This window comes from Ictidomys tridecemlineatus, chromosome 7 (assembly GCF_052094955.1).
Source record: "Ictidomys tridecemlineatus isolate mIctTri1 chromosome 7, mIctTri1.hap1, whole genome shotgun sequence".
NCBI lineage: Eukaryota > Metazoa > Chordata > Mammalia > Rodentia > Sciuridae > Ictidomys > Ictidomys tridecemlineatus.
Genome location: NC_135483.1, coordinates 98,161,199 through 98,449,556, shown reverse-complemented (window position 1 = coordinate 98,449,556; position 288,358 = coordinate 98,161,199). Strand labels below are relative to the sequence as shown.

The following is a 288,358-nucleotide window of genomic DNA, read 5'->3' as shown; positions in this document are numbered from 1 at the left end:
CAGGTCAGCAATAAAAGGTGAGGGGATGGGGCAAGGGCAGGTGAAGTCAGAGGCAGGGTGTGTGTGCACGGGTGTGTGCACATGCGTGCATAGAGCTGGAACTACCCAGGTATGCGTGGAGCTGAGCACAGCAGCCCAGGACTCTGTGGACAGATGGACGGTCTGGCCAGGGAACTTCCACTTCAAGATGAAATCAAAGGACCGAGACCAGAAAGGAAGAAGTAAAAATCACCTCTACTGGTGTATGCCGTGACCTCCTACACAGAAGAGTCTAAGGAATCCACCAACAAAACTCTTATAACTAATAAATGAGTTCAGCCAGACTGCCGGCTACAAGATCCATATACGAAAGCAATTTCTATTTCTACACACTTGGAATGACCAATTTGAAAGTTAAGGGAAGAAAAAATCCATCTGTCATAGTAGCAAACATTTTTGAGCACATGAATTCAAGAAAAAAAAGCACAAAATTATTTCTCCGAAAACTGCAAAACTTTGTTGAAAGAGATAAAGTTAAGACCTAAACAAACAGAAAGACATCCCATATTCATGGACCCGGAGATTTAATATCGCTGACACAGCCATATTCCCCAGGTGGTTCTGCAGATTCAAGCAGTCTCCATCGAAATTCCAGCTGGTTCCTCTGCAAAAAGTGACAGGCTGATCCTAAAATCCATTTGGCTATCAGTGGACCCAGAATAACCGAAACAAAATTTAAGGACTCCCACTTACACATTCCAAAACTTCCTACAGAGCTACAGCAAACAAGACAGTTTGTTAGCGGCATAAGCTTAGACAAAGAGAGGGATGGGATAGAGTCCGTGACACAGAGTAAACCTTCCTATTTCTGGTCATCTTGTTTTTTAAAAGAGTGTCAAGACAATGCAGTTGGGAAATAATAGTCTTTTAAGTAAATGGTCCTGGGGCAACCGGCTATCCACGTGCAGGAGAATGAAGTTAGATCCCTTACCTCACACCATACACAAAAATCAACCCAAAGACCTAAACGTAATTGTTAACCAGAAAACTCTCATGAGGAAACACGGGTGTAGGTTTTCGTGATCTTGGATTAGGGCATATCTTCTTAGATCTAACACCACAGAAGCAGCCAAAGAAAACATGGATAAAGAGAACTACACCAAAACTTCAACTTTCATGCATCAAAGAGCAACATTTAAACAATGGGGAAAGAAACCGAACAAGAGAAAATGTTTGGCAATTATACACTTTGATGTGGGGTTTATAGCTAGGCTAGATTAAGATCTCTTACACCCCAATAATAAAAAGACAAATTATCCAGTCTCAAATGGGCAAGGATCTGGACAAACATTTCTTCAAAGAAAATACACAAATGTGCATTAAGCACATGAAAAGATGCTCGAATCTTTGAACATCCGGGGAATGCAAATCAAAACCACAATGAGATACCACTTCAAACCCACTAGGGTGACTGTACCAATCAAATGAGGTCATGCACACCAAGTTCTTGTTGCAGAAGAAGGGCAGGATAAGGTGATAAGAAGTGCTGAAGATAGGGAGAGATTGGAAGATAACATGGCATTGGGAAACAGTTTGGAAGTCCCTCAAGAAGTTAAGTTTTGAGCTACTATATGACCCAGCAAGTCCACTGCTAAGTGTATATTTCCAAGAGAACTGAGAACAGAGGCCCACACAAGAACTCCCACATGAAGGCTCAACAGTATTCTTCGAATGAATGTCTACAAACAGATGAATGAATACCCAAAGTGTGATATGGCCAAGAAAAGGTATATTATTCAGCCATAAGAAGGAAAAGAAGGCTGGGCACAGTAGCACACACCTGTAATCCCTGTGGCTCGGGAGGCTGAGGTAGGAGGATCACAAGTTCAGAGCCAGCCTTGGCAATTTAGTGAGGCCCTAAGCAACTCAGTGAGACCCTAAGCAATTCAATGAGACCCTGTCTCTAAAAAATTAATTTTAAAAAAGGGCTGGGGATGTGGCTCAGTGGTTAAGCACTCCTGGGTTCAACCCCTGGTATAAAAAAAAAAAAATCCAGGTACATGAATAACCTTGAACACATCACACTCAGTGAAAGAAGCCAGACCCCAAAGGCCACTCACTGTAGAGTCTATTTACATGAAATGTCCAGAAGAAGGGAATCTGTAGGGACAGAAGGCAGCTGGGGTCTAGAGCTGGGGGATGGGGAGGGGGAGTGACCGCTAGTGGATCTGGAAGGGGTTTGGGGGGTGATGAGGATTTTTAAAACCTGATTGTGGTGATGGTTGCACAATTCTGTAAATATATTGTAAAATCAATGGATTGTCCACTTTAAGTGAAGGGCAGGGAACTGCCCAGTGTGGGGGCTCTATCTCAAGGATGCTGTTAAAATTGAAAAAAAAAGAAAATAAGAAGAAGAGAGCAGTGGGGGGTGGGGGGCTCATAAAGGCCTGGCAGGGGCTAACGTGGTGGGCGCAGACCTCTGGGTGGCGTGTCCTCCTTTCAGTCCCCCGACCCTTCTGTGCCTGGAGAGTTCCTTCCTCAGCCCTCCCCTCCCACTTCCCCCAGTCCCCAGGGAACCCTCTGCTCCGGCCCCACTCCCTCCCTTTGCCTGAGCTCCTGGGTGCCAGACCCACATCTGCTTCTTCTGATTACAGCGTCAGTGACGATGGTGGACATCTAACACCCATTGTGCACTTAGTATGCACCAAGAACTTTGTATGCCTTATCCCATTTAATTCTATACCCCATAAGGCATGCTACTATTGTTAGCCCCATTTGCAGAGGAGGAAACTGAGGCTCAGAGAGGGGGACTTACTTGCCCACAGACACACAGCTATGGAGCTGAGATTCAAACGGAGGCAGCCCAGATTTGGCACTCACAGCCTTGAGCCCCAGGTGAAATGCATTCTCTTCCCCAGGCCACTCCACCCGGCTCACCCGACCTGGGGTGACCACCTGGGTCCTCTGCTCTCCCCAGGAAGCCCACTTAGGCCTCCTGAGTTCCTGGGGCAGGCAGGTCCGCGTGCAGAAATGAGTCAGGCCCACCTCTGGTGTCCACCTCTGTTCAGGAACAGGTGACTCAGGGCCCAGATGAGTAAGGCAGGCAGTCAGCCCGACAGACAGACAGACAGACAGAACATGGCGCCCAGGTGCAGGCCACCGGCTGCAGGCACTTCTGGCCTCCCCGCCTGGCCTGAGTTCACACAGTCTGAAATGAGGTTCCGAGGACAAGTCCTGCTCCTTTCTCTGGGACCCCAGAGGACCCCTGAGGAGCAGGCTGTGGGCTCAGCGGTGGGAGGAGCCCCCTGCCCCGCCTGCCTCCTGACGGGAACGGGTATTTCTGTGCCAACCACAGCCCTTCCCTAGGGCTCGCTGATCTAGTTTCTCGTTTCCTACCTTAGAAATAGCTCATCCCAGCAGTTTACCCACAAGCCCGCCCTTCCGAGGGGCCAAGGGCCCCTCACCCCCAGGAGGAGACTCTCACAGCCTAGGAATTTCTGAGGGCATAGCTGGCCTTGGGTGATACTCAAATAAATTTTTCTTGAGTGACAAGAAGGGAAGGGAGGACGGGAGGAAGAAGAGATTCCCAGCCTCTGGTTAACTGGGTGTCCTTGAATTTGTTGGCTGAGATTATGCTTACTTGTCTTCTAGTCTCTGTGTGACCTTGGGGAAGTCCAGCAATGTCTCTGGGCCTCCCTTCACCAGCAGTCAGTGAACACATTACATTAGACGACTTGAGGACCTTCCGTTCCTCCTAAGACGCAGTGATGGACCCAGGCCCCAGGGGTTTGTAAGGTCTCCTGGGTACCTGGGAGCCAGCTCTGCACAGCGGATCTTATCTGAACAGCCATGTTCCTAGCCCACCCAGCAGCCCCTCCTTGCAGCCCATGGAATGTCCTGTGTAAGTGTAGGGACAGGTCAGAGCTGGGGGGACTCGAGAGACAGAATCCCAGCTGCTCCAGGACAATCAATATGTGCCAGGAATTCTGGCTTTTGTTTGTTTCTTGGGTACCAGGGATTGAACTCAGGGGCACTTAACCACTGAGCCTCATCCCCGGCCCTTTTTACATTTTATTTTGAGACAGAGTCTCACCGAGTTCTTTAGGGCCTGGCTAAGTTGCTGAGGCTGGCTTTGAATTTGCAATCCTCCTGCCTCAGCCTCCCGAGTTGCTGGAATGACAGGCGTGCGCCACTGTGTCGAGCCACTTCAACCTCTTGACGGTGCCCCAGAAGGAAATCCCCTGGCTTTCATTTTGCAGGTTTGGGACCTGCTCTGAGGCAGGCGGGACCTGCCTGGGATGGATTCTCCAAAGCATTGCCCGGCTGCTCCCAGTGCCTGGCTCACCCCACAGCAGGCAGCATCTCCCTGAACCAGCAAGTGCAAGCCTGCGCCATGCACACCTGCCTGGTCTCTCCTGGGTACCAGCGTATGGGAGCCCAGGGGTTCTGCCCCACAGAAGGCTCAGGATCCTCTTTCACAAGAAATGAGGCTGAAACAGGAGGAGGTATGTGAGGTTGCTCGCTGTCTTCCAGGCCCACGACGGGAGGCTGGTGTCACAGAGAGGAAGGCCCGGCTGATTCTGCAGCCTGACTCCAGGACAGTCTAGGCAGGGAGGGTCAGGGCCGTGCAGGCAGGTCCCTCATGGCACCCTGCAGGCTGCAAGGGAGGCTACAGCAGTCCTTGGAGCTCCCAGCCTGGCCCACCCCAGGGACGATGCTCAGCAATCAGAGCGGTCAGCCTCCTGCATGGGCCTCTTCCTTCCCATCTATACCTCCGCCTTTAGCCCAGCCCTGTCCAAAGCTGCCTGTCCTGCCTTTAGGTCCAGCCTGGTCAGACTCTTCTGCCCATCTTCATACCTGACCTGGACATTAGGAACATCGGGTGGGGGCATCGCCCCTCTCGCTTGCTAAGGTCCATTCTCTGCATAGAAGCTAGGGGGATGGAATCTTATGAAAATAAGTCAGATCACACAGTGTTCTTGCCCCAAACCACCCAGGGGCTCCACACAAGCCACTGCCTCTCTGACCTCTGGTCAGGGTGCACTCTCCTGCTCACTTTCCTTCACTCCTCTGGGCTCTGGTGCCTCGGGCCTTTGCACATGCTCTTCCCTCTGTTTGGGAGGCCCCACACCCTCATCATGGAATGACAGTGATTAGCATCTTAATTTAAGACACTGAGTAATGGAACATTCACAGATGAGCGTGGAGATGAAGGGCCAATGTCGGGAAGGTCGGGGCTGGAGCCAGCTCTCCCTGTTCCCCACCTCCACTCCTTGTTCACCCACGGCTCACAGTGATCAACACCAGCAATGGCAGGTGCTGAGTGCCAACCACCTTATGCAGATCACCTTAATCACACACCCTTCCTGCTACTGACAGGGGAAACCGCAGCTCTGTCACCGAACAGCCACCAACCAAGGAGCCCCAAACCGCAATCAAGGCAGTGGCCGTACAGGTGGCCCAAGAGGCTGGAGGGAACCCATGCAGCCAGCCAGCATCAGTGTGCTGCAGAACAAGGAGCCCGGGCAAGGCTGGCCGCGGGGAAGCCCCAGGAACCCCAAGGGCAGCTGGGAGTCAGGGACCCAGGTGGCCCTGCAGGGCAGAGACTGTGGGCTGCATACTGCCCAGGGTCCCTCAGGCTACATTTTATTTATAAATAAAACATAAAAAGGACTGGGGATGTGGCTCAGTGGTTAAACGCCTCTGGGCTCAATCCCTGGTACCAAAAAAAAAAAAAACTAAGCTGTGCACACTGCACCTGCTGTCCAGCCCCACACGTGGGCAAATCCATCAGCCCGTTGCCTGGGTGCACCCTCAGGCAGCTGGGATTACTGGTGAAGTTCTATTTGATTCTCTTTATTTTCCTGTGCTTTCCCAATCCCTCAGTTCTTATGCCCTAGGTTCATGATCAGGAAACCACCAGTAAATTATATTCGAACCCAGGGCCTCACACGTGCAAGGCAGGTGCTCCACTGCTGAGCCACCACCCCAGCCCTGCTCTTGTTTTTCAAAAAGAAAATGTAACCAGCCATGGTGGTGCACACCTGTGTCCCCAGCTACTCAGGAGATTGGGGCAGGAGAATCCCTGGAGCCCAGGAGTTCAGAGCCAGCCTGGGCCACATGGTGAGACACTATCTATAAATTAAATAGAAGAAAATGAATGAATATGTATATAAAGAAGATGGAAGCGTCCTTTTGAAGAGTCAGTCTTTTTGTGGAGAGTGGGTACTGGGGATGGAATCCAGGGGTGCTCTACCACTGAGCTACACACCCAGCCCTTTGGATTTTGGACAAGGTCTCACTGAGCTGCCCAGGTCCGCCTCAAACTTAGGATACTCCTGCCTCAGCCTCCCGAGGCCCTGGGATTATAGGTGAGAGCCACCTCACCCAGCTGGAGAGGTGTTCTTAATTCATTCTGTTCAAGACCCTGATAAATTGGGATGGGGTGAGGCCCAAGGCCTGGAGGGGGAAGTGGGAGGTCAGGGCTGGAAATAGGCTGGGAGGCGAGGGCTATGCATACCTCCATGAGCAGAAGGGGAAGGGTACCTGGGGACCCTGCTCTGGGCCTTGGCTACTGCTGTATCCAATTCCCAAAAGACCTATCCTCCTGCCCTTCTTCCCTGGCTGACTCTTGTCTGTCCTGTAAGATGAAGCCCAGGGACCACCTCCACCAGGACGGCCTCCCTGACCCCCCCAGCCTCAGCCTCCTGGGTCCCAGACGGGGACAGTGTTTCCAACGTGCATCAGGACAGCCTCTGGCTCGGAGAACGCATGTGAACGGCCACAGCGTGGACCACGTGCCATCTGCATTCTTGGCTCACCTGACCTCCCATCTCCGCTGCTCTCCCGACAGCTGCCCACTCTGTCCTGGACACTGGCCTCCACTGGGCTCTGCCCATCCGCTGCCAGGGGCCCATGGTCAAGGCCCAAGCAGGGAATTCCAGACAAGAGTTTAGGGACAGATGCCAGCCCTGGCTGACAGGTCCTGGCAACCTCCTGGCCCCTCCTCAAAGCCCCTGGACCTCAGAGTCCCCACGGGCAGGGCTCCAGCTCCAGACCTTCCCAGATGCCTTTGGTCTGGAGCCTGGAGACCACCCAAGGACAGCAGGAATTCACAGAGCTCGTGTCTCCTCGAGGAATTTTTTTTTTAAACTGGGGGTTGAACCCAGGAGCTCATAACCACTGAGCTGTACCCTCAGCCCCTTTTTATTTGTTATTGTGAGACAGGGTCTCACCAAGTTGCTGAGGGCCTCACTAAGTTGCTGATGCTGGCCTCGAACTTTGGTCCTCCTCCTTCAGCCTCCTGAGCCACTGGGAGTACAGATGTGCATCACTGTGCCCGGCTCCTGGAGGACTTTTCTGAGGATACAATGAGACAGGAAAGTGCCTGTCGGGCGCCTGGTGAAGGGAACCCACTCAGAGCCACCCTGCTCACCTGCTCCAGGCATGTAAGGGGAGAGTCTAGGCTGCATAGAGGGGGCCCACTTGAGTCTCTGAGCCCTGGGACTGTACCCAAGCTGGTACAATTTGAATTAAAATATTCCTAACATACAATCTAGGATTCCTGAGTGTGTGCTTCAGGGTAGGAGGTGCATATTGTCCAACTGTGGCCACCATCCATCCACCCCCCGGCTTGCTCATCCTCCCAAACTAAAGCTCTGCATCTGTCCAACAGTGATGCCCTGCCCTCCCTGGACCCACCCCTGCGGGTATCTCATTCCAGAGGACATACCGCACTAGTCACTTTGGCCTACTTCACTAGCACAGCGTCTTCAAGTTCATCCGTGCCATTGCAGGTGTTGGGATGCCCTTCCTTTTCAAGGTTGAATAATATTCTATTGCATGTAAGACTCTCTCTTTCTCTCTCTCTCTCTCTCTCTCTCTCTCTCTCTCTCTCTCTCGTACATGGGATTGAACTCAGGGGCACTGAACCACTGAGCCACATCCCCAGCCCTATTTTGTATTTTATTTAGAGACAGGCTATCTCTGAGTTGTTTATCATCTCACCTTTGCTGAGGCTGGCTTTGAACTGGAGATCCTCCTGCCTCAGCCTCCCAAGCCGCTGGGATGACAGGCGTGTGCCTGGCTCTGATTCTTTTGAATATAAATCCAGAAGTGAACTTTCTGGATTGTAGGGTTTTGTTTTTGGTTTGGTGCGGGGGTTTTTGTTTTGTTTTGTTTCGTTTTGTTTGATTCAAGGTCTCACTGTGCTGCCGAGGCCCACTCTGCACCCCTGGGCCCGAGCAGTCCTCCCGTCTCTGTAAGGCCAGGCCACCATGCCCAGTCCTGTTTGCATTTTTTGAGGAAACTGCCTACTGATCCCCACCGCGGTCACGTTCCCACCAACACGGCGCTCATCCTCCCAAACTAAAGCTCCAGGTCACAGGTCTTCGCTACCATTGCCATTTCTGCTGTTTTGACAGTGGCCATCTCAGTGGTGTGAGGTGGTGTCACGGGGCTTTGGTACCAACCTCCTGGCACTTGGCACCAGGCCCTAGGAAGGCTCTCAAGATCCAGGAGCCCCACCCTCGGCCCTCCAGGCCCTTATTCTAAATACTTAGGACAGACACACTCAATGTGCGGGGGACGGTGATTGTCTCAGCCAGGGCCACAGGTCCACCTCTCCCCCCACCGCAGTAGGGAGGCTGTGGGGATGGGGGCCTCCCAGGAGGAGGGTGGGGGCCACTTCAGTGCCTTCTGGGACATCTGCCCTGCCAAGGAGCCTTCTAGATCAGGGCCCAGACCACTATGTCTGGGAAGGTCAGACAGTGCACACTGTGGTTCTGCAGGCCACGTGGGTCTCCGTGATGCACAAGGATCGAGGTCGCCATATTCCAACCCAACCTTATCTACAGGCAGTCAGTTTGAGTGTCCTGCCGGTTCCACATCATGCACTATCATTCTTGGGGTTCGTGTGCAGCCATTTAAAAATGTGAAAACCCGGCTTCGCTTGTGGATGTGGCCACACGCTGCCCTGGCTGTGTGAAGGCAGGGTCCCCAGCTCTCTGCAGGCCGATTGCCTCCCTGGGGACAGGCCCTGGGCATCCCAGTCCCACGACAGACCAGAGATCCAAGTGCGTGTTGTCCTCGGCTTCCGTTAGCATCGCTCACCAGTCCACACCCAGCTCTGTGACCCCGAGATGGCAGAGGGGACTCCATGGGCACCTGCTAATTTAGGGCTAAAGATACGGAACAAGCTAACACTGTTTGCTCTGGGGCAAACAGTGCCACTTTGGCCTGGTTAGTGTTATGATGTCATTTCTTCTGAAGGAGTTTAGGATGGAAATAGCATGTTTTCATTTCCCTGTCTGATAAAGGAACTCAGGCACAGAAAGGTTGAGCAACCAGCCATAGGGCACACAGCTAGGGCAGAGCTAGTCTAGAAAGTCATGTCGTGGTCTGCCTGAAGACCTTCCTTAGTGTCTGGCCTGTGTACCTACCCTCTGGGGAAGCCATAGGAGCAGGGATAGTGGTAAGGAGCCCCCAGGCCCAGGCTGGACCCTGTAAGAAGGTGCCTGGGGACTGCCTCATTCAGGAAGCCCTCCATGTGACTACTATCCCCTTCTCCCTCTCACCCTCAAGAGCCACATGCACACTTTGGTATATCACGGTGCCTGGTGAGGATGACAAGAAGGGGCCTCCTCCCCTGTGCACAGGAACAAATATTTGGATGCAGCTGAGCTACTAAATGGAGCTTCCTTAGCTGTGGGGCCTCAGGCAAGGCAAAGCCCTGCCCTGGGCCTCGGCTTCCCCATTTCTAGAATGAGATGGGGCTTCTCAGTTCTCAGACCTAAGCAACCCTGAGAAGGTCCTCCATGGGCCGCAGTGACTCCCACCACCCAGCCCCCAACCACTAGCCTCCAAGAGCCTGCCTCCCCCAAACCATGGAGGACAGCATAGTGCTTCCCTGAGTCACTGACCCAGAGGGGTCCCTGCCCCACCACGCCAGCCACCTCCCCTCCAACCACACTGTGCAGTGGGCCCTCGGGTGGGGGAGGGCCCATGGTGGACCAGCGCTCGGAAGCCAGCCTTCTGTCCTACCACCACAGCGAGGGTCCCTGTCCCCCATGAGACATTCAGAATGACCCCTGTAAGTGGAGGCCAGCAGTACCACCTGGGTCTCTGCCTGGGACCTGAGGTTGCCATGAGGCCGACTCTGGATCACTTGCCACCCCAGCCTCCAAGGGCCTCCCTGCCTCCCTGCCAGGACCACCCAGCCACAGCACAACCCTGCGAGGGGAGAGGATGCTGGGGCATCTCGCCCAATCCAGATGAGTACAACGGAGGCCAAAGACAGAGAGAAGGCTGACTGAGGTTGGGTAACCACTGAGTGGCTGGACCTGGATGAGACCGCCAACCAAACAGCACTTATGGAGCGCCTACTATATGCCAGGGACTGTCCCCAGTGCAGCGTCCAAGCAGACACAGCCCTGCCCTAGTGGGGCTTAGTCTTGCTCCTAACTGACCTTGAGAGGCTGCCTTCTCACCCCACAAGAGCAAAGAAGACCCTTGACCGTGAGGCCCCGTCGGCTCCTCCTGGGGAAGACGGGGAGCAGCGCTGGGTGGCGGGCTGGCCTGCGGAGCTGAGTCAATCCTGTGTACTTCCCAGTCCTTCCCCAGTGCGGTTGGAGATTAATTATTAATGCTGAAATAATTGGCACTCATTAGTGTGCCAGTCATCCACGGGAGGGGGCCGCGGGGCTCACAGTAACCGATTCCTAGCTCAGTGATTGATTCATTAAAGCTGAGCTTTTACAAGGCACCCTCGGGTGATGAACCACACTCTCCCGAGGGTGGAAGACAAGGGAAGAAGAGGTGCCTTCTCGGGGTGCCAGAGAGGAACCAGGAAGCCGGCCCAGATCTTCATTGGCCCCTGGGCCCAGGTGCCACCCTTCTGGGCTGGCCCTGTTTGTGCCTGCGGCTTGTATGAGAGGCTGTGCTTTCCGTGGAGCTGAACACAGGGGCAATTTATGGGCTTTTGAAAATACTGTTTACGTGAATCACCTGTGGGGCACAGGGTGCTCTTAAAAGCAAGCAAAACAACAAAGGAGTGGACCGGAGTACTGGCTTCTGGTCTCAGCCAGAGCCTAGCCTCTGCCTGTAGGGGTTCTGCCAACCCCCTCGGCCTCAGTTGCCCCAACAGGGAAATGGGTGTCACCCATCAATAAACTCCTCTTCAGTGAGTGAAGTGCATTTCTTCACTCACTGAAGAGGAGTTTATTGAGCACCTGTTATTTCCCAGTCTCAGGAGGGACTGGGGGGAGCAACATCCAGCTCCTGGGGAATCTGGTCCTGCAGCCTCTCAGGGGAGGCAGGTGTGCCTGTGGTCAGTGACCCTGCAGGTGAGGCTGGGAGTGGAGTTTCATAAGCCCTGGGAGAGCCCTGAAGCGTGAATGGCCATCTGCAAAGCAGGGGAGAAATGGTGTTCCTGGCTGTGCACGGTGGCGCATGCCTGTAATCCCAGCGGCTTGGGAGGCTGGGGCAGGAGGATTGCAAGTTCAAAGCCAGCCTCAGCAACTTATCGAGGCACTTAGCAATTCAGTGAGAGCCTGTCTCTGATCAAACATTTTTTAAAAGGGCTGGGGATGCGGCTCAGTGGTTAAGCACCCCTGGGTTCAATCTCTGGAACCAAAAAAAAAAAAAAAGTGTCCCAGGAGGGGAGGACATTTGGTACAAAACAAACTGTGGACGGGACCTTAAGCCCAAGCGTGGCACTCACTCAGGGAGGTCTCTAGGTGGGGAGGTGAGCAGCCTGGGGTCCCAGGGAGCCCTGGAGCCATCAGACCTCATGCCAGGGGCTGCAGTAGTGACAGGGTCACTTAGATGGTCCCTAGGAGTGGTGTGCTTTGGAAAAGCCTTTCATCCTTCTCCGAGGTCGCCTGCAGTGCAGGTCTGAGCAGGATCTCAGCTGCACCGGGCTCTTCCAAGCTCCCAAGGCCAGTTGCTCCTGAATGGTGTGGATGCCTACGAGGGACCTGAGGTCCAGGAGTGAAGGACCCGCTGGACCATCTTTCTAGACTCTCAGGTCATCAGCAAGCAAGTGGAGGGCTGGGGGGGGGGGGCTGATGGCACCAGAGGGCCCCCAAGCCCCCTCTTTAAGGACAAATCTTAGCAGACACCCCACCAAGCAGGAAAATCAGGGAGCTACTTTCAGGGCACTGTGAGGACTCACCTGCCCACCTCACCCTGCCACCCTGGCAGCCTCCCCGTCTAGGAGACAACTGTCCTAACTTACCTGCCTCCGAGACTTCCTGGGAGGAGAGAGGTGACACCCAGGAAGCACAGCGCAAAGCCAGGTAACCTCACAGAGTGGTCCTCTGGGGCAGGGGCATTCCCTCTAGGTAAGACTCGCCCTCCACCCCCCACCCCCGCCTTGGGGTGGCCTGGAAAGGAGGCTGGGGCTCCGGGAGGATGAGGGCTGTTTTCTCCAGCCCTGGGGGAAGGGAATGTCTTCCAGTGTCTCCTCTTTCACACACACAGGTGCCCAACACAGGCTGGGAGCAGTCCCCTCCCCCGCCTGACCCTGGCCACCTGGGGATCCTGGGCCCTGTCTGTGCTCCACCCTCGGCCCCACAGCCAGTGCAATGGTGGCCGATTCTAAGCACAGCAGCTCAGCCTCCCACACCCCTCACTCCACACAAAGGCTGCAAACAGCACCCGGAGACCCACCCTCACCCCAGTTCCTGGGTCTGGGTGGGGCAGGCTCCAGAGCAGAGGCCAGGGAAGACCAGGTGCAGAGAGTGCACCAGCCAGTGAGCCACCCACAACCTGTCAGGGACAGCCACAAAAACAGCAGTGCGAGCTGACCCAGGGCCCTTCCCGCCAGCACCCCCATCTGCTTCTGCAGCCACAGACCGCGGCTCCCACCCTGCAAGCCCTCCGCAGAGCAGAGACAGGGTGCTAGAAGCTCCCCCATGAGGGGTGTCAGGTTCCTTCTGCACCTTCCTCTGCCACCACCGCCCCGTCCCCCGCCCCTCCTCCACTCCTAGGTGACTCCACCCAGGAGTGCAAAGCTCTTCCCTGAAATGGCACCTGACACTGGGCTCAGCACATGTGTCCTCGGCATCTCCATGGGTCTTCACCCCAGCAGATTCCCCGAGGATCTGCTATGACCCCAGGCCAGTCCCTGGTCCTAGTCATAAGAGGGGTCATTCTCTCTAGATGGGACCTGCAGGTGGGCTGTAGCTGGGGTAGCCAGACCCCTGGGTGCCCTTTATGGAGAAGGGACAAGGGGTGGGCGCAGCTTCAGACTTTGGATGGACCTCCCAGGGACATCCCCAGCAGTTCCCAGGCCCCCTCTGACCTTACAGCAGTGCCCCTGTGACTTCCTATCTCCCCAGCCCCCTGCGCTCAAGATCCTGAGGGCCTCTTGCAACAGTGAAGGGAAAAAAGGCAGCATCTGGGCCACAGGCCGGCTCTTCCCTGTGAACAGCCATTAAGACTCAAACAGCCGGGCACAGTGGCGCACACCTGTAATCCCAGCAGCTCTGGAGGCTGAGGCAGGAGGATCACAAGTTCAAAGCCAGCCTCAGCCATAGCCAGGCCCTAAGCAACTCAGTGAGACCCTGTCTCTAAATAAAGTACAAAAAAGGGCTGGGGATGTGGTTCAGGGGTTGAGTGCCCCTGAGTTCAATCCCTAGTACCAAAAAAAAAAAAAAAAAAAAGACTCAGACAAGATGCTCAGCTTCTCTGAGCCTCAACTTCCTCATCAGTAAAATGGGCACGCCTCGGGAGGTGGTAAATCTGAACCCCAACAGAGTGCATCAGATATGCAGTAAGTTCTCGATAAATGTTTGCTGATATCATCGGGAGGCCTCTGTGAATATTTATCGAATGAGTAACTGAGGATGAAGGTGTGCTGCAAGGCAGCCCCCCCCCAGGAAGGGCGTGGCTCTGGCTGGGCGCCCAGCACCCTTCCTGACACTGAGCAGAAGCTGGAAAACATAACGAAGAAACCGCCCCTGAGCCTGGCCCTGCTCTTAGCACGTTTACCACAGCCCTCTGAGGTAGGCCCTGTCATTGTCCCTTCTGCAGATGGGGGACTTTAAGAGGGGACACCAGGCTGGAGTGGAAAAGGAAGCTGATAGACACCTTGTCATGAGGAAGATTGTCCAGGCAGGCCCCTCTTCCTCCGTCACAGCGCCCAGAGGCCAGGTCACTAACGTCCTGAACCCGCCCAGCTACCCTCGATCCATGACCCGCCTGTCCCCTCACCCCCTCCCTCATTTCCAAACCTGGCAGCCATCCCACCCACCTGGCCACGGAGAGAGTGGAGATGGTGCATGGACGGCTGCCCCACAACCAGAGAAAGGTCAGCTCCATAAAGCAGTTCACAGCGATGCCCCGGGGTGGAGCCAGGGTCAGAGGAGAGGGCAGGACCCCTCCAAATGAACACCAAGGAAACCCCGAGCCCTGGCCTCACCCTCTCTCCCAGGGAGGCCCCAGAGTGGCTGCCCTCCCTGGATCTCCTCCTGGGCAGCCCAGGGGCTGTTTGTGACTCTGGAAACAGGTACCTGGGGAAAATCCACATTGCTCCACAGAGATGTGCAACCTCCAGTGAATGGCTTCTGTGCCAGCCTCAGTCTTCTCACCTATACAATAGGATTAGTGACACCTGCTCCCCTCTGCTCCAACTGAGATGATGGGTGAGTGTCACATACCAACAGGCACCCATGAAATGTCCCTTCAGTGAGTGAATGATGAGATGGTCCCTTTCCACTTTTAAAGTGCTCTGGCTTTGAGGCTGCAGGGACACCACGGTGATGTCCCAGCCCTGAATGACTGAAACTACTCTGAGGACATCTCTACCGGACACAAAGGTTGCCTGTGCCCCTGCAGCCCAGCACCTGCAGGCACCAGGGAGACCAAGGATTCCGATTCCAAAGGGGATTCCCAGCAAATTGGCTACCTCTAAAGATAGAGGTACCCCGATCCCAGCACACAAACTGACCAGAAGAGGAAGAAAATGAAAAGGAGATCAAAGACACCCATGCCACCATACCCCACGATCAGCCAGTCCCCAGCCCCACACAGTCGCACACTCACCCACGCAACTGCTAACCTCAGAGACAGCCAGCACGCTCCAGAGTCACACACCACTAGCCTCGCACCCCACACCTCCCTCCAGCTCCCCACAGGTCCCTGTCCACACCCTGGCCCTGAGCCACCCCCTGCTCTGCACGCAGCACACACTCATACACTAATGACCCCACCCCACTCACACCCCAGCCTCCCCTGGCAGACCCCACAACACGCCCAGCCCCAGCAGGGAACTGTCTTCTGCTCCTGCGCCCCACTGAAAGCCCCACAACTGGGCGGGGAAGCTCCCAGGGCCTCTGCCCACGGAACAGGGCTCTGATTCTGCTAGATGACCTACGAAGGTCTGCCCTCTCTGGCCTGCGGAAGTGCCTGTGGCGTGGGGCAAACTGTGACCTCACCGACACGCACCCTGCCCACTCTCCTGCTCAGGAGGGCTAGGCACTGCGTGAGTCTCAAGGCAAGATGACCTGCAAGTCCCCTTGGGGGATCCCAGCAGTGGCTCCCACGGGGCCTGGCAGAGGGCCCGGCAGGCAGATCCAGGGCCAGGTCACCATGCCAGAGCTGCCCAAATCTCTGGATTCCAGGCCCCCTCCTGGGGTGGCGGTGCAGACCCTGGCAGTGGGATCCTGTCACATCACAGGTGGCAGGCATTAAGCTCTGACAAACAATAGCCACTCCTAAATGCTGTCCCCCAACCTGGGGACCAGCCGCAGGGAGCCCCCTATGTGTCCCACTCGGAACCAGGCCAAGAGGCCAGGAGAGGAAATGCAAACCAAGGACATCTTGGGTCCTCTGAGGTTGGTCCCTTCATCTGCCTAATGGGACATGAAGTGAGGGGAGGTAGACGTGGGTATTGTCCACCCCCACTTGCTCCCCCAGACCCAGGGCCCCCTCAACTCAGACCTTGGGCTCCATCAAGTCTCTAAGCGTCAGGGTATGCGTGAGGGTCAGTCTGGGATAAAACTGGCATGATGGATGGTCAGGCATTGCCCAGCGGGGAGGGAAGGGACACTTGAGGAGGGGAGAGCAAGCAGCCTCTGGTTCTGCCCATGTCACTGGTTCCCAGTGGGGCTGCAGGAGAATAAGGGCTAATGGCCTAGAAGCCACAAGGACGGGAGGGTGGGAAAGATGACTTGAAGCCCAGCAAAGGGACTCAGCCAGAGACCCAGGCCTGGGGCAGTGGGCTGCCTGTGCACTGGGTCTGGCAGTGCAGGGTGCCGGGGCCAACTCCCAGGAGACACGGCACCCTGCTGCAGGCCCACTGCGGAGAGGAAGGGAAAGATTGGGAACCAGGAAGACAGGAGAGGGAGAAAAGGAGGACAAGGGAAGGTGGCCCCAGGAGGCACCACAAGCTGTAGAGCCCCACTGGAGGGACACCTAACGCAGGACAGGCCCCCAGGGCCCCCCACCTGCTCCTCTCAGCCACAGTGCCTCAGATGGGCCACACCCCACAGGTACACACGCCCATGTGGAGCAGCGGTCACACAGGGACCAGGCCTGCCAGCCCACTACCCTTGTGACTCTGGAGTCCCAACGCTTCCTGGGACGACCGCTGGGCCCACAGAACCATCCTGGGCTCCCACAGGGGTTCAACAGCCCACCAGCCAGGGTCCCTGTCCCTACATTCATGAAATCCTAGGGCAGCGCAAGGCAGGGCTGGACTGAGGGCCTGGGGCTGCCCCACAGAGCAGGGGCATAACTAGAGGGTGAATTACTCCCCAAAGTGACCAAGCCACTCCCATCATGATGACTTTTTTGTTTTTTGCCCATGAACTATTAGAACATCTCTCGACCTTGCAGATTCACCTCCTGGGACAAGAGCCCAACAAAGCAGCAGCTCTCTTTGTAGGGCAGAGACTAGGAGACGGGGGCCTTAAGAATGTCCCCAGCTACCTACTGGCCGCATGAATTTAGCTGTCTGGCCTCCCTCAGTTTCCCCGTTGTTATCTTAAAATGGGGAAACAATTCGCACACATTCAAGTGTCCTGAGATTTTCTGGGGAAGACCCCGGATGACACAGACCCCAGGACAGAGCCCCTCTGGGCCTTCTCAGAGGAAGGGAAGGCCACAGGACTACCACCCCCCACCCCCACTCCAGGGGAGCAGGTAGGCAGCACCTGGCTCAAACTCCCAGGGCCCCTGTCCCAATGGGGTCACCCTCAGGCAGGGCCTGGGCGGTCTGAGGCTCAGATCCCAACCTTTGGTAAGTGAATATGCATGATGTGGGGGCCACGGGAACAGGAGTCAACGGGTCTCTAAGTCACCTCGTGGTGGTCACTACTACAGTTAGTAGCTGTCACCACTAACTCCGCCCCTTTCTACCAGTTCAAACCCCTGTAGGGCAGGACACTGCGCTCTTCCTGACCTTGTCTCAATTTCCCCTCCTATCCCAAGGCGGGAAGGCCCTTCTGGGGGACAATGGCCTGGATTAGTACCTGGAGGTGAGCAGAGAGGTCAGGGGGCTTCGCCTTCCCCACTCTACCCTTCCTTCCAGGGATGGGTCCCCCCACTTTCAAATGGTAATCGATTCGGCCGTGGTGAAACATAATTAGTCTTGGGACTAGAAGGGTAAACAAATGCGTAATTCATGAATTTGCTAATTGTCCTTCATTTTGATCTTCTGCCATCTCTGCTAGCTTGAGTGACATACATCTCATGGCAAGGACTCAGAGAGTGCTGGGAGCGAGCCGCGGAGGCTGTTGGCATGGGAGCTGGACACCTGGTCTGACCCTCCTCCAGCTGCCCACCGCCTCAGACATCACACAAGGCAGGAAGCCCGTGGCACTCAATTGTTTATTTTCTGAAACTGTACACAAACGTAACATACTTTAACAGCCAGTCTATGGGGGAGATTGTTTGGTTTTAAATTATTATGAAACAGAACCTAAGGGGAGCTTTTATTAAATAAACATAAAGATGAGGATTTAAGGGTACACACCTGCATTCTACCAGTCATTTTCTTTTACTCTAGCTTCTGGGTGTGTGAGGATAGAAAAGACACATCGAACTGAATAAACAAAATCCGTTTATACCCTGAAACGTTGGCAGGCCACTCAAGCGATTGTTCAGAACGTCCATCTCTCAGAAGATGGCCTCACCGTCTAATAAAAATTAAAACTGATCTGTTGGCCTCTTTGGTTCCAAAATTATGTATAATACATTTAACTGTATTCATTTTTTTTTTGCTGCTATAAAAATAACTTCTTTTTTTCAAATGGCAGTTTCTGACTAACCCATGCAACTAAATCAGTGCAAACATTAAAAGCAATCATTCGCTTAAAAAAGAAGCAAAGGATTTCATTTCAAGTATAAAAAATATAAAAAGAGTCATACGAGTCCAGTTTCGTCTAGTGTGGGTCAACCCTTTAAATTGCATAGTTCACGTGGCACTTGGACATCTAGAGGGAGAGCGACTTCAGTGCTCTCTCCCCCCGGGGGCCACTTCTGGACATGCGCAGATCGGCAAGTGCTATATCATGTGCGTCAGGCAGGTCAGCAAGTGCTATGCGGGGCAGGTAGGCAGGCGGGTGAGTGGGCAGGTGCCATGTCCATGGCTGGCCCCGGTGGCCAGGGCCCACCCACGCAGGCAACTTCTGCAAAGCAGTGAAAGCCTTCCCCATCTCTCCAAGGCCAGCAGAGTGGCTCCCTTCCCCCACCCTGTGCTGAGGGACACCCACCAGCATTTCCAGAATGCCTCTTCCACCTCTCATTGCCTCCTCTGGGCTCATCCCTTGCCTAGTGGTCATTCCCAGCCTCCCCCAACCAGTCCTAGAGGAATGTCCCCAGGGAAGGGCACCGATTGCAACTTTTCTTCTTCTCATTTTGAACAATTCCGTTTTTCGCGTCAAAGGTCATACCTGATAGAAAAGTCTTTACAGTTCTACAACTGGCACAAAGGACCTGTCAACTGTTGGAGATCAGTTAAAGCATCGAATTAAGACCCTATCCTCTCCCACCCTCCCCACCCCACAAACACACACACACACACACACACACACACACACACACGTCGTGTCAGGGACCCGAGTGACAAACAGTCGAATGGTCATTGCCCCTGCTCCTCAGTCTCTGACAGGCGGTGGACTTCCTGGGCCTCCTGCCCTCTACCAGGGCATGGAGGGACAGTTTCCCCAGGTCTCGAGGCATGGAGGATGCCAGGTGGGGAGAAAGGGGCTGCTGCAGCAGATCAGGCCTGGTACAGCCCAGGGGACACACAGCCTGCTGCACGGCTCCCCACCCTGCTTTTCTTCTCCATGGCACTCTCTCTCTTCCTCTCTCTCTCTCTCTCTCTCTCTCTCTGTCTCTGTCTTTGTGCTTTTATGTGTGCTCAGAAGGCGCGATTCAGAGTGGCCCGGCCAGCTGGTGGGAATGGTGGCTGCTCACCCCATTCTCTTCGATTGACAGGCATTGGTAGCTAAGCTGCCATTTGTCACCGCATCCATTTGCTGGTATCCTGGAGGCTGCTGTGTGGGTGGCAGGATGCGTCTGGCTGTGCGTGTCTACGTGTGCATTTGAAAGTCTCTCCTGTCAGCTGGGGGCTCTCCCTCTGGCTTTGACCGGGTTGCTGTATGGAGTAGTAGGCAATTCCCTCGGGCTTCACCCTGGCCCTCTCCCTGCAGCCCACGGAATGACCGCGCTCAGCCCACCGGGCACCTCCTGTTCCCGCAGGGGCTGGAAGAAGCCCACCGGGGACTGTCGTCCACACCCCACTGCCGCTGCGCCCCTGCCCTCCGCCATCAGGCGCAGCCACACTCCTCCACGATCATGTTGGGCACGTCCCGCTTGACGATGTTGTACTCGTCATCGAAGTAGAGCATCGACATGGAGCTCAGCTTGGTGGGGATGCAGCAGGAGTTCACAGGGCCGGGGTTCAGGCCCCGCATGCGGTACTGGTTCACCACAGCCGTGTGGAAGGAGGAGGCGGAGCCGGGGACCCCGGCCAGGTAGGCCGGGCAGCTGCCCTCACAGTAGTTCCCGTAGTAGCCAGTGGGCGCGATGATCCAGTCATTCCAGCCGATGAGCCGGAAGTCGATGAAGAACTGTTGCCTGCAACAGAGGTTGGTCCGGCCATCGCACTCCAGGCCCCGCTTCCGGATGCGATGCCTGTTGTCACCCAGCCGAGCCTGCACCACTACGAAGGGCCGGTGTGACTCCTCACCAGGGTCCACGAACACTGGCACTACGGCCAGCTCCTGGCAGCTGTCACACTGCACATCCAGGTTGAGTCGTCGCTCACCGCGCTCGAACAGGGCTTGGATGGCCTCTGTGAGCGGGAAGGTGTGCCAGCCACTGCGCTTGAGGTCCACCTTCTTCTCCACCACATTCCACCTGTCGCCGTGGCCCTGCTCCTGGAAGTACACCTTGACCCGCACCTTCCGCCGACTGCCCTTCTCCAGCACGTAAGGCAGAAGTTTCAGGTAAAGCCACAGGCTGGCCTGCACCACGAACAGGTTCTGGTTGCCTTCGTTGGAAACGAAGAAGTACAAGCGGACCCGGGAAGAGGCGAGGCCATCTGCAGAGAAAGGGGAGAGCAGGCCAAGTGAGCTCAAGGAGAACAAGAGGCATCAGGGGAAATGGACTCTGCTGCCTCATGCTGGAATGCACACTTGCCACACAGCTGGAAAACGTTACCGACCAGAAATACCGATCCCAGAGCCCAGGCCTCTGCCTGTAACCTGGGAGAGGCAGAAAGAATCATTTCCCATTGAGAAACCTGGGCCAGGTTGGAGCTGGAGGGTCCCAGCTTCTAAGATCCGGCCTCACCTCTCCCAGGCCAGGACTCCCTGGAGACGGCCTGTCAGGCCTCAAAGCTCAACAGAGGAACTTGTCAGGAGGCCAAGATCTTAACAAGTTTTTATGGGTATCTGTGAAATCTGAAAAACAAAACCAGGATCGCAGGGAGGATTTTGGGGTGTATTATTCTAAGTAGGTTTTTTTCTTCTTTCTGGTTAACTTAGGGCATTGCAAAATCAAAGCTGAGCCACCTACCGCCTCTTTCCAGTGTTTACCTAAGTATGATCTGATCCAACCCCCAGTGAAACCTCCACAGCAAACAAGCCAGCTCTGCTCAGGTTTCCGACACAGGAACATGTGGCTTTGCAAGCTGCAAAGTGCAGCCCTTGTTTCCAAGTCGTTCCAAGGGACAGGACATTCAGCCTTGAAACTTGGAAGTCCAATCCTCTAACAAGACCCTGGTTCCCTGTCCATGAACATTCAAAACCTCCAGGGAAAGCAGAGGCTGGTTGGTGAGTCTCTCAATAATTCAGCTCAACAAGAAGAGTGGCCCATGCCAGCCAGGAGATGACTCTCCTCTCATCCTACATTTGGGTGACCCTTCCCTTTGACAATCTCTACTTTTTCTCTTTCTTTAATTTTTTCTTTCTTTCTTTTTTCCAGGAACCAGGCAACTCCATGGACACAGTTAGTTTTATCAAACCTCCCACCATGCCCCCCCCAGACCCCCTTCTCCGGCCTTGCCCGGCTCCTCTAATAACACTGACATCTGACTTTGAAATGGGGGAGGCTGCAGCCTTAAAAGCTGCCTGTGACCTGAATCTGTTATTTATAAGTCAAAGAGCTGGCTCCGTGAAACGGACCAGAAATATAACAGCCCCCGCTGTCATTTTGTGCCACCGGGACCAAAAGGCCTCCTCGACCTTCCAGAGTCACATTTCTACCCTGGGCCCCAAAGCACCTTTTAATCCAAACCCTCTAATTGCATGTCGAGCTTCCCCTGACTCGGGCGGACAGCTAAAACGGCAATGCATTTCTTTCTAAGCTCAAACCAGCCCTGATTGTCTCTGCTTTTCTCCACACCCGGCCATGCAAAACTTTTCATCCCTTTTCATCCCCAGGCGGCATCAGCACGGTCTGACTGCTGCCTGGGGGAGCGTGGGGGGGGGCATCTGCAGCCGTGGGCACCACCGACCCCCCTCTTCCCAGGCTCCCTGCTTGTCCCCTGTCCCTGCCTACACCGGTGCTTCCCCCCTGAGACCTTCTCTGCAGTCCTCTCTACACAAATGGGGCCGAGCTCCAGGCACAAAAGCCAGCCTGGCTCATTCAAGTCCTGAAAAGGACAGCGGAGCCGAAAGCACTTGCAGCATTTCAGCGCAGGCACGTTTTCCTCCTTCTTTTAAACTTCCCAAAGATTTTTCTCTCCCTGATTTTTAAAATTTAGACAGAGGTAGAGCTCTACAATCAGGTGCTGGGGGGTGGGGGGGGGGAATTCCAGAAAGGAGTCCTACCCTTTGTTAACTAGAAACTCTGCAGCTCGGACCAGAGGGCTGTCGCTGCTGCCAGGCAAGCCAAAGGCACGGGGCTGTCCCCCGAGCCGCATCTTTCTGTGTAAATGATGGACCTGTTGAGAAGCCTGCCTTCCGCCCCATCCTGGTGCCCACACAATCGGAAGAGAGGTTGCCTAGCTCTCCCCAGCGAGGCTTCAGCAATCCTGGCAAGCCCACGCCGCCCAGCGATGGAAGCGGCCCCGGGGGCCTCTCACGCAGGCACACACACATACATGCGCACACACGCACACACACACACACACACACACACACACACACACTCTCCTCCGGCCCACGTATATCAACAAGCACACACATCTCCATCCACACTGCTAAGCCTACACTCCGATCGTGGGAAACAAAAACATTAAGCAATCTCCAAGCAAGTGCCCACAGAGCCAGGGCCGCGCGCATCTGCCGGGAGGGGGACGCGCGCCCAAAGGCGCTGGGGCCCGATTCCCAAGAGCAGGGGTGAAGGGCCCGGCTCTCAGCTGCGTGAGTGGGGGGACCAAGAAGGGGTCTACAACCTGGGGGAAGAGAAGAGCTGAGCGCGGGGGGCCGCGGGCAAGCTGCTGGGCCGTGACTCCAGGTTGCCCCTGGGGCGCGCCGGCTGTGGTGGCCGCAGGAGCTGGCAGAGAGGGAGGGAGGGAGCGCGGGCCGCTACTGGCCGCCCGAAGGCCATACCCACCTGTCTCAGCAAAGCTGATGATTTCGGAGACGCGCTCCTGGCCGTCGGCGCCGGGGCTGGCGTGGCCGTCGAGGTGTGGGATCTCCACGCGGCCATCCTCGCGTACCTTGCCCGCGTGCAGCTTGCGCAGGGCCGTGACCATGGCGGCCTTGGGCACAGCGTGCGTGATGTTGGGCCGGCCCCGCAACTGCAGGCGGTTCAAGATGTGCCGCTTCACCGCCTCCAGGAAGTCGCCGTCCACCCGGCCCAGCTCCTCAGGCCGCCGGAAGCCGCCGCACGACGTACAGGTGTCCTGCGAGGAGCCCGGAGCTCCGGGCGGCGGGGGCGGCGGCGGCGCAGCGGGCGACGGCGGGGGCGTGGGGGAGCCCCAGGCCTCGGGCCCCAGCCAGCCCGCCACCAGGAGCAGAAGGCAGGCGGCCCCCAACACCCGACCGGGCAGCCCGTCCATGGTGCGCCGCTGGCGACAAGGGCGCCCGCCGCGAGGCGAGGCGAGCCGAGCGCAGGGCCGGGCTCCGGGCTCCGGGCTCCGGGCTCCGGGCGCACCGCCCCGCCCCGCCCCCGCCCGAGCCCGCGCCCGCCCGGGCCTCCGCCCGCCCGCCTGCCGGGAGGGCCGCCGCCGGCTCGCAGGGGGAGGGGGCCGGCCGGGCCGCGGGGGTTCCCGCGCGGCGGCGAAGGGGCGCGGAGGGCCGCGGGGGCTGGAGGGGCGCGCCGGGCGCGGGCGGGTCACTGCCGCACGGGCGTCTCGAGGAGCCTCAGCATCTGCAGCCTTCTGCCCATCCTCTTCGAGTCGGGGCCCCGCAGCCCCCGCTCCGGTGAAGCGAAAGCAGCAGCGGCGGCGACTCAGCCGCGGGGATGGGAAGGTGGCGAAGGAGCCGGTCGACGCAACTTGGTCGAGACCGAGAAGAAGGTGCCGGAGCCCCCAGAGCGAAGCCGGGCGCGGCTTGGCGCGGCGCTGCGGCGGGCGCTGCGGCGGGGCCCCGCGCTCGCACCTGAGCGCCTCGCCCTCGCTGCCTGGCGCCGAGAAAGAGCCGCCGCCGCCGGCGACGGGCAGGTCGTCCCCGCCGCGGGCCGGCGGGAGGCGGCGCGGAGCGAGCGCGGTGTTGGGGAGCCCCGGCCGCGCGGGCCAGCTCACAGGCGCTGCTGAGCTCTCGGCCGCGGGCCCTGCAGTCCTCTCGGCGCGTCACACGGCAAAGTTGTCTCCAGGCTCCCGGGGCGCCGCATCCACGGGCGGGCAGCGGGCGGGCCGGACGCTGCGAGCCTCTCCGGGGCCTCTGCTCTGCCCGCCTCCTCGCCGCCTCCCTCTCCCTCCGCCTGCCTGCGCGGGCCGGCCGGGCGCGGGGCGCCGGCCGAGGAAGGCGAGGCGGAGGCCGGGCTCTTCTCGCCCCGGTCTCTTCTGCCTGCCGCGGCGGTGGCGAGGTCTGCTCGGGCACCTAAAAGTCTCCCGGCGTCCCCGGGAAGCGATGCCCTAGCTCGCGCTCCCACTGGCACACGCTGCAGGGCCGGGAGAGAGCGGGCGGGTGGCAGCGGCGTCCCCGCGCCCAACCGCGGCACGGAGTGGAGAGCACACCGAGGAGGAGTTCTTGGCTTTGCCCTCTCTTCTTTTACAGTCCCCGTTTTTTCTCCAGAGGGGTAAAAATGCTGCACACTCTCCGTATGTGCGCGAGCTTTGAGATAGACGTTGGCAGAAGGGGGGGGAGCGTCGTCCTGGCCGTGCGGGAGGAGACGGTCCGCGCCTCCCCGCTCGGGCTTCCCGGGGGCGGAGGGGGAGGCGGAATCTGTTCAGGTCGGTGCTGCCCGCTCCCCCGCCCACCTCTGCTTCCCTCCGCTTTTTCCCTTTCTGCCTTAAGGAGGGGCGACTCTGCCCTCTATTCCCCCGCACCCCCCCGCAAGGCCGGGCCACTTCTGCTGCTTCGAAACTTTCCCCCCACGTGGGTGCCCCGGACCCTCGCCCAGCTGGGCGTTCGAGGCACCGATGGGCTCCGGGCGCTCGCCACTCTCCCTCCCACCGCCCCTTACCCGCGGACTCCCAGGACCTGCCCCTGTCCCAGTTGCTGTCCTCCCGGACCCAGGCGGACGGCTCTCGCCGCGCGCCCGCCCCCGGCGGTCCGGGGGTGCTCCTTCTCTTGCCGATCGGGTGAGGCGGGGCAACAACGCGCCTGGGCTCTGCGGGTGGATTCCGCTCCCGGGCTGCAGTGCCCTCATTGTGCGAGCACCCAGCCTCAAGGCCCACAGAGGCCTCTGAGCCCCGGGGCTTCCCGGACTGGTGGGGTCTGCAGCAACCCCACCCCACCCCCACCCCGCCTTGGCAAACCATGGCTCTCAGTCAAAGCCGGGTTTCAGTCGGGGCTCAGCCACTGCCAGCTTTGTAGCAGTGCTCTTGGATAGAGTCCTCATCTTCTCCAGTCTCTGTGTCCTCGTCTGTAAAGGGGGTACAGAGACACCTTATTATCACTGGCTGATTGGGAGGCCTAAACGAGGTGACGGGGCCAAGCTCCTCGCAGAACTGACGGTTCCAGGGAGCTGTTCTCTGGCTGCCAAAGAAACACTGTCAGTGGAAATCTGACTCCAGATCCTGTCCAGAACCCCGAGTGCCATCCATTCCTTTTGTCCCTTCTCAAGCCCCCTCCTGTGTCTGGGGCTACACATCAATACCCACAGGGCACAGAGTTGGGGGTCAGGGACCCCTATCCACCCTTGGCCTCACCTGGCAGCAGGCAGGACTGTGAGGAAGAAGTAGGATGGGAGGTCATCTGGCTTTCTTCTGAAATGGAGATATGACCTGGGCAGAGCGTGGCACCCAGCTGGGGTCCCCGCAGCCCCCCATCATGAATCTTTGGGCCAGCCGTGCACTGTGGAGCTTGGCCAGAACCGCAGGCCAGCGAGGCCCCTAAAGTCTGGAAGTGGAGCGCCCCCTCCCTCCCAATCAGAGGAACCTACCGAAAAAGTCCCAGAGCCAAAACTAGGGCGGGTCTGAGTTTACCAACTTGAAGTCAGAAGCAGGTGCCCAGCTAGAGCACTGAGAAGGCAGCCCTCCTGCCTGCGTAGAACCTTCTCAAGAATCCAGTTCTCTGCTTCTTCCATCCAGACTCCGTGGCTTGCCCTGTCTAGAGCCTGTGATCCATGGATAGGAAGGAGGCACTCTACCTCCCAGGCAACCTGGGCCAGCACATCCTGCAAGGTCATCCTGCTGAACCAGGCAGCACCCCTCTTGGTGGATTTGCTTGCATCTTCTCATGGGCAAGGGCACTGTGACCTCAGGCTTTCTCCATCACCTGAGCCTCTGACTACTTGGCAAACTCATTCTCAGTCTTTAGGACCCAGCCCAATCTCTCTTCCTTGACAAAGCTCTCCCTGACCCTCTTGTGCCCTAGATGGTACTTGTGTGATGAGGCCCCTGTGTCCGTGTCTGGCTGTTATCTCCTTACCTGTCTATCTCCAGCCCAGGAACCAGGACTCATAGGCCCTGTCTAGGGTTAGACCTGACATGATCAGGGAGCTTATTGAAAGAACGATTGATTGAATGAATGAGGGAGGTCATTAAGCCAGTGAAGGATTTAACACCACCAATCCCCCCCCCCAGCACAAGCCCTGGAAGAAGCATTCTTGACCTGCCCAGCTTCAACCCTTCCTACTGCCAGCTTCACCTGGTCCGGACAGGGAAGAAGGGTGGGCACCTTCAGAAAGGTGCAGCATACTGCCTGTTAACCTGGCACCTGGGAAAGGCAAAAGCCATTGTGTCCTTACCGGTGGGAGGAGGGAAGAGGAGGGGGGTCCACACTTTGCTCCCCTGGTGGAGGAGCGTCAGCCCTGCTGCCAGTCATCTGCTGGGAGGGAACTGGGTCAAGCGGTAGTCAGAAACCATCTGCTCGAGAAGCTGGGATTATCCCGCCCTCTGCTGATCCCCCAGCCCACAGGAGCCAAGGGTGTAAATTGAGTCCTTCCAGATCACCTTGTCCTTTTTTTTTGGAGGGAGGGACTCTTCATTCCCTCCTGAGGGGCAAGGACCTGTTCACGTTGGTTCAAAGTCTCATTTAGCATGGGGCTCAATTCTTGTGTTGGTGACCTCAGCCTTCAATCTTGGCCAGGGATGTGACTGCGCCTGTCAGTTTTGAATACAATAATGCACAACGATGCCGTAGCCAACTCCCTGCACGCAGGCTGCAGGACCAGGCCGCCCCCACGCAGGATGCTGGCTCCCTGCCGCCATCAGGGACCTCGGGCCCAATGGAGAAGGCAGGGAGGAAATATGGTGACACCGTAGAGTCAGGCATACAGAAAATGGAAGAGGCATCTTCCAGCGAGCTCAGAGCACTTTGTTCTCACACCAGTTTCTGTTTGTTTGCATAACCCATCGCTAAGTGTCAATTTGTGGCTGGTGAAAATTTCCAAAGTAACAAGGCACACCATAAAAGCAAGACTGAAGTCTCATTTGCAAAAAGGATTAAGAACCCAGGTGCAGTACTTGGCCACACAGCTCCTGCAGGGTATGGGGGAAGAGAAGGCCTTAGCTGGAGAGAGGTTTTGGCAGAGTTGGACTCAAGGACCTGGCATTCACTTTTCCTACCACTGCTGCTGCCAAACGTCACCATCCTACATCATGCCTCTCTAGAACAACTCGGTGTCAGCATGGCAGGAGCTGTAAGCCTGGCTCATGGTGGCTTCCTGCCCAGGGGACAGGAGATGGACAAGGTGAGCCTGGAGCAAAGAAGGATCCCATAGAGGCGGGCCCTAAGGGGCACGGGGCCAAGCTTGCCCTTTTAAAAGCTCAGACACCAACGTGGAGCCCCACAGAACACCTCAAGCTACCCCATGCTTTTCAGGTCACAGAACCAAGTCCTTGATGAGCAAGTGGGAGGGTTATTTTGATGAAACAGCTCCATGTGTCTCACCAGGGCAGCTGGACAGCGCCCACCAGCCACAGAGGGCCCCAGTGGCTGTCTTCACCTTAGGTCTGGCAACTCGTGATTGCCTGCATCATTGTGCCGAGCTGCCCAAGGCCCGGTGTGTGACTTAGTGCCTTGATTCATCACACAGGACACATGGAAAACTGAAGGGCCACCTGTGGTTTGGCCAACACCCCGAAGGTCAGCCATAGGCCTGGGACTCCATCAGAGACCCACAGCAGGCCACCACCTGTGGGCTCCTGTCCCTCCCCAGGGACAGGGACATCTGGCCACACAGGCCCATCCCTCCTTTGACATCTTCATTCAGTGGCCCACAAGGCTTGCACTCAGAAGCATCTTGTGAGGCTTTTCATCCACAGTGTCACTTTCGGAGTTCCTCAGCTCCTGACACCCTGGAGACCATTGATTGTTATTGAGAAACACAAATCACTGTGTCCTGGCCCCATTCTCAGTGAGACCATGGAACCCGAAAGAAACCAACTTGAGAGGACCTCCTCTACGTCACCTAGCAGGGCTGTGGGTGGGGCTCCTGGAGGCTGCTCCAGAGTAGGATTTAACATGTTTTGAACACTCAGGAAATATTTGACAGCAGGCCCCTGGGCATGGCTGTTCAAGAAGTGTATTTTCTAGAAAAAAAAAAATAGAAGTGCTAAATACAGCAGTTGGTCAGTGGCCCACTTCAGATTGCTAATCACAAACCATTCCTAGTGCAGAGTTCCTTCCCATTCATTCAGTGAGCGCGAGGAGCTTGTAAGTGGCTGGGGATGTGATATGGCAGGCGCGGAAGGCTTCTTCTCCCATAACCCTCTCTGTCTGCAGGGAAGAACAAAACGTGGACGTGGGCTGTTCAGGGAGAGGCTGAGATGGAGCAGAGGACACCTCACCCTGCCAGGAGGAGTCTTGCGGAGGCAGACTAGGTAGTAGCACTGGGGACCAAAAAGGAGAACATGGAGGGGCTGGACTTCTTCTTTGCACCAGGACCCCAGGATGGGCAGCCCTGAGATGTGGGAGGGCTGAGCCAGATGAGCTGAAGACCCCTACTCCACCATTTCCACAATAGGAATTTATGTTCCTACGGACAGCACCCACAGGTCCACGTGTGGCCAGGAACCCATGAGCTGGTTATTTTACAACTAACAAGGGAAAGATAGAGCATTTCTAAGTTTTTTTGTTTTTTTGTTTTTGTGTGTGTGTGTGCTTTGGGTCTCCAAACCCAACTGTGTCCACTTTGGGAACCCTGGGTTCCAATTACCAAACTCCCCTTAAATGGCATTCCTTGAGCCATCCCTGTTCTGAGCTTCAAAGCTGACCTTTGAAATCTACTCTTTGGAGGACAAAACATTAACTGTCCAATGAGGAATTTACCCCCCCCAAGAAAAGAAAAAAAAAAGAGAAGGAGATTAAGAAAGAAAAAAAAAGGGCACAATTGACCCCAAATAGCATTTTTGTGGGGTACCAGCTACTAAACACAGGGGTGCTCAACCACTGAACCACATCCTCATCCCTTTTTATATTTTATTGAGAGACAGGGTCTTGCTGAGTAGCTTAGGGCCTTGCTAAGTTACCGAAGCTGGATTTGAACTCGCGATCCTCCTGCCTCAGCCTCCCAAGCCACTGAGATTTCAGGCCTGTGCTACTGCACCTGGCTCCAAATAGCATTTCTTATGTTCTTACAGGTCACAGAGCCAACACAGAAATCAAGGAAATTGTGCTTGTATACAGACAGACAAGAGAGATCATCACTTTTTAAACAAAATCAATAAATCCAGCCCATTTATGTCTGATAGCTGAGGACCTCGGTGGCCAGACTGGCAGCTACACAATGACACTCCCCATTGATCTAACTCACAACCATCAAGGAGCTCAGAAAGGGACCCCTCATGCTGTCGGGCTTCACACCATTTCTGCCCCTCCTGAAGAAAGGCCCTGATGGAATTTTTGCAGTTGGTAAATCTCAGTCCTGACATTGAAAGGCATGCTTCCGGGGAGCCCGTGCGGTCGCAGAAGAAATGGCACTAGAGGCATCGCCTGCTTTGTCTCTCCCAGCTCAGCCTCCTGGTTGGCCCCTACAGCTGTGTTAGTTTCAGGACCTCTCAGCTCTGAGCCCTTTCCCTGGGCTCACGGTGGGCAGGTGCCTTGGTTCACACTACACTCCCCGCCCCGGCCTCTTCTTTCCCATCCCAGGGCCCTTGGTTCAGGTGCTAATTCAAAACAGGAGACCTTTGTCACTGAGTCAGTGTTTGGGCAATCCGCGTTTTCAGTGCCTCCCTTTCCCATACACAAGATTATGGGTTGAGGTGCTGGAGACAGGGGAAAAAATATATGAATGAAAAGAGAAGGAGAGACCAGGTGGAAGGGGGAAGGAAGGAGATTCCATAGACAAACAGAGAACGAGCATATTTCGGATGAAGAAGCACAAAACGTGAAGCTTCCATTTGACCTTCATCTTTCCTAGTGTGTCAGTACTTCTCATAGCCCACAACTTCCCCCTGATTCAGAAATAATAGCACAGAGCCAGGAACTTAGTTAAAACTTAAAAGAATCAGCAGCTGAGGCTTTGGATTTCATCAGACACAGATGCTGGTCCACTCCTCAGTTGATGCTGCTGGCTATTGGGAGGGCAGCCCAGGCACTATGACACCAGTCCCTTCAGGACATTGTCTCTGTAAATAAGGGAGTCACACTGCCACTCATCTGCACTCAGCGAACCACGAGTCCTTCAGTAGTTAACTCGAGGCTCGCTCTCCGGCACCCTCACATATTGCAGGGAGCAGTTTTGGGTTCAGGGCCCCTCAGCCTGTTCCAGCTCTTCCTGACTCCTCTGCCTGTTGTCCCAAAATTGCTTTTTTATTTGTTATCCACCTCACTGAGGGCCTGGTAGGAACAGCACTGTTCCAGGCAGCGACGGGCTATGGCACTGACCTGCCTTAAGACCAAGTGTCAGGAAGGGTCAGGCACCTTGGTGGAGGGCGCAGGGCCACACAGAAGGCTGAGGAGCCAGAGAGCCCCTGGCACTGCAGGGTCAGGAGGGTGGAGGGAAGAGGCTGGCTTGGGGGAGCCTCCCGGGGCCGATGCTGAGGGTTGGAGCGACCCTGGAGAACGCAGCCCCAGCCGGTCAGGGTCGGGGAGGGGTGTCTGGCTGGGCCTCCCAGACAGCCAGCTCCCAAAGGCTGGAGTAGGGTCGTGGTGACTTGGCGGGCTGGCCCAGCAGGCTGAGCTGCCGCCCGGGCTCTGTCCTGACGGAGAGGAGAAAACCTTGAGCGGGCGCTCCACTGTGATTCGGGGGTTTCCATTCTATGCAGCCAAACTGATTCAAGGCGACTTCAAACGGAGGTGGCATAGCCATAGTTAGGGAACAGGCGGGGGGAGCCGGGGGAGAAGCAGGGCAGGGTGGTGTCCCTCAGCAAGAGTCAGATCCAGAGCAGAGCCAGGAAGCCCAGTGCCCAGGTGGCCCAGGGAGGCTAAGAGAGGCTGCTGTTGTGGGCAGTGAGTGGTCTCTGAATCAACAAACTGACGGGTGGCATTGGAGGAGAAACGGGGGCCGGAGGCGGCACAAGGGCATCTTCGATCCGTCAATGGGGCACTCACAGCTGGGGGGCAGGGGCAGGCATGGGCTCCCTTTAGCTGGGAAGCCCCTAGAAATGGAGCCAAGGGAAGGCTTACACTAAGAAGTAGAGGCAAGAGGACTAGGGGGGCAGATCTGCAGGTCACAGGGGACATGCACAGGGAGAGCCAAGGAGGGAAGCGTTGTCCAAGGCCTCTGAGACCCAGATGTGGACATGGGGCTTTACCTGCTGTCCTGCCTGCGTGAGGCGCAAGGCCCAGGAAGGTCAACACAGGAAGTGAATCCAGAGAGCTAAATGGCGTGTGTGTGTGTGTGTGTGTGTGTGTGTGTGTGTGTGTGTGTGTGTTGAATCTGAATCTAGGAATGGAGGTCTATGGACCTAGCTGTGTTGCTGTGCACGCTGGGGGTGTGTATGGGTGTATTGTGCTGTTTTAGTGAGTGTGTATGGGTGTGTGTTGGGGAGTGTGGATCGAGGCTGTGTGTTGCACTGTGTGTTTAGGAATGTGTGCTGGGGAGTGTTGGGGTAGGTAAGTTGTGAGCTGGGGTGTTGGGATGTGTGTAATGGGGGTGTGTTTGGGGGTGTATGTTGCACAATGTATATCTCAGGGTGTGTGTGTCAAGGCATCTGCCGTGTTTTGTATGTTTGGGGTACGTGTCCCAGGGTCTGTATGTTGGGGTACGTGTTGGGGTTGTATATAGATATAGGACGGGGGCACCAAAACACAGGCACATGTTTTGTCTGGCTTTAGAGATAGGCCCTAGCCCCACCCATGAGTCCCTTGGGCTGCAGAGCTGTGACTTGCTGTTCAAGCAGTCCCTGAAGCCACAGAGAGCAAAGGCTTCCTGAATCCCCTAGGATGCTTTTCCCCAGGTTAGTGTGGAAGGTCTGGCCTGCAGGAGGACAGCAGAGGGCAGAGGAGGGAGTCTTTTCCTCTGTCACAGCTTCCAAAGGGACAGCTGAGCCAAGGCAGGTGACACAGAATCACAGCTCAGTGAGCATCCATCCCCAGACTTGCAGGCAGGTTGCTTTTCCACTCTGCAAAACCCAGGTGAGCCTGGGGCTGTTTCCTCAAGCAGCTGCCTGTCCCCAGCCTGCCCGGGGTACCAGACAGTGAGGCTCCTCCTGTGGCCCAGTGGGAGGGATCCTGTCATCAGCAATGGCCCCTCTATTCCCTGTCACTTCCCCTGGTCTTTTCGAGTGATTCCCGCTGTCAAGGAGGAAGTTCACGTTCTTCATGCCGTCCACGGGGCCTCCACCAGGATCCAGCCGCAGAGGCCTCTCCGGCTCTGGATAAAGAGTGTCCTTCCTCACCCCACAACCTGCTGCTCGCTATCTTCTCCAGCCACTGAGAGAGTCACTTCTAGGGACCCCCAGCTGGCCGTGGCTTCCCTGGGACAATGGGTTTCCTGGATGGGAGACGTCCCATGGTGATAAAAGCAGGATGGTCAGGACTCATGGGTCATGCTACGGCTTCCCGCGCTGGCAGGTCTCACTCCCCTGCACCTTGAGTGCCAGGAACATGCTCTCTTCTGTCCGACCCTGGCTCAAGCATCTGCCACCCCATCCAGCTCCTACCTCCCTTAAAACCCGAGAGCCTACGAGTCCCCCTGTGCCTCCCCAGGGCTCCAGCACAGCCCACAGGCACTGCAGACCAGCTGGAGTCTCTGTCTTGAGGCCTTGAGCTCTCGGTAGCGAGGAGCGATACTGCCATGACATTCCTGTGGCTGTCAGAGGCCTGGCAGGTGGGTCCTGGGTGCTGGCTGAGCTATTTTCTACTCTTTCCTTTTTTTTTTTCTACTAGGGGTTAAACCAGGGGTGCTCTACCACTGAGCTACACCCCCAGCCCTTTTTATTTTTTTATTTTGAGAAAAGGTCTCACTAAGTTGCCCAGGCTGGCCTTGAACTCGTGATCCTCCTGCCTCAGCCTCCCAAGTTGCTGGGGTTACTAGTGGTAAAATGTGATAAAACGTGCCTGGGATCAATCCCTGGTACCAAAAAATAAGAGGGAGGAGAAGGAAGAGGAGGAGGAGGAGGAGGAAAGGAAGACAAGGTGGAAGAGGGGAAGGAGAAAGACAGTCACAGAGACCTGCAAGAAGCGCTTCAGGTGGAACTAAGTGATTCCAAGGAACATAAGGAAAGCCAGTGTGGTGGGACATGACGATAAATCAAAAACAGGGTGGTGGAGATAGACAGGAGATGTGGGGAACAGCAATGCATTTTGTAAGTTCTGTTCCTTAGGATTAGACTTGGCCTCAATCGGAAACTAACACAAGATATTTCTTAAAGAGAAGCAGCTCAGTATCAGTGAGTCCACGCTGGGTGGGATGGTGGCTCCATGTCATTCAGGATCCCTACTCCTTCTGCCTTTCTTATGAAGTTCCCATCATCAAGTTTGCTTTACCATCGCAAAATGGCTACTGGAGCACCATCTATCCTGTCTCCATTTCAAGCAGTAGAAAGGCAGAAAGCATAGAGGAGCAAAATTTTGCATCCTCTTAGTTGAACTAGTTCCCTTAAAAGGACAATCCCAAAAGCCCCATTTCAAAATTCATACAGATATTTAGCTGGGTACACAAGAGTTCAATCAGAAAGTAAAAAACACCGAATAAGTATTGAACAGAGCCTGAGCTTTGTTCTCAGGGCTATAGGAAGGTGTTCGAGGGTCTTAGCAGGGTGGCTGTGATTTGATTTAGACAGTGAGGTCACTCTGGCAGCAGGTGGAGAAGGAGCGGTAGCCAGGCAGGAGTTGAAGCTGGAAGATGAGCTGAGCACCGTAGCAATTATCCAGTGAGAGACGAGGGGCCTTGGCTAGCCCATCAGAGCCAGGTGATGAGCAATGTCTGGATATGGCCTCTGGTTGGGGCTGGTACTGACAGAACCTGCTGATGATAGATCAGGGGTGGGCATGAGAGGAAGAGAGTAGGAAGAGGACGAATCCCAGGTGACAGGGCTAAGCAGGCAAGACGTGAGGCCATTCATGGGGCTGGGAGAGACAGGAAGAGGAGCAGGGACCCGTCAAGTGTCTTTCCAAATATACTGATTTCCAAGGCCCATTAGGTGCCTTGGACGAGAGGGACGAGGGCCAGGGGCCAGGTACTGCAGGCATCAAGTATGGCGAGAACAGAGAATCCTCCCAGATCTGACCACAGAGGGGTGGTGGCCACTCCGGCCAGAGCCAGCCGTCTCAGTTGAGGAAGCCTTGGGAAGCGGAGCAGGAGAACAACGGACCAGCCAGGAGACTCCCCAGGAGTGTCGTCATGGAGGAACAGAGAAATGGGAGCCGGAGGAGACGTGAGGCCATGGGGGGTCCCCATTGTCACAGTCAAAAGAGAATGACAAGTCTCCAGCCCTGCTCTGCAGATCCCCTGAGCCAGTCAATGGGTGCAAAACAGGTTTAGGCACAGAGGACCACGCCCTCACAGTGGGACTCAAGGGTGTCTGTCCTTACCTGGGAACCTTGGGGGACACTTCAGTGCCAAGCAGAGCTGGACTGAGTCCCTACTTAGCACAGATCCCTGTGCTGGGGACAGTTCCCTGCTTCACCTGCTTGCTCACCATCCGAGAGTGAAGAACTTTTACCCGACTTACCTGAAGTCACATCTGAATTCAAGGGGATCTGTTCCTCCGAGTGGGGCCTGCACAGGTGCTGGCAGCTGGACTTTGTCCTCCACAGACTTCCCTGGGCCTCTGACCACCTTCCCTTGGGGGCTGCCTGGCTTCCTCTCTCTGGGCATTCAAGGAGGAAAGGGGTGAAGCTAGGATGGTTGGGGTTTCATTTTGCCTTAAGCTCTTTGTAGAAACCCCCTGGTATGGGCAGGAGCAGGGAGAAGAGCATAACGTCCCTCATGGCCATCCTCAGGTGGACGGGGAGGGTGATCACTTGGCCCTAGAATCAGTTCTGCCAACCGCCCACAGCAGTTTCTCACACTGCTGTTGTCAAACAAAATTGGCTCATGGGTCCACACGTCTTGGATCAAGATGCTCATTTTTCAATGCAATAAAATGGAACAGGATAGAAAATAACATATAACCACACATAGATGGTCTTTCAGGACACTGGTGTTTGGGTGACATCTGCGTCTGTGTTTATGTGTGTGTGCATGCAGGTGCTAGGAGGCCACGTCCAGTGGATTTGTTGGATAAGTTCACAGTCAAAAGAGAGTGACAGCTGGTGGCCCCCCATCTCCGTCTTCCTCTTCCCTCCCCAGCCCCAGTATGGTGTCCTTGACGGAGCAGCTGGGCAGGAGGCCACCCCTCATGGCTGCGGTGGTGTTCTGCCCAGGTGGGCATCTGGTGTTATAGATGGACAAATTGACAGGGAGGCATATGCACCCAGCTGAGGTTCCCCCAGACCTGCATTTCTTTGGATGCATGTGGGTGATTCCGTGCCAGGGCACCGCTCCTGCTGGGTGGGCTACAGCCACGTGGAAGCCCAAAGCCACTGAGGGACCAGTGCCTCTGAGCCAGCTGCACACCAGCAGCACCATCGGGCTTTATAAACCACTGCCACCAGCCACTCTTGAAGATTTCCACGGTCCCAGGAAGGGACGCTGCTGGGTGCGGTGAGGGGATCAAGCCTCCCAGGTGACAGAGGGCTGGTGGAGCTCCCCCTCACGGAGCTGGGGTGCTCGAGCCACACTTCATGGGGACAGGTGTGCTTGGTGGCTTTAGTGTCCTGAGCAGCAGAGCCCAGGCTGTGGCAGTTCAGGGGTGGGCCCCCACTTGCCCACATGCTCATGTTCCAACCGAGGGGGACCAGGGACCCAGTGTTGTCCCCGTGTGTCCTCCCAGGATCAGGCTCAGAGGGACAATCAGAAGCCCCCAGGGAATGCTCTCCAACACCAGGAACTCTTGTCTGGAGACCTGGGCTCAGGCATGAACCAGAGCCTCCCGTGGGCCTGGCAGCCGTGACCCCAGGCCCTTCCCCTACACTCCTCCTCTAAGGAGAAAAACTGAGATTGTGCAGTTTCCATGAAGAGATCTGAGAAGACCTCAGAGAAGCCACCGCCCTGTCCGGATTCCCACATCCTTCCTGGGTTGGGGGCTTGGGGACCCGCTGGACATCTAGCTGGTGGATAACGCATTGGCCAACCAGCCTAGAAAATATAAAAATTGCCTCCCGAATCCATCAGCACCAAGGTCACCACCACCTTTGCTGTGAGATGGAAACTTCATCTGAAGTGTCTTTTTTTTTTTTAAAGGAGGAAAAAGAGAACAGGCAAAATGGTTCATTTCAAACTTCAGTGGCTCTGTCAGGGTTTTGCTCAATCCCTGGCTAACGGCTAAACCATCTGAACTCCAAACCAAAATAAATACACCTCTGAAGTTAAACAATGTTCTTACATCCACGCTGATGTAATGGTTCCAAACCATGAGAAAATACTACTCCCGCATAATGGGTTCCTCTGTTCAGCCAGAGGAAAGGCCGGGCGGTTGGCGTGGTGTCAACTGGAATTTGGCGTTTTCTATCATTATGAAGCTGGGTGTGTGTGTGTACGTGTGTGTGTAACCTCATTAACAGTGTCTCCGTCATTGTGGTGTGAAAGTGTAGAGATGGGTATTAAATATAATTGAGGGGTACAGAGCAGGTCCATGGACCAACCCAAAGAAGAGGTCCAGAACAAGCAGCCCCTGCCCACCCCCGCCCTCAAGCCCTTCCCACCCTCGGCTTTCCACAGGGTGACAGCGAGGACATCAGTGGCCCTCCAAGAGTGTGCTGTGCAGGGGTGAAGAGAGGTCCCACAGCCCCAAGGATGCTCACCTGGGAGACAACTCGAAAATCAAAGTCGGAAGTCGCACCTGACCCAAGGACATGTCCTGGGCACCCTGCAGACAGACAAGCTGACTCCGGTAGCTGAGCTGAGCTAGCAGGACTAGTGTCCATGAAGAATGTCCTCTTGATGGACATGTCTGCACCAATGGCTCAGATCTGCATGGGGCCCCAAACTCACACCGGCCACGTCCCTGGCCTGAGGCCTTGGTCTTTGGGCTGTAGCAACCTTGAGCCCTTCCCCAGGGCCAGGCCAGACAGAGAGTGCATGGAAGGCATGTCCTCCTGCCTGGCCTTCTCCAGGTCAGAGGCTTCCATTGAGAACACTCGAGGTCAAGAGCCATAGGACATTCCCTCAAGTTCACAGTCGGAAATCTGCCAACCAGAGCAACCTGAGCCCTTCTGATACCAGGTTCTGCAGATTTGGGAGGGGGCAGGTTGGGGTTTTTTTACTATCATTCTTCAACACCAACCGCCAACTCCCGGGGGTGGGGGGGACTCAGAGCTAGCCTCTGCCCAGGCCCATGGGACTCTCCATCGAATCAGCCCAAGACGTGGGTGGGGACAATATTGATTGCATCATCTCTCATTGAATTCTTACCACAAAAATATCATTAAGCCCTTTTGCAGAGAAGGAGACAGGCTCAGAGAGGTTAGGAACTGGCCCAGCGTTTCATGTGTGGAGTCTGGCCGAGTTACAGGCCTCAGTATACTACGGTTTCAGTATGGGGAGGGTCCCCCCACGGGTACACATGTTGAGGGCGTGGTCCTCAGGGCGGAGCTACGGGGAGGTGGTAGAGACTTTAAAGGTGTCCTTAGGTTACTGGGGTCATGCCTGGAAAGGGACTGGATTGTGGGACTCCATTCATCCTCTCTTGAATTAATGTGTCTCCCCACCACCACCCTCTCTCTTCCTGGCTTCAGATATGACTACTTGCTCTGACATGTACCCCTGCCATTGACAATACAGCACCCTTGCCAGAGCCCCAAACCAATGAGGCTGCCTGATCTTGGGCTTAAACCTCTAAAACTGTGAGCTAAATAAACCTGTTCTCTTTATTAGTTACTTTCCTCAAGTATTTTGTTGTAGTAACACAAAGCTGACTGATAAAGGAAGCCACAACAAAGTACCACAGATGGGGTAGGTTAACCAGCAGAAGAGTATTTTAGCACAGTTCTGGAGGCTAGAAGTCCAATGTCAAGGTGTCCACAAGGCTGGTTCCTCCTGGCCTCTTTGGTTTGCACGTGGTTGTCTTCTCCCTGTGTCCTCACATGGTCTTGTGTGTATGCGTGTGTCCTAATCTCCTCTCCTTATAAGGATTAAAGCCCACCTTGATCATCTAAGTACAGTCACATGATGAAGTTCAGGAGCTCAGGCTTTAATGTGTGGATTTTGAGGGGACACAACTCAAGGGTGCTGGCAGGGTTAAGGGCAGAGGTGCCTAGAGCAGGGTAGCAGCCTGGCTCACATCAGCGCAGGATGGTGGACAGCTGGCTCTGGATTTTCACTGAGTGGTTGCAGCAGGTCAGGCTAAGGCTAGTGTGAGAAGACCCTTTGCCGCTGGGCAAAGTGACGGGGAGAGGAAGCAGGATAAGGAGATGCTGCTCACTAGGGTCTCTGGAATCATCCAGAATGCCAAGAGCCTACAAGAGAGGCTTTGCAAATACAGTGCCCCCCCCCATTCATGAGTTTGCTCTCTGTGCTTCCTATTAGCTGTGGTCAATAGGAAGGAGGAGCGCAGAACAATAAGATATATTGAGAGAGAGAGAGGCCACATTCACATAACTTTCACCACAACACATCACTGTGATTGTTCTGCTTTATTAGTAGTAATTGTTAATCCTTTCTGTGCCCAATAAATTAAACTTCATCACAGGAATGTGTCGGTACCCATGGTGCTCATTACTACCCAGGGCTGCAGGCATCTGCTGGGGTCCTGGAACCCCCATGGGTGAGGGGGGAACCTCTCTATGTTCAAATCCTGTCTGCCCGTGGGTGGCTCAGACTTCACGGCCCCTCTGCTGTCCTGCAAGCTGAGGCTGGAACCGTCCTCAGTAGTCGAAGGAACTGGTCATCCTCAGTAGTACTTCCCCCCAGCACACGGCAGAGCACGGGCCCTGGCTCAACGGGAACTTGCTGAGTGACTGATGACACAGACGCACGTTGGACTGAGCCTGTCCTCCTCCCCTGTCCTCAGCGTATTCCTGCTAAATCTTCATTTTTTTTTTTTGGAACAAAAAGAGCTCGGTAGAATTCTGGACCACACTCACCATCCACCCAGAGGGAGGGGCAGTCTGAGCTGGGGCTGCCCCAGGGTGCCAGCCAGCTCATAGAGGGGTGGCCCAATGGTCCCTTACCTCCACACTCTCTGGGTTGCTGGCCCACTGGGCCCTGCCTCAAGAATGGCAGACAGGCAACTGCCCACCGTGTCAAGAGGTGAGGATTCAAAACCCCTTTGGGGACAAGCAGCAGCAAGATTCAAAGCAACGCATAGGGCACAGGTCGAGGGCTTGCCAAATGCTGGAACAAGTCCCCCGGGGTGCACCTCTGAGTTCTAACCAACAGACTCTCGATTCCTAGCTGTGGGGCTGAGCTGGGGTGTGGAGGGGAAGCCACATGACCTCTTTGAGTCCCTTCCTGCTCTGGGATGTCAGGCAGACATTCACGTCTGAGGAGTGACAGTAGCTGAGAGATCCCAATGGCCTGGAGCCAGCAGTAACAGGGTGGCCCAGTCTGGTCAACCCACCTGGAGCTAACCGACGGGTAGAGTGGCAGATAGCAACTCGTCTGGCAGCTGCCAGGGTTACCCATGCACCAGCGCCACGGTGGTGGCTGGGACCGCTCGACCTGGAGGCGCGTGGGCGGGGACGTGCATCCACACCTGCCACCCACGGGACATGCACGCAGAAGGCATTTATGCAAAGGTGGGGGGAGGCCGTCCCGGGAGGTCTGTCCTCCAGCTCCTGAAAAGCGAATCACAGCCTCCAACCAAGAGCTGCGCCTCTTCTAGCACCTCAGTGCCTGCTCTCGGGAACAGGGGCCAGCCAGACCCTCCCCATTTCAGCCAGACTGAGAGACGGCGGAGATCCCCTGAGAGTTGCTCCAAACCCAGAGGTCTGCGTCAGGGCTGGGACTTTCTAGTCACTTTTCTGACCACCTCTGAAATTAGATTGGCTTTTTTTTTTTCAGTATTGAGGGTTGAATTCAGGGGATGGTACCATTTAAAAGGTGGGGGGGGGGAGATGGGGATGTAGCTCAGTGGTGCAGTGCCCCTGAGTTCAGTCCTCAATACAGAAGAAGAAAAAAGGCAATGACCTCTGTGAGGTCTCTTCCCTGAAGCATTCATTCTTCCTGGGATGTGTGTCTGTTAAGACGTCACGGAGGGTCTGCACAGTCACACTCATCTGAGACCCATGGCCGTGTCTGGACGCTCCTGTCTATGCTGGTGGCTACTGAAGTCGGGAGCAGGCCTGTGCTGGTCTAGATGTGTGAATGTTCTAGAATCACCAACCAAACCAATCCCAAACAACAAAGCCCCCTCCTTCCCGGGAGGTCTTGACCTCCAAGAAAGCTATTTTCTGAGCTTCTGACATATTGGCCAAGTAGGAACAACTCCGTTGGGGGCTGCAGGTGTAGCTCCGTGGCCGGGCACGTGCTCAGCATGCTCCAGGTCCTGGGTTCCACCCCCAGCACCTTAAAAACAGCAAAACTCACCTCCAGCGGCTCCACCCCCACGCACATCCCCCCACCCACCCTGTCTCCTTTCCTTTATTCCCAACCAAGGTCAGCGGAGGACTCAGTTGCCCAGAGGTGTCCTGGGCACAGGTGACAGAGTGCATGTCAGCCTCAGGGGACCTTCACGTGGGTCCCCAAGCATCCCCAGTGTCCCTCGCAGAGGCCCACGTCTGCACTTTAGGGACTCCAAAAAGGACAAGTGACCCTCAGGCGTTTCCATAATGACACCCACCCAGCCAAGCTCAGTGAGTCCCTTACCTCCTTTGTCCTCCCACAGAGGTGACAGGCAGGACCCCAAACCACGACCCAGGTCTGTGTTCAGACTTGTCCCTGATAGAACATCAGCCACACCCACCACAACAATAGACCTGGTTTAAAATGTTTTACAAAAGAGCTCATGTGCCCTCCCAAAAATGTGAAGGTACAACTTCCCGTCCAGGCTTCCTCGGAACGTACCAGAACCTACGAGGACACCCAGCCAGCAAGCTGCTGCCCGCCCCCCCCAGTGCCAGCCTCTTCCCACACTGTGGTTCCCTTGTTCTCATTGGGAAGGGTGGCTGGTAACCACTGTCACAAACAGGTGACCCAGACTTCATAATATTTTAAGCTAGGTATCGACAACCTTGGGTCACATCAAGTGAATTCCCCTCTGCTGTGGCCTGGACTTCTGAAACCTACCTGTTTCCATTTTGGGTGAGAGCTTTTCTCCTTTCACGTTTCCTCAGCCATCGAGTACTTGGGCACCTCTTGTCATTTGGGACAGGTTCTGCATCTGGGATATGTATTAGTCCACTTTCTGTGGCTATCACAAAATGACTGAGACCAGGTGATTTATAAGAAATAGAAGTTTATTTGGCTCATGATTCTGGAGGTTGAGAAGTCCAAAGCATAGTACTGGTGTCTGCTCAGCTCCTGGTGAGGGCCTTACTGTGTCATAACATGGTAGAGGGCATCACAATGGGCAGCAAGCGTGGTGGCTAGGGTCTCTCATTCTCTTCTTTTAAAATCCCTAATGGCTGAGTACAGCAGCAGCACACACCTATAATCGCAGCAGCTTGGGAGGCTGAGGCAGGAGGACTGCAAACTCAAAGCCAGCCTTGGTGACTTAGCCAGGCCCCGTTCTAAAAATAAAAATAATAATAATAATAAAAAGGGCTGGGGATGTGGCTCAGCATAGAGCATCCCTGGGATCAATCCCTGGTACCAAAAAAGTAAAAAATGAAAATAAAGGAAAGAAAAAGAATGAGATTTGTGTGGGAAGAGTATAAAATTCAACAAGGAATAAACATCGCCTAGCAATAGTCATTCAGTTCTCTGTGCTCGAGGTTTTCTGGATTTTGTCTATGATTTTCATAGACTCCAAAACAGGGGTGCTTCTGGGCTGTGTCCTCCTAACCCAGTGACGCAGGCGCTCATGCCCATTACATCGTCAGGTTTCACCCCACCCCCTTGGGAAGATGGCCTCGGGCAGACTGACCCCGGCACTCCGACCTTGCTGCCACACAAGCCCCTGTGAGGCTCAGGGGACAGAGTCCATTCCACGTGCCACCAGCTCCAGTTTGCAGATCCTTATGGAAACTGGACCTGCAGGGGGCCCACTGGTCAGAGTGCCCTGGATCGCCCAGTGCGCGAGGGGCGGTGCCCGTGTGGCTCTCCAGTGTTCTTTACCCCACGGGCCAGACTGTCCTTAACAGCTATCCAGAGGACAGTGTTGGTCAGCGGGAGCCCAGGCAAGCGCAGGACTGTCTGTAAATGCTCATGGGAGCAGAGTGACAACTGGACAGGTGCTGGCCTGCTGGAGCTACCTGAGGGCCACCCTTGAGACCTCAGATGAGTATGAGATTCGATTTCTTTGCAGAAGATGTTGAAGCTGTGTGGGGTCCTTCTGGTGTCCTGCTCTGGTCACAGTTGTGAGGACCCCTTCCTAAGGCACCATTGCCCCACCTGGCCTCCCAGGTGCCCACCCCAGTGCCAACAGCACTCCTGGAGAGGCAGGCTTCACTGGCCAAGGCCCCCAGCCTCCTGTTTCATCCGCAGTCCATGAGATGAGTTACCAGTGGTCTAATTTCCTGATAGAGGAGGTTATAAGTTTCAAAATGAGGGGTCGAGGGCTAGTGGAAGAATGCTGGCTTGACCTGTGGGAGGCCCTGGGTTCCCTCCCCAGTGCCCTGAGACAAAAGGGGCACGAAAGACCGTTGGCTCAAGATCTTGGGTACTTCACTGGACCAGCAAGACGCTCAGACAGCTTGAAGGACTGACAAAGTCGTGGTCACTTGCCGCACTCCCAAGTCCACAATGCCTGGACTCCGTACAGACGCCCAGGCCAGGTGTCCCCCTAGCAGAAGGGAGGGAGACAGGCAGCCATGGGCTACTGGACACCTGTCCTGTGCCCTGGGGGTGGCGTGCCTGCCTTACTTAATTTCCACAGCCCTGTTAAAGTAGGTGTTATCACATTTTACATGTACACCCCGAGCCTCCGAAAGATTAAGTCATGGCCAAAGTCAACAGTTCCTGGGTGGCAAGGCCAGGACAGGAATCCAGATCTGCCCGAGCCCGTGGCCCATGCTCTTCCCGCCTAGGCACTGCATCCAGACACGCGACACGTCCACCTGCCTGCCCGTGCTCCCCCCTCCTATCCGTCAGCACCCCCCTGGAGGGTAACGGGGAAAAGAGGTGAGGATGGAAGGGAGGTGAGGAACAAGGAGGTGGTCGCTTGGCTGATTAGATGCTTCATTAAGAGAAGAGAACAAGGCCAGGTACGGTGGCTCACTCCTGTATTCCCAGCAGCTCAGGAGGCTGAGGCAGGAGGATCCTGAGTTCAAAGCCAGCCTCAGCAATTTAGGGAGGCCCTAAGCAACTCAGTGAGACCCTGTCTCTAAATAAGATACAAAATAGGGCTGGGGATGTGGCTCAGTGGTCCAGGGGTCCCGAGTTCAATCCCTGGTATACCTCCCCAAAAAAGAGAGAGAGAGAGAGAGAGAAAAGAGAACAAGGAAGAGACTCTAACCTGAGGTGGGCACACTCAGGACACCTCAGAGAGAATTAACAGGGCTCCTCTGCCCACTCACACCTGTCATTCATCACCCATACTCCCGCAAGGGGCAGGCTGGGGGACGGGGCCCAAGAAACAGACCTAGGAGCCAAGGGATGGGGAGGTGTCATGGTCTTGGATGGCAGCAGGAAAACACAGAATGTGAGGAGCAACCCTGAATCAGGAGCGCCTTCCCAGTCTCCCGGACTCAGAGACAGCCAGGGCTGGAAATGGAAGTTACCAGAAAACCAGGAAAGCACTGACAAGGGCCGGCCCTGCCGCCGAGGGAGGGCCTGGCAGAAGGTGCCCGGTGCCAGAAAGAGGCTGAGCGTGGGAACTGCAAAGACACTGGCAAATGTAACCACTGGGACTGGCTCTGTGTAGGTCATGAGCCAAAGGTGGTGGGAGGCAAGGCAGATTGCACCTGCTGAGAGAGGGGGCGAGGGGAGGGACGGCCAGGAAGCTGCAAGTAGAGACTGTTTGTCCAAAAGGCTGATATTGAAGGGAAACAGATACATGAGTTACAAAGTCGGGGGGGGGGGGGGGGGCTTTTGTTTTTTTTTTAAATAGAGGCTACTGGAACATAGAAACAGACAAGAAGGAACAAAGCCAGGAAATGATAAGGATTTGAATAGCAGGAGAGAAAAAGTATTCACAGGGCAAAGCTCAAGAGGAACTTAAGATGGGCAGGGTCAGAATCAAGGACACAAGAAGGGAAGATTAGATTTGAAAGGAAAAGACATTTTAATCCTCTTCAATAGGAGAGAAGGATGAGCAAAAAGGGAGCTGGGAATGAAGAAGTACTAAGGCAGAGGGGCTAGAACTCATGCAGAGGACACTGAGCAGCCCAGAAAAATAACAAACAGGGCCAGAGGAGAAGGCAAGCCAAGGGATGAGGGGCCAGGGAAGTGTTGCCAGTCTGTATTAGCGAGGATAAGCAATGCTAGCTGCTATAACAAGCAATGCTCAAGCACAGAAGTTTCACTCAATGAAAACTTATTTTGTCATTCCTTCAAAGTCTAATTCCAATGTTACTGGACAGCAATAGTCTTCTGTGGGCCTGGGACCCAGGTTTCTTCCCTCTGGTGTCCACACCATCCCTGAAGAGGACCAAGGAGCAAGCAGATGGAGAATCGTGTGGGAAGCTTTCTGGGCGGGCACAGAGCAGCACACAACACTTGCACCCACATTTCACGGGTCAGGCCCCAGTACCAATGGGAGCTAGACAAAGTCGTCTTCCTGGGTGCCTAAACAGAAAACAGATTTTGATGAGGTCTCCGATAAAGAAGAGAAAATTCCAGTAATTTGAGTTCATGAGTTGTGGCTGTAATCACGTGGGTGATGGGAAATGAACTATTCATCACGCTCGTGTCTTCTCAGCCAATCTTTCGCAAAACCCTGGCTCATTCGATGCTTCCAACATGTGGACACAGCCTTGGCCACACATCTCTACCACAGGAAGACGTCCCTCACTCTATTCGCTGTAGCTTGGCACCTAAGATGGACACTTGTGTTTGTAGCAAAATGCCTGCCCCCATCCCAAGACACAAAGCCTTAGCAATGGCCTTTCAAATGATCCTCCCAGAATCCCACAGTCATTGCTGAGCATCCCACCATCTTTACCCCACCAGCTGGACGGAGGGGTGCCCTGCTGGCCCATTACAGCCGCCCTAGCTCAGAAAGGCAATTGTGTAAAGATGGTCTTCTGAAGATCAGTACAACCCAAGGAGATCTCAGGATTTCCCCTTTGATTCTTGTTTCTGGGAACTGGCTTTTCATAGGAACCCAGAGTTCCCCACACCTTCTCTTTATCAGACACAAGGATATTGTCTTCCGTTTAAAACCCAGAACAAGTTTCCCAGGCCTGTTGGAGAGGGTTGCGCTGCCCATCTAGCCCACTCTAAGAAAACAAAGGCCCACAGGGAGGCCACGTGAGGGTTGCTAATAACTTGTAGCTTTCATCCGGTGGCTCTGTCTTGCGCAGCTGATGAAAACCATCAGCGCCCGAGACAGCAGAAGCAACACTGATGGATCTGAATGACTTAGGAGATGCGGATCCATACACATGTGTTGTGCACGGATCTTGCAAAATCTGACTATGGGGAGGGAGGGAGGGCTGGGGAGGGAGGGGGAAGAAAACAATTGAGCCCCAGAGGCATCTGGAAATGAATGCTAGACTGTGTTGGTATTGCTCAATGGTGACCTGCCTTCCCGGGGGGCCGTGCCAGGCTCTGGTGAGGGCCCAGGTCTTGCTGATGGATCATTTCACCCCTGCTGGAAGGAACATGGGGAGCCGCTTCGAAGTTGCAACGTCCTTTGAGCAGCAGGGATCTAACAATGCCAGGGCATGCGATGGGCATCACTCGCTCCCATGCAGGCAAGCATCTACCTGCACAAGATGTGTTTACAGGGCGAAAGCGAGGTGTCTGTTTGCCTCCAACACATGTGCTCAGGTTGGAGAACAGACGCTCATTCATTCCCCGTTTGCCTTGAAGCCTAACCCTTCTCTTTCAGTTGCTTGAGTGTACAGACTCGCTACTGCTCAGCAAGACCCAGGTGTGGTGGGCTCCAGCATGGACCTCTTTGGGCATAGATATAGTTTTGTCCTGGGACAGAGAAGATGAGAGCCTTAGAGGGACCTCCCAGAGCCACGTTTCAGCCACCTCTGATTTTAGTGTGCAAAGTTCAACCCGAAACATCCACCACCCACCAGTCATTCCCCCAGCCCACGCAGAGAGGCTGGCAAACGGAGATTCAAGGCTGGGAGAGCTGCAGTCAGGCAGCCCGAGTCTTGGCAGGCCCAGGGAGCTAATGAGGCTGTAAATGGCAGGCCGGAGGTGTGCAGGAAACGGAAAACATCCCGATGGCTTTGAACTCTGTAGACCTGCTCAGAAGCAGGCCCGTAGGCCTGACACTTGGACACGGCTCCTTCACTGTGGGGTGTAGGAAAGGCTCCTGCTGCTGCTGCTGTGGTCATATGGGACCAGCATTCTCTGAGCACCTGGGGACTCACACCCTAGAGACAGTCAGGTCAGGCCAGGTGGTCCCCAACCAAACTCCAACAGCCCCAGCCTCACCTTACCATTCCCTGCTCCGTGACACTGGGAGATTTAACTTTCCTGTGGCTCTGCTTCTTCATCCAGAAAGTGAGAGTGATCAGCAGGACCTGCCTGGAGGAGTCCGGGGAACAACAGGATGCTGGTGGGGCTGGTACGCCTGTGCCCAACAACGCCTGAACCCCCAGAGAAGAAGAAACCCAGACCCAGGTGCAGAGGCACACATCTGTAATCCCAGTGGCTCAGGAGGCTGAGGCAGGAAGATCGCCAGCCTCAGCAACTTAGTGAGATGCTAAGCAACTCAGTGAGCCCCTGTCTCTAAATAAAATGTAAAATGGGCTGAGGATGGGGCTCAGTGGTTAAACCCCCTTGGGTTCAATCCCTGGTACGAAGGAGAAGAAGGAGAAGAAATCTATTGCTTTTTCCTGCCCCCTGCTCCCCTCTGAGACCCTGTAAATTTCACCCTGCACACCCTCTCGGCCCTATGCCCCCACCAGGGCCAGTATACAGCTGGGCCAGACAAGGCCTGGTCTCACGGGCTCCAGAGGAGCACAAAGCACATGCCCAGAGCCCTGGGTAGCTGGCTGGGGACCCTCTCACAGCAGCCTGGGCAGAAGACTGGTGTTCACATTGGAATTGGCTCCTGGAGGCACTCTTCCCTCCCCCACCTCAAAACCCTCTGCACAGACCCCAGGTCTGCTCTGCCCATCCTTCCTCTCTGCCTGCATTACAAACAAAACCGTCAATAGGCCTTTGTCTGCCAGCTTGCTCTCCACGTGCCCCTCCCAACATACTTGAGAACAGTTTCCCATCGCGCTGACTTCTCAGCCTACCTGGAAGCTCAGTGATCACAGGCCCCTCCAGGCGAGGGTGGAGGGCAGGAGCCAAGAACTAGCTTGGAAGGGAGCCCGCCCCTTTCAGCCCTGTCACTGGGCGAGAGGCTGGAGGGGTGGCCGAGGGGAGAGTCCAAGAAGGAACCCCGCGTCTCCTTGTTCTCCCACACACGCTGCCTCTGGCCGTGACCCTCCTGCTCACTCCCAGGAGGCTCCAGTGACCCTGGGCTGCTGCTCTCGGTCCCCTTCTGCAGATCCTCCAGTCCTACCCCACCTCTGTCTCTTGCATAGAATGATGTACCCAACCCCTTGGCCCCTACATCCCTCCTGATGGGGTCACTCGACTCACTGCCCCCTTCTCTGCTCCTAAGAGCACTGCTGCCCCCTCTGGCAGTCCATGCTGTCAGGGGTGGGGCACCAGCAGGGCTCCTGCAGAAAGCACACTCCAGAGACCTGGGTTCGAATTCATCCCTGAGCCTGTCCTTTGGGCAAAGCATTTAACACAGAGCTTCAATTTCTCATCTGATGGCATGGAGACTGTTAGAAAAATAAGTTAAATTGCTCCAATGGTTGGCATGTTAGACATGTAGTCAACGGTCCTACTTCTCTCATGGTAGGATATTTATTTGCATTTACCAGGGGGCCCATCTGGAGATAAGCTTTCACCCCACGGAGGAAGGAGAGGAAATTTGGACTCCTTGTTAAGGTAAGTGGAAGATGCTTTGGTGATGGAGCTGGGAGGGGCCCTTTTCCCACAGTGGAAGTGGTCACCTGCCCGGCTCCCTGGCCTATGGTGGCCGCTGGGGGCAGTTGTAGTACAACGGAAGAGGAGAAAACAAGGTACTATGAGCATTTGATTTAAAGTAGACAAGGAGAAGAAACAAGGTGCCGATGGGTTCACCAAGTTTGGGGCTCAAAGCCAAAGCCCAGGAAAGGAAGGACCACAGGCCACAACCTTCACTCCACACCTGAGGACAGGGACAGTGAGAGTCACCTAGGTGCCACCAGTGCCCAGCACACAGGACCCTCACCACAGACTTCCTGAATTACAGAATCTTACCAAGTGTTTCCAGCCCTCCTTTAACTGTAAGGACTACTCTCTTTGCACAGGAGGATAGAGGATGCATATCTCATGCTCGGCTCAGGAAGTCACTGGGAAAAAAATATTGAAGAGAAAGGGGCAGAAAGAATGGACCAAGAGATGGAGTTTTCAGTTCAAGAGAAAACATAGGTCTGAGGTGGAGCTAACAGAGCTCGGAATCATGGCCAGCAAACTAGTGAGAGGACAGCCCTGTGCCTGGCTCCTAGGAGAAAAAAATGAGTGACTGAATAGATTGCAGTCCAGAAAGGTCTCCTCCTCCTCCCTGCCCCACCCAACGCCACCTCTTTCCCTCCACCAAGATGAGGAATGATTGGAGTAGACTAGAGTAAGATCAGCAAACTGCAGCCCATGGGCCAAACCTGGCCCTCCACTTGTTCTTCTAAATAAAGTTTTATTGAAACATAATCACATTTGTTCCTTTACACCTCAACTGGGGCTGTTTCCTCAGCTTCGAGTTATATGCCAGAGACTCTGTGACCTATGAAACCGAAACATTGGGTCCTTTATAGAAAAGGCCTATCTACCTCTGGCTTGGAGAAAGGGAGAGGAGGGCACCTCCCACTCCCCTCCCCGGGTGAGTGGAGAAGCGCTGCTAGTAAAGCGCGGTGCTTCTGAAAGGGGAGCCAGGGCAGCCCTAAATCAAGCCAGCGAGGGCCGATCCACCCATCAGTGGAGACACAGAAAGAAGAGCCACAGCTCCTCCCCAGAAGCTAAAGGGGCCTTGAGGGAGCTGGGACACCAGTCCCCTAAAGGACCCGAGGTGGTAAGAGGAGAAGCCAGCAGGCAAGGGCCCTCTGTGACTGCCCCCTTGCAGACAAGTGAGGCGGGAAAGCGTCCCTCATAGGAGAAGCTCATTTTGTTGGACTTTTTAAAAAGAAAAAAAGGACAGAGTTTTCACTGGCAGGGACGGGCAGCCGGGTGAGCACATCATGAGCTGCCTGTCCCTGCTGCCCACGCTCCCCCATTCTGCTGCGTCCCCAGCCTCTGCTCTGGGCCCTCTTGTGACCCTGCACACTCTGCTTAGCAAACCCCTGTGGCCTCCACCACTGACACTATCGCAGGGACCCAGATCGCCCTGGCATCTCCGGCTGCTGCCATCCAACCCCTGTTTCAGGGTGAGTGTGGTCCCCTCACCCCCCTCACCTGCCATCCGGCAGGACTCATCTCTGGTGTTTCCTCCTCCCTAGCAATGGGACCCAACCCCCAGATCGGATCTTGATGTCCACTTCACATCACATCACACTCCAAGTCCCTCCAGGTCCACTTCTGAAATACAGCAGTCCCACCCCGCGCTCTGCCTCGTGTTAGGATTTTACTCACTGTGACAAAATGCTCTAGAAAAACAACCTGAAGGAGGAGCCATTTACTTTGGCTCACAGTCGCAGAGGTTTTGGCCCATGGTCCACTGGCTCTGTTGCACACAGGCCTGCAGCGAGGCAGGAGCATCATGGTGGATGGGTGTGACAAAGGACAGCTGCTCATCTCATGGGAGCAGGAAGCAGAGAAAGAGGAAAGTGCCAGGAACGAGATGTAGTCCTCAAGGGCATGTCCCTAAGGACCCACTGCTCCAGCTACGTCCCACCTCCCACAGTACCTTCCAATACTGCCATTAAACTGTTAATCCCTAGATGAGGTCAGAGCTCTCATGAGCCAATCACTTCCCAAAAGCTCCACCTCTGAACTCTGCTGCATCAGGGACCAAAACTTCAACTCATGAGCTTTTAAGGGACATTTCAGATCCAAACCATAACACCCCTTATCCATGGTCTCACTTCCTCAGTTGCAGTTACCCATGGTCAATTGCAACCCCAAAATATTAAACGAAAAAATTCTAGAAATAAGCAATTCATAAGTTTTAAATCACATGCTGTTCTGAGCAGCATGATATAATCTGGCATCATCTTGCTGTGTCCCACCCAGGATAAGAATCAACCCTTTGTGCAGAGTATCCACACAGTGTATGCTACCTGCCCAGTAATCATATCATTGCCATCTTGGTTATTAGAGAGTCTATTATAGTATCACAGTGTTGGTATATAAGGGTGAGTACAGTCTGTTATTCCAGGCATCCACCAGGGGTTTTGGAAGGTATACCCTACTGTGTGTCTCAGTTCTCTCTGCTGGTTTGTCCAGACTGTCCAACATCTCGGAGCTAGAGCAGATCTCCTCCAACACAACTCTGACCCCGTGCACATCTGCTAAACCAACCACAGCTCTTGGTGATTTCTTTCCCCAACTGGGCTCTTCACCCTTGGCATTGTGGCTGTCCCTCCCTGGCCTCTCAGTGCAGCCAGGCCTACCTCTCTACTCTCTGCAGAATGTTCTAGAGGCTTTGCAGCTATACTTCAGTTGCATGAACTTGGGCAAGTTATTCAACCCTTCAGGGCCTCAGTTTACTGAGCTCTCCAATAGTGGCAGGACTAGGTGGTGACTGGGTTGCCATGAGGGTGGACAAGAGGCCATTGCCATCTGCCTTCTGCTCATTGCACCTGCACTCACTGAGCAAGGGCCAGGTCCACCAAGGGCCCAGGGAGAAAGAGCTGTATCCCCAAGTTATAGTAAGGAATGCTGTTGGCGGAGCACCCTGCACCATGCTGGGGAGAAGCCAGCCCTGGCTGTGCCTGGGAACTGAAGGAGCCAGATGGGTGAAGCCTGTGGGAGGGGCACAGAGCTGGGTGCAACTAGAGAAGGACAAGTCACACACCATGGAGAGGATGCTGCCCAGCTTGTGTCCTGTCCAGCTTTATGGAAATGATGCTCTGGGATGGAAGCCTGGGGAAGCAGGGACAGTGCCAACCAGGGACTCCACCAGCCACACACCCACTCGCATTGGTGGGATATGTGGTCCTGGGGGATCCTCCATGGGTGAGTGGCACCATCGGACCTGTGCCATGAAGTGTCACGTAAAAGATGGCTGTTAGTGTAAAAGACTGTCCCAGAGACAAAGAGCAGCGAGGTGAGAAACGGTCACCATGGAACAAGGCCGTGCCCACCTGAGCCAAGAGGCAGCAGAGGCTAGTGGAACAGAGCACACTCTAAATACGATGGGAAGAGGCAGCGCCAGTCAGTGGCCAGGGGGAAAGGGAGGGAGGGTGCTGACAGGGTGGCCCCGGATGGCCAGCCCTGGCCCTGCGGCTCTCGGGGTGGGAGGCTGCCCTCAGCCAACAGGCAGAGTCCATTCCAGAAGGTCGGCTGGAGGGTGGGAAGGAAAGGATTATGTCTCCAAGGAAATGACATAATGATGGAGAAACATGTGCACGTGTGAGAGAGAGAGAGAGAGAGAGAGAGAGGGAGAGCGGGAGCTGGAGAGGCCAGGAGCAGCTACCCACAAAGAGGGATATCAAGAAGGCAAGATCACCCCGCAGCCCCGGGAGCCAAGAGCGTCCAAGACAGAGATGGGAAGGCCTTGGGCATAGAAGACACAGACTTTGGTTCACTGTTTTAAGGACAGAAAAAGTCACAAAATCACTGCCCTAGGTTATTTGCCTCCTCCACTGCAGAGGTGCCGGGCGAGGTGAGGGAGAGCTGGCAGGAGGCCCTAGGATCCCTCGTTAGGTTAGCTGCACCAGCGCCCAGGTTTTTATTGCCTCCACGCTGCTAGAAGAGCTCAGTCCATCTGGTTGTGGCTGTTAAAAATGTGCTTGGCTTTCTTCTTAAAAATAAAACCCCAATCAAGCAAGGGATGAAAGAAAGTGCTTTGGAGCTAATCCAGGGAAACATCGCATATAGGTGGGGGAAAAAGGAGGGCTGGAGAAGATGGCCGGGGAGGGGCAGAGGGACACTGAGCAGGCCATCGCTGTCAATAAGCACCTGCGTTCACCAACAGCAGAAGCCAAAGTTGTCTTTTGATGCTCACAATCAGGCAGGATATGCAATTTAGGGAGCACAGACGGAATGGTCCAGGACAAGGGGGAAGAGGTGTGAAAGTATATAGCAAGAAGCGCCCATCTACTTTTAGCTAGGTAACATGAAACAGCTATTAAAAGTCTGCTTTGAAATTTAAAACAGCATATGGTCACAACTTCATCATGTGCAAGCGAGTGGCTTTCCTCTGCCAGCTTCGTCCTAAACTACCGCAGGCAAGGCTGAGCCGCAGGGGTCTGAGAGGGGAGCCCTTTTCCCAGGACCGCTCTCGGCCACTGTGGGAGACAGACACAGAGCTCTACATCATGCAGATGCGGTTCAAATACTGGAGCATAAAATGCACCAGGGTTTCCATGAACTGCCACCCTCCCAAGCAGAATGTACAGAAAGTGCCCTGTTGGTGCTGATCACAGGTCACGGTCAGACTCAGGACTGCCTGTGGACGGTAGTGATGTGTCCACCCACTCAGCTGCCTCAGGCCTCTGAAGTCAGTTTGTTTGGGCTACAAGAAAGCAGTCCTTGAAGCGGAGGCCATCCCATCTGATCGCAGCCAAATGGCACGCAGCAGCAACTTCTGAAGCAGGGCTACTGTTGACCCCTGGCAGGAATGTTTCTTAAAATCAAGGTCTGGGCGCTCTTGGGGGGAGGGGGAGTAGGGGCAGGGCACGATGCTTGGCCAAGGCTGGCAGGACTGTCTGTCTGACTGGGTTGGAGATAGGCTTCCATTTTGCACGGAGTAAGTTAGCTGAGATTCTAGAGAGGGATGAAGGCTTCCCTTTCATTTCCAAATCTTCTCTCAGTAAACAAAACTCAGTGTGGGAACCGTATTCCTAGTAAATTGCAACGCAAATTGATTAATGCCATAAAAATGCGACTGAAACCACGAGCCCTCACAGACAGTGGGGCTTATGTTGTCTGCCCCACTCCGCGGGAGCGTTTCCCTCCAGAGTTTGTGTATTGTTCACCCTTTTGGCTTGGCACACACGCAAATCCAAAGCCTATAATAACGCAGGTCATTAAACTCAACAACTGCACTTGGACCTTTTTCAAGGGAGTGATTCAGGTAGGCGCTCTCCCCAGGAATCAGTTTACAAGGTGTTATCAAAACGCCACCTCCCCTCCTACAAAGGGGGGCGTACCAGGCACGCACTTCGCTGGGTAAACGGACCTCCTGTGGCCACTAGGTGGCGCTAGGTGTTTGCAAAAGGTGGGGGGGCAGGTCTCGGGACTTACTAAAATGTCATTTCTGAGCAACTGTCCTGTCCACATCAAAAGGAATAAAGGGGTCTATATGATGAGAAACACCTGAAAGTTTTGCATGGGGGAAGCCCTCCAAAGGTTGTGAGGAAAGAATCCATCTCTCACTTTATTGGAGGAGACAGGAATGATAAGGGACAGACCCAGAGGAGCCATTGTAGAACTTTCCACGCCAGTTAGTCTGAATGTCCTGGGCATCTCCCAGCCCGAGTACTTCTGGGAATGTGGAGCTCCGTGACTGAATTTCCCATCTGGCTTTGCCAGCTTGCTGTGCCCATGGACCCACCAGGCAGGGACGTGGACCATCAGATGGAGAGGAGTGGCCAGGCCACCAGAGAATTGGAAATGAGGCGTCAGCCTACAGGGGTTCAAGAGGAAAGGCCAGATGACCCCTTGTGAACCAGAAGAGGAACTCTCGTGGCTAAGTTCCAAGAGAACCATTAAACCGCAATGAATGAGAAATTTATCAAAGCAGCATATATACTTTTAAAAAGCAGTTGAAAATTAAAGGAATCAGGTCATGGTATTTAGGCAGCGGCATCCAGGTCTAGGGTCTCCCAGAACTAAAGTAAATGTTCAAAAGAAACCCTTTTTGTGCACATATGGAGCCCTACTCTGATCTATAGGATGTTAAGAGATGTTTTGCTTTAAAATTTTTTTTAATAAAAAAGTGTATCCTGTTCAAAGAAGCTCAGAAAATACTGAATTAAAAAATAACGTGTTCTAATGAGCACTTTGAAGTTTCAGAAGGTGGAATCTGACATGCAGTGCTGCGTATGCATGTTTGGTCACAGAATTCTTTCCTAAAAAGCCAATTAGCGTTTTTGAAGAGCTAGTGTTTTGTGCAATATTTTTTTGAGGAGGTGTTCAATTGCACAGATCATTCAGGATGGCATTGATCAGAAGTCAGGTTGTGGTGTTGATGACTTCCGAGCTCTTGGATAAAAAATATCCTATGATAGAGTTTGGTCAAGGTATTGTTTTGCTGGAGATCACATTTTGAGCATGCCAAGCAGGTGCTCAACCACGGAGCTGCTCCCCAGCCCTTAGGTTCGGTTGAAATCATAGCAATAAGTCAAAGATGTGATAAATGACAGGAAAGTAGGCACAGATTCCAGAGAAGTGTACAGTCAGGAGAGCACAGAGCCCAACTGTCACAAAGATCTCCAGTGACCTCACAGAGCCTGATTAGTTCATGACATTGGAAACTCATCCAATGGAACAGATTTCTGAAAGCTGTATACAAATGTCCTCCTTGCAGGCAAAATGTCCTCCTTCCAGCATGGGACCTTCCAGGAAGGAGCATTGTTTAGAAAGGCTGCAGCCTCACAGTGGGACAGACCTGAGGTGTCACTGCAGCGGCACCAGCCGTGGGTCTGGGCAGCCAGTGTCCTCGCCTGCAGCCCCTGCCTTCATGCCCCACCACGGAACCCAGGAGATGGAGGCCCAGAAGCTCAGAGCCTTTGAGACTGAGAGGCGGCTTACAGAAGAGAGCCCTGGAGCACAGGAAATCACGTGACTGTCCCTTTAACTTAGGGAGATGACGTTCCCACATGTGGCATGACTATTTTCACCAAACTATTGTTTATTATATGCCAGGTTTTTTTGTAGCTTCAGAAAACTGAGAATGCTGAGATTCTTAAAAGGAGGTGAGAAGAGAAGGCAGCTAGCGAATGTCACAGACAATTCCATGAAGGTGCTATTATCACCAATTTTGAGGAGGTGGGACCTCAGAAAAGCTGAGAGGGCACCTAGAATGTCAGTTTGGGTCAGTAAACGGTGACCCGAAGTCCCTACTTCACCAGAGCAAACAGATCCACTAGTGACTTAGTTCTCACCACTGCATGAGCTGATATGACTAAATCTTAACTGTCCCCCAAGGTGGGGGACATTGAAGGCTTAGTCACCACCTGTGGTGCTACTGGGAGGTGGCAGCATCTTGAACAGGTGGGGCCTAATGGAGTTAGGTCCCTGGGGATGTGCCCACCTGGGATATGGGGACTCGGGTCCCTGCCTGTCTCTCTATCTCTGCTTCTAGCCACCGACATGATCCACGTGATCCTGCCATGATGTGACCTTGCTCCACAGGCCCAAGGCCATGGTCCAAATGACCGTGGACTGACACCTCTGAAACTGTGAGCCACATGAAAGAAGCCTTTTCTCAAGCTGATCCACTCAGGTATTTTGTCACAAGGACAGAAAGCGGAGTCACAAACAACGAGAGCAAGCTCCTGCTTTGCTCCGAGTCGCAGAGCGCCCTGAGCCTGCAGTGACAGACACCCACTGCAGCAAGGTCGCAGAGCAGCTGCTGCGGGGAATCCGCCATGCTCTCAACGGCAGGACACTGTCCACTTCCAGCCACAGCAGCCTGGGCCCAGGACTGTGCCCAGACCCCAAAGAAGCCATCCTGGCCTAGGGTTCCCTCTAGCCCACTGTGGGGACAAACAGCCTACAGAGTCCCCCTGAGCCCTGGCTGGCTGCCGTGTCACAAACTGCCCCAGCAGGAGGCCATGGAAGGCCCCAGGAGGAGGCAGCCTCCACACATCAGCCAGCAAAGAACGGAGACTCTCACTTCCACGTCAAGGAAAGGAGTTCTGTCAACACCCCAAAGGAGCCTGGAAGTGGCCTCTGCCCCAGCTCAGGCTCCAGATGGGAACAGCCCGGCTGGCGCTCAACTGCAGCACGTGACCTCAGGCAGAGGGCCCAGAGAAGCTGGCCCAGACCCCTGACCCACGGAAATGTGAGATGATCCATGTAGCGAAGACCCCCGTCATGAGGACGTTCAATGTCAGGCCAAACCTGAGCTGTGCAGACACAGAGTCAGTCGGCAGTGACAGCAGCAAAGCAGATGTAGCAAATAGAGGGAGAGAGTACTGGGTGACAGACGGGGGCTGCTGGCAGAGAAGGGAGCACCAGATGCCTGTCCCTGAGGGGCCCACCAGAGTCGTGATCTGTCCCTAAGGAGGCCAACGAGAGTCCTGAGGCATCCTGGACAACATTCAATCCCTTATATGGGGCTGGCTCTCCTTGCACCTCTCCCCTGATTCACTTCCATCTTTCCGTGGAAACTGCTCATCTCCCCATGGTCTTCCTCTCAGATGGGGCTTCCATCACCCACAGCAGGAATCTGGATGTCATTGTCAATGTCTTCTTCACTCCTTTCCTTGGTCTGTTTTCTGTTGCTATAACAGCATGCCAGAGACTGGATGATTTACAAAGAAAAGAGGATTTTTTGGCCTACAGTTCTGGTGGCTGGAAAGTCCAGGAGCAGAGCACTATCTGTTTCAACTCATGGTGGAAATCGAAAAGATAGGCAGACATGGAAGAGACAGAACATGAGGGATGGACTCGCTTATAACAACCCACTTTGTCCTAACAAATCCAGTCCTGTAAGAGCCAGAACTCACTTACAGGAGAAAGGCATCGATCCCTTTTAAAAACCAAATCACCTCTCACAGACCATATGGGACAACACCACCAGATCAGCAATCAAATGTCAGCCTGAGTTCTGGAGGAGACAAACCATATTCAGACCACAGCAACCTCTGTCCATCACTATGTCTTTCTGATTTTACCTCTTAAAATAATCTCTCAACTTGAAACCCTTCTCTGTGTCTCCTCAGTCACTACCCAGTTCAAATATTTCTTCAAGAGCTCACTTTCTCTGGCCTCTACCCCTTTAAAAACACTGCTCATGGAGATGAGCACATCATGGCCCCTTATACTCAGCACCTACCAGGAGCTAAGTACTCTACACATTTGTACACACACTCTCTAAACCTCTCCAAAGAGCCAGGCATGATGGTGCACCCCTGGAATCTCAGTGGATCAGGAGGCTTAGGCAGGAGGATTGCAAGTTCAAGGCCAGCCTCGGCAACTTAGTAAGACCCTGTCTCAAAATAAAAAATAAAAGGGGTTGGAGATGTGGCTTAGTGAAAAAACGCCTCTGGGTTCAATCCCTGACCAAATAAAGAAATCTTTCCCAAGCCTCCAAAAGTGAAGTGTCCTTATTTCCATTACAGAGAAATTATGAGTCAATGCTGCTCAGAGAGACTTAGTAGTTCATCGCGGGCACACAGCTTTGGTGCTGAGGTCTGAGGCTGCTCTACTCAAAGCTGGCTTTTTTGCACAGCCCCGCCTTAAAATGCAAACCTGCTGATACTCTGCAATCCTGCCCTTAAGGATGGAGCTCTGCAAGAAGTAGCTGGGGAGGAAGGAGCTGACCACAAGTTCCTGGACCAGGCCTGGTAGAGTCCTGGTGCTGCCCCCACCTGACAGCCCTCTCCCCCAAAGGCACTTGGAAACGAAATAGAGTCCCCTTCACAGGCTGACCTCCAGGGGCTGGCCACCTCCGGGCTTCTCCATTTCCTCTGGTCAATGGGAGAGCTGGGGGAGTGCACTCAAATCCTCCCTCTGGCTTGAACAGACTCCCTTTGGTTGCTTCCCCTGGGTGTGTCCTCCTCTCACCACGGCTGTCCTTCCCCTTCTACACTGGACAGCTGATTCCCTGCCTTCCTAACACAGAAGCTCCACATGTCACTGTGCAAGGTCAGACAGATCTCCCTAGCTGACCCTCCTCCCGGCAGCCCAGAGGCTCCCTGGGGTCAGCATGGTGTTCTCTTCCATTTTCTATCCCTGGTGCTCAACCCAAAGCTGGGGACAGAGCAGGCAGGTGACCATCAGCACCAGCACGTGGTGAGCTGACTCAAGAAGAGGCTGTGGTTCATTCATCGCTGAATCCCTTCCCCACCACCTGGGCACCCACCTGGCACAGGTGTTCCTGCAAGTGGAGGAAGTGCTTGTCCTCACTGATCACTTACTTCCCCCAGGGTTGGCTGGGCTCCTGGTCCTACTTCCCAGGAAGGAGTATCCCGCCAGCAGCCCTGACAGCTCTGTGCACCCTCCGTCACCTTCCTGATGACCTTGAACTGCTGGGTGGACGCTGAGAAGCCTCAGTGCACATGCCAGCGAGTGTCTCTGGGAGCTTTTGGAGCACAGGGGACTGAGGCAGAAGAATGACCTCTAGTGGTCCTCATCGGCTGTGTTGGTCCAGGGAGCCCTGAGCGTGGCCAGGTGTCTGCAGTGCAGGAGGAAGCGGCTATTCCAGGTCACTGCTGTCTGGAAAGAGCATTCGTGGACATCCAAGAATCCCAGCACCCTCAACAGAAGGACCCACCGTAGAACTGCAGCGTAAACACTAGCCAGACCTCTGGGCGATTGGCAATAGACCCATCGATGTAGCTGTGAATAAAACATCTTCCAAATGTTCTGAAGTCTACGAAGCTTTCAATTTAAGAAATGCAAAAAGCAAATAACTTAAATACAGACAATGGTACACCGTAGTGTATATTTCCCTCAAGCCATATTTTTAAATTACTTTTATCTTCAAAAAAAAAGTCCCACCCCTGTGCCCACCAGCAAAAATCACTATTATTATTCAGTAAGAGATCACATATATGTATGACAGGGCTCTTGTTCTATAAAAGCCATCCAGAGGCTCTGTGTGGACAGAGAGGTGTGGACCTTCTCTAACAGACGTGTTTGCTCATCCCATGATGCCTTTTTCTCCAACGGCTGTTGTAACATTGTAAATTCAGTCATCAGTAGCTATACTGATCTTCTGAGTAGGTCTTTGATTTCTTTGGAGGAAAGAGAGTGGCAATTGTTTCTCTGATGAACAGATAGAGTAGGAAAAAAGTTTTGTTTCTTTTGCTAGACAGAAATCCCACCAGAATGACTTTCCCCTGATTTCGTGCAGAATTAAAGCTCACAACCACCTTCAGGGTGACATCAAACACAAGCCAGACTCCCAAGGGTGTTTGTGAGGCTGGGTACTCATAAACTCAGGCCTCTTGAAACGTTTTCCTCACCTGGCTAGGAGCGCTCACTTTCAGGTAACTAACTCGCTTGGTGGCACTGGACTGAGCTTGTCTACACTGGCACAGTCTGAGTTCAAATCCTGGACAGACCTGCCATGTGTAAAACCTTAGGTCCAGAGCTCTGAGCCTTCAACCGCAATCACAGAGCTGCAGAGCAAAGCGACCTAGCAGACCTAGTCTACGCAGCAATGTATCTAGAAAGTAAGAAAGCGAGCCGTGCCCAGGAATAACCCAGTTTCTGGTTTACATGACGAGTGAGCTTCACACACTCAGCAGATCTTTCTTGCACCCCTTGTATGTACAGACACTGCTGGTTTCTTCTTATGGTTAGACTCGTACATTTCACACTCATTTCAAGAAAGCACTTGGAGAGAGAGTCCACTTTTTAAAGCTCCCAGTTACAGTTGAGTGGTCTTTGAAAGATAAAGATTCTGCAGCCCGTAAAATAGAAAGATCGTCAAAGAACATGTCAACCCAACAGTCGGGGTGGGGGGCATGGGGTGCATGGCTCTCTCCATCATAGCTGTCATCATTTTCCTGTGAAAGAGGCTGTAGTCTCAGTGTCCCCTTCCAAAGGCAAATGGCTGGCAGCCGTTCTGTGGAAGGAGCTAAGTCAGACTCCACAAAGATACAGAGGACGGCCTCACCCTGCCGGAGAGGATGGTCAGAGGGGAATCAGAGCAGACAGTAAAGGCAGGAGTCGAGGAGGAGCTGGAGAGAGAAAGGACCTGATTCTGAGATGAGGAGGCATCAGGGCAGAGGTGCCTGAGCAGGCTCAGACAGGGTTAGCCTGCTGGTCAGCCGCCAGGGATTCCGGCTGCTGCGCATGTCAGAAGCTGGGGAGGCAGGGACTGCAGACAGAATGAACTGCATGAGGAAAGAGAGCGAGGGGAATGGAAGGGCTTGCCTAGCGTCCTTCTTTCTCACCTCCACTTTACAGACGTGCCCTGGCTCCAAAGCGCACCTGGGGCAGAGCCAGAATTCAGAGGAGCGGGTGACCCCGGAGCTGGAGCAATCTGCCTACACCATGCTCAGGGGCTGCGCAGGAGGAAGACGGGCTCAGGCTGGCAAGGGTGCAGGTGGAGGTGAGGGCTGATGGAGGAAGGTCCCTGAAGCTCTGGCGGGTGCTCTTGAATCCCTAGAGGTGTGGGGAAGTCACTGGGCAGGGGAGATGCAGGGGCCTGTCAGAAGCTGCATTTTGACAGCATTAGTGTACCACGATTGTAACTCAGGAGAATGTTTGAGTCAGCAGCATTACCGGCTCTGAATGCTGGAAAAATAATTTGTACTCACTCTGTAGACACCAGCAAGGGTACAATCTGAGAGGTGTTTCATACCAGCTGTGAGACAGGGGAGACCTGAGCAGGAAGACCACAGCCACCTCCAGGTCAGCAAGGACTGGGTGTCCCCAAAGTGTGAGGGGTCAAGAAAAATAAAGGAGAAAAGTAGGATTAAAAGTAAAAGCTGAAAAAAATCCATGTTTATATAGTGCGGTTTCTTCTCACAGCAGTTAGAATGACAGGCATCATGAATACAGGAATAACAAGTGCTGGAGAGGATGGGGTGGGGAACACTTTTACACCGTTGGCGGGACTGTAAATTAGTACTTTGGCTCTGGAGATCAGTATGGAGGCTCCTCAAAAGACTAGGCATGGAACCACCGTGTTACCCAGCTACGCCACTTTTCCGTATTTATCCTGAAGAATTAAAGTCATCTTACTACAGTGATCCATGTATACACCCATGTTTACAGCAGCACGATTCACAACAGCCAAACTATGGGACCATCCAATGGATGCGTAGTGTCCCCTAAAACTCTTGTGTGAGACAATGCAAGAAGGTTCCGAGGAGAAATGATTGGATTGGAAGAGTCAACCCAATCGGTGATTTAATCATCTGCTAGGGATTAACTGAGTGGTCACTGGAGTGGTGGGGTGTGGCTGAACGAGGTGGGGGCTGGGGTATGACGTTGGGTATATATTTGTATCTGGAGAGTGGAGTCCCTCTCTGCTTCCTGATCACCATGCTGTGAGCTGTTTCCCTCTGCCACACTCTCCCACCATGACCCCTGAGGAATGGACAAAGACCTCTAAAACCACGAGCCCTCAAATAAACTCTTCTTCTTCTATAATTGTGCTGGTCGGGTCCTTTAGTCACAGCAGGGGAAAAAACTGACTAACTAGAGCACGTGGATAAAGAGAATGTGGTACCTATACCCAATGGGTTTTTTACTCAGCCACAAAGAAAACTGAAATTGTGTCCTTTACAGGAAAATGAATGGAACTAGAGACCATTATGTTAAGTAAAATAAGCCAAACGTAGAAGGTCAGGGGTTATAATGTTTTCCCTCATTATGAGAAAGAACTAGAGAGAAAAAAAAAGGACTTCATGAAAATTGAAGGGAGATGGTCAAGTAGAGGAAGAAGAGATCAGAGGATCAGAGGGAGGGAAAAGAGGAGGTAACAAACATGGAATAATGAAATTGATCAAATTATTAAGTACCTGGCTTCTACTCATAGGACTCACTGCTGCTCACATGACAATAGGGACCGAGAGGGTGCTGGGACGCAGCCGGGAGCTGGGAGGGCCTGGGAGGAACTGTACTGAGCCCTCAGCACAGTCAGGAGGCCTGGTAGGAAGGCTGCTTGGTCTGCATGCGCCCTGCAGCTACGGGGTACTGGGGGACGAAGAGAGCATCAGATTGGGCTTTTTTAAAAAATAGTTTTCAGCTGTCAATGGACCTTTATTTTATTTCTTTATATGTGGTTCTGAGGATCGAACCCAGCCTCACACATGCTAAGCAAGCGCTCTACCACTGAGCCACAGCCCCAGCCCCCAGATTGGGCTTTATGGAGCTATTTCACCCTGCCATTGTACCTCAGTTAACCTGAATCTACCGAGGGTGGGAGCACAGAATGAAGCTAGGAGCTAGATGAAGTCAAGAGGATGAAGTCAAGGAGTCAGAGAGGAGAGGAGAGCAGGAGACTGGGAGGCACAGAAACATTTGCAAATGCTCTAAAGACTGAAAAAGGCCCTCTGATCTGGCAGGAGAAAGTTACTTGGGACTTTGCCCCAAACAGCCTGGCAGAAATGGGAGCAGACTGCAGTGGGTACCATTTTGTGTTTCTGGAACAGGAAGCCCACTCCCCCATGCCTGAGATAAGTAGTGTGATTTAACCATGAAAGACAAAAAGGAAAAAAAAATCATATTTTCCCATGCCTATCCTATTCCCATTCCCATCCCTTGTGTCTCTGCAAGGAAAAAAGAAATTCTAAATACACATCAAAAGCAATTTTTCCAGAACAAAGAAAGTGATTAGCATAGCCTAAGATGGCCAATTGCACTTGGGAAAGTGCTGGCTTAATGTTTCACCATTATCTTGAGAGACATGTCAAGACAACTGTCATACAGGTGAGCTGACACTCACTGAGAGTCTCCACAGCCAGGATCCAGGACCCAGCACTTCCCATGCTTACCTGGCCACCAATCCCTGCCACACCTGTAACCCTCCCAGCAAGCCCAGAAACCCTGGCCTGCAGCTACATTTCCATTTGTACAGAAGTGACGCTTCGTGGGCCAACACGCCATCTTGTCTTAGCATTCTCACTCAAGCCAATGTGTGATTGATGAATGTAAGTCACAGCCTATATTTACATATTTTTACCATGAATTTAAAATGATGATATCATACATTTGTTTTCACCGAGAAAATCAGATTTTGAGAAAGTGTTTCCAGCTCTAACTACTGAAAACACATAAGAATGAATTGGTGACTTAGGCCTTCTGAAGTTACCCATTTATCCCTTTGATTCCTTTGAACACTTGCCCTGGCATGTATTTAAGTAGTAGAATAAGTAAGCTTGTTTTAAAATATTAAGTTGAGAGTTTAACTTTCCAAAAGATTTTGGAACTTGAAGATCATTCAGATCCTCAGTCCTTCTTCAATTTCACACGAGAAGCTTGATCTTTCGCTCAGGGGATGTGCTGCAGAAGCCACGTCACCTTCGGTTGGTTGGGAGATTCATCTCTGCCCACAGGGCTGGGCAGTCTCCACCAACCTGGGTGGGAGACTGATCTACCATATTTCTGAGTTCTTCAGACACAACCAATGGCCCCTTTTCCAACTTAATAAGTGACACATGTAGCAGTGAGTCATTCTGGCAATGCTTCTAATAGTACTGTGAGCATAACTGAAAATATGTGGCCTGGTGGTGGCTGGGTGCCACATGTCAGGACACGCACTAGCATCTAAATGGGGCACTAGCATCTAAATGGGACAAAGACACAGAGGGGGTACTGGAGCAAGTAACTTTCTTCATCTACATGTACTCAAATAGGGAAGCCATAGTCCCAAGGACCCAAATCAGTTTTAAAATTTTTATGACACACTTTCCAAAAGTCCTCAAAGTGAAAGCCCTGTAGCAGCAATTCGTGAAATACGGAAGTCTATGTTAGCAACACATGTTTTATTTTATGATTGGTGCTGGGGACGAACCCAAGGCATCTTGCCTGCTAAGCACAGGCTCTACCACTGAGCATTGCTGAGAAGCAAAGATGACAACTGGAAGGCAGGACATTCCTGCCCTGATGACAAAATATCTATAAAATCACTAACAGCACAGGTAAGTTGACTTAGATTCCTTAACCATATGACAAGAAGAAAACATGCACAATTAACCACATTTCAAAAAAGGAATTATTACTTCACAGGGCAAATAATAAGCCCATCACCTAACAGAGAAAGAAAAAAGTATGAATGAAATTAACTCAGGCTTAGGGAGAACCTAGGATTCCTTCTTTTGAAAGATGACATCAGACACACCTATAATCTTAGTAGCCTTGGGAGGTTAAGGCAGGAGGATCTCAAGTTCAAAGGCAGCCTCAGCAACTTACCAAGGCCCCAAGCAATTTAGTGAGAGCCCATCTCAAATAAATAAACAAACAAATAAAAAGGGCTGGGAATGTGACTCTGTTGTTGAGCACACACCCCTGGGTTTAATCCCTCGGACCAAAAGAAAAGAGGACATCAGAAAACAACTAGCCAAACCCAGATCTGACCTCAAATGGCAAGGCATACATTCCTGCACACCAGGGATTGCCATGTGCCCCAGCTTCAAAACGACCCTGCAGGGGGCCAAATCAATGAATTCCCTCTTAACTTTGAGTCCACACTGATCTGGCAAAGGAGGAAATACTGGTATTTGTGACAATGAAATCAGAACAAAACAGAAGACTGAGCTCCAACGTTAGTCTCCCCTAAAACCTGTGCTGGAGTAACCATCAAGGAAAAGTCTAAAGGCTTAAAAGCATGGGAGAGGGCCACCAGCTAGTGGGTGAGTTTGATGAACCATGCTAAAATCTGGAAGAGCTGGTAGATACAACAGGAGGGGCTGTGCAGACAAACTGAGCTGCCTAACAGGGCCAGTCTAGCTAAATTGGCAGGTGGAAAAGCAAGGCTGTGGCCAGAGCTGACCCAGAGATAATGAGGGGTCTGTCTAGGAAACAGTCTGCCCCACCCTGCAGGCAACTGTGCCTGCCACCAGAGCTTTTGGCTTTATAGAAAGTGTCTGGAGAGAACCTGGCAGTCGGTGCCCAGGGAGTAGGCATCAGGGGTCCCCAGCACCATGACTGGGTCTCCAGGCATTCCCCTCCAAGTCCAGCCTGCCCTCCCACAGGCCCCACTCAGCTCCATGGAGCTCCTGGACGACTTCCTCTCCCTCCTAAGAATACGGCTGACAACCAGGGATCAAAAGTTTAAAAAATGAACAAAGAGAAAATCTGAATAAAAAGCAAACAAAGGCAACTATGAGAATACAGCTTCCAAAAGCTCTCACGTCCTTAGAAAGTCAAGACAGTGAATCCATGAGGCCAGGAACAGTGGCTATGGGAAAGAGGAACAGTTATAGACAAAGAAAGCTTTTGTTCACCCACATGAATGTCCAGATGAGAAGAGGAAGCAGAGACCCCTAGAGCAGGCTCAGGAGGGCCAAGGGTTTATCTGCTTTGTTCACTGCTGTATCTTGGGAACCTAGACTAGCGCTTGGCAAATCCCAGGTGATGGAAGAGACAGGGAGGGAAGATGAACGGGAAAGAAAATAAAGATGCAAAATGCAGGACATGATGAGGCACATTCGACCCTAGGAGCTCCAAAATCTGGTAATTGGAGTTCTGAAAACAGAAGAGAACAACTCAATGTCAAAAATACACTTTCTAGAGCCAAAGAGATAGGAGCCATCTCTGAGCAGGATGGATCATCAAGGCCCACGCTAAGCTCCACCACCATGTCCTTTCAGATACTATGGACAAGGAGGGTCTCAGTGACTGTGGACAGACAGGGTGTTATGGTCTCAATGAGTGCCCTCCCAATCCTAGGCTCATATGCTAAAGGCTTAGTTGCCAGCCTGTGGCGCTACTGGGAGGTGATGGATCCTTTAAGGGGTGGAGACTCATGGGAGGAAGTTAGGTCAATGGGGGTGTGACTTAGAAGGAGATATCGACTGGCCTCTTCCTTTCTCTTGGCCTTCCAGCTACCATGAGGTAACTTCCTGTACCCACACTTCTGCATGGTATGCTGCTTTGCCATAGGCCCCAAGCACAACAGCCAACCAACCACAGAATGACAAACGCAAAAGACCCAGAACAAACCCTTCCTCCTCCTAAGTTAGTTCAGCTGTTTTGTCATGGGGGTGGAAAGCTGAGACAGAGGGGAAATGGAGAGCACCTACACAAAGAGACATGGTTGGGATGGCACCAGACTGATTGGCAGCAATGGATGTTTGAAGACGCTGGAGCTAAGCATTTCAAGTTTGGAGGGAAAATGAGTTTGAACCCAGAATTCTATTCTAAGCCAAACTAGCAATCAAATAAAGGCCCATAGTAATCACACTCTCAGAGGTACTAGGGGACTATGAAAGTTTACCTCCAGCACATTCTTTCTGAGAATGTATTCCAGCAAAATGAGGGTGAAAACCAATAAAAGAAATGGGAGGGCCAGGAAAGTGTGTATTCAATAAAAGCAACTCTCAGTACCTAGAAAACAATCAGTCCAAATTACATCAATTGGTCAATCAACAAGCTCTAAGAAAAATGAGCATGGAAGCAGATTCCAAGTAATGGAAAGGAACCAAAAGAAATTGGCATTAGGCATGAAAGAGTACGTAGTCACTCAAAAAGAAAAACCACTCAAACTTCAGGCAAGGTGGAGGGTCAGGGCAGGGGGATAATGCATATGAAATAGTCCAGAGATGAAGCAAGCCAAAATATGGCACGATTCCAGCAATCGATGAAAGAGTCCCCTTCACTGGACACTAGGAACACTGTCCTAGAGTGGTGGCCCTGAACTGTAAAGGAAATGCAACTGCCACATAGGCTTGCCTTGGCAATGGCCCTATTTATCTGAGTCAGAATAATCAAATCATTGTGGACTGGTATTCAACTTGTAGAATGAAGCACGAAAGTCTGAATTTTGGATGGAATACACGTGCCAGTCACCTTGATAATGGAAAAGCAAAGGTGTAAGAGAAGGAGGAGCTGCCGAGAAGGTCAAGGGCAAAGTTAGGAGCGTTAACTGCTCACCTTCCATAGCTGGGAGGGAAACATACGATGAAAGCTGATTGATAATTCAACAGAGGTTCAGAGCTGGGTGCAGTGGCATATGCCTATAATCCCAGAGGCTCAGGAGGCTGAGAAAGGAGGATCACAGCCTCAGCAAAAGCGAGGCCCTAAGCAACTCAGTGAAACCCTGACTCTAAATAAAATACAAAATAGGGCTGCAGATGTGGCTCAGTGGTCAAGTGTCCCTGGGTTCAATCCCTGGTACCCCCCCAAAAAAAGGATAATAAACAGAAGTTTAAATATATAGTTTAAAAAGATATGGCAGCCACTGAGAAAGGAATTAAAACAGTGATATTACTGTTGACAGCGGGATGGAGTAGGTTACAGAAATGCAGGAAGCTAAATCCTCATCTCCTGAGTCCAGTCCTCACTGGAAATGTCAGAGATTGAAAATCAACGAATAGTGACACAAGAATATTATTCAAAAATGCAGGAGTACACAGTGAATGATCTGGGGGCAGAAATGGTTAGAATGTTGAAGCACGAGTTGATTAAATTTTAAAAAATATCAAAATGAAGTTATTCTAATATTAATATATAATATTTTGCAATATCAATTTTTTATGCACTGTGAAGCTTCTATGAACCCAGAAGCCCACTCCAAGCCAAACTAGGAAGTAAAATAAAGACCACAAGTAATGCACTCTCAGACTTGCTAAAGGACTGTGAAAGTTTTTTACGGTGCTTTAATAAAATGTAGCTTCCAGGCCAATGGAGATGAATTTTGTATTTCATTTACTGCCATTTGATTTAAATCTATATGCCATTACCTTATATAAAATACACATTTCCCTCTGCACTTTTATGAGGGTAAAATCAGAATGTTTTCATTAACAGTGGTATTGCTAGTGGTATATAAATTATGATGTTGTCCTGCAGTTATTAATGTCCTTAGATTTGATCAAATAGGACACTTACAGGAAATTCTATGTCTAGGTATTTTCCCCATGTTACTTTATGGAATCATGAACAGCTAACTGTCTTTTTCTAACATTCTACTCCTCCCTCAATACACTCCAGCCAAACACTGGTCTTTTGGTTGCTCCTGAACACCTCAGGGCCTTTGGATAGCTGTCTCCAAGTCCAGAAAGCTCCTGTTCACCCCACTAACATGGCTTCTCCTTCAGGTCATGAGGTCCCACCTTAAGTTCACTCCCTTGGAGAAGCCTGTCGAACACCACATCTAAGCTCTGCCTCCTAGAGACAGCTCTATCACATTACCCAGTTTTAAGAGCCCTTTTGCTAAGATTTTCAATTTGTTTCCTCACTCAAACAAGCTCCTGGAAGTCTGGCCTGTCTTGTTCATCACCACATCCCAGCCTGACCCTCGGGAGGAGCTTGAGTATTTCTAGAATGAACACTTCACTGCTAAGCTAAGGGTATAGTATATAATCATTCAGTAACTGTTTAAAATTTATATATGCCATTGCTTCTTTATTTTCCTATGGCATAGAGTCTCGTGTGTATAATAAATTATTTTGTTAGGAACATCCATTTCTGACTGCTATCCAATTGAATATAATTGTAGAAATATACTAGCATACCAAATATGATTTCTCTAGCATGAAATAATTCATGCCTTCTTTTAAAATTTACACTATCATTACTTCGTCTATACATATTCTAAATGTACCTATTCTTGACAAACAGGTTGGCAAGCAAGGATGAAAATATAAAGGTTTCAGAAATTTGGGAATATAATTACCTCTCACTTTTTAAAATTTTAAGAAGAGCAGTGATCTCTCCCAAAGGAAAGGATGAAGTTAAAAATCACTGTTTATAATTTTATTTCCTAATTCAAAGGACTGACTGAAATAAAGCTTGTCTGTTGTTACAGATCATCTGATAAGAACAATAATGAAAAACTTACCATCAATTCCCTTACTACTTACATTTCACATGTATGGCAGGACAATAAAATCAAAAGACCAAAATCTTGAAAAAGTTTGTTTGCTATTTTTTTTTTAATTCAAAAAAAGCCCACGATTCTTTGGGAGGTAATACAAGACCGATTTGCAGGGGTCAGATCATAATTTCCAGAATCTCTGTAATAATATAAATTTCAAAGGCTCTCACTCTCCCCACTCCAATTCACTTTTGGCACCAAAACATGAAATGTTCACTTCTGAAAAATGGGGGGAAACCCACAAAATACCAGGCTTTTACCACAGTCCTCCTCTCCTGGTGAGAGTTCTTCTGATTGCTGAATTTAGAATACTGATACAGTAAGAAAGATTAACAACAGCTCATCAATAGAAATCTTTTTCTAACTACCTACCTGACTATTTCAGACAAGAATCACGTTAGAAACAGCAGTCACTTCTCAGAGGTACCCGGGCAGTGGCTTCTCTTCTCTCCCCACTTGTTCTAACTCAAGTTAGAATCACAGAGCAATTCTCTGAGAGGTAGCGAAGGCTCTGGCTTCGTGATTTTAGAATATGATTTTAACTCATCACATTTTCCAGAAGAATTTGTGTGACGCTGACAAGAGAGAGAGAGAAGCCTTGCTCGACCTTTGCAGGCAGAGTGAAGGTGATCAAGACGACGAGGACGTGATTACAGTGCAGAACAGGGGCCTGCAAATGGAGAAGACGTCCAAGAAATCCCATCAGAAAGGTGTGTCATCGTGAAGTACTGCTCTTGAGTCTTCACCTAGACTACAAAAAAAGAGAAGCTCCCACACAATAATCGGGACAGAGCAGGAGAAAAATAGACAATGTAGACTATAAATGGACAGAATTTAAACATGAAGAAAACAACCTGCTACTTTTATTTTTCATATGTGAGGAGGATTTGTAAACATGATGTTGACCTCTCCAGCCCGATTCAAGTTCACTTTTCTAACCATGCTTCAGATCCGCAGGGTATCTCCTAGAAACTTGTCTTTAAAAACCTTAGAATTTCGGTGTCATGAGAGCCCAATGGACTTTTCTGAGTACTATTGTTACAGTGATAAGGGTTGGGGGATCTACCTCAGCACCCTCCTTCCGAAGCCTAATAAAATAAGACATTTTATTTCAAAACAAAAGAGGGTAATGTTAAAAACCTGGGTTGGGGATAAGATGCTGTCACAATACTCTTTCTGTTTAATGAACACTTGACTGTTTCCTACCTAGAGCTCTACCCTAGCTCAGCCCTGGAGGGGGGGCAGGACTCGGGAAGGACAGAACTCCACAGTCCTGGCGAGGCAGCCACTCCTTTGCCTGGAGAAGGGATTGTTTCTTCTTCCAGCCACCAATTCATGACTATCTGTCCCCATTTAAAGAAGTACAGGTGAATAAGGTTGGGAGAGCAGGAAGTACACCAGAAGCCAGCTACAGCCTCCCGTGCGCCCCAGCCCTGTGTCTCTGGCAGCAGGGGTCTCCCCACCACCTGGCCTTCACAGCAGGCAGCATCTTTCTTTAAAACTTTTCTTGTTCTTGCTGCTTTTCTTGCCATTCTTGTCTTTGTTTTCTGACATCTTCTTTGCTCTGATTTCTCTCATTAAGTCAAAGAACACCTGGGAGTGGGGAGAAAGGGTGAAAAGTCATTTAATGATTTTAATGAAACAACTGAGCAGGATACCTAGTTCACTGCTACAGCCTCCAGGTCCCCAAACTTCGGCTTAAAAGCCACATGTGTTCAGAAACAAGGGTCTAGATGAAATAAGGACAACTGACCTCAAAAATATATCCTAATCCCATAAAGACATCTCTGCTCGGCCACACAACTGGCCAAGCGCAGGACAGAATCGTACTGTCACTACCATAACCTGATGGCTACTCTCAAGGGATAAACTCTTTTCTAACAGTAAGTATAATGAAGGGTAAAGCGTTCTTGCAGAGAACAGATCTGTTACATTTGTGAAGTTCATAAACCTGAGGGCGACAGTGGGAATCAGACTTTCTAGCATTTCCAATCACCAGAAAAGGAAGGGTGACCCGAGCACCCGAGGCTGGCGCTGCACTGTATGCTTGTCTCTCCACCCCTGTGGGGACCTACGCAGGCCGGAAGAGCATCTGTGCGACAGTTTCCCGGCCGGTCCCCAGCAGTGTCTTGCCCTATTCTTCCCCAGGTATACCCCAACTCAACGCTCAGGGCCTTGTGACCTTAGCTGAGAGGAACTTCATCAAGAACTGGAGACACTAGATGTTTCAACATGTTAGTTGGCTGAGGATGATCATGTGTCACAGTAGTTTGGATTCTGTCCTCTGCAACCAGCAATCGTGCCAGAGGACCAAGCAGAGCCAGTGGCCAATGTATGCCTCCCACAGAGACCCCTGAGAGACCTCACAGACTGAGTGTGACAGGGAATGTGGGCTTTATTTTTGCACAGGTATATGACACCACAGGCTCCTGTCTTATTTTCATGGATATGTCTTCTTCTTAACTCTCTGGAGTGTGGGACTCCATGTGCACATTTACTCGAGCCCCAGGCACAGAAAAGGGAACCTCAAACTGGATCAGGCTGACCTAAGCTTCCGTTTTTGACAGCCTCTCAGGGAACACACGGCCCATAAAAGCAACAGTGAACAATGTCACAGGTTTTTCTTTTTATCCAAACACCAAAAGGCAAGAGGAGGGGCGTGGAGCACATCCAGCTAAAATGATGATAAAGCCATTCGCTGCTGATCTTATCGACAGCCTTCTCTGTGTAAAGTGTTTTCCAGTGACTACAATGCTGCCAGTCACAAGTGTCTGCTGGTTCCTGTTTGGCAGGTCAAGCTGGTCCAGCTGTGGGGGGAAATGACAGCAGTGCGACAGCCACCTCCCACCCGGCTCCCTGTCCCACCAAAAAACACACATCAGCAGTTTTGTGAAGTGATCCTGATTTTTTTTTTTTTAAATGAAGCACAGGTGTGCACTTCCTGCGTGTTCCTCACAGACAGGAAATCATCTGAGGGAGATTTTGAGTAGCATCAGAATCAGTGTAAGAACTGAGATAACAATATAAAGAAAAGCAGGCGACAACTGAATACACCTCTCATTGCAGCCGACAAATGCAGACCCTTGTTGCACACGCCACCTAGGGCTCCGAATATAGGCCCTTGGAGTTGACATCAAAATTCCAATGTCCCTCTGACATCACCTCCAGCTCCAGGAAAGCCTGGTTAAAATCTCCCCCCCATCAGGTGAGAAACCCAGGGGACCCCCGAAGGAGGGGCGTGGGGGGCCGGCTGCTGCTCGCTGCATAACAGACATAGCGCTCAGGTGCCACAGGAGTAGGGATCATGAAGGAGAGCAAGGGACAGGGCAAAGCAGCAGGGACAGCCTCAGCTTCATGCTTGCTTATTTTCGTTGTGCAGCAACCACCTTAACTTAAAAGGAAAAAAAAAAAAAAAGCTAACAGTAGAAATCTCCAGGAGGTGGCTTTTCATCAGCTTTCCTCCTTGCCATGGTGACTCTTCTGTGAGCCTCAGGAAGCAGAAGTGAGAGTACACTGGGGATGGGGTAAGAGAGAAAAGGGACCCAGAGCTGGATCCTGAGGGCAGATCCTACTGAGAGACCCATCTACAGCAGGAACCCCGGCTCTGTGTGTGGACAGAAGGTGAAAAGAACAGACCTAACCAGCAACTCAACAGGAGCAGAGGCAAGACTCATCATGCTTCTTTCAAAGCCAACTAAGCGGCAGCCTGACACCGCCAGCCCTGTTCCCCAGGCCACAGGCTGTTGGGCGGGAGCACAGGGAAGCGGAGTCTATCCTCCCTGTCTTCACAACCCACACATCATCTCACCAGACCTCCAGAGACGGCCCATGATGAGCATCCTCTAGGGAATCCCCATGACGAGGAGAAAGGTCTCCTTGGGCTGCTTTGGATACAGGGTCAGTCCTGCCTGGTGCCTCTCACTATCATGGCATGGATGTCTGAAAACCAGAGTGCTTGTCCAGCTTCCATAAATGGTTGCCTCAAAACTAAGTGAGGTATCTGTTTGGTCAAGTCCAAAGCCTGTTTCCAAGAAAACACCCAGGGCACAGGCCTACCTTGTCCACGTTGGCCCGTGTTTTGGCTGACGTCTCCACGTACTGCACACCCCACTCCTCCGCTTTACTCCTGGCCTCCTCAATGGGCACTTGCCTCCGCTCCTCCAAGTCAGACTTGTTTCCCACGACAAGCAATGGGATTTTATCTTCTTCAGCCTTAACGCGGAGGATCTGTTCCCTGTTGTTACAACAAAAGTACAGCAGCCAAGAAAACCACAGTAAGAACCGAGTTCATCAACCATCCCAACAGAGGCCATCCTAAGACAGAAGAACTGCTCCATTTAGGGCATGTGCCAAGCAAGCACTCTGGGGTGGGGGGGCAGCCACCAGCCAGGGAGTGTTTCCAAGTCTGGTTCCCAGTTGGTCTGCATCAGAAGCCCCCAGGGCACTCTTTACAACAGTGCAGGTTTAGGGGCCCAATAATCCTAGAAATAGATGTCTGGATAGGAGGCCAGGATCGTGCATTCCTACAGGGTCCCCTGTGAATACTTGTAATCACAAAGGAAGGAAAGGGAAGGGAGGGGAAGGAAGGGGAGGGAGGAGAAAAGTCTGTGAATCTGTGGGATAAAAGCAAGCTAAAAGAAGTATCTCACAAAATCCATAATTCCCATGGTGGGGCAGAAAGGGTACGTGACTTGTGACTGTAAGAACTATGAGGTCTAGTGTTTTCCATATGGGAGGCAGCAGCCTCTGAGAGGATCTTGAAATCAATTTAGGGAGTAACAACCAGAAATTTTCTTCTTAGTGAAACAGATTATAGGAGATAGCAGAACAGAAACATCCAAGGGAATCTTAAATAATAAGTACTGGCTTGTGAAATTTCTGTTTCAATTAGATCTGTGTGTGCATATGGCTGTCCCTCAGTACCCCAGGGGCATTCATTCCAGGTCACTCTGAGGATACCCAACTCCACAGAGGCTCAAATATATATATGCATATAACTGACACATATCCTCCCATATGCTTTAAATTCTGTCTCGATTAATTTAAAAACCTAATACAGTGTAAATATTATGCAAAATGAACATTAGACTCTAGTGTTCAGGGAAGAGAAATAAGGGAAAAAAGCCTGCACATGTTCAGGACAGGAACAACCATCATGGGCCTAACTTTTTTTTTTTTTTAACATTTTTTGGGTATAGTTGGACATAATACCTTTATTTTATTTATTTATTTTTATGTGGTGCTTAGAATCGAATCCAGGGCCTCACATGTGCCAGACAAGCACTCTACCACTGAGCCACAATCCCGGCCCCCTAACTAACATTTTTGATCCAAGAATGTGGAGCCTACAGACATGGAGAACCAACTGTATGTTCACCCCACCCAGTTTCCACTTAGACACAGCAAATGTTCCGGCAACAGAATGAAGACAGTTACATTAGGCAGGAGTCATATTCCAATGAGCATCATTTTTCCACGGTAGTGAAAAAACGAAAATAAAGTACTTTAAAGCTTAGGGAAAAGTATTTCAAAATGTCCTCTCTAAAAAAAATATATATATAGCGCATTCAATTTTACCTATACTAAAATTAATCACCTACCTAAAAGTAGTAATCAAAACCAAGTATTTCTAAAAACTTAAATATTCTACTCCCACTATTTTGTTCCAATAGGACACTTTTTGGGTGCTGGGGATGGAACCCAAGGCCTCATGCATGCTGGGGGAAGTGCTCTACCACAGAGCCACACTCCCAGCATCAGTAGGGACACTTCTACTACCACATTCCAAAAAGAATCCCCTCTGAAACAATTTTGTGGAGTTCTGCATTGATATTTATATGACAGAGCAACATTTTACAATACTAAAAATATTCCTGAAAGTTTCCATATAGGCAGTTTAAGTGCCAGATATCAAATATTTTAAGATATATGAAAAGAAGGAAAAGTTGATGTTGAAAATTACCTCTAAGCCACTTTGTTATAACCTGCATTTGAACAGTAGTCAAGGACGTTGATGCACTGTGAGTGATGCATACCTGTAATCCCAGTGGCTCAAGGGTCTGAGGCAGGAGGACTGTGAGCTCAAAGCCAGCCTCAGCAACTTAGTGAGGCTCTCAGCAACTCAGGGAAACCCTGTCTCTAAATAAAATATAAAAAGGGCTGGGGATGTGGCTCAGTGGTGGAGCGCCCCTGGGTTCAATCCCTGGTTACCTGCCCCCCACACAAAAAAAATTTAAAAAGAACATAATACACTTAGAAGTTGCAACAGATATAAACTATAAGAGTAAAAAACTGATACGCTCCTGGCTTATTGGTTCTGCAGGGGCATAAACACCCGATTAATCAACCTACTGCTCCAGGAATGGGAGCATCAAGTTCTGAAATCTTTTGACCCACTCTCTCTCTCAGCTGTAAGATACTGTCCAGGAAGTTTCAGGGAAGAATGTTTCATTTTATGCTGGGGCCTTTCCATTTAGAAGATGAATACAGAGATGCTATGGTTTAAAACTGCTAACAGACCTCAGTGACTGAAGTTAGCACCAGGGCTCGGAAGATTTACCTCCCTTCCTCTGTTTCCAGAAGGCATGAGAAACCCAGAGAGCTCCGAGGAGTGTATCTCAACGTCCAGAGCTCAAGTCAGGAGAACCACCTTCCCTTTCTTTTTTGTTTCAGGGATTCATCTATCCTTTTTTCTTCTAAGAACCCCTCTTCCCACATAATCACCAAAGCCCCCTCCACAGTGAAGCAAGGCTTGCTGTAAGTCTGTGAGGACACATGAATGTTCCCTGCATGTGGTGACCCAAAGGGAACAAGACAAAGGGAAACTGTCCTGTGGAGATGACGCTGCTACCATTCAGCACGTCCCTTCTTGGTGAGCTATGGAGCAATGGAAATCAAAGGCTCAGCACAGGGAAGAAAATAAGACAGTGTGTACGTCTGTCTTGTTTCATCCTCAAGAGAGCACGGAAACAGGCCTACGTAGAGGCAAACACAATTATGAACGCATGGGCTGTGATCCAATATCGAAACCTTCAAGTATGTCTGACAAGTCTAAGAATTCATAAGACTTCTCAGAGCGAGTCCCCGTCTTCTAGCCAGTTACTACTACACACACACACAGAGTTTCAGAGCCCTGGGACATCCAACTCTGTACAATCGAAGTCCTACCTCATTCCTTCCACTCTCTCTGTTGGACCACCTGAGATTACCCCTCCAGGCCTCCTGGCTCACTGATGCTTTCTTTCAAATCTCAGGCTGATGTTTAGTGGCCTCATTTCACCTTTGGTTGATTATCTTACTTTCTAATCAGAACTTGTTAAAGAAAGAATTACTTGGGTTTTATTTTCTTATCTCTTTACTTCTTTCCTATTAGACTGTGGTTATGGTTCTTCAAATACCATCTGGATACTATTATGGTTTGCATCTTCGCTGTCCCCCAAGGCCCACATGCTAAAAGGCTGTCCCCCAAGCCTGGGCCATCAGGAGGTGGTGGAATCTTAGGAGGAGGAGCCTCATGGGAAAAAATTAGGTCACTGGGAGCATTCTGGGACCACAGTCCCTTCTCTCTCTCTTTGCTTCCTGGCTGGGATGAGACAAACAGCTTCCCTTTGCCATGAATTTCCACCACAATGTACTGCCTTACAGAAGCCCAAAAGCAACAGAGCCAAGCAACCATGGACTGAAACCTCTGAAACCATGAAATAAACCATCAAAATAAATGTTTCCTCTTTTTTTTTTTTGTAAATATCCCACCATATATGCCACATGTCATATGAATGCATTGTGAGGGGGCCTGGGACATGACAGATTTTGCAGTTCCTACCAGAATGGAATTCAGTCTTATGCACAGTTTCATTTCATTTCTCCACTAACACCTGCATTTTTAGAGAAAGAAATAATTTCTGGATGCTCAGTAAATTTGCCCATGATCAAAAGCTGGTAAGTGGCATGGAAGATTCATTCAGACCAGGTCTAATCACAGTCTGGTGCCAGCCGGGTCCTTCCCTCGAAGTGGCAACAAATGGTCACTCTGACTCACACTATTCATTGTCTCCCCATGTCTCATAAACATCAAAATAGATCAAAATTGTCATTTATAAGTAAAATTATTTTAAAAATCAAAGACAGCTAACTTTTATCACTGTCTCAGGATTTATATGAACAAAGATACATTCTTGAGGATATGGAGTAGCTTCATCCTCGGTCAGAGACAAGATCCTTCAGATACTTCACTTGCAGAAATCTAGAACAGGAAAACCTAGAGAGATGACAATGGTGGCCTCTAGTGCGTGGAGATTCAGAAAGTCCTAGAAAACTCTTTGGGCAGAGTGCTCCCTAGTAACAAGCTTCGCCTGCTCCTCCTCGGCCAAGCCCCAGGCTCCTTCTAAGTGTGAGGCGCGAGAGGGGAAGGGCTGTTTCATCTCAAACCCACCTGAACTCGGCCGTGGCCGTGAAGGCCTCGCGCTCGGTGATGGAGAACACCAGCAGAAACCCTTCCCCGCTGCGGAAGTAGTTGTCACGGATGGCTGCGTAGTCCTCCTGCCCGGCAGTGTCCAGGATGTCGATCTGCACCTCCTCCCCATCCAGGACCACCTTCTTCCTGTAGCTGTCAGCCTTGGTGGGCTCGTAGTCTTCCACAAACTGGGAGACACACAGCATTGTCAGCAATTAGCAAGACGTTAAGGAGAAGAAAAGCTGCCCCCAAGTAAAATTTGATATCTAAATACTTTGCTTATAATCACTTAAGTACTCAGTGGGTGCCTGTAATTATCACACCACATAAAAGGTAGCATAAAATAAAATAACGTTATATAGCATTATATAAAACCTCACTTCTTTTTAGCTATGTTCAACTATTTTTTATTGTGACTGGAAACAACAGGGGCAGATGTTCCCATCTTACAGATGAGAAAACCAAACACAAAGCAGAACACTCGGCACTATTATTATCAGTACAGCATAAAATTACGATAGATCACTAGGAAATGTGAGAAATGGGAGTTCTTATTCTAATTAACAGAAATTTAAAAATCACCTGAAAAGTAATTTGGCAAGAGGTTTACAATACGATAAAGCTCCAAATGGGTCAGAGATCAAATGTTAACAAGAAAACCACTCAAGTACTAGAAGAAAAAAAATGGGTGAAATCCTTTTACCACCTTGAAGTAGAGAAGACCTTCTTAACTAAGATTCAAAATCCAGAAGTGATGTTGGAAAAAATTGATAAATTAGACTACATGAAAAAGTAGGGCTGGAGTTGTGGCTCAATGGAAGAACATTGGCCTAGCACATGTGAGGCACTGGTTCAATCCTCAGCACCATATAAAAATAAATATTAAATAAATAAAGGTATTGTGTCCATCTACAACTAAAAAAATTTTAAAAATAAAAGAAAAAAATTGTTAAAAAAAGTTGTAGCAGAGCTAGCACAACATACCATAAACATAGGCAAATGACATACAGGGAAAAATTATTTGAATCCATAGTACAAGAGCTAATGTCTTTAATATATAAAGAGCTCCCAGAAACAGAGGAAGAATATTGACAGTAGGAAAAAGTGGGCAATGGACAGAAACAATTCACTAAAAAATAGATACCCCGTGCTAAACACATAAAAAGATGTTCATCCTCACTAGTTTTTAAAAAAGTGAAAATCAAAACTACATTGAGACATCATTTTTCACCAACCAGTTGGCAAAATTCCAAAAGTCTGACAACATACTTTAGGGGAAAGGCACTCTCGTACATTGCGAGCAGAAATGGAAAACAGGACAATTCCCCTGGGGAAAAATTTGTCAACAGCTGATAAAATAAGAAAAATTCCTTACCCCGTCGTAGCTATCCTGCTTCTAGGAATCTAAGCTCCAGAAAGCCTGCACAAGAATATACCAAGTAATTCACTGTGGCACTGAGTGTAACTGCAGAAGATTAAAAACTTCCCAAATGCCCAGTGACAGGATTTCACATGAGATACTGTGCGGCCAGGTACCAGAGCTCCAAGGAAACAGGGAGAGCAACTTGACGTATGTAGGCATTTGCCAAAAAGGCACCTTGAAAGGACCTACAGAATTGAAAGCTGTTAAACAGAAAAACCTAAGCAAATGAGCCTACCTGAATATTCATTTGCAGTGAAGACACACAGAAAAAGAACTTAATTAATTTATGAGACTTTAGAAGAGTATTGTGAAAAAATGCATCCCATTTAAAAAAAAAAAAACCTAAGGAGGGCCCGGGCTGAGGCTCAGTGGTAGAGCGCTTGCCTTCTATGTGTGAGGCACTAGGTTAGATTCTCAGCACCTCTTAAAAATAAATGAATAAAATAAAGGTCCATCAATATCTAAAATATATATTTTTAAAAAACTAAGGACAAAAAAGTCAAAGAAATATGAAACTTCCTCTCAGTAGTTGTATTGTTTAGTAATAATGATATTATTCCAAAGCTATTTTCTTTATATTGGTGTATGTAAAATAAGTAATCTTAATGATTCTAAAAATCAAGAAATAAATTAAGGACAATGTATTTTTAAAAATTAAATGGTGCTGGTACAGCTGGATCCCCTACTTCATACCACATACCAAAATTAAAATAGATCAAAAAATTAAAATTATAAACTCTTAGAAGAAAACACAGGTGTAATCTTCATGACCTAGTATCTGGCATTGTATTCTTCAATATGATACCAAACGAGCAAGTAACAAAAAAAAAAAAAAAAAAAAAAAGACAGGTAAACTGAACTTCACTGAAATTAAAATTTTTCAGACTTCAAAGGACACTGTCAAGATGGTGAGAGACAACCCAGAGAAAGAGAGATACTTGTAAATCACATGTCTATTAAGGGGATTATTTCTAGAATACATAAAGAACTCTGGAAATTCAATCATAAAAAGAGAGATAACCAAATTAAAAACAGGAAAAGGGGGGGTTGTGGCTGTGGCTCAGTGGTAGAGCACTCGCCTGGCACATGTGAGGCACTGGGTTTGATCCTCAGCACCACATATGAATAAATAAAGGTATCCTACAATTAAAAAAAAGTCTGAAAAAAAAAAACAGGCAATATGATGATGTAGTTCAATGGTAGAACACAATGGTAGAGGCCCTGGGCTCAATCTTCAGGACCAAAAAAAGGGGAAGAGAGCGCAAAGAATCTAAATACACAATTTTCCAAAGAAGATAAACAAAGAGCAATAAGCACATGAAAAGATGCTCAGCATCACTCACCATCAGGGAAACATAAGTCAAACCACAATGAGACACCACTTCAAACCACAGGATGGCTGTAATACGCAGACAGACAACAAGCTGGGCATGGTGGCACATGCTTGAAATCCTAGCTACTTGGGAGGCTGAGGCAGGAAGATCGCAAGTTTCAGGCCAATCTCAATAACTCAGTGAGACCCTAAGCAACTTGGCAAGACTATCTCAAAAAATACAAAGGTTTGGGGCTATAGCTCATTGGTAAAGTATCCCAGTACCAAAAAAAAAAAAAAAAAAAGAAGGGTGGGGGACAATAACAATTGTCAAGAATATGGAAAAACTGGAACCCTCAAATATTGCTGGTAAGAGTGGAAAATGGTGTAGGTACTATGGAAAACAGATTGGCAGTTCATCAAACAATTATAATAGAGTAATCACATGCCTCTGCAATTACTTGCCCAGGTATACACTCAAAGGAATTTAAGATGTTTTCATCTTGAACACCCATGTCCATAGCAACTCACTCATACGAGTCAAAAAGCAGTAACAACCAAATGTCCCTCAATTGTTGGAAAAACAAAATGTGGCCTATCCAAACAATGAAATATTATTCAGTCATAAAGGAAATGAAGTAGACTAGTACCAGTGATCCCAATAACTTGGGAGGCTGAGGCAGGAGGATTGAAAATTCAAAGCCAGCCTCAGCAACTTAGTGAGACCCTGTCTCTAAATAAAATACAAAAAAGGGCTGAGGATGTGGCTCAGTGGTTGAGTGCCCCTGAGTTCAATCCCCAATACCAAAAAAAAAAAAAAAAAAAAGTAATGAAGTTTCAATTCATGCTACAACTTGGATGAACCTTGTCGAATTCTACTAAGTCAAAAAAGGCCAACACAGAAGACCGCATATTGTATGAGCCTATTTATGTGAACTATGTAGAACAGACAGATCTTTGGAGATAGAAAGTAGATTAGACAGTAGATAGTAAGCAGGTACCCGGGCTAGAGGGATAAGGAATAGGAAATGACTCCTAGTGGATGTGGGGTGAGGAAAATGTTCTGGAATGAGATACTGGTGATGGTTGTACAACTCTGTGAATATTCTAGATATCACTAAATTCTATACTTTAAAAGAGGAAGTTTTGTGTTTTTTTTCCTGTGGGGTAGTGGGGAGGGTTCTGGGGATTGCAGGGGGACTCAACCACTGAATAATATCCCCAGCCCTTTTTTGTATTTTATTTAGAGACAGGGTCTCACTGAGTTGCTTAGCATCTTGGTGTGCTGAGGCTGGCTTTGAACCTCAACCCTCCTGTCTCAGCCTCCCCATCCACTGGGATTATATGCGTGCACCACTGTGCCCAGCTAAAAGAGGAAGTTTTATGTGAATCTTATCACAATTTTTTTTTAAAAAAAGGAATAAGTACTGTTACATGCTACAACAGGGATGAACTTGCAAAACATGATGCTAGGAGAAAATCATGAAGGCGATATTGTGTGACTCCATTTAGGTAAATCCACACAAACAGAAAGTGGTTTCGAGAGGCCAGGGGCAGGAGAGGAGGAAGTAGTAATGGGTGTGACTGCTAATACACAGGGCTTTTTTCTTGAGTGATGAAACTTAGACAATGGTGAATGTTACACATCTGCATATACATACAAAAGAAGTGAATTATACACTTTAACAGACTGCTTTTCATGCTATGTGAATTATACTCAAAGTTGTAAGAAAAATTTATAATCTAAAAACTGAATTGCAAATATCAACAGAATTTAAGGTTCCTTCAAAGAACACTCCTAAAAATACCTTATATTATTAATTAATGACTGCCAGTTCAAATTATTTTAAATCTAAAAATAAAAATCCTAAAATAGTAGGCTAGGGATATAGCTCAATGGTAGAGTGCTTGCCTAGCATGTGCAAGACCCTGGGTTCAATCCCCAGTACAGAAAAAAAAAAAATCCTAAAATATTTTAATCCTGGGTTCTCTTAACTTCATACTAGTAATTATAATGTGAAAATTTGCCTATGCTTTGCTACAGTATCTGTCCTTTTAACTTTCCAAAGAGACAAATACATGATCCCAAAAAGACAAAACCATCACTCCTCCATCACTCAGAATCTCTGCATACCACCATAAACATCTCTACTGGGCATTTCTGAGCTTCTAAGAAGAAAGCCACCACAGTTTCACTGATCCTTTGACACCAGAAGTCTGAATTTCAGACATACCCGCATAGCTCTGCACTGAGTAAAGCCTGGTATTATTAGAACATTCTACCGCAACCCTGATGTTTACATTTTTCAGGTAGAATCAGAAAATCACCAAAGTCTCTGTTAATATGAACCATACTCGTCCTCTACTGGCCTGCAGAGCTTCATGTGGTTCAGTTTCAGATGCCCAAGACGCACAGGTCCAAGGCACATTCACACACACCCCTTCTCCCCGCACCCCCTTAACTTTTCATAGTTATTTTTTAATTGTTTTTAGTTATAGATGGACACAGTGCCTTTATTTATGAAACCCAGGGCCTCACAAGTGCTCCACCCGAGCCACAATCCCAGCCCCCACACCCCTTCTTATTGAGCCACGTCTAGGGGGACTTTGGGGAGACTGAGTCTGAAGTGGCTGCTGCCAAAGCATCCTCACCCCAACCTCACTTTCATGGAAAAAGCTAAACATCTTTGCTATGGTTTGGACCTGGAATATCCCCCAAGGCCCATGTGTTGAAGGCTCTGTCCCCAGTCCTAGGAGCCACGTGGGAGGCAGTAGACCTTTAAGAGGTGGCGCCCAGTGGTCGCCTGCAGGTTGGGGGGAAGAGTACCTCTGAAGGGACTTCTCTCTCTCTCTCTGTGTCTCCCTCCCTCCCTCCCTCCCTCTCCCTCTCCCTCTCTCTCATACCCCAGCCATGAAGTGGGTGGCTTTCTCCACCAGGCACTCCTGCCAGGATGGGTGCTTTGTCACAAGCCAACAACAGCAGAGCCAACTGATCCCAGGGATGAAAACCTGAGCCTCAATAAACGTTTTCTCTTTATCAAGTTATCATCTCAGGTACCTGTCACAGTGACAGAAACTTACTAACACAATCTTCAAATGTGTTAGGCCAGGGCTTAAAAAAGTCACAATCTCCGATCAGCCCCACTGGCAGCTCCCTTTAATTACTGTCAAAGTGAGACTCTAGAAAGGAATAGACTGGTTCCTTCCATAGTCCAAGTTTCACAAAAAATTTCATGGTGTTAGTTAGCTGGTCCCTGAGCATAAGCCTCGGTGTCCGTCTCTGTGAAATCTAGCTGGCTTCGTGATCTCTCAGGTAGGAGTTATCACAACTGGCCACACGTCAGACAGCATACTGGAAATGGAGGCCTAGTTCTCAACTCCAGATTATTCAGAAGACTTTTTTTTTTTTTTTTAAAAGGAGAGTGTACTTCAAGCTATGGTTAATAATCACTGATAGGGTCTCCTCAAGCTCCAAAATTATGACTCTAGAACTATCCTGCCCAATATTGTAGCCTATAGCCACATTTCAAGTGCATAATAGCCACAAGTATTCTGAATCCTAACTCCCATCAACATCCTCTTTTCCCTAGTCTCTGTTACATTAAAGAAGAAAAATAAGAAATTTTAGTAAGCAAATTATAATTACTGAGTTACTAAGCAAATTATGATCCCAGAACTAGCTTGCTAATACAGTCATCACTAGCCACATTTCAAGTGTACTACACAACAGCATTAGAAAATCAATCAAAGACTCCCCCAGATACACATCACTTCTATTTTTTCCCTGTCCTTATTTTTTTTTTTTTTTTTTGCCATTTCTTCAATAACCACTACCTTCTGGTCTTCAAATAATGTTAGCCCACAAGAAAAACAGACTCAGGCAAAGCATAGTTTCTCTTGTCTTTATGAAGGACAGAAAAAAAAAAAACCTCTTGTTCTTCTGCATCTTTCCCCTCCCCTCTACACACACACACACACACACACACACACACACTCCCAGACCGGGCTTTCTTAGTCTCCTATGGTGTCAGCAGCAGTATTGAGCTGTAAAATAGGTCCTAGTCTCACAGAAGACTAGAACTCTGTATCTGAACTTGCCCTTGGATTTGGCATCCTGAGGCCTCTCAATCACCTGCACTGTAGGAGTCTCCATTCTCTGACCAGCCACAGCTCTGTTATGATTTGGATGTGGTTTGTCCACACCAACACTCATGCTGAAATCTGGTTGCCAATGTAATGGTATTGCAAGCTGACAGGACTTTTACAAGGCAATTAGACCCTGAGGGATCTACCCTCACAAAGGAAACAAAGTGGTTCCTACAAGAGTGGGTTAGTTACCATGAGTGGGTTGTCATACAACACCTGGCTACTTTGTACCCTTGTCTCTTTACATATTCCTGCTTGCCCATCTGCTTTCCACCATGCATGCAGCAGCACATGGCCCACACCAAAAGCCAAGGAGATGCAGGACCATGCTCTTGGATTCCCAGACCCATAGCCAAAATAAACCTCTTTTCTTTACAAGTTTCCCAGTCACAGCTATTGTTAGAGCAACAGAAAATGGATAAAGACAGTCCCAGAAAGGTTTCTCAACAGCAGCACTGATATTTTATAATGGTTAATTTTTTTTTTTTTTTTTTTTTTTTTTGTCCTGGGGATTGAACTCAGGGGCACTCGACCACTGAGCCACATCCCCAGCCCTGTTTATTTGTTATCTTATTTAGAGACAGGGTCTCACTGAGTTGCTTAGTGCCTTGCTTTTGCTAAGGCTGGTTTTGAACTCCCAATGCTGCTGATCATGCTACCATGCATAGGACAGCCCCACAACAAAGAATTATCAGAGGGTACGATGGTGCACCCTGTAATCCCAGTGGCTTGGGAGGCTGAGGCAAGAGGCCCCTACCTTCCAGTAGTACTCTCCCTCTGGTAGTGACAACTAAAACTGGCTCCAGGCATTGCTGAATATCCTCTGACAGAAAAAAGCCCCTTCCCCACCTCTGTTAACAACTGCATTTCTAACCTTTCTCCCTCATCCTAACTCCTTCCTCACTCTTTCCCCTTCTTACAAAAGAAGAATATGTAAGTTTTAAAAAGCAATTTACAAGTTATCAACAAAAACAAACAAGAAAAATTTCCATGGCAGAGTTCTCAACTTCTCTCCTTCTAAGCAAAAATGTTTGAAGTATATTTAGCAGAGTCTGCCAGATTTACCCACTTCAGCACCTAGTTTAAGATAAAAAGAAGTAGGCATTGACCACAAAAATGTCCCACTGTAAGATACAGGTGGTGTGACCCAAAAGGAGAAACAGGTTGTAGCCTGATGCTTACTGATTTGAGGGACACTCCTTTAAAAAAGGATTCACAAGTAATATTAGGTGCAAAATGAGTATTTATCTCCATGAAAAAAGCAATAATAATTCATTATAAAAATTTAAAGATATACATACACTAGGCACATACACTTTCAGGCAACCCCCAATGAGCCATACCCGTGGATAATGCACTCCCCTAGAATGCAGACAGACCTTGGAATTGCTTCTAGCCACAGAATATGGTAACCATGATGGGATTAGGCCCAAGAGGCCCTTTCCTTATACAGCCTACCCCACATATGCACGGGTTCTCTATCCAGATTCAATCAATCACAGATCAAAATGTAGTTAGGCCTACAATGGTTTCATCTGTACTGGACATGGATACACTTTGCTCCTTATCATTATTCCCTTAACAATATACAGTGCAACAACTATTTGCATTGCATTTATGTTGTATTAGGTATTATAAATAATCTAGAGATAATTTAAAGTATGTGGGAGGATGTGTGTAGATTAAATGCAAACACTATGTTCTGGTTTGGATGTGAGGGGTCCCCCAAAAGCTCATGTGAGACAATGCAAGAAGGTTCAGAGGAGAAATGATCAGGTTGTGAGAGTCTGAACCCAATCCGTGAATTAATCTCCTGATAGGAATTGAGTGGTAAGTGAAATAATAGTGTGTGGTTGGAGGAGGTGGGAACTGGAGTGTGGCTTTGGGGCTATTTGTATCTGGAGGGTGGAAAACTCTGTTTCCTAATCATCGTGTGAGCTGGTTCCCTCTGCCACACTCTGCCATGATGGCCTGCCTCACCTCGAGCCCCAAGGAATGGAGCCTGCCTGTCATGAAACCATGAGCCCTCAAATAAACTTTTCCTCCTCTATAGTTGTTCTGATTGGGTCCTTTTAGCCACAGTAGCAAAAACGCCGGCTAAAACATGCTACATCATTTTATAAAAGGAACTTGAGCATCTGTGGATTTTAGTATCAGTAGGAATCACAGAACCAATCCCTTATAGATACCAAGCAACAACTATACAAGACTCTGTCTTAGCTGAGCCTACAAAGTCCCCTGCTGGTCTTGAAGAAGACAGCTGACATAGAATGAACTGTCTACCCAGTGTGACAGGGGACTGGGAGCAACCTGTAGAAGCTGAGAGCCAATGTCTTTCATCCACAAAGAACTAAACTCCACTAATAATCAGGGAACATGGAAGAAAACTGAGCCTCAGACAAGATGACAGCCCTAGCCAACATCTTGACTGGAGCTTTAGGAGACCCTGAGAAGAGGCTCCACCTAAGCCACACTTCAACTCTTGACCCATGGAAATTGCGACAAGAAATGTATGTTTTCAACCTACATTTGCTAAATTTGTGTCTATGATTACATGGCAAGAGAAAAGTAGGACAAATATTGACATCACAAAACCCATGAAAATAGTTTAATATTGTTATTCATTAACTGCCTGACATCTCTAGAATACCTTTTTAAAAATTTGCCATATACTCTTTCTTGTCATATGCCAACAACTTTGAAATATTTTTCTATAAAGAATAACAAATAATGTAGCCATGCTGATGGAAATTTCTCTTGTACTGACAGTTTAGAAAAGATTCTTTCAGCTTCACAAACACATGACATTACTCGTAATGGAAATTTTAGTTCTATAGTCTGCCCTCCATATCCATGAGTTTCCCAATTGTGGATTCAACCAATCACAGATGAAAAATATTCAGAAAAAAATGTTTACACAGACATGTACACTTATTTTTCTTGTCATTATTCCCTCTATAATATCAACTATCTACATAGTGCTTTCATTGTGTTAGGTATTCTAAGGAACCTAGAGAGCACTTACAGTGTATGCAGATTATGTACAAATACCATTCCATTTTATAAAGGGACTATGAATTTTGGAATCTTTGGAGGGTCTTGGAACCAATCCTTCACAGATACAAAGGGACAAATATACTGACACATTTACGAAATACGTATGAAGTTTCAGTGTAAGATTTGGAAGAAATTTCCAGACCAATTGCTAGCTCCACATATTTTGCCCCTTGTTTCTCCTCCACCACCCCCACACTCGCAATGCCAGGTCCCACAGGACGTGTTCTTGCTGCGACCCACCTGGCCCTGCAACACACATCACAATGCTAGTGAGTCACACAGTGGGTGGCAGGAATGTTCCCACCCCATGCACTAAAGTGACTCTGTGCACGCAAATACACACATACACACACACAACCGGTATTTCCCAACTAACCCCTATCCCTAACTGAACTTCCCTCAGCTAGAATCAGAAATGTCCACAGCCACTTCAACAGCACCTAACACAAGAGGAAGTGGGACAGAGGAAAGTCTAGTAGAAAGACAGTGATCTTCTCCAACTGTGCCCTAGTTTTCTCTCTTTGGCAAATTTCATAGAGCGTACACTTGTGTGAATGTCATGCTAAGGTGTGGGCTTTGCTCTGAACATGCCCTCTACCAGAAGGTCCAGCTAATGGCCATCCAGCAGAAACTCTGGTAGCCACAGAAATCAAGACTGTGCTATCATATTGGACTCAACACCACTCACATTAATCACATAAAGTAAGTAATACAAGTGTTGGGTAAGAATGGCACAAGCCTTATCTTGCTGCATAGAGAATCAAGAACTTGATGTCCATCACTTAGGAAAAAATTAGGTTCTTATGACAACTCAGCTCCCTTTTCCTTCTTTCCCCAAATTGACTAGGCACAAAGCTAACTAACTAGCAAGTATTGAGAAATACTTGCTATTAGTCAGTTTCTAGCACTGTGACAAAATACCTAGATAATCAGTTTAAAAGAGGAAAGGTTTATTTTTGGCTTATGGTGTCAGTCCACAGTTAGTCAGCCCTATTGCTTTGGGGCCTGTGGTGAGGCAGCGTGTCATAGTGGGATCACAGGTGGAAGGTGCTTATCTCTGGCAACTGAGAAGCTAAAGAGAGAAACTAAATGGGACCAGGTCCCAACATCCCCTTTAAGGGCACACCTCCCTGTGACCTGACTCTCTCTCACTAGGGCCCAGCTCCTAAAGGTCCCGCCACCTGCTGCTAACACCCCAGGATAGGGACCGAGATCTAACAAGGGGCCTGTGGGTAAAACCCCAGATTCAAACTCTGGCACCTATACAAAGGCCTCTCTCCGCTCCCTCGATCTTGTCACAAAGAAATATCAAAGAACAAGAGTGGAAACAATGTGAGCAGAGGCGCCTCACATCCCTGCCAGAGCTGAAGTTACATCTAAAATCGGCACCCCGGGCCTTATGTTGGGAAGTCCCCTAGGAGGCTATTCCCAAACCACCTTGACACAGATTTGTCCCATGAACCCTATGCACATGGGGGAAGGGCACCAAAACATGGCTGGGACATTGTCCCGGCCAAGGAGTCCACACAGGCAGTGTGGCTGGCGTCTTACCTCGTCGTACATGAACTGGAGCGTCAGGGCTGACTTGCCGACCCCGCCACTGCCAACCATGATCACCTTGTGAAGGGCCAGGGAGCTCTGGCCCTTGTTCTTGTTCGCAGCCATCCTGCTGACTTAACGGAGGTGACAGGTGACAGCACGCTGACAGAAGAGCCAATCGGAGAGCTGCAGGTGACAAAGACAAAGACTTAGACGCAGTTCAACACGCCTATGCTTTGGGAATTGGACAAAGATAAAAGCCCTGTGACCACCTGGAAGTCATTTATCCCCACAGAGCCAGGGCCAGAGTAACACCAAGTCAAGAAAAAAGACACGGGAGCACAGCCTGAGCCTATATCACTGGGGAGGGTGAAGAAGATGCCGTCACTAAGTCCATACACCCCCCAGGGCTTCCCTGGGACAGAATGACCGAAAGGCTCCAAGTCTCAATTCCCACCACTCCCCGAGTCACCCAGTGTGCCAGGGAACCATGTGGCGACCTGGATCTCCAGTTTTTTATCCTTACTCCTCTCCTTGTCCCTGTCCCTGTAGCCACACACTCCCCCACCCCACACACAAACTCACAGCCCTCCATGTGAATTAAGGAGGTGGCTGAAGAGGAATAAGTAGATATATTATTTTATAGTAATATATAAATACCTCTCAGGATACAGGACACAGTTAAAAGAAGTATGTAATTATTTACTCCAGGTTTGTTTAAAGTAATGAACTAAAAGAAGTTACATTTTTAAAAAAATAACAATTAATTTAAATCAGTTTGTCCTCCTCAAAAATAAGAAAATGAGTATACCAATCCTGGCATTAAGGGAGATGAAATATGCCCCATAAGTAAATTCAACAGATATCTAGACCCTGTTCTGACCCAAGAGCTAATCTTTAAATAATTTATATGGGGGTGGAGTTCTATTTCCATACATCTCAGCAAAATGGACCCAAATCTGGTTCTGCCATTTGTGAGCTATGTGACCTACGACTAGTTATTTAATTTCTCTAAGTTACAGGGTTTTCTTTTTTTTAATTTTTAATTTTTTGTAGTTGTAGACAGACAGCATGCCTTTATTTATTGACTTATTTTTAAATGTGGTGCTGAGGATTGAACCAGTGCCTCACACGTACTAAGCAAGGGCTCTGCCACTGAGCCCCAGCCCCTGGTTACATGGTTTTCTTATCTGCAAATACATATAAATGGGCATTTAAACCTGCAGGATGGTCCTGAGAACTACAGGACCTAACATGTGAAAGATCTAAGCACAAGATCTAGCACATAGTAGGGATGTAATAATGGTTGGCTGCTGTCCTGTTTAACAGGGTGGTTTTAATTAGATTTTCTGTGTGTGTGTGCGTGTGTGTGTGTGTGTGTTGCTGGGGATGGAACCCAGTGCCTCACATGTGCTAGGCAAATGCTTCACCACTGAGCCACAACCCCAGCCCTAACAGGGTATTTTTTTAATTACAACATCATGGGCTCCTATTTCTCTTCTTGTTGAGTTGAAAACACTCCCACTAGAAAAAAACAAATACACACAACACACAAATCACTGGGAAAAACAGAACATCATTTTAAATCAGTTGTTTCCATCCCTGGCTTCAAGAGCTGAGAGCTATACCAACATCCTGGTGTCAGAGATTTTGATGCAGCCTGAAACTCGGGACTTCTAAAGATTCCCAGGTGACTCTCGTGGGCAGCGAAGGCTGAGAACTGCTCTGAAACGCGCAGCTGAGCTCAGTGGAAAAGCAGCAGTCCCCACTCAGCAGTAGGAGCTGCTCATCCTGCCATCTCTAGGTAACAAGATTTAATGTACACAGAACTAGGAGACCAAGGCCCACACAAGGGAGGAGTGGAGAACTGAAACACCTTTGCAACTGAGAACTGAGAGGTCAAGGCCTTTGAAGGAGCACCGGAGGAGAGTGGACTAGAAAAACATGTTCACCAACAGGAACGATGACAAAGAGGCTTATCTGCCAAAGCCCCAGGTGTAGGCAAGTTTTACTTAAAAATCTACAACCACAACAGTCCTCCAAAACCAAGAAATGCACGTGCAAAGTGGTCCCAGACAGGGGGCTCCAAGCAGCGTGCTGGCCAAAGCCTGTCTGGGAGATAAGAGCAAGGAGAGCACCTTCCCAACTTCTGGAACACACGAGAACAGCACCATGTGGGAGCCAGCATACATAGCAAGTGGGGCTTTTCAGACAGGCAGCAGACAAAGGATTATTTGATCAATTGTAATAAAAACAAAAAGCAACATCTAAAAAACACAACATTACCAACAAGTCAGATAGACTTTAACAAGAATCATTCTAAGTGCCTAAAAATTTTTTTGAATATTTAAAATGAAAAGTTATGATGCTCTGTAGCAAACCTACAAAACACACACACACACAATCTCTGAAAAAAAACACGTATGATCTACCACCAAGAGATATTCACTATTAACTGAGTATTTCCTGCTAGTATTTTAATCTACATAGTGCTACATTTGAAACGTATATGAGGGCTAGGGTTGTGGCTCAGTGGTAGAGCGTGTGCCTTGCACCCGTGAGGCACTGAGCTGGATCCTCAGCAACACATAAAAATAAATACAGGTATTATGTCCATCTACAACTAAAAAATATTTAAAAACATGTTTGAGATCATATTTATATAGTTTCACAAGTTTTCCATGCACTATATCTATTTTCCAAAACAGGTGAATTGAACGAAATTCAGCCTTTTCACATTGAATTCCTCAGCTGCACAGGGGCCACATGAATGGCCTTGGGCTGCCCTGAGTCAAGGTCGCAGCCCTGCTCATCCATTGGTTCTCCACCCTCACATTTCACCATCTTTTTACCTGCCTACACCAGGCACTCTTTCCACTCCCCCTTTGCTAATTATGTGCTTTTTATAATAAGTGAGCTAAGCAATTAACTCAATAATTAAGCACATCTGAATTGTGACTAAAATAAAAGAAATGGGATAAGGGGCAGGCCTCCCCCAAAGGCTTCAGTTTAAGAATGTGAAACTACTTTTGGCCTCATTTCTGGCCCCCAGCAGTTTCCTAAAAATGGAATGAGGTTGCAACACTCAAATCCTCCATCCCACATTTCTCCAAGGCAACCTTCTGTGAACTACATGAAAATGGACAAATATTTTTCCAGGCTAAGAAAAGAGGTCTTTCCAAACACGTGAATAAGTCTAATTCTGAACCACTATTTTCAAAAAGCAACATCAATTTCTCTAGAAGAAACAATCACAAATAAACTGAAGGCTACTCAAGGAATCCACAGATGTTTGCTAAAACATCTCCACTCAAGTCCAAAACCGGAAATAACTATGGCGGATATTTCCAATCCACGTCACTGCTCTGTCAACTTGGCACGCTGACGGGAAGGACAAAAGAAAGGCAGAGGTGGCAGCCAAGTGCCCTCACTGCTGACCTTCAGACTCCTGGTGTGAGAGATAAGATACTTCTAACTGCTGAAGTCTCAGAGTCTATTTACTGTTGTTGATTGTTTTTACTTTTACCAGAAAACATTACAGAAATATAGTCTTTGCCCATAACAAAGTTGTTTGAGTGACAGTCTACTGGTTTGAACAAATTAGTAAATGAGGACAGTACAGGGTGACAAATTCTAAGGTTAAAGGGCACTCTGGAAACGGAAGAGATGTAAGTTCAGGGGAAATTTCCTGGAGATAGCAACATATAGACTCAGATTTAAAGGACTTAACTAAAGCGAGGAGGAAAAATAGAAGGAAAAGAATCAGTGAAGCTTGGGCAGTTCATGTGTATGATTTAACAGATATGTACAACATTTAATAGTTTATGATAGATGTACCTATTCCATAATGTGCTCTTTAAAAAAAAAAATACAGATTGGGACTGTAGTTGTAGCTCAGTGGTAGAGTGCTTGCCTCGAATGCAGAAGGAACTGGGTTCAATACTCAGCAACCACATATAAATAAATAAATAAAGATCCATTGACAACTGAAAAAATATTAAAAAAAAAAAAATACAGGCATCCTTTTCCCTAACAGTTTATTCTGGAAAATTACAAATATTTTGAAAAGTTTAAAGACCTTACAGGGGCCAGGTGTGGTGGCAAATGCCTATAATCCCAGTGGCTCGAGAAGCTGAGGCAGGAGGATCGTTCAAAGCCAGCCTCAGCAACTTAGCAAGGCCCTAAGCAACTCAGCAAGACCCTGTCTCTAAATAAAATTAAAAAAAAAAAAAAGGGCTATGGCTGAGGCTCAGTGGTTAAGTGATCTCAGGTTCAATTCCGAGTACGCCCCCCCAAAAAAAAAGAAAGAAAGAAAAGAAAAACAAGACATTCCAAACTAAGAATGCTTCACTTAGTTGGCTTAGGAAAGAGGCAAAAGAGCTTAGAAATGATTTTTCTACATATGTTATATGATACAATAATATCATAGCATAAAGCCAAATACCAGAACACACTTTCACTTGAGAAGTAAAATATATTTTGAAAGCAAATCTCAGTACATAAAATTATCCAAGTGTTAAGAGGAAAGGGTGTTTCCAGTGAATTTTAGTCTGACAGGCTGACAATAGTCATTAGTCTTTCTTTTAATTTAAGCAAAGAAGAAATATGCTGGTAATAGAATCCAACTGCCACGTTGCCTGTATCATAGGGCTGTCATGAAACACAAGTAACAATGAGAAAACCTAGGGGACACCAGCTCTCCCTGACCCCTCATAAAATCCAATATGCTGGGTAATACAATATGCAAAAGCACACAGCACACTCCCCCATTGGACACACCCAAGGAACTGAATGTAGCACTTTTTCTCCAGACAATATGAATGAAGGTAACTTGGATGCTACTCTAGGTTACAATCTTAATATCTGAGTCTCCCACAATGTTATCCAGGTATTCAATCCTTTAAATAACAATCAAAAATCCTTTAAATAACTCAACATTCCTTTAAATAACAAGCACAAATCTGAGACACTTTTAGCACCCAAGTAATTAAAGACAGTATTGAAACAGATTATTGAAAAATCAGGAATCCATGAATCTAGACCTAAAATAAATATTAAAGGAAAAGGGAGGGCCCTTGCTTACAGAAGGCCAAGGGCCACCTGGAAAATGCAGAAGATACACCTGAATTGGAAAATTAGTATTTCACAACAGTTTAAAGACTGACAGGCAAGACTCATCAGTGGATGCTAAACCTACGGGAAGGATTGGACGAGGAAAAGATTTGTGTGATCTTAAAATGTCTCTCCAGATTTACTTATTAGTTACAAGGGGAAAAAACAGTAAGTATGGCAAAATCAGACAATACTTTGATCACATGATCAAAATTAATAATGCCAAGGTGGAGCGGGTAGACATCATGCACCTCCAGGACATTTAGCCATAAGAACACATCAGACAGACCCTGATCTTGACAAACTTGGAATACAAGAATAGATTCAAGATTCGAGTAGTATATCAATGTTAAATGTACTGATGTTGATAATTGGACTATATTCATAGAAGAGAATATCCATATTCTTAGAAATAAAGTCATGATTTATACATCTTATTCTCAATAGTTCAGAGCAAAAACAAAAAGAACTCTTTCAGGTGATTTTTTCTTTCTTTTGCACCAGGGATTGAACCCAGAGGTCCTTCCTTAACCACTAAATCACACTCCCAGCCCTTTTATTTTGAGACAGGGCCTTGCTAAATTGCTTAAGGGCTTCTCTAAATTGCTGATGCTGGTCTAGAATTTACAATCCTCCTGCCTCAGCCTCTGGGATTACAGACATGCACCACTGTGCCTGGCTCTTCCAGGTGATTGTTAATCACATTAAAGGTAATTAACAGGAACTGGATGACAATTACCTAAAAAAAATTCCCTTGCCAAAGAAGGGCCAAGCTCTGGTACTAAGAATCTTGTCTGTGAGCTCCTTCCACAACACTCAGACACCAGCAGTTAAAGAAAGAGATGTGAAGGTGAAGGGCCTAGAGGAAACTCATTCCCCCAAGCCCCCCAAAAATTCATGTATCCTGGAAAATATCCCCAGATGTGTCCACAGCCCCCAACGACACTGCACATGTAGGTCTACAAAGATTCCAGGAGCCATCTTTGTCCCACACAGTAAAACAAGAACATGACAGAGGGTTGGGGGGCACTTTTATTAAGCAATTACTATTGGTTATTTCCAGTTCAATACTATTTCACGTGGTACTATATTTGGTGGACTATAACTGTAGGTTATGTGCTTGGACATTAGGCTAACAAGGAAAACTCAGCTTTATTTATAAAAGCTCAGTGAAGAAGACAAACACTCAACTTCTGTATTTTCTTCAAAAGAGTGTTCCCAATAGGAAGTAATAATGGAAAAATGCAGGGAATTGAACATGGCAAGAAAGTTTAAATGAAACAGCCATAAAAGTGAAAAAAAAAATGAAGAGCAAGGGAGAAGTATACATACAGAGCAACAGACACACTGGGAGAAAATATTTGGAACATATGATGAAACTGTATCTGTAAAATATAAAAAGTTCCTGCAAACCAGTAAGCCAAACAACCCAAGTTTTTTTTTTTTTTTTGGGGGGGGTGGTCTGGGGACTGAACACAGGGGCCTTTGACCACTGAGTCAGATCCCCAGCCCTATTTTGTATTTTATTTAGAAACAGAGTCTCACTGAGTTGCTTAGTGCCTTAATAAGTTGCAGAGGCTGGATTTGAACTCATGATCCTTCTGCCTCTGCGTCCCAAGCCGCTGGGATTACAGGGGTATGCTGCACCTGGAAACAACCTAGGTTTTTTAATAGATAAAAAATTTAAGAAGTGACTCACAGGAAAGAAAGTGAACACAGCTCATAAATAAATATATAAAGCCATATCCAATTTCTCTGTTACTCAAGGAAATGCAAATAAAACATCAGCTTGGGTAAATTTAAAAAGTACTGTCAAGAATTTGGAGAAATGGATACTGTTGATCATAATATTAATTGCAACAACCTTTTGGGGAAGAAAAGTCAACAAAAATCAATTAAAAATTTAAAAATCTAAAACTTGTAGGAACGTATTCTATAAAAATGGACATATATCCTTACAAGAATGATTTTTTGTGATTACACAGAATACTCTAATAATCTGAAAAACATCCTCCAATAGGAATACTTGCATATATTATAATAAAACCAAATTTTAGATACACAACTACAGAGGAAAATCTGTATATATTGACCTAGAAAAATGTGAAGATGTATCATTAAGTGGGAAAAAAAAGTTTTACAAAATGTAATGTTATTGTTAAAAAATATATATATGTATAATTATGATAACATACACTGTTAATACTGGCAACAGTGGCATCAAATAATGCCAGTGAGATAACTTCAATTTTATTGTACACATTTCCATTTCATTTAAATTTTTAAAATCAATGTGATTATATGATGAATTTTATAAAATTAATAGAATACTAAAGTTTGATTTGAAAAATTTAACAGCTGAATAACACAAAAATTTACCAGGAATTTTTTCCTTATTAAGTCCCTACAGTCTGTGGAGAAATTATTACAAAGATGTTTACATTCCAGGTCTGGGTTGCATTTTAAGTCACACCCAGGAGCCTATGGGAAATGCGGAATCTCAGGCTGTACCCTAAGCCTGTGAACCAGGCTCTGAACTTTAACAAAGTCTCCAGGGAAGTCCTCTGCACAGTGAAGTTTATGCAGCCCCTTGCTAGGCGAGTGCCAAGGCAAATTCCAATTGTTTACACCACTTCCTGTTAGAATCCAGATTAGGAAAATCTCCACCTAAATTATGGTCATGAAAGACTTTTCCCCAAAAAATAACTCTCTCAAATATGAAGTAGCACAGGAACCAAGATGACTCTCAGGGTTTAGAAATGCTGCATGATTTAAAAGTAAAATTCAGTGACATTGTTTGTCCAGTAGACCTCATTCTCCACTAGTATTGAAAATCAAACTGGAGTCTTTCTCTTAGCATCTAATACCAAATTACTACGTAGTTGTGACAAGATCACCAACCTAGGAACTGCATCTATGAGTGTCCATGTTTATGTGTGTGTGTGTGTGTGTGTGAATAAATATAATGATGTCCCCCTCTCCTTCCCCGAATCCCTACACACTGTTAATCTAACACAACGCAAACCCTGTAGCTATCTATAACATGGTCATGTTCAGTCTGTGGCACAGAAGCTGTATTTTGATCACATGTGAATCTCCAGGGACAGCTTTGACCTACAGTGCATTAGAAACCTACAAATGCCCGGAGAATGAATAAAGGGATGGATGAATGATGAGTGAAGTGTTTTAAGAGGAGAACATGTTTTAAACAATTTTCCTTTACACATACTCCATGTTTCTCACCAACGTTCCATTAAGGAAATGCTGTCCAGAAGGGCAGCACTTAAAGCAGCAGCCTTCCTCAGAGGTTTTTAATGCAGTTCAACAATAAACACTATCAGCTACCAAAAATAACAATAAATTAAAAATAGACACTTGCCCACTCATAGGTACTCAGGAGCCAATTTGAAGAAACTAGTCAGAGAGGCAATTAAAGATCAATAAAGATAACTGCAACAGATTGAAACAAATCAAATTTGTTCAAGTGCAACTTAAAAAGCACTTCATCTGTCACCTCTGGAGGTAACAACTCATTATGTTAAAAATAGGCAAATAAAAAGGAAAGAAGCAGAATAAAACAGTCACTAGTATGACATTATGTAAAAATGTGAATGTGTAACCGATGTGATTCTGCAATCTGTATTTGGGGTAAAAATGGGAGTTCATAACTCACTTGAAACTAATATTTGAAATATGATATGTCAAGAGCTTTGTAAGGTTTTGAACAACCAATAAAAATAAATAAATAAATTTAAAAAAACAAAAAACAAACAAACAAACAAAAAAACACTGAAAAAAAAAAAAAAAGGAAAGAATCAAAAATGCACCCTACTTTTCCTATGCAAACTGTACTACTGGGTAACTAACAGCTGAAGCAAAGGCCTTCCTTCTAGAAATAATCTCACAAACCAAGGAATGGAAGAATTTGGGCAGCACCTTTTTACACTTTCTCATGCTATTGAGCATCAAAGGCAGCTAACACCACAAAAAGAGCATTAATGGCAGCTAACCCAGGTGTGGTGGCATGTGCCTGAAGTCCTAGCCACTCAGGAGGCTAAAGCAGGAAGATCACTTGAGCCCTGGAGTTCAAGACCAGCATAGGGACAACATAGTGAAATCCTGTCTCAAAGAAAAAAAAAGACAAGCTAGCATAAATGAGCATCTTGAAAAAGATAGAACATCAATGAAATGGTATTGGAAAAATAAAAACTTCTTCTAATCAAGCCACCAATTAACAGCAGTTCCAGGAACATGTTAAACACCACTACAGAGATGCACACCAGCCATAAGTAAACTACAGGAGGCTCCATGAACAAAGCACCTAATTTCTCCAGTAAACAAATTCAGGGGAAAGAGAAATAGAGAAGGAGCCTATAAATTAATAGACCCAAGAGACTATCAATCAGTTGAAACAGAGCCTTTTTTGGATCTTAATTTAAATAAAATGAGGAAATTGGATATTCTGGCTGGATTTAATAATATTAAGGAATTAGTGTTTTAATTTTTTTAAATGCCTCATTTAACCTCATTTGTAATGAGGTTAAATGATGTGCAGGATCTGCTTCAAAATTATCAAGAGAAAGAGAGTGAATAGAGATAGAGGTAAAATAAAATTAGCTATAAAGTGATCACTGACCCTGACCCGATAGGGACAAAGTAATTCATTGTGCCATTCTCTGAACCTTTGTATATTTTTAAAAATCCCCATAAAAAAGAAACATAAGGTAAATAAACTCATATATCCAGAAGGATTTACCAGGAAAATACTAGTGTATATTACTGATACAAAGAAAAAAACAATGTTTTTGAAGAGAAAGTAAACAAACAAACAAACAAAAAATCCACAGCACAGGAAGGAGGCTGAAGACACGACACGGCTGGGACTTGGGGGCAGCTGGAATCAGAGCCCTGCACGCTGCCAAGACTGTCACTGCTTCCCTCCGTGTGCTGGCTCTGTCTCTATCTTGCTATAGATCAGCTTTCACCACTTGGCAAAAAACAGAGCTGCCAATTTGTAAAATTTGGTGGCCTGCAGGCATGCTTTGTTTGCTCACACAGTGCCTTTTAAAAATTGATTTAATCATTAACATTTTTAAAGGGAATTTTACATACAAGTCCAAATTTCTGGCATCGCTTGAAAAATCAGAAGTCTGACGTTCCTAAATCCAGGCAATTGGCTGGCACTGACGAAGGCCGGTGCTTTTGGAAGGCGCTTGCACTGTCTGCCAGGGCAGAGGAGGCCACTCCTGTCTTCCTGCACCTGCTTCACTCATGCGCAGGATCCCTCTGGCTCCCAGCCGAAGCACAGCCACCATGGGCCAGGCCTCTCAGTCTCTTACCCAGAACTCACTTGGAGCCAGTGCCCTCCCTGGTCCAATTCCCCTTCCCTGGGTAGCTGCTATTGTCATTAGCACCAGGACATACTTTTAATGCACTTACAGGTGTGACTCAGTTTCCATGTCTACAAAAATGAGGAAGCTGAATTAAACAACCTAAGTTCCTTGTTAATTTGGGGTTTTTATTTCCTAAAATTAGAGCTATAAAACAATTCAAATTAGCACTGCTGTGTGCCTAAGGAAATTTGTTTTAGGTATTTCTGTCCCTAATGAATCCCTCTTTTATCTGTCCCATCCCCCCCAAAAAATAAAAATAAAAATAAACCTGGGTTAACAAAAAAAAAAATTAAAAATTAACTAGAACAAGAGATTGGGCTGTGGCTCAGCAGTAGAGCACTCGCCTAGCACGTGCAAGGCCCTGGGTTCGATCCTCAGCACCACATAAAAAATAAATAAATAAAATAACAGCTGCAACTAAAAAATAAATATTTAGAAAAATTAACTAGAACAAAAGATAATAGCTCTGAATCTTTTATCAGAAGCTTCTCATGTATGCCCCAAGGCACATGTTAGTCCTTCTGCCACAACTGCTCTTGCTCCTCAAGAAAGACCAAGAGGGTCATACATAATTGCACCCTTTACTGAAATATTTCCTCCATCACCTTCCTAGACACCCCTGGCAGCTGACCTGCCCAGTCTAAGTGGGTCCTCCCACACAGCTGGCATAACTTGCCTGAAGTCACAGGTTTAGAGTCCACACTCTGAGCCACTACACTGTCTGCTACTCCCAAGATTGGGGTGGGGTGGTGAAGCCCTTCAAATATGGCCTGAAATACTGAAACTTATTACAGGGACCCAGAGCTACGGGGTCAGAAAGCTCACTAAAGAGAGAGACAAGCCAGGCAGGGTGGCACCTGCCAGTAATCCCAACAGCTAAGGAGCTGAGGAAGAAGGATCACGAGTTCAAAGCCAGCCTCAGCAAAAGTGAGGTGTTAAGCAACTCAGTGAGCTCCTGTCTCTAAATAAAATACAAAATAGAATCGAGGATGTGCCTCAGTGGTTGAGTGCCCCCGAGTTCAATCCCCAGTTACCCGCCCCCCAAGAGACAAATACAAAGACCTGAGAGGAAATGTATGACAAAAAATAGTCATTATACACCCAAAATAACAATGCAAGGACTTGGACAGATATTTTCACATCCACGTTCACAGCAGTATTATTCACAATAGCCCAAGGTGGAAACAGCCCAAGTGTCCATCAACAGATAAGCAAAATGTGGCCTGCAGCTGCAACAGATCATTATTCAGCCTAAAAAGAAAGGAAATTGACACACATTACGACATGGATGAACCTGAGGACATTCTGCTGAGTGAAATAAGCCAGACACAAAAGCACATATACTGGACAGTCTCGTGAGACACCCAGAATAGTCAAATTCAGAGACAGGAAGTAGCATCTGGTTGCCAGTGCCTGGAGTTAGAGAGAAATGGGCACTTGTTGTTTAATGCGTACAGAGTTTCATATGGGATGATGAGAAAGTTCTAGAGATGGATGGTGGTGGTGATGGTTGCAAACCATGTGAATACAACTTAGTGCTACTCAAGTATACATTTAAAAATAGTTAAAATAGTAAATGTTATTTATGTATGTTTTACTATATTTTTTTTTGAAAAGTAGTTATATATCAACTACAGTATAAGCCAGAAAAAAATATTTCTACTTAAGCCTGAAGTCTGCCATTAAGAAGCTAACAACTTTGGTTATTTAACATTTCTTGGCCTCAGTTTGATTCATAAAAAATATAGGATAGCTCTCTCCTTAGGTTGTTATGGAGACCAAATGAGGAGATGCATGTCAAAATACGTTCTGAGTAAGTACGGCACTGATTTCTATCAACTCTAAACTTCTAGAAAGCTGTAAGAAAGACCTTAGCTTCAGAGCCAAGTCTACACTAAGTCAGGAGGAGCTGCTGGTTCTTAAAGAATGCAGAGACAGGGCAGGGAGGGTTCTTCATTCAGAGGCCGCCAGTGTCCAGCACGTACGCTAGTGAGGAAGAGGCCTGTCTTCCAGCCTCAGCCACACACCCTACTGGCCACAGAGGCAAGATACTTCATCACCTGGGCCTCAGTCACCACCTGAAGAACAGGGCAAAGATCTGCCCTGCCCACCTCACAGGTCAGCCAGGCAGGAGCAAAGGGGGATCCATACCAAATGCACGGTCAACACAGAAACAAGCGTAGGCATATTCCCATCAGCACTGGTCCTTGACACCCTTCTTTATTCTCCATCACCCAGAAAGACACTGTCATTCCCTTCAGAGGTATCACCAATGGACATTTTTTGTTGATTTTGAGACAGGGTCTTGCCATATTGCCTAGACAATAAACAGGTGGTTGTCTTCTCCCTGGCCAGTCTCCTCCTCTCTACAGAATCATTCCCAGAGCAAAAGAGACAACTCCATTCCATCTTCATCCTAAACACACACACCCTGATCCCCTAGGTCCCTCCAGCTCACCACACTATTCAGGGGTTCAAGCAATCCTCCTGTCTCAGCCTCCTGAGTGGCTGGGACTGTAGGTGCATGCCACCATACCAGCTCAATGGGCACTGTAGGACATGCCAATCCTATCTTCCCCCAGTAGCTTCTGGAACTGCTCTAACAGAAAGCCCTTCCTCCCTTTCCCTCTGCAGCAGTGCGTGATGCATGAGGGGATCTTGTGCAGCAGATGCTCCTCCCTGCCAAGACTTGGGAAGGACAGTTCTGGAGGAGATTCACCCTTTTCCAAGGGGTGGCACACCCCTGAACATCTCTCTGACCAAGCACTGAAAGGGTCCTCATTACTAGGACTCAGCCCAAGAGAACTGCATCCAACCCCTGAAAAGACTAACCCCGCATTTCCTGTACCCTCAGGGACACCAGAAAAGCCTTCAAGAGCCTCTGCCTCTTTTAAAAATGTTTTCAACTCTGGCTTTGCCTGATACCTGGGTGTGCCCTGGGGATGCCACGTGTTAAACAGCAGCCTGTGACCTCTCACACCATGTGCCTCCAGGCCACAGGGAACCAGATAAGTGTCCTTCCTCCTTCTCTTCCTTCAATTCCAGTTCAGTGCCTCCCCCGTCCCCTCCGGTTGCAGAAGCTGCATCTCTGAGGCCTGGACTTCCCAGCTGTGATACCCAGTCCCCTCTCTGTTACTATCAGCTCCAGATCTCCTGCTCACTTCCCTCATTTATTAGGGACATCCGCTTCTGTTTCACAGACTTCCTCCTACCCCAGCTTCGTCATCCTCCTCAGTGACTTCTACATCCACTCGGATGACCCAGCAAAGGGCTCTCAGAGGCTGGACCTCCTCTTCTCCAAAATCGTTTTCCTTCATTCTCCCCAGCGCTGCTGTGGTCATACCCTGAACTTCACCATCTCCAAACAGTTCTCTCCTCTCACCCTCCAGCCTCTATCCTTCCAGCTCTCTGCTATTTACCAATAGCCCTGCCAGAATTCTCTGGCCTCCTGACACCTGCAGGCATTGGCCTCCAGCAGGTTCTCTCTGCCCATCAACCCCCTCTAGGCTCCACGGCCCCCCTTCACCTCTGAAGCCTCTCTCCCCAGCACCTCACCTCCTGCTCCTCCTGAAGGCTCCCTCAAACCACTGCTCTCCTCATCACACCTGACCTGGCAAGAAATGAAATCCTGTCACCAGTCTCACGGAATTCACTTTCAATGCATTTATGATCACAACCAGGCCTGGGCGCTCACTCCACATGTTCTAGAAATCTCACCGTATCTCTCCCTTACTCCCTCCACTTGCCCATTCTTGACAGATGACCTTGCCTCATTTTCCCGAGAACACAGAAGCCATCACCCATAAACAGGTGGTTGTCTTCTCCCTGGCCAGTCTCCTCCTCTCTACAGAATCATCCCCAGAGCAAAAGAGACAACTCCATTCCATCTTCATCCTAAACACACACACCCTGATCCCCTAGGTCCCTCCAGCTCACCACACTATTCAGAACTGTCTGGCTAACTATACTAATCGTATTAGTTTACCTTCTATTGCTAACATAAAATACCTGAGGCTGGGTCATACATAAAGCAGAGGTTCATTTCGCTCATGTTTTTGGAGGCTGAAAGTCCAAGATCAGGCAGCCTCATGTATTTGGCCTCTGGTGAGGGCCTCAAGAAGGAGGGAATCATGGCAGGAACACAAGTCAGAGATCAGGGAAGGGTCATTCTCACTCCTTTTTTAACCCAAGGTCCCACAAGAACCTTGCTCTTTTCTAAGGGCAGCATGGGTCCCTCACCTACGAGCCAACCATCCCCCCCAGGCCTTCCCTCTTAAAGGTCCCACAGCCCCAAGCCCTCTACACTGAATACCAGGCATCCATCCAGCACACCAACTTTTTTTTTTTTTTTTTTTTTTTTTTTTGTGGTGGTGTTGGGATTGAACCCAGGGCCTTGTGCATGCAAGGCAAGCACTCTACCAACTGAGCTATATCCCCAAACCATTGCACCAAAGCTTCTCAAACTCTAACGTAGCAACAAATGAGCTGGGGATCTTATTAAACACGTATTTGGAATGAGCAGGTCTGGGTGGACTCCAAACTTCTGCACTACGCACCTACGTCAGCTGCTGCTCTGGGCCCACAGATCCCACTCTGAATAGCAAGGGCCTGTGCTTCCTCCTCTTGCTTTTCATTCTAATCTGACTGACTCCCTCACATAACCTCACAGAAACTGGTCTTGTCAAGGTCACCAACAAATACCATGTAACCAACTCCAAAGAAAACTTGTCTCCCTCTCCTCTCCAACCTCTCCCCTGTTTAAAAATGAGCACAGAGCAGCTGCAATGAAGTCTTGCCTGGAAGAGGGAAGGCCCTCGGAGGCCAGTGCACAGCGTGCCTCAGCGTGTCTTTCCCTTCCAGCACCTACACTCACATTTCCTGGAGGGCTTCTCACATCTCTGCACCTTCCTCCACGTTTACAGGCCTCTTCCTCTTTTACCTGGCTTCTACATTTCAGTCCTCCTCAGACACCCACCCTTCCCGTCTCTCTACCCTTTCCCTAGGCAAGGGCATCCCTTCTGGGGTTTTCTGTGCAGCTTGCAAACTGTTCAGATGCAACCCAGACCCCCCTGCCTTCCTGCCACCCGTCTTGGCTGTTTCACAAGAATCTCAAACTTACACCCAAAATAGAACTGTTGATTCTTCCCCTTAAGGCTGCTCCTTCTTCACTCTTCTCTCCCCATCTAATAGCTACCAAACCACCCTGGGGTACCCACGCTGTCATAAGAACCAGAAACTTGAAGGTTATTTTTGATTCCCCAACTCAGTTTGTGACAAGTTTTATTGATTTCACCTCCAAAATACTCTTCAAACCCAACCACTCAGTCCACCTTCTCTGCCACAGCCAGATCCCAGCCACAGCTCCCCAGATGACTCCTCTTTCCTGGCACCTTAGCCCCTCTCCAGTCCAATCTGCTCTCCACAGAGCCCGTGGTGCAATTTTTTAAGGATGTAAGTGACAGTGTGCTTCCTGGTCTAATGGCCTGCCATGACTAGAACCTAAACCCTCCCTGGGCTATGGAAACCCACCCCACAGGCACTGGAAAGCCACAGAAGTTTTTCCACCAGGCATCACTGTGCCTGCATGTTGAAAAGGGCGCTCTAGCTATGGAATGGAAAACAGGGGACATGGGGAAAGTGGCTAGATTTAGAACAATTGGGACATTAAAAAATGGCAGCAATTACTGAACAGATCTAACTTGGGATTTTTTTTTAAAGTCTCAATATGCAACTATTAATAGAGCTACTCCATTACCTAATATTCATTCCTAAAGGTTGGGGAGATAGCTCAATAGCAGAGCACTTGCCTAGCATGTGTGAGGCCCTAGATTCAATCCCCAGCACCACAAAAATAAAATAGCACCCATTCCTAACAATAGGACCAGCTAACCAACAATAAGTGACTGGCCACCAATCCCTTCCTGCGGAAGGAAGAAGGGGGATTGTGGGAAAGGTAGGATGAAAGAAAAGAAAGGAACCAGCTCATAAATTAGGACAGAGGATGGGAATGGGGCCAAAAATAGGAAGCAGAGGAAATGCAAATTGTGTGACTTTTCTGCCTGATTGTGACTCAAATGGGTTGCAAAGTACAAGTGCAATTCTTGCAATTGAACATGATTAATGAGATCCTGTTATAAATATGCTTCATTCAAAGAGATCTGTTACATTAAAATATTAGAACTGTAGAAATTTCAGAGATGAAAGGAAACAGGGAGGTGTATTAATTAGCCGGGCCACAGGCATGGGTTTCCTAAACTCTGCTCCCGACCTGTAGTCACTCAGGAAGACTTCATGTGGATGCTGAAGAATGAAGTTCTTCTACCCAAGTGGATAATTAAAATGTGTGAGGGCTGAGAGAGAACTGAAGAATTGCTAGGCAAATAAACATTGTCCAAAGATTTAAATTATGCAGGCGAGGAGAGAGGGCTTAAATTCTCCAAAACTTTTTGGCTACTTTGCCAATGAGCTTTATTTTTAAGAATACACAAATCATTAATGACTAATTTTAAGCTGTTCATCAAGGAAATTACTTTGGCAATAGATTTTTTTTTTTTTACCAACTTGTTTTAGGGTTAAAAAAAATCTCAGCTGTTCCATTTGGTTTAGGGACAAGTAAAATTTAAATTTCTAATTTCCAAAGCAACTGCATATTTGGCTAATTAATTCTAGCATCTGACAATGAAGAACCAAAGAACAAAAAGTTTCAAGTATACTACCAAAAGTTTTTAGAATAGCAAAAACTCCAGCTGTGTTTTAATCTCCTACAGTACTACACACTTTACTAATCATCTTAAAGATTTTTTTTTTCAATAATGTCTGGTCCAAATGTTAAAAAAAAAAAAAGTAAGCTGGGTATGTGGCCCATGCCTGTAGTACCAGCTACTCAAAAGGCTGAGGAAGGAGAACTGCAAGTTCAAGGCCAGCCTCAGCCACCTAGGGAGACCCGGTAACAAAATAAAACATAAAACAGGATTGGGGACGAAGCTCTGAGGGAAAGTACCCCTGCATTCAATCCCCACTACTGCCAAAACAAACAAAGTAGTAGCTAGTCACCAAGAATGCCAAAGGTCCCTCAGATAGTCCCTTCCCACAATATATCAGGTTTGTTCTGTGTACTGGTAGAAGTGACGGGCTGTCATTTTCAAGATTAGATACCAAGATACTGTAGCTTCCATCTTGATCGCTATGATACACGTTCTCTCTCAGGTCACTAGCTTTGGGAAGAAAGTTAGCTACCATCTTGTGAAGTAGCCTATAGAGAGAGTATTATGAAACTGAGACTTCAGCCATGTGAGTGTGGCATCTTGGAAGCAGTTCCTCCAGCCATCAAGCCTTCAGGTAACAGTGACCTCGGGAGAGAATCTGAGTCAAAAGCCCTTGACCAAATGAATAGATTCCTGAACTTCAGAAACTGTATGAAACAATACTAAACAAATATTGTGTGAGATCATTACTAACATTTATAGTACTGCCAAATTTGGGAAAAAATTTTTTATACACCAATAGAAAACTCAAAAGGCAAATAAACTTTAGAGGAAGCCAGTCACACAGGGCAGCTTCTGTATTTCCTTTTTTTTAAATTGCTTTTATTTTTTAAATACATGACAGTGGATGTATTTCCTTTAACTCGTGTCATATACTAAGTAAAATTATGTAGCTTGGAATAGTTCAGTGTAGATCAGGCCTGACTTGCTGTATCAATTACCAATCTGGTAGGCTATAAGTTACCCATGAAGCAAGGACAAAAAGCAAAGGCAACAATATAGCAGATTACCATTTTTTTAGATCACCTATTAATAACCCCTTTTCTGCATTTTTTTTTTTCAGTACTGAGGATTGAGTAGCTCTACCATTAGCTATACCTCCAGCCCTTTTTATTTTTAGACAGGATCTCCCTAAGTTGCCCAGGTGGGCCTTGAACTTGGGATCCTCCTGCCTCAGCCTCCCCCATCACTGGGATAATAGGTGTGCACCACCACATCTGGCTCTACATCTATATTTCAAAAAAAAAAAAGAGCAAACTCTGAGGCTGTGATATAACTCAGTGGCAGAGTACTTGCCTAGCATGCCAGGTCCCCAGGTTCAATCCCTGGCACTGCAGGGGTGGGGGGTACTCTCAAGAGGACAGGAAAACTATAAGCAGTTTTTTTCCTTTAAGCGCTATAAACTTAGATTTGAGAGTTGGCTGGCATTTTCTAATTGACTTAATAACCACATCTACCTACCTTCCCACTTTCACACTCAGATTCCTATATCTGTTCTCTATATCTTTCTTTTCCCTCTTGCCAACCAAAAGTTCACACACCCTCTTGCCTACTGGCCCCATTGCTTTTCTGGAATGTCTAAGAATGTGTGGACATACACACCACTGTTTATATTCCTAAGTTCCATAAGAACCATGGTGCTAAAGGAAATAGCTCACTGTCAAATCTTCAAGGCCATATATTTATATGGTATTGGTTAGATCAGTGGATCTCTGCCAAATAGATAACGGATGTCCAATAACCATTTCTCTCCTTCTTACACACCCAATCACCCTAATAGGGAAGAGTCCCCTTCTTCCTGGTACTCTGGGCTCCCTAACATTCAGAATTCTCAACAACATGCATCATTTACCCCTCTACACACACATACACACACAAAATACACAAAAACTCCAAGTGTCCTGAATGTTCTACAGTAGGGGGCTGTTTACCAGTAATTAGACAGGAAAACAATAAATAAAACCTTAAGTGGAATTTGAAGAGGTCTTGGTGGAAGGTGAAAAAAGTGAAAAAAGTTCTAAATTCTTGCCTTGAAATTCTTCAAGTTTCTTGTCTGTAGAAGGCTGAGACTTCATGAAAAAGGTTAAACCTGAGCATGGAGGTGATCCTGTAAAAATAATCAAAAAGTGAAAGTTCTGTATTTTATCTTGAGACCAGTTACACTGAAAACTTTCTAAGAGTTCACCAAGATTTCTTCCAAACTGTAGTTCTTGGTGGTTATATTGTCTCCAAATTTAGCTTTCAGAAAACGTCACGAATGATGTTTTAGACTTCCACAAATGAGATGAGTAGGTAAGACTTTAGTAACTGAATGCAGGCAGGCCTAGTGGGACTGAGTGGTGTGGTACAGGATCACCTCCATGCTCAGGTTTAACCTTTTTCATGAAGTCTCAGCCTTCTACAGACAAGAAACTTGAAGAATTTCAAGGCAAGAATTTAGAACTTTTTTCACTTTTTCTACCTTCCACCAAGACCTCTTCAAATTCCACTTAAGGTTTTATTTATTGTTTTCCTGTCTTTAGGTGTCCAGGTTCCATTTTCCCAAAAGAGACCCAGAAATTTACATCGACACTTTTTCCACACTAAATTCTGGGAAAATGTCTACTCTTCAGACATAGGAGAGTCTTGCTAGGATCTCAGAGTGTCTGCTGTTTCCAATGAGAAGTAATGTGAACAGAAAAAAAGGGTTTGGGGATGTAGCACAGTGGTATAGAGCATGCTTAGCATACATGAGGCCCTGGATTCAATTTCAGGAACTTTCTCTTTCTCTCTTTCCAAAAAGGAAAGAAAGACTCAGAAGATGTGATCAGAATAAAGTAGAGTAGCTGATGCTTCTTCCAGTGTTAGCTTTCTGTTACTGTAACAAATTCTTGAAAAGTTAAAAAGTTAAAAGGAAGACAGGTTTACTCTGGCTTACACTGTGGGAGATTTCAAACCATGGTTGGTCAATCTGTGGTTTAAGGCCTGTTTTGATTATGATGGGAGAGTGTGGTGGAACAAATTGCTCATCTAATGGTGACTGGGAAGCAAAAAGAGGAAGACACAGGGGTCCCAAATATCCCCTTCATGGGCACACCCTCCAGAGACCTAATCTTCCGACTAGGCCCCACCCCTTAAAGGTTCTACCACCTCAGCACAGCACCACAGCATGGCAAACAAGACCTTAATACACCTGCCCTTGGGAAACATCAAGCCACCACTCCCCCCCCACACACACACACACAACTACAAAAAAAAAAAAAACAGTTCTATTTAATTTAATCCTAACAATGAGGATAAAAAACTATTATCAACTTTTTAACAGCTGATTCTGGAGCTAGGGGGTGGGGGAATGCTCAAGATCAAGACCACTAATAAAGTTCCAGAACCAGCATTCAATCCAGGTCTACAAACTCAACTGTCTCTTGTTCTTGCCAATATTTAGCACCACCTTTCGTGGTCACCCCATTTCTGAGAACCGTGCTTCTACTGCTCCAGGTTTAAGGAACACTGCCTTGTTCTGAGGTCTGGTGACATCCAAGAATCTTGTTGCTCCGCTTAGAACATCAGTCATTTGCACATCTAAAAGATATGCTATACCCCCTGCCAACCAGTGCCCACTATCCATCCCCAAAACTTAACAAGAAGAAATGAGGTTAGGAAACTAGGACAGGGCAGAAAGTTCTCTGCTCTGCAAGGGTTGAAGTCAACTCACAGATAACTCAAACGAACAATCAGCCAAGTCTCTTCCTGGGACAATTCTACATCAGTCCACCTGACAGTAGAACTTCTCCACAGAAGACTCACTGGATCCCAACATCAAAGTTCTGACGTTTCTGGGAGTCACCCGAAAGTGCGCAGAGAGAGGAAGGGCACTGTTCAAACTAGCTGTCTGGGCGCAGCGACTGGTCTGAACCAACCACCGACACTCCAAGAACCGAGTCGCCCGCCGGGTCAGGGCAGTTAAAGTCACGGTGCTTCAAGACCCCATCAGAAGGGAACGAGGGTGAGGGGACTGTGCTCATTTACAAAACAAGACCCCCAAAGAAACAGCAAAACCAAAAAAAAACTTTAGTAACCGGCCCGAGCCACCCCAAGTTCCTACGGTAATAAGTTTTTGCAACACTTTTCGCTCTTTTCCTGCGCAAAGCGGCAATTAAGGAACTGAGGAAATGAACCACCCTCAGGCTGGAGACCCGAAAGGGCAGGAAGTGGGAGCAGTGGCCATTTGTGGGAAAAGGGAAGGAGAGGCGACCAGGGAGCGGCTGGGGCGCCGCCCCCACTTCCTCAGCCCCAGCCGAGGTGAGAGGCCCGAGGCTCTCCCCAGGGTGGACCTCCCGGAGCCGAGCGGGGCAGCTGCCCGGGCTTCGCCCTCCGCGGGCCCCGGGGAGCGACGTGACCGGCCGCTGCCCAACCACAGCCCCGCGGAGAGCGCGGGGACAGGAGGCTCCAGGGCACTGGGCGGCGCACCCACTTCCCCAGCCCGCGCCCCACCCCGCCCGGAGGGGACCCTGCCCGGGCGCCGCGCCCTTACCTGGGACCCTGGCCGCGCCGCCTCGGCCGTCCGCGCCCAGCCCGCAGCTCTTAAGCGCGCCCCGCCCCCTCCCGGGGCCGGACCCCAGCCGTCCCCCGCCGATTTGTCATTGAGCAGCTCGGGCTTGCTTCTCCACCCCCGAGCGCGCCCCCGGCGTCACCTAGGCAACCCCTCCTCTCAGGAGCGCGCCCTCCCTTCCGCTCTCGCCCTTCGCTCGAGGCCACGCCCCCTTAGCGCCTATCGGCCAATCCGAAGCAGGCCTTTCAAGTCGCGGGCGGCCGGGAAGGAGACTTCTCCAATAAGAAGCCGACTCTCGCGGAGGGGCGGGCCCCGCAGCTCTGGCCCGCCCACCGCCGTTCCCTTCTTTCCCGGGCGGGACACGCTGCACGTGACCGCTGCGGCAGTGGAGGAGCCGGGACCTGGTCTGGGGACGCTGGGCGTGGGCGGTCGAAGCGGCGCTGGGGTTGTGGGCTGTAGGCCAGGGCGAAGCCAAAGTAAGGAAAAGGGAAGGACAAACCTGCTCTACCGAAACCTCAGAAAATTAAGAGGTGACCAAGTGCGCTCTTTGGAAGGTCCAGCTAATTCTGGGAACACCAGCGCCTACAGTGGCACCTCCATGTTCCGCCACTAATAATTTAGCTGATGACATCCCATTAGCAGTAATGGAGTTATTTAACCAATGCTTCACTGTAACCTAATCCCGATCACAACCAAGAGCCAGAATCTTGACCCAGAGTTGGAAGCAGGAAGTGCAGTGGGCAAGCTCATGGCCAGAGGTTCTCTCCAGCAAACTGCCCTAGACATCATCTTTAAAAGCCCCACAATTTTTGTTTTTTTAAATCAAAAATAGGGCTTCTACCCAGGGTGATTTTTCTAACTAGCCTTCCCTTTGTAGAGTTTACTAACGAGCTGCACCTTCACGTATTCTGTGGCCTCACTGACCTCACTGACCTCTACACAGACGTGGCACATCACACTGTATTGCAATTAAAAGTTTAAATGTAGGCCTCTCTAAAGAAGGGCCTACGTTTAAACTTGTTCAATGTGCTACCCACAGCAACTAGCACAGAATAATTATTTCTTCTGTTGTTGATCATTATAACTTGGATACATGTGTATTAGCAGCTTTGTGCTAGGTTGCTATGTATTAGCACGTCCACACACCCCTTCAATATCTATATAGCAAAAGGCACAGAGTTTTGGGGGGGGGGGTTGTTGTTGTTGTTGTTTTTTAAATGTAACCAGAAAACCGTTTTATTGTATCTGAAGTATTCAGTTTTTACCCCAATTGTACACTGTGGACTACTGAGTGCTAATGATATGACAGACTTTGCTGGGTACTCTCAGGGAGAAGTGGCAGGAGGCTTCTCAAAGAGGATGCTCTCCAGCATTTATGATCTAGAAGGGGAATCACACACAAATTTTCCCTATGGATTAATGATGTTTGGAGTCTGGCAGCTTAATCTCAAAGGAAGGCTTTATGTATAACTAGCAGTTACTTAGGAAGTTACTTAACCTCTGTGGGCCTCAGTTTCCCAGCTGTACAATAGGAGCAGTTCAGCACACATTCTAGGTATGAAGATTTTTGTGAAATTACACATACAGCTCAAGGTATACATTTAGTGGGAGCTCCACAAATGTGAGCTAAGGCTGTGATTACTGCCAGAGGTTATGATGTACACTCAAAACCCTGTTAAAACCACCTCTCCTAGGTGCATATCAGCTTTCCTCTGTCTGAGTAGCAGGATGTGCTGGGCTGTCTGAGAAAGGCTGTCTCACACTCCTCCTCTAGAACTCTGAAGGATCCTATATTCAGCTCCTAGATGTTCAGGGCCCTGAGCTGAGTGTGGTAGAGTCATAGAGGAGTGGTAGGGCCTTTTTTTTTAGGGAACAGGGCTGCTTCACACAGGATACTAGGCCAGCAATGTGTCCCCCAGGCCTCAGCTGCCTATGGGATGGCTCCTGCCAGGTCTCAGGGGATCTCTGCTGAGCTTTTCCTGCCAGAGCACTGCCTCCTGGTAAAGCCAAGCGTTTGAGCAGCAAGACTCTGTAAGGCCCCTCTAACCCACTGTGCTATAAAAAGAACATTCTAGGTACTCCTTCAAAAGTATTTATGGAGTACTGTGCTAGTCTTTAGTGCCATTTGGGAAATATTTCTACTTCTCTTCGCTAATCACTGGATAGGATTGAACTTCTTAGCTGCCTCTGGTTGGTTGGAACTATGTAAGTAGCACTAACCAATGACTTGTGAGCAGATACAACATATACATTTTTCTGGGCTAGAGAATTTAATTGCCAGAGTGAATCCCTGCAGAACTCTCTCATCCTCCATACCGGGAATGTGTAAAAGGGTGGCTTCCCCATTAGCCTGGGCTCCTATAATGAGCACAACCCCCTTACAATCTGTGATGGACATTCAACATAACTGAGAAATAAACCTTTATGGGTTGAAGACACTAAGTGTATTTGTCAGTTCTGTGTTACTATAACACAATAACTGAGGCAGCTAACTTGTGAAGAGTAAAGGTTTATTAAACTTACAGTTTGGCAGGTTCAAAGTCCACAATCAGGTGGGGAGCATTGATTTGGACTCTGGTGAAGGCAATATAGATGGTATACATCATGGCAGGAGTACATATAGGAGTGAATAGGCACATCTCCAACAACAAGCAGAGGAAAAACCACTGCCCTACAGTCCCTTCTAAGGACAGCACCCCAACAGTACCATCCTGAGGACCAAGGGTTTAAACATGATCCTCAAATCACACCAAAATCATAGCATTAAGATTTGGAAGTTTTTATTACTGCAGCATAGTTTAGCCCATTCTGACTGATATAAGGTCCAATGATGTACCTAGCTGGTGCTGGGATATAGTAATGAACAACCCAGACTAAAGAATGGAAAAACCAGTAAACAAACAAGCTACTCAACAATTCCAAAATGTGTCCTTATAGAGAATCCAAAAATGGTCTCTCCTTGACAGTGACATTTAAATGAGGACTTGAATAATGAGGAAGAATTGATTAATCTTGGCTAAAGTTGGGGCTGAGAGGAAGCCCTGAGAAATATTTCTGGCAGAGTAAAAAGCCTGATCTGGAGGCAGGAAAAAAATAATAATCATAAGCATGGGACTGAGAACAGCCAGGAGAACTGGAACTGTGAGCAGAGAAAGTGATCCACGCACGGCTGGAGAGGGAGGTGGCAGCAGATCCCACAAAGATGTTGGATGTTGCTAAGGAGGGTCTTGCTAGTGTGTGGGAAGCTACCAACAAGGCTCAAGCCAGGAGGGTGACATGCTTTGATTTAGATTTTTGCTACAATTTGAATGTTGAATGTTCTCCGAAGGCCCGTGCATTGAAAGTCTGTCACCTGTCTGTGGCACTATTGGGAGAAGATGAGCCTTTAGGAAGTGGGAGGAAGTTAGGTCACTGAGGTCATGCCTCTGAAGGAGCTTATTATATTATTATATTGGGCTTACCACCTAGGTCTCCAAAGGTGCTTTGACACTAGGGAGGTGGGTGGAGAGGGGGGTGTGTGGAAAGGATGGCTGACTGATTTCCTCGAACATCACCAAACGTTAAAGCCTCACTGCCATGAGCTGATTATATAAATAGATGATATTATTAGAAAGAGCCCAGACAAGCCCCAGCGTCCCCTGAGATTTGGTGACTGCCTCAATTTGAAAAGAAAGGAGGTTGCCAGTCTACAGACCCCTGTGTCTTCCTCTTTTTGCTTCCCAGTCACCATTAGATGAGCAATTTGTTCCACCACACTCTCCCATCATAATCAAAACAGGCCTTAAACCACAGATTGACCAACCATGGTTTGACTAATCAGATGTTCCCGGGAATCCCTCTGCCAGAAAGTCAGGGGCCCAAGTAATCAGCCTCGGGAAGAGCTTCTGTCTTTCCACAAAAACAATTTGTTTCTATGTTAAATTATTGAGTTGGCTAGACTTGCTGCTTGGGTATTGTCACTGACACCTCATCTCCCCAAAATGAAGTCGAGTCTGCCCTGTATGGAGTACACCCTCGTCACTGCTGCTCACCTGCACCGGACACCTGCTCCTGGCCTCCCTTCCAGCTGCGGGGAGCCCTGTGGTCTGTGCTGCCTAAAATCCACGCAGTAAACAGCCGCCACAAATCTGCTACTGACCTCCAGGTAACAGATAAAAGCCAGAGTGGGGTGACAGCTGCAAAGCACCAGGCTGTGAGGAAAAAATGAGATTCTGTGCTGAGCTCTCTCCAAAGTGGAGTTTTATTTGCAGTCTCCCAGGAAGCCAACCACATGGAAAACAGGAAAAGACCTTGGGGGGTCCCTCCCTCCCTCCCTCCCTCCCTCTCCTTGTCTCTAGCTGGGATGTGGCCCTTCCCACATTATAAGGGCCTCCCTGGAGGCTGCCTGGGCCACAGAAGCACAAGGAACTAGAATCAGCCAGGCTCCTCCTCTGGCTGCCCGGTGGCCCCTGATGCTCCTTAAACTCCAGAAGGTCCCGTCCTCATCGCCTGGAGAACCACACCCACACTTGCCTCTTGCCCATCTGGTGTATGCTGACCACACGGAGCAGATCAGGTCTCCCGCCCAGGTGCACTCTTGATCCACCTGTGTACATTTCCCCAGGGGTCAGCCAGCTCTGGATGACTAGACAGACAGACAATGAAGCGATGAAAATGTGTTAGGAAGAAGGAAGGCTATTAGTCAAACATCTGCCGGGTGCCTGGCGCTCTCAGACACTTGTGTCCCTGGTGCCCTGCACAAGAGTCCCCTCAAAGCAGCTGTTGTTCCCATGCTACAGATGAGGACAGGGCCTCAGAGGAGGAAGAGGTCAGAGAGGACCTCACTCACTCCAGAGCTCGCCTTGACTTGCTCTACTTCTGACCTTGTCCAGTAGCAGAGCCTCCCATGGTGGTCAGGACCTTTGGTCCCTGCCTACTGCATGAGGCTGATTTCTAACTCACTTTGGGGAAAGGGAGGGAGGGCTAGAGTTCAGATGGAGGCTGTCTTCCAGGCCTTTCTCCACTGGCTGCGGATGCTCCCTCTCTTCTCATTTTCCAAGTCCATCTGTCTCCCACCCTACCCCTTCTCCAGAGCTGGGGCAGGGCAGCACCACCTGCCACCTGGCCCCTCAGTCAATCCCAGGCAGCCTCTATCACTTTGACCTTCCACCCACAAATGCCAACCCAATTCCTGGTGAATGTCTACTCCTGCCATTCTTTAAAATGTGCTTTTCAGCAGTGTGGAGGTTCCTCAAAAGACTAGGCACGGAACCACCATACGATCCAGCTGTACCACTCCTCAGAGTTTATCCTGAAGAATTAGCATACTCCAGGGACACATTGCATACCCATGTTTATAGCAGCACAATTCACAATAGCCAACTTAGAAACCAGCCCAGGTGTCCATCAATGGAAGAATAGATGAAGAAAATATGGCATGTATATACAATAAAATTTTATTCAGCCACAAAGAAGAATGAAACTGTGTCATTTTCAGGAAAAATGGATGGAATTGGAAAGCACTATGTTAAGTGAAATAAGCCACACTCAGGTCAAGTTTTCTCTCCTATGTAGAAGCTGGAGGGGATACAGGAAAAGGAAGGAGGGTGGGGGGCTCTCATGAAAATCTAAGGGAGATAGTAGAATTAAGGAGAGGGACCAGTGGGAGGGAGGTGGGAATGGAAAGGGCAAATACTAGGGAACAATATTGACCGTATACTGTGATGCCCTGGGCGTATATGAATATGTGACAATGAACTCCACTAATATGCATGACTATAATGCACCAATAAAAATATGGAAAAGTAAGTAAATAAGATGTGGCTTCTTTTTCCCTTATGGACAGTCCTCATTTTCTCCTTGCATCTATACCAACAGGCAGGTCAAGGCCAAAGGGTAAGAAGTGTGAGGAATTCAGGGTGGCCCACAGGGGTAAAGGAAAATCTTGAACCAGGAAAGCCTGCTTGGGTAAGAAGGTCTAACTATTACAGACAGTCACATCCCAGCCCTCCATTCCTTCTCCTGAAGCAAAACCACCAAGCTATTAAAGTGCACCTCTCAGGCTGGGGGTGTGGCTCAGTGCTAGAGAGCTTGCCTGCGGCAGGTAAGGGCCTGAGTTCCATCCCTAGCAGCAGGGGGGGGAAAAAAGCACAATGCATGTCTCTTAGGTGGGGGCTGAGGGATGGTTCCCTTTCCTAGAATCCATTTTTTTCCCCCTGTGGGGTTTTAATCTTTATAATGGCCAAGAAGAAATTTGGCAGACAGATATAAAAAAATAAAGCAGCTTGAGGTTGATGTGGCCTCCAAGGTGGGAAAGCCTCTGCAGGGCCTCAAGGAGGCCAGGTCCCCACTGTGAAGGCTGTGGGAGGTGTAACCTGGGCAAGCAATAAGCCCAGCTTTGAAAACCAGGGACATAAGTCACAGAAAGTACTCAAGGCACTGTGCAGACCAGACTGTGCAAGGCCGCCTCATTCCTGCAGGGTGACGGGAAGGGACGACTGGGCAGAGGTCAGCCACCTGCTTCCCGCCCCTTAGGTGGCTCCTCCCTGTCCTTATCTGGACAGGTTGGAGGAGAGACCTTGCACAGAAAACCTCAAGGAACATGCTTGGAGCAGGTGAAGCTGTGGGGACCCTCCCATGTGACACAGGTCTACTCTATGCTTCTCTCAGCATTCAGGCCCCCACTGTTCCAGGTCCAGATGGTGACATATCATAGCACCATCTCATGTAGCCTAAGAGGAAGGGGAGACCTCTTATTTATAGTTAAGGCCAGTCAGGTGGAGAGAAATCAAATCTGTCCAAAATCAACCCAGCTGGTAAGGGACAGACCAAGCTTCCAACCGGATGTGCCTAAAACCAAAATCTACTCTCTTTCTCCCACCACCTTCCCCTCTGTGTTAGTCAGCTTTCTGTTGCTGTGACAAGATACCCGAGGAAAACAAACTTAAAAGGAGGAAAGGCTTATTTTGGCTCATGGTTCCAGAGGTTTCAGGCCAAGGTCAGCTGGCTCCATTCCTATGGGCATGTGAGGCCAAACATCATGGTGGTGAGAGAACATGACCAGGGAAAGCTGCTCACCTGTGCTCCTCAGGAAGCAGAGACAAGGAAAGGGCCAGAATCCCAACATACCCTGCGAGGGCACAGCCCGGTGGCCTACTTCCTCCGAGTGGGCCTGCCTCCTAAAGTCTCAATAGTACCACAGCTGAGGATCAAGTCTTCAAACACTGGATCCTTGGGGGACATTCCAGATCCAAACTGAAGCCCCCTCCATGGAGGTGGGAAGGCTACATGGCCCTGGACAACTTCCCCTCTCTCCATTTTCTCATCTGTAGAGCGATGGTCGATCGGTGTGTCTCTATGGAGCACCTGCTGCTGGCTGCCAAAGAGCTCCCCTGGGTTCTGCAGCTCTCCCCCTGCAGGCTCGTGTCCTTGGCAGAGCCAGCTGAGCTCCCTGACCACTGAGGCCCTTGGGACTGCTGGCCCCCAGCATTCCTGCCCACACCTTATCACAGGCCACAGCCTTCCCATGAGCTGTCTTCCAGGAGTGGCCGGCGTCTACAGAATCTCTCCCAAGATCACCTGATGTTCAAGCATGGCAGACTAGGCCCTTGGGTTAAGCAGAAGTTGAATCTCATGCCTTCCCTGAGTTCCTCCTAGCAACTGTGATGCTACACAGCGAGGTGCCTTCTAGAGTGCCTGGCCCACAGTGAGCCTCAACAAATACGTAGAAGCGAAGGATGGGTGGACGGGTGAGTGGCCTGGGGGAAGACTGGAGGAAGGGTGTGTGTAGGTTAGCTTTAAGTCACTGTGAACAAACACCGGAGATAAGCCACTTAAATGGAATAAAGGTTTATTTTTGGCTCATGGTTTTTTAGTTGCTTGGTCCTGTTGCTTTGGGCAACTCAGCAAGACCCTGTCTTTAAATAAAAATGCAAAGGGCTGGGGCTGTAGCTCAGTGATAGGGTGCTTGCCTAGCGTGCATGAAGGCTTGAGTTCAAACCCAGTGCTGGGAAAAAAACTAAACTATAGCAAGTTGATTAAAGAGACTTAAGGACAAGGAAATGCTATTGATAAATTGACCTACTAAGGTTGACCTGAAGGGTTGGTCAACCCCTTGGCTCCTGGTATCTACCATTCCACTTTCTGCCTCTGTAAATCTGACTCCTCTAGTCACAGAAGTGGAATCATACAGCATTTGTTCTTTTTCTTTTCTTTTCTTTTCTTTTCTTTTTTTTTTTTGTACCAGGGATTGAATCCAAAGGCGCTTAAGCACTGAGCCACATCCCCAGCCCTTTTTATTTTTTATTTTGAGACAGCGTCTAAGTTGCTTAGAATTTTGCTAAGTTACTGAAGGTGCCCTCGAACCTGCAATCCTCTTCCCTCAGCCTCCCGAGCTGCTGGGCATTTGTCCTTTTGTGACTATTATTCCACTTGGAATAGTGTTCACAAGGCTCATGTATGCTGTATCATGAGTCAGAATTTCCTTCCTTTTTTTGAGGCTGAATAATCATCCCTTTTATGTTTATTCTTTTGTGTGTGTATCTAGTCAACCATTTATGAACACCTGGGTTGCTTCTACCTTTTGGCTATTGTGACTGAAGTTGCTTTGCGCACAGGTATGCAAATACCTCTTTGAGATCCTGCTTTCCATTGAGGGCTGTGCCCAGAAGTAAAACTGTTGGATCTTCAGGAAATTCTCCCTGTACATTCCCAACAACAATGCATGAGGGTTCCAGTTTCTCCCCTCCCTCCCACGGTTCATTATTCTGTTCTTTTTATAGCAGCTCCTTTGTTTCAGGACCCACAGGACAGCAGAGGCCTGCTCATAGCAGGCAGTCCTGGATGGTCTTCCCATGAACAAGCTCCTGTCCTGAGCTTCCTTCCTAATCTTTTGGGTCCTTGGAAAGCAAACAGGGCCTGTTCCCTTTCCTGAGGCCAAGGCTGGGGGTTGAGCTTTTAGGGATCATAGGGCAGACTCAGGGACAGACCTGACAGGTCCCTGCAGGGGCCAGCTACCGAGTGCACAGTTGTCACCCAGAGGCAGCTTCCCCTGCTACAGCACCCTAGTTAAAGGCCTGGGGACCTTTGGGACACTGCATCCTATCCAGCAGCAGGCACCTCTTGGTGGCTGTTCCCAGTTCCCAGGGAGAGGCTTCCTTCTTCCCTAGGAGCCCACCTCTCTCTGCCCCACTCAAGGGCAGAACAGGTCGCCTCCTGAAATCCCACCAGGATTCTGCCGGGTCCCAGAGTCCCCACCCACTCCTGCACAGTGCCTGGAGCCTGGTCTCCCACTGACTCAGCAGCAGGAGAAGGTGTGGCTGGGGATTACCAGGGAGGTCAGAGGAAGAGGGAGCTCTGAGGGAGGGAGAGTCTGGAATGATTTAGAGCCAGACTCAGGATAGCAGGCCTGTGGAGGCCTGCTCTTTCTCCCATTGAGGGAGATGCTTTAACATGACTTTGGAGCCTCAGAGGCCTAGTTCAAAATAGTGGCTCCCCCGATACATGCTGGGTGACCATAGGCAAGTCCCTTCACATCTCTGAGTTTCGTCTGTCAAGTCAGGATAAAAACACTGAGTCACGGGGTCACTTGCAAATTCACAAGGCAATCTGGTCCTCCTTGCCACACCAGGGGATCCCACTCTTTCCCACTATTGAATACAGAGACCCTCTTCCTTCCATCCCCACGCACCCCCACTGCCAAAATCCCACGAACATCTAGACCCTCCTTGGGAGGAAACCACCCGTGAGATTAAAGGATAACAGCCTTCCTTTTTCTGACATGAGCTGGCTTGTTCTTAAGCAGAAAAACACACCCCCCACCCTCCCCCCCATCACACCACCTCCACTCCATCCTTTCTTTGTGTTGGGGCTTCTGGAGAAACAACAGTCCCACCTTGGTTTCCTTCCAGGATCGTCCGCCCTCCCCTCCAGAAATTCCCCAACAGCTGCCAAGTTCAGTGATAAGAAAAGAGCCATTTCCAGAAAGAGGCCAGCACATTTCAAAGCCATGAAATGGAGGCAACAGCCCTCCTGCATGCACCCCCCACTCTCGGGCCACAGGCCATCAAGACGTGACTCCTACCATGAGCTCAGAAGCCTGGGCAGGTAGACTTGATGAAGGCTGGGGTATTCGTCTCTGCTACTGTCACTCCTGGGCATTGAGAGCACAGTGGTGGAGGGACAGGGGAGGGGGCATATATTGTGCACCCACTGTGCTCCTGGAACTTGCAGGCGCAGGGCATCTGGCCTTTAGTGAGAACTCACTGAGCAGTTCTTACTGCACCACTCAGCAGCTGCCAGGCAGGTGCGGGGCATAGGGCATAATAGTGAGCCAAAAAGACCCTTGAGGGGTGCAAAGACAAAAGACTCTAAGAGGGCGTGGCCTCTCCCACCCCTGCCCCTCCTTGTTCAAAGTCTCTGCACAGGAGGGGCTGAAGGAACAGGTTGGGGATACTGGGATGTACCTCTGTAGCTGCAAACCCCTGGGCTCCATCCGCAGCCCCACACGGTAGGGAACTGAACAGAAGATCAAACTCCCCACGGGAGAATGAGACCTCGGCGCTCTGGCAGAGATCAATTATTCCAACCATGGTATAAGGAACAGGAAAATGAAAGCGGGAGGTCCTAGGAGTGCCCACCACGCTCCTTACCTAGTTCAATGACAACCCAAAGAGCAAACCTGTATTTTCTGCTTTTCATTCCAGAAAGCAAGGACAAGAGCCCAGGGCTGTGACTGAGCCGAGTCAGGGCCCTGCATGCAGCCCTCCCCCCGGACCAGGAGCCCACAGACCCTGGAGCCACCATTGAGTCGGCCTCTTCCAACTGCAGTACAGGGAACCAGGATCTGGGCGGCCCCTTCAGCTCCCTGGGTGGCTTCTCCCAGCTCCCAAAAAGGATCAGGCTCAGCCCTGCCTTCTCTGCTCCTCAAACAGCACCCTGCCCACTGCTAGGTCTGGAAAGGAATGACGCATTTATGGAGTGCTGGTTAGGTACATGAAGATGACCTCAGATAATGTTGACAACACATCCATGACATGATATGGTCCCGTTTAACAGGTAAGGAAACAGAGGCCTCGAAGAAGAGACGACTTCAGAGCAAAGAGCCCTTTTGGGGAGTGAAGCAGACAGGGGTTTCCTGGGAGAGGTGCGGCTCAGAGGGGCTTGAAAAATGAAGAGGGCCATTTCTATGCTTTGAGGTTTCTGGGCTACACAGGAGCTGAAATAAAACTATAGGGGGAACACTAAGCATCCTGAAAGCCAGGAAACTGAACCATTGACATGAAGGGATGTGGCCATTGATTTCTCTAATGAGGAATGGAAATGCCTGGACCCTTCTCAGCAAATTTTATATGAAGACGTAATGTTGGAGATCTATGCAAACTTAGTCTTTATTGGCATGACTTCTAATTAAAACCAAGAATTTTCAGGAGAACAAGAAATAACATATTTTTTTTTTTTTGCAAAACTTGATAAAGAGAAGGTATGGAGAGCAAGACAGTTAATACTTGGTTTTAAACAAGGAATAGAAATTGAAAGAGGGAAGTTCAGAAAATTTGTCTTAATGAAGAAAAAGACATGAAAATTATTTATACAGAAAATTACACAATAATTAGGTTATAGATTATTACAAACATCTCAGAAGACTGAGGTGAAGAAAGAAGAAAGAGGTCCTGTGGGTGTCTCTTCCTGAAAGTACCCAACATCTGCATGCAGCTCCGGCCTCCAGTAAGCTCAGCTCTCTGCCTGGCCCAGCCAGAAGCTACTGTGCCCCACCAATTGGCCCAAGGGCACATGTCCAGGCTGAAGTTAGAGAACTCTGCAGAATGAGCCCAAGGCACCTGATAAAGAAGGGCACCAAGGAAGGCCCCAGAGAGCTTCAATTTGGGGACACCCTCAACTTATGCTCATGATACTTGTTGCAGAATGATCAGAGGGGAGACTGAGTTTAGATCAGTGCCCAGGCTGTCTGGGTAACCCAGACACTGCGTCCATTAAGGAGGCAGAAAGCCCACCAAGGCTTGGCCAGGTGACTGGCTCTGACCCTTGGTGACATCTCAGCTCTCTCCCCCTCAGAGCCGACTGCGTGTTCAAGAAAGGCTGTTGCTTAGTGTTCAAGGAAAGGGGGTCTGAGCACTCGGAGAAGTGCCCAGCAGAGCTGCCAAGAGAGCCCTTGACCCAAGATACACCTGCACGGCACCGGGGCAGGAAGACAGCTGGGGTGGGAGCAGAGGCATGGCAGGGCCCTCTCTGCTTGGCAGCCTGTCCCAAGTGGAGCCGTCACACATAGCCTGGATCTCCTGCCTTACAGGTGATTGAAGATTTGGCCAAATCACTGCTCAGACAGATTTCCCCCCGAGCCCCACACTAATTGGTTTTTGGATTCTACAACCCAAACTTTGGAGCCCAAGCTCCAGGTCATCCCACAAGGGCTTAGATGTGGAGGCCATGACCCTGGAGCCAAAGCCACCAGACACCTGGGCCGCACCTGCCTGTGCAGTGAGCCTGGGAAAGCAGCCCTGGGGACCGTGCCTGGTATGCCGGGCCTGGCAAGCCTCTGCGCTCAGGGAGGCCTGGGGGACGGGCACGTGGCCAATCTCCTGGGCGGCTGCTAATGAGCGGATGCATTCTAGGTCATCTCCCCCGAGGAGCCACTGCACCCGAGCAGGCTGCCAGGTCCCTACAGTCTCTGCCCTGCCCAGCAAGAGCCCATGCAAGTTCATCCCTGCCAGGCCCTAGCAGCCCCTAGTCCCATCAGAGGGGGTCTAAGTTGCCCATTACCCCTCCTTCCTCTTCTCTCTAGCTAGTCTCCCTTGAGGAGGATTAGATCAGGGGTCTTGGTTTTATTTATCTCCCTACGTCACACTTGGAACATAGAAGGCACTCAAGAAATGCTACTTGTCCTCATTGAGTGGAGGAGCCCAAGCACAGGAAGTTCAAATCTGGGCAGGCTGAGGTGTATCTTGGGTCAAGGGCTCTCTTGGCAGCTTTGCCCACCAGTACTCTTTAACAACAGCCTTACAGCCTGCCATAGTGCAGGGGGCACAGTTTTTACCATGGAAGTGATTGACATTATTTATTTTTATCTTCAAAGAAGAATGCAGTTGTGACCAAATGAGGAGCTGGGACAAAATAAAAACGAGAATCCAGTCTTAGAGGATGGGGACTTGGGCACTTGGGTCTCGTCGTGCCCTGGTGGCACAGTGTGGGTAGGTTTTTGGCACAGACCTAAACATACACAGACACCATGGTGCTTACCCAGGGCCCTGCAGCTGGTCAACAGCAGTATCATCCAAATTATTTTCTAACAGTATTGTAGCTCGGATTCAGACCAGGACTGGCCTGCATAAAGCCCACTCTTTAAATCACAATTCTGTCCTGCAAATGGAAGTGAAAATCCACCCTCAAGGGCACTAAGCTAAGAAGCAGCCCTGCAGGGGACAGAGAGCAGGGCAAGAAAACTAGGGCTGCCCACCATGGACCAGGAAGCTGGCAGGAGAGCCTAGGAGTGTGTCCCGGGTCAGCCCTGCTCAAGGTATTCACTTTTTGTGATGCCGACCTCTGCCACGGTCTTTAGAAGTCAGGCTTGTGCCCGTAGCAAGCTGGTTTTGACCCAGGTCTGCTGTATGCCTCTGTTTTCTCTTCATGACATCTCCTCCGTCAGTCCCCACGTTTGGGTGGAAGGACAAGCAGGAGAAGAGACCTATGGTTCCATCCAGGTTCTGTGCTGGAAGATGGGGATCATACAGTGGCCATTATGGCGCCTACTCATGGGAAGCATGCAATGCTTCCTATTTGGAGGAGCCTTTAGTGGCAGCAACAAGCACTTCAGTGTCTGGACCTCAAGCCATTAAAACAGGAGTTCAGTTAAAACCAGCCCATCCCCTCCCAGCTGGCCAAGCCACTTGCCTTACCCACCTGCTACTCCTGGGGGCTGTTCTCAGTGAGTGAGGTGACACAGCCACCTTATGCTCTAGGTATGGGGAGAAGTCCCTTCCCAGCCTCCTCTCAAAATCCTAATCCCTGTACTGCCTCAATCACTACATCCCACAGGGGCTCTCCTTCCCCACCTGTCCATTCACCCAGGGTCAATATGTTTTTTTTAATATTATTTTTTGGTTGTTGTTAGACACAATATCTTTATTTACTCATTTTTATGTGATGTTGGGGATCGAACCCAGGCCTCGCCTGTGCTAGGCAAGCGCTGTACCACTCAGCCACAACCCTAGCCCCTCAATATGTTTTTTTAATGATTAGAAATTGATGCTATGGTCTGCATGTTTGTGACTCCCTCAAAAGTTATCTGCTGACATCCTCATCCCCAATGTGATGGTGTTGGGAGCTGGGGCCTCTGAGCAGTCATGAGGGCTCTACCCTCACCAATGGGATTAGTGATCTCTTAACAGAGACACCAGAAGCTCACTGTTCCCTTCTGCCTCCTGAGAACACACAAGAAGCAGCCCTCACCAAAACTTGCTACCACCTTGATCTTGAACTTCCAGCCTCTAGAAGCATGAGAAGTAAACATGTCATTGATTAGGCTACCCAATTCATGGTATTTTGTTTTGGCAGCTGGATCAACTATAATATTTAGTACATCATTTTTAGAAAACAACTTCTAACCAGCTATTCAATGGAACTATCAAGGCTTTTCTGTTTTTACGTCCAGGTTGGAAATTAGTGTGAGCATTCCTTCTGTTGTATTCTCTGCACTGCTGTGGAGACGCCCGGTGGGTGCCCCAATGCCTGAGCCAGGTGCTTGGTGTCTTTCTGAGCCTTATCTCCTACCCTGTGACATGGGCAAGACTGGGTCCTTGAAGATGCAGGAATACAACAAACAAGCTCTTCTAACCATCATCGTCACACTATTTAGTAGTGTCAACACTGTCTCCTGCTTCCAAAGCTGCCTTTAGACCAAAAGGGGAATATTGAGCCCTCTCTTCACTTCTTAATACGTCCCTGGTTTCTTGTTAACTAAAAGAAAAAAAAATATCATAGGTGTTTGTTGTACCTCTATACCCTGCACACCCCAACCACACCCCACCCACCTGATCTTTGAAGTTCCTTTTGCTGATCTCTCTCTCCTGGAGCTAATGATTGTAAATCTTTTCCATTTTTACTTAGTTGATCAATGATCCACTTAGAAACTACAAAGCAACCTCTTTCGTCACCCCCTTGCTCTATGCAGACATTTAGATGTCAAGAAATTACTTGTCTTGTGGGGAAAATTTTGTAAAGCTGCATTTGCAGTAGGAATTTCTTACCTGAACAGCTCCCCATCACCCCAGAACCTCCCTAGGTAAAACTGGGAGGTTTATGGCTGTTTTGAGCCATTTGGAAATAATCTCAGCAACAGAAATTAATTTTTATGTTCTCATAAGGAAAAATCTAAGTGGGAGCTCCCAGGAGTTCCATTTTCCATCTTTGGTAGGAACTGCCATTTGAGAAGGAAGGAATCACTAGTCAAAGCCAGCCTCAGCAATTTAGCAAGGTGCTAAGCAACTCAGTGAGACCTGTCAGTGACTCTGCTGGTGTGTCCCAAGGTAGCTGTTTGCCCTCCTCGCAGAAGACCTTCAGAACACAGCCCCAGACAGTTACTAGAGATTTATTTCTAGACTCAGCAGGCTCAGTGGGTGGTCCTGTGGTTCACCTGGAGGATGAGTAACAGAAGATCATCCCTGACCAAGCATAAAATGGGCCCTGGCCCAGACACTGAAGGAAGAGCTCCCACGCTGCATGGATACCTGATGGGCACAGTAACACGGATGGCAATGGCTAAAAGGGCTTTTCAGGGGCCATCTGGCTAAGGGATCTAAAACCTGGCTGCACACTGGAATCATCTGGGGAGCTTTATCCACAATTGAACGCAGGGCCCCACCTGTAAGGAGTCTGATTCCGTAAGTCTGGGTCGAGGCCCAGGAGTCTGCCCGTGTTCAGCCAGTGACTCATGGACCTGCATCTAAGGACCCCTGCTCCACCCAGGGCCTCCTTGGTTTATAAAGCTGAACCAGACCAAGGGTGAAGAAGGGAAATGGGTGATCAATGTTTGCCTAGGGTGCGGTATAACTCAAGGACAACCCAAGTTATGCAATCTAAGGAATTGCCAGGAGGCTCCGGGGAGGGGAATGCATACATGCCTTAAGCAGGTACTTAACATATGTATGAATGCATATAGCTAATATTATTATCCCTGTCTTAACAGATGAAAAAACCTGCACTCAGAGAAGCTGAGTCATCTGGTCAAGGGAACCCAGCTGGTTAAACAGCAGAGCAAGGATTTGAATTCAGGTGGTCCCTTCTTTGACCCAAGATCCTCTTGGCATGGGTCTAGTTTGGAGTTCTGTGCCAGCCAATGGCATTACTTTCTCCCCTGGTCACCCAGCAGGCTTGAATGTCCCCCTAAAGTTTATTTCCATTGATTTTTTTGCTCTGTGACTGTAAAGGAGTGTACTCAGTCTTTGGGATAGGGATCACAGGGCACTACCTTCATTCACAGGGCCCGATCCATACCAGGCCCCAGCAGATGATCTAGATAAAACATCTGAGTGATGAGTGAACAGCTTAAAGTGCTATATTAGATGGTTTTCCATGGCTATAACGGAATACCTGAATCTGGGAAATTCATAAAGGAAAGAGGCGTACTTAGCTCAAAGTTCTGCTCCACTCTGGTGAGGGCCTCATGGCAGTCAGCATCAAAATGGCAGAAGCGTGTGCAAGAGCAATTTCATGAAGGGACAGGAAGCCAGAGATGATCAGGGATTGGGCTTGCTTTTGTATAACTATCCATTCTCAAAGAACTAACTCACTCTGAGGGAGCAACATTAGTCCCTTCTGAGGGTGGGTGATGCCCCCAATGATCTAACCACCTCCCGCTAGGCCCTACCTCTTAGAGGTTCTCCCATGGCTTAATACTGACACTGAGGACCATGCCCCCAGCACATGCACTTGGGAGGATTAACCACACCCAAACCATAGTGAGCATGTATGTGGGCCCAGATTTATATTTCAGATAAATCTCCCTATAAAAACCATCTGTGTAAACATACCAATTGACAACCAAGGTGGCAATGGGTCTGGTCTGAGGGTCTGAGGAAGAGAAGGAAGTTGGGGCCCTAGGAGATGGGGCCAGAGATGAGCCCAGATGGTCAGCTAGAGTCTTGAAAAGCACAGTAAGCATTTGGATTTTCTGTTGAGAAATGAGAAGCCATTCCTTCTGATGCAGGGCAGTGCCAAGATCCTGTGGCCCCAATGTCACCTGTTTATGCTGTTGGCCTTCCACACTGCTAGACAGTCTCTCAATGACAAGAACCTCACATTGTTCATTGGGCAACTTCAGGGCCTGCCTCTGAGTGGTGCACAGAGGATTTGGATTTATTTGTAGTTTTTTTGTTTTTGTTATTTTGCATCAACAGGCGAAAAATGATATGTAACTCAGAGTGAAATTAGAAATAACATTTTTCAAATGTCTGTTTATGAGGCAGTACACATCATTGACCCACATCACGCCGTCTCAGGAATTCTTGACCACTCCTGGGGAGGGCAGGACTGAGCAAAAATGTCTTTTACTGAATAGATTAATCTACCCTATAGAAATAAGCTAAATGCAAAAGAAGCTGTTTTTTAAGAAAAGGCCACAGCAAGAGTAAAGGGCTAGACCAACCTGTGATGAAATATATATTTTTTTAATTTTTAGTTGTAGATGGACACAATACCTCTATTTTATTTTTATGTGGTGCTGAGAAACGAACCCCAGTGCCTCACACATGCGGGGCAAGTGCTCTACCACTGAGCCACAACCCCATGATGGAATATTAATGTGACCACTACGAAGACATTTATAGGAGTCGAGAAAATGCTCTATTTGTGCATTTTATCACATTTAGGACACAGCTGAATGCCAGGCAAGACACTGCTTCACATATCTTGAAGGAAAAGAAAACCCAGGGTGGGATACCTAGTGAGAGACATCTCAGTGAAGTTAAGACCCCAAAGGGCTATTTCTTGGGTGTGAGGAAAATCATAACCACTTCTTAGCCAGAAAGTTAGCCAGGAAATCTCTGCCTCAAGCATGGCCCTGACAATGTGAACAAGTTTTGATTCTGAATCTGCACAAAGATATCCCAAAGTGTCTCATGCAAATGCTGTAATGAATTTGAGTTTACAGTCGTCTCAAGTTGGCAGCACATTTAGATGACAGTCAGGGAAAACAAAACTGCCCTCTGGAAGAACTGAATTTCAACACAGGCCAACCAACAGTGCCTATGAAGGACCCTCGACTGGCTGGTGCAGAATCCAGAGATGCCAAAATGAGAAACCAAGTGAGTCTTAGGATTCACGTTAAGGAAACAGCAGAATGAGATGGCATGTGGATAATGACATCTCTTTGCAGGGTACACTAACTGGAAGAAGAAAAAAAAAAACAGCAAAGTGCTCACGATGAGTTTCTGTAGTAGTAAGAATAAAAGTCCCATCCCCCTTCCTTTTTTCAGCATTTTCCAGATATTTCTAAAGTGAGCATGCATTTAGTGACCACTTGATAAATAGGAGAATTAAAATCGTGTGCTATAAGTAGGGAGGGAGATGACTTTAGGGGAGATGGTCATTGGAACCTGGCTCTTGCAGGGGGTGGAGAAGATTATTGAGGACAGGGCTTGGATGCCAGTGAGACCAAAAGCAAGGCTCAGCAGAAAGTCTGTAGCTGGGGGTTTAGCAGAGAACTGTAGTCATGGTCTTGGGCCTCAGTTTCCTGTAAAATGAGCTCATTACAAGCAGGAGGAGTTGTGTGCCCTGGGAGTTCCTCCTACAAGCCCCAAAACACTTCCCTACAAGCCCCAGGCCTGTCAGCTTTAGATAGGAGGATGGCAAGTGCTCTGCTGCTCAACGCCTGGAAAAGAGCACATCAGTTCCAACCTTCCCACCCTCTGCTCTCTACCGGATACATTACCACCTGCAGGCCTGTGCTGGCAACTGCTGATACAGATGAGAGACTTGTCTCTGTCTTTGAGAAAATCACAGGGGCCTGAGAGTCACGGGCAAACGGGATGACAATACCCTGTAGTGTGAACACTTTTGGATCACGGGTTCCCATTTTTCAGGAAGGGGGGCCCCAAAGAGATATTTAACAATAGTTACTACTGGAACAGGAAAATCAACATATTCTAGATTTTGATACATGGTTTCATTTTACCCTCATATTTATGGAACTTATCTCCATTTCACAGAGGAGGACCAGAGACTTAAGTTATTTGCCAAGGTCAGGGAGCAAGGTTCACAGGGCAGCCAGGGGCCTTCAGAGTGAGCGTGGGAGGGTGTGTTCCAGTCATGGGGAGGAAGACAGGGGGAGGTTATTGCAAAGAGAGGTTAGAGCATGTTTTATTTAGGGACCAGGGCCTGAGGGGCAATGGTGGGCACCCCGGCTGACAGAAGGGGTCCTATGGGCTGTGACTTCCTTGTGAAAAAGCTAATGAGAGCAAATCCACATACAGGTCTGAAAGGGAAACTTCCCTGGGCTTCCTATACTGGGCTACCCTTGGCTCCAAGCCAGTCCCTTGGAGCACATTCAGCAAGAGCATCCTGTGTCTTGAGACTATAGGCCATGAAGGAATCTGACTGAAGCCCAGGGTCCAGGACCAAGAGCATGCTCAGTGGTCACCAAGAACAACCTGGGGAGGTAGAGGCACAAGGTCAGGGCTCCCTCTCCCTGAAGACTGGGGTTCTCCCAGACCAGTGGCACTCTGGAGTTAGGCCATCTCCTTGCTTAGAGCGGGAGGAGCCAAGGTACTGAGCAAAAGTCTAAGGATTTTGCAGAAGGAATAAAGGTTACCAACAGACTAACCTTAAAATAGAGATGACCCAGGAATATTGGGATGGGCCCAATTAAATCCCATGAGCCCTTAAAAAGGGAAGAGAGGCAGAGTCCATAGAGTTCACACGTGAAGACTTGCCAAGCCAGGAAACAGAGGGCCTGAGAATGAACCCAGCCGACAACCAACAAGGAAATAGCTTCAGTCCTACAACTCCATGGTACTGAATTCTGCCAACACACAACTCGGAACCAGAGTCATCACCAGGGCCCCAACACCTGTGTCTCAGCCTCCCGAGACTACTGCAGAGCACCAGCTGGAACCCAGACTTCCGACTCTCAGAGACTGGGAGAAAATCAACAGATGTTGCTTTAAACCACTAAGGGTGTGGCAATTTGTTTCAGCAGTAATAATAACTCATACATGAACTACTACAGAAAGCTCTCCCTGGAGAGGGAGGGAAGGGCACAGGGCCTGACACATAGCAGTGAGAAGAAAGCCATGACAGGTTGAACTCACTCAGCCATTCACTCAACCAACATTTCTCAAACATCCATATGACATAAGTGCCAGCAGGGATCTAGAGTCCAAAGTTCATGGAGTCAATCAAACACAACCCCAGAGAAATGAGGCCTGTGACTGGACCTTATCTCCCAAGGCTCCACAGCCTCCTCTGCAGTGAGTGTGGGAGGGTGCATGCTGGTGGTGGGGAGGCAGGGAGACAGGAGAAGGCCACTGCAAGGAGAGGTGGGAGTGTGGGAGACCAGGGTCACTGGTCTGTCAGGGGTAGAGAAAGTTCCCAAGGGCTGGCAGGCCTGTCTTGGATCTTGGCAGTCCAGGAAGAAGGAGTAGCTACATGGGGTAGGCCCTTCCAGGGAGAATAACGGGGCCAATGGATGGGGAGATCACGCATGGATATTCAAGGGAATGACAGGTTGGCTTAGCTGACACGGACCATGAAAAGGGGCATTGATCAGCAGTGGACCTGGGTGAGATCAGGAGGACCTCAGAGGTCACAGGCCGGCTGGGACTGAGGATGCCAAGCAAGGGAGAGATGCTAGGGGAGGAGGAACACATCTCAGGACAGTGACCTTCACACCCTCTGCACTCCCTAACTACCATGTATCTCAACTCATGCAAGACAGGCCTGCAATGGTAACCTGAAGCATCACATCTAGAAACCCCTCTGGACAAACTTAGCTTTGGTGTGTGTGCCAGTCTTGAGGGTGGCTGTGCCATTGAGTTCCTGGCATATGGTAGACAATCCATATTAGCTTTAAAGGTAAATAAAGACAAGGCAGGTCACTGAGAGACCAGCTATCTCAGGAAAAAAAAAAAAAAACAGCACAGGAGCAAGTCTGAGGTACAGAGCAGAGCCTGCAGGCCTGGAACACCAGCTACAGGATGACAACAGATAGTATCCCTTGTCACAAACCTGGAAGCCAGCTCTGACTTCCCTCAGGAGCTGGGCAGCAGGAGCACACTGCACTATGACTGGACACCTCAACACTCCCGTCTTGGAAGGAAGGAATCATGCACTTGTTCTAAATGAAGAACATTAAAGATGGAGAAACGGGCTGGGGTTATGGCTCAGTGGTAGAGCGCTTGCCTCACATGTGCAAGGCCCTGGGTTCGATCCTCAGAACCACATAAGAATAAATAAATAATAAAGTTAAAAAGAAAAAAGATGGAGAAACAGACTCCAAACTCCTCTTTGTCATTAAGGCACAGAGGCCCTGAGGTCACCTGACTATACAAATTGGGGAGGATTTCCAACTGTTCTCACAATCAGACCTGGACTTGGCTCAGCCATCACCTCCTGGGGGGGCGGGGGTGCTGCCAGCGGGTTCTTCCCCTCCACAGACTTTATTTTCCTCCATGTGGTAATATTCATCACTCTCATTTCTCTAAATGCAAAATGCAAAGTTTCATGTGTGGGTTCATCTAATCCTCAAAACAACCCCTAGGAGCTTTAATTAGCCCATCTTACAGATGAAGAGGAAGTTGGGAGTGATGTCGGGTTTCAATTTTTTAAAAATTTGTTTCAGCTGACAGATCTTTCTTGAAAGAGTACCAAAAAGCCACTATGCAAAATGATTATAGTGGCTCTGGCTCTGGTTAAGGAGGGGGCTCAGGGAGAAAGGCCAGGCTCAACTTAGCTGAATGTCCCCACAGTGACTCCCCAGAGGCTCTTTGGAAATCAGTGTTCAGAACTGATGCTCACTCCGCTAGGAGTTATTCCTCCAGGGCCACCTGACTGCCCCTGCTAGAGGTGGGAGCAAGTGAGTTGTGGGAGACCTTTGAGCACTTGGACTGGTCTTTCCACATGGTGCTTCATGTGCATTCTACAGGTGCCTGCCATGTCCAAAAAAAGCTATCTGCTGGGTCTGGATCTTGATTCCCACATCCCTGTGGATGAGCTGGAAGCTAGGGCTGTGAGGGTGCAGGAAAGTATCCTGTTTCCCCCTGAAAGCTCTTCCTTGCTACTCCACAGAGACTCTGATGGCCCATGCATTCCTCTGATAACTTCCCCCACCTCAGAGTCCAGGACTTTTGTATTGGCATCCCACACCCACTTCTGGGAACCAGACCAGGTGAGACCAGTGGGGGCTGAAAGGCAGGAAGGACAACCTGGGTACTGCTGAGCAGGGGGGCAAAGAGAAAAGGAGGTAGAAATTTTGGGGGGCCGGGGAGGGGTATGCTGAGTGGTCAAGAGAGAAAGAGGTGCTCCAAATCAAAGACCAATTGCAGCTTTGTAGCCTTTACTGATCAGTCCCCAACTTCACAGACAAGGAAATTTAAGCCCAGAAAAAGAGGGGTCAATCTGCATAGGTTTTACACCTGGTGAGTAGCTGGCCTGGACCAGAACCAAATTTTTTGACCTCTGGTTTGGTGCCCTTTTCCCAACACAATTCTTCAAGAATCATTCCCAGGCAGGAGTCAAAATGAGGTTTAGAGACTTGGAAGTTGGGAGCCTTGAAACTAAATTGCAACTTTGCTGCTAATCTGTTGCAGTGACTTAGAGCAAAAAGAATCCCTCTATTCAGGACCAGTTTCCTCACCTGCTCCCTCAGGACGTTGCTTTGGGTCCTGTAGAATTCTAGCACCCTCGCCCGCACCCGCTCTCCACTCCTGGGGTAAAAAGGACGGGTAAAAAGACACTCGGCACAGCCACTTCATATGGAGCTTGAGAATGTTTGTTGCCCAGTCAGGTGGAGCTTTACCCTGGGAGCCACCTTACCCCATGCACTGATTGCACACTTGGGCCTCCCTCCCGAGTCCTGGGTCAAATTCACTGTCTCGCGCTAAGGTCCCACAGACCCGCCCTGGCCCACACTGTGTACATGCGTCCTCGGCAGTCATACAATCACCGGCACCCACTCCCTTGCTCACACTCGCCGGCCCCCGCCTTTGCTCGTGTCCATGCCGTTCCCTACTCCGCGCACTGGCACAGGAGCCTCGCCGCGGGAAGCAGAGCCCCCAGATTTGTACCGGGAGAGAGGCAGCTAGCTGCAGGCGAGAGAGGAGCACCGAGACGACCGCGCCTCCAGGCCCCGCCCCTGCCCTCTCCGGGCTCCGCCCCCGCCCCGCCCCCGAGCCGGCTGGGAGGATGTGAGCTCAATCCCGCCTCCTCGTTCCGGCCGCCGCCAGGAAGCGTCCGCCTGAGGTCGTGGCCCGGTCGCTGCCTACGCGCCAGCTGAGGACTCGGTAGCGTTCCCGGCCCCTCCGGGCGCTGCACGCAGCAGGTGCCTCCCCTGATGGGTGCGGAATGAAAGCGAACAGAGCGGGCCCCCACCCAGCTGGCAGCGGGGCCGAGGCAGCGCCCCCCTCGTAGACGCCGCGCAGCCCCGGGCCCGCGCACGCCGTGCCCCAGCGCGCTTCCGGCCAGGTCACGTGGCCGCGCGCGCACGTGTTCCGGTCTCTCGGTGCCGCGGCTCAGAGCCTCCTCCTGGCTGGCCCACGCCGATGTCCACCTAGAGCCCCGGCAGGCCAAGCCAAGGAGGCGGCGGGCCCTGGGAGCTGCAGGGACGCGGGCGCCGATCCGCGTGAGCAGAAGGCTCGGGCAGGTGGACGGCGGCTTCCGCCATGAACCCCAGGGGCCTGTTCCAGGACTTCAACCCGAGTAAGTTCCTAATCTACGCCTGCCTGCTGCTCTTCTCCGTGCTGCTGCCCCTCCGTCTGGACGGCATCATCCAGTGGAGCTACTGGGCCGTCTTCGCCCCCATATGGCTGTGGAAGCTCCTGGTCATCGCGGGCGCCTCGGTGGGCGCTGGCGTTTGGGCCCGCAACCCTCGCTACCGCACCGAGGGGGAGGCCTGCGTAGAGTTCAAAGCCATGCTGATCGCCGTAGGCATCCACCTGCTGCTGCTCATGTTCGAAGTCCTAGTCTGTGACCGTGTGGAGAGAGGGACTCACTTCTGGCTGCTGGTCTTCATGCCACTCTTCTTCGTCTCCCCGGTGTCTGTGGCCGCCTGCGTCTGGGGCTTCCGACACGATAGGTCGCTGGAGCTGGAGATCTTGTGCTCAGTCAACATCCTGCAGTTCATCTTTATTGCCTTGAGGCTGGACAGGATTATCCACTGGCCGTGGCTGGTGGTGTTCGTCCCCCTGTGGATCCTCATGTCATTTCTTTGCCTGGTCGTCCTGTATTACATCGTCTGGTCCCTTCTGTTCCTGCGATCCCTGGATGTGGTAGCTGAACAGCGAAGAACTCATGTCACCATGGCCATCAGCTGGATAACAATTGTGGTGCCTCTGCTCACTTTTGAGGTCCTACTGGTTCACAGATTGGATGGGCACAACACATTCTCTTACATCTCCATCTTTATCCCCCTTTGGCTCTCATTAATAACTTTGATGGCTACAACGTTTAGGCGAAAAGGAGGCAATCATTGGTGGTTTGGTATTCGCAGAGATTTCTGTCAGTTTCTGCTTGAAATTTTCCCATTTTTAAGAGAATATGGGAACATTTCATATGATCTCCATCATGAAGATAGCGAAGATGCTGAGGAAACATCCGGTCCAGAAGCTCCAAAAATTGCTCCAATGTTTGGAAAGAAGGCCAGGGTGGTTATAACACAGAGCCCTGGAAAATATGTTCCTCCACCCCCCAAGTTAAATATTGATATGCCAGACTAAGCGCTTTTCCACCCAAGGCCATTACGTGAAATAGAAACCATATACACACACACAAATTCCACCTTGCTTTTGCCACTTTGTTCATCCATCCCAAACCTGGAACTGGAAACAGGCTCCAAACACATCAGCTCATGCCTTGTGAGATTGATGCGGATCAGTGACTCATCAGTATGCACCATAGAGGAGATTGTTTTAATCTGTGGTTGTGTGTGTGTGGTGTGTGCACATGGGTGATAGAACTTGCGTTACGGGTTGGTGTTTAAGAGCTAGCCAAGGGCAGTAAGTTGTTTTAGTAGGTCCTCAAAAGAAATAACTACACAACTGTTTGATGGTGGTTGTTGTTTTTAAGTGCTAGTATACCTGTCAACAGTATTGTTTAAAAAGTATTTTTATACATTGCTAGTCTATAAAATTGTATTTCAGATTATTGTGCCTGTTATGACAGAATAGCAAATATAGAGAATTCTCTTTCCACCACTGGTTTATAAACCTCATAGTTGTTACTTCTAGTGTCCCCACTGTTAAGATAGTTTTTCTTTGGGCTTTGCTGATACTGGTCTTTAATATTGTAATAGACGAATTTTTCTAATGGAGTGAATCTGCATATATAGTATTTATATGAATATTTTAGCAGTGTAATATATTCTAGTTCTCTGCAGTACAGTGTATTATGTTAAAGTATTTTTTTAAGTTTCTATGTGAAGATAAATGTCTATTGCAGATGTACATAAAGACTGCATAAGATGTTCATATGTACCCTCTTATGGGATCATATCGAAGTACTAGGTATAAATGTAGGAGTCGAAAATCCTGTGGACCTGAATATTCAATTTTAAGGTCTCTCTTAGTACCTGTTAGTAGAGGGAAGAGCCACCACCCTTTGGACACAGTGTGGTACCAGCCCATAAAGTGATACTGATGTTTACCACCTCGAATTTTTCCACAAGTAGTAACAACTCTTGAGGAACAACCAAAGTCAGCAAGTGGTTGTCCATTTCTCAGGATGTTAGAATTTTAGTTTGTCGTGATGTAAAGCATTACTTGTCATTGAAAAGCTGAAGATAGTAGCCTTAACCAAAAATGGTCAAAAGATGACTTTTATTTTAAGGTCCAGACTTTTTGGTCTGTCAGCCGTAGAGAAACAATAGTTCAGGTTTTATTTTTAGGAAAGTACAGTGTTTGTTCAGATACTGGTGGTACACCAGGGAATCAGAAGGGTAGAGCCAGACCCTTCAAAAGTGATATTCTGACTGAGAACAAATAAACACTTTGAAAAGGAGTTTGTAATGAAAAGGAGTGCTCAAATTACTGGGAGAAGATGAGAGGGAACCCACTTTCATTAGCAACTTATTTAAAATTTTCTAAACTATTCTCCATGTTGTGAGTACATAACTACACCCTTTTCCCTAGCCATGAGGCAGACCTGTTCCATTTCAAGAAAAAGATAAACCTAAATTCACCATTTTTGTCCCATGTTAAAGTAAAGTTCTAGGTCCACATGGCTAGTGACAGAGAAGCCAGTCCTAGAGAGTTGAGTGCCTGCTGGCCTGAGGACGCCACAGCTGGGATATGTTGGCTGCAATAGCGTTTCCCCTCGCCATAGCCCTCTCATGGTGGGTTTACACCTGCTAGCTGAATGTGGAAATGAGGACCTACACTGAGCTGGGCAGTTGGGGATACAATGGAGAGCAGTGGGCATGTGGCTCTGGCCCACTGGGAATGTATATGGAAAGTGTGAGCCTCGCCTCCCATGGCATTGAGTAGATGGTGCTCATCACAGCCATGTGCCTTAGAGGGAAGAGCTGAGAGCAGCTGTGGAAAACCTGTGGGAAGGTGCCGCTAGCTTCACAGTGACCTTTACCTGGAACTTGAGGCCCATCTTTGTTTTTAGGAGCCAGGTGCTCCCCTCTCGGTTCCCCTTAGCCCCCCAAAGATAACTGAAAAGATCATTAAAATTGAGCAGTGAAGGAGCAGGTGTTGGAGGAATTAAGGGGCAGGTTTAGGGGCTACAGGGGGATCAGCAGCTCTTCCTGGCTACAGGTTCCGGGTAAGGGCTTGTTGGTAGCTGGTGTAGTTCCTTAACCCTGGTGGGTCCCTCTCCACACCCACCCAGCCATCATCATCTCCTCTCCCACAGTGTGTGGTGTGGACGAGCCAGTGCCTAAAGTGTGGTAACAGCTTCCCACCTTAAGCTGTCCCCTGCCAGGCCCTTGTCTTGCCTTCATACTTGGATAAAAACAGCCAAGTGACAGGTTGTGGAACTGTTGTTGATCTGAAGTCAGTGCAACCTCAGCTGTGCCTGAGGGTTTATGTGATCAGGGCACAGTGACTCCACGGAACTTAGCATGTCAATTCTGTCAGTCTAGTTTCTTCTGCAAAACAACTTTTACTGCTGAACAACCTCAGACCCTCAGTGGCCTGCAACCACACTCCAGGCAAGAGACTGATCTGGGGCCTGGCTGAAGGTACAACATTCCCTGAGCTGTGTTCCTCTTTCTCATGGCAGAAAAACAAGGAGGCTAAGCTAAACCTTTCAAGCACAAATATAGTTCATGTCTATTCTATTTCTCTACAATGCAGCGTATTATGACCTGCTCATGTATGTGACTTATGTCACGTCTGTGACTTATATCACGTCTGTGTTCTGGTGGCCAAAGCACATAGCCACACCTGTGACCTCTTTGGTTTGAAGGTCATTCTAAAGGAATTACAAAACATATGGTGGATCATGAATTATTTTCTTGCCTTCTGTTTTACAAGTATTCTTTAATTTTTAAGTAATGTTTAAGTTGTTGCCATTTGAAGGAATCTGTTGAGTACCTGAGGTGTGAGGGGAGGACCCTGCATTCAGGCTCCTCAGTGAATTGGTGAGGCTTGGCAGCTCTTGCAGGACAGTTTTATGAAGGTGCTTCTCTGCAGGGTTATGCTGGATACCATGGGAGAGCAGCCAGGCAGCAGGTGGTGGGATACAGGAGAGCGGAGTGGAGTCGGGCCTTCCCCCAGCCCTCTCCAGGGCTCTGACTTAGAAAAGAATCCATGAGGACACAGGTATTCTCAGATAGGCAGGAAGGCTGGGGTCAAATTCAGCAAGCACACAGGGATCTTGGGAAGTTATATAGCTGGAAACCCAGTCAAGGTCATACATTAGGGACCATCAGGAATATGGTGGAGTGAGCCTCAGATGTGTGTTCATTCTGTAGCCTCCAGGATGTGAGAAGAGCTTTTGCTTCTGTAGCTCTGGAGGAAGAGGCAGGACTCACCCAAACTCACGCAGTAGAGGATTTGCCCATGAAGGGGGAGGTAGGGTTGCAGACACTGAGACATCACAGTTACAAAAGCCCCTGCTCCCCCTCCTTGGCTATCTGGCATGCACCCTTCTTCCCAAGCTCACCTCAAAAAAAAAAAAAAGTCTCCCATCTTACAGCTGAGCCTCACACAGTGGCTGGTCCCTTCCCCAAGGGACAGAGGCATTCCAAAGCCACCTTACAGATTACATCCTCCAACTCCTGAGCTAGGATGTTTGGGATGTCTCTTCCTCTTCCAGTTTTGTCTTGGTTTTCTTTTTCTTTTTTTTCTAGAATGTATGGATTAAAAACAATGGCACAAGATGCCCTCCAAAATATGGCCCTAGGACCCTGGGAGTCTGTGAGGTCCTTGCCCAACTACACATCTTGGGGAGGCTTCAAGGTGGCACTGCGAGAGACCAAATGCAGAAGCAGATGTGGGCACATAAATGTCTCCTGTTAAGCCAAACATTGAAGGTTTGCAAATGCGGAAAAATAATGTCGCACTCCACTCACTGGTTTGGTTTGGTTTGGTTTTGAAAAGTGGTCATTTTCATTTTTTAAAAAAGTTAATGTATTTATTGTTTTAAAGTGAATAAGAACTTTTAAAGTTATTGGCTTTAATTTCTACCATGGTAAATGTTGATATAACTCAAAAGCCTTGAGTCCGCAATCATTTTTAAGAGTATAAAGGGGAACTGTGGTCAGGACTTGAGAATTGCTGCCCTTTTAGGGAAAAGAAAATATAAATCAGCTGAAATATAAAGTTCCATGTGGCACAGCAGGAAAGGGAGAATATAGGCCTCTGTCCTTATTTCTGCAACAGATCACAGGATGGCTTCTCTCCACTGGACTCCAGGTTCCCTTTGTCCTCCACCAGCCCCTGCTTGGTAGGTTATTTAACCCAGCCAGGTAATTCTACAACTTTGTCCCAAGGGAGCCTGATCCCTTTGCTGGTCTTGCTGGTGTCTTTGACTTCATCTTACTACTAGATACGGAGGTACTCGGAGCAGCCAGGGGGATCCCCTGGTGCTGGCCACAAGCCTGGCTCTGCACTGGCAGCAACGTGATTTCCCCTTGATCCAGTAGTTCATCAGAAAGGCGGCATCATTTTTCCCCAAGAGGAAAGCCAAGGGTGGTAGCATCACTGAAAGCTCACGGCCACTCCTGTCTTCCAGGATGACTTGTTTGTCAAGCAGTTCCTCTGAGGGCAGGGAGAGAGGAAGTGGGTTTTGAAATCTTTCTCCACCACAGCTCAGAGCTCGCTCTCTCCTCTGATTCTCCTTTCTGTGCACCTCCCTGTGCACCTCCCCTTCACCACCACCTCTAGCTCTGGAGCCCAGGTGCCCCTCTGTGTGGATGGCTGGGCCCTCGAAGCCAGCACCACATGCTTCCATCAGGGAGCACCAGCAACACTCTAGTGCAGGCTCTGGGGCCACAGATTCCGTCACAGCTCAGCCCGCCCCTAGCTGAGGCCCCTTGAGTTCCTTCATAGCTGTGGCAGGAACCTGCCCTCTTTCCTCCTCTGACCTGTTCTTGGCCTGAGCAACTCTAGAGATGAAAAATGGCTGGCCATTCAAGGCAGAAGTCCCACCACACCCCTTGCAGGAAGGGAAAATGACCAGGCTTTAATCAAGGGAAGGGAATCTATAGGAAATTCAGGCTTGCCCACCAGCCAGGGACCTTTCCAGGGCCACCCCACACACTCAGCCAGCAGCCAAGGAGAACACAGCAGGGTCCAGCTGTTTGCCTCAGGCCACAGTGGTGTCCAGCCAGGGGGGCCCACCACCTCCCCTCCACTCCTCAGCAGGAACCCCACCCCACCCTGTCAAGCAACAGTCAGCTGTGTGCTGAGCAGGCCCTCCCTCTCAGTTCTGGAGGCTGGAAGCCTAAGACCTGGTCCTAGTATGGAGTGAGGGATGTTCTACTGACAGATCTCACCTGTCCCCCCCAGGGCGGGAGATGGAGAGAAAGCACTCTGGTGTCTCCTCAGAGCACACTCATCCCTCCACTAACCCCAACTCCCTCCCCAAGGCCTCATCTCCTAACATTGTCACATAGCGCGTTAGGGCCTCCACATGTGACGTACAGGGGAACACAGTCCACAGCACATTGAGTGTAAAAATCCCAAAGGTGGAGACCAGGCCCCATACTCACTCACCTCCTGAGCGCCTACTGTGGACTAGATGTAGTGGGTACACAAGGCGTAAGTGAGGGCCATTGTCCTGGAGAAATTCCCCACCAGCACCCAGGCTTGTGACTGTCTGCTGTCCCAAGTACAGTAACATGGGCTGGAAGAAAGAACTACCTCCGACCAAGCAGGGTCTTAGGGCAACCGTCCTGGGAGCACCTGAGAGTGGGCAGGGCGAGTCTGGTGTAAAGATAAGAGTGTCACAGCACGGGCAGGCCTGGGGCTGTCGGGAGGGAGGGGTGAAGTAGCTGTTGGACGCCTTGGTGATAGTTAATTCCACCGCGCAGCCAGCAGGCTGGTTTCATACAAGAGATTCGTAGCATAGAAGTTAACTAGTGAGATCAAAATAAACACACAAGACTCAATTACCTTTTTCTTTGACCAGGTCCGAGACGGCCCTCCCTCTAGCTCTCGCCTCGAACCACCTGGTGGGGCAGCAAGGCTTATGCAGGACTAGCAGGAGAGAGAGAGAGAGAGAGAGAGAGAGAACACCAGGGAGTGGCCTTTTATTGGGGAACAAGAAATTCAGGGGAAAATTCCATCCAATGAAGGTCGAGGGGGGCAGCATTCCAAGGTCAGGGTCAGTGATTGGCCTCAGGGTCAATGGTCAGTCACACCCCCACACGGACAGGCTCTCGCACCTGGAGAGGGTGGAGATAAGTTCTGACACAGTTTGGCCAGAACGCCTCACACCCAGTCAGGGAGGTGCCCAATCATGTGCGAGAATGGCTTCCCACAGTTAATAGTGACTTAAACAAACAGGAACATTACAAGAAATCCAGCGGAGACTGACCCACAAACAGGGTCCCTTGTTCAGCGCTTTATCAGGGAAGGCAGGCTTTCCATCTTTCCATGCATGTCCTTGTCCCCAACTATGGAGGATATCTGCCCCCAGGTTACCAGACACAGTTGCAGGTGTTGTCTACGGTCAAGGATGGCCAGAAGAGAGGAGCAGTCACTTCTCTGGTCTCTTCTTACCTTTATTCTCCCTGGCTTCAATCAGGGCAGCCACCAGGAGGGCACCTGCCATGACTTCCAACCTGACACAGGTGGAGGATGGCTCCCTGAGCCCAGGGCTGCCAGCAGGACAGGAGGGAGCCAGCAGGGGACCATGGAGAAGGATCCAGGATGTGGGGAGAGGGGTGGAGAAGATGGGGTAGCAGGCATCTGGTCATGACTGGCCTCAGCAGGAGAATTTTAATGTCCAAAAGGCCATGGAAACTAAAGGATTTTAGTAGATCTATGTTTTGAAAGACCATTCCAAACACGATTTTAAAAAATTGGAAAAAAACTAAATGCTCAAGAATTGGAGACTAAGTTTAAAACATTATACACATATATGCTGGAATATTATGCAAACTTTGGGATAAAGTTTTATTGAACTTTCAGAGTTCAATAAAACCACCAGGTGTAGTGGTGCAGACCTCTAGTTCCAACTACTCAGACGGCTGAGGCAGGAGGATTCCAAGTTCAAGGCCAGCTTGGGCAATGTCGTGAGACTCTGACTCAAAAGAGCTGAGGATGGAGCTCAGTGGCAGAGTGCTTGCCTAGCATGTGCAGGGCTCTGAGTTCAATTCCTATACTAAAGGATAAAACAAAAGAAAAAACACAGTCCAAGAAAATTCAATAATTATATGACGTAAATTGGCAGTTGAAGGGGTTGTGAGATAAAGGCACTATATTAAAATATGCAGGAGAAGATTTCCAGGAAACAAAGCACACAGTACGAATGCTTTTCCCTTCTTCCTTTATGTCTTTAACCATTTTTCTACATACAAGCATACCTAACTTTTCTATTCAGAAAGGGGAGTACTTTTGAATTCTGATAGCCTGTTCTAGGGATGTTGAGCCTGAGCTGGGGGCAGATCTGATGAGATCTTAGGGAGAGGTGCAGATGGAAGAAGGAGGAATTTAGAGCGTGCTGGATCTGAGATGGGACCTAGGTGCTAAGGTGGGAGGACAATTCAAGAGCACTTCCTGGGGAGGAAGGAAAGGGGGCTTCAGCCAGGACAGCTCCAGACCCTTTGGTCTCTATCCGGGCTTCTCTCCTGCTCCTGGCTTGGCTTTCCTCTCCTCTGACAGAAGGATAGCACCTGCCCCTAACACAGCAGTGATTCACACTCAGTAGTGGAAAGAGGGTCTCCCCTTCTGCTCTATCAGCCCACTGTGACTCTGAGCAGCCCCAGATCCTCACAGGCTTACTGGCATTAGCCCCACCCTCAAAAAGAGAACTCCCTGGGTGCCGGGTTTATGTAGGCTCTGGAGGAAGTGCTGAGAGAGAATCCAGGGGTGGGACAGTTCCCTTGGCTTGTTCCTGTTCACTTTGGCATTTTGAAATCACACAAGTGCAGTGATCAGAACTCATCTGCACCATCCTGGAGCCAAAATACAAAACATGCCTTCTAAGTAAAGGGTTTGGGGGAAAAGAGCTGTGGTCATAGGGCTGAGACCATGTGCCAAGTGAATCATGTAACTTGGGGCAGGCCACTGACCCCTCTGCGCTTTGGAGGGTCAACTTTGTCAAATCATCGCAGTGGTCAACACTGTAATCTGTGACTGCCTGGGACAGAGAGAAGCCAGCCTGACTGTGTTCCTGAGCAGGGCTGAAGGCCAGGGGGCTTCTGCTGCATCCTCTGCCCCTGCCAGCCCTGGGGGCATCTCCCTACAGCCAGGTCACCCTCTGCGGGTCACTGTTCTGGCAGTTCCCTGTCTTCTAGGTCAGAACATCCATCTCGCAGGAACTCCGAGTGGCTGGATATAGCCTGGGTCACGACCTTCATGGGATCCCCCAGACTGAAGTGTCACCTGGCCTTGCTTGTTCACGTCTATAATCCCACTGTTCCTGTCTTCAGTAGGTGACTAACATATACTATTGAGAGGGAGAAGGAAGTTTGGGGTGTGGTCCCTCACCTTGCTTCTTCAGTGACTCATTAATGGACACACCCCAAACATTGGTTGTCAAGACAAGGGACAGAGGCACAAGACAAAGGTGGAGATGGAAGTACTTCCTGTTAGATTTCCACCTCCCTCCCTCCCTCCCTCCCTCCGTGTATGTGTGTGTGTGTGTGTGTGTGTGTGTGTGTGTGTGTCTCCCCCTCCCTCCCGCCCTCCCTCTCTCTCTCTCTCCAGTGCTGGGGCTAGAACCCAGGGCCCTGTGCATGGTAGGCAAGCTCTCTACTGCTAAGCTACACCCCAGCCCCTGTGTCATCTTATCTGAGAGGAAAATCCTGCAGAGGCTTCCTTCATTCTACCAGGCCAGGATCAGGACAGAGGCCGGAGAGTCTGGTTGTGGAGGCCAGAAGTCCAAGACCAAGGCGTCCATCACTGTGCTTCCTTGGAAGGCTCCAGGGAAGAATGCTCTGTGCTCCTCTCAGCTTCTTGTGGCTCCATAGTCAGGTGCCCTTTATCCCTGCAGGATGACATCTGTGTCTAACCCTCTCCTTTCTCTACCCTAATCCTGTGGGACCTCATCTTAACTTCATGACATCTGCAAAGACCCCGTTTTTCCAATAATCATGGTTCCAGGGGTTAGGACTTAGACATATCTTTTGGGGAGACAAATTTAGCCCCAACAACAAGGTTCACAGGGCTATTACCACCATCAGTCCCCTCAGCACAGGTGAGACACCCTAAATGACAAGCAGCAGAATTCCTGAGTGTGGGGGACTTTCTCAATAATTGGAGCAGCCATGACCCATGACCTTTGACCCATGGGAGCTGGCTGCATCCCTTTTGGGACTGGTGTCCCTGCACAGCAGGGCAAGGTGAGAGGCAGGGCTGTCCTGCTCACTCTACAGTGACCAGGGTCCTCCACTACCAAGGTTCCCTCAGGGCAGCGTCTGCTCACAGCTGGCTGAGGAGGAGGGGACACCTGCCAGACAGAGGAGCCACCATCCTGGGTCTCTGGTGGGCTTGGCGTGTTGTACCCATGCAGTCCTGAGCCACTCCTGGACTGTCCAAAGGGGACAAGGAGTGAGAAGCAGGAACAGAGAGAAGGGAGGTCGGGGAGCCAGGGTGGTCACCAGCACCCAGAAGGCCCTTGGCAGAGGAGCTGGGCTCGACTTCTGGCTGTGGGAGGGCAAAGGGTCCAAGGCCCAGATGGTCACAGGCCAGCAGTGCCACCATTCTACCCTGGGGACACATACTTGGTGGACACAATTAGGGACCTCAAGTGTGTACCACTGAGGTCAGAGGGGGCAGAGCTGGAGCCTGGAATCCAACCAGAAACTGGAAGTCCCAGGCCCCAGTGGCAGTACCTTCTCAGCATGGGCTGGGCCTCTGTCACCCTGGACAGCCAGAAGGTGCTGCAGCTGGGGCTAAGGCCTGGGCTGGACCTCTGGACAGTGGGAGCTTCTGGAAGCCATTCCCCCTCAAGGCCTCCTCCACCCGTTGGCCGTGGCTGATTCCTCCTGGGCTGTCCAGGCCCAGGACAGCCTGAGGCCCCTCCACGCCCCAGCAGTGGGTTCTGGCTGCCCTCCAGCTGCGGGCTCCCCCACCTTCTCCAGAGCAGACACAAGTTTGTCACTCTGGCAGTCCTGGCACCTCCACTTCCAAGCCAGTGGTCCTCTCACCCCAGAAGCACAGTGAGGCCATCATCAGTGCTTTGACTGCTTAGGCCTCAGCACAGGGACCCAACCTAAAGCCCCCTTCCATCTCCTGTGCCACCCCAAGGGGACCAGTGCACCCTCTCTGGCTCAGCAGTAACTCTGATGTGTTTCTGTGTGGCCAGGTTGGACTTGGGTCAGACTCAGGTCAAAGGTACAGACAGCCCATGGGAAAGTGGTGGCCCAGATTTCGAAGGGAAAGGAGAAGTGGCACCTGGAAGGAAGTCCTGGGGCCCCTAGCCCTCCTCCTCCTGCTGCCGTGACTCAGGGGCTGGACCTCCTTCTCTGGCATTTTGCTGACAGCACTCCTATATTTCCCATACTGTTTTTAAGTCTATCTTCCATTAATATTGATTCCAAATTAATTTTCAATCTGACTAAGCTTAGGGAAAAAAATTGTTTCTTCTAGAAGCAGATAAATATGGTGGTCATTCTTTGTTTTTAATGGAATAAAACTGGCTTTACTGATTTCAAAACCAACTGTGTTAGAAATCCCACCACCTTGACCAGCACCCTGAGAAGACCTGGGACATGGTCCAAGCACCCCGCAACTCTGTCATTGCTCTGCCATGGCTGAGACAGGTCAGGTCCCCAGGACTGCACTGTCCATGAGAGGGTGCTAGGGAACACACACGCAGAGCAAACCAGGGCATACCTCAGTGGAGGTGGATGTGAGTACAAGTGGGGTGAAAGGTACCTCCAAGCCCCCCTCACAGGTGATACCTACAGACCCCAATAGCATTACTCCCAACTCCAAGGGACATGAATGGGGCTGCTGGAAGCTGAAATAATGGCTTGGGCTCTGGTCACCCTGGTCGGCTGCCCTGAGGACTCATAAATTGCCCTTATCTGTGATAGTCTATTGACACACCCTTAGTTCAGCTATTCTGTGTACTAATCCTTACACCAGCACCACACTGTCGTGATTACTAGAGCTGCATCCTAGGTTTGAAGTTAGGCAGTGCGAGTCCTCCAGCTTGGTTCTTTCTCCAAGTTGTTTTGCCAACCTAGGTCCCTTGCATTACCAAAAGAACCCAATTTCTCCGAAAGAGCCTGCTTGGGATTTTGTAGCACTCAGGGATCCTTTTGGGTGAGAACTGACATCTAACAAGATGGAGTCTTCTAAGCCAAGAAGAGCTCCTCCTTTCTGTTTTATAGTTCAGTATCCATGTTTGTTTGTTTGTTTGTTTTTAGCATCCATGTTTTATATATCTTTTGTCTGACTTATCCCTACTTACGTGATCTTTTTTGAATAAATTGTAAATTGCATTATTTATTTATTTTATTTTTGGTGTTACGGACTGAACTGAGAGCCTTACACATAACTAGACAAGTGCTCTACCACTGAGCAACACCCCCAAACCTTAATTTCCATTTTTGGTAAGCAGTATACAGAAGTACAATTGACTTTTGTATTGATTTTATATACTGAAAACTTGCTGGATGTATGTATTAGTTCTGATAGCCTTTTTTTTTTTTTAAGATTCCAAGAGTCCATAAAATTTTCTATTTTGGTGATTATGTTCTCTGTGAATAAATACAGCTTTACTTAGTTGTTTCCAATATCAATGCTCCCATTACTATATTGAATAGAAGTGGCAAGAACAGATGTTTCTGATCATATGGGGAAAGCATTTAGTCTTTTTCACACCCAGATGAGCTGAGAATATTTCTTATGAATTGATGTTGAATTTGACTAAGGCTTTTCTTGCTGCTACTGACATGATCAGATAATTTTTCTTCTTTTGTTTATTGACAATGGTGAATTACATTGGTTTTTTTTTTTTTTTTTTTTTTTTAGTACCAGGAATTGAACTCAGGGACATTCAACCACTGAGCCACATCCCCAGCCCTATTTTGTATTTTATTTAGAAAAAGGATCTCATTGAGTTGCTTAGTGCTTTGCTGTGTCATGAGGCTGGGGCTTTGAACTTGCAATCCTCCTGCCTCAGCCTCCTGTGCTGGGATTTGTGCGCCACCATGCCTGGCACATTGATTTATTTTTGAATGTTGAATAAGAAGGACATAATTCAAGATAAAGCATACTTAGTCATTATATACTAGTCTTTTAAAACTATCATTAGGTCTGATTTGCTAAGAATTTTTGCCTCTGTGTTTGTGAACAACATTGGTTTGTTGTTTTCTTATAAAATCTTTGTCTAGTTTTGGTATTGGGGAACATGGGCCTCATTTATGAGTTGGGCATATTCTTTCCTCCATTTTTTTAAGGAAGAGTTATGGAAATGGGCATTGTATCTTCCTTAAATACTAGTTAAAATTCTCCAGTGAGACTCTCTGAGCCTAGAGTTTTCTTTTAGGGAAGATTTTTAATTACAAGTCCAATTTCAATTCAATTACAAGGGAGGATCCATAAATACGTAACTACTCAAATTATCTATTTTTTCTAGACTGAGTTTTGGTATGGCCAACTTCATGAAGGCATTAATGCTGGTCTATGGGTTAGGACCCACAAGAGTACATTGGCTCCTGGGAGACTGGGTTGGCATAGAAGACTCTGGCCCCTCCCCACTCTTCCTTTTCCTCTCATGGCGTGTCACCTCTCTCTCTCTCTCTCTCTCTCTCTCTCTCTCTCTCTCTCTCTCTCACACACACACACACACACTTGCTACACATACCTTTGCCATGAGGTCCTCATAGAGCCAATGCCACTATCATGCTCTTAGATCTCCAGAACCATGAGACACCTAAACTTCTTTTCTTTTTAAACTACACAGCCTTGAGTATTTTTTTTTTTAGCACCAAATTGGAGAAACTTATGGGTATATCTCCAAGGGATATAAAATCACTATACTTAAAAAATAAATAGAAGAATGCAGGAGGTCCTGAGTTCAATCCCAAGCACCACAAAACAAAATTTAAAAAGAATGAGATTTTGATAGCTGTCTTACAAGGAATTTTTCATTTATTTTAAGTATCAAATTTATCGGCATAAAGTTACTCATGATATTTAACCTTATGAGATCTGTTGATTCTGTAGTGATAGATATTATTCCTGATATTAGTAATTTGTAACTTCTCCCTATTTTTCCTTCTGATATAACTAATGAGTTTTTGTTTGTTTGTTTTGTTTTGTTTAATTTCTGGTCTTCTCAAAGAACCATCCTTTGGTTACTTTTATTTCCTATATAAAATGTCTCTTTCCTTTCTCATTGATTTCTGTTCTTTATTGTGTCCTTATCTGCTGTTTATCTTAGATTCAATTACTTTCTCCTTTTTTCTATTTTTTTGTAAGGTATAAACTGAAGTCACTGACACAAGACCCTCTTTTCTAATATAAGCATCTATTGCTATCACTTTTTTTCTATGTCCTACTTTAGCTGCTGCCAACAAATTTTTAAATTTTGTGTTTTTATGTTCAGTCAGTTAAGAAAGTACTGATTAACTAATTATTTTTGCCATACTGGGGATTGAACCCAGAGCCTCATGCACTGAGCTATATACTCAGCCCTTTTTATTTTTGGGACAGGGTCTTTCTAAATTGCTGGAGCTGGCCTTGAATTTGTGATCCTCCTACCTTAGCCTCTCCAGTTGCTGAGATTACAAGTGTGTGCCTCTGTGTCCAGTCCCTTTGGCCTTTTAAGCAATGTGACCACAGGGAATAATCACACATTGTGGGACCCCTTGTGGACTCAGTTTCCATGAGTTCTGTCTACCAGAGCTGTTTCCATCCTTCACTTCTAGATTCCATTTTAGGCTTTCCAAATCCCAAGTATCAATGGACTCTCAGATAGTTTGGTCTCTCTGCCTGTGATTTGCCACAAGTGCCCAGTTTTACCCAGTGTTATTTCCTGTTGCTGTTCTGTGGTGCTGGAGAGTAACCCAGGGCCTTGCACATGCTAGGCAGACATTCTACCCATGGGCTTTGTCCCCAGTTCCCACCATTGTTTTCATATCAAGGTGCAAATGTCAAACAAAATGAAGGGGAAATAAATTTCAATATTATTATGCAAACAGCTTTGACCTCCCAAAGCCCCAGGTTCTCTGGGCCAAAGTTTGAAAATCTTTAGTTTGAAGTGTCTCAAAGCCAGTGACTGCATGTTCTCTCCGTATCTTCTTAGCATGTCTCTTAATCCCCTGTGGGCTGGGCCCACTGCCAAAATACAGTACATGGCTGCTGGCTTAACAGTTGGTATCTTTGTGATGTAAGTGTAGTGAACAGTGCAATGATGAAAGCTCTGGTATTTGAGAAGTTAATGTCGAGAGCTCAAGTGCCTGTACCAAAGCCAGTAAAGACACTACAAGGAAAGGAAAAAAAAAAAAAAAGAACTACAGACCAATCTCTTTGATATATTGACACAAAAATCTCAGCAAAATCCTAGTAAACAGAATTAAGGATAATATTAAGGGGCTTATACCCCATGACCAAGTGTTTATTTTTATTTTTATTTTATGGCACCCAGGGCACTGTTCCACAGAGCTATATCTCTAGCCCTTCTTAAATTGTATTTTGAGATAGGGTCTCACTGAGTTGCCCAGGCTGGCCTTGAATTGCAATCCTTCTGCCTTGGCCTCCTGAATATCTGGGGTTATAGGTATGGGCCACTGCACATGGCTGAGTGTGGGAAGCCATTCTAACACGTGATTGGGTGACTCCTGTTAAGGGCCTGAGGCACTTTGGCTAAGTCAAAGTTTTCCCGACCCTTTCCTGACCAGAGAGCCCATCCGTGTGGGGGTGTGCCTGACCACTGACCCCGGGGACCCAATCACTGACCCTGACCTTGGAGTGCAGCCCCCCCGTAGCCTTCATTGGATGGAATTCTCCCCTGAATCTCTTGTTCCCCAATAAAAGGCTACTCAAGGCGTGTTCGCTCTCTCTCTCTCCTGCTAGCCCAGAGTAATCCTCGTTGCCCTGCTGGGCCGTTGGAGGAGGGAACCAGAGAGGGGAGCCGTCTCGGACCTAGCAATAGAAATAAGGTAACTGAGTCTGTGTTTTTATTTCGATCTCTTCTAACTAATTTTATGCCTAGAACCTCATTAATGAAACCATTGCGCAGCCCCGTGGTAGAGCTGAGCAAGTGGCATTTATTCCCAGAATGCAAGGATGGTTCAACAAGCCAAAATCAATGCAATAAATCACATTAACAGAATGAATGAGAAAGAAAAAATGAGCACCTCAATCGATGCAGAAAAAAGCATGTGACAAGGAGCTGCAGTGGCATAATCAGTTGGCATGTAGTACTTATGAGAAAGAGCGCTTGACAAAATTCAATACCCTTTTATAATAAAAAGACTCAACAAGCTAGGAATAGAAGGAAAGTGTCCCAATATAATAAAAGCTATGAATGAAAAACCCATAACTAACAACTAACGTCATAATACTCAGAGCTGAAAGACTGTAAGCTTTTCTTCTTTTAGGAAAAGATGAGTCTCCCATTTAAGCCAACTTCTATTCTGCCAGGAGGTGCTAGACAATTAGGCAAGAAAAAGGAATAACCAAATTGGAAAGGAAGAAGTAAGATGTGATCTCTGATCACAGATAACATGATCTTATGTGGAGAAAACTCTAAAGACTCCACACACCAAAAAATAGAACTAATAAATGCATTCATCAAAATCGAAGGATATAAATATAAATCACATTTCTATACACAAAGATGCCAACAGTTAAGACCAATCCCCCCACATTAAGAAAACAATTCCATTTGCAAAAGCATCAAAGAGAATAAAATATTTAAGTATAAAATTAACCAATTATGTAAAAGACTTGTACACTAAAAATTACAAAATGTTGTTGACAGAAATGAAGCAAACATAAATAAATGGAAAGATATACCATGTGCATAGATTAGAAGACTTAATTTTGTTAAAATGTCAAAATATCCAATGCAATCTACAGATTCAATGCAATATCAATCAAAATTCCAATGTCATTTTTGGGGGAGGGGGTACCAGGTATTAAACCCAGGGGTATTTATCCACTGAACCACACAAATCCTCAGCGTACCCCCCTGCTTTTTTTTTTTTTTTTTTGAGACAGGGTCTCACTAAATTGCAGAGGGCCTCACTAAGTTCCTAAAGCTGGCTTTGAACTTGCAATCCTCCTTCGTCAGCCACCTGAACCCCTGGGATTTCAGGCTTGAGCTACCACATGAAGTTCTGATGTCATTTTTTTTTTCAGAAATAAATAAAATCCATCCTAAAATTCATATGGAATCTTGAGGGACTCAAAACAATCTTGGAAAAGAAGTGATCAAAGTAAAGCACATTTAAATGCTAAAGAAGGTGTTGGAGCATTCAGTGGTTCATGAATGGAGTCAACACCAGATTCCAAATGGGGAGGGGCAAGATGCAGGAAGGACAAATACTCTGATTTAATTTTTTTTTTAATTACTGGGAATGGAACCCAGGGCCTCACATGCTAGGCAAGCATTCTGTCACTGTCACCTCCCAGCCCTGGTTTGCCTTTCAAAGCACCAAGAGGTTACTTAAGGACAGGCTAAACACAAACTTCAGGTATCTTTTTTTTTTTTTTTTTTGGTACCAGGGATTGAACTCAGGGGTACTTCAACCACTGAGCCACATTCCCAGCCCTATTTTGTATTTTATTAGAGATAGGATCTCACTGAATTGCTTAGCGCCTTGCTTTTGCTAAGGCTGGCTTTGAACTTCCAATCCTCCTGCCTCAGCCTCCTAAGCTGTTGAGATTATAGGCATGGGCCACGGCACCCCGGCTCAGGTACCCTTTTTAAAAAGCACTAATGAATAGAGCTACCTCTTCCTGGCATTGACTGCCACTATATCACTGCCAGCCATGCCCAGCTTGGGCAGGCGCTTGACTTCTCTGGCATGAGAACAACCCTGAGCATGGCACAGTCCTCTTAGGAACAGCCATTTTTCCAAATCCAGTTCTCTGCCCACTGGGAAAACAGCCCAGCATTCTGCCCTAGGGACACCTGTCTAGGCCCACATGGTGGAGGCGCAGCTGGTGCAGTTAATGGCTTCTCTCCAAACCTGACTCCTTGCCTGAGCTTGCGGCAGGGCCTGTCCATGGATACTCCTGAAGGTCTCTGCTGTGCCCTCTGCATTGCCACCAAGCAGGCCAGGGGAGCATCAGGGTTGGGTAAGCCTCACTCTGCCCTCCCCCAACTCAGCAACTTCAGATCTTCTTGGGCTGTGCTTAGACCCTGTGGCCCTGGGGCTGTAGCGGCCTTTTCCGCTCCCAGGCCAGCTCACACCTACAGCCCTAGGCTTCCCCTGTGCACCAGGAACTTCTGGGAACCCAGAAGCCTCTGGGGAGAACAGCCTGCCAACAAATTTTCCTTTGGGTCTGTAGCCAAATGGTCTGAAAAAACTCCTGGTGTTGCTTAAGCCTGCCATATTTTCCCTCCTTCAGTGATCAGGACACAAAGGGTCAGCCTTGGTGCCCCACTCTGCACACCATGGAGGTCCCATGACTTAGAGGTTGAAAGGGTGACACATCCTTCCAAGACCCATCTGTTCCTGTGACCCAGGGACACAGAGGAAGCTAAAACCTTAAAACACCTTAGCCACAGCTACCAATGGGAAAACCTCCTGCAATTTCTGCAGCGCAGTCACTAAAATCTAGCCTCTGCATCTGGCTCAGGGAACGACCCCAAGACTCCCCTCCACAGTAAGACACAGGATGGCCCAGGCCTGGACTCAGGTTCTGCACCAGGGCTCTGGGGAGCCAGCCCTCCTACTCAAGGCCTTTGGTTGCTTGTGTATTCTGCATGGTAGCATTGCTAGGTCATCATGCCTAAGTGAGAAAGGGCTCCGCTTTTGCTCCCCTGTGTCGGCTGGTCCCCTTCCCAGTGCAAGTGGCAGGGGAGATTTTATGGAAGGGGTCGGGGTGGGGCAGGGAGCTGGGTGACACCTTGGCACAGTATAGCGTAGCACAGAGAGATGCTCAACAGCTTCCCCGACCCTCCCGAAGACTGACTGCACCCTGGGGTTGGAGAAGCAAAGCTCTGCCCATTGGGCTTCCTGGCCAGGTCCAGTGGGCTTCGCTGCTGAGACCGTGGGAACTAGGAATCCATGAGAAACAAGGTCTATTAGATGTGCCTCTGGAGCCCCTAGAACCCTGGTTGGAGGTGATGCTCCATTTGATGGAGAGACCAAGAGGGTTTTATCTGCCACCTCCTGTTATCTGGGCCCAGTGCAAGCTTCAGATGCTGAAACCAACACTTGGGTCACACAGGACAGTGCCCTGGGGATAAGGCCTGTTTTGAGTTCAAAGTTTTCCCCAGAGGCAAGGCCAGAGCCTCTCCAAGGCACAGAAGGGAGTCCATGGTGGAAAGGGAAAGGCAAAAGTGGCACAGGTGTGAGGTGTGGACCTCACACTGCCAAGGGGACTGACTGCTGCTCCACAAGGGCCTCTTCAAGTCAAGATGGCAGTTCCAGGTGGGATCTGCTTTTGGGCACCCCAGCCCTGGTGGCCCGGCTACCTGGGGGTCATGCTCTTCACTTCTGAGGCTGCTGCAGCACCTTCTCTCCACAGAAGCCCGAGTCCCACCGCAGGTGACCTGCAAGGACAGACTCTGGGAACTGAGTCTCCAGACAGTGACAAGCTTGGGTGCAGAGGTGATGTGACGGAAGTGTCACCATACCAGATCCACGATGCCATCTCAGCAGGCAGTGAGTTTCTAAGTCTACTCTCATCCCCTGGATTTGCCTTTGCACATTCTTTGGACATTGCCAGGGTAGCAAATGCCTGTCCTTTGAGAAGAGGATTTGACTTTTTGAATCAACCAAAGCCACTTGGCACTAAATCCAGGAAGGGAAGTATAGGGTTCAACTGGAAGAAACTGCAGCTGACAAGAACAGGGGGTGGACACCAATTTTACTCAGGTCTAGGAAGAAGGGCAGAAAGGGGATGGGGGAAGGAAGCATGGATATTATGAGCAGAATCGAGAAAGAGGCTCCCAGAATAACTGGCAGCAAGACTGTCAGTCTCTTGTGGGCCATAGCAGCTCCCTGACAAGGGGGGGGGGGAGAGTTGATGGGTAGGTCTTCATTGCTGGCTCAAGCACTGGAAAGCAAGCTGGGAAAATAGTAGACTCTCAATAAATAGTTGTTAAATGAATGCAAGAATATGAACTTGGAGTTCATTCATTTCAGCCCCAGAGTCAGTTGCCAAAGTCTTAACCACTCCAGCACTGCTCCAAAATCCAAGAACATACCTGGGGACGGTGACACATATCCTTAATCCCAGCGGCTTGGGAGGCTGAGGCAGAAGGATCATAAATTCAAAGCCAGCCTCAGCAATTTAGGGAGGCCCTGAGCAACTTAGAGAGACTCTGTCTCAAAATAAAAAATATAACAGTCTGGGAATGTAGCTCAGTGGTTAGGGGTTCAATCCCTGGTACTTCTTTATCATCATCAACATCATCATAACAATAAAACTATACACTTCCTTATATGTGTGATATATTTCATAATAATTCTGAAAATATTTTTGTTTTTTAAAAAAATTTCATCCTGGTAACTGAGTGTCACACTTGTCATCTGCCAAAGGGACTGTGGTGAGCAAAGACCCAAGACAATGGACTGTCCACAGGGTGAGGGTTTCTGAGGCCCAACAGCTCCTTTCCCTCTAAACCACAAGACAGGCGGCGTCTCAAGGGTTTGGAAAAGAAAGCCAGAGAGCTGGTGGCTGGATGGCACAAAGAGGCAGCACAGGGGAGGCATGGAGGAGAGGAAGAGCCACAGAGACAGCTCCTTGGTGTTAGAGAGGACTGAGGCTAGAAAGACAAAGAACTGACACTTGGCTGTACCTAAACCAGATCCAATAAAAACCTCTGAAGCCCAGGGACAGCCCTGTCTTGGGAGCTTTCCCTTCCTGGGGAGGAAATACCTTCTCCCTAAGGTGAATCGACTCTACTTGGGCCTCTTCAGTCTCCATCCTACAGTATTCTCTTACTTTCCCACAGGGCTCAACTCCTAAAATTGGTTGTGTTTCTGGGACAAGTTTCCCTCTAGCTGGACCAGCAAGGTCTTCCCGGTGCTGCAGTACCCCCCTGTGGTCATTACAGGCATCACACCCAGATGGTAGCAAGAATTTCCCAGAAAGTGGGGGATCCTAATAACCCCTAAGCATTGCCCAGTTGCCACTTTCTCCCAGCAACAGTCACCCTTATTGCCCTGTCCTTAGATTTGGAGGTTGGCACAAAGGTGCTGAGAGGGGCTTCTTTGGAGATCAGAACTCCAGACTCTCCAGGCTTTGGACTTCAGGACTTATACCAGTGATCCTTTCAGCCCTACCCCTCGGGATTCCCAGGCCTTCAGCCTCAGACTGAGAATTACACCATCAGCTGCCTGGAATCCAAGGTCAGGGTCTCCAGTCTGCCAACGGCTTGTTGATTATGGAACGTCTCAGCTTCCATAATTGTGTGAGCCAATTCTCCAATAAATCCCTCTTTCTGTATATGCAAATCCTATTAGTTCCTTAATACAGAAGGAAATGGGGAAACCTAAATTAAGAGACCAGCAGGGAACACAGTGGAATTGAGTGTATGCTTAATAAATTCAGTATTCATTCAACATATTTGAACCCCAATTGCCGGCAGGGCAGGTTGCTGAGTGCCTGTGATACAGCAAACAGAAAACAGTTTAAAAAGTAAGTATCACAAAGGGGGATAGGCTTATAATAGGATGCTTGGAGGGATGTCTGGGGAAGTGACATGCAACCTGAGCCCCTCACAGGGAACCCTGGGTCTCAGCAGAATAAGGAGAGGCCCAGTCACAAAAAGCCCTAGGAAATGCTGCTGAAGCCGTGGAAAGAGTTGGAGTCTGTGTTCAGGAAAATGGGAAGCTACTAAGGGAATTTGAGCAGAGGAGGATCATGACCTTGTTCAACTTATTGAATGCAAGAAGATCAATGAGCAGGTAGTTGTGGTAGCTCAAGCCAGATGCCAACTTGGTCAAGGAAAGGGTGGATCTGCCCAGATAAAGAAGGATTTCAGAGACAAATTCAGTAGGACCCGAAGACTGATGGGACAGGGGTGGAGGGAGGAGACAGAGAGGAACCAAGGGTAGCAAGACAATTTACTGAGATTAGGGCCACTGGGAAGCATTGATTTTGCTGTGTGGAGAAGTGGGGGACTTTGGCAGAAACTTTTAAGTTTGGTTTAAGATATACTGAGCAGCTTAGGAAGAGGAGCCCAGGCAGAAGTGTGTTGGTGATGGAGGTTTGAGAGGTACATGCTGGTGCTGTGGATGGATTCAACACCCTGGGAGCTGTCTACAAAGCTCAGGAGTGTGGGGATGAGATCCAGGCTGGGACCAAGCATAGAGGTCCTTGGCTTTGGATGGGCAGAGAAGAAAAGTTGCTTGGAAAGGAAACCAAGTAGCTGTCAGATCAGTAGGAGAAGTTGCAAATTTGCAACATGGACTGCCCTGGATCCACCTTTCTGATTTGTTCTGGCCAGTAAAATGCAAGCAAAGGGGATGAAATCTCCAGGCAGAAATAGGACAAGCGGAAGCATGGTTCCTTCATCTCTTTTTCCCCCTCCTCTGAGATCATAAAAATATGTGTCCAGTCTCTGAGTCTGGGACACTTGTGTGGAAATACTGTGCATAAGAAAGACACCTTAAGCAGGGCCACACTTCAAAGGATCCTGTGCTTGGCCTAATGCTTTGCTGTTACTAGCTTGAAATTCTCAGTAATTTCTGAGTGAGGTCCCACATTTCTATTTTGCACTAAGCCCTACAAATTATGCAGCCAGTCCTTCTAGACCACTGAGTTTTTTTCTGGGCTATCTGTCCTAAGGGATGAACTAAGAGAATTGGGGAGGTTGAGAAGAGAATGACAGATGCTACAATGTACCAGGCAAGACTAGACAGGACCACAAGTCAGGACACAGAGGGCAACACTCAAGTCTGTGTGCCAGATATGGTGGTGCACACCTGTCATCCCAGTGATCAGTAGGCTAAGTCAGGAAGGTCACAAGTTTGAGGCCAGCCTCAGCCACTTAGCGAGATTTTGTCTTGAAATTAAAAATTAAATTTAAAAAGGGCTGGGAATGCAGCTCTGTGGTAGAGTACTCCTGGGTTCAATCCCCTGTACCATTAAAATTAAAAACAAAAGTCTGTGAAGGGAAGAAGCCAGAAAGATGTGCGACAGAAAGAGCTATTTGTTCTTTTCAAAATGGGAAACATTTGGAAAGGGTTCAATGACAAAGCAAAGCACTTTTTAGTCAAGTGCAATGTAAAGATACAGGACAGATAGGGGGCATGTAAAAGAGTGCCGGAAGGGAGGACGACAAAGGCTTGGGACACGGTCTGTAATAGGATGAGCACTTCTGTTTTAACAGGATGGAAAGAGGGATCAGTAGGTGCAGACACAGGGAGGCCGCTGAGGGCACCCCTGCCTGTGTCTCTCCACTTTTATCAATGAGGCAGTCATTTGCTTAGTGTGAAAGGTTGCCGGGGGACGGTCAGGAATGAACAGAGGGGACACTAATAGCTGTCATAGGGTGAAGCCACTCAAGGAGTTGTGGCCTAGGATCTGCTCTGGTGGGTGCCTTCTCTCTGCAACTGAGACCAGACCCTCAAAAAGGGTGGCCGAATCCATGCAATATTGGGGATCACCAGATAGGTGAGAGAGAAGGAAAGGAATGAAGATTGGCTAGGGACATACCACCTCCACACCATTAATAATGACACCAACACAAAACATTTACTGCGTGCCTCTTTTCTAAGAATTCTACACTGTCAGTTCGTTTCATCTTTATTATTCTATGGGGTATGTGTTAGGTTTTTGTGGCTGCGACCAAAATACCTCACGTGAACAACTTGGAGGAGGGAAAAATTAGTTTCAGAGGTCTTAGTCTGTGTCGGTCAAAACACCATTTCTCTGTGTCTGAGGTGAGGCAGAACATGACAGAGGAAAGCTGCTCACCTCGTGGTAGCAAAGAGCCAGATAGAGCAAGTCACCAGGGACAAAATATGAACCCCAAAGATATGTTCCCCACCCTGTGACATACCTCCTCCAGCCACACCCTACCTGCCTACAGGTAATACCCAGTCCACAGTCCTTTCAAATTATTAATCCAACAAATGAATTAACCCACTACTATACAACTCTTGTAATCTAATCAGGTTACCTATTGCTACATTGTCTCAGGAGCTTTTGGGGGACATCTCATATTCAAACCATAATAAAAGTTCCTACTATTATCACCACTTTACAAAGACAAGACAGAGAGACTGGTGGACAGGTTAACCAACAGGGTTTATTTGTATTTTGTAATTCAATTATGATTCACTTTAAAGGGTCAACTTAAAAGTGGTGTGTGCCTTCATATTCTAGGCTGAGAACCCTCATGCTCTGACAGTTCACTGAGGACACTTTTGTTGTGCATCTAGTTTGTCAGTGATGCAGAGAGCTGAGAGAAGCTGCAGTCGCCCCAGGAGAAGCACCTCTGTACACAGCCACCTGACTGCAGCCATCTTGAGTCGTAGCTGCCAGAACTGAACCTGGGCAACAATGACCTAAGTATTCTGGGCATAGTTTCTGAGCATGCTATTAACAAAACCATTAGTGTGTTAAGAGGAGCTTGACTACTGAACCTGGGTGCCATGAGCACCAGGAATGTGCCTGCCGTCCTTAACAGCGGCTTGAAACAAAACCAGGTATGTTCAGGCTTGAGGAAAACCACTTTTGTTCTGAGCATTATACACACTTCCTTCCTCTGACCAAAGTCTTGAGGATCCACTGGTCTTGCTGCTGCTCTTAACCACATTAAATTCCAAAAAGATTGCACTCGATGTAATTTTGAATCCACCTCTGATCTTGGTGCTTCCACATATGGTCAGCTGTTCTTTTATACTGGATTTTCTTGGAACAGACTCCTCGATTCACCCTGCTCCTGATAGCATCTCTGGTCTGACCATGGAGTTCTAAAAGAGATGGTGGGGATTTCTTAGGCGTACCCGTGGTTCCACCCAATGAAACAATCCTCAAGAGTTCCACAAGGGACAGCACATGTGGGATTTGGGAGTACATGATAAACATGGAGCAGACATGGAGCAGACATCCCAAGGTAAGGGATATTGGCTGCGCCCCAGAGAAGAGGAAAGGGCTGTTGAAGCCCTGGTGTTATGGTTTAGATATTAGGTGCACCCAAAAAGTTCACATGTGAGACAATGTAAGGTTTGGAAGATAAATGATTGGATTATGAGGGCCTTAACCCTCCAGGACTGCTGGACATGACACAAGAAGTTTTAACCTTCAAAATGTCTTCCCTCCCAAATTCACACCACCTACACTGCTGTGAGTCACTGCTTCAATTTACCCTATCACATTCCTATTAATGGTGGCTGTAGCCTAACAATTCTGTTGAAGTCAACACACAAGTATTACATGCCCAAGAAAATGAAAACATCAATGTCTTGCAAAAGTTTTATTTGAACAGTCACAGCTAGAGTTCTTATTTCAGTGTACAGACAACTCACAGTTCAGTGCAGGGCTTCTAATACAAGTCATGTATAAAACTGGAACATACTGAATATAGTGCACTCGATAGAAAAATAAATTACAGTTTCAAAGCTACTGCAGAGCTTTACACATATAAAAAGTAAACATAAAACAGTTAGTGAGGTCCTCATAACTTTCTATTATACCTAAATATAAAAAGACCAAGGGACTCTGATTAAAAAAAAAAAAAACTTCTGATAAGGAGAAATCCTGAGAAGTGATTGAATGCTATCTCGAGCAGTGTGGTAAAGGAGTGGCTTGCAGATCCTACAGAATCTCAGCTCTACCAACATGTTAACACAGCTGAGTTCAGCTCAGGACAAATTTCTACCATCCAAACCTCCTAGGAAACAGAAAAAAATTTCTAACCTTCTTCTGATTATTCAAGAACCAGGCTTAAGTTTTCAAGAGGAAAAAAAAAAGGGACAAATAATCTAGAAATGTGCATTCTTCAGTCCGCAGAAGTATCCAGGTTTTCAAACAAATACATGGCCAAATGCAAGACGAATCAAAAACTGGTGGACCTCACAAAGACTGCTGAGACCCACAACTGCATCTTGCCCGGCTGCAGCACAAGTGGATGAGGATGAACGTCCAGAAGCGCTGGGTGTCTCTAGGTGGCAGGTGATACTACGGAACCCCTCTCAATACCTGCCTGCCTCTGAGACAGACATCATGCCATTCTTCAAAGCTGGCAACCAGGGGTCAGGAGCTTTTCAAAATAAACTTTACAGAACACAGATGTGCTCAATCGCACTGCTGTCTGGGCTGCTTTGGGCACCACCAGCTGAGCTGAATGGCCAAGTATTCATTATTTCTAGCCCTTTTCAGAACAAATGTGGGGACCCAGCTCAAGGGAAAACAAAGAACTCTACTTTTAAAGATCCTTAGAAAAATACAAAAGATTCTTCAATACGTAACTGGCAAATAATCCCACCAGCCAGAGTTCTGAAGGGACAAAGGGACTTAACTTTCAGGTCCTGGCTAAGAGAAGACAAAGATACAAGCTTTAACCCAAACTGAGAGGCATAAAGAGAACAAGCAGCCTAGATCCAAGCAACAACTCAGGGCTCTCATCCATACATGTCCACGGGGCATCTGGTTGTACAAAAGTAAATAAAGCTAAAGACAAAGATATGAAATATTTTTAAAAAATAAATTTTCTTAAAACAATGTAAAAATGCTAAACACACAAGGAACCTACTCACTGCTTTGGTTAGTGGTATCTCCTGAACAGCAGGAATAAAATAACCACGAGTCCCTCCTGTGGAGGAGAGAGATGCTACTGACAAATATTCATAATTAAGTTCTTGCAGGTTAGTTTGCAAATGCTGAGGCTGAGTCTAGAGCAAATTATCTGCCAACTCTGTTGTCTTATTTTACAGCAGCAAGTCAATGCTCCCTCCCACTCCAGGGCTGTAACATGGCTAGGATTCTCCCCTGGCCACTCCCCCTGGGTAGGCAGCAGAGAGTCTGTTCCCAGCACTCCCAGTGTAGCACAGGACACAAACCACCAGGAAAGCCTTCAGTGCCGGGGCTGCCCTCCTCCCACCTCAGCCTCTTGTTACCAGTTGTCTTCTTACCCAGGGTTATCTGCAGCCTCTTGGCCAGCATCCTCAACTGGTTCAATGTACTTCTCTCTTCTCAGAGAGACACCTCCCTTTCCCTACCTGCACATTCACAGACTTCCTCAGCCCTGCCTCCCTAAACACCACAGCTCTCAGGGGGCAGAACAGCATGAGCTGTAATAGCAGCTCTTGGAACAGCATTAGCAGCAGATGTGACAGGAAACATAAGTGACAGGTATTTTATCTGTCAGAGCTAATTCATCATTCCAGTATTATTTTCGTGTTTACCACTTCATGCCAGGGCAAAGCAAAATTTCCTTTTAGCTTAAGATTCAAATGAAAGTCCCTATCAATTTTCTGACTGGAAAGCATACAGGTACCTGAAGACAAATGTTATATTTTTGACTATTTAATTCCTAAATTTTAGAAAATGTAAAATGAGGTCGATCTTCTGAGCCACAATGCCCTTCTAGCTGCTCTGAGGATAGCAGCACAATACTAACTTGAAGGGCATAGGGCTTATTAAGACACTGAAAATTTGATGTCTAGTCCAATGTTTCCTGGGTTAAGCTGCAACTGAAGAACAGCAAGAACACTGCCAGCGAAACAGCTACGGGGAGACAGCCAGCAAGGAGTGCCAACTTTCTCTCCTTCAGCAAAAATGTTTTGTGCAAAAAGTGGTTTCCAATCTCTACAGATCCCTGGAAAACTACTAGATTAAAAAAGAAAAAAAAATTCCTGAGCTTCCCAGACACTGATGTGTCAACCTGAACACATAATTATGCTACAGGAGCCCAGGAGAGTCCAGACTATGGAGTTTTAAAGATTATAAAACTAATTTACTCAATTACATATATATTATAGGGCAAAGAACTAAAAAACAAAACAAATTTCAGGACATACAGCTTAATATAAGTCCTTGATAACAATGGATTACTGACAATGTTCCTGGATGGTTTCTAGATCATCCTCATTCCCCAAGGCAACTAACACTTTCCTTTAAGTCTATATAGTTTTAAAGCTAAATAAGTGTTGCTCCTGGGTGTTAGGGGAATGTCGATTACTTTTCAATGATTAGCATTTTAACATCCAGACTTTTTCTGTACAGGCTAAAAGGGATGTGAGAATTTTGAGAGAACTCTCTAAACTAATGCAAACTCCCTAATGAAGTATGACTTCATTCAGTGTGCTGGACAAATTTCATACATAGCAGGCATTCAAGGAAAAGAAAAATCCTCTTGCCCCCACCCCAGTTCTCTAGTTTTTTCCTGGTATTTTTGTTTTAGTATGTGAAAGCTCTGAATTTTTTCAGCTTTTATTATAAAGAGATGGAGGCCATGTCCAAATAGGTCCTGATGTTGCAGAGTACTGGTGAGCTGTGCCTTCACAACATAGTCTGCATTCCCCATCAGGCCCAAGAGGGACAGGAGAGGCCTGAGGTCAATGCCCAGGGTCTATCAACCAGGAACCTGCTCCTTTCAGGCTGCAAAGTAAGGTAAGTATGTGGTGCATGAGAGTGCTTCCTGTGGGAAGACAGGGCTGGAAAACAATTTTTCTCCCTCTAGTTCTTCTCAAAAGTCTATATTTTACCTTGATGTAAATTTGTAGTAGTTAGATAACCAATCCATAAGTCAAAAATATGGAGGACATTTAAAACTTCTGTATTCTCAGCTTCTCTTCAGTACTACTGTAATAACTGTGAAAGAGCTAGCCCTAAATCTACCTACATAATATCTGCACCAATTTCCTAAATTCCTGATTTCCAGGTAATACATGGTAAAGTGCAATTTCTCTAATGGGCATTTAGCACAAAGAAGCTCTCCCCCCGATAAAATGGATCTAACAATTAGAAGGCTGTTAACTGCCAGAGACAGGCTTGCTATGAAGTCATGAACACTTACAACAGCTAGGTGGAACCAAGAGTTTGAAGGAAATGGCCAGGGGGAAGTAATTCCTTGAGTCAGGAATTTCCAACTCTAATAAAACTACAGAAAGTAAAAAACCAGATACCCTGTTCTGGGCAGAAACACAGTGGAAATAAACTTCTAGTTGGACGGAAAACATAGCTAATTTTTTTTTTTTCATGGAGTCTAATCTAGGTAAAGCTTTTTTACCTATAAGTAAAGGACAGACTCCTGAATCTAACACATTCCAGGAGAAACGGATTCCAGGACAGACTGCTGGAGAATACTGGACATTCCAGTTATAGGTGGTAGTGGCAGCGGCAGTCCCTTAGAGCTCAGTTGTCAGTAAACACTTCTGCTTCAAGACTGTGTCTTCCACCAATGTTGGAGCAGAACTGAAAGGAAGAAAGTTTGGTTGTTCAGTGAAAACATTTGCAGGGGTAGGGGAATATTCACATCTTCACCAGCTCAATTACAGATAACAGATTTAAATGAATACATAATAATATCTAAACCTAACAATGAGATACTCCACAAATGGGAATTTTAATTTTTCTTTCTTTCTTTCTTAGAAATGAGAGATTGAACAAGGGGCATTCTACCACTGGGCTACATCCCCTAGTCCTTTTTATTTTGATATAGGATCTTATACAGTTGCTGAAACTTGCAATCCTTCTGCCTCAGCCTCTCAAAACACTGGGATTATAGGTATATGCCACCATATGTAGCCAGAAGGAAAATTTCAAGGTAACTGAAATGTGAAATAAAAACATTTCCCTTACTTCCTTGAATGAAATATGCCTAACATACATTTAAATATCAAGAATAGTCCTGTGCTATGCATAAGAGCAGTATGCCCAGGAGATACCAAGGGAAGTGGGCTGTCCTATGTGTTTTTTAAAAAACATAGTCCCAGGTGGCTATAAGAAGATCACCACACCTGTCATCTATTTGTCAGAGATCTGAAAAAAATGGAAGGGTTTGCATGAGGGCCACAAGTCTCTGCTGGGGGTGAACTGAGCTTAGATATAAGGATGTACTGACATTAATTTGATTTCATAAAATCTTAATACAAAAAAATGTAATGTAAAATGGCAAAAGCACTAACAAGATTTAAAAATGAAAGCAGCAGTCACCCATACCTCCACTCTCCATTCCTACTACACAAAAATGAATATTTGCAACTGTGGGACCCTCCACCCCACCCCCTTGTATTTTCTTTCACTTCTCTGTATTCCAGGTTCTCAAAGAGTGGTCCCTACAATTTGTTAGAAATGCAAATTCTTGGGCCCCACTCCAGATACAGTGAATCCAATCGGAGGGTAGGTCCAGTGATCAGTGTTTTAACAGGCCTTCCTCCAGAAATCCTGCTTTAGGACTAGCAAAGTTCTGACTGCTCTTGAGTGATGTGTTTAAACAATGGCTTCCTATTATGAACTATGAAGTTTAATTTCTATACCTCCTTTACCACCTCCATAATCCTGAATTAACTTTCAACACAGTTATATGACCAACTTTATTATATGTTAACATACAGGATTTTTTTGTAATTTTGTAAATATTTTCATAATCAGGTATCAGTGTACTGTATGTCTTTTGTGGAATTTTAATTTTCTTAGGATTGAATAACTGAGTCATTTACTGTTGTTGTGGCGACCACATATTCAATCTTTTATATGTATATGTACCCCTACTTCTTAGGCACAATTGTGGATCTCAGTACCTTCAAACAGGTCATGTAAAGAGGGAAAATTTGAGTGTGTTTTGAATCTGAAAAGGATTCCTTTCTAGACCTGCTGGGCAGCTGCTGTCTTCGAATTTCTTCCATCTTCCTCCAGGTGAATCTCTGCACTTGTTTCCTATGTCGTCTTCTTTGTAGGATCAAACTTTTTTGATGGAACACCTTCCAGTAGCTTCCTGGGGAAACCACCTATCTACAAACATCTCTAATCTAACACTGGTGAGTTTTTCTGAATATAAAACTCTGGAGAAAAACAAATTCCCTCCATAATCTGAAGATTCTACTTGATCATCTTCTAGCTTGCAGAAACATCTGCTGCCATTCTGATTCCCAATACTTTTTATGTACTCTTGTCTTCCCCTCACTGGAAACAGAATATCCTCTCATAAGTTTTATCTGAAGTTCCTGATGTTCCTTAGTGTGGTCTATTTTCATCTTGTGCACTGGGTACTCAGTGAACCCCTACAATCTGGAAGCTTGAGTTCTCTTCTGGGAACTCCTGATGCAAGTACGACTCTGGACTGTCCAGACCAGTCCTCTAATGTTCTTATCTTTTCCTCCCCAGTTTTCTTTTCTTTTTTTTTTTTTTAATCCTTACCTTTTGGGAAACTGCCTCAATCTTCCACACATTCTTTGGGTTTTATTTTTAATATTTTCTAACATTTTTAGTTTTTACAATTTTCTAAAAAATAGTTCTTTGTTTTCCTGGGTTTTTTTTGTTTTTGTTTTTTAAATTTCCTACTATTATTGCATGGATGCAATGTATCTTTTCTCTAAATTTAGATACTATAATTTAGCAAGTTTTCTTCACAGTTGCCTTTATTTCTATGTTTCTTTTTCAGTTTACTTCATTTGGTCTTTCCTCACATGTCTGATAATCTCCAGCTTTCTTCTATTTCAAAGAGAAGGAATGAATGGTTGGTAGCTGCACGTATATGAATAAAAACTCATCGATTAATGAACTACATATATGAATAAAAACTCATTGATTAATGAACTCCTGGGAAGATTTCTGGCAGTTTCCCCAAGGGATACACAAATGTTAATATGTGTAGGCCTTTCCTCTTTGGTTCATTGCTTTCTTCAGAGAACAGCATTTTACTTTCTCAACTGAAACATCTGTACTTGGCCAACAGCATTCAAGAAGCTGCTATAAGAAGGAAGATGGAAATCTCACCCTTCAGTGTGTGTACTTTGAGTTAACCTGTTTTCAGCTTGGAGCTTTACAATGCAAACTCCCCAATCTAGAGCCTCTCTGCCTCAGCAAGAGGAAAACCCTCAGCATTATGCAGCATAAACAGGGAGGGGGGATGGTGGATAGTGGATGGTCTAAATAGACATAAACACTTTCAACCAATCCTTAGCCCCACTTTACTCTATCACCATAAATATCTGGTAACTTCAATTTCTAAGCCTTTCCAGGTTCTCCATTATCAACTAGGCCTGTTTTATATTAAATTTCAATCTCTGGATATGGCGACCACATATTTAATCTTTTATATGTATATGTACATATACATATAAAATACTAAAACACACACATACACAAACACACACACACACACACACACACACAAAAGTGCACAAATCAGAAATTTACAGCTTGATGACTTTTGCAAGCTGAACACACCTTTATAATCAACCTCTAGAATATTAAATAAAACATTATTAACACTCTAAAAGCCTCTTTAGGGCTTTCTCCAGTTGTGAACCACTTCAAGGGTAACCATTATAGAGCTGTGTTTCTTTTTGAACTCTATTTTGCTGACTTTTATTATGATGGGGAAAATCTAAAATGACCCCCCGTTATCCCCACCTCCTAATGTTCACACTCCTATATAATCTCTTCCCCTTGAGTGTGGGGAGGACCTGAGACTTGCTTTAATAAGCAGAATACAGCAAAGGTAAAATAATGTCCCTTCTGTAACTATAAAAGACTGTGACTTCTATCTTGCCAGTAGACTCCACTGGCTTCTCAGTTTGCATGCCTGATGCCTGAAAGGGTGATTACACTGCAGAGGACCACATGATAAGGATGGAGGGTAGCCTCCTACCGATAGTCAACAAGGCTCTCAGTCTAATAGCTCTTCAGGACCTGAATCCTGCCAACAGCCATGACTGGAAACCCTTCTCTGAATGAGACCTCAGGTGAGAAACTGGTCCTGGCTAATACCTGACAGCAGGTTAGGACAGACTTTGAAGCAGAGGTTTAACCCAGCCATGTTCAGATTTCTGACTCATAGAAAATAAGATTATAAATGTGTGTTGTTTTAAGCTGCTTAGACTAGAGTGATTGTTACATAGAAATAGATAGCTAATAAAATTTTGTTTATGTGATTCATTTATATTGCTAACTGCAGTTGTTCTTCATTAATTTTCACTGCTTTTTATTTAGTTGACTTTTTATTTAGTTGACTGCTAATAAGCAATTGGAAAATTTTCTGTTCGGACTATTAAGAATATGGCTTCTATAAACATTTTGTACATGTTTTTGATGGACATATATTCATGTTTCCATTGGTTATGTATATTAGAATAGCACCACTAAATCATCAGGCATGTTCTGCTTTAGTAGATACTAAGCTATTTCCAATGTGGTTATTCCAATTTACAGAGTTCCAATTGCCCCATATATTCACCAACATTTGGCATATTGTCTTTTTCATTTTAGCCATCTGAGCAGTGGTGGGACATAATAGTTTGAATTTGCGTTCCCCAAAAGACTAATCAAGTTGCATATCATCTTGTATGCTTATTAGCCATTTGGATATTCTACTACAAACTGCTTACTAAGCTCTACTGCCCATTTTTCTATTGAGCTGTCTTTAACCTGATTTTGGAGGAGCTTTTTATGTACCTTTAGACTTCTATCCTGATATGCAGAGTCAGAGGGGTAAGGGAGCAGGGGAGAGAGAGCACACCAAAGAAAGAGTACCACTGGACAGTTTTCCCTTACACTCTTGAATTATATCTTTTGATAAATGAAATTTCTTGATATAATTCAAGTTACTGTTTTTTTCCCTATATGATTGATTAAAGCTATTTGTGAGCTGTTTTTAAAAAATATTTGCCTATTCCAAGGTCACAAGGATATGCACTTGCTTTGTTTCCTATTTAGATCTGCAATTTACCAGAATGAATTCTTGTGGATGGTATGAGGTTCAGTCAAGATTAATTTTTCCCACAAGGGTAACTAATGTGCCCAGCTGACTTACTTCAAGACTATTCTTGCCTCACAACATTGCACTATCATTGACTTCATATATTGTTGGGTAACTTACATGTGTGTGGGAGGGTTTGTTTCTTGACTCTATTCTATTCTACTGATTTAACTGTCATCTTTTCACTCTTTAAGTCTTTTATGATTACTTGGAGCAACAGATGATTTGGGGAAGCAACAGAGAAAGGTTCTTTTTTCATTTGTAAGTTTTAATTTGGAAGTCCTTAAGAACTCACACTGTGTAAATTTAACTGCAATGCATTACCACCTGGTCCTTTATAAAAATATTTTTTAAAACTTTTTTTTTGTAGTTGTAGATGGACAGCATGACTTTATTTGTTTATTTGTACGTGGTGCTGAGGATCAAACCCAGTGCCCCACACATGCAAGGTTAGAGCTCTGCCACTGAGCTACAGCCCCACCCCCTGTTGAGATACTTTTATAGTGGCAATTGCTAGGCTACAAATGATTAGAAAAATAACCATTAGATTTGCATAAAGTGGAATTTGACTAGATGTGAAATTCCCTAAGGCAGGTCTCAATCTGTCTTATTCACTACTATCTTCAATGCCAGAAATAAATAATGTCAGGGACATCACAGACACTAAAGTGTTTGCTGAGTGAGAAATGGTATTACTGAAAAGACTATGAAGATAAGGGAATGATTTTAAAGTCAACCTATAAATATCTTTTAAGTTAATCATCTCTAATAATTTCCCCCCTTTCTCAACACCAGGAGGATATGGGGAATGGCAACAACTAAGAAAAAGGTCTGAGGTAAGAGTAAAGGCAATTATAAACCTTTTTCAAAATAGGAACAGTTATGGACCTAGCAATCAAAAGTTGAAGAGCTCTTTTCAATCTAATTTGTAGCAAGCTAAATGTTGACATGAGCTACTTTGGAGCCCTTCCCTTGGGAATTTCCTACCTCATACTGTACTTCTTCACCGATAGTGATAGACACTGCCATTCATCACTAGTATACAGTAGGAACAAGCATAATAGTAAAGAATAAAAGGAAAAGATATCAATTTAAAACAAATATAAAAATTTAAAGATAAACCTATTATTATCTTTATCTAGCAAAGACTTCACAAAGAAACCTTAATAAAAAACTACCAGTAGTGGGCTGGGATTGTGGCTCTGTGACAGAGCACTTGCCTCACATGTGTGAGGCCCTGGGTTGGATTCTCAGCACCACATATAAATAAGTGAATAAAATAAAGGTCCATCAACATCTAAAAAATATTTTTAAAAAACTACTAGTAGAAAGGAAAAAAACCCATTATGATAAACAGAAAAGATGTATCCAGTTTTATTTGTTCAACTAGAAGAACTGAAGGTTGAGCCCAGTGACACTAGCCTGTATTCTCAACTATTTGGGAAGCTGAAGTGGAGAATCACAGGTCTGAGACCAGCATATGGCAATTTGGTGAGACCCTGTCTCCAAAAAAGTTTCAAAATGGCTGGAGACGTGGGGCTCAGCAGTGAAGCACTTGTCTAGCATGCCTAAGACTCTGGTTCTATCCCCTGTACCAAAAAGAAAAAGGGGGAAGAAGGGGGGGCAGAGAAGAGGAAGAGGAAGAAAATGGAAAAGAGAAGGAGGAAGAAGAAGGAAAACTGACATTTGTTATTTAAATCTAACTAACTATTATTTTCCCTCCAAAAGATGCAGTTTTTTAAACTGCAGCTGAGAAATAATTTCCTTACCTGGTCACAGCATCTACTAAGAATGGTGCTGGAGGAGAGATCAATGAAATTTCATCTTTATTACCATGTCCTTCTTTTCCTGCCAACAACGTTCCATATCTTCCAAGTCCATTAGAAATGGCACCACTCTGCTATGAGAGAGACACAACACATCTCAACACTGAGGTAACACTGGGTCAGCACATCAGTTACATATCAACTTCACTAATGACTATGGCAGGGAGGAAGATTTGGATGTTCATGATTGCTTTGTTTTTTAAAAATTATCCTCAACCTCAGATTTTATTTTATTTATTTATTTTTGGCCACATCCTTAAAAATTGGCAAACAGGAAAGATTAAACCATGAATTTGAAGCCATTAAATTCAGTTAACACAACTTTGATAATGACCCAAATGTTTGTAAGGAAAAACAAGAACCTAGTGATCATTTAGACCTTGCCCTGAAAGAGTAACCAGAATAAAAATCATAAATCTCATGAACTTACTGGAATAATCCACCGGGGTGTGATCATGGATGTTGAAGACACCTAAAAAAAATTTTATATATGTATTTACTTTCAGGGAAGATAGATTTATCATAATTATAATTCTTTTTCATATTTTAAAAGACATGTAGGAATTCTTTTTTTTTTTTTTTTTTTGGTGGTGCTGAGGGTTGAACCCAGGGCCTTGTGCATGCAAGGCACTCTACCAACTGAGCTATATCCCCAGCTTAGGAATACAATTCTTAATGAGTCCCTTAAGCTTACATGGACTTTCAAAGACTCTCTTCTTTAATACAGATCCCATACTATTATGGATTATTTATGAAGTGTCCCTCAAAAGCTCATGTGTGAGATAATGCAGGAATGTTCAGAAGTGAACTAATTTGACCATGAGTTGTAAATATGGAAACTTAGACTAGTTCTTGCACTGGTAACATTAGCTACTAATAAGAAAAATTTAAATAAGTCCAAATCTTAGTAAGTTAGATTAATCACCAGAACCAGAAACATACAAAGTATGACTTTCCTACCATATTAAGAAAATACAATAGGGAGTAGGGGAGTGAGAGAGAATGAGAATAAATATAAATATGGTAAGAAATAACCAAAAAATAGTTTGGCAAAACAAATCTTAATTACAGTAAATACAAATGCATTAAACTCAACCAGAGTACAGACACGTTAAGAGTTGTCAAAAGAGATCTGGCAAAATACTGTTCACAAAAAGTCCATTTAAAACTAGTAGACACAGAAAGATTAAAAATAAAAGGATAGAAAATTATTTAATACATAATACTGGGAAAACTGGTCCTTTCTATGGATATACACAAAGTTGAGTCATCCTGAATCACTCTCCCCTACCCAATAACCCTTCAAACTATCCAAATAGGTTTAAACATTAAAAAAATGAAAGGAAATAAAATTATGGTAAATATAGAATATAGCTCTGTGACTTCAAAGAGGAGGTGGCAATTGATGAAGAAAAAGGTTTCTGTTCAATGATGAGTATAAATTTATTTTACATATTATTCATTTCCTGAATAAAAGATATAGGTTGGCTCCATCTCCTTAGGACCTATCACAAATAATACTGTGATAAAAAATTCTTATGTATTATTATACCAATTAGAAGGAAATATTTTTTAATGTCTAAGATTGACATGGAATTGATATCTAAATTATGCAAAGAACTCTTCGAAAGAAAGAAAGGAAAACTAATAGAAAGATGAGCAAAAGATGAAAAGATGACTCAGAAAAAAACAAATCATTAAAAAACTGGAGGAGGTATTAAATTTAACTCATGCAAATTCAAACTATGAGAAAAACTCCTTCCTGTTAGAAAATATTAGAAAGATAAAGTGCGGCTGAAGGGAGAATGTGAGTGAAAGGGTAACACATGAGTACTGATGGTGGCAATACTAACTGTGGAAGTCTTCTGAGGAGCAATCAGTAACACCGAGTAAGGATTAGTGAGCTAGGCTCAAATAAACAATCTGTGGGCATATATCCCCCAAATTTCCCACATTCTTAAAGGAGACACAAATTATTGTGTTTATCTAAATAAACAGATGAAAGGCAGGCTGGAAAGACATATGTCATATACAGTACAATGAATGTCTCAGGGAAAAACAGGAATGGAAGTGGATACTGGAGAATAAAGGGAATAAAACAAAATAAGCTCTACAAGAAACCTCAAAGCATAGTGTGGCATGGACTAACCGGCATGTCTAACCTAATCTGGGCACCTGAAATTTTAAAAAAATATGTATACTATCCCATTGGTCTCAGAGATACCTTCTTGTCATAAATTTATTTTATATATTTACTCATTCCCAAAGTAATAGAATTCTCAATGCCTTCCAGGACTTTCTTCCAGGTCTTAGTAAAAATTCTTACTCTAGTTTTTAGGTTCTGCCTAGGCTCCTCACTGGAAAGATGGAATTTTATAATTTTAATTTTGAAGCTCATTAAGAGTAGGAACTATAACCTAGATAAAAATATAATAAAAACCTTACTCTCAATAAAATCTTATTTTGTTTAATTTTTTTTCTCTCTCTCTTTTTTTTTTTTTTGGTAATACTAGGTATCGAACCCAGTGGTGCTCTACCACTGAGCTACATCCCCAGTCTTTTTTGGTCCTGGGGATTGAACCCAGGGGTGCTTAACCACTGAGCCACATCCCCAACCCTTTTATATGTTTTATTAGAGACAGGGTCTCACTGAGTTGCTTAGGGCCTTGTTAAGTTGCTGAGGCTGGCTTTGATCTTGCCATCCTCCTGACTTAGCTTCCAGAGCTGCTGGGATTATAAGTATGTGCTACTATGCCTGGCCATCCCCAGGTCTTTTTAATGTTTTATTTTGAGATGGGATTGCACTAATTTGCCCAACCCAGCCTCAAACTTGTGATCCTCCCACCTCAGCCTCCTGCATAGCTGGAATTACAGCTGTGCACCACCAGCACACCCACTTGGTCTTAACTTTTTAAGCTGTTTATCCACATATTTTCTCTCATTTAATTTAATATGGTGTTGAATTTTAAATAGGCTCCTACGATTTCTATAGTGACATGTAAATTCAAAGTAGAAGAATTTTAGTACAAGAAAAGCAATGCTAAGTGGTTTCTGAAATACAAACTCTTATTAAATGAAAACTTTTACTAAATTGTTAAATAAGCAAAAACTAGAATCTAACCAGACCATTTTCAAGGCAAAATTCCTTCCCATCTTGCTGTTTTAAAACATATTTACCTGAGGTGTGACTGTGGGTTCAATTAGATTCTCAGTTAGAGATAAGAGCAAGGCATCCAATTCATCTGTGGCATCCTATATAAGACAAGGAATCTAGAATAGTTAAATGACTCATTCATCATCAGACTTTTTTTTTTTTTGGCCATATCTTCCCAATGTAAAATTCTGACCCACGCCTGGTTAGTATTAATCCTTTAAGCAAACAAGAACATTTGGGAATTCTGGTTATTAATGATTCCACTTCTCCATGGAAGGGAACACAAGACTACAAATCAGAACTTAAAAAAGAAGTGTTCTGTATATGTTCATATAGGTATTCCTTTGGGTGAAATACAACTTGGGTAAGGTTATGACTGCTCTGACCTGTTTTTTTTGTTTTAAAGCACAAGAGACAGTCAATCAAAGGGGTTCCTCAATTTCAAAATGCTTCTCTGTCAAGATGTCTGGATGTTTCACTAACTGGAAAAGAATACAATATGAACTCTCTCCCCCATAAATGATAATAATTGTTGATTTTAATATTTGAGGCATCTTCTGTATCACACTGTGAGGGGAGGTGGAATTTAAAAACAATAAAATACAAAATTCCAGTCCAGTAATATGAAAAATAGGAACCTGCAGTATAAAGAACATTTAAAAAGGCCCTTCAAAAAATAAGACAAAATTAAAAAATTTATACATTTTTATTTCAATCTATTTGTCTTCAGGCCTTCGTGAATCTCCTATTCCTATTTCCATACACAACTAAATTTTAGTTACATATATGAAAGAATTGCTCTTTCCTCTTTAAACTCTTTCCTCCCACCCCATCCCTTCCCACCCTGTTGCCTATGCTAAATTCATCGTAACAGCTTGTGTATGTCACTATCACTCTAGCACAATTCTCTCTCCCACTGCATCATAAGCAGTTTGAAAACACAGACTGTTTCATTCATTTTCTAATCTGTAGTGACTAACATGCTGTCTAGGACACATTATATACACAATAAATCTTTCAACTAAATGTTCTTCTCTGTTCTAAAAACACCTCAGATTCCACCTAAGAATTCCATTTCACCAGGTAGTCAAATGTCTTTTTAGAATTTTAATTAGCAAAAAAAGGAATTCCTAATTTTGAAGGTACTTTAGGTTGGGGTTTTCCACAAGCCCTAAAATCTAAAAGATTATATCCCTAAATATCAACTATACCATATCTTTTGCATAGTGACAATAAATGTGATATTTAGTTTTTCCTGTTTAGTAAAATACTTGGTAGACTTCTACAACAAATACACATTATGCAACAAAAGAGCAAAGCAGTGCATTAATTTGCAAAGACCATTTTAAATTTAACTTGCAAATTAAAGCATTCATGGGCAATAAAATGGGTTTCTGTAACTTCTGAACTGGTAAGCATATGACATGTGGACATAAAAAATGCAGAAGTTGAGATGAGCTGATTATGTCGCAATGTAATCAATAATTGGCACCATTATTTCAAAAAGTTTATTTCAACCAACAAATATTTACTCAGTGTCTATTAGGTGCCATATGTTTTTTGAGACACTAGGGATATAGCAATGAATAGATCAAGGCTCTCTCACAGCTCATATTCTCCAGAACAAATCAGATACAAATTTCAACAAAAATCACCCATATTTGAGATATATAGCTGGAACTCTTCCATCTAATAAGAACTTAAAAAGTGTCTATTTGCATATAATATTTATCTCCTCAAAAGGAAGAGTGAAAGCATAAACAGAATTCAAGTCAATACTCCCTTAAAAAACTTAAAGAAGTATTCTTACCTTCAGAACAGAATTGCTATCTGCAGGCATGGTACACATCGGAGCAAGAGAATCTTTGGAGAGGAACACATTATTCTCATTTAATACAACACTGGAAAGAAAAAGATAAATTCAGATCATGTAGGACCTTTATAGGAAAAGGCAGGGTTTTTTAAGAAAAGGACTTAGGAAAAAGAATAAGGAATTCATACAGGGGGAAAATAAATAACAACTGGTGATGTACACCCAGCAGTCAGTATTGTACCCATGTGCCCAACCTGTCCCCATGCCCCACAGAACAGCTTTTATACACAGGTCAGATTTATTCACAGCTGGATCAAAGTAGCAGACTACCTTGCTTTCCCTTCTCAAATCTCACTTAAATGACAGAAAAAAAAAGATTTACCCTTTCCAAAAAGAAAAAATTCATAATGCCTAAAAACCTCTAAAGTCTGCTTTTAAGAGATGTTACAGTCTCCTCCCAAAGCCTCAAATCCAGAGAAATTATGTACATATTTAATATTTAACTAATATTAGTTCCAATAATGGAGAGAACCAGAGAAAAAGAATAAATAAGGAGAGTATAAATATGACATAACTACACAATATAGTATTACTTAGCCATAAAGTCTGGTAAAGTACCAATACATGCCACAATATGGGCTTTATAAGCATTAGAAGAATAAAAGAAGCAGACACAAAAGGCCACATATAATATAGTTCCATTTATAAGAAGTATCCAGAGTAGCTAAATCCATGGAGATTAAAAGTAGATTAGCAGGGCTGGGATTGTGGCTCAGTGGTAGAGCTTTTGCCTAGCATGTGTGAGGCACTGGGTTCAATTCTCAGCACCACATACAAATAAATAAAAAACAAAGGTTTATCAACAACTAAAAAATATTTTGAAAAAAAAGTAGATTAGCTAGGTGGGTGCAGTGGTGCATGCTTGTAATCCCAGTGGCTCAGGAGACTGAGGCAGGAGGATAGTAAGTTCAAAGCAATTTAGCAAGACCCTAACTAACTGTCTCAAAATAAAAAATAAAAGAGGAATGAAGATGTGGCTCAGTGGTTAAGCATTCCTAGATTTAATCTCAGGTACTTAAAAAAAAAAAAAAGAAAAAAAAGTAAATTAGTGGCTGTCAGATGCTGGGGCTGGGTGGGGAGGGAGGTGGAGAAATGAGGAGTGACTACTAGTAGGTGTTTCTTTTAGAAATGACAACAATGTTCTAAAATTGAATACTAGAAGCACAACTTTGTGAATACACAAAAAAATGAATTGCATATTTTAAGGGGGAAATTTTGTGATATATGAAATACATCTAAATTTTTAAAAGTAAAATAAAAATTATCTACTATAACAAAATCTTATGACAAAATTTGATATATGGTTCATAGGTATATATTACATAATTCTCCATGATTTTCTCTATGCCTGAAATATTTTTCAAAAGGAGTAATAAAAACAGGATGATATGCCATGAGGAGAAAGGCATTAGCAGAAAAGGAAAAGGTCCAGAAACAGATGTTAAGTTTAAAAGAGAACACACAATATTTCAAATTGTGAGGGGGGGAAATAGATTATTCAAAATATAAACAGCCACTTAGAAAAATAAATTTGGAAGGTGGAGTATATCCTAAGCTCTTTATAGCTTTAAGAGTTTAATAAGGGCTGGGGATGTGGCTCAGCAGTAAAGAGTGTGCCTAGCATGTGCAAGGGCCTGGGTTCAATCCTTAGCACCACATAAAATAAATAAATAACTAAAAAGGTATTGTGTCCAATTACAACTAAAAAAGATTAAAAAAAGAGTTTAATAAAACTTCTGATAAACACAGGCCAGTCCTGCCCCCCTTTTCCTTCTATTTATTCTAAATACAACTTTAATAATGACAGTACTAACAAATGTTAGCACCAATATTTAATTTAGAATAAATAAAAGGGATAAGCAGTAACATCAGTTTTTCCCTGATCATCAGTTAGTATGGATGTTGAGAACCAACCGTAAAGTCTTAAACGTAAAGGATGATACACGCTTATATGCTATGTTGTTTACAGCATGTGGAACAGAATGATTATTCAGAAAATCTTCATTGAAAAAATTTTGAAAATCAGAAAAGAACATTAATTTACCAATATTTTTTAGCACCAAATAAGAACAGATCATTAGATATACAGTGATGACAAAACTGGCATAAAACAAGGAATAAGGGGCTGGGGCTGGGGCTGAGTGGTAGAGCGCTTTCCTAGCATGTGTGAGGCACTGGGTTCAATCCTCAGCACCACATAAAAATAAACAAATTTTAAAAAAACACAAGGAATAAAAGTCTGACAAGACAAGTAAATGGCATAATACTCATTGACAAGAAGCAAAAGAGAGTAGGAGAAGTAACAAAAAAATCTGTTTAGTTAATGTGAGAATCAATGGTAGGTAAAAGCACAAGGCCACTGTGATGGCACTGTTAACTATGACACCCAGAGAAATGATAAGCATTTCACACCAAGTATACTATGAGATTCAAAATAACTTGAAAGGTGTTCTTTTTTTTTTTTTTTTTTGTACCAAGGATTGAACCCAGGGGCACTTTGTGGCTAAGTATTACTCCATTGTGTAGTTATGTCATATATATGTTTTATTGTGAGACACGGTCTTGCTAAGTTGCTTAGAGCCTCACTAAGTTGTTAAGGCTGGCTTTGAACTCGTGATCCTTCTGTCATACACCAGTGCATCTGGCTAAAGATTTTTTTTTATTCTATTTTTTTAAAATTAACTTAAGACAAGTGAGAATGTAGGAAGACTAGGAGTCTCTTCAAATAATCTAAAAGTAGGTATTAAGTGGCTCTGTGGTAGAAAAGAGTGAATTCAAGCTCTTTTTCAAATATCTATCATGTAACCACAATGATAGATTGGGGAAGTAAACACACACACACAAAGGCAGCAGGAAAGGATCAGAAAATCAATTTACTTCTCTCTACCAAGAATCGTACCTGTCTGTGGTAGCATCCTGAACACTGGCATTTTTATGACTTAATAAGCTATCTTCTCTTGTAACCTAAGGAAATGAAACCATAAAAAAAATTATCAGTTTGCTCCAGGCTTTAGTTCAAATAAGAAGTACCACCACTTATCAATACTATACTTAATGCAATCCTATCCCGTAGCCAAATTAATTATCAAAGACTCAATTTCAATATGTTTGGTATACAAATTCCCATGCACTTACTATACTGCTGTCAATTGTTTTAAGACATCAGAGTGGGCCAGGTGAGGTGGGGCATGCATGTAATCCCAGTGGCTTCAGAGGCTGAGATAGGAGGATCAAGAGTTCAAAGCCAGCCTGGCAACTCAGCAAGGCCCAAAGGGACTCAATAAGACCTTATCTCTAAATAAATACAAAAAGGGCTGGGGATGTGGCTCATTGGTTAAGTGCCCTTGGGTTCAATCATTAGTTAAAAAAAAAAAAAAAAAAAAAAAAAGATATCACAGTGTGTTCACAAAGATTCAAGGCCAGAATTTTTTTTAATATTTTTTTTTAGTTGTAGATGGACACAATACCTTTATTTATTTATTTATTTTTATGTGGTGCTGAGAATCAAACCCAGCCTCATATATGTGAGGCAAGCGCTTTGCCACTGAGCCACAATCCCAGCCCCAAGGCCAGAATTTTTAAAATTTATGTTAAAAAAAAAAACCCAAACATGTTAAGCCATGTATTTGGCTTTTTTTTCCCCCCTTAAATGCAAGATATATTTTAGAAGAGAAATTTAAAAAAAAAAAAAAAAAGGCCTTTTTCTGAAGAGCTCAGCTTTCCCCCAAACTTTATTGGTATTCTTTACACATTTTAAATGTAGACTCGGTGAGGTAGCTTAGTGGTACTTAGAGAAGTTGTCTAACATGTTCCAGGCCCTGGGTTTAACCAAGCACAACCATTCCTCCAAAAAAAAAAAAAAAGATGAAATTTAAGTGTAGGCCTCAATGAATTTTCAAAGTATATACAGGTGCATAAACACACCACATGCACCACTTCTTTCTACTATCCTCCCACACACCAAGTATTCCCTCAAGGCTTTTTCACTCAATCCCCTCAAAAACCCTTACTTGTGAGCAATCTATACATTCCATAATTTCATGTAATTAAACTCAGATAATACCTACTTTTGGGTCTGCTTCTTTAGAGAAGCAATGTTTTTTGAGATTATCTCATGATCTTTTTTTTTTAATATTTATTTTTCAATTGTACTTGGACACCTTTATTTTATTTATTTATTTTTATGTGGTGCTGAGGATCAAACCCAGGGCCTCGAATGTGCTAGGCAAGCACTCTACTGTCGAGCCACAACCCCAGCCCCTCCCTCATGATCTTGCTGCGTATATCACCAATAGATGCTGAGTAGCATTTCAACTATACAGACATGCCACAATATCTGTTCATTTGTTTCCAATTTTTACAAATAAATTTGCTGAGAACATTATAATGTACTAATATCTATGTGAGCCCAAGCTTTAATTTCTCTTAGGTAAATAACTAAGTGTGTAATGGTTGGATCAGGCAGTTAATGTGTGCTTAATACACTGCTAAACTCTTTATTCTAAAGTGTTTAGGCCATTTTATATTCTTACGAGCAATGTATCATCACCAACACAGTGATGGTCAGTCTTTAAGCTATTTCAGTGGACATGTCTTTCTCCATGAAATGTGATATTCACTATAGACTTTTTTCCCTACATGTCTTTATCAGGCTAAAGAAATACCATCTTATTTCTACTGTGTTGAAAGCTTTTATCATGAATAAATGCTGCATTTTATGGAACGCCTTTTCTGTATGAGACAATCTTATGCATTTTTAAACAAATGAACTATACCTGGGTTTGAATGATAATCCAACTTCTTTTCAAAGAGAAACCCTATGACCATGATGTATGATCCTATATTTGAATTGCTAAGTATGATCTGATTATATTTTGTTAAGAACTTTTATATCTGGTTCAAGGGAAGTCCTAGTTTGGAGTTAATTTTCTTCTAATTTTTTTCTGGTTTTGGTATAGAAATACCACTAGTTTCATAGATGAATTGAGAAGTTTTCCTTCCTCTTCTACTTTCTGCCGGTTTGTATAAAACTATTATTATTTGGTAGATTTCTACCATGAAAGCGACTATCCTGGATTTTTCTTCATGAGGCTTATAACTATAAAATCCAATTCCTATAATTCAGAGCTACTGAAATTATTTCTTCTTTACATAAAGAAAGATGAAACTGAAATATAAGATAATAATGTCTATTCAGGCTTCGATAATAAAATGCCATAAACTGGTGGCCTACAAATAACAAACATTTATTTCACACAGTTCCAGAGACTAGGAAGTACAAGATTAAGGCACTGGCTCTCTCCAGACTTTTCAACAAGACCATTAATCCCATTCATAAGGGACCATGCCTCACCAAAGTTCCACCTATCAACAGCAATGCTCTGTGGATTAGTTTTCACATACAAATTTTGAAGGCAAAAAAATCCCCAATCAGATCATAGTGAATCATAATAGCTATTAAAGCTATTGCTATTTCCAATAATGGGTGTCAACCCTTTTAAAATGCTTATTGTGTGCCAGGCACTATTCCACGTCCTTAACATTTATTAGGATGCTTTATTCTTACAACTCATCAAATGTAGGTATTACCATTATCTTATTTTAAACATAATTTAACTTAGGCTCAGAGAAATGAACTGATTTAACCCAAGTCAGAAAGTTGGTTGGTTACAGAACAGAAATGGGGTTCTTAATGGCGCCTGTTGTATTTTGTATTTACTTTGATATATGAATATCATGCTATGTGTTTACATTGGGGAGGGGGATAAAAAGCATGAACAGTATTCCCTGTCATCTCAGTTCTAATCAAGCATAACTTCTCAACAAAAGGAGACTTTAAAGTTTGCTGACAACCAGGTAAGTCTGACTTGGTGAAACAGCCTTCGTTCTGGTTTCAGCATGGAGAAAAAGTTTCAAAGGTGAGGAGAATCAAGGAAGAGTTGATTTGAAAAGGCATGGCTACCATATTCTTCCTGGAGGGCTGACCCTACACACTATATCCTTTATCATGTCAAAACCACTCTACCTTTTACCTCACAATTTTGCCCAATAGAGGATACATGGGTGGTGAGAAGTAGTTGAAGGATACAGCATCATAGACTTAATGGTTAAAGAACTAAATAAACAACAAAAAATCACTGGGGTTTTCTGGCTATAAAAATGAAAATAAGTAAGGACTCACTTTAAAAGTATTTTGGCTTTTTATTTTTTAAGTACTTACACAACAGAGTATCTTCATTCTGACATTTTACTCCATGAATAACTCATCTTAGTTGAGCTGAATTTGCATTTAGATTTGAGAAAGGCATTATGAATGTGTTTCTTACTATTGTACTCTACCTCTAGTCTCTTGCTAAATTCTATATTCTGTTCTCTTTTTTCCCTTTTTTATTAGTTCTAATCACTTTTACATGACAGTAGAAAGCTCTTAGATTCATTGTACATAAATGAAGAATTTTTCACTTCCCTGGTTGTACATGAAGTAGAGTCACACCATTCGTCCACCATATATCCTACTCCTTTTCCCTCACACCCCCACCCCTGCTTTGCCCCATCCAAAGTTCTTCCACTCATCTCATCCCCACCCCCCCCATTATGGATTAGCATCCATTTATCAGAGAAAACATTTGGCACCAGTTTTTTGGGGATTGGCTTATTTTGCTTAGCATGATATTCTCCAACTCCATCCATTTACCTACAAATGCTATACTTTTTATTCTCTTTTAATGCTGAGTAATTATTCCATTGTATATATGTATGACAGTTTCTTTATTCAGTCATCTACTGAAGGGCATCTAGGTTGGTTACACAGTTTAGCTATTGTGAACTGTGCTGCTATAAATATTGAAGTGACTGTGTCCCTGTAGTAGGCTGTTTTTAAATCCTTTGAGTACAGACCTAGGAGGGGGATAGCTGGATCAAATAGTGTATACTTTTCATTTCACCAGGACTGTCTATTAAAGATAGCTTACCTTATGCACTGCTTCTACTTGAGCCTTCAAAATGTTACTCTTGAAGTCAGGAGGAACTCTCATGGCATTCAATGCGGGGCTCTCAATGGCATTATTAAGGCATTTTTCAGTCAACTTCACCACTTCCTTCTAAATATTAAAAATCAAACTGTAATCAACCTCAACAGCTCATATTTACATGGAAATAGGAAAAGAGTGTCGAAAGTTCATATTCAGACAATTAAAAAATCATGCCTGGGCAGCTATCTCTAATTCCAGGTATAGTCAACTCCTGCAATCACCTACCTTCAGACAACTCCAGAAATCCCAGGATTAGCCTCTGGAGAATCTATTCTAAAATACAGCTGAAAGCAAATGTCACACATTCTCCACGTGTGGTTTAATTCAGGCATTTGTCCCAGAGGATACAGTTAAGTTACTTAAAGAAAGAGAATCGAGCACAATAATTTCTTGAGGTTCCTACCTATTCATATTTCATGTTTGGAACTCTGGAACTATTACCAGGATATTGGCCATGTCTGGGATTATATGTAACAAAGCCAGGAAAAAGTCACTCTCAGATACAGATTTATGAAAAATGTAGAATAAAACACAAATCTAGTCAATAAATACAATAATTCAAACAATTAAAATGAGCTATTATGAAAAGAAATAAATGAAAGGAAGCAGACTAATATGTTTAAAAGAAAAATTACCTGCACTACAATTGATATTTTGCCTAACTTAAAATAAACAGTAACCATTAACACAAGGCTAGCTGTCAGGTATAGAATTATACACTGTAGCATGCTTTCAAAGTTTGAAAAGACTCAATTAATGTGCTAATTCTAATTTGGTGTTTCTCAATGTGATCTCCCACATCTGCCTCTAGGTAGTAACCCAAAATCTAAAATTATAACAAGCTGCCCCATGTGATTCTGATAAATATAAAGTCTGAAAATTATTTCCTTAGGCTAGCCTATGACTTCCAAGTCTTCAGAATGGTTCCTGTTAATTGAAATCATTATAGCTTTTTCAATCATGGCTCATTCAAATTGCTTTGACAGGTTTCTTTTTTTCCTGGAGAAAATAATGTTGCAGACTTGAGATTGCTTGTTAATCATTTTTATCTGCTCATTATAATATTCTACGAGCAATCTGCCTCAGACATATGCAGGTATTTCTTTTTCTGTCTATGTTAAAAATAAAACAAGAATTCAACACACACAACTAAATTCCTAAGAGTAAGAATTGTTACTATCTTTCTGGAAGTCAGTTTTGCCAAATCACTAAAGGCTTCAAAATTATGCTTATCCTTTAACTGACACTTTCAATTTCTGGGTATTATCCCAAAGACATAATCAAAGATGACTACAAATGCTTATTTAAAAGACTATCACAACATTTACCAAGACAGTAAAAATTAGGTGTCTAACAGAGGTTGGAGTAAACACATAAATGAGTATTCATGTGATTTAATTATTACCCATAATGTGACAACTTTTTAGTTTTAAAAAGCTGTGTATTGGGCTAGGGTTGTGGCTCAGTGGTAGAGCACTTCCCTGGCATGCATGAGACACCAGGTTCATTCCCTAGAACCACATTTTTAGTTTTGAAATGCATACGTCATTTAAGTGTTTTGGAAGTATTTGGCTTTAAAAATATTGCCATCTAGGGTTGTGGCTCAGAGGCACTGGGTTGGATACTTAGCGCCACATAAAAATAAAATAAAAGATGCTGTGTCCACCTATAACTAAAAAGAAAATATTAAAAAATATATATTGCCACCTACTAGTGGCACAATGGATGACTTTATATTTTCTATTCTTTTAAATCTATATTTTCTACAGTTATCATATATATATATATGTATATGTATATATATAAAGAAAAATAATTACTAAATATAAGCTGAGTATAATAGCTTTAAAATATTTTCACATTAATTTATTATAACCTATAAGTCCACTGGCACCCACTTACTATGCGGTTAACTTATCTGCCTTGGGGAGCCAAAATGTGGCAAAAAGAAAACCAAAAGAATTAAAAGGATACTCTGATTCCTAATACCCCAAATCAGATTCAATTTTGAAATGAATGTGAAATTGAAACTCCATTATACACCATTTGACCCTGCTATTGCCCTTCTCGGATTATTCCCTAAAGACCTTAAAAGAGCATGCTACAGGGATACTGCCACATAGATGTTCATAGCAGCACAATTCACAATAGCTAGACTGTGGAACCAACCTAGATGCCCTTCAATAGATGAATGGATAAAAAAAAATGTGGCATTTATACACCATGGAATATTACGCAGCACTTAAAAATGATAAAATCATGGAATTTGCAGGGAAATGGATGGCACTAGAGCAGATTATGCTTAGGGAAGCTAGCCAATCCCTAAAAAACAAATACCAAATGTCTTCTTTGATATAATGAGAACAACTATGAACAGAGCAGGGAGGAAGAGCAGGAAGAAAAGATTAACATTAAACAGAGACATGAGATGGGAGGGAAAGGGAGAGAAAAGGGAAATTGCATGGAAATGAAGGGAGACCCTCATTGCTATACAAAATTACATATAAGAGGTTGTGAGGGGAATGGGAAAATAAACAAGGAGAGAAATGAATTACAGTAGATGGGGTAGAAAGAGAAGATGTGAGGGAAGGGGAGGGGGGATAGTAGGGGATAGGAAATGTAGCAGAATACAACAATTACTAATAGGGCATTATGTAAAAGTGTGGATGTATAACCAAAGTGATTCTGCAATCTGCATTTGGGGTAAAATTGGGAGTTCATAAGCCACTTCAATCTAATGTATGAAATATGATATGTCAAGAGCTTTGTAATGTTGTGAACAACCAATAAAAAAATAGATAATAATGTCAAAAAAAATCTATAAATTCATACCTTCAAAAAAAAAAAAAGAAAAAAAAAGAAACTCCACTATAGAGTAGTCTTGGCTATAAAAGTCTATTTTGTTAGGCGTTCATGTAAGGAGTTGAAGTAGATTCAAAGTCTGCTTCAGTCCCAATCAGAATGACACCCACCATTCCCAAAAGGTCCAAGTGCCCTTGGAAAACAATGTAAACAATAAAACAAAAGAAAAACGGTGCTTTCTTATACACCGAGGTCCTAATTCTGTGAGCTCTGCATTTAAATGCCTCAGAAATACTGAAATTACTAAAACTAAAAATATTAATACACATGCACTTCTTAAACGTGAAATTCCTCAAAGTTCAAGAGATGCAAGTAGTTTTATTTTAAGATTGATAATGGTTAATTGTTTTTAATTATGGGCCCCTCTGAGAGTTTGGAAAAAAATTTGGGTCCGCTTTTCAGAAAAATGCACAAATTAATTAAAGACAGGGTATGTGAATTTCATGGGGCTTACGGACCCTACTTATAGTTAGGGATAAGCCTGTGGCCTGCGGGTTAAGAATGCTGCTTGAAAAAATTAGATGGGCTGGGATTGTGGCTCAGGGGTAGAGCACTTGCCTCACATGTGTAAGGACACTGGGTTCAATTCTCAGCATCGCATATAAATAAATAAATAAAATAAAGGTCCATCAACAACTAAAAAAAATTTTAAAAAAAGAAAAGATTAGATATAATTTACTTTTCTATATATACACAGAGGTTTGAACCACAATTTATTATCTGCTTCTTTTCATTACGTTGTTTAATGTAAATGAAACTGGAAGAGTGCCTAAGACAAGACAAACTGAATGTGAACTTAACAGCATAACAGCCTGATAACAGCCAGAAACAAAAAAAATGACTATTTTAAAATTATTAAACAGCTGGATTATATCTATAACGTCTGATATTGGGAGGCTGAGACAGTAGTTTTCAAGTTCAAGGCCAGCCTCAGAAGCTTAGTGAGACCTTATCTCAAATAAAAAATATTAGGGGCATCCCTGGGTTCAATCCCCATACCAAAAAATAAAAATTATAAAACAAACAAGAAAATTAAAACAAAAAGTTATCATCTCTAATTTACCAGTTAAGTGATTTGCACCAGCCCATTGATTCCTGGAGAAGTGTGGCATTCCTTTGTATGGGTGATATCTGAAGACTGCTTCCGTTCCCCAAAGGGGAATCATACTTATCATCATGCCTTCTGTGTACAAACTCCAGTGGAGAGAAAGAAAGCTACTTTTTGCTTACACACTTTCTAGGTCTGAATAGAATGTAAATCAAAATAGTAAAAACAACGATGTTGATCCCGGATAATGGCAATCTGCTACTAGGTTACATTTGTAACAACTAAGAAAAAGGACCATTAAAGTACAACCCACAGGGCAAGTTTGGGCCACTGAAAGTAAAAATTACTGGAACAAGCAATGCTCATTCCTCTATGCTGCTTTCCTGCTGTAATAGGGGCAAAGATGAGTAGCTTGACAAAGACTACATGGTTGGCAAAGCCTAAAATATTTACTATCTGGCCCTTCTGGAAACAGCTTGGTAATCTCTGGTTGCAAGAATACAGTCTTTATGCCTAGTTTTAATCTTTTAGCCTAAAAAAGACTAAGGGTCATATACTTTAATTATGTCCACTGTCCTTGCTAATAAATGCAGTGTGGGTTTCATGACTTTAAGCATTCTTAAATTTTATTACTCATCATCAACAGAAAAAGTCTATAGATCTCGACATAGCATAAGCAGAAGATGCAAAGCAAAAAAAAGCACAGACTGAATAAATACAGAAAAGAAGCACCAAGCATCTCAAAGTTTGAAGGAACAATCCATCAGTTCATTCAGTCACCAAAATAATCAAATTGGTTAATTTTTCATCTCAACCTGAGGAATGTCCCTTGCTAAATAAAGAACTTGTTACTTCCTGAGTTAACATATTCAATATGCTACCAAAAAATGTAACTAGTAGGAAACACTTCCTTACATCAAGGCAAGGTCAACATACCTGTAATATACACATCTTTTCTCTGAGGCTATTAAAAAATAAGATACATTATGGGGCTGGGGTTATATTTTAGTGGCAGAGTACTTGCCTAGCATGAATGAGGCACTGGGTTTGATTCTCAGAACCATATATAAATAAATAAGTAAAAAATAAAGGTGTCCATCTACAAATAAAAAAAATTAAAAGATACATTGATTCCTCTTTCATATAACAGCTATTCAGATATCTAAAGACAGTTGAAGTACTCTTTTTTGAGATTTCTACTTGGTGATCCTCAAGTTTACAATGTCCAGTTATAATTTAGTTTCGAGACCCTTTACCATATAGATACTCTTTCTCAAACTGCTTTAGTTTTCCCATATCATTTTCAAGAATGGTATCCATAAATGAATAAAATATTATGGTTTGACCTCCTTTTAAAAACTCTTTTAATTAATACAACACAGCTGTTTTGCAGCTGATTCACACTGCAGTTATATATTCTTTAAAAAAAATTTTTTTACACACGCTCCTATTATATTCTAGTCCCCTACCCTAACTCTGTACTTGTGAAGACTTGACATATTTTCTTAAATTCAGTCCATCATTCTAGCCTATCAAAGCATTCATGAATCTTGATTTGGCCTTTCAAAACTGTACTTCCCTAATGTTATCATCTGAAAATCCCATTAGCTTAAGAGATCTGGGATAAGAAGTGATCAACAGAGATGGTCATTTGCAATATGAACTTCTCTGGGGCTTGGTGGCATAGGCCTGAGGGCCAGGACCTTGTTTTTCCTCTGTGAATTTCACATGACATTTTTTCTATCATACAGAAAGTAAACAATAAACACATCGGTAGAACTGAATCAACAGTATATTTAAAATAAAACAAAACAAAAACCCCTCAGGTGCCTGTATCAATTCTGTGTAATGCAGGTCTCCTGTGGTGTGAGAACTTTCTCATAATGGGTTCTCATACAACAATGGTCAACTGTCATTTGACAAGATTGTGTGGCTGCTTCAGACCTCTGCAGATGCACTATTCTCACACCTGGTTATTCAACCACTAATATTTTGCTTCAGAATAATATTATATTTAGAATAGATTTTCTTTTGAAATTAGTTAGCAAGATTGATATTAAAATTAGTTTGTATTCCTTAGGCAAATATCACTGATTGCTGGTAGAGGTAGAGAAATCAGCCCAAATTAAAAATGTGCCAGGTTAATACAAAATGAACTTTTTTATTAACTTTTTTACACCATTCTGATTGACTAGAGTTAAGACACAATACTTAATTCTCCTTCTAGTCTTACGTGACATGGAATAAGCCCTCACTAAATAGCTGTCTTTTCTTGGCTATGTCATCCCCAAAATGTTGCTGGATGGCACAATGTCCTTCACTCTACCCTCCTCTCTACCCCTCCCTCGCTATCCTAAAAACCCATACTCCTTCCTCATTTTTTCAAGGCTTCAAGATTAACCTAACAGATCCTCTGCCTCAGAGACTCAGTGTGAATTTTATAAAAGAAACAAGTAACTATTCAACAGATTTCCACAACTTCCCTTCTAAAGTAGCTCAAGTTTCTCCTTTTTCCTTCCTGCAGTGGTTCACCAGGTTTTATTTTTCTTCAGGTTCATTCCAGTACTCTACTAATGTCAAATTAATGATTAATCACCTAACGTTTTCAATTTACTCTTCATTTCTGACCCTGAATTACCTGCCTTACAAAGACAGTAAGCAAAATGACACTGTGAAAACAGACAAACGCAACAGAAAAATACTGAAGGGTCAAGAAAAATGGAAAGCCTGTCTGAGATTCAATCAGCTTCTAAAAGATATTTCTAAAAAAGAAAATTTTTAAAAATAAATAGTAATAATTAAAAAAAGAGTTGGATCCAGAAGGACAGTTATAATAATGCAAGAAAGAAGAAAGTTACTGTCTACTCTACTAGTCTCTGAAGAAATTCTACGCAGTTATCCAAGGTTGACAGAATACTACAAAATAGCTATTCCCTCTTTAAAACAAAGAGAAATCAAGTCATCTTGACCTTGTTATTGGTTGTCTATAAAGAGAAAAAAGAATGAATTAAAATTTGTTATTTTATTTCAGAGGGATATGTGGTAACAGATATGATTTAACTATAAAATTTCTATCTCATCCACTTTATTTTAGTTGTTCCTGTAAGTTATATAATATAGAAATAAGAAAAATTTAAATTATACACAATTAACTAAAGTTTGATATAACTGATATGCATCTTTTTATCCCACACCAAAAAAAAAAAAACACCCAAAAAACTCACAGGATGGAGAGGGATGAAAATTGAAGTTAAAGCATCTGAAATTTTATTTTCTTCCTGATTTACACCATAAAGCATCTCTCTTTTTTAAAACAAAACCCTTCTATAATTTCAAAAGGTTTTAGCCAGTACTTCAACTAGATGGGCTGGGATGAATCAAAATTAAAGGTTTAATAGCAATAATGCTTTCTGAGTTTAAAAAACAATCATGAGCCAGGCATTGTGGCACATGCCAACTTGGAAGGTTGAGGCAGGATTGCAAGTTCAAGGCTAGCCTTGGCAACTTAGTAAAACCCTGACTCAAAAAATAGAGAGGTCTGGGGATGGAGATGTAAGTCAATGGTAGAGCACTCCTAAGTTCAATCCTCAGTACAAAAAAAGAAAAGAAAAATCATGAGGTGACCTTATAATTCTTAATGTTGCTATACAACTTTCCTCCTTCCCTCTCAAACATCCATCTTCCATCTTTTTTTTTTTTAATGAGAAAACAGGCTTATAATACTCAGCACAGATTTTCCAGCAAAAGAAAAGTATTCTCTTTTAAAAGAAAAGACTTCTAGGAGCTCTGGAAATGTGAAACAGGTAGACACAGAGAAGATTTAAATACCTGGCTGTTGACATTAATATCAATGTTTGATTGAGGAGACAGCAAAGGACTGTTTTCCATCTCAAATTGCTTGAGCTTCTCTGAGGCATCTTTCAATGCTAAAAAAAACCGCAAAATAATAGTCTGTCAGTCTATCAAGCTGTCATAACTATGTGAGGACACGAATTTAAGTTTTATTTTCCTCAGCACCAATAGCCATCACTTAAAAGAAATAATACAAATGAACAGAAAAAAATATATATTTTCTTTCCATGACCAGGTAACTCTCCATTACCTTGAGAGTTAATCCCAAATAGCAATCCTAAATACATTGTCCTATGTTTACATCACTCCTAAAAAGCAACTGTATATGGACTCTCAATAGTATGTGTGCTAAAGGTTTAACAGCCAAGAGATTTAAAGGGCAGAACACTTTTGACATGGTCCTTTTCTTCATTAACCTCAACTCAAAATGCATGTCTAACCTTAGTATACACTGCCGTCTCCATTCCTGGTCTTCACTATATCCCATCTAAAATTAAAGTTTCTCTTGAGATCAGGGATAGAGTGCTCGACTCGCACATGCGAGACCCTGAGTTCAATCTTCAGCACCACATAAAAATAAATAAGTGAAATAAAGGTACTGTTTACAACTACAACTAAAAAATAAATATTAAAAAAATAAGTTTCTCTGGAGCAAACTGGTGAAAGGACATAATTATTCATTCATTAATCCAACATAATATATATTGGTACTATCAAGTATGTATAAGGGTTGGGGATTTCACTCAATGGTTGAACACTTGCCTAGCATGCTGCAAGGTTCTGGGTTCAATCCCCAGTACCTCAAGGAAAAAAAAAATTGACTGCTATAGGTGTGTGTGATGCAGGACAAGCATTTTGTCCGCATAATGTTCTTCCTAGCTGCAAAATATTATAAATAAAGTCCTTTAACTACTGAAAGATAATACATTAAAAACACAATTCCTATTTAAATAAGTTATATTTAAATTAATCACTGTAATAATTTTATATGGCAGAGATTAATTTGCATTAATTATTTTGGTAATTTTTTGTCACTTGGCAAAAAAATTATTGAATGCCTAACAAATACTATGTAATCAGGTAGAAGGAAGAAGAAGAAAACTGAAATCATGTCCTTGGATCACAGGGATCTTCTAAAAGCATTGATCAATTAAACCAGTAGATTCTCTTGCTGGCTGCACAGAGTCTGGTGGAGAACCTTCAAGAAATACTGATTCTCAGGGATCACCCTACAATAATTATATGAGAATTTCTGGAGGTAAGATTCTGGCACTGAAAGTTTTAAAAACTTTCCAAGTGATTTTAACGTACAACTAAAGTTGAAAGTCATAAATTCAACACTGGTCTTCTCAAAACCTTCCCTACCCATTTACTTAATTCCCATCTTTGGTTTTGTATATTATTCAAGTTCCCTGATGCTGAATTTTAACGTGATTCTGATACTATGAACTCTTTAGCATATACTGTTAAATTATTATCTGTAACTAGTAACCTATGTGAATCAAGATTTTAACATTATAACAAAAATACAGAATAAACTGGATACCAAGATGAGAAGGCCTTAACTTTTAACATATAATACACTATTCTCACTGACTTACGCAAATGTTATAAATCTCAACTGAGTAAGTTGTATTAATGAAACCCTTATACTATGCAAGAATTGCTTCTACCACCACCTCAACAGCATTCTAGCTCTACTTGAATACCTTCTATAATGAGGAACCTCTTAGATATCTATTTGTATTATATAGCAGAAATAGTTAAAAAAATTAATCCCTATAATGATACAGAATTTGCTCCCCTATACTTGCAAATTGCTCATCTAGGATTCACCAGTAAAGCACCTTAAAATAAATTATTTGATATACCAGACATTCAAAATGTTTGGAGAAATATCATCTCATTCAATCTTTTCTTTTCTAAGCATCTCTAGTTCATTATGCCATGTTGCCCTAACCTAATACTATCTGCTAATAGTGTGTACTCAAAAAATGTTTGCTAATACTACTTTATTGCATCACTGAAGAAATTAAATGTTTTGAATTCATATGGACTTAAAATGGAATATAAATGAAATCAACATTGCCATCCCTATGAAAGAGAATTTTTAACCCTGAAAGCACTTTGCATTTTGCCTGCCTCTGCCTGAATCTAAATCCCGGTGGCTTTCATTTGTATGTCTAACATCTTTGAAGTGAAAAAGAACAAGCACTTCTAAGAAGAGGTGGATTCAAAAATAGGGCTATCCAAACTGGACTAACCAAGAGAGAGAGAAACAGTAAAAGACTTCTTGATAAGTAGTAAAAGGATATTTTCTTAATCCAGTAACTCACTACCTTAAAAAAAAAAAAAAGTCAAATCACTATTCTAAAATTGCCAATATAATAAATCAAAGTTAATTCTTGTTGCCCTGACTGCTGAATGATAAACACAACATTTTAAACATGGTAGATGTCAATAAAAATAACCATCATGATATAACCAAGACATTTGTTTAGCCAGTGTATTTGTAGTAGTTATTTAGGAAATAAAAGAACATATTATAACCCACTTACAGAAGTATTTCAGAGTGTTCTATTAAGCAGAAGAAGCACTGCATGATTTTCCACTAACACTTTTTATTTCTAAATTACTAAATGCTATTGCTCTATCCTAAAGTCTTCAGAGACAACAGCATACTCACTGGCAATTTTCTGTGAGTTGTTTAAAGATAGCATCTAATTTTAGCCTATGAGAGAATCAGAATTGGCGAGAGCCATGTAAATACAAGCTGCTTTAAAATGAACATGCATTACACTGAGATTCAATAGGAACTTCTGTTTAGAAACATTTTATGCTTTACTATCAAACCAAACTCTCAAATACATAGACATCTTCAATGAGCAATTTACTTTCTCCTTTTAACCTTTGAAAATTTTAAGGAAAGCAGCATTTGTTATGTATTATTTTTAAAAATATTTTTTAGTTGTTGATGTACCTTTATTTTTTATTTATTTATATGTGGTGCTGAGGATGGAACCCAGTGCCTCACACATGCTAGGCAAGTGCCCTGCCACTGAGCCATGATCCCAGCCCCTGTATTATTTCTTTTTATGGGACTAGACATTAATAACCCTCATTAACACACACACACACACACACACACACACACAAAATACTTTCTAGGAGCTAATGAATCATTCAAACATTCATTCAATTCTGTCCCCTGGGAGACCTTTAAGAAAAATTTTTTTGCTACTTATTTTGTACTCAAGAAACAAAGTAAAACTAAGAATGAGAAGAACTCAAATGTTTAATTATTCAAAAATGATGCATATATTTAATGGTCTTAATTACATTATCTTAAATATTTCAATGCTCTAAAGTCAAAAAAGGCAGGGAATCATAACTATTGTTACTTAAATTTAAAAGCTCAACTATTACATGTAATATTCTTATAATTAATGTAATATTCTTAGAGGAAGTGATTTAAATATCTCATTTCAAAGGGAGATAAAAAGTACTACTGATATATTACAGAATATTTACTTACTCTCACTTTCAGCTTCAGGTTCCTCTAATCCAGTTTGCATGGTGGCTATGTTAATATCATCCAGTGCTAGGGATGTTTCCATGGTATCTGATGCCCTAGTTACATCACCAATGGCTGTTTCCAGTAAGTCTGGGCTATCTAGCAAATCAATACTCAGAGGCAAGCTGTAAAAGGCAATATAAAACTTACTTAGACCAATAAATTTATAAGAAAATGAATTTAAAATACTAACAAAAATCAATGTTAAGGAAAGATTCATTAAAGAGTTTTATCAAACTGGCTTTATTCATATATTAAATCTCTCTGGGAAGATTTCTAGCCAAGATGGAGCAAAAGGGACTGGGTTAGCCTCCCACCCTTAGGAGAAACTGAAATCAGGAGGGAGAAATAAACAACAAATATTTTCAAGATACTAAACATCAGGCAACAAAAGAATGACTCTGAGATTCAGAAAACATGTAAGGTGAGCCTAAAGAAAATTTTCAGGCTATGGTGCAGATAGGGAAGTGAGGCAGAGCACCCAACACTCCTTAGCTGAGAAGATGGGACTGAGAGTCTAGAAGACAAGTCACACAGATGTTTTAGGACAGAATGCCAAAGGAAAAAGTAGTGCAAAGAGATGGCACTAGAGGCATGTAAAGGGTTCACTTCAAAGTATTCAGCACATGTGTGAGAAAACTCCCCAAGGCCTGGAAAGGAACTTCTTCCGTGCATTAGGTGGAATTTGTGGCACTCACATTTCCACCGAGCTGTGAAAACATGTAATTCACAGAGCACTCTCTCCTCTGTAGTAGAAAGATATTAACCCAGACAAGCACTGCAACAAACTCACCAAAATAAATATAAGTGAGAACTGAAAGGGTTAAACTTTCCAAGTACCTCAACCACATCTCAAAACAAACCTCAAGATGATTTAGAAAAATATCAAAATATGTAGCAGCCAATAAAATAAAATGCACAATATCAGGCTTCCACTCAAAGATTACCATGAATTCAAAGAGGCAGAAAAAGGATGTCCTCAATCAAATTAAGGGCATCTACCCAGAAACAAAACACAAAGCAGAACTCCACAAACAAGCCAAATAAACCAAAACCTAACATCACAGTTAATGATATAAGACAAATTCTGCTGGGCGAAGTGGTCCACATCTGTAATCCCAGCTGCTTGGGAGGCTGAGGCACTAAACAACTCAGCGAGATCCTGTCCCTAAATAAAATACAAAACAGGGCTGGAAATATGGCTCAGTGGTTGAGTGCCCCTGAGTTCAATCCCCGGTAGCCCCCCAAAAAGAAAAACAAATGCTTTTCTCGTAAGAAGTAAGTTCACTTTTGTCATTTTAAGTCAACATTGTACTAGAGGTTCTAATAGGGCAAAAAAGGGGGGTGGGGAGAAAATGTACATCAAAGGTATTTAGAGTAAAAAGGGAAAACACAGATAAATGTGCAAGGCTTGTCCACTGAAAACTAACATATAAAGGAAATCTAAGTAAAAAGAAGGACATCTGACATGCATGGAAACACTTAATGTTGTCAAGATGGCAGTTTTCCCCTAACTGATCTGTATATTCGATACATTATCAAAATTCCAGCAGAATTTTTTTGAAAAATTCAGTCAATCCTAAAATTCATATGTAAATTAAAAGGAGCTAGAATAGCCAAAACAACTTCAAAAAAGAATAAAATTTAAGAATGTACATTATCCAATTTCAAAACTCTTTAGAAAGCAAACAGTATTCAAGATTTTGTGGGATTGGCATGAAGATAGGCAGGTAAATCAACAGACCAGATTGAGAGTACAGATTTTCTTCTATTTATAGCTGACTTTGGCAAGATAAATCAGTGAGAGAAAAGATAAGTCTTTTCAACAAATTGTGCCAGGACAATCAAAATGCAAAAATTTTGAATTTTAACTCTACTTCACACTATTCACAAAAATTAAATCAAAATGGACAAGAAACCTAAGTCCCTATTTAAGAGCTAAAATTAAGACTTTAGAATAAACCACACAGGAGAAAAAAATCTTTATGGCCATCATTGGGTATAATATCCCAGATATAACACCAAAGGTCTGATCCACAAAAGAAAAATTTCATACATTGGAGTTTATCACATATAAAAAATGTTTGAACTTCAGAAAGCCATGTGTTAAAATGAATAGAAACTACAGATTAGGAGAAAAGTTTTGAAAATCATGTATCTGAGAAGGAGCTTGTATCTAAAACATACAAAGAACTCTTAAAACAATAAGACAACCCATATAAAAATTGGCAAAATGTCTGAACAAACACTTCTCCAGAAAAAAAATATTCAAATAGTTAATACTCAACATTATTTTCCCTCAGGAAAATATGAATCAAAACCACAATATGCCCACTTTAATGGTTACAAAACAAAAAGACATTAAGTGTTGGCAAGGATGTGGAAATGAGGTAACCCTCATGCATTTCCACTCTGGGAAACAATTTGCCCATTTCCTGAAAAATTAATAACAAATTTACAATACAGCCCCATCAATTTTCCTCCTAGAATTTTGTCCAAGAGATATAACTTATATCAATGCAAAAACACGTGCACAACCAGGCTCAATGGCACATGCCTATAATCCCAGCTCCTCAGGAGGCTGAGGCAGAACTACAAGTTGGAGGTCAGCCTTGGCAACTGAGATCCCATCTCACATTAAAGGGGACTGGGAATGTAGCTCAAAATAGGGTGGGGATGTGGCTCAGTGGTTGAGTGGCCCTGAGTTCAATCCCCGGTACTCTAAAATAAATAAATAAATAATAAATTCTAAATTTAGAAATCTATTAGCCAATATAATCTATGTTAACACATTTTTTTCCCTTGTTTATGGGCAGGGGATACTGGGGATCAAAATCAGGGACTCACACAAGCTAGGCAGGTACTTTACCACTGAGCCAAATTCCCATTCCTGACAAATTTTTTGTTTTTGATGGATCTCACTATGTTGCCAAGACTGGCCTCATACTTGAAATTCTCGAGCCTCAACCTTCTAAGTAGGTGGAGTTTATAGGCATATATCACCTGGCTCTATCACAGAAGGGATCTCTATGATCAGTTGTATAATTTTCAACAAGTTACTTTACCTTGTTCACAAAATGTGTAAAGATAGAGGTAGGGAAGTGGGTGGTGGTAGAGTTTTGGTCTCCCTACACTGGTTTCTTTCATATGCTTTTACTTGAATTTGTGACGTACATTTAATCCACAAGATTTCTTGGCTAAAACATTTAGAAACCATTGGAGTAAAGTTACTCCTGACACATTCCATCTTTAACACTATAAAAATTTATTCATGTAAAACCAGCTCATTGGTTCACTCCTTATTCCATCTCCTACTGATCCAACTGTTATCCACACAAAATATGAATCCGGTCACCTCTGGAGACTTTAAAAAAAGAGGTGTTAGTAGTGATGGAGAGAGGAGATCAAACAGATGACAGGGTACTGAATTTGTTAAAGTGGAACAATGAGCATATTAGTGTGCATTGTATGTTCTAATTGATCTATTTTTTACATTTTCAACATTTTAAAAAACAGAGATACCAATATTTTGGACAAAAGGATGTGAGAACTGGAAGGAGGTCATCTCCTGTGGACCTAATGTGGACACATGACAGAAAAAATTTTTTTAAATTACACATCATACTAAAAAATAAGACAAAAACTTTATAATCAGAAAGTAAATGAAAAATGTAAAAATAGTTTATGGGTTAAATCGTAGGCCCAGTTGAAAATTCAAATGGTTAAGTTCTAACTCCTAATACCTCAAAATATGGCCTTATTTGATGGGCTCGCTAACAAATATAATTAGTTAAGTTGATAAGTTCATTCTAGAGTGGGATACAGCACGCAGAGAAATGCCATGTGAAGATGAAGGCAGAAGTTGGGATGAAGCATCTACAAGCCAAGAGACACCAAAGATTGCCAGTAAACCACAAGAAACTAGGCAAGAAGCATGGAACAGATTCTTTCTGACAGCCCTCAGAAGAAGCAACCCTACTAACACCTTGATCTCAAACTTAACAACTTTTCAAAATGTGAAAAGAAAATTTTGTTAAGTGACCCAGTTTGTGGACCCTGTTCACAGCAGTCCTAGCAAACGAATATATCCCTCATTCTAAAGATCAGAGCCCACTGAGAGAACCTGAAAGTACACATCATTCAAGTCATAAGATAAGAAATCCAAAAAAAGACATTCTGCAAGGAAATTCAAAGGGCTAGAGGGTACTTTGACTTTTCTCCTCCACTTTACAAGGAGAGTAGGACCTTGTAAAATCACATCAAGTAAACAGAGGCTCCAAGGAGAATGGCATCTCTATGGTGTGAAATGCCAAGCACCAGAAACTCCTAGGTCTATGTTAGGTGGTAGAGAGAGAGTTCTAATGAAAATCTCATGCCTGAATCTGCAAGTTTGGGTGCATATTTAAATATACTTCCCATGTAGTGAAGTGCTTCCTTTAGGACAGTGGTCCAAACCAGTAAGTTGAATTGAACCAACCTGAAGAAAAGACAAGTTGGACAAGCTGCATCCTCAATGCTTGGCATAACAAAGATTGCACAGGCCAAGTGGCACAAAGAATAAAAACAGGAGTAAATGATAATGCATTGCAGAAAAAAATCTATAAATGTAATGCTGTTAGCAAATTATTTCTTTTAAAGGTTAGGAGAAAGAAAAGCTCTTTTGGACATTAGAAAAGCAACTCATATATTTAAGAAGACAGAATTAGAAAATCACCATATTACAAATAGTGAATTAATAATAACGGATTCAAAGGGCTGAGGTTGTAGCTCAGTGGTAGAGCACTCGCTTAGTACGAGCAAGACGCTGAGTTCGATCTTCAGCACTACATAAAAATAAATGAATAAAATAAAGGTATTGTGTCCAACTACGACAAAAAAAATTTTTTTTTTAAATAATGGATTCAAGGCAAAAATCATTGGTGGGTACTAAAAACAGGATCAAAGATTTGGTAGGAATGGGAAAACCACTCAGTATCAAAATGACACTCCACAGATTACAAAGGGGAAAAGTACTTTTATAGGGAAGTCTGGTGAATATCATCTTAAAAAAAAAAATGTCCAACCTTAACCTAATCATGAGAAATCAGACAAATCTGTTGAGAGATATCTTGCAAAAGAATTGGCAAAGGCTCTTTTCTTAAAAGCCCAAAATTATAAAGGGCAAAAAAATTATTAAAAGGCTAGGGACTATTCCTGATTAAAGTTACACAAAAAACTAATTGAAATCTTGATTGGTACTTAGATAAAGAGTAAAAAAAAAAAGCAACTATAAAGTGCATTTACTGAACCAGTTGGCAAAATCTTAAGATAGACTAAACATTAGATCAATGATAAATTTTATGTGTAACAAAATGTGTTACGTACTAGAATATCTTTGGTTTTTGGAAATTTATATGAAAGTATTCAGAGATGAAGTAACAATATCTTCATTATGATTCTCAAATAGTTCAGCCAATACAATTTTTTTTTAACATTTGGCAAATGTAAGGAAGGACACATTATGTATTCATGTCCACCATTCTTTATTTTTTGTAAGTTTTAAGTTTCCCAAAATAAAAATTTGGGAGAAAAAAAAAGAATCCATGTGCTCCCCTTGGGCCAGTGTTAAGTCCAACTTTAAGCCCATTTAATGGAATGCTAAAATGTACCAAGGTCAGATGACTTGAATGTAAAAAGGTACTGGTGGGCAGGAGCTAAACCAGGAAAAAGGAGAGAGAAGAAGGATGCTGCAGAGATGAAACATGAAGCACTTTGCCTATGCTAAGGAAGTGACAGGTCCTATGAGAACAAGCTAAGGTGAAGTAGCACAAGACAGAATGCACAGCTGGGTGTGGTATTGCATGCCTGTAATCCCAGCAACTTGGGAGGTTAAGGAAGGAGCATGGCAAATTCGAGGCAGCCTGGGCTGTTCAAGGACCCTATTTCAAAATAAAAAAGAAAAAGTGCTGGGGATGTAGTTCAGTGGTAGGGCACCCCTGAGTTCAATCTCCAGTACCTCCCCCCACAATACACACATGCACACACACACACACACACACACACACACAGTGGACACTAGCACACGTCATGACACGCTGCTGGATTACAATAGCATCATTCAAATAAGTCTTTCCCCACTTTCTTCTTCCATCTAGTTCAACCTTGAAAGCGAAAATTAAAACAATGAAAAATTCTCTCATTCCTCACTGTACATTTAGAGAAAGGGGAAATGATATTGGACATAATAAATTCAAGTGATAATTTATTGCAACTTAAGGTATGTTTCAATTACTGAAAGTTAAGATGGATTTAAATCATGGGCTGAAAGGAGGAAGAAAAGTACACCTTGTATGAATGAATATGGTAATTAAGAGCAACAAAGTAGAGCATTTAGCCCTTTCCAAAACATTGACAATTCTCAGCAGCGCACTGAACCTTAAGCCAGGAGATACTTGAGGAGTTAAGAGTAGAAACAGACACTGGGATTAAAAAAAAAAAAAATCCAATTCCTTGGGTGAAATGAAACCCAAGATACCACATGTGAGGCAGTGAACAAGAGTTTAGACTACTACAGGGTTTGGGGTTGTGGCTCAGTGTTAGAGCACTTGCCTGGCATATGTGAGGTATGGGGTTCGACCCTCAGCACCACATACATACAAACTCAAAGGTATTGAGTCCATCTACAACTAAAACATTATATATTTTTTTTTAAAGTTAGGCTACTACATAAAATCAGGGATATTTTAGATATGAACAGAAGCTGAGAAAGCTCTCTTCACAAGTCTAGAGTTTCATATGAGATGAAACCTTGCAGTGAAATGAAGGGAATACTCATAAGTCTCTGTGCAAACAACATGAGACCACCACATTCTGTCTCAAGAACTAAGCAATTTCTATGAAAGATCTTACAACAGGGTCTCAAAATGTGAAGCTGAGGAAACTTAAAAACTACCGTATAGGCAAGAAGGAAAGAAAACAAACCTGCTGAACTCAGAGAAATGAAGCACATAAAGAAATCTGGCACAGGGGTTGGGTTGTGGCTAAGCAGTAGAGCGCTCGCCTAGCATGTGCAAGGCCTTGGGTTCGATTCCCAGCACCACATAAAATAAATAAATAAAATAAAGGCATATATAAAAAAGAAGTCTGACTCTAAGACAACCAACAAACCAAGAGCACTTATAGCTAAGGAAGTAGAAAGGACAACAATCTAAAAAGAAATGCAACTATATTAAGCGTTCTGAAAGACACAGAGAAGGTATAGAATCAATGAAACAGGAAAGGAAATTACAAAAAAGAACAGTAGACTCTCAAAGATGAGAAATTAAATGAGTCAGTAAAATAAGTGTTCAAAGGGACACTGTTGACTAGAGCATCACAGAAAAATTGATTAGCAGATATTAGGAAAATCACCAAGAAAGTAATAAAGACATAGTAAACATAAAAGATACACAGAGATTAAAAAAGCTGCAACTTATTTAATAGAAATTTCAGGAGGCAAAACAGAGAACATGAAAATGGAGCAATATTAGAAGAGATACTGACTACACTTTCCAAAGAGAAGACATTCAGGGCTGGGGTTGTGGCTCAGTGGTAGAGTGCTTGCCTAGCATGCATCAGGCACTGGGTTCAATCCACAGCACCACATACAAAAAACTAAATAAACAAAATAAGGTATTTTAAAAAATCTTAAAAAAAAAAGACTTTCATAAAGGATTAAACACTAAATACTGAACAAATAAGTTTTACTTCTACTTTCTCATAAGACTGCTCTAAAGTGATAGTATAGTATAAGGGCACAAAATCACTGTCATTTATAAGAAACAAAAAAAGGAAAATTTTTGAAGGCAATAAATGGACAAGTGATCATTGATTAGAAAGGCTTGAAGCTCTAAAACCTAATCTAAAGGTACAGAAAGTTTAGGGGAAAAAAAGTCACTACATGGAACTGAAAAAATGTTCCAATTCTACAGGCTGTCTTTTTTGAATGTAATCTTTTGAAATACAAATGTTTTGATATATAGTGAATTCAAATTATCTCTTTTTTCTTTTGTCACATGCTTTAGTGTCATATCTAAAAAATGCTGGTCACAAAGATTTACCCCATGCTTTCCTTTAATATAGTTTTAGCTATTAAACTTAGGTCTACTATCTATTGGGGTTAACTTTTATATGGTGTGAGATAGATGTCCAATATCACTCTTTTTCGTTGTGGATATTCAGTTGGATTAGTACCACAAGTTCCTTAAAGAATCGAGCTAACTGAAAAGCCATCTGGAAAAACACAATCAGCTATCATTACTTATGCCTTCTATCAAAAAAATTCTAAATGCATCTGAAATTCAAATACAGTACAGGAAAATTAAACCTTACAAGTGTTAGAAGCAAGCAAATTGAATTCCCTTAAAATGTAGCAGCGAAGAAAACCATTCTAACCATTAAAATTCAGAAATCATTAAAAAAAAAAGATGGATTCACTTTTTTCGTATAAAAATAAAAATCTTATACACAGCAAAAAATACCAAAAGCAAAATAATAAGTGATAAGTTGAAAATACACATACAACTTATATTCATAGAGTTCATATCCCTACTACATATAAAAAGCTTCTGAAAAATAGAAAAGCCTAACTGCTCTGTTTTAGATAGGACATAAAATTTACAGAAAAAATGCAAATGATTTAAGTATTAAAAAAAAGTTCATAGTGAGAGGAATTTAAATGAAATACACTGAATATTGACTGTAGTGTTAGTTTCATGGATGCATGTGTCAAAACTCATCCTTCAGGAAAAAAAAAAAAAAGATGGGCACAAACAGAACTTCAGTTGCTTCAGTTATGGTTGCAGAAAAATTAGTTATTTCCGTTTTAGAAATTAAGAGTAGAAAGATAAAGTAAAGAGTATTTAAGCTTCATAATTACATCTAAATAAGATATATGCTTAGGGATGAATTACTTGCTTTTACCAGATTGTGTAAATAAAGAAATAAGAGAATATTGTACAAAACTACATAGAAAATTGAAAACGCAAATAAAATTAATAAATTCCTATAGAAACTGGCTCAAAAAGAAATAGAAAACCTGACTAGACCATTAACCATTAAATAAGCTAAGTTTATTCAAAAATATCTTCACATGAAGAAAATAGCATGCCAATTCAACTACACAGAAGACTCCTACCAAACTATATAGGAAACAGCTCACTCTACTTTTACATAAACTCTTCAGAAGATTTTTAAAAAAAAAAGTGGGCAACATTCCACAGTTCATTATATGAGACTAGGATTAATCAGATGAAAACAATACAGGTCAAAAATATAAATAAATAAATAAATAAATAAATAAATAAATAAATAAATAAATAAATAAATAAATAAGTCAGCTTCACTCATTAAGAAACTAAAAATCAGGGCCAGGGTTGTGACTCAGTGGTAGAGTGCTTGCCTTCAGTGTGAAGCACTGGGTTTGATTCTTAGCACTAGATACAGATAAATGAATAAAACAAAGATTCACCAAAAACTTAAACACATAAAAAAAATAAGCTAAAAATCTAAACAAAACAGCAGCAAACCAAATCCAAGAATGTATGATGTTATTTACATGAATATAAATCCATGTGATTAATGCCATGGAATGATACACTGAAAAAAGAATAAGCACTTACAAACACTGGTGAAATCTGAGTAAGATCTGAAGTCTAATATTGTGCCAGTCAGTTTCTAGGTTTGACAATATAATTATACAAGATATCAGCATTAGGGGAAGTCCTTACTAAAAAAATACAGGATTTCTGACAGAAGGAGAATGAGAACAAACAACATTACTCAATAATGGTGCATGATCAGTCATTCCATTTAATAACAGATAAATAATAAAAAATAAATAAAACTATCTCTACTTCATCCTTCATAGAAAGTAACTAGTCTTAAATGTGAAAGGCAAAACTACCCATTTTTACAAAAACAATATAGGACCATAGGTTCTTGACCTCAACATAGGAAAACATTTGTTAACTAAAACTCAAAAAGTATTACACAAGAAAAACATTGGAAAAAAAAAAAAACTTATAGGGCTGGGATTGTGGTGGTGGTAGAACACTCACCTAGCACATGTGAGGGCCTGGGTTCCATCCTCAGCACCACATAATAAATAAATAAATAATAAACAAGTATAAAGATATCGTGTCCAACTACAACTAAAAAAATAAATATTAAAAAAACCTGATAAATTTAACATTAGTTTATGAGCAATATAAACATATTCAAAGCATAATTGTCTTAATAGTTACAACCTGGGAACAAAAAAGATGTATCATATATCAACAATAAAATGGACGTGTTTTGGTATTCCCTAAAGATCTGGAAAACCACACAGGAATATATTGAATAAACAATTTCTACAAGCATCATCATGTCTGATTCTCAAAGAAAAGCAATGGGCAAGACTCGAAATATTCAACCTACATGAAGTTCAAAATAAGGCAAAAAAAACAATGCAATGTTTAAGAATATAAGACACATAAGGTAAAATTACTTTCAGAAAAGTAAAAAAAAAAATTTAAGACAAAACTCATCAATAGTAGATGTGCTGGGTAGGAAAGAATGGAAGGAAATAAAATTGTGGTCACAGAGAGGGTTCTAAAACAGTAATTTCTATTTCTTAATATTAAGAATTATATTCAAATTTGAACTGTATTTTATAGACATATGTATGTACTTCATGATAAATTTTTAAAATAAAGGGCAAATTGAAAAAATTTTAAGAGTAATAGCTAAGATGTTTTGTTCTTTAATGGAAAAAAAAATCTTTGAATCCTTCAGATTCCCACTTGATACTAATTCACAAATTTATTTGTCTATTTGGGTATTAACTCCTCCCCACCCCAGTTAGCAGCATAAATATTTATTGTTGCACATAAGAAAATTATCCTCCTTTTAACAGTAAAAATCATTTTCTTTTTCTGCGGTACTGATAACTAAACCCAAGGCTTCACACATGCTGGGCAAGTACTTTTAAACAGAAATACATATCACCAATTCTTTTTATTTTTTGAGAAAGGGTCTTGCTAAGTTACCCAGGATAGCCTCAAACTTGCCTCAGTCTCCACAGTAGCTGGGATTTCAGCATGTGACACTGTTCCTAGCCTTCACTTTTAAGTTTACAGTGTAAGGATTGAGGTCCCTAAATATGAGGGAAAGAACTAGATTGGTGCAGCAGATTCAATTACCTCCTCTTCTTCAGGGAACCATATAGGAAAAGGGAAGGGGGAAAAAAATCTGGGTAGACCATTTTGAGAACTGAAAGAAGTGGTAATAATACTGGAAACATGTTTGCTTCTAAATTATAAATCTGTTGAAGGGCATACAATATTGTACACTGTCTGTATGACAGTAACAGCACAAAGTGTAAGGGAGATAAAGTTATAGAGGAACACAGCTTTTATATACTATCGAAATTAAGTTGGTATCAACACAAAGTAGATTGTTAGTTGTAATTTCCATGGTAAACATTAAGAAAATAAATGTAAATTTTAAAATAAAAGAAACAAGGGACTTGAAATGGCACATCTGAAAAACACCTACTCAATACAAAAGGCAGTAATGGAGGAAGTGAGGAAGAAGAAAAAAGACATATAGAAACAAACAGAATGATGTAAGTTCTCCCTCATCAGCATTTGCATTAAATATGAACATCCAGTGGCTGGGGTTCTGGCTCAGCACTAGAGCTCCCTAACATGTGTGAGACACTGGGTTTGATCCTCAGCACCACATATAAATAAAGTACAAGTACTGTGTCCACCTACAACTTAAACAAAATTTAAAATGTCCACTTAACATTGGCAGAAAAGATTAGAACACATGAACCAACTACATGCTGTCTTCAAGAGATACACTTTAGATTCTAACTCACAAATAGATTTAAAGCAAAAGGAGGAAAAAGATATTCCACGCAAACACTAATCAAAAAAAGGGTTGGAGTGGCTATAATAATCCCAGGCAAAAAAGGCTATAGGACAGAAACTGTTGCCAAATATAGAATGTTTTATAATGACAAAAAAAATAATTCACCAAGATACAATCAAAAATATATAAGCATCTAAAATATAGCCCTAAAATACATAAAGCTAAAACAGAATTGAAAGAAAAAAATAGACAACAGTACTTCCACTTTCATTATGAAGAGAAAAAGCAGATAGAAGATGAAAAAGGAAGCAGAAGAGCCAAGCATGGTGGCACATGCCTATAATCTCAGCAATTTGGGAGGCTGGGGCAGAAGGGTTCAAAGTTCAAGGCCAGCCTTAGCAACTTAGCAAGACATGGTCTCAAAATAAAAAATAAAAAGGGCTGAGGACATGGCTCAACGGTTAAGTAAGTGCCTCTGGGTTCAATCCCTGGTACCAAAAAAAAAAAAATTAAAATAAAGAAAAGAAAAAAGCAGCAGCAAAAGATTTGAACAATATTATAAAACAACAATACTTAGCAATTATGTACAAAACACTCCAGTAATGAGAGCAGAATACACATTCTTCTCAAATGCAAATGAAATATTCTCCAAGATAGACTGCATTGCAGAATGGGAGGAAAAAAAATTCCCAATTATATATCTGATAAAGGACTTGATCTGAATATGTGAAGAATTTACAATAAAAAGGCAACACTTTTTTATTTTTTATTTTTTTGGTGTGGTACTGGGAATTGAACCCAGGAGCACTTAACCATTAAGCTACATCCCACTCCTTTTAATTTTGAACAGGGTCTCACTAAGTTGTTTAGGGCCTAAGTTGCTGAAAGCTGGCTTTGAATTTGAGATTCTCCTACCTTAGCCGGAATTACAGGAATGCATCACCACTATTTTTTAAATGGGCAAAGAATATATGTAAATAGATTTTCCTCCAAGAATGTATAAAAATAGTCAATAAGCATATCAAAAATATCCAAAATCACCAGCTCCCATAATACTACAGCTAGCATGACTATAATGAACAAGGCGGACAACAGCAAGTGTTAGCAAAGATGTGGAAAAACCAAACATTCATATATTGCTTGTGGAAATATAAAATGGTGTAGCCACTGCAGAAAACAATTTGGCAGCTCCTTAAAATGGCAAAAATACAGTTACTATATGAGTTAGTAATTTCCCTCTTAACCATATAACCAAGAGAATTTTTTAAAATGTTCATATAAAACCTGTACATGAATATGTTCACAGCAGCATTACTCTTGAAGGAAAAACAGCAAATTCAAATGTTCACTAAATGATACATGGATAAATAAAATGTACATCATATAATAAAATATTAACCCAATAAGAGCAATCAAGTGCAATTAGTCTTCCATATCGTGGGTTCCGTACCTCTGGATTCAACCAACCACAGACTGAAAATAAATATCTGAGGAAAAAAACTGCACCTGTATGGAACATGTAGAGACCTTTTCCTTGAATACAGCGTAACAACTACTTATATAGTATTAGATGTAATTTAAAAGGATTCAAGTTGTATGGGAGGATATGCATAGGTTGTATGAAAATATTACACCAATTTACCTAAGGAATTTGAACATCCACAGACTTTTGTATTTATAGCAGAGCACGAGGAGGGTGCAAGATATTAAGGGATGTTGCACTGAAACATGCTACCAAGAAGAGATAGCCCTGAAAACATTTTAAATGAAAGAAGTCAGACACGAAAGGGCCACATACAATGATTTGTTTTACAGGAAATTTCCAGAATAGGCAAATCTCTAGAGGTAGAAAGTAAATTATGGAGAGTGGATAATTAGTAAATAAATATGGGGAGTACTGCTAATAAGACAGGAGTTTCTTTAGGGGGATGATGAAATGTTCTGAAATTAGACAGTGATGATGGTTAAACATTCTTGTGCAAACTATAAAAACCACTGACTTGTACACTGAAAAGTTTTTTCTGTAGTCAAGACAATTCATTTTCAGTCTACGGATCTAGATGATGATCTTGGCAATGCCTCAGTATCATCCACTTATCAAGAATAATGTAAAAGAATATGCAAACAGTCTGTCTTTTCATTCCTTTTCATCTCCTTCCTTTCCATGGACACTTACCTGAATAATTCCAGTATGTCATGTGTCCCTCTACACCTTGGGACGTTTTGTTTTTAAAGTAGTATGTACTGAGTAAAGCAGTATTTCCCATACCCCCATTATCTAAAAATCCATTATCTATCTCTTGTGTGTGTGTGTGTATGTATAACTACATAGATGGTTTGTTTTTTCACAGAAAATGGGAACTTAGATATTTTAGTTTTTAATGGAACACACATAGCATGGATGTAGACTTTTTATTATCCAACCTCACACTGGCCCCATAGTTATCTCTTGTAAAGCAGAACTGTTATTACATTCCTTTTTACTTTCCACACTCCAGGTTCCACTGTTTACACTGTTGTGGAGGCATTATGGAAGCTAGGTCTGGGCCCTCGGGCGGACTGAGTCAGCATACTAAGCTGTCCAGGGTTTGAAGTCCAGTCTCATCATGTACTAGCAATGCAACTTTGGAGAAGTTACATATACTTCCTGTGCCTTGATTTCTTCAGTCTAAATACCTAACAGATCTCTGTAAGGATTATATGCTCTCCTGGAATAAATATTTATGCTGAACAACGCCAGGCACAGAAGCACTCAAGTGTCAGCTATCGCTACTAGGATACTTCCCCGCCGGCTTTATAATTTTTACTCCAACCTGTTCCATCATTCCTCAACTATTAAAAAAAAAAAACTATAAAACTGCACCTATAAAAGTGCAACTATTCCTTGCACTTTGCTACTTCTTTTGCTATATGTCTCTCAGCCTGTAATGACTTGGCCATCTAATACTCCTGATTCTGTGTATCACTCAAAACCTAATACAGTGTCAGGCAGCCTTTTTTTTTTTTTTTTTAATATATTTTAGTTGTCAATGGACCTTTATTTTGTATTTTTATGTGGTGCTGAGAATCAAACCCAGTGCTTCACACATACTAGGCAAGCGCTCCACCACTGGACTACAGCCCCAGCCCTCAGGCAGCCTTCTTAGTCAACCTCTTCTAGTCCTGGGGGACCTTGTTCACATACTGATTTACACTTGTATTACATATCTGTAAAACCATTCATCTCCACAGTTGTAAATTTTATGAAGCCAAGGACACAATTTTTTAATTTTATATCACAAAGTGTGCCAAGATGTGCTTGGCATTCATTCAGTTATATAATACATGTAGAGTGCCTGTTCCAGGGAAAGGAGTAAACAAAATAAATGTTCCTATTTGATAGAGCATATAATTTATTTAAGAATACAGAGATGACAAACAAGTAAAAAATGTATAAAATGAAATAAGGTGAGAAAAAATAAAGGGTAAGGAAGATGAGGAGTGCCAAGAAGACTGGGAAGCACACACCTATTTTACAGAGTGGGAGGAAAGTTTCTCTGATAAGAAACTTGAAAGTATCAGAATGAGCCACGAGAGATTCAAGCAAAGAATAGTGTTCAGACAGCAGTAAAAGTACAAAGACCCTGGGAAGGAACATGCTTGGTATGTCTGAAGAAGTATTAGGAAATGAGACTTTGATAAGCAAGGTCAAAAGTGGTAGAACATAAGGGATGGGGAAAATCATACTTGTTGAAGTAAGGATTCGGGTTTTTAGTCTGAGACAAGGAAGGACACCATAAGGTTTGAGCAGAGGAATGACATGATTCCTTTGAGCAGAAGAATGTGTGGATTATGATCCCTGTGCCTGCTAAGGGGAATATCAAACAGTAGATGAATAAAAGTCATGACTGGGAGATAAGGTAAAGTCAGGACTGACTGGAAATTCACATAGGGTGGCAGCAGTGGAGATGGTAACAAGCCGAAGATTCTGGTAATATTTTGTGGAACTGACAGAATTTACTGACTGAAGAATACGAGATAAAGAGTCAAGATGACTGTAAGCTGCCATGGTCTTAATCACTGCTTCTCAAACTTTAGCATGCACCAAGATCTGCAGAAAGGCATATTTAAACACAGTACTGCTGGCTCCTTTCCAGTGCTTCTGAATCAGAAGGTCTATAGTTGGGCCAAGACAGATTAACTGAGCAAGACGACAACCAGAACTGCCATTTACTAAGCTAGAAAAAAATTGCAGAGATGGAAAAACTACAGAGGTCAAGAGATCAACTATTCAATTATAAAAATATTAAATTGGAATGCCACAACATCACCTCTGCACTCTTTCCCCCAAAACCCATGACTTCAATCTAATCACGAGACATTATCACACAAACCCAAATTGAAGATATATAAGATATCTGACCAGTACTCTTCAATATATTATGAAAGGACATGGAGACTGTGTCAGACTGAGGACTAAATGCAATGTGAGATTATGAATCAGATCCTGGAACATCTGTGGAGAAACTAGTGAAACCTGAATATTGTCCCAAATTTAGTGGTACTGCACCAATATTAATTCTAGTTTTTATGATATATCATTGTTAGGTGGGGCATTTACAGGGGAAGCTAGAAGAGGGAATATGGGAACTCACAGCACTATCTTTGCAACTGTTCTGTAAGCTTAACATTATTTCAAACTGAAAAGGGGTTTTGTGAGACACTTATAACAGATATCCAAGTAGGGAAGTCGAATAAGAAGTGAGATATTTGGTAATAAAGAGATCCAAGTTGGTAATATAAATGAAAATGCCAATGTGTAGATGGCATCTAAAAGCATAACACTAGATGAGATTACCAAGAAAATGAGTTGTCATAGGGAAAGTCCTAAACAGGGTTATTAGGGAAAGGAGGAACTTGCAAAAGGGACTAAAAAACAATGGCTAGAGGTCAGAAGACAATAATAGAGGAGTATCCCTGAGCTAAGTGAAGAAAAAGTATATTTTGAAGAAGGGAGTGAGCAACTGTTTTGAATGCTAATAAGTTCACTGAAAATTAGTTATGGGATGAGAAATGTGGGAGTCAGCAGTGACCTAACAAAAGCTACCTCACTGTTTACACTACTAGTCCATGAAAGCCCTTGTGTAAACAATGCACCTCTTGCAAAACTGTCATACAACAGACTGATCTGATGGATTTTTTAGAGTACCCAAATCTTACTGTGTCATTCTAAAGATTTCCAAGGGTTTTGCTAGTAGTGACCCCAAAAGAATTAGTGGTTCTTATCTCCTAACTCCTAGAGAGTTTATAATTGAATATGTAATCCCTGAAATTGATGGCTGGGGTACAAACATAGTTTTGTTTTTGTGGTTTTTTTTTTTTTTTTTTTTTTAGTTTTCGGCGGACACAACATCTTTGTGTGTGGGGTCAAGGATCGAACCCGGACCGCACGCATGCCAGGCGAGTGCGCTACCGCTTGAGCCACATCCCCAGCCCTTTGTTTATTTTTTAAAAATTTTGATAGGGTCTCCCTAAATTCCTGAAGCTGGTTCACTACACTGTAATCTCCTCCCTTAGTCTTTTTTTTTTTTTTTTTTTTTGGTACCGGGGATTGAGCCCACAGGCACTTAACATCGGAGCCACATTTCCAGCCCATTTTTGTATTTTATTTAGAGACAAGGTCCAAGTTGCTTAGTGCCTTGATTTTGCTGAGGCTGACTTTGAACTTGTGATCCTCCTGCCTCAGCCTCCCGAGCTGCTGGGATTACAGGCATGCATCACTGCTCCTAGCATAGCTTTATTTTTTAAAAGCTCTTCTAGATGTTTCGCATCCATCCTGGAATGTTTTCCCATAAAAACAAAAAAAATCCCCCAGTACTGGGGGCTGAATCAATGGCTTAAAAGCAAGCACTATGTCACTGAGCTACAACCCCAAGTCATCCCCCCCAAATTTTCTCAATACTACTTTATTATTTCCACAAGGTAAAATCAATCGAGCAATCATCACCTATCTATGATCTCAATTTTATTTATTTTCTTTTATTCTACACGAATAATTTTTAAAAAATAATTTTCATTTACTAACAATGATTAGGCAGATCTTTGGACAAGACCTTTATCAAGAAATATGCACTTAAGAGCTGAGGTTGTGTCTCAGTGGTAAAGCGCTTGCCTAGCATGTGTGAGGCACAGGGTTCGATTCTCAGCACCACATATAAGTAAAATCAAGGTCCACTGACAACTAAATAATTTTTTTTAAAAAGAAATATGTACTTAAGTAATGCTGGAAACAAAAAGTAAAAAACTGATTAAAAAAAAAAAAAAGATACATGCACTTCCCCTCCAACCCACTCCTGTACTACTCAGAGGAACTCTACCACTGAATTCTACTACCCCTAAACCCTTTTAACTTTTGTTTTCAGACAAGATCCCACAAAATTGCCCAGGCTGGCTTAGAACTTGCAATCTTCCTGCTTCAGTCTACTGAGCAGCTGGGCCAAGCAAAGAAATATTCTTTTTATAAAAGGAATATACACTTTCTTAAATGCCAACCGTAAAATGATTTGTCTCAATTCTTCTTTACTAAAACAAAACTGGAGATGGAGCTCAGTGGTAAAATGCTTGCAAGCAAGCGTGTGTGAGGCCCAGGTTCAGTCCCCAGCAATGCAAAAAACAAATGAAACTTCCTTCAATGACAATAAGAACTACAGCTGTTGAACCAGTTCAAGAGGAGGAGGTATAGGTTTATTACACCATTCAGGGAGTCTTCAGACACAATCATGGAAGAATGTTGTTCTCTGGATCAGAGACCTCTTTTACAGGCCAATATAAACACAATGCTGAACAGCTGTCAGGAACAAACTAAAGAGCTCACTCAAGCACCACCACCTAGAACCGAGGCCACAGCTGCTTGTTAAGAACAACAGAAACCTTAGGTAATTACCTAATAATGAAAAGAATGTGAGAACAATTCCCTCAGGAAGAACAGAAATACATTTTTATACCTAGCAGAAAAACAAGTATCAATGAAACTGCCACAGAAAAATTTTTTTCCTTTCACCAACTTCTTTAAAATTTTCTCTTCTCTTTACTAATTATCTTTATGAAGGCTAATATGTATGTTACTCCTCAACAGCCTAAGGAGCTGAAGTATATTATTAGCAAAAGACAAAAATTGATGGAAGAAATGAAGCTAACATATTTTACACAGAAAGTGATATGCTCCAGGATTTTCAAATTCAGCTCTCATGTAAAAGCATCTCCTATGTAAGCATTTAGAACATTTCTGGAAACAAGAAATAAATTGATGATGTGGTATAATTTATATTAATCTATATGAAGGAAGTATATGGTGAGGAAGAGATTTAAGTGTTATTGACACCAAAATTTTATTTTTGCAAATACATATGATAAGCACTATTACCAAGGATAAAAAATATTAATACAATTTGATATTGTTTTCAAACCAATACTCAAAACCTAACAAAAACAAAATAATGGCCTTCAAAACAAAGAACTATGGTTTAGAAATGAAGCATTTGCCCAACCAAAGCAGATCAAGTATCATGGTTCAAACTTAATGTATCCACCATTAGAGGTGCCACACTAATAAGAAACAACCATCTCTCAACTTTTTCAGTTTCAACTTGCAAACACAAAGGAAAATAAGAGACCAAGCCTGAAGGATTAGTCTTCTTATGCCTGTGAAGCCAGTCCTTTCCACAACATTCTTTCTCCTCAGAAACACAAAGATACCATATTGTCCACTCTACCTTCCTGTTCTATCTTAATGTTTTTGGCAAAATGGAAAGATGAAATCATGACACCAAGTACACAAAAGTGATCAAGTATCCAAATCATTATTAGCACATCAACCCACTAAATATGTAAAAATCCAGTAAATTAGAGAAACTAGGGCTGGGGTGTGGCTCAGTCGTAGGGTACTTGGCTAACATGTGAGAGGCCCCAAGTTCCAGCCCCGCACAGGGCAGGGGGTAGGGACGCACTATTACTCTGTGAGACAAGTCACTTCCCTTTGCTCCATTTAAGAGACACTTCTTCTGTTTTGTATCTTGACATAGTTATGAGATACCTTTCATAACCTGGACAATTGCAACAATAAAGATTCAGGCAAGAGTTATAAAAAAATAAATTTAGGAGAAGTCAACACTTTAAACACTCATAAAAAAAAAGGATGTTTTGAATTTAAATGATTTTATAGTATTAACATAATTGTAAAAGAGCTGCTTTTCAAAAGATATATAGGGGCTGTGGTTGTAGCTCAGTGTTAGAGTGCTTGCCTAGCATGTGAAAGGCACTGGGTTCAATCCTCAGCACTGCATATAAATAAGTAATTAGGGACGGGGTTGTGGCTCAGTGATACAGCACTTGCCTAGCATGCGTGAGGCACTGGGTTTGATCCCCTGCACCACATAAAAATAAACAAAATAAAGGCATTGTGTCCACCTACAACTAAAAAAATATTTTAAAAAAATAACTAATAAAATAAAGGTATTGTGTCCATCTACAACTTAATTTAAATATATATATGTACACACACACACACACGACAAATAATTTAAATAATTCCTGTTTTTCTCTGTAAATTCAGTTAAGAGTGAATGATTACCATATCAACTGTTTCATCAGATAAAGAAATAATGATCTTAAGCATTTTTTCATGTTAAAGTGTGAGGGTCACTAACTTTGAGGTATTTCTAAAAGTCTCCCTAACCATAAATGAACACAGATGAAACATGGCCAACCTAACTCAAGACTGTCAGAATTACATTAAATAAAACTTAATTTCAAACCTTCCAAACTTGTGAAGATTCTGTTAAGATACATATAAAGTAATTATATCAGCATTTGACCTTAGATTTCAAGATTAAAGTCAAGATGAACAAAGTCAAGCCTTGGGACTTTCTAAAAACCAGGAAAGTTTTGTTACTCATGATGCCTCTTTGATTTCTATTATGAATATAATTAAAGATACTGGTATTTCTATATCTATGCAATCTTTTCTTGAATGGCACAAATCAGAGCCACTGTGCTCCAAATTTTAAGGAAAAAAATTACCAAGAAAACATTTAGGAATTAATTATAAACTAGTGCTGTCTGAAGTCTTAAAAACTATGAAAGTGATACATTAGTGGCCATTTTTTAAAAAATATTTTTTAGTTGTAGTTGACCCAATACCTTTATTTATTTATTGACATGCAGTGCTGAGGATCAAACCCAGGGCCTCACACAAGCCAGGTGAGCGCTTTACCGCTGAGCCACAATCCCAACCCCACATTAGTGGCCATTTTTAAGAACAGTAAAGGATAGGCCAAGAGGTCAAGAGCTGGGATATTTAAAATATGCATCCATTTATATTGAGAAGGATGCATAAAGAATACTTTTGAGTATCCATCCCCTTCTATATGATAGTGGTAAAGTCAGGCTGAAACCTGCCTACAATTTTCATTCATAAATATTATTTAGTCCTGTTTAATTACATCTTCCATTGACAAGCTGTATTATATTCACAACTAACAGTCCAATATTAAATCCCTCTGAAGTCTCTATTGTCTAGCAGAGAGAGGATTTGTGTGTTAAAACGAAACTCTTGAAGTAAGCAGAATGAGTTATAGGGACTAGGCTGTTTATTATAAAGCATTATACCTTGAAGCATTATGAATTCTCAATATAAAGTACCCTCAAATTTCTATTTATACAATTTAAAAGTTAGGAAATATTTATAAAACTTGAAAAAAAATTGTAAAAGAAATGCTTCCCTCCTAATCACTTCTCATTCTGTCAGAAATATACTTTTTCCAGCTAATTTGCGTCTATGCACTAAATCAAAAATCTTAAATAATCACATCCCAAAGTTCAAAAATGGATCAGAAATAGTAATACATATCCAATCCATCCAAAAACATTGTTTTGACTTTAGAATTTTATTTTAAAGGTTGTACAAGGTCAGATTCTGAAATTTTTTGCAAACCTGTCAGGCAAAGGAGATGAAAAAGAAAAGTGAAAAGACAAAAGTATATTTTTCATTTTGTACAACCATTTAATAGTAATGAAACTATTCATTTAAACATGGTTTTGAACTGTTCAAAGTCACCATCTGGATTTATCTATGTGAATCCACTATTTATATGATTTCTAGACCTGTGATAACTTGAAATATTTGTGTTTATTGAAAAGTAAAACTGCATTAATAATTTTATTAATTAAAATTTTAAGCATGTAAATAAAATTAAGGCATGGGACATTTTTGAAAGCAAAATAGTATATGAGAACATTATATAAATATCATGAAAGGCTTATACATAATTAGTGAACATGCTTCCTTCTGGGTGTGCTTTTAGTGTGTCTGATTCTTTAAATTTCAATTTATTTGGACATTATGTGGTGAGGTGGCAACTGGCAGTCTGTCACAAACACGAACATAAACCTTCTCCTGACAGATACTTTGAATGATGTATTAACAAGCTAAAATCATAAAAACCCCTTCCAAAGTCACAGTGATATACATTCTTTTCAACACGACAATGTTTGTCATTATCATTGATGGCATACAGCTTCTTTAGATCCTCTTCCCTTCCACAGAAGAATTCAATCACAAATAGCACTATACAACTAGTGACTCAGTATAAAATAAATTCTTCCAAATATGCCCAATGTGATCAATCCTTTATAAACACCAGGAAATGTATACCATCAACTTGGATGACAAAGAGTCCCAATGCCTAAGAGGCTTAACACTCATATCTCGGTCATGGCTGCATAACCAGGAAAATGAACATCATGATGGGCTCCTGCATTCTTCACATTGTGCTCATGAACAAAGTCAGTGTAGTTTCTATGTGCGTTCTGGGGTGGGGGCAAAGGCCTTGTGTTCCACTGGTTTCCACCACGTTGACAGCAGTCACTGGCCGCAGACAGCCTGGATGGTTGGGAGTTGGAGGGGAGCACAGTTAGTCAATAGGAATAGGAGAAAATGGATGTGTTAAGAGGTAATAAAGGAGAAAGGCAATGTGAACAGCATGCACCACTGCTATGAGTTATTACCAACATCTACTCCATGCAATGATAACATTCAAGAATAACAAAGGGGAAATCAACAAAGTTACTCGGTAAGAGAAAGTGTCAATATGGAAGTATGTACAAGTAATGAGAATCAGCTAAGTGAATTAATTAGAGAAGAAAATTCACAGCAAGACACCCTGTATCTGTGCCTGATGTTATGAAAATAAAAGCAGAAATGTTTGGGATTCTAAAGAGGAGAAAAAATATTCATAATCTACTTAATTGAAATACTTGAAAGAAGAATTTTACATAAAAACAAAGGCATATATGAAATAGGGCAATTATTGAAAATTATTCCCCAAATTATATGATTTCACAAAATTAAAATTCGAGAAACAAAATTTCAGAAATCGAATTAAAGAAAAATCTGCCCTCAGAGTTCACATGATTTTTACATCAATGTTCCCTAATAATAGAGAACTGCTGATCCTTCTAACTGTAGAAAAAGTTCACAGGACAACAGGATCTCAAAATGAAAATCAACAGGTACAGATAACATGTAAGATTGTAGGTCTCCAAAAAAGTATTTTTTCAAAAAACAAACGTTTAATAAGCTTATTAGATGTCTTTTATCACAGTCCTATAGAACTTGAAGAGTGAAACATGCAGACATGTAATTCCCAGTTAAAAGTGCTAAAAGTGAGTCCTCTAATAGAAAACACTTGCAAAGGTTCAGCAAACCAAAATTGTGTGATATGGCAAAAAGGGCAACACATATTTCAAATAACTGCAAAAGAAAAAAAAAAAGTATCCCAAATCTGAGCTATCTAAAAAATAGATTGTAAAATGTAGTGTTATCTTTACACCTCAACCAAAACACTAATCTTTAATCTTTTTTTTTGCTTTAGGGAAACTAAAAAGGATGTGAAAGACAATAAAATCATCTTCCTTCCTTCAACCAAAATGATCTGTTTATCAGATATAATCCACAAAATTCAAAAAACTCAACTTAAGGTCTCTTAAAAATTAAGAAAATTAAATGAGATTTATGCCAGATTTTCTAAATAGTAGTGTTTTGTTTTTGTTGTTTGCAAATGATTTATGTATTTAAATTGCATGGATTGTTTCTCAAAATTTGACATACTATTCGATAAATTCTAAATTACTGATACATCAAAGCTTTGGCCCAATTAATGGGACATTTAAAATATATCAGCAAGAAAAAGCTGAATTCATAGCTGGGCATGGTGGTGCATACCTATACTCCCAGCTGCTGTGGGGGCTGAGACAGGAGGTCTGTGAGTTCAAAGTCAGCCTCATCAATTTAGAAAGGACCTAAACAACTCAGTAAGACCCTATCTCTAAACAAAATTTAAAAAAGGCCCGGGATGTTGCTCAGTGATTGAGTGCCCCTGGGTTCAATTTCCTATACCAAAAAGAAAAGAAAAAGCTGAAGATAAGAAAAGGAAATAGATTAAGTTGACTAAAAGTTATCTGCCAAAATTAAGGTGCTCATGAGCCTAGCATGGTAGTATATGCCCGTAATCCCTGAGACTTTGGAGGCTAAAGCAGGAGGAATTTAAGTTCAAGGCCAGCCTTGGTAACTTAGTAAGTCTCAAAATAAAAAGGGTTAGGGATGGTGCTTGGGGCTCAGTGGTAGAGTGCTTGCCTCAAGTGTGTGAGGCACTTGGTTTGATCCTCAGCACCCACATAAAAATAAATAAAGATATTGTGTCCATATACAACTAAAATATATGTATATAAAAAAGGGGGGACTGGGATTTTGGATCAGCGGTAGTGTGTGTGTGAGGCCCTGGGTTCGATCCTCAGCACCACATAAAAATAAATAAATAAAAGCAAAGGTATTGTGTCCAACTAAAAAAAAAAATATTAAAAAAGGGGGGGTTGGGAATGCATCTCAGTGGTGGAGTGTCTCTGGGTTCAAACCTCAATACCAAAAAACAACAAAAACTAATATGCTCCATTATTCTGCCCAACTTTTCAAACCCATGGAGAATTTCCAAGTTTTAATAATACTTTCTAAAGGAGGACTCTTTTATTCTTTTAGAATAGATTAAATTGGTTAAAAATATGCAGAAACAAAGAATGAAATGCAGCATGCATTTTAAATTAAGGTTGGAGAATCTATTAGCTCTAAGACATGTCTGTATGAGCTCTATATTCAGTCCCATGCACTGCTGACACACAGAGGCTCAATGGGTATTAATGATCACTACTTTACTACATTTCAGCAAAGGAATCTCAGTACAAGCAGATTAAGGAAGGAAGCCACGAATCTCCAAATTTTTCATTTTTCTGGAAACTCACACAAAATCAATACTCTTTCTAGGGACTACATCAAAGGAACAGGTAGTGCCTAACAAATCAAACAAATTTAAATGTGTACCCATTAAAATGGAAAACTATTGATTCTGTGTTACACAGGTTACAAAGTAACCAGATTCTCCTTCCATATTAATATAGAAGGTAAGCACTTATTAAGATGGTTCTTTCACAGCTGAAGTCTCAATACTATTTTCCTTGCCAACAGGACTTAATGGTAAATAACAGTAAGAAAGTATAAAGAAATTAATGAAACTTTTCTTAATGGCTTAAAAAAAATAAAAACTAAAATTCAACATTTACAGGCTTCCTTCTTTACTATTAAGTATGTGCCTACTTGCACACAAAATACCTCTACCATATTCCCAAGTTAAAAGAAAATTTTTATAAAAATGAAAAATTCTTTTAATCTTAACTGCAAAGTTATTTGGAACTAAAGTAAAAATATGCCCAACCATCAAGAGGAAAGTATCCTGCAGTTAGTGAAGCCAAAATGACCGTAAAGGGGAAAATTAAATAGCAAAGACAGAAAATAATCACCAAACACTGTTGACCCACCACCATGAAGGAAGAACTGCTTGCACAGAAAGCGGACCAAAACCTTGAGATCACCTCAGAAACTCATTAGATTTCAGGTACTAAGAAAACTAAGAGCAAAAGAGAAAAATCCTATGAATTATCAAAGTTCAGCTATTAAACACAAAACGTGAATAGATGATACAACCAACATGACCACTCAATCAAATAATTCCCAAAGTGACCCACCTTCCCAAGCCCCATTTATCCAGCTAAAGAGTAAACCCAACTGATTAACTCCAACAAACCACAAAGTATCCATATTTGTGTACTTAATATTAATCTGGAAATGTAAATGAACAAAATATCCTTACTTTTGACAGATTCCTTCTCATTTCCAAAAAATGAAATACTAATGTTGTATTTTATTAAACTTTAAATCATATTTCTCTTTGGCTTTATGTTCAGTTTTTAATGAAGAAAACATATCCTAAGTAGAAATAGCATGTTGTATGGAATAACAAATATTTTCTTTATGGATCTGGGAAAGGTTTCTACTGACTAGCAAGAAGTCTTTCAACAGAAAACCACCCATCATTCCCAGATCATGCTAATCAAAACAAAGACAGTCATCTTATGTTCTTGAGACAACTGCTCCCTTCTTTACCCATATACATATTTTCCCCATTCGTATGACTGCTCAATGAGATACTTTTTTTCAGCGCACAAATATGAATAATTTGCTTTCAGTCATACTCACAAACCTTAAAATTGAGAATACAATTAAACAAGCAACAATTTTGATTAAGGATTTAACAAACCATTTCTTGTCATGCTGATCTGTTCCAGAATTCTTTGGAAGATTTTCTATCTCCACTAGCACGGGACCAGAGGATGTGGAAGGAATCACAGACGCAGTAGATCTTAGACCCCAAGTCTTTGGACAAAAATTATAAAAATAATTTATTTTTCTGCATCAATAAATAGAATACTAAAACAGAATACTATATATAGAGTGCAAATAAATGCAATATAAGCAAATGGTTGGATATTATATACTACCTTAGAGAGATAATAATTTAACTGAATGCTAACATTTTATTCATTCTCTAGGACTTATAGCGACAAAATGTTTTATAGGTCATCTGTTTTATTTACAATATCTTAAGAGCAAAATAACAGGGGGATAGACATTACTGAGCTACTTAAGAGACAAGGACAAGAAAATGCACAAAACTTGCACACAGTTGTACACTATAAAAATCCAGTTAATAATACTATAATTTACTTAAGTAAACTGTTCTAATATTTTAGAAACTTAATATTGTCTTACCTGTTGGGAATCATTACTCTGGGTAGAAACATTATTGTGAACACTATAATGGGAGAAAAAAATCTATTTAAAAAACTATACTTAAAATTCTAGGGCTTTATTTTCTAAGATTATACATATATATTAATGAAAGGAGAGCCTAAGACATCAATGTTCTGGTTCAAATAAAAAAAAAAATCAGGATGGGGATACACAGTTCAGTTGATAGAGTGCTTGCCTTTAAAAAAATCTACTGCTGGTATCTAAAATTAAGAATGTCAGATGGCCAGAAAACATTTACAGGCAAACACTTGCTTTTCTATATAGGCTGCTCAATTGATCCTTCCATATATATTATAATTCAAGTGTTTTTTTAGACACATTTACTATTAATCCTGTTTACTGATTAGACAAAGATGGCAAAACAAAGAGAATACCACAAATGACTCCTTACATTCAAAGCAACCAGCAAAAATAGCCATATAAGCTTATCTGTCACTTTTTTTGTATATTCATACCAGCTCAAGATTTTCCAGTAAACAACAGCTCAGCTTATATAACTCTCAAGACCTTAGTATAAACAACCTATTATAGCCCATTGTCCTATACATGACACCTATAAAAACTTAAATTAAGCAATTTTAAAGATGTCCTATAGGGCTGGGGATGTGGCTCAAGCGGTAGCACGCTCGCCTGGCATGCGTGCGGCCCAAGTTCGATCCTCAGCACCACATACAAACAATGATGTTGTGTTGGCCGAAATAAATAAATAAATAAATATTAAAAAAAAAAAGAAAAGAAAAAAAAAGATGTCCTATAAAATTGTTGTCTAATACATGGAACAATGGAACACAATGGGTTAAAGTCAAAAACTTTTGTGTATATACACCTCTTTAAATGATTTATAAATGTTCTAAAATTTTTAGTTTAGTCTGTACTCATTCCCTGCCCTCACAAAAAAAAATATCTTTAAACCTCAACCAGTAATGACAAAATAAAAAAACTACAGAAAAAACAAAACATTCAACATAAGGATGTGCTATTACCACAACATTAAAAAAAAAAAGTCGCTGACTTCAGACATTCTAATAATTAGTATCTGTGAAGAATTCAATAAAAAAGAGGGCTGGGGATGTGGCTCAAGCGGTAGCACGCTTGCCTGGCATGCGTGCGGCCCGGGTTCGATCCTCAGCACCACATACAAACAAAGATGTTGTGTCTGCTGAAAACTAAAAAATAAATATTAAAAAAATTCTCTCTCTCTCTACAGCTCTATCTCTCGCTCTCTCTTTAAAAAAAAAAAAAAGAAAAAGAAAACACATTCAAAGTTATAAAAAGGACATTCCTTGAAAGTGAGAAAATAATCTACATATCTAATGAGACCAATGTGTTCCAGGAAAATAATAACCATATCCACTGTAAAATTACACCTTCAACAATAAGAAAACTTCATGTATCCAAAAGGGATTTAAAGGCAAATTAAATTCTAGTGTCAGGTTGGCATAAATTCCTCCATAGCAATACTCAAGAAATTTACCTAACCAAGACATCATTTTAATAATGGAAAATATGCAAATCTCAAATGAGGGAAAAAAAAATCACATGAATACAGCATTCAAAAACACCTTCTTAGGGGGTGAGAGAAAATCCAAAATTGCCTAAATATAAAACCCAGCCAATTAAGAAGGAACTCAAAATAAAAGCTTGCTAAAAGACTAGGTAATGAGGAATGATAATTATATAAAATACATGTATAAAGCTGTGAATTTGGTGTCAACATACCTTATATACAGAGATATGATAAATTGTGGTATAAAGGTGTATTAAGAATTGTATGCAAAAAAAATGAGAGCTGATGTATAATGGCATAATTTGGCTCGAACATACTTTATATACAAAAAATTATGCTGTAAATGGATAATTATGAATGTATCACACTCCACTATATAGAATGTATAGAATAAATTAAAAAAGAAAAAAATGAGAAATGAACCTATTTATATTTTATTTTTTTACTAAACTACACTTTAATTACAAGTTGAATTACCAGAATTTGCATTACTGATATTTATGATCAAACTCAAAGTATTGGGGCTTGAGATGGGGCTTGGTAGTAAACGGTTTGCCTAGTATGTACAAGGCCCCGAGTTAAATCCTAAGCAAAATACACACCAATAATAATTCTACTTCTAACATAGGCATACATGGTACCCTAATCAAATCAGAGTAATTAGCTTTTCTTTTTCTCAACTATTAATAAACAACTATTTTATTCATTTATATGTGGTGCTGAGAATTGAACCCAGTGCCTCAGACATGCTAGGCAAGTGCTCTGCCACTGAGCCACAAAGCCAGCCCAGTAACTAGCATTTCATTGTCCTAATTTCTTTACTTTAAAGTCATCCAGCTTCTCAATTCTTTGTCTTCACAGATTATAAAACAGCTTAGTTTTTTAAAAAAATCTCTTAAGAAAGCCTAATTCATTTCTCCTCCCCCATCTAATTTATTAGACAAAAGTTTATTATTATTGTTTTTATTCATACTATTTGAAGTAGTCAGTTTTATGAAATTTGTGCAGAATCAGCCCATTAGTCTATGTAATAGGTGATGGAATTTATGTTTTGCCATTAACACCATCTTAATAGGTTTTGCAAAACATCTTGTTTTATTCAAGATGACTTGATTGAATTTTAAATATATATAGTATTTAATTTGTGTAATGGAACAAAGGATCTAATTTTTCTACATCATAAAATTATTCATTTTGTGTTTTAATATTGTTGAATAAAATTAAAACATTATTAAAAAGAAACTGTTTAGTGTAGATAACATTGCCAAGGCAATTGTATAAAGAATATAGTTACCAGGCATAAGTACAAACCATGTTGTTTACAGAATACATTATGCTAGTTTAAGTAATTCATGATCCCAAACATTAATGAAATCTTATCCAGTCTTCTTAGTAAAGAGTTAGACTCACTACTAACTGAGGTCCCTTTGTTCCTCTATGAAGTTTTCCTTTAACTGGGAATAACTTCAGTAAGCAATAAAGATGAATAACATGAGAAAATAGTACTTATAAGTGATGTTAACTGAATCATATCTTCCTATTTCTAAATAATATGGAATGTAGAAAGCATGACTTTCTCTTATTTATATAGGTTTACTTTTAGGAATATTAAAGAATTACTTATTATACCTAGTCTTAGCTTCCCTTATTAAAGGATTACAAGGAGGGAGGGAATAGCAAAAGGGAAGCAAAAGTATTAATAAACAAAATGTAAAATGTCCTTTAAAATGTCACCTCTTCTAAATATATTTAATATTAGTTAAGACACACAAATGAGTAGTTAGGAATAGTATAAGGAAAATTACCAATATCAGCCAATTTAGGTAAAACTGCAGAGTACAAGGTGAAGAAATATTTTAGGTCAAATAGTTGTGCTCTTTCAAAAGCTATTGTTTTCCATGGTTCACTGGAGCAAAACTGTTCATGCAAACAGAACAGCAAGGGCAGGAGTGAAAGGGCATGCATGCAAGCGCAAGCTCAGATCCTCTCAAGCACTGTGATGAGTGGTGCTAAACAACCTTCAAGAGTGTCGGGGCCCCCCTCTTATTTCTAGAATTCTACTGAAAAAAAATAATAAGAGTATCATAATCACTCAAATATCCCATTTCTGTTATTCCCAGTGCTAAAAACATCATTAATGAAGAAATAATATTTAGCAATAATTTAACATTTAAATTAATTTTAATTATAGAAAAGACTATAATTTTAATTATAGAAAAGATGCTCACTTTTTGTTGAAAAATGTATATTTCAGAACATCTTTTGGGGAAAATCTCTTATTTTGCAAATAAAAGCCTTAAGTTTTCTACATAATATGACTACTTAAATACTATGTTTGCATTTCTACTAACTTCACTAGATATTCTTTAATATTCTGTCCCAGTCTTCCTTTTAAGAGACAGTTCATTAAACAAACGTGTTTTTAAAAATGCAAAACACCTCTAATCTCTTTCCCCCTTTTTATTAAAAGTGCTATTTGTAAATAACTTTAAGGAAATAGAAGTGTATAGTCCAGAAAAGGCACAAATTCTGTTTTGTTTTCTTGTTACATAAATAAATTCTTACAACAGAATTCCCTGCTTCCTCCTGGCTCTATTCATTTATTTAGTTTCAACAGCCTAGCAGCTGAAGAAACTCCATAAGAGTCCTTGCTCGAACAAGCAGAGTGCTTTTATAATGAATTGGTCATCACAGCCTGGTTTTAATAGCTTTCCAAGTGAAAAAAACTGAACATAAAAATTCAAGGTGAGACTGACCGCGCTCAAGAACACAAAACAACCAACTTCTTTTAGAGAAGTTCTAGTATAAATTCAAAAAGAACCTATATTTGTGGATATGGTCTCACTATGACTCTTTCAACGGGTATTCCAGAATTTTCAAGTAAATAATCAGTTTTGAAAAGCATTCTATGAGAATATATACTATAATATACACTATTAAAATTAACAAAGTACAGATGATCTTTGATGAATGTAGACACATGGATCAACAAAATATTAGCAATCCAAATTCAGCAATGTAAAAGAAAGGATTATATAATCAAGTGGAATCCATCCTAAGAATAAAATTGCTTTATTTGCAAATCAACCTTTGTTCTTTGAGCTCCTTGCATGTAAAAATATTTGCAAATCAACCTTTGTTCTCTGAGCTCCTTGCATGTTAAAATAATCTATCTTTAAATCCTCAGTGACTTGCCAATAACAAATGTCATTTTCTCATTAAAAAAAGCATACCTACTCCCAGCTCTATTTCTTTAAACTTGTTTATTTTTCTTCATATCAATTTTATCTGGTATTATATCGTTTTATGTGTTCCCTACTCCTCCCCCCAATGCCTATGGACAACTCTGACACTTCAAAAAGTCTTCAACAAAAGCTTAATAACAGTGGGCTGGGTGGGGATGTGGCTCAAGCAGTAACTCGCTTGCCTGGCATGCGCAGGGCGCTGGGTTCCATCCTCAGCACCACATAAAAATAAAGATGTTGTGACCATCGAAAACTAAAAAAAAAAAAAAAAAAGCTTAATAACAGTAACAAACTAAATTACCAAAACATTATATATCAATTTCTAAGTAGTAAAACATTACTCACCTGAGTTCTTCAGATTTTGCTGTACTTGCTGTCAGAAGAAAAAAGAAAATATCTCATTAGTTCAATCTTACAAAGTAAATTGCTTCATTATTCAAAACAGAACTTTGACTTGTAACATTTGACTTGTTAACAGTTTTCAAAACTTCATACAAAAAGTGTTCTGGAATTAATACTAGTAAAGTCAAAGTGGCAATTACTTCTTTTTCTTTTTTTTGGTACAGGGGATTGAACTCAGGGGACCTGACCACTGAGCCCCATCCCTAGTCTTATTTTGTATTTTATTTAGAGGCAAGGTCTGAGTTGCTTAGTGCCTCACTTTGCTGAGACTGGCTTTGAACTCGTCATTCTCCTGTCTCAGCCTCATAAGCCTATGGGATTACAGGCGTGCACCACTGTGCCTGGCAATTATTCCCATTTTTTAAATAAAGCAATAAGTATATATAACTTTTAAAAAAATCATCTGCAAGTCTCATAGAGTCAGCTGATTTTGAACCTCAGAGAGGAAACCAAGAGGTTACTTGAGGATTTTAAATTACTGCCAACTGAAATGGTTTCATTTCTAGTCATATACTATTGATTTATAGTCACAGCAACAATTATGGATATAAATCAGTTTGTTTTTTTTTTAATTAATATTGCCAAGAGATTCTTCAGAAAACTTGGAATGGAACCATTCCCAGTTATCCCACTCCTCAGTATATAGCCAAAGGACTTAACATCAGTATAGTTCAGTGACACAGCCACATCAATATTTATAGCAACTCAATTCACAATAGGTAAGCCATGAAATCAACCAAGGTGCCCTTCAACAAATGAATAAGTTATGGCATGCTAAATGAAATAAGCCAATCCCAAAAAACCAAAGGCCAAATGTTCTGATATGTAGATGCTCACACACAGTAAGGGGGGCCAAAGAAAAAGGATTAGACAAAGGGGAATAAAGGGAAGGGAATGGGTTGGGAACAGGAAAGACAGTAGAATAAATCAGATATAATTTTCTTAAGTATATATACAAATACACAACTAGTGAAACCCCACACCATGTACAACCACAAGAATGGAACCCTAATTAGAATAAGTTATACTTCATGTATGTGTAATACAACAAAATACACTCTGTCGTGTATATCTAAAAAGAATAAAGTTTTTTAAATTATTATTTTTTTAATTTAATACTCCCAAATATCACATCATGGCAGTGTCTGGGTCAATTAGTAAAGACCCTGACATTGGACATAATTAAAATTCCACCTGTATTTTAACAAATTCAGAATTGAAAACAAAATACAAGCTTTATTTCAGAGTAAACTATGCTTTTTCTTCTATAAGTGCAACTTAGCAAACAGCAAATAACATTTATGAATTTGGAAATATCTACAAATGATATTTTAAAATTAAAAACTGTATTTAACAGAATTTTTAGTAATATTATAATATAAAATAACTTAAATTGAACACAATCTCAGAAATATCAGCTGAATTGGAATTAATATCAAGTTTAATCTCAGCTATAGGTATAGGCAATTTCCCCCATGTAAGCTTATGAAACTTATTGCACTAAAAGAGTACTTCAGTGGGTTAGAATAGCCCTAAAAAGAGAGTCAGGGTTTCCCTCTCAAGTAAACAATACCAGAATATGACTTATTATCAAGAAAGAACAGTCCTTTGAAACCGGGTTGCACTTCACCTTTCATAGGCAAAGTTCGTCGAGAATATCGTTTGCTAGGCCTTCTTTCAAAGGACGTCGATCTTCTTGCTTTACTGGTTTTTGTGGTCTGGTACTCGGTTTTCCCACTAAAATAAATAAGGCACATCAACAAAAATAAGAATTTAAGGCCTACAATCTTAATAAATATGAGAAAGTCTACATTCAGATTCTCCTTAAAAGATGTATCCTGATCATCATCCTGAAGGAACTACTACTGTTAGTTTTGATTTCCCTCTTAACCACATCATCTTTCACTCTTTAGGCTTTTGAGAATATGTAACAGATTAATTACACTGTTTTTTTCTCCTCAAGCATAAATATTATCTAAAAACATAAAAAAACTACTTCAGAATGTCTATGCTCTTACAGAATTTGGAATGTCTTCCTAGCCAAATACCTCAAAGTGTATAATTAATAAGATTTTTCACTTACTTTTTGTTAATTGTGATATACTTTTCAGAATTAATTTTCCAGAAACATTTTTAAAACTATTACCTGCTTCTTTGATTTGCACTTAAATTCTGTTAAGAAAAATGCCTTCCCACTCTGTTAAATAAATTCCCCATGGTTGACTACTGGTACTATCCATTCTTCCTTCAAATCATATTGATTCACATATCATGTTAAAAACCAAAGAGGGGCTGAGGTTGCGGCTCAGTGGTAGAGCGCTCACCTTGCACATGAGAGACCCTGAGTTCGATCCTCAGCACCACATAAAAATAAACAAACAAAATAAAAATATTGTGTCCATGTATAACTAAAAAGATATTTTAAAAAAACCAAAGAAACTAATAATCTAATGTAACGTAAACCAAAACATTTCTAACTCACAATAAACACACAAGGGGTCTGTAAGAGGAATGGAATTTCAGGTTTACTTTTATTTATTTTATTAGTTTTTTAATACATTTATGTATGTATGTATGTATGTATGTATGTATGTATGTATGTTGTGCTGTATGTATGTATGTATGTTGTGCTGAGGATTATGTATGTATGTATGTATGTTGTGCTGAGGATTAAACCCAGGGCCTTGCCATGCTAGGCGAGCGCTTCACCATTAAGCTACAACCCCAGCCCCAGAATTTCAGGTTTATAGAGGACAGAAATATTATTCAAATTAATACCCCCCTTCAGTGTGAAATCTTTTTTCAATATGGCATATAGCTGTTGAACAGAGAAACCACAAAACACTTATTGAATCAATTTTAAGAGGGTTATTTATTATAATAAATAAAGGTCAAAAGGGATTATAAAATCCATAAGTTACTCTGATTTTCTATCTATTTAAAAAATCATAACCAATAATACATTTTCTTTTTTATTTTAGCCAATGGAAAGATATGGCAAACCACTTTATTTCTCCATGCCTTAGTTTCCACATTTGTTAAAGGAGAGGGTTGGCCTAATATTCTGGGCTTGGATGAAAAAATGGATGATAGAGGGCTAGGGTTGTGCCTTAGTAGTAGAGCGCCTGCCTAGCACGTGTGAGGCACTGGGTTGGAGCCTAAGCACCACATAAAATAAATAAAATTAAAGGTATTGTATTCATTTATTACTAAATTTTTTTTAAATGGATGATAGATGTTAGAGAAAACAGCAATTAAACTTGACCTATATCTAAAACGTGATCCTAGTCGAATAAATCCCGAGCGATGAGAACTTTTTTGGACAGGGCCTCGGAGGCGGAAGAAGGCATGATGTTCCACAGCACATTTCCATAAATGTTTGCATGCTTTTGGATGATCCAGTCTAAAAACAAATGTATGTTCCTGCTCTTTGCCCTAGAAAGAAAGAATATAAAAAGAGGTGATTATTAAGCTGGACATGGTGGTACATACCTGAAATCCAAGCGATTCTGGAGGCTGAGGCAGAAGGATTTCAAGTTTAAAGCCAGTCTCAGCAACTTAGCAAGGCCCTAACAACTCAGCAAGGCTCTGTCTCAAAAATGAAACATAAAAAGGGCTGAGGACACAGTTCAATATTAATCATCTCTGGGATCAATCCCTAGTACAAAAAAAAAAAAAAAAGATGATCATTAGGTCAAATAGTCCTGTCTCCCATTTCTGTGACACAAATAACAATAACAGCAATACCAAAAAAGAAGCAATAAAGTATCTAGTTTATTCCCCAAAATTCACTTTTCTCTCTTTTGACAGTGCTGGGGTCTGAACCAAGAGCCTCATATATGCCAGACAAGAATTCTATCATGAGCTACACCCCAGCCAGAAACTTATTATTTACAGCTATTACACACACACACACACACACACACACACACACACACACACACACACACACACACACAGTTAAAAGTCAAACTATTTTCTAGGCTAATATAAAATTATTCCTAGGAGGACTGGGGTTGTGGCTCAATAGTAGAGCGCTCGCCTCGCATGTTCAAGGCCCTGGGTTTGATCCTCAGCACCACATAAAAATAAATAAAATCAAATCAAGGTATTATGTCCAACTACAACAAAAAAATAAATATTTTTAAAAAATTATTCCTAGGTGTATCCCCTCTACTTATATACTCTCATTTGTCAGAGAAACAAAATTCACCTATCATTCTTTGTGGTAATTATAATGTAGGAGATGGGTATAAAGCTCGGTGGTAGAGTGTTTGCCTATCACGTGTGGGGCCCTAGATTTGATCCCAAGCATCACAAACAAAAACAATTTAAAGCACTATATATGATCTGGCAATGTGTCAATAGCCCTAAAAAGGCTCACATTTTTTGTCCTACTAACCACAGTCCCAGGAGTCAAATTATAATAGCTAACATTTACAGACTTTTTTTTATGGATTTCACATGAATTAGGAATAATATCATTAGACTCACATCATATAAGGAAATAGGAAAGAAAACTAGAATTTGAATCTAGTCAGTGTTGCTCCAGAAGCTATAGTTTTAACAACAAAGTAATACTGTGTCTCTAGGAAAAATGATTCTATAATTAAACACTGGCACAAATCCACAATGTCCAAAACTATAAAGAAATGATCATGTAAATAATGGCAAAATTTTAAAACTATACAGAAAGATAAAGGATTAATGTAACATTATTTATTCATATTACAGAACACCATATATTAGTTAAAATGAATAAACTAAATCTACACAGTCAGAGTGTTTAAATAAAATAAGCAAATTGCAAGTATATTTATGTTTATGTAAATTTTTCTTTTTTCATTTTCGGTACTGTGGATTAAAACCTGAGGCACTCCACTCTCGAACTACATTCCCAGCCATTTTTGTTTTAAGACAGGGTCTTGCTAAGTTGTCCAGGCTGGCCTCAAACTTGCAATCCTCCTACCTCCACTTCCTGAATTACCGGGATTAAAAGCAATGTACCTCTGCACCCAGATATATCTTTACTTATCTATTTCTAAAAGAAATCTTAATCAAAATGCTATAATCCTAGATCCCGAGAAAAATGGGTATTATAATTTTTGTATTTTTCAATTTGCTTGAAATATTTTATAATTTAAACTGTTTTCTCACTTCAAGAAATTGACATTGAAAAATAGTTTTATCATCTTGTTATAGGAAAATATTAAAATATTCTTAAATTCTAAGACACAAAAATGCCAACCACAAAGGAAAATAAATTATGAGTTGTATTACATTGATAAAGTTCTGTTTACCCAAAAGATACTTTAAAAAGAAGGAAAAGAAAGTTAAAGAGAAGATACTTGTATGCTATACCTGACAAAGAATCCCCGAGTTCAATCCCCATTACCATGAAGAAAAATCTAAATTATCCAAAGCTGAAATCGACTTGCAATAACATACCCACCCACTTGAAGTTCATGTAAATTTCTCTACACAAAGTATTACCATTTAAAAAAATTCCAGGCATAAAAATATTAATGTACCAAAAATTCACTTACTATATCATGAAGTGCTTCCCATGTCAATTACTATTTCTCTTCACTAAATAGCATTTTTGTGGACAAAAATGAGAACACATGACCATATATCTATGCACACTTGCAAAGATTATGCACTCCTATCTTACCACTAATCAAACTGTTGCAATTGCTTCTCTACTTATTTCTCCCTCCCACTCCACTCAAATCTGCTGGAGAATATAAACATTTTTTCATTCATCCTGTTAAGTAAAAAATCTCACACTGTACCAGGACCATAAGTACTCATCACCTTTATTCATAGATGGATAACTGTACAGTCAAAACAGACTACCAAAATGTACCAAGTGAAAAGCAGTACTTCCCATTAAGCACCAGCAATCAACACAACCATAACAGGCTTCTAACAAACCACTGCTTCTTTCATTTTATTAATGTTTTTTTTTTTTAAGAGAGAGAGAGAATTTTTTAATATTTATTTTTTAGTTTTCGGCGGACACAACATCTTTGTTTGTATGTGGTGCTGAGGATCGAACCTGGGCCGCACGCATGCCAGGCAAACACGCTACCGCTTGAGCCACATCCCCAGCATTTATTAATGTTGACCAGATGATAAACTCAAAGACTGTTTGCCAACATGGGTGTTTGTGCTCTTATTAGAGAGATGTGACCAGTGCAGTATCGTTATTAAAAACTTGACAAAAAACCATACTCCAAGTTATATAGTAGTAACTTTAAATAATTGCTACAGTCTTAACCATTTTTCCAGTTAACATATTTAGTTATGTAATAAGCACAGAAAATCATCTGTAAATTACTACCATGATACAGAATACCACCTGATCTTGGCTTTCTACTTATTAACATTTATGTTGAAATTTATGACATTTTCATATTGCACCTTTGTGGGGAAAAATAGGAAAAGAAATGAACAGAAAATGCTGACCAAAAAAAGAAATATAAGTAAGATCAAGTTTAAAACAGTAATATTCCATTATCATAAGCGAAATTTCTTTTAAAAATTCAAGAATGGCAAAGTTTTGGTAAAACTCCCATTCTTGTACTTTCACCTACTTTACAATGGTACATCCAAAATATATTACTACTAATAATCAGGAGGAATAAACAAATCATAAATTATAAACATACTGGAAACGTGAATATATATCTAAATATGATTTAAAATATAGGAAGCATTTGATTTTTAATATTTTTTAGTTGCCAATGGATCTCATTTATTTATTTATTTATATGTGGTGCTGAGGATCAAACCCAGGGCCTCACACATGTCAGGCAAACACTCTACCACTGAGCCACAACTCTAGCCCCACAGGAAGCATTTTAAATGAAGAAGTACAATTTACCTAGGAAAGGAGAGAAAAATCATAACAAAATCTTAAAATCTCTCCAACATTTAATCATAAAAATGTTCAAACATACACAAAAATTGAATACCCATAGAGATACCATGTACTGTCAACAACTATTAGCATTTTACACAGTGTGCTTACATCTGTATCTTTTCATATATCTTTAAAGCTTGTTAATTTACATATAATTTTAGATGTACAATTCTGTGAGTCTTGACAAATATACAGTTGTATAATCAACAGCAAAATAAAGCTATAGAATAGTTCCCTCAACCACCAAATATGTCCCTCAGACTTCTTATCTTTGGTAGTCAACCCCTTTCTCAACCTTTAATCCCAAGTAATCAGTGACCTATTTTCCATTCCTACAAGCTTGACCTTCCCAGACTGTCATAAATAAAATCACATAGTATATAATCTTTTTAACTTTTTGCAGTACTGGAGATGAAACCCAGGGCCTTGTATGTGCTGGGCAAGCACTCTACAATTGAGCTCTATTCTTTTATTTTGAGACAGGGTCTTTAATAAGTTGTCTAAGCTGGCCTGGGACTTAGACTATCCTGTCTCATCCTCCTAAGCAGCTGAAATTATAGTATCCTCAACAGTACTTAATCTTTTTTTGAATCTGACTTCTTTTACTTAGCATAATGCATCTGAGATGCATCTATGTTTGAACTGATTAGGATCTACATTTTACTGATAAAATCCTGGTAATCCTTAGTTCAAAAGGCTTTGAAGAATATTATTAGGTAGATCTTTTAATTTTTTTAATCAGATATGAAGGGGATATGGTTGCTTAAATTTATATTTTTGCATACCTCATTTATATTATAAATGAAGAAACAAAGAACAAACTTTAATTATATTATCTTTAATCTTAATAGCAGAAATCCATATATATATATATATATATATATATATATATATGTAAGATATAGATGGACACAACGCAATGCCTTTATTTTTATGTGGTGCTGAAAATCGAACCCGGGTCCCGCCTGTGCTAGACAACCACTCTACCGCTGAGCCACAATCCCAGCCCAAATTTTTAAAATGGTATGACCTAAATCAGGAACTTTTTTATACAAAGTTTTTTCTATGACTGTGTAAAACAATGAAACACGTTGTGATTGGTATCCCCCCTTATAAAGATATGTTGCCAAGGTCATGCATCTAGAATCCTTGGAAGACTGAGACAAGAGGATCACAAGTTCAAAGCCAGCCTCAGCAATTTAGCAAGAGTCTTAGCAAGAACCCAAGAAAGATCCTGTCTCAAAAAAATAAGAACGGCTAGGTGTGTGGTTCAGTGGTAAAGCCCCCAGGAGTTCAATCCCTGGCAACAAAAAAAATAATAAAATAGAGATATTAATTACTATAACATAGTTATTGTTAAGCAGTTAATATAACAAAATTCCTACCTGATCATCATCTTCTACAACCACTAAGGTTATTTTATTCTTCTTAAAATCCATTCTGGTTATCTTGGGCCTAAAATATAAGACAAACAGCCAGATTAAAAAATGTTTTTATTTCAAGTGTATTTAATCATCTAACTCCTGAACTGAATACTAAAAGGGTAAATATAATCTATACTACCTATCAAAAAAAGTCCAATCTAAAAGAAAAAGGAAAATACATATTTTAAAAACAATACCTTTATCAAAATTGATGCTGCATATACATCAGAGATTAAAAATGTAAAGGAAAAAAAGAAAATGAAGAAATTTATGTATTTCACAGACCCCCAACTACGGTGTAAAAGACTCCCCAGGCACAGAAAAAATTATTTCAGTGTTAAAGAAATATCACAGGAATTGGATACAGGAAATATCATAAAGCTTAAAATGTCATGTAGGAAAATATTACTGATCAGGGTCTTCAATTTTTGTCTTCTACAGCAATTTTGTAAATCAAAGTGCTTAAACAGGATATACATGTTTTTTAAGTCGTTTTTTTTTAAACCTCACTGTATGGTCCACTTTCTAACTCCATCTCTCCAACCTGTACCAGAAATCTAAACCACTTGTCACATTTAACTCTGTATTTCTATGAATTGTGAATGTGAGAAAATTTGACTCTCATTCCCAAAGACTAATCTTTAAATTTTTACAACTTTATGAGGAAGCACAAAAGGTGGCCTCTTTTTCTCTCTGCCTTAGAGTATCCTCAGGCCACATGGCATGTTTCAAAGCAAGCCAAATTCCAAAGAATTAACAACCAAGGACTGAAAAGATAAATGCTCCAGCTTCTTCATCCATCAAGGTAAGATTGTAAAGATGTTCCACTCAAATCTCAAGAAAATCCCTACAAGGAAGACCTGAATGTACATTTCAGTTTAAGTAGAGGGCTGTGAGCTAACTGTTCTGGCCTATTTTGTTTTTGTTTTTGGGCCTGGGAATTGATTCCAGATACTTGGCTACCAAACCACATCCCCAGACCTTGTTCTGGCCTAATGTAAAGAATTCAATAACATCAAAGAATCAAGAGGCTGGTGTTGTGGCTCAGCAGTAGAGCGCTTGCCTCCCACTTGTGAGACCCTGGGTTCGAGCCTCAGCACCACATAAAAATAAATAAATGAAATAAAGGTATTATGTCCAACTACAACTAAAACATAAATATTAAAAAAAAAAAAAGAATCAAATAACAGGGCTGGGGCTGTAGCTCAGTGGCAGAGTGCTTGCACTGGGTTTGATCCTTAGCATCACATAAAAATAAATAAAGGCATGCTGTTCATCTATAACTACAAAAAGTCTTTAAAAAAATCAAATAACAGAGAAGCCAATACACATGAATCACCTTTGACTCATGTCTATAACACCAGTACACTTCTAAGCATGGTACAAGTTGTGACATAATAATGTAAACACTATATCCTGATTTTTAAGCTTTTAGAACACCAGATAAAACCTGAAAGACTAATGGTTATAAAATCCATAAAATCTATCCTTGATGTAAAAGTAAAATGTAAAGTATGGATGATAAAAGTGAGAACACAGAAAAATGAACCAAGTTTAAAAGAAGGGGTAAAAGTACTAACAGCTCCCCTCCCTCTTACATAAGAAAGGGTAAAGAGTATGTCTACAGAACAAAAAACAAACTAAACCCTTAAAAATAAAAACAGTAATATAGCAGCATAAAGGGAAGGAGTGCCCATGAAAAACATTAAATAAATACAAAAATATATAATATTAAAACATACTTTGACACACTTTGAAACTAATAGAGAATACAGCTAGAAAAAAGGGCTAGGGATGTAGCTCAGAGCACCCCAAGCCCAATCCTCAGCACCACAAAAAAAAAGAAGGTGATGAAAGAAGACAGTTGCTTTTCATTTACAAACTTTTCAGAACTACGTGATTTTCCAACTATATTTCATGTATTCATTTGACATAAATGTTTTTGTTAGCTGGGCATGGTGATGCATGCCTGTGTGATCCCAGAGACCTGAGAGGCTAAGGCAAGAAGATCCCATGATCAAGGCCAGCCTCGGCAATTTAGCAAAATCCTTAGTAACCTAATGAGACCCTGTCTCAAAATTTAAAAAAATCAAAAGGACTGAGGATATAGCTCAGGGGTCAAGTGTTCCGGGGTTCAATTCCCACTACAAAAAAAAAAAAAAAAAAAAATTTAAATAATTTTACTCATTAAAAACAAAACAGTAAGTATCTGTGAACTGTAACTCTGCTTACCAAAAAAATAAGCCAATCTTGGTGTCTCCTTCAAAAACAAGGACTCCTGTTGGGGTCAGTCCCAAACTATAGTCATTCCCATCTCTAGCCTAAATTAACAAGAAAAAACTGTTAGTTCTATTTGCCTAAAACAGGTTTCACATTTTCATGTAACTGTTCAATTTTATCTTCATGCTGAATATATTAATTACATCCATACAGCTAATATTAATATGAAAGATGTTTTCAACAATTAGCATATCCAAATCCATTCTCTGGAAAATCCATGCATACATACAGTGTCTGAAATACTACACAGTAATCCCATTTATCCACAGGGGCTATGTTCTGAAGTTCCCAGAAGATTCCTAAAATCACGCATAGTACCTAGTGCTAAAATTGCTACGCTTTTTTCCAATACATATATACTTATTTTAAAGTTTCATTTATAAATTAAGCACAATAAGAGGTTAACAATAGAACAATTTTAACAATATACTGTAATAAAAGTTATATGGTCTCTTCTCTCAAACTGTATGAGTTGGGAAAATTTCTATGTAATATTTTTGGAACTTGGTTGACCATGGATAAATGAAACTGAAGAAAGCGAAACCACGGGTGAGTGAAGGACTACCGCAATTGTAAGGCATGTCTTCAATGAGAGTGAGTAGTTAAACTCCCAATATGAAGAAAGCTCTTTCCAGGGTCCTCCTATATTCTACCTGCCACTTAAATGACAAATTTCGAAATGTTGCTAATTTACCTAGAAATAACACAAATCACTATTGTTTATATTTTATCAAAGACCTCTCAAGTTATATTTTCTTTCTTTTTATATACTTTAAAAAAATAATTTGTTTTATTTATTTATTTTTAGTTGTAGATGGACATGATATCTTTATTTTTATGTGGTGCTGAGGATCCAGTGCCTCATATGTGTGAGGCAAGTGCTCTATCACTGAACTATAGCACCAGCACCTCAATCTATATTTTTCAACTTCACTTCCTTAATTATTTTAACAGAGCCTACTGAGTAATGAAATTAAGTGGCATAATATGAAGTAAAAAAAAAAAAAAAAAAAAAGTGGTTTAAAAATCTTAAAAAACAGCAAATTTTCCCAGCTAAAAATATTAAGAGCTTAGAAACACCTATATACTTCTTTTAAATTTTTTTCTTCTTTCTTATGAATTGTCCTATGCAATTCCAGTCATTCAGTATTTAATCTCAACCTTGTTTTAAAATTCTACCTCTATCCAAAAGTATCCTTTGCTAGCTAGCATATGTAAACTCCATGCTCTCGCCTATATACAAAATTCATAATCACCTTAAGTTCCAAAGGAACGAAATTTTTTTAAAGGCACCACAACATAATGCTTACCTTGACCACATGCATGTCAACCCCATACATTTCTAGCCATTTGGCTTTATTCAGATAATTGGTTTCAGCTTGTGCTGGTGTCTGACCTCTAAAAATTAAAATATAACTTTTAAAATAATAATATAAAATGAATCTCTATCAAAGAAGAAAACTGGTATGAAATAACTATTGTGGTGATGTTAAAAAAGTGTGATCAAATGTGAAGTACCTGTATTCTTTCCATTTCTCAAAAATAGCCAGTTCCATTTCTTCAGTCTGAATGGGCACAAACCTGAACTCAGAGACAAGTTCAGGACTGTGTTCAGCAAGATCATAGTCACCGAGTTCAGCTACAAACATAATAAGTTACACAAAATTACATCGTGTTAATACTAATTAAATTTCCTGCAGAATCCTTCTTCAAAATCTGTTTTATAAAAAATTGTTGGGGAGATTAGATTCTTTTACCAGTCTGTACACAAACATTTCCTCCCTCCTTCCCTCTCTTCTTATTTCTTCTTTCTTTCTTTTTGGTACTAGGGATTGAACCCAGGGACACTTAACCACTGAGCTACATCCCTAGTCCTTTGTGAGTCAAGGTCTTGCTAGGTCACTAAAGGTCTCACCTGAGGCTGGCCTCAAACTTGATATCCTCCCTACCTTAGCCTCTGAATCACTAGAATTATAGGCGGACACCACCACACTCAGATTTTATGTTGGTGGTGGAGGGATACTGGAGATTAAACCAAGGGGTACTTTACCACTGAGCTATATCTCCAATCCTTTGAGACAGGATATCACCAAGTGGCTGAGGCTGGCCTCAGACTGACTCAACTCCTGACTCAACTTCCCAAGTCACCGGGATTATAGGCATATCTTTCTTTTTATTTATTCATAGTCTAATGCTTAGCTTTTTTAAAATTTATTTATTTATTCTACTAATGCTTAGCTTTGAAAGTTACTTTCTAGACTTACATAGAACAATCTTTTGACTTGATAATGAGTAAATTAGCAATTCTCAAAAAAACATTTAGCTGGTATCTATAAAGAATCAAAGTAATGTCACAGAACACAATACCATGTAACATTGTAAGGTATAGTCCCTGTGTTCTTAGGATGTAAAAATATTAATCCTAAAGAAGTAACAGGTTGGGCATGGTGGCACATGCCTGTAATCCCAGCAGTCAGAAGGCTGAAGCAGGAGGATCTCGAGTTCAAAGACAGCCTCAGCAACAGCGAGGCACCAAGAAACTCAGTGAGACTCCGTCTCTAAATAAATACAAAAAAGGGCTAGGGATGTGGCTCAGTGGCTGAGTGTCCTTGAGTTCAATCCCCAGTACCAGGGGAAAAAAAAAAAAAAGAAATAACTCAGAATTAATGAAAATAAAGTTGGGAGAGGGAGAAGAAAAAGAGCAGTGCATAAAATTTACATACTCATCTGTGCTTTTCTGAACTTGTTGGTTTGGGGAGAAAAGAAAAATACCATATCAGAGTTTTCTATATTTTTGACATGTTCTTTTAAAAGAATATTTCACTTGTATTAGAAAGTTAAAATTTTTTCATTCTACTAAGTCTAGTTGTGGAGATATATATATTGAGAAGTATCTCGACATATTAAATAACAATGGTAACCACTCATTTTCTATTGAGTTTCTATTCCATACAGAGCATGTATTTACTGATCACTACTGTGACTCAAGTTATGTTAAAATTAAAAAGGGGAGCTGGGATTGTGGCTCTGTGGTAGAGTGCTCGCCTAGCACTTGTGAGAGGTCCTGGATTCAATCCTCAGCACCACATAAAAATAAATAGATATTGTGTCCAGTTATAACAAAAAAAAAAAAAATCAAAAAATTTTAAAAAATGTTTTCTTAAACCCTATTTTCAAGAAGCACATACCATATTCCATGTGTATATCTAAAAAAAAAATTTAAAAAAGAAGCATGTACTCTGGTTGTCATAAAACTTACAGAATGAGATATAAAAAGAATATATGAGGCAACTAATAGTATAACATTCTGAAAATGACAGCTTTAACAGTGTATCAAAGCTTTTAGAATTAACAATCTTATATAGAAATAACGAAATATAAGTGTGCTTTCAATAAAATATTTGTGGGTGAGGGGTGTAGCTCAGTGTACTTGCCTAGCATGCATAAGGCCTTGGATTCCACCCCTAGCAGCACAAAAATAAATGGGCAACTAAACTTTTCTAATCATTAATAGCAGCATTTCCAAACCAGCATCTACCTGATATTATGTAGTTGAGAACACTAGTTTTAATTTGGAGATAGAGTAGAATCGTAAAAAGAAGCAGGACAATAAAAATTTACATTAATGAAAAATTTCTGAAATGCAAAAATTTCATTACCAATTCCCAAATCAACGGGAAAATGTGCTTTCTTCAATAATGAATGCACAAATGGGCAAACATTAAGTTTACCATAGGATATATAAAAAAAATTAGTACTATTATCTACACAATGGCAAATAAATACTACTGATCTTAGGGACTACGGAACACTAAAAAAGCATAGAACTAGTCTTGATCATCATTAAGTACTATTTTTTTTCTTTTAGTATGTATAAAGATGTTGCTAGCAAATTATTTCCTTTCGCCTTGGGAAAGACTAAATTTTCTTTTTTTTTTTATTCTTTAATAATGTCTTAAAAAAAAAGAATTCTTTTTTTTTTTCCTGGTGCTGGGGGATAGAACCCAGGGCCTTGTGCATGCGAGGCAAGCACTCTACACCAACTGAGCTATATATCCCAGCCTTTTAGAAGAGAATTCTTAAGCTTAGTACTGTTTAATCAATGTAGCAAGGTACAAAAATAAGCTTTTCATTCTCATTTATTAGAATTAAGAGAATACTTTATAAAATGACCATCAGGAGCTTTTTTGGGATGGGGAGGTGGATACCGAGAATTGAACTTGGGGATACTCAACCACTGAGCTACATCCCAGCTCTTTTTTGTGTTTTATTTACAGACAGAGTCTCACTGATTTAGTTGCTTAGCACTTTGCTGTGGCTGAGGCTGGCTTTGAATTCTGGATTCTCTTGCCTCAGTCTCCCAAGCAGCTCGGATTACAGGCATGCACCACTGTGCCCAGCTCAACAGGAGATTTTAAGTATACTCTAAACAATTCCTTCATGGATTCATTTTTAAGATTAAAGAGTCTAATGCAGTGGAACATGCCTGTAATTCCAGCATGTTCCACTGTGAGGGACAGTAAGGCAAGAGAATCCTAAGTTCAAGTCTAGCCTCAATAACCTAGCAAGACCAGGTCTCAGATAATAAAAACAGATAAGGATGGAGCTGGGGTTGTGGCTCAGTGTTAGAGCTCTTGCCTAGCATGTGTGAGGCAATGAGTTCAATTCTCAGACCCGCATATAAATAAATAAAATAAAGGTCCACTGACAACTAAAAAATATTTTTAAAAGGGGGAGGATGGGGATGTAGCTTTAGTGGTAGAGCATCCCTAGGTTAAATCCCCAGTACCAAAAGAAATCAACAACAAAGAATAAAACTAAATACACCAAAGCTAGCAGCTATAACAATAACTTATTCATGTATCACTGCATTCTTTTTAAGGAGGGAAAAAAATCAGCTTAGGTCCCAATCATGACATTTATTACACTGTCAGACTGTAACTGTTATTTGACAACAATATAAATGGAAAGGGGCAAAGAAATGAAAGGAAATAAAAAGAAGATAATCCTCTAAAACAAATGAAAATAAAAGTCAGAATTGGACACTGACAAGTTTAAACAAAAACAGCATTCTTTTCTTACACATGATTATACTCTTAAAATTCTTTCACTAAAAACACAAAAAAGAATCACGCTTTAGTCTTAGAGTAAGCACAGGAACTGCTTACTTACCTTGCAGATTATAAGCTGCCAATTGTACTGCTGTATCAAAAGGACATTCTAATCTAAGAACAAAATAGAAATTTGTTGTCAATTTCATAACCTACATTTTAAGGTTCATTTTAGCCATCACTTTAAGAAAATAATACATATATTATGTTAACTATTTCCTTTTCATAATTATAAACTTATTTTGAAAATCATTGTTTGACTACTCATAAAAATGTACAGTTATTATTACTAAGTAACTAATACTTACTTTCCACTGAGAATATCTTGTTTTAACTGAAGAACAAATAAATACCTAAGAAAAGATAAAAGGCAGAAATTTAACTAAATGTAACAAACTACTCTGAAAAAAAAATCCATCCGAATTTGAGAACACTCTTAATTCGAGAATTTTACCCACAATAAAATATTAAAAAAGGTTGGGGATGTGGCTCAAGCGGTAGCACACTCGCCTGGCATGCATGCGGCCCGGGTTCGATCCTCAGCACCACATACAAAGATGTTGTGTCCGCTGATAACTAAAAAATAAATATTAAAATTCATTTTCTCTCTCTCTCTCTTAAAAAAAAAAAAAAGAAAGAAAGGAAAAGAAATGTTAAAAAAAGAATGGGCTCTGGAGACTTGGTTGTGGCTCAGTGATACAGTGCTTGCCCAGCATGTGTGAAGCACTGGGTTCAAGCTCCAGCACCATAAATAAATAGATAAGATGGATAGATAGATAAATAAATGTGTTGCATTCAACTACAACTAAAAAAAATGTATGTTAAAAAAAGAGGGCTGGGGATGTGGCTCAGGCGGTAGCGCGCTCGCCTGGCATGCGTGCGGCCCGGGTTTGATCCTCAGCACCACACACAAAGATGTTGTGTCCGCCGAAAACTAAAAAATATTAAAATTCTCTCTCTCCCCCCCACCCCTCTCTTTAAAAAAAAAAAAAAAAAAAGAATGGGCTCTGAGGCTTGGCACAGTGGTACATCACTGCAATCCCAGCTGCTGGAGAGGCTAAGGCAGGAGTTCAAACAGCCTCAGCAATGGCGAGGCACTAAGCAATTCAGTGAGGCCCTGTTTTTAAATAAAATACAAAACAGGGATGAGGTATGACTCAGTGGTGGAATGCCCCCGAGTTCAATCCCTGGCAAAAAATAAAAAATTTTAAAAAAGAATGGGTTCTGTGACAACATATCCACCTCATATCTGAAGGGATACAGACATGGGCATGACTCTGAATAACAGCTATAATCTCACTGTTGTATATGCAATAGAGTCAATAAATCAATATTAAGAAGGCAGAATAAAATAAAGTGTATATAACCTAAAGTTTGTTCAAAACTATTCAAACTAACTCAGGATCTAACATTTTCATTCATCAATGGCATCTTAATGAATAAGCAAAGACAAAAGCCACCCAGGCATTGTGATATAGGCCTGTTATCCCTATGACTCAGGAGGCTGAGGCAGGAGAATTACAAATTCAAAGCACTTTAGGGAGATCTTGTCTCAAAATAAAAAATAAAAAAGGGTTGCAGATGTAGCTCAGTAGTAGAGCACTTACCTAGCACCCAAACAAGGCTGAGGCACTGAGTTCAATCCCCAGTACCATAAAAAACAAAAGAAAGTCAGGCACCAACTTGACTAAACCCCCAATGACCAAAGATAGATTATTTTCAAAGTCAATAAACACAATATTGCAATGTATTGAAAACAGTACATTAAAAAAGAATTTTCTATAGTTGCCTTTGGAGGATGCTCGGGAATCAACTATTTCAAAAGCCTACTCTGGAAGCCAATAAATAAGCAGAAAAAAATCATATGCATTAAAAACATTGTTCCATAATAAAATTCTACTGTCTAAGGTTTTATTACCAAGGGATCCATTTCATTAGTTTTATATAAACTAGAAAGAATCCTAAGACATTTTTCCAATACCATCAAAATAACCCTATATAAGGGGATGGCACTGTGGCTCAGTGGTAGAGCACTTGCCTATCATGTGTGAGGTACTGGTTTTGATCTTTAATACCACATAAAAATAAATAAAATAAAGGTATTGTATTCAAAAATAAATAATATTTGAAAAGGTATGTTCATCTACAACTAAAAATATTAAAAAAAAAAAAAAAAAAGAATACAGCTCCACATAGTGGTCTTACCGGGTTAGCTCTTCACGAAGATTATTTGGTTCTGAGGAATAAAACTTAACTCGAAGATGCAGACAATATGGTGAACCAACTGCAATTATAAAGAAATAAAAAAGTTTTGACTTTTATTATTATTATTTTATTTTTATTTCACTATGTAATAATTTTCAAGACAGGTATGGTGGTGCATGCCTATAATTCCACCTACTCAGGACACTGAGGTAGAAGGATTCCAAATTCAAGCTAAGTCGATAACTTGGTGTGATGTGTCTCAAAACAAAACAAAAAAAGGGCTGAGGAGGTAGCTCCCGGGTTCAACATCCAGTGCAGCAAAAATAAACAAACAGAAATAATTTCAGCTAGTAAATTTGCTGAAAATATACTGGAATTGGACAGGCAATAACAGGTACCTGTGACATTATTTAAAGTTTGCCACAGTCTTAAACTTGACACAAAAAGATCAATCAGATTTTTTTTTTTAAGAACTAACTATAACATAGTATTATCATGAACACCTGTCATCTCAAGAATAGAAGACTACAGATTAACCAAGTCAGGAGACTGAGGCAGGAGGATCACAAATTTGAGGCCACCTCAGCAGTTTAGCAAGATCCTTTCTCAAAATAAAATTAAAGAAGGTTATAGCTCAGTGGTTGGAGCACCCTGGGTTCAACTCCCAGAACAGCAAAAAAAAAAAAAAAAAAAAAAGACTTTTAATATCTTTATAATAAGAGTTTCTAATACAGTTGATTTCCACTTTTCTGCAATTTTAAGGACACTTACTTTTCACTTGCTTTTTGATGCTTTTTGTGCCATCCAACCAGTGCTGAAAACAGATAAAATAATTCAGTATAAGCAGATGACAGAACTTTACAGTTTTAATTAAAAGATTTTTTCATCAGGACTTTGTTGAGAACCACAATGAAATATTTACCCAGGGAAAAACCAATGAGTGAAAATGAAAGAAAAAAAAGATTAGGAGAGAGAGATTTTAGATCTCAATATTCATAGCAAGCTTATCTCATATACAAATAAAAGATCTAAAACCTGATGTGACTTGTTAATACGGGACTAGAGGAAATGTTTTAACAAGCTTGAGAGTTGAAGTTTGCCCTTAATTTTCCTCACTGCTCCCAAATAAATGAATCTTTCAAAACTGTTAAAATTAGAAAGAAAAGGACCCTCATATTTCAATGCCTGGTTAATCCTTTTAATAAAAAAAAAAGATTTATTGGCAGATCCTATTAAATGAAACAACAATGTCACCTAAGTTTCACAAAACAGATAAGTTTTACAATACTACTCAAAAATATTCTTTGAAAAAAAAAACCCTGTAAGTTAAAATATTTTTCTTATAACTAAAGTAATTCAATGAATTACTCAGTAAATTGCTCATTAAATGAAGCACTCATTGTTCATTTGCTTTATAAATAAATAAATGTTTAACACTCTAGCAGATTCCTCGTTGCAAGAACCTTCTGATTTACATAAATAACCTCTTCACCGTAAAACGCCATAACACAAACAAACCTAAAAACCCATTCCAGAAACTTCTACCGACAAACCATTCCCAGCTCATTTCCCATTATTAAACCTTTACACTACAAAGTCCTAACAGTGACAGTATATACTCATCTAAGAAATACGTGACTGAGTTCTCTTCAGAATGTTTTTAATTTCAAGTATTGTAAAGGAAAGGAGTGTTCTTGTGCTAAGTAGTTCACAGAGCCAAGGAATCCAGTTTCAGAATCCAGATAGGCAAAGAGTAAACAAGGCTGCATTGTTAAGAGTTGTAATTATTTTCTCTCCTTGCCAATTATGTGCCTAGTTTACTCTTTCTTTCCATTCCCTTCCCAAATCCAAAAGTGACATTCAAAGAACCACCAGTATGCCAGAAGAGTGCTTTTCTACCTTGAAATATGATGTTCAGTAAACATTTCAAAAGGCAATTAAATTCTGTCCAAAGTTTCTTTGGATTCCAAGTATGTAGACTACTTGGGCATCTCTAATTTTTAATACTTCAATCTACTAAATGTTCAGTTGAAACATCTCTCCATATTAACAAAACATTAATCCTGCCAGTAGGCTGAACATACATCAATCTATTAGTAGAGAACTTGAACCTAGAACAGCAATTAGTACACCCATCCCTAATCAGAAAACCAAAATCCAAAAATCCCAGATGTAAGCATCCCCAAAACCCACTACAACCTAACTAATGCCAATCACATACTGGGTATGAAATAAAACTAGTTTTCATGCTCAGAATGTTTTCTCTAAAAAACCATGGATATGGGAATTGCTCTGTTTTCAGGCTTTATCCTTTATCTTACACTGAAAACACTAAGACTGTAGGCTAGTCACCTGGATACTGTCTGATGTAGCCTTGGTTAGGGAGATTCTCATACACCATAATGAGTGCAAATAAGTACAATCCTTCCAGGAGGGGGGAATCTGGCTGGACAGTAGCTAATGTCTCAAAAGTATCTATGGGTACTTGATCCAGCAATTCTACACCTAAAATCATAATGTATGTGTATAGATCTACCTACAAGGAATTAGATAAAGTTGAAACAATCTATATATACAATAATAATGAGTAAAATAAAATATTTAAATATGCTAGAGCAACATGCAGCAATTAAAAAGAATGAAGGTTAACACTTAAGATCTGGAAGATAACTTTTTTTAATATAACTACTATATCACAAAGCATAATTTTTTTTTGCCAAACTGTACAAAACTGTATATTTTTTTTAAGAAAGAGAATTTTTTAATATTTATTTTTTAGTTTTCAGTGGACACATCTTTGTTTGTATGTGGTGCTGAGGATCGAAGCCGGGCTGCACGCATGCCAGGTGAGCGCACTACAGCTTGAGCCCCTGCCCCAGCCCAAAAAAACTGTATATTTAAACATGAATTTTCTTTCAGGCTGAGACAATATAACAGAGATGTTATCTCTAGGTTAATTAAGATGCTGATGATTTTTTTCTTCTTTGTGTTTTCTTACTCTATAATAAACATTACTTAAAACAATAACCACAAACCCCTTTAATATTTTATATAGCAATAAAATTGATATATGGATAGTGCCTAAGATTAAATATGTGGTAAAAAGTACAAGGCCAACAGTCCCCTAACACAACCCTGTTCCCCAAATTGGACATACACCCCACTGCAGTGTTATTGATTTTTCTGTTTCTTCAAACAGGAAAGAAAAAAATATTTTAAAACATATGTGGGTTAAGCCAGGCACAGTAGCACATGCCTATAATCCCAGTGGCTCATGAGGCTAAGTCAAGAAGAACACAGGTTGAAGGCCAGCCTCATCAATTTAGTGAGACTGTCTCAAAATAAAAAAATAAAAGGGGCTGGGAATGTAGCTCAGTGGTAAAGTGCCCGTGGGTTCAACCCTAGTACTAAATACATTATTCAAAGGATAAGAACTAGTAAAGAGTGAAGAACATTATAACAGTGCATGAAGGGGCTAGGGATGTGGTTCAGTGGTATAATGCTCGACAAGCACGTGTAAGACCCTGCGTTTGATACCCAACACTTCAAAAGGAGGGGAGGGGGCAGAACAATGCCCTCCCTGAAAAATCAAAAAGGCTAAATATAAACTTTGACATAACAAATTTTGAAGAAGAAAACATTAATATAGACCAGTTATACTAGAATCTTTCTTAAATTTTTTCCCTGGTCAGAACTATTTAGGACTAGTCTCATAATACACCTTTCTACTAATTCATACAGTCCTACCAAGAAGCACATTACACATAAACTCATTCCAGTGAGAAAAAGGTCTAGAGCTATCTTCCAAGCAGGCATTTCAGCCTCTTGGCTACCTGCATGTAACAGCTTCTAGTATTTGCCCTCCCATAAGACTCTAGATAAAGCATCAAACACATTTTACAGTAAAGATTCAGGAGCTGGGGGAGTTCTGGGTGACTTTCTTCTGGGAAAGGTCCGAGTTCATGTTTGCATATTCTCAAATCTGTTTTCTTTCATCCCCTCCACATTCCATGTCCAAGGACTGGAAAATTCAGAGCTCCCAGATAGGCACTCATAGTATTTTCCTTAAATAAAGGTCTTTAGGAGTTGAGTTTAAATTATGTGAGAAGATGAAAGTGAGAAGATGCAGATACAGATTCTTGGGTGCTTGGTGTGAAACTAACAAGGTTCTCTTTCCTTGCTGTACTTTAAAAAGGAAACAAATTCCCTTCTAACTTCCTGTTTTTAAAAATTTAATTGATAGATATCAAAGGATGCAGAAACCCATATTTCTTTCCATCCTACTGAGCTATGGAAGAACAATTGTTGACTTGTGTGTCTTAAGATATGAATAATAAGCCAGGCGCAGTGGCAAATGCCTGTAACCCAGAAGCAGGAGGATCAGCAACTTGGCGAGGCCCTAAAGCAATTTAGCAAGACCCTGTCTCTATAAATACAATAAAAAATTAAAAAGGGGGTTGGGGATTTGGCTCAGTGGTTAAGTGCCCTGAATTTAATCCCTGGTACACTCCAAAAAAAGTTATGAATATGTAATTATAAGCACAACAGAAATAACTAAACCAAAGAACTACACAGGAATTTGTACATATACAAATCCTCATCCTAGGCCCTCCAAATCAAATAATCTGTAGACAGCTCTTCAAAGATTCTCACTAAACACCTGCAGGGCTGACTAAAGAAATGCATCATTACCCTTGTTCAAAGTGCAAAGAGCATAAAATCAGTAAAATGTTAACTATCTCTCAAAACAATTGCCTCTGCACAAAAATTTTTCTTCTGTGAGTAGGGACTTATACTTTGAATTTAAGAATTATTTTAAAACAAATTTTAACATCTTAAACAATTCTAGAAGATGTTAAAAATCTGTACTACAAAACCAGAATACCTGGTATTGCTATAATCTAACCAAAAACAATCTACTACATGCAAAACCACCACTAAGAACACTGTCTATAGTGAAAACAGCACTATACTTATAAAATACCTAAATTGAAATCCAATCTCAAAAATCACTAGACCACACTTAGTGAACAAAACTAAATTAGTGAACAAATTAAAACAAAGTGTTACCTTTCCTACACCTACAATTACTAAGTGACATAATAAGTACAATGAATTATATACAAAAAAAGGGTTGGGAGTGTGGCTTAGTGGTTGAGTGCCCTTGAGTTCAATCCCCGGTACTTCCCCCCCCAAAAAAAACAATACACATAAAAAATTAAAAAAGAATATTTAGGGCTGGAGATTTGAGATACTAGGTTCGATCTTCAGCACCACAAATACAGAATATATATATATTCTTTATATATATACATATACATATGTTAAGGTATTGTGTCTATCTACAACTAAAAAATATTTTTAAAAAATTATTCACAACATAGCTCTTTATAATACAGCAAAATAAATATTAGCTGAAACAAATCAACACTGTATAGATAAGAGCAATGATATCACTACTCATATGCTTATATGAAATTTAATTTGGCAACACCATCACTTAAAAAACAAAGGAAGCAAAATCAGAGTACTGAAAAAGATTTACAAAGATGACCAATTTCAGAATATTCCTAGTCAAAAATTATAAACAATCAATATTGGGCAGCAAGAAGTCTAATAGTTTTTGTGAAAAATTCAAAGTTATTCTCTTTTGGGGAGGGCAGGGGAGAGTACCAGGGATTGAATTCAGGGGCACGCAACCCACCAAGCCACATCTCTAGCCCCTTTTTTTGTATTTTATTTTGAGACAGGGTCTCAATGAGATGCTTAGCACGTCACTTTTGCTAAGGCTGTCTTTGAACTCCTGCCTCACCCTCCTGAGCTGCTGGGATCACAGGGGTGCACCATCACACCTAGCAACAATAGAATTTTTAGAAGAAAATGTACATGTAAATCATTGTAAGCTTATAATACACACAGGTTGTTGGTAGGACACTAATAGCATAAGCAGCCAAAGTAAAAGTAAATGAATTAGATTCCATTAAAATCAAACACTTTTGTGCAAAGAACACTCAAAAAAGTTGGGGGAAAAATACAAAATAAGGAAAATATTTGCCAATAATACATCTGAGAAGGACTTGGTACGAGAAAATATGAAGAACTCTTATAATTCAAAAGTAATAAAGGCAAACAATCCACTTAAAAAGAAGACAAAGGACGTGAATAGACATTTCTCCAAAGAAAATATACAAATATTTGATAAGTGCATGAAAAGATGCCCATGTCATTAATCATGAGGAAAATTCAAATCAAAATCACAATGAGATAACCACCTAAAACTAAGATAGTTAAATGAAGAAGAAGAGCTCAGTAGAAGGAGAAACAGCAAACACAAACATGAATAAACTGACATGTTGGAAACCTCAATACAGAATGGTGTGAACACAGTAGAAAACAGTTTGGCAATTCCTCAAAATATTAAATAGTTAACATATGACCCCAAATTGCACTCCCAAGTACATATCCAACAGAAATGAAAATAATGTTCACAAAAAACTTGTTCAAAAGAGTCCAGAGCAGCATTATTTATAACAGCCAAACAATAGAAGAAATAAAACCAGAAGAAATAAAACCCAAACAAAATGTGGTATATTTACAATGGAAAATTATTCAGACATAAGAAGAAATCAAGTACTAAGAAATTCAAATACAAGACACGGATGAACCTTGAAAATATTATAAGTGCATTTCCAAATTTAAAAGGCTACTAGCCAATCAGCAGCTTGGGAGACTGAGGCAGGAGGATAGCAAGTTCAAAACCAACCTCAGCAACTTAGCAAGGCCCTCTGCAACTTTGCAAGACTCTGCTAAAAATAAAAATTAAAGGGCTGGGGATATGGTTCAGTGGTTAAGCACCCCTAGGATCCATCCTTAGTACTTAAAAAAAAAAAGTGCAGAGGACTACTAGCCAGGTTTGGTAGCACCTACCTGTAATCCCAGCAACTCTGTCCAAGGCCTACATGGGCAATTTAACAAAATCTTGTCTCAACATAAAAAAAATAAAAAGACTGGGGATACAGCTCAGAGGTAAAGCACTTAGGATCAATCCCCAGTACAAAAAAAAAAAATTTTTTTTTAATTTTTAAAAAAGGTTATATGATCATTTACACAAAATTTTCAAAATAGGCAGATCCACACAGAAACATCAGTGTTTGTCAAAGGCTATGGAGAGAGATGAATTGGGAGTGACTGGTAATGTATACAGGGTTTCTTTTGGGTGTGACAAAATGTTCTGGAATTAGATAATGATAATAGTTATAAAACTCTGAATATACTAACACACACCTATAATCTCAGCAACTCTAGAGGCTAGGGCAGAAGGATTATAAGTTTGAGGCCATCCTCAGCGAGCTAGAGAGACCTCGTCTCAAAAAAGAAAGGGGAAGGGAATAGTGTGTAAATTATCTCTCAATCTTTTAAAAGTAACTTAATTTGGATTAAACAAAAAAAGATTTAGTATCCTAGGTAAAACCAATTATTTCTTAATTCATCCATGCTTTCTCTCTTCCCTTTAATTCTCCTCCAAACCATACCTCTAGGAGATAATTCTTCAAAACTATCTTCTTCCTCTGTCTACTACTGTCTTGACCTTAATATTTCACTTATACCACAAACGTGTTGGTATTAACTCTTCCTGAATTCAATCTCCACCCATTCTCAAAAAACCTATGCCATATTTTCTATATAAAACCTTTTGAAGCAAAACATAACCTCCCTGATTGAAAAATATTTAATTCCAATTATTAGAGAATAAAAATTGCCAATTATTTCATAATCTTGGTACACTGATGGGATGAAATGGCCACTAATCCACCCTCCAATTTTACCATCCAATACTACTTTCTTTCAAACACCCTTTGGTGAAATCCTAATACAGAATTTAATTCTTTGAACAGCCTCCAACTTTCTACTGTTACATGGTATTTTCTCACCTGCAATGTACAAAGAACAACTATTTACAGACACAAAATCCAGAGTTCAATCCCTGGTACTTTCCCCCATCTAAAAAATACACATAAAAAAAATTTAAAAAGAATATTTAGGGCTGGGGATTTGAGGTACTAGATTTGATCCTCAGCACCACAAATAAAGAATACATATGTATATATACATATACATACATATAATATATACACATATACATATATAAAGGTATTGTGTCCATCTACAACTAAAAAATATCCTAGTCCACTCACCTTAATTTACAAAATACAAACTTAACACATTTGTTACAGTAATTCATAAACTCGTGTGCCCAAAAACCAAGCCAGTGGTTTTTAAAAACAGAATCTTAAGTTCCATCTTCAAAGATTTTCCTCTAGTAGTTCAGTTTAAGACTAGAATTCACAAGAACTGCAGGTGATTCTAAAGCAAGAGGTAAATTTCAGATCTCAGAAAATCACATGAAATAAAGAATGCAGTAAAAAAATGTAGCTTTCTAGCACTTAAGACCATCCTCAGAAATTTTCCATTTCCATTCCCTTAAGAGAACTTCCAAAGGTTACTCACTGCTACTTGTGCAGAATCCATAAATCTCAAACCAAAATAGTCACTTTCAATAAGGTCCAGGTGATACATAATCTGATCAAACAGCTCTTGTCCTTTGGCTTTTTTCTGAAATGGCAAGAAAATAAATCCATCAGTAAGTAGCTTATAAGGTCAAAAGGACTTAAAAGGTGATTTTAGTTATACATAATGTCTTACAGAAAGTACAATTTACCACACAAAAAGTATTATGATACAGCAGATAATTAGTAAAATAATATAGTTTCCCAATAAACCATTTGAGGCCAAAAGAAAATTTGTCATCTATATGTATTTTCCTGGAGAATACCTTCTTACCAACTAACAAATATTACCTACTTTGAAGTACAAATATTTATACAAAGTTATGTGTTTATAAGGAGAAATTATTTTCTGTCTTCACAATTTTCTTTTTTGGGATTCTGGGAGTTGAACCCATGGCCTATCACGTGGTAAAAACACATTCTACCACTGAACCATACCACCAGCCTTATCTTCTCAATTTTTATAGATTCTAGTTTAAAGGAGTCAATAATACAATTGAAAAAAGAAAACAGAGCACATAACTATAAATCATACAAAACTAACCATACCTGCGAACAAATTTTAGGAAAAAAATCAGTGACTAGAATTATCAGTGAAAAAAAAAATCAGAAACAAGAATATAAGATAGGAAATGGTAGGGGGATAGAAGGGAACATGAAAAAAATTAGAAAATTACTTTGGGGATACAGAAGACACCAAACAATGAGGGTAATAGCAAAGATGATGTCTGAAAAATGAACAGATAAAATGTGGTCTCAGGACCACTGAGGGTTCCCAAGACCCTTTCAAAAGATCCATGAAGTCCTAGGATTCCCCTCAGATATTCCAATCAAAACAACCAACATATTGGGGATGCTGAAGATGTGCCTCAACAGTAAAGTACTTGCAAGGCCCCCAATACTGGGGAGGGGTAGTGAAGGAGAACCCACATTTTAGGACTAGGAATATAGCTCAGTGGTAAAGCACTTGCCTAGCAGAGACAAGACCCTGGGGTTCAATCCCAACACTGTAAAAAAGAAAAAGCAACATATTACAAAGCAGTACTATTACAACACAGTATCAGACTCCACAGTCAGGCACTGTGGTACACACCTATAATCCTACTTCAGAGGCTGACACAGGATGATTCCTAGTTTGACATCATCCTGGACAACTTATTGACACTCTCTCAAAAACAAAAGGGAGGCCAGGCACATGGTGCATGCCTGTAATCCCAGCAGCCTGGGAGGCTGAGGCAGATGATCACAAATTCAAAGTCAGCCTTAGCAACTTGGCAAAGCCCTAAGCAACTTACTGAGAATCTGACTCAAAATAAAAAATAAAATGGGAGCCATGGGTATAGCTCAGTGGGAGAGTGCTTGCCCAGCACATGTGAGGCACATCCTCAGCACCACATAAAGATAAAATAAAGGTAGTGGGTCCATCTATAACTAAAATTTTAAAAAATAAAATGGGCTGAGGTGTGGTTCAGTGGTTAAAGACCCCTGGGTTCAATTCCTTATCCTGGTTGAAAAAAAATTAAAACAGAAAATAGGGCTTGGGATGTAGTTTAGTGTTAGAGTACTTGCCTAGCATATGTGAGGTCCTAGATTCAATCCCCCAGTAAAATAAATAAATAAATAAGAAAGAATCTATTAAACCAGACATGAAAAAGATTTGTAACAGCATTAATACAATGCCACTCTAAGTTCTCAGTTATTTTGGAAAATATTTTTCATTAAAACGTTATTACTTGTGTTAACATACAAGGGGTATGTTACTGCTATTTGAAATTAACAAACAGCTAATTTTTAAAAACTTCTAATAATAGTTACCTTATTAGATGTTACCTTATTAATAGTGACCTTATAGAAGTTACTTTATTAATAGTTACCTTATTAGAAGTTACTTTATTAATAGTTACCTTATTAGAAGTTTTTAAAAATTAGATGTTAATTTAAAATAGCAGCAACATAACTGTTGTATGTTAACACAAGTAATAACATTTTCATGAAAAATATTTTCCAAAATAACTATCAATAGACATAAGCCACATAAGCAAAAGCACTAGGGGAAAACAATTTTCATGCACATTCTTATCCAGGCCTCTCCCATCTAATTCAAATTTGTGATTTATAGTATTTCATATTTTTAAAAAATATAGTTGGGGCGCTGGAGCTGTAACTCAGTGGTACAGTGCTTGCCTCCCAGATATGAGGTCCCAGGTTCGATCCTCAGCACTACATAAAAATAAATAAATAAAAATAAAGAATGAAAAAAGAATTGAAACTAAGGATTTAAAAGTATGTGCATGTGTGCATGCATGTGTGTTTGGATTCCTTTTAGCATATTATTAATCTCTTTTTTGTTGTTGCTTCTTTCTGGTGCCTTATAGTTGTACATAAGAGTCGGAATCATTGACAGTCATACACATATGGAATTTAATTTACTTCATTTCATTCACCAATAACCCTGCTTTTCCTCTCCTCTCTTCCCATTCTCTACTGGTCTACCTTACATTCATTTACTTAAGTTTTTGAAACCAGAGTATTATACTCTGCTTTTTAATTAAGTTTATTATTTCTACTTGTTTTTAGTGTAGTGCTAGGGATCAAACCCAGGACCCTAAATATGCTCCACCACTGAGCCAGACCATTTTATTTTGAGACAGGGTCTCACAAGCTAGGCATGGTGCACATGCCTATAATCCCAATGACAAGAAAGGCTGACTTCCAAGTCTGAAGCCAGTCTCAGGAACTTAGCAAAGCTACAAATGTAGCTTAGTAGTAAAGTTCTGAGAGCCACAGCCAAGGGGCCCCAGCAAACTTCCAGCTGACAGCTGATTGGCTCACAGCCAGCAAACTTCTAGCTGCCAACTGATTGGCTCCTCTGCACCGATGCTCATTGGGCTGTTTCCCTGCCCTTTCAGACCACAGAGCTGCTAATGGAGGGACTTTTTTTGGCTCCACCCACACAACCCAGCCAATCGGCCTAGAGCAGGAGGAGTGGGGCAGGTTTAGAGGCTTGTGGGAAGCAGGTGGTGGCAGTTGGGCTCTGAGGGAATTCCTGAAGAGCTCTTGTGGTCTGGCTTGTGTTCTAAAATTCTTTTCTGCTTGATAAGTCGCTCCTGAATTGTGCCCAGCCAGACTGCAGCAGTAAAGTGCCGCTGGATACAATCCCCAGGGGGTGAAAGGGAGACAGGGTCTTGCTGAGTTGCCAGGCTGGCCTCAAACTTGGAATCCTACTGCCTCAGTCTCTGCAATTACAGGTGTACACCAACATGAGTGTACTGATTTTTTAAAAACATCTTTACTTGGGTATTTGGTCACCTCAATTTATACATCTTACATGTGTATATAACATGTCTTATTGCATTACTAGATGTGCTTCTGTTCATTTGAATTCTCCATGAATGTTTTTCAAGCAGGTCTTTGGCTGATTTTCTAAGGCCTTCTACATTTGAGAATTTTTTACTCATCCCTCACACTTGAATGATGACTAGAAATAAAATTCAAGGTTTGAAATTACTTTAAATACTCTTTTCAATACTTAAAAAATATTACTCTATTAATAGTCTTTTTGAAGTCAATATTGTTGAATATGTTAATTTGAATTTGCTCCTTTGTAATGTTACCTTGTTCACTTTTAGACTTTATATCTGATAGTCTTTTTTTTTTTTTTTGGTGATACCAGGGATTGAACCCAGGGGCACTTAACTATTAAGCCGCATCCCTAGCCCTTTTTGTATTTTATTTACAGACAGGGTCTCACTGAGTTGCTTAGGGACTCACTAAATTGCTGACAATTACTTGCAATCCTTCTGCCTCACCTCCCATGCTGCTGGGAGTACAGGCCTGAGCCACTTTGCCCAGCTTATATGATAGTCTTAAATTTTACTGTACCATATACAGTAATTCTGAGGTATTCTATTTATTTGTTGACTATTGAGATGCTAGGGATCAAACCCAGGGCCTTGCATATGCCAGAACTATACATATACCAAGGCATTCTATGGTATTATATATGGATTTTTAAAATCCAAGAAGATGTTTCATCTTAAATTCTAGGAAATAAATATCTATTATTTCCTTAAACATTTTTCCTATTTTTCCGATTCCAAGTTTCCTCCCTAAGTGTTGGCACTTTTTTTTTTTTAAGTTGTAGATGGACACAATATCTTTATTTTATTTTTAGTGGTGCTGAGGATCGAATATAGGGCCTCAAGTGTGCCTCTGCCACTGCGCCACAGACCCAGCCTTAGCACTTCTCTTTTTTAAGCATACATTTATACAGTAATCCTGATAATTCTGTCTTATCCACTTTATATACATAATTTAAAGTTCAGAAAGATGTTCACATGTAACACTATCCTTTCCCAGAACCTGTCACCATTCCAATCAAACTATGCCCATTAAACAAGCACTCCCCCATTCTCTCCCCCACCCCCCAGATCCTAGTAACTTATTTTCTATTGTCCATGAATTTGCTTATTCTGTATAGCTCATATAAGTAGACCAAATAATTCTTGGCCTTATGTTTTTAAGGTATTACTCATGTGGTGGCATGTATCAAAATTTCATTCTTTTTAAAGCTCAAAATTTTTCCACTGTATGCAAATATGACAGGGCAGCTCCTTTGGTAAGTCTTCCCACCCATACCAGAGACTGAACCCACACCAGGCAAGCTCTCTACCACTTAGATACATACCTCATTTTTAAATTTTATTTTAATATACGGTCACATTAAATTGCCCAAGCTGGTACCCTAACTTGATTTTCTGCCTTAGCCTGTTCAGTAGTTGTATTTCATCAGGAAGTTGTTCTTTGAGGTTACTTTTGCCTCTCCCTCTCTTTGCCCCTTTTAAGGTTCCTCCTCCTCCCTAATCCTTTTCAAAGAACTTTTCCCTCCCTTTTGCCTTTTGCTTCTCTAAAGAGAAGCCCTACCTATTCCCGGGCTCATGTCTATCTTTATGCTAGTACCACACTACTTTTGATTGTTATAGTTTTATATTAAATTTTAAAATCAAGAAGTTTGAGCCCCCCAATTTCTTTCTTTTTCAAGATTGTTTTGGCTATCTGGGTCCCCTGAGATTCCATATGAACTCAGAAAATGTTTTTCTATTTCTGCAAAAACCATCATTAGGATTTCAACAGGAATTGCTGTTAATCTGAGTAATACCATCTTAACAATTATCTTTTTATCCTTTAACATGGACTATCTTTTATTTAGGTATTGTTTCATTTCTCTCAGTAATGTTTATAGTCTTCAGTGTGCAAATCTTTTGCCTCCTTGGATAAATGTATTCCAAGTATTTCATTCTCCCTGATGCTATTATAAATGGAATTGTTAATTTCAGATTGTTCACTGCTCATGCACAACTATGCAACTAATTTTTTTTTTCTAATTTATCTTGAGATGGAGCTAATAAATTGATACAGCAACAATAGATTGTTTTGCAAAATCATTAGCATTTTTATATGTTCGATATCATCTTGAACATATCTTGCTTCTTCTTATCTAGATGTCTTTTGCTTCTTATTTTTGCCTAATTTGTCTTTTTTTTTTTTAAGGAGAAAAGCACTTTTATTGGGATTTCCAGAATACATTAGACTCAGAGGCTTTTAAATCCTAAGTCAACATTAATTATTCCTTACAATCTATAGTTTTTTTTAGTTTTGATGGCACCATGTATAAATAAATAAAATAAAGGTCTAAAAATCAAACCCAGTGCCTCACACTATCCCAGCCCCCAGTTTGTTTGTATTTTTTTTAATCCTCAGGGTTTAAATTGCTGAAGCTGGCCCTGACTTAACTCCTGCCTCAGTCTCCTGGGTTGAGGGGATTACAGGCATGCCACCAAGCCTGACTAATATCTACAAATTAAAGTGCAAATTAACTGTTCTTGCTTACAACTTTGTCTTGGTCACTTCAGCATTTTTTTTTTTAAGATAGACACAATACCTTTATTTATTTATTTTTATGTGGTGCTAAGGATCAAACCCAGTGCCTCATATGTGCAAGGCAAGCACTGTACCACTGAGCTATAACCCCAACCCCTCACTCCAGCATTTTTATGTTTTAACTTCCTAATAAGTCATGCCTCTGAGCCTTCGCAGAATGCATTTCTTTCTGCTTAGAAGGTTCTTTATGCTCCTAATAAACTCTTGACTCTTGTGTCTCAAGAATCAAAACACTGGTATGGCTCAGTAGAGGAATGCTTGCCACACACATAAGAGGCACTGGGTTCGATCCTCAGCACAACATTTAAAAAAATAAATAAAATAAAGATATGTGTCCATCTACAACTATAAAAAATATTTTGAAAATTCTTTTTTTTAAGTTAATGATTTTCCTTTATTTTTTAAGAAGTCGGAAAGGAGAACAATCAATTTGAAAATGATTTCTTTTTTGAAAATTCTTTTTTTCTTAATTTTTTTTTAGTTGTTGGTGGACACAATATCTTTATTTTTATTTATTTAATTTTTTTATGTGGTGCTGAGGATGGAACCCAGGGTCTCACGTGTGCAAGGCAAATACTCTACCACTGAGCCACAACCCCAGCCCTTGAAAATTCTTAAAAAAAAAAAAATTGAAACACTGGGGCTTGGGTTGTAACACAATGATAAAGTGTGTGCTTGGCCCTGGGTTCAGATTAGTGAAAAATAAAGAAAGACAACACCTGTGTTGCCTTCCAGTAATGTGACAGACTGGATCTTCCCTCCTCCATATTACTTTGTACCTGTAATTCTGGTTAGTATAAAACCTATGTAAAGGCTCAGAGTTGTAAAGTGGCTCATCAGTTTAAGCAATGGTAAAAAGATCTTATATGGCCAGTCTGTAGATTACAGATGTGAGATTCTTGATTCCAGGGCCAATATTCTATTTATTTCTATATACTCTTTCATGTTATAGCATTAAAATTGGGAAAAGTGAAAACACAGACTCACTCAGCTCTTATTGACTATAAGTCCATTTTTCAGCTGCCTCAACACCAGAACTTGCTATTTACATTCTTCTGTTTTCCTCCTAACAAACTATTTCAGGTCACCACCTCTTTCAGACCCAGTCCTCTTTGTATATTCTTTTATACAGATTAAGAACATCTTTGATCAGCTTTCTTTCTCAGCAGAACATATTCCTTCTTGAATGTCGCTCCCTCCCATCTCTATCTGTGAATATAAAACCAATTCCTAAAGAACATCATTAAAACAAACTCAGATCTTCCCTACCCAGCCATTCTCTAGCTGCTGTGCTATTTCCCTCTTGGTAATTCCTCATTTTCTCTCCATGCACTTCCTTAAACAACTAATCAATATTTTAAAGCATCTACTATGTGCAAAGGACTATAAGAAGTCCACAAAACACAACTGTTTCTAATAATTCCTTAAACCTTCTAAAACAGCTTCTAAAAGTACTCTCTGAAACCTTCTTGATTTCCATTCTATTAACACCCTCTTCATGATGGCTCACTTACTCTCATAATCTTCCACACAATTTATATTACCCCATCCAGCAGATTTAAAAGTATGTTTTACTCATTTCTAATCTTTATTCCTGTGCTTGTACTGGGAATTTCTTACACTGGCAGTGAGATTGCAGAGGAAGTTTGAAACCCCATCATCACTGCTTTTTATCCTGTAACAAATCAAGCATACCACCTTTAAATTAAACCTATACCATTTTTATGTTTCTTAAAAATTAAAAAGCTTAGGGCTGGGGATGTGACTCAAGCAGTAGCATGCTTGCCTGGCATGCGCAGGGCGCTGGGTTCGATCCTCAGCACCACATAAAAATAAAATAAAGATGCTGTGTCCACCGAAAACTAAAAAATAAATATTAAAAAGTTCTCTCAAAAAAAAAAAAAACCTAAAAAGTTTAAGTGGAGTTAAACAGAAATACATAAAATTTGGTTTTTTTGTAAATAGTTTTATTAAAATATAATTCACATACCATTTTCCATTAAAGTATATAATGAATTTTTAGAATATTCACAGATATGAATAACTTCACCGAAGTCAATTTGAGAATACTGCCATCACCTAGGTTGGGCCTGGTGGCACACACCTATAATCTGAGTAATTCAGGAAGCTGAGGCAGGAAGATTCCAAATTAAAGGAATTTTGGCAAGAAACTGTCTCAATAAAAAATAAAAAGGGCTAGGGGGATATAGTTAAGTGGCACCATGTGTCATCATGCCTGATGTGCAGCTCTTTGATCTGTACATGGTATGAAGTATCGGCTCAACTTTATTTTTTCTCATATGGATAACCAGTGGGCCTAGAATCATTTGTTAAAACAATTATTCTTTCCCCATTGAATGCTCTTAGCACTCTTGTAGGGGGGTGTGTGGGGAGGGGGAAATCAACTGACCACAGATGGATCAATTTACCATTCTGTTCTATTGACCAGTCTATCTTTATGCCAAAAGCACATCATCTTGATTATTTTTGCTTTGTTGTAAGTCTTAAAATTGAGAAGTACTTAAAAAGTGAGTATTCTACTTTTAATACTGTTTTGGCCATTCAGGGTCCCCTGCAATTTCATATGACTTTTAGAGTCAGCTTTTCGATTTCCACAATATATCAGCTGGGATTCTGGCTAGGACTACACTGAATCTGCAAACAGTTTGAAGTGTACTGTCATCCTAATTACTTTAAGTCTTCGAATTCAAGAATATGAGATGGTTTCATTTATAGTAATCCCCTTATCCTCAAGGCATATATTCCAAGACCCTCAGTGTATGTCTGAAACCACAGACAGTACCAAACCACATAAAAAAATTTTTTTCTATGTATACATACCCAGTGTAAAATTTAATTTATAAATTAGGCACAGGAGAGAGTAATAAAAATAATAAAACAAGAAAATTATATCAATGTACTTTAAGAGTTATAAATTATCTCTGGAATATTTCACAATATTTTTTGACCATGATGACCACAAGTGACTAAAATCATAGAAAGGGCTGGGGATGTAGCTCAGTGACAGAGTGTCTGTCTAGCATTCATGAGGCTCTGGGTTCAATCTCTAACACAAATATAAAATAAAATCACAGAAAGTGAAGCCACAGGTGAGGGGGACTACTATATTTAAAAGTGTAACTACACATGGCCTGTATAATTTAAAAGCTTTGACATTGCTATCAGTAAAGTATGTATATGAAAATTATTATCTATTGATTAGCCAAATATTTTATTATTGATATAACAGTTATTGATATAAAACATATTGATTTAACACTTAGAAGATGCAAATTTTTGTACGACATATTGTTTACTTGATAGAAATCTAAACTCTCAAAGGAATTCGAAGAATTTACTGCAGCATTTTAAAAGAGAATTTAAAAATCAAAGAGTTAAAAATTTCTCTCTGATGTCTCTGAATCACTGAAAGGTATTCTTACTGTATTTAGTTGAAAAAGGAAGAGCAGAGAAAAGGGAGAAAGTAGTTTCCCCAGTTTTCAAAAGGAAGGAGAGCAGGAATAAGAAAATAATCACTACTACCTGTAACCCCAATGACTCAAGAGGCTGATACAGGAGGATTTCAAATTTGAGGCCAGCCTCAGCAACTTGGTAAAGCCCTAAGCAAATAAGCAAAATCCTGTCTCAAAATAAAAAATTAAGGGCTTGGGAAGAAGCTCAGTGGCAAAGCATCCCTGAGTTTAATCCCCAGTACTCTCACTCCCAACCAAATGATCAATACCTCTAGTATACATTAATTCAAAGTCCACCAATTAAATTTTTCTATGTAATCATAGAGTTTGAGAGTAGCCCAGTGGTAGAGCACTTGCTGGGGATGTAGCTCAGTGGTAGTATGTCTGCCTAGCATATGTGAGGCTCTGGGTTTGATCCCTAGCATTGCAAAATAAATACTCAACAGATAATCCCTTATATATTACCTGGGCAATCATCTTAATTCCATGCTGGCTAGCTATAATCACTAGTGACCCTAATCCTAATAGGAAATGAATATGTGCTTCATTCAATTTCCAAAATCAATTCTAAATCTCCCAGAATCACCCAGACTAGTTGAAAAGCTAAATGAGAAAAAACAAAAACTTACATTTATTTTTTAAGAAATTAATAATCCTCTGACCTACCTTTTCCTTTAGTAAGATGGTTTTATTTGCAAGAGAATTTCCATTTTATACTCAAGCAAGTATCTATAGAGTTACGTTACTAACTCTAAGATTTCACCAGCAAGACTAAAAAGGCTATTGTTCTGGCTGGGGTTGTGGTTCAGTGGTAGAGCACTCACCTAGCATGTGTGAGGCACTGGGTAAGATCCTTAGCATTACATAAAAATAAATAAAATAAAGGTTTTGTGTCCAACTAAAACTAAAACTAAAAAAAAAAAAAAAAGGCTATTGTTTTTATTCCACAAGGACTCAAATCTAAAATTCTGGCTGTTTCATTGCAACTGCCTGGTGACGAGCCAGCTAGTATTTCTGGACTTGATCAAGCATCATATATACCTTACTGAGTATACCACACCTTAGGAAACTATTCTAGACCAGTCACTAGACATTTATTCCACTACTTTAAAGTCTAGTGCTGTTTCTCTTCTTTAATACACTGCTTTTGAAAAAAAGCTTTACAAATTCTCCTAGTACCAACCTATCCATCAACAGTCCTGCAAGTTCATACTTCAAACATTAGGTAATAGGAAACCTTTTCCAGGAACCAGTAATCTCAAGCTTTTCACATATCTAATGATATTTTTATGGATTGGTACACAAAACTCAAGATTCTTATCAAATGGGATAAGAAGTTAACATGAGAACTATCTTAAACTATCTCATGTTGGAATGTCTCTCAATCCTTGAGAAGCCCTTATAGAAAGAAAACTTTCCTTTAAGTTTTACAGAGTAAAAAATGTACAGACTAATATATAAAAATAGCAAGTACACATAATGACAACTCCAAAAAACTTTAAGAAATCCTGAGTCTTTCATTAATTTTATCATATTCCAATATTTTTAAATGTATAAGGTATGGCTGGCATTGTAGCTCAGTGGCAGAGTGCTTGCCTAGCAAGCATGAGGCCATGAGTTTAATCCCTAGCACCCAAAAAACAAAAACAAAAAAAGATGTGAAAGGCACATCCCCAATACATTTCAAATTATTTAATTAATCTGAAAAGTCTTTAGAACAAACTATCCAATTCCTTAAACTCACTAAGTTTAAGGGCTTTCAGAGCCCACTTAACTAATGTAGCAACATCTAGGCTATATATATAGCCTTGCCTAAAGAGACTTTCGAAATTGAGATTCAGGTATGAGTGGGTACTAAAAAAGTGTGGACGGAGGAAAGACATCAAAGGACCACCCATGAATCTATGTCAAATCACACAACATACATAAAATTTTTGAATGAAGAACAAAGACACTTGAAAGAGATCTGGTATTAGTAAGTAGTTCAAAAAGAAACTCCAATGCTTCCCGCCGGCCTTTTAAAGCCTGTGAATTAATGACGATGCATTTGGAGATGGGTGGGGGAACCACCTAAGACACAAATACAATTATAATATCCTTTTCTGAAATAAAGATTGGTTCATTTTTTAAAAATCTATAATGCAAGGTACTTTGGGAACAAAGAGGCAGTTAGATCTTAGTGGTATGAAGAAAGTTCTTTTTCTCACTTCATTTCATTAAAATTTCTACAGGCACACAAGACTGTAGAGAAGTGTCTGTTTTGTTTTAAGGAAAGCAAGAGGTTTCACCAAGTGCACTACTGCACTCCTGTAATCCCAGCAGCTCAAGAGACTGAGATAGGAGTATGGCAAGTTCAAGGTTAGCCTTAGCAACTTAGCAAGGCCCTAAGTAACTTAGTGGGACCCTATCCGCCCCCCCAGACACACACAAAAAAATTTTTTTTAAAGAACTGGGGATGTAGCTCAGTGGTAAATCACCTTTGGGTTAAATTTCCAGTGTGCACCCTGCCCCTGCCAAAAAGTATTTGGAAAGTATAAAGAACTGAAAGTCATATAGTACACATGTAAATTTGACTATGGTTCCCAAAGACACTCATTGCTTTAATAAATGCTTAACAAGGATTGTAAGAAATTCATTAGATTATACTATCTACAGTTATCATCAAGAGCACACATGAACAGGCACAGGTTAATCCATACCAATAACCGCCCTATCACTTAAATGTTTCAGGTTAGTACTCCAGAGGAAGTATTATTCCAAGTATTTTTGGTCTAAGATTACCTGATCCATGTACCCAAACATTAAAGTACCTGATGCATACTAACCCAGACTGTCTGATTCCCCCAAAAGTTATCATCAATAGAAAGCTCAAAGAAAGAGAGACAGTAATCTCGTATAGAATTTGCAAGCTCGGCAAAACCCACATACCGGCAAGTCCACACTAACATCAGTGCCATCCAGGAGGGACACCCGACATGTGATGATGGACTTAGAATCTCCAGCTGCAGGGATGTGTGTGGCAGCTCTCTGTGCTTCTCGGAGTCGTTCCTTTTCAGCATGTTTACGTATTGACCGGCGCCCAAGAGTTCTACGGAGGAAGCTCAGCATTTTTGTCACTATAAAACCAGAGAGAACAAAATCATCAGGAGAAAAAATACACTCCACCCAACTTGAAGTGAAATAAATATTTAGTAAAGTCCTATGAACACTATTTTGAAAAGAAAAATAAAACTAGCTACTTTTTACCCATACATCAAAAAATCATGTTTTATATATTAAATATAATTTTTCCCATTAAAAATTAGTTTACTTTTGGGCTGGGGTTGTGGCTCAGCAGTAAAGCGCTTGCCTAGCACGTGTGAGGCCTTGAGTTCAATCCTCAGCACCACATAAAAATAAATAAATAAAGGTACTGTGTCCAACTACAACTAAAAAATAAATATTAAAAAAATAATAAGTTTACTTTTAAAAACCCAAGTTTTTAAAGGCACATATAAGACAGCCCCATGGGGCTGGGGATGTGGCTCAAGTGGTAGTGCACTCGCCTGGCATGCGTGCAGCCCGGGTTCAATCCCCAGCACCACATACAAACAAAGATGTTGTGTCAGCCGAGAACTAAAAAATAAATATTAAAAAAAAAAAAAGGACAGCCCCATGGCTTGCAATTTTCTAAATTTACTGAACTATTTTACAAGCTGATTTGGCAAGGAAAGGCAAACATTTATAAAATTCATCAAACCCCTGGATCAATAAATTATATATGTACAGTAATATCCCCACAAACATTGGAAAATGTTAGACAGTACCAAGTTATAGTTTGATGATCCAACAATTCTGAGAAGTTCCATTTCCTTTCTAAGCACTTATGAAAATAATCACCTACTTTAGCTAAAATATAAGCATAATTCAAACACCATATATTATTAAATATTCTAATTTTTTTCTTTCTTTTTGTTTTAAAGATAGGGGTGTCTCACTATGCTGCCCAGCCTGATCTCAATCAAACTAGAGTCAAGGGATCCTTCCATCTCATCTCAGTCTCTGCAGTACACATGATACCATGCCTGGCTCTACAGAATGTAAATTACTACCTAACAAACATTTATGTCATATTACTTTAGTTACTTGTTTCCTTATCTCTACTAAGAACATTAAGGCTAAACAAAAATAGTTAAAACAGATGTTAGTAATTTTAAAGATACAGTACACTATATTATGTTTGAAAATACCGACTAGAGGGCTGGAAACACCATAAAAACAAGGTCAAACCCTGCTTTATATGCTTAAAAAAAAAGTCAACTTGCTAACATAATGTGCTTAATTTTCACAACAAAGAATTTGAGAATAAGTATATATAACTAAACCAACAAAAGATTATTAATTGCAGAAAAATAAGTTGCACAGCAAATGCAAATAATCACAATACACTATATGACAGCTACTAAAGTTCACGATCAACACTAAATATTGACCTAATCATAACTACAAATTGCAACTGAGGAGATATAGTTTATACTGGAAATGCCCAAAGAAATACATTATAAAAACACACATTTGAACACCAACCAAAGAACTTCAGCCACTTTTTGCACTGATGTTTGATTTTTAAAAGGGTCCTTATCTCTTAGAGATACATACCTAAATATTTACATAAGGAAAAGATGTTTTGCCTGGTATTTGGATCAAACTTACAGAGAAGGGAATTAAGTCCTGAAAGAGATGACACAAATTGGTCAACAGCTATTGAAACTGGGTCATAGGTACGCGGGGGGGTTCATTACACTCTCGTGACTCTTATATATGTTGAATTTCTCCATAATAAAAATTTTTAAAGGAAAAATATGTTCAAAATGTACTGCAATTTTGTGTTTCCTAGGAAACTAAGTGTAAAACGATTTTTCTTCCATATTATCCTGACACCTTAAAAACTGGTTCACTACACGAGTTAGCCTGTTTTAAAAAATAAAAAAGTTTTCAGATTTAGAATTTAAATTTTTTTTTTAAACAGAGTCTCCCTACTCCCAATTCCTGGATTCCCACCTCGCCTCCTATATAGCTAGGACTATAATTTCTTTTTTTTTTTTTTTTTTTTTTTTTTTAAGAGAGAGTGGGGGGGGGACAGAGAGAGAGAGAGAGAATTTTAACATTTATTTATTTTTTCTTAGTTCTCGGCGGATACAACATCTTCGTTTGTATGTGGTGCTGAGGATCGAACCCGGGCCGCACACATGCTAGGCGAGCGCGCTACCGCTTGAGCCACATCCCCAGTCCAGGACTATAATTTCTTAACAGGTGCCACAACTCCCAATAAATTTAGAATTTTAATATCTTCATTTTGAATGATAAAACACAGAATCAGCAACAGTAAGTTATTTTTACAGGAATATGAACGTGCCTCCAAAAAAAAAAAAATTACAGATGCACTAAAGATTTAAAGTGAAAAAGAAATGAAAAGGTACTAGTACTTGACATGGTAGGCAAGCAAGCACTCTACCACACAATCTGACTAAACTGCCCAGGCTGGCCTCAAACTTGAGATCCTGCCAGGACTGATGGCCCACACCTGTAATCCCCAGCATCTTGGGAGTCTGGAGACAGAACTGCATATTCAAATCCAGCCTTCCCAAATTTACAAGGTCCTGTCTCAAAATAAAAATAAAAAGGACTGGCAATATAGCTCAGTGGTAGAGCCCCTCTCAGTTTAGTCCCTAGTACTGCAAAAACAACCAGACATGGGCTGGGGTTGTAGCTCAGTGGTACAACGTTCACCTAATACGTTCAAGAGACACTGGGTTCGATCCTTTGCACCACATAAAAATAAATTTTAAAAAGGTATATTGTGTTCAACTACAACTAAATCAAAAATATTAACAACCAAAAAAAAAAAACCCTTCGTGATCCTCCTGCCCCAGCCTCCCAAATAGCTAGTATTATGGTTTGAAGGATTAATATGCAGTTTAGTGAACAACTATTACAAATCATTTAGATAAAAAACACAATTTTTTTTTAAATGGGCAAGATAAGAAACAAGGCTTAAAAGATAATAAAAAGATTCCTGGCCAGGGGCAATGGTACATGCCTATAATCCCAACAACTCAGGAGGCTAAAGCAGAAGAATCGAAAATTTGAGGCCTGCCTGGGCAACTCAGACACTGTCTCAAAATAAAAACTAAAAAATAGATTGAGAGGCTGGGGATATAGCTCAGTGGTAGTACTTGCCTAGCAAGCAGAAGAATCTAGATTCAATCCCCAGCACCACAAAAAAATAAATAAATAAACAAAATAAAATATTTAAAAAGGCTGGGAACTGGGCATGGTGATGCACACCTGTAATCCCAGCAGCTCGGGAGGCTGACGCAGGAGGATTCCAAGTTCTAGGGCAGCCTCAACAATTTAGCAAGATTTTGCTTCAAAATAAAAAAAGCTGGGAATGTAGCTCAGTTGGGTTCAATTCCCAGTACCAAAAAATATATATATATATAAAAGATATTTACATGGCTCAGATGTGGTCTAGTGGTTGACTGTTAACCTGGCACGCTCAAAACTATGGGTTCCATCCCCAACACCAGGGGGAAAAGAAAACTTTGTAAAGACATGCTCAACAAACCCTCAAAAATCCATATTAGAAAGTAAGATAGGGCTGGAGATGTGGCTTCATGGTAGAACCTGCTTAGAATGTGTGAGGCACCGGGTTTGATCCCTAGCATGGGGGAAAAATATAAAAGATAAAGCTGGGCACAGTAGCCCATGCCTATTGTCCCAACTGGTATGAGGGAGGCTGAGCTGGAGGCAAGATGGGTTGGAACCAGAAGTTCAAGGACAGCATGGGCAATATAGTAAGCCCCTGTTTCAAACAAACAAAAGAAGATATTGCTTGTCATTAAAAGACTTAAAGTAGTCAATGTTTAAAAGGCTGAGAAAAACAATCACTTTCATAAACTGTCTTCTTTACATATGGTTTTTAAATATGCTGTTAAAAGATTTAATATGCATATCTTTGCATTCAGCAATTCTATTTCTGGTGGATGGCCTAATAAAACAGTAACTTATGTGATCTATTGTAAGATTAAGGATTTTTCCGGGTATAAGTGATTTAGGAAATTTTAAATTATGTCCATCAGCATGTAAAGTTATGGTACATATAACAGTATACAATACAGTTATTCTTTTAAAAATACAGTTGACTTAAATATTGATAAAATTCCTAAGTGAGGGGCTAAGGTTGTAGCTCAGTGGTAGAGCACTTGCCTCATTCACGTGAGACACTAGGTTCAATCCTTAGCACCACATAAAAATAATAAAATAAAGGTATTATAAAATGAGAAAATATACCCATTTGATTCAAATGTATGATATGTCAAGATCATCATATCGTCACGTGCAACTAATAAAAAATAAAAAAAGGTATTATGTCCAACTGCAACTAAATATATATTTTTAAAAAAAAAATGTTCAGTGGTTTATAAAGAAAAATCTTTTTAAAAATTTGTAAGTGAAGGGGCTGAGATGTGGCTCAAGTGGTAGTACGCTCACTTAGCATGCCTGAGGCACTGGGTTGGATTCTCAGCAGCACCACATAAAAAATAAAAAAAAAATTTGTAAGTGAAAAAAATCAAACCAAAAAAAAGGTACACGTTATTATTCTACATTAGGGGGAGGACACACATGCATGATATGCCAACTGTAAAGGTTCTCTCTAGATAGGGTCAATCTGGAGCTCATATGAATACACAAATGTGTCATTGAGCTTTTATCATTTTTTAAAAATAACTTTTGTGTTGTTTGCCTCTAATTCCAACTTTGCAGGAAGCTGAAGTAAGTTGATCACAAGTCCAAAGCCCGCCTGGGCAACTTAGTGAGACTGTTTCAAAATAAAAAATTAAAAAAAGGGCTGGAGATATAGGTCAAAGTAAATAACCCCTGAGTTCAGGGTTCAGTCCCCAGTACTGAAACGTGTGTGTGTGTGTGTGTGTGTGTGTGTGTGTGTGTGTGTTTGTGTTTGTTCCGAATCAGGCACACTGGTGGTATGCATCTGTAATCCCAGCTCCCTGGGAGGCTGAGGCAGGAGGATTGCAAATTTGAATCCAGCCTGGGGAATTTATCCTGACTCCATCTCATAAAAGGGCTAGAGATGTAGCTCAGTGATAGAGTGCTTGTCTAGTATGTGCCTGGCACCGGTTTCAATCCCCAGTATCACATTTAAAAAAATAAAAAAATAAAAGTTTCACTTTCCCCATCCCACCCACACTTCTCAATTTTTATTTATTTTTTTTAAACACTACAGCCAGTAAATTTTTTTTAGCAACCACAAATCTGGACCCTCTCTCTAATGACAGTGCCCCACATACACTACTCCCACCTGCCTGCCCACTCTAGCTGCTCTCTGCTCTAGTAGTCAGCCAGCCCAGAAGTCTCGATTATGTTCATTAGTTGTTTCATCTTTCTGGAATAATCTTTTTCCATTTCACCTCTCTCTCTTTCTGCTCCTCCTTCAAGTAGTTATCTTCAGATTTACAGGTGAAATGTCTTTTCCTCAGAAAAGCACTCCCAGATTTCTGAGTCTAAATTAGGCACCCCTGTTGGTACTCAGGCATTTCTTTGTGTAATAGTATAAAAAAAAAAATTAAGCAATTATGTTTTTAACTGACTAATTCCCTACTAAGGCACAAAGATAGGGACCTAGACAAACTTCCTCACTACTTTGATCCAACATACACCACGGCAACATGCATACTGGGCACACACTAATATGATACAGTGGAATTTCTGGATGGTAAAGTTTCAAAGAATTAAAAAAAAAAACTAACTTTCAACAACAAGGGTTTCCTTTTGAATCTTAGAAATGCAAACTGAAGTAATCATTTACCACCTGAATTAATAGAAGTTGCTTTAAAGCATATCCAAATGAAATGTGTATACATATTTATGACTGGTGGCCACAACATGTAAGTAATTGCTTCTTAATAAAACAATATACCAGGGCTGGGATTGTGGCTCAGCAGTAGAGTGCTCAGATTCTCAGCACCACAAAAATAAAAATAAAGGCATTGGTTGTATCCATCTACACCTAAAAATAAATAAATAAATATTTTAAAAATAAAAATAAAACAATATGCCAATTTACAGCAAATGCCATGAGGACATTAGCATTTTTGTCCCAGTAATCCCAGTTAAAAAAAAAAAAAAATCGTCAACTAGTAATTCAACAGCTGCGAAACTGCATGTATCGTTTTCTAATGAAGTCAGAGATTTAAAAAAAAAATTTAAATCCTGTGAGGGCTGGGATTGTGGCTCAGTGGCAGAGCGCTTGTCTAGCATATGTGAGGCACTGGGTCTGATCCTCGGCACCACATAAAAATAAACAAAATAAAGATATTGTGTCCATCTATAACTAAAAATAATTTTTTTTTAAATCCTGTGAACTATCTTACTCCAAATAATCCACCTAAAGCACGTAGAGCTCAGCAACTGGTTAGTTATGTCAGCAACAGGGTTAATGGAACTGCGGGTTGCATAAGAAATGTAGTTATGTTTACTTTTCTCCTAATTCTTAGAAAAAATTTGAAATTAGTTTAAAATACTAGCAAATAGAGCGATGTCTTCCAGCTCTAAATAGAATTCACCAGTCTAACCCTAAAAATGAGAGACCCGTACAATTAACTTTACCCACCAAGGAGCTCATCATTAACACGACAAAAGCCGGGCGGAGGCGGGGAGGGTGCCTTCGCCCTTCCCAGGACCGGGGACACCTGCCTCGCATAACTTCCAAGTGGCGGAAGTTTTACTCAATACAATCAGCCAGACGCGTCCTTTCGGGCGTCTGCTCCAGGACCCTGACGGGAACTCGAGGTGTTTCCCTAGCCCGCCACTCTCCCCTCGCCGGCTGGCCGGCCCCGCGCCGCTCCCAGAAGCGCAGTGCCCAGCGCCGCCTCGGGCTGGCTCGGCCCGGAGCGCGGCCGCCGGGCAAGCATTCACCCCGCCGCGCCGCGGTATCGCCCGAAACTCCGCCGCCGCTCCTCCCCTCCGGCGGGCTGCTCGCGGAGCCGGCCGGGCGGGGAAGGCCCGGGCAGCCCGGAGTCTCGGAGCGGCCCCCACCCACCTCCCGGGGACGAGGCCGCCCCGGGCGAGGAGGGGTCCGCGCGCCGAGAGAGAAGGGGGTTTTGCAGCCTGGGCCGCCGGGCCTCACGCTTACCTGAGACAGGGGACGACGGCGCGACGGTGATGGGGGTTCCGAGAAGCTGAGGAGGGGGCGGCTCCTCAGGCGACGCCAAGAAATGGCGGCCCACAGCGCGAGCCCACCCTGTGCTAATCTCTAGAGGACCCCGGTCGCCCGCCGGCCCGCCCCTTAAAGCCCTTCCGAGCTCCGCCCTCGAGGGCGGGGCATTCCGCTCTCGAGGGCGGGGCGCTCCGCTCTTAAACTGGACATGACCCCGCCCCGGAAGTCAATCCTCCTGGAGAGGCTCTGGTCAAACCCGCGGCGCCGGACGGAGCAGAGCGGGAGTTGGCTGTCGCTGACCGACAGCCACTGCCAAAGACGTCTGCGTATCAGACTGCACTCGCAGCGTGGGTGCACGAAGGCGGCTGTCGCTACCTGCGCGACATCCCTAGGTGCCTGGAAAACTGGCTGCTAAATTATTCAATCACTCATTCGAGAAATTAACTGAGGCTGGGAGCGGTGGCGCACGCTGTAATCCCAGCCCTGTGAGAAACGGGAAGGAGGATCACAAGTTCGAGGCCAACCTCAGCAAGTAGGTAGGCGCTACGCAATTTAGTGAGACCCTGTCATGAATTTAAAAAAATTAAAAGGGCCCAGTGTGGTGGTGCATTGCCTGTAATCCCAGCGGCTGGGGACGCTGAGGATCGTGAGTTCAAAGGCAGCCTCAGCAATTTAGGCCCCAAGCATCTCAGCAAGACATTAACTCTAAATAAAATATTAAAAAGGACTGGGGTGTGGTTCAGTGGTTAAGCTCCCCTGGTTCAATCCACAGTACAAAAAACAAAAGAAAGAATGGATTTAGTGCTGAGGGTGTGTAAAGGGCATGTCTACCTGTGCACAAGGCAAGAGGGTCCATCCCAACACCGCAAAAAATGAAAAAAATATCTGTAAATATTTACAAAAATCTCCTCTCCCCACACTTCTTAGGGATTAAGCCTCTGCTGTTTATTATTATTATTATTATTATTATTATTATTATTATTATTATTATTATTATTATTGGCTAACCCAACCGTAATTCACCCTTGGGGTTTGGAGAAGAGCCTTCCCTCTGAGATCAAGGACTCTCCTTCAACGTTTTTTGTTTGTTTGTTTGTTTTCCTTTCTTTTTTTACCCATTACTGGGATTTATACCACTGAGCTATAGTTCCCAGTCCTTTTTATTTTGAGGCAGGGTCTCACTATGCTGCCTAGGTTGGCCCTGAACTCCTGGACTCAAGTAATCCTCCTTCCTCAGCCTCCAAAGTAGCAGGGAATACAGGTATGTGCCACCATACACTGCTTCCCATTAACTTTTTGAACAAATCCAAGTACTGTTTGTAGGAAAGAGGGGATGTTGCCAGGAAGATTGTGGGTGGCTATACAGGATGCCTGCCACACTAGACCACTGCATGGTGGAATCCTCCTGGTTCTTGGAAAGATATTCCTTTATGGAAAGAACATCCTCATCCCAGATCTCCACTTCTATCTTAGGTCCTGGTTTGCTCTTTGGAGCCACAAAGAAAGGGGTAATTCCAGATTTTGTGGTTTCTAAAACCCTAATTAGTAGTGGAAATGTGTGAAAACACAAACTTAAGTATTCAAAATTAGGAACAGGGTCTACAAATAAGGAGCCCTAAGGCTTAAACCCAATTATCTTAACAGTAAATCTGCCCCTGTCCACAAGAAGAAACAATCCCTCCTCACATCACAATACTTTGTTTGTTTATTTTATTTATTACTTTGGGTACTGGGATTGAACCCAGAGGCACTTTACCACTGAGCTACATCCCTAACCCTTTTTATTTTTTATTTTAAGATAAGATCTCACTAAATTGCTGAAGCTGGCCTTGAACTAGTGATCCTCCTATCTCTGTTTCCCAAGTCACTGGGTTTACAGTGTCACTGCCACACCCTACCACAACCCTTTAAATAATTAAGGATACTCCAAATCGGGGCTAGGGTTGTGGCTCAGTGGTAGAGCACTTGCCTAGCATGCCTGAGGCACTGGGTCAATGCTCAGCACTACATACAAATAATTAAAATAAAAGTCCATCAACAAAAAATATTTTTTAAAAAAATCCTACAAAATCATCTTCTCTTGTCCTTAGTTCTAGGCTCTTTGCTTTCTTGATCAGCCTTCTCTGAATTGGTTCACACTAATAGGGCCCATTTATGGCCAAATATTCTGAACAGACTGGATCATAGAAAATTCCAATGTGAAATTAAATCCTCTTGAAAACTGAAGAAGCTGGGCATGGTAGCATATATCTGTAATTCCACGACTTGGGAGACTGAGGCAGGAGGATCGCAAGTTCAGGCCAGCCTCAGCAACTTAGTGAGGCCCTAAGAAACTCAGCAAGACCCTATCTCAAAAAAAAAAAAAGGGAACTGAGGATGTGGCTCAGTGGTGAAGCACCCCTGGGTTAAGTCCCCACTTACAAAGGGAAAAAAAAGGAAAAAGAAAACTGAAGGGACCCTGAATTCCAAAAAAAATCTCCATTGAGAAGAAAATATCCTCAGGTTGGTGGGTAGCAAGAGAATTTGTTTATCATAATACTGGGTCTAGGAGAGCACTAGGTTTGCATCTTAAATATCTCCCAAAGCCCATATGCGAAAGGTGTGGTTTCCAGCCTTTGTGCTGTTGGAAAGTGTTGGAACGTTTGGGAGGCAGGGCCCAGTAGAAGAAAACTAGATCACTGGGGGCGTGCCTTCAAAGGAGATATTAGGGTCTCCACCCCTTCTCCTTCCCTTTGATTCCCTGCCATCGTGAAGTGAGCAGCTTTCCTTCACTGTGTGCTTCCCACCTCACCACCGGACCAAAGCAATGGAGCCAAGCAACCATAAACTGACTCTGAAACTGTGAGCTAACATAAATTTTTCCTGACCATAAACTGATAGTTTTCAGATATTTTGTCACAATGCCAGAAAGCTGACTAACATAACTACCTATTCAAACATATAAACAAATAAGATAAACTAAAACACAAAGCCAGTCATCAAAAAACACCCATTAGGGGAGTTTTATTAGGATTCTGTGTAAAGCCTAGACTTGGCTCAGAAGCTAAAAGATCTAAAACATCTGGAAGGTCCTTAACACAAAGATGATATACCATCTTCTTCCCAGACTAGTTACAAGCCTTATCTAAAACAAATTACCTGAAAATGTTCTTTTCTTTCTGTTTTCAGTACTGGGAATTGAACACAGGGCTTTGGGCATCCAAGGCAAGCACTGCACCTCTGAGCTAAATTCCTAGCCATTTTTATTTTGAGACAGGGTCTCACTAAAGTGCCCAGGCAAGCCTTGAAATTATGATCATCTTGCCTCAACCTGAGATTACAGGTGTGTGCCACTACGTTCAACTAAAACTGGGTTTAATCAGAAACCACTTAGTTCTCTGAATTTTATCACTGGTGAAAATCTTTGTCCTTTGAGGGTGTATTTGTTTCCTGACAACAGAAAAAAGGCAATCAGAACACAGTTGGGTGAATGTTTTGAAAACAAGGCTTCTAAAAAAAAAAATGTTCTGCATGACACAGTGGTGCACATCTGTAATTCCAGCATCTGAAAAGACTGAGGCAGGAGGGTAGCAAGATTAAGGCCAAAGTCAGCAATTTAGCAAGGCTCTGTCCCAAAAAAAAAAAAAAAAAAATTTTAAAAAGGGCTAATAATGTAACTCAGTGATAAAGTGCCCCTGGGTTTGATCCCCAGTCAAAACAATGTGTTGAGAGTGGGGACAAGTGCATGGAGTACTACATACATGGCATACGTTAAGGGCACCTGAGTGGCAGGCCACTCCTCTTGTACTAGGCATGTGAGCGGCAAATAGCTTACCCTGTAGACACAGCCCTGGGCATGAGGCTGCGTGTTGCAGTCCCTGCACTTGCCCCATAGCCCACTCTTCAATGTGTCACCTTATAGATAGTTGGCCAGAAATTGTATTGGTGGCTGCCTGTAATCTGCTTAGCTACTGCCTGAGTATATATAGACGTGGTAACTACGCAATAAAATCTACCTGCTTCCTTCTTGGTCTCCAGAGGTCTTGATTAGCGACTCTACAGCCACACGCTCCTCTACCCTGTTCTGTGAACCTCCTCGCAGGACGAGAGAGCCCACGCAGTTGAGTGAAGTTGGCAAAAAAAAAGGTAGAGTGTGGCAGTGCTTACCTGTAGTCCCAGCTACTCAGGAGAGTCAGGCAGGAGGGTAGAAAGTTGGAGGCCAGTCTGGGAAACTTAGTGAAACCCTGCCTCAAAATAAGATAAAAAGGTTAGGTGTATCAAAATGGTAGAGCACCTCTGGATTCTTTCAATCTCCTACGTGGAGTTAGTGGGGAGGGGGAAGCAATCAATATTTACATATAAGACCATACAAATATTCCAGACCAAGAACAGAAATACTTTCAAATAGAAGACTAGGATCTCCTACAAAATCTTTCCTGAGCCAGCTTCTCACATTTGAAAGTCTGTCTCTTGTATTTAAATTAATTCATACTAAACTAATTCATACTAAAGTATTAACCACATCTAATTGAAGGACAGAAAGAAGACTGGCTAGGGTGGAAGGATACGAAGAGAGGAGGCAAAGGAACTGAACAGGCACTTCCCAGAAGAAATACCAATGGCCAACAAATATATGAAAAAATGTTCAACATCTCTAGCAACTAGAGAAATGCCAAACAAAACTACACTGAAATCCCATCTTACTCCAGTCAGAATGGCAATTATCTAAAACACAAGGAACAACAAATGTTGATGAGGATGTGGGGGAAAATGTTCTTTCATACACTGCTGGTGGGCCTGCAAATTGGTGCAACCAGTCTGGAAAGTAGTATGGAGATTCCTTAGAAAACTTGGAATGGAGCCGTGTGCGGTGGCACATGTCTGTAATCCCAGCAGTTCAAGAGGAGTGAGAGTTAAATGCCAGCCTCAGCAACAGTGAAGCACCAAGCAACTCAATGAGAACCTGTCTCTAAATAAAATACAAAAAAAATAGAGCTGAGGATGTGGCTCAAGCGGTAGCGTGCTTGCCTGGCATGCATGCGGCCCGGGTTCGATCCTCAGCACCACATACAAACAAAGATGTTGTGTCTGCCGAAAACTAAAAAAATAAATAAATAAATATTTTTTAAAAAAAGAGCTGAGGATGTGGCTCAGTGGTTGAGTGCCTCTGAGTTCCCTCCCCGGTACCCCCACCAAAAAAAGAAAGAAAACTTGGGATGAAATCACCACTTGACCCAGTCATCCCACTCATTGGCTTATACCCAAAGGACTTTAAAAAATCAGCAAACTTCAGTGTTTCAGCGACATCAATGTTTATAGCAGCTCAATTCACAATAGCTAAGCTACGGAACCAACCTAGATACCCTTCAACAGAGGAATGAATAAAGAAAATGTGGTATGTGTACACAATGGAATATTACTCAGCCATTAAGAAGAATGGAGTTAAAGAAGAACGGGCTTGTCAATAAGAAAACAAATAACCCAATCAACAAATGGGCCAAGGACCTGAACAGACACTTCTCAAGAGGAGGATATACAATCAATCAACAAGTACATGAAAAAATGCTCACCATCTCTAGCAGTCAGAAAAATGCAAATCAAAACCACCCTACAATACCATCTCACTCCAGTAAGATTGGCAGCCATTATGAAGTCAAACAACAACAAGTGCTGTTGAGGATGTGGGGAAAAGGATACACTTGTACATTGCTGGTGGGACTGCAAATTGGTGCGGCCAATTTGGAAAGCAGTATGGAGATTCCTGGGAAAGCTGGGAATGGAACCACCATTTGACCCAGCTATTGCCCTTCTCGGACTATTCCCTGAAGACCTTAAAAGAGTGTACTATAGGGATACTGCTACATCGATGTTCATAGCAGCACAATTCACAATAGCTAGACTGTGGAACCAACTTAGATGCCCTTCAATAGATGAATGGATAAAAAAAAAATGTGGCATTTATACACAATGGAGTATTACTCTGCATTAAAAAATGACAAAATCATGGAATTTGCAGGGAAATGGATGGCATTAGAGCAGATTATGCTAAGTGAAGCTAGCCAATCCCTAAAAAACAAATGCCAAATGTCTTCTTTGATATAAGGAGAGCAACTAAAAACAGAGCAGGGAGGAAGAGCATGAGAAAAAGATTAACATTAAACAGGGACGAGAGGTGGGAGGGAAAGGGAGAGAGAAGGGAAATTGCATGGAAATGGATGGAGACCCTCATTGTTATATAAAATTACATATAAGAGGATGTGAGGGGAAAGGGAAAAAAATCAAGGGAGAGAAATGAATTATAGTAGATGGGGTAGAGAGAGAAGATGGGAGGGGAGGGGAGGGGGGATAGTAGAGAATAGGAAAGATAGCGGAATAACAGTCACCAGTATGGCAATATGTAAAAACGTGAATGTGTAACCGATGTGATTCTGCAATCTGTATACGGGATAAAAATGGGAGTTCATAACCCACTTGAATCAAATGTATGAAATATGATATGTCAAGAGCTTTGTAATGTTTTGAACATCCAAAAATAAAAAATAAAAATAAAAGAACGGGCTTGTGACATTTGCCAATAAATGGCTGGAACTAGAGACCACCATGCTAAGTGAAATAAGCCAATACCCAAAAACCAAATGCCAGATTTTCCTTCTGATATGCAGATGCACACACACAACAAGTCAGGGATGAAAGAATAGCAGTTCATTGGATTAGTCAAAGGGGAATGAAGGGAAGGGAGAGAGGATGGGAATAGGAAAGATAGTAGAATGAAATGGACATAATATTCCTTTGCTCATATATGAATACATAACCAATATAACTCCACATCATATACAGCCACAAAAATGGGATCCTAATTAGAATAAGTTATACTCCATATACATATAATATGCCAAAAAGCACTCTACTGTCATGAATATCTTAAAAGAACAAGTAAAAGAAAAAAAAATTGTTTTAAGATAAGTCAAAGCTAGGGATGTGGCTCCATGGAGGAGCACTGGCCTAACATGCATGAGGCCCTGGTAAACTCCACAAGCAGGAATCGGGGGAAGGCAAGTCAGTTTCTTCACTAAAGCCTTCAGGCTTTTCCCTGCTTTAGGAAATTCAGGATAAGGGACCTATGTAGTCATGTTCCACAAATACTCCATATGCCATACCTCACTTTGTGCAGAGTTATCTGAAATAGAGCCTGATTTATCTGGTGTCATATACTCCTTATTTACACACAGAGGAAGAAGAAGATCAGAAAACTTCTGATGGCTCCAAGGAAAGCTCATAAAATTGGGTAATAAAGAAGTGAAAACACTTTGCCATCAGGTCTGCCTAATGGTGAAATCATGATGAGGCTTAAAGACTCAAGGGGGAAAAAAGGAAGGAGGCAACTCATTGCCCCCGGAAGTTAATATGCATGAGTCACCTGGGGACCTTATTAAATGGTTCCAGACTGGGTGGGGGGCTGAGATTCTGCATTACAAACCAGCTTGCTGTTCATACTGCTCATCAGTGGCCTCACCTTGACGAGGAAGTCTTCAGGGAGTACTGCAACACCTGTGACCAGTGCTAGACACCAGGGCCTGTGTAAGTCTGAGAAGCAAAGCCAGTGTGGCCACCCTGCTGCTACCTCACTCAGACAAGGCTTCATCTTTTATTTTGGTAGGATGTAGTGCAGATTAAACTCAGGGGCACTAACCACTGAGCTACATCCCTAGCCCTATTTTGTATTTTATTGAGAGACAGGGTCTCACTGAGTTGCTTAGCACCTCACTGTTGCTGAGGCTGGCTTTGAACTCTCCATTCTCCTGTCTCAGCCTCTTGAACTGCTGGGATTATAGGTGTGAGCCACACCCACCAGCTAAGGCTGCATCTCTCCTGGTCTTACTTTTCTCATCTATAAAATCAGGTCATTAGAAAAGGGGATAAAATCTATGACACTAAACTTATTCCTATATATGAAGCTTTTATTTTACATCAACCCAAGACACCACACACACATAAAAACTTGGTTTTAGATATGTTGTTGAGTTTTGTTAAAAATAACCCAAACCTCTTATGAAGACATGAATTGGTTTCCACATACTTTATATACAACCAGAGATATGAAAAATTGTACTGTTTACATGTAGTAACAATTATAATGCATTCTGCTATCATTTTTTAAAATCAATATAAAAAATAACCCAAACCTCAAGAAATATGAGGTGTAGGTTAATTATGACAATGGTTTTTCAAATATATAAACTGGCATTGTTCCTTCAAAAATAGTTTCTATCAAAGAAAATTGAATTTGGTTTTAGAGTTGGGCAGGTCTAGTTTGGGTCAGTACATTCTATGCACTAGCTATTGAACTGCAGGAAAGATCCTTAAATTGTATCAGCCTCAATTTCCTCATCTACAATAGATAATAGTTGAGAAGAACCAATAAAATGGTGGAACATATACAGTTTAGGAACACTGCAGCTTGTTCCTACCTCTCTTAATGCCAGATAGAGCTGCTGGGGAAGAGGGATCTGGGCATTTATTGACATATTTCTCTTTGTGTACTGGAGATTGAACATGGGTGTTCTACCATTGAGTTACATCTCCAGCCTCCCCTTTATCATTTTTTTTCAATATTTATTTTTTAGTTGTCATTGGACACAATACCTCTATTTATTTATTTATTTATTTATTTATTTATTTATGAGATTTAATGTAGAAGTTTATTTTGAAATTTTTCAAATTAAAATATATATTTGCTTTATTTTAAAACCAATTGATTTTCACATGTAGGACCATACCCAATTCAAAACAATTCATCAAATGCAAGTAATTTTATGATTACATACTTTGTTCCTTTAATTAACAACCTCAGACATACACATTTAATAGTAATTTTATAAAATAATATTGAAATCTGTTTTTATTTAATTGATAAATATTGAATTGTATTCTTTTGAAATTTCTGTTTGAATGCAATAGTGTGGATTGTATTGCATTATTGGGGTTCACACAATACCTTTATTTTATTTATTTTTATGTGGTGATGAGGATCAAACTCAGGGCCTCGCACGTGCTAGGCAAGTGCTCTACCGCTGAGCCACAACCCCAGCCTCATTATTTTTTTTATTTTGAGGCAGCGTCTTGCTAGGTTGCCCAGGCTGGCCCCAAACTTGTGATCTCCTGGCTTCAGCCTCCAGAGTCATTGGGATTACAGACAGGCGCCACCTTGTCCAACTGAAGTCGGAACCACTTCTTAGGTTTTGGGGTTTTCTTACTAGAGGAAAATCCTTTAGTGAAAAGGGATAGGAATGGGGATCAAAGCTTATTCAAAACCCCATTCTCAGAGACTGGCAGGTTCCCTGCGAGACCCCACTCAGAGGCTGATTCATAGCTCACAGGGCGAATATATCTCTTTCCAGGAGTATGTGCTAAAGACAAACACAGGCAATTATTTAACATCCTGGGGTTCTGAGGCAGTATATAACAGGTTAGGGTAAATGCATACCCTATGCCTGCCATGCCATTATATATTTTTTATTTGTCCTAATTATTTGTACATGACATAAGAATACATTTTGATACATCATACATAAATGGAGTATAACTTCTCATTTGTCAGTTTGTACATGATGTAGAATTACACGGGTCATATAATCATATATGCACATAGGGTATTAATGTCCAATTCATTCTACTGTTATTCCTACCCCCATGCCCTCTCCCCTCCCTTCATGCCCCTCTGTCTAGTCAAAGTATCTCTATTCTCCTCCACTCTTATTGTGAATTAGCATCTGCATATCAGAGAAAACATTTGGCCTTTTGTTCTTTGGTATTGGCTTATTTTACTTAGCATAATATTCTCTAGTTCCATCCATTTACTTGCAAATGCCATAATTTCATTCTTCTTTAAGGCTGATTAATATTCCATTGCATACATATAAAACATTTTCTTTATCCATTCATCTCTTGAAGGGCCCCTAGATTGGTTCCATATTATGAATTGGGCTGGTATAACCACTGAGATGGTTACATCACTGTAGTATGCTGATTCTAAGTCTTTTGGATAAAAACCAAGGAGTGGGATGACTGGGTCAAATGATAGTTCCATTGCAAGTTTTCTAAGGACTCTCCATACTTCTTCCCATACTGGTTGCACCAATTTGCAGTCCCTCCAGCAATTTTATGACTGTACCTTTTCCCCACATTCTCACCAACATTTTTGTGGCCTGTATTCTTGAGGATTGCCACTCTTACTGGAGTGGGTTGGAATCCAAGTGTAGTTTTGATTTGCATTTCTCTAATTGCTAGAGATGTTGAACATTTTTTTCATATATTGGTTGATGATATATGAAAAAAGCCCATTTATTGATTGGGTTATCTGGTTTTTGGTGTTAAGTATTTTGAATTCTTTATATATCCTGGAGATTAATGCTGTATCTGAGATGTGTGTGATAAAGATTTTTTTTTCCCATGCTGTAGGCCCTCTCTTCACATTATTGTTTCCTTTGTGGTGAAGATTTTTTAGTTTGATTCCATCTCATTTATTGATTCTTTTTTTAAATATTTTTTAAATTTGTAGATGGACACAATAAATTTTTTTTAATTTATTTTTATGTGGTGTCGAGGATCAAACACAGTGCCTTATGCATGCTGGACAAGCACTCTACCCTTGAGTCACAACCACGGCCCCCCATTTATTGATTCTTGATTTTACTTCTTGCGCAGTAGGAGTCTTTTAAAGAAGAAGGTTCCTAAGCCAACATGATGGAGATTTGGGCTCACAGTTGAGTTTCCTTGAGTCTTTTTTTTTTTTTTTTGGCCCTAGGGATTGAACCCGGGACACTTAACCACTGAACCACATCCCCACCCCTTTTTATTTTTTATTTTGAGGTAGGGTCTGGCTAAGTTGCTGAGGCTGACTTTGAACTCACAATCCTCCTGCCTCAGTCTCCCAAGCCCCTGGTGTTACAGGAGTGAGCCACTGTGCCCAGCTGTGTTCTCAGATTTTTGACCTGTGCTGGAACAGTTAAGACTTCAGGGAATCTGAGGATGGAATGGATGCAGTTTGCATTGTGAGATCTTGAATCTCTGGGAGCCCCAGGCAGAATGCTATAGCTTAGATCTGAAATGTCCTTCAAAGCTCCATGTGTTTAAGGCTTGGTTCCCTGTGTCATTATTGGGAGGTGGCACAAACTTCAAGAGGTCTAATGGGAGGTCTTCGGGTCACTGAGGGAATGCTTCTGAAGGGGCTAATGAGACTTCATTCCCTTCCTCTTCCTTTTTATTTCCTAGCCATGAGGTGTGTGGTTTTGATCTGCCACACTTCTGCCATGATGTGCTGCTGCACATGGTCCCCCAAACACCAGAGCCAACCAACCATCAACCAAAACCTAAAAACTGTGAGCCACAGTAAACCTTTTCTCTTTATAAGGTGATCAGCCAGGATTTTGTTATAGTGATGGAAAGCTTAGTATTTCCATTCAGTAAAGTTCATTTAACTTGATAGGAAAACTTCAACTTCTATTTTCTTCAAACATTTTTTTTTTTTGAAATGGGAGTCTTGCTGTGTTGCCCAGGCTGACCTTGAACTCCTGAGCTCAAGTGAGCCTCCTGCCACAATCTCCCATATCTCCCAAATAGCCAGGATGATAAGCATGTGCCACCAAGCCCAGCTCCTTCTACTTTTTGATAGGGAATCCTCATGATTTCCAGCAAAAGAAAAACATAAAAAGACCATTGTTGATATAAATTTTAGTGTAATGCTCAATATTGAGGTTTACTTTGTCTCAGAACGTGTAGTTTAGTGAAGGCTAAGAATGTTGGGCAGGGCTCTTCCTAGGTTTAGACTAAGCTACTTTCACTTATGATGAAGCCTTAGTGCATCAAGTCATTTCCTCTTAGTAGTCAAATTTTATCTAAGGTAGTGAGCCCCACTTTTTTTTTTTTTTTTTTTGGTACTGGGAATTGAACTCAGGGGCACTCGACTACTGAGCCACATCCCCAGCCCTATTTTGTATTTTATTTAGAGACAGGGTCTCACTGAGTTGCTTAGCGCCTTGCCATTGCTGAGGCTGGCTTTGAACTCGCAATCCTCCTGCCTCAGCCTCCCAAGCCACTGGGATTACAGGTGTGCACCACCCCACTCAGTGAGCTCCACTATTTTAAAGCATTAGAATCTAATCAGGAAAATAATTTTAAGCCACAAAAATAACCTTTAAAAACCTAAAAGAAGAAAAACATAAAACTAAATCCAGCAGCACTGTAATCAAATAGTGATCATGTAAAGAATGTATAGAAATTTCAGCTGTATGAAGCCATTTGTAACATGCATAGAAATTCATATGAGGGGCTGGGGATGTGGCTCAAGCGGTACCCCGCTCGCCTGGCATGCGTGTGGCCCGGGTTTGATCCTCAGCACCACATTCAAAGATGTTGTGTCCGCCGAGAACTAAAAACTAAATATTAAGATTCTCTCTCTCTTTCTCTCTCTCTCTCTCTCTCTCTCTCTCTCTCTCTGTCCTCTCTTTAAAATAAATAAATAAATAAATATTAAAAATTCTCTCTCTCAAAAAAATATTTTTTTTTAAAAAAAGAAATTCATATGAACATTTTTGGTACATGTCAAAAGTATATTTTATTTCATTCCTTTTTTATTAGTGCTTTATCATTATACATAGTAGCTGGGTTCATCCCAATGAAGTCATATATGCATGGAATTCGATTTCAGTTCATGATCACCCCTTTTCCCTCTTGTCCTCCCTCCCCTCCCTCATTCTCCTTCCTCTACTCTGACTTCCTTTCACTCCTGTATTTATTTATATTTTATTGGTTCTTTTTACTCATTCATAAAGCTGAAATTCCCCTTGGTACATATACTTATTCACATAACATAATTTTTAAAGAATTTATTCTGCATTTGTTGTGGGGCAGGTCGCTCAGAAAACACACTAAGTCCCAGTTTTGTCCAAATTGATGAGTCTTTATTTAGCCGGCTGGTGGATGACTGCTCCTTGAAGGACCCATAACTGTCTCTGCAAGGAGCAGCCCCGAGCCTGAGTATTTTAGGATATTTAAAGGCAAAAACCACATCCGGGTTGACGTAGCCGCAAGCAAGCAGGTGCAGAAGCTGGATTGGGCAGTTAGCGAGACAATGCAATGGGGACATTGGTATTGCCTGTGGGACTTCCTAGGTTGGCATAGCAGCAAGCAAGCAGAAGGGAAGGGGGTCAAAATGACCCTGTTCAGTACAAGTTAGAGAAATGTTACTGAGGTCTAGACAATCAATCTCTGACAAGGTACATTGCCCAAGAAAAATGGAAACCAAAGGGAACAATTTTTCATTGTATAATAATTGCTATTTTGTGTTGCCAAATATGTTATGCTAGGTAACTATTAATGGGTACAAAGGCAGGACTTTCCCAGGGCAAAAGCATTTCTTTCATGACATGGAATCCCAGGGTAAAATGGAGTCTGTTTGGTCACTGCCCATATAGCCTGGCCCATAATACATTGCCTCCAATTACTCATCCGTCCTCTCTGCCTCTCGATCTCCTTCTTCTATACAACTGATCTTCCCTGTATCTTTATGGTATCTTATCCTTTGTACCCCCTTTTCTTTATTTTACCCTAGCTTCCACATGTGAAAGAAAATACTTGAGCCAGGTGTGGAGGTACATGCCCATAATCCCAGCAGGTCAGGAGGCTGAGGCAGGAGGATCTCAAGTTCAAAGCTAGCCTCAGCAATTTAGCAAAGCCCTAACCAATTTAGTGAGACCTTCTCAGAAAAAGGCTGGGGATGTGGGGATGACACATGGCAGTGTTGTAGAATGGCAATTTGATGATATTAATTCTGCCTATCCAAGAACATGGGAGGTTTTTCCATCTCCTAAGGTCTTCAATTTCTTTCTTTCTTGTTCCATAATTTTCAGTGAAGAGTTTTTAGCTCATTGGTTAGATTAATTCCCAAGTATTTTATTTCATTAGGTTGTTGTAAATGGGATGGTTTTCCTGATTTCTTCCTCAGCTGAATCTCTTGGAGTATGGGAAAACTACCGATTTTATGGGTGTTGATCTTGTATTCTGCTACTTTGCTAAACTCATTTATAAGCTCCAGAAGTCTTCTGGTGGAGTTTTTTGGGTCGTCTACATATAGGATAATGTCATCAGCAAACAAAGATAGTTTGACTTCTTAAGAAGCCATTTTATTAATTTTTTAAATTAAAAAAAATATTGTTTATTTAGTTGTAGTTGGACATAATACCTTATTTTTTATTTTTATGTGGTGCTAAGGATAGAACCAGGGCCTCACATGCCCTAGGTGAGTGCTCTACTGCTGAGCCACAAATCCAGCCCTTTAATTTTTTTATATTTTAAGATAGGTCTCATTACATTGTTTCAGCTAGGCTCAAACTCCTGGACTTCAGTGATCCTCTTGACTCAGTCTCCGAAGTGCTGGAATTACCACCCTGCTAAATTACCACTCCCCACCTTTTCAAATCAACATGATAAATATATAGATTGAGCATTTCTAATCTAAAATCCAAAATGCTTTAAATTTTATGTATTTATTTATTTTTTGGTGGTACTGGGGTATTGGGGATTGAACCCAAACAGCACTCTATCTCTGAGCCACATCCCTAGCCCTTTTTATTTTATTGAGACAGGGTCTTGCTAAATTGCCCAGGCTGGCCTCAAACTCACAATCCTACCTCAGCCTCTCAAGTAGCTGGGATGATAAGCCTGTGCAAAATTAAAACTTTTTTTAGTACTAACATGTCTAGTGTCAAAAATGGAAAATGCCACACCTGACCTCATGTGACAGGTCAAAATGCAAGTGCACTAAAAATATTGTATCATATGACCTTCAGGCTATACATATAAGGTATATATAAAACATAAATAAATTTTGTGTTTAGACTTGCATCCCATTCCCAAGATATCTCATAGTGTCTATGCAAATATTCCAAAAGTTTCTTTCTTTTTTTTTTTTTTGAGAGAGAGAGAGAGAGAATTTTAATATTTATTTTTTAGTTTTCGGCGGACACAACATCTTTGTTTGTATGTGGTGCTGAGGATCCTGGGCTGCACGCATGCCAGGTGAGCGCGCTACCACTTGAGCCACATCCCCAGCCCCCCCAAATTTTTTAAAAATCTGAAATCTGAAACACTTTGGTCCCAAGCATTTTGGATAGGGTTTACTCAACCAGTATTTAGGATACATAAGCTTAAAATCCCATTTATGATATCAAACTCAACCTTCACTGTGGGGGAAATAAAACCTTAATATTCAAAACCTAAGTAAAGCCAGAGAGGTGGTAGGGTACTTACCTTTCCTTGCATTTATGAGGCACTGGGTTAGATCCCAGCAGCATAAAATAAATAGTTTTGATTTCCTTTTCAGATAAATCATTATTGGTGTAAGGAAATGCAACTGATTTTTGTAGGTTGATTATGAATCTTGCAACTTTCCTGTATGTTTATTAGTTCTAACAGTTTTATGTGGACTCTTTTGTTTTTTGTTTTTTTGGATTGAACCCAGGGACACTTAACCACTAAGCCACATCCCTAGCCTTTTTTAAAAGATATATATGTATATATTTTTTAGTTGTAGAAGGACACAATACCTTTATTTTTATTTATTTATTTTTATGTGGTGCTGAGGATTGAACCCAGTGCCTCACATGTGCTAGGCAAGTTCTCTTCCAC

General features: G+C 43.1%; 4 protein-coding genes across 7 annotated transcripts; 1 reads left to right on the top strand and 3 right to left on the bottom strand.

Annotated features, from left to right (window-relative positions):
* Nucleotides 1-17,793: 17,793 nt before the first annotated feature.
* Inhbb (inhibin subunit beta B) lies at nucleotides 17,794-24,819 on the bottom strand. The gene is made up of 2 exons (XM_005315908.4): nucleotides 22,990-24,819; nucleotides 17,794-20,530 (listed from the first exon to the last, which is right to left on the bottom strand). The coding sequence occupies exons 1-2, from the start codon at nucleotides 23,435-23,437 to the stop codon at nucleotides 19,755-19,757; spliced, it is 1,224 nt and encodes a 407-aa protein (XP_005315965.2). The 5' UTR covers nucleotides 23,438-24,819; the 3' UTR covers nucleotides 17,794-19,754.
* A 45,522-nt stretch (nucleotides 24,820-70,341) lies between these two features.
* On the bottom strand, nucleotides 70,342-111,380 carry Ralb (RAS like proto-oncogene B). 2 transcript variants are annotated; one of them, XM_078017256.1, is made up of 6 exons: nucleotides 111,220-111,376; nucleotides 108,736-108,813; nucleotides 89,450-89,623; nucleotides 77,940-78,148; nucleotides 73,565-73,742; nucleotides 70,342-71,101 (listed from the first exon to the last, which is right to left on the bottom strand). In XM_078017256.1, exons 3-6 carry the CDS (start codon nucleotides 89,561-89,563, stop codon nucleotides 70,982-70,984), a joined length of 621 nt encoding a protein of 206 aa, XP_077873382.1. In that variant the 5' UTR covers nucleotides 89,564-89,623; nucleotides 108,736-108,813; nucleotides 111,220-111,376; the 3' UTR covers nucleotides 70,342-70,981. The 2 variants fall into 2 exon arrangements, with proteins under 2 accessions (XP_077873382.1, XP_013211210.1); XM_013355756.4 differs by lacking the exon at nucleotides 108,736-108,813 and having other exon boundaries at nucleotides 111,220-111,380.
* Nucleotides 111,381-134,626: 23,246 nt separating this feature from the next.
* Tmem185b (transmembrane protein 185B) lies at nucleotides 134,627-137,433 on the top strand. Its single transcript, XM_005315910.5, has one exon. It carries the CDS (start codon nucleotides 135,102-135,104, stop codon nucleotides 136,152-136,154), a length of 1,053 nt encoding a protein of 350 aa, XP_005315967.2. The 5' UTR covers nucleotides 134,627-135,101; the 3' UTR covers nucleotides 136,155-137,433.
* A 23,169-nt stretch (nucleotides 137,434-160,602) lies between these two features.
* Nucleotides 160,603-272,851, bottom strand: Epb41l5 (erythrocyte membrane protein band 4.1 like 5). 3 transcript variants are annotated; one of them, XM_013365577.4, is made up of 25 exons: nucleotides 272,672-272,851; nucleotides 265,408-265,595; nucleotides 253,008-253,112; nucleotides 245,271-245,313; nucleotides 244,500-244,578; nucleotides 242,603-242,647; nucleotides 242,356-242,408; nucleotides 238,702-238,822; nucleotides 238,494-238,581; nucleotides 237,136-237,224; nucleotides 234,865-234,934; nucleotides 229,817-229,986; nucleotides 228,182-228,288; nucleotides 226,495-226,522; nucleotides 221,356-221,398; nucleotides 220,844-220,959; nucleotides 194,247-194,410; nucleotides 190,688-190,785; nucleotides 182,890-183,018; nucleotides 178,818-178,882; nucleotides 175,856-175,946; nucleotides 174,069-174,143; nucleotides 171,322-171,363; nucleotides 170,835-170,962; nucleotides 160,603-164,558 (listed from the first exon to the last, which is right to left on the bottom strand). In XM_013365577.4, exons 2-25 carry the CDS (start codon nucleotides 265,585-265,587, stop codon nucleotides 164,492-164,494), a joined length of 2,196 nt encoding a protein of 731 aa, XP_013221031.2. In that variant the 5' UTR covers nucleotides 265,588-265,595; nucleotides 272,672-272,851; the 3' UTR covers nucleotides 160,603-164,491. The 3 variants fall into 3 exon arrangements, with proteins under 3 accessions (XP_013221031.2, XP_005315969.2, XP_021577690.2); XM_005315912.5 differs by having other exon boundaries at nucleotides 170,835-170,965; nucleotides 272,672-272,850; XM_021722015.3 differs by lacking the exons at nucleotides 160,603-164,558; nucleotides 170,835-170,962; nucleotides 171,322-171,363; ... (4 more) ...; nucleotides 190,688-190,785; nucleotides 194,247-194,410 and adding an exon at nucleotides 216,067-217,080 and having other exon boundaries at nucleotides 272,672-272,846.
* Nucleotides 272,852-288,358: the final 15,507 nt, after the last annotated feature.

Bases quoted from the DNA above. Each gene is read 5' to 3' on its own strand.
- Epb41l5 (XM_005315912.5), bottom strand. From the start codon at position 265,587: ATGCTGAGCTTCCTCCGTAGAACTCTTGGGCGCCGGTCAATACGTAAA. The intron at 234,935-237,135 runs GTAAGCAGAGTT...CTTATATTTTAG, and splicing joins AAGATTGGCTTATTTTTTTG to GCCCAAGATAACCAGAATGG. The intron at 183,019-190,687 runs GTATTTAAATCT...TTTAATATTTAG, and splicing joins ATATTAATGTCAACAGCCAG to AAGGAAGTGGTGAAGTTGAC.
- Inhbb (XM_005315908.4), bottom strand. From the start codon at position 23,437: ATGGACGGGCTGCCCGGTCGGGTGTTGGGGGCCGCCTGCCTTCTGCTC. The intron at 20,531-22,989 runs GTGGGTATGGCC...CTTTCTCTGCAG, and splicing joins CATCAGCTTTGCTGAGACAG to ATGGCCTCGCCTCTTCCCGG.
- Tmem185b (XM_005315910.5), top strand. From the start codon at position 135,102: ATGAACCCCAGGGGCCTGTTCCAGGACTTCAACCCGAGTAAGTTCCTA.
- Ralb (XM_013355756.4), bottom strand. From the start codon at position 89,563: ATGGCTGCGAACAAGAACAAGGGCCAGAGCTCCCTGGCCCTTCACAAG. The intron at 78,149-89,449 runs GTAAGACGCCAG...TGTGTCTCCCAG, and splicing joins TCCAGTTCATGTACGACGAG to TTTGTGGAAGACTACGAGCC. The intron at 73,743-77,939 runs GTGGGTTTGAGA...TTGTAACAACAG, and splicing joins ACGGCCACGGCCGAGTTCAG to GGAACAGATCCTCCGCGTTA.